The 288,358-nt window shown below is 46.6% G+C and overlaps 1 protein-coding gene across 1 annotated transcript; it reads right to left on the reverse strand.

Annotated features, from left to right (window-relative positions):
- Positions 1 to 75,503: 75,503 nt before the first annotated feature.
- On the reverse strand, positions 75,504 to 188,326 carry GALR2 (galanin receptor 2). The gene is made up of 2 exons (XM_086928748.1): positions 187,986 to 188,326; positions 75,504 to 76,530 (listed from the first exon to the last, which is right to left on the reverse strand). Exons 1-2 carry the CDS (start codon positions 188,324 to 188,326, stop codon positions 75,756 to 75,758), a joined length of 1,116 nt encoding a protein of 371 aa, XP_086784874.1. The 3' UTR covers positions 75,504 to 75,755.
- Between the last annotated feature and the right edge of the window lie 100,032 nt (positions 188,327 to 288,358).

Raw genomic sequence — 288,358 nt, forward strand, 5'->3', positions numbered from 1 at the left:
TCTCCCGTGGGCCTCCTACTGCCTAACCTTTGGTTGTTTAGAGTAGCCCCGGCGATTCCACAGGCCCCAGGCCTGCTTTCTAATTCTCTTGTGGTTCTTATACCCCTATTTTAGTATATGGTTTGTGAGGCCCCTAGGGCATAACATATACTGTGCAACTTATCGTATAGTAATTGAGTAACTTGTATTGTACTTTTACCTCTGACCTCATAAAGAGTGCAGAGGGGTTGTGTTTAGTATACATACATATATATTTGATATATACCTTGTGTGGTGTCCTTTCATTTGGTACTCAAGGGATTATAATTGGTAAAACAACTTGCTTAATACGCTCTCTGAAGTCTTAGCCTGATGACTGCTGGTCCATGCTACCACTAGGATAGCTTCCTATAAGGTTGACTTTACAACCACCATCAACAAGGGTCGATTAGACTGGTGCAAGGTGCCCACTAGAACTAGTGGACATCATATGCCAGGCTAACTTCTCACATGGGGCATTACCTCAGGCAACACCTCCGCCATGCCCATCTTCGTATTGTGCCTCAGAAGCTGCCTATCTAAGAGTCGATCCAGTATACAGTTAAAGTCATCTGCCCAGAGGGGGGGGGGACACTCATATATGGTACCACTACCAGCACATTAAGGATCTTCTAAAAAAGAGTCTGTTGTCACTATTATGCGCACATACATCTAGCAGACATATCTCCAGTCCATCCAGAAGGCCATGGACAAGGAAGAATTGAGATGTTGCTGCTCGTTTTAATTACTTTTTAACAAACGCATTTTTTAACGATTTTACATTTTGTAATTCTTGTACTTTGCTCATTGTGAACTTTTATGGTGTTTTTCTTAAAACTACCGAATAAAGTTATTATTGAATTGAATTGAATTGAATTGAGTCGCTGCCTCATCTTGGAATCTCATAAAGTTCCATACATTGAATGTAGGAAACACAACCTCACCATATATTGGAACTCAAGGCAGAGGTCAAGGCCCCAACCTTCCTTGCTGCCACTCCGATGGGACATCCATGCTTGTTCTCAGGGCCTGCAGGGGAATCAATAATGTGAATGACAACAAAGCTCAAACAGTTAATCTCTACTCCAGAAACCTGTACCATCAAGATGGGAAACAAAACAAGAGGCTACTGAAATGGCTGCCCTCTCTAAGGCTGCCATCTGAGAAGGTGAGTCAACATTCTCAGCATTTACTCTTGATTCTTGTCCTGGGATTGGGGCTCACCTCATTAAGGTCTAATCATTTTGTAAACGTTTATGTAAATTCCGTGTAATGTTTTTACAAGGTATTTTTTTACATCCAAAATATATATTTTAAACTAATCCTTTTGGATGTTATAACAAGGGCTTGCAACACTTGTAAGACACCTGGCAATGCAAGAAGTGATTGTACTGAACTCCACCATTCATCTACAGCTGAAACACATTTCAACACGAACCACACCAAACACATCCAAGAAGGACACATAAGAAACAACCTCACTCACCAAACAACTTTCTCTGCCTTCATTGTCGGATATAAGGTTTGTAGCTTCAACCCTCATTTTGAGAAATAAGTATTTGAGGATGAGGAGAGAGAGGGTTTAATGGCAAAGGATGAACATCCTTGGGATGTGCATGGAAACAGTCAGTGCAGAAACCACTTCTTACCTGAAATGATCCTTGACATAGCTGCAGACGGGTAGCAGGAGAATGACTCACCTACAGTCTGCTCTCAGCCTACACTTGACTATTTCAACATGCTGGTTCCCCTATATTTCATGGCCAGTGGTGCTTTCCAGAAGGTAAGCTCTGACAATTTAGACATCGCAAAAGCAAGCCAGTCTCGATGCTTGCTTTGGTCACTGAGACATATCAATAGCAGCGTGCACCAGTTTATCACCATGCCACAGTCACTGGTGGACAGGTAAGGGATAACAAAGGAATTTTATGTTTTTGCCCACTTCCATCATGTGCTAGGTGCCATTAACATCACCCATGCGGCACTTTAGCCACCTTGCCAAACCGCACACCTTTCCTGCAGCAGGCACTGCTGGCATTCCATCAACTTGCAAGCTGTTTGCAAACTCTGGGGCTGCTGCACTGATTTGTACACTGTCTTTCCTGGAAACACACACAACAGCGGCATCTTCTTTCAGTCGCCTCTTGCACGTAGCTTGGTTGCTGGGGATTTCGGCGACATGTGGCTCATTTTTAAGTAGCAATACCTAATACTGGGCTACATGTGCAGCTGAGGGTGGCATCTCAATCATACTCATTAATCACTACGAAACAATACACAAACACTTCCCTGACACCTACTGCATGTATGTAGTTATGATGTGTTCCATTTAGAATAGATTTCCCTTTTTAAAAAGTTAATGTTCTTGTTACAGGTGATGCCGGGTAGGCTCACTCTCATCATCACCTCACACCCTACAGACGTCCAACATTGCTACCACAAAAGAGGTACAATAGGGCGCACATACATACACATGCCTTTATTGAACACACTTTGAGATCCTTAAAGGTGCTGCTGTGCTTTCCAGAAGTTGTGGCAAAGATTGTTGTAGTCTGTTGCATGTTGCACAACATCAAAATGGGATAGGGCTTACATACAGATCTACACCCTGATTTACACCCACACCCAGATACCTAGCTGCGCTACAGACTTGAGGACAGGGTATTGAGGTGCTGAATTGTCTAGTTAACTTTTATTTTTCTTGAGCTGCTAGTTTAGTGGCTTGTGAATGAATACTAATACACTACCACATTGTCCATATATAACATCCTGAGAAAACTGTTTAAATTACATAATTTCATCAACAAACACAGAATGCTTCAGTTAAAATAATTTGCCTCTTCATGTGATATAATATTTAAACACTTTTCATTAACACTTAAGTACAAACTCTTACATAGTGCTCTTATGTTTTAGTTCTAACATAGTAAAAACCTAACTTTCAACACATAAACTATTTAGCAGTTTTGATATCCAATAATTTGTTTTGGGTTTTATCTACATGCAGGGGTCACCCTCCTGCATGCAGGAGTATTTTCTCCGCAAACTGAGAGTTTCTATCAGCAGACAAAGTCTCTACCCTGCATATGGAGTCTCTGCTCCGTATGCGGGACGGAGAGCATCATAGCTGGGCAGAGATCTTTGCCTACCACAAGAAACAGGAAATTACATACAAGAAGAGGAAGTTAACAATTTTGAGGTCCTTCTGAGCCATCCTCTCAGCGTCACAACACTATTCTTCACTCTACTGCTCCTTTCTTTTTTCAAGGGACAAATTGGGAGGGCTGCACCATTTGCTGTTGATGTACTGGAGATAATTTCTGAGGGGTCAGTAGCTTTACGGGGGCCCTGAGACTTACCTGAGCAATACAGCATGGGCCTAAATATGGAGGGATATTGCAGCACGCTGTGGGGTAGTCGGTGTCCACACTTGGTGGGGAATCTGTGCACTTGAAAGGATATAGGATTGTCCTCTTAGCCATATTCTCCAGACTCCAGAAAGCAGCCTGGTCAACCCTCCATGCTCAGTGTATTATTTGTATATTCACATGCCTTTTGAGAGTTGGGTCCAACCTTGTTTTCTGTCTGAGATTTGTTTTAACATTGCATGTTGTAATTGACCTGTGTTACGTATGTGTAGTGAAAGATATAAACGCTCAACATGACTATCCTGCATGTCCTGTAGTAGTTGTGGTTGGTTTTTACTAATCATCTTATCTGGACATAATGAAAATGCTTATAATATTCTATATTTGGAGTTTAAAACACTAAGGGCCAGATGTATCAAGCAGTTTTACCCGTTCTAAGTCTATGGGAAAATGTGTTCATACATCTGGCCCTTAGTTAACATTTTGGGAACTGTTTCATTTCCGTTTCCCAAACTCAGTTTATATGATGCTAACATCGTGTAGTTTCACCTTACTTTCAAAACACCATCCCCAGATTCATCAAAGTAACGTTTTGCGAGTCCTTAATAGCGAATTTTAAGGATTCACTATTAAAGACTCGCAAAACAGGATGCATGTAGAAATCGCAACATTTTATGCAATTTCTACTGCTTCCTTATTTGCTAATCGCTAATTGCTAATCGCAAATAAGGAATGGTTTTCCCATTCATTCCTATGGGCCTAAAGGCCCATAGGAATGAATGGGGAGTCATTCCTTATTTGCGATTTGCAATTAGCGAATCGCAAATAAGGAAGCAATTTCAAGGGTGCCAGGGTGTCCAAAGGACACCCTGTAGCACACCTGAAATGGTAATGTACACTGTTGTTGCGCACAGTCGCACACACATGTCCAAAGGACATGTTTGTGTGTAACCTACAACTTAGAAAAATGCACTAAAATGCATTTTTCTAAGTTTTTGCTATTTACCACAAAAAGTTAGACTTCGTGGTAAATAGCGGCCCCAGATTGCGAATTCGCAATTTTAAAATGCTTCATGAATTGCATTTAAGGAATCTCAAATTGAGATTTCTTAAATGCAATTAATCGCAATTTAGCGATTTCTAGAATTGCGATTTTTGCATTTGGGATGATGAATCCCAAATGCAAAAATAGCGCTCGCAAAGGGCCAGATTCTCAGAATCTGGCACTTTGCGAGCCGATTTCGGCTTGATGAATCTACCTGCATATTTATTGCGAGTAAAATTATGCACATTCATACCATTTTTTTTTTAAGTGTACAAATATTAAACTAAAAACAGGCAGAGATACTCCTTTAGAATGCTTTGTTGTCTCATACTAATATTCTCTAATCCAAGATTGGCAATCTGTTGAAGATGTGGCATGACATGTTTTAAAAGTGCAATAACAGTATTGTGAAAAAACAGCATTCTGACAAATCATTCCTTTGACTGACTGATTAAAAAGTGTTTAGGAAATAGTCATTCCTCGCTATTAGGAAGTTCTTAAATATTTATAGATAACCATTGGCTTGCTACATGTTTGATAAAGACTGCACCATATCAGCGTTAGTATTTATGGATTTAATATCCCTTTTAAATAAAGCACATTTGAGTTATGTCTTTTTTCGCATTCCTTTTCAGTGAACTGGGCTGGCCAAAGCTTACTGCAGGACCCGCGGCAAGAAAGAAGATTGTCTGCTGTGAGGCGGGTACACCTTCACATCGCCACTATTGAAGAGAGCAAACCCCTTGCCAGCAGAGCGAGTGCACCCACCTGGAAACAATCAAGATCTGTCACCAAATGACTAGGCGTGGAGGCTGAAGAGCCGACTGGAGGAGAGGATATAGGTGGGGGTGTTGTGGAATGTGGACACTACCAGGCAGGATGAGGCAGATATTGGAGAGCCCCTTGGTCTTGAGCAAGACTATCCAGTGGTGTCCGAAGGGCAGGACAACCACCATCTAGCCTGTACCAACCTCTTTCTTCCCTACAGAGGCCCCATACCATTGAGGTCCCACCTGCACCCTGTGTGCAAGCATAATTTCCTTCCCTTAGGACCTGCCCAAGACAACATCAGCAGTCGAGGTCACTTCGGCACAACCCTCTTGTGAATTTCACTCCTTTCCCCAGAATATGTGTCATTGGTTGCTCTCAATGAGTTCTGGGGCCAATCAGTGAAGCTTAGAAAGCAATCTCTTGGGATATCTGGGAGTTAGGTGGAGAGCTCCAAATACTCTGAGAGACGGTAACTGAACAGCTCTGAATTGTTTGTGGCCTCATGACCTCCTTGATAGAAAGTCTTACTTCACATCTGCCCCCAAACCGTACCACCTCCTGTTGTCCCATCTCCCAGTTTTTCTGTCATACCTCTTTACCCTGATACCCCATGTGTTACCTTCTTACTGTGGTTGTCTGGTCCTGCTTATCAAGAATTACCTGTGCCAATGATTTACACAGGAGCAGAAGAGATGTCACAATTTCCTGCCACCACTACATGCAATAACCCTACTACAGATTTGATACTATGCCCTAGAGGGGTACAAAGGGATTTGGGGAGACAAGAGACAATGCCATAGGGCTAGTACCCTATCTCCTCCACTCTAGTTTCTCAAAAGTCTTCTATTCAATGTTCTGTAGGTGTGTTTTTCAATGAGTAGCTATACAAATTTCTTGCAGCACCTATAGTTAAAAATACAAGGAACATACAGCACTTTATTAATTAACAGTTCTCTCATTCATATTTCATCATACTCCTTTTTTTACACTCTTTTCCCACTTTATGCTTCTGAGAGATAACTTCTCTCCAAATAATTACATTTGAAATTGTTTAACCTATTGACTTCTTAAGTTATACTTAGAATTTCTCAGAAGATAGTATGTGATGATATCAATTTCAAGTTTGTTCGCCTTGCAAGTGTTTTAAAATATTTTTCTTTTCAGTCTCAGTTGATTTTAAAAGATATGAGTTAAAAAAAAAATATATATATATATATTCACTGAAAATCTCAAAGGTTACAGGGACGTTATAGTTAGTCTCAGGTTTCACTCGTATACAACCAGTGAAATTCAGCCATTATAGTTAGTAAGCTAACTATAACTCACGCCACCACCGCAACGCACTGCTTATGACCTCACATATTACATCATTCATGACATGGTCAGTGACACGATGGATGACATCACTGGTGACGTCTCAAATGACTTCACTGATGACAACATCCAATGACTGTGAGTGTTTTAAAAAAGTTTATGTGTGTTAAATATAAATACCAAGGTGTAGTAATGAATCAGTGGGTGAGTGACTGTTTGGACAATTCAGTGGGTGCATGGCTGACTCTATAAGTGAGTGATTAAGTGTGTCCGAGAATGTATGGGTGAGTGACTGGTTGTGTGAATGTCTGTAGCTGTCTGTCAGTTGGTGCCTAAGTGGCTGTATGGGTGTGTGAGTGGGTACATGAGTTCCTGTATGGGTGAGTAATTTGTGTCTGAGTGCCTCTATGGGTGTCTGAGTGTCTGTGTGGGTGAATAATGGCGTGTGTGACTGCCTGTATGGATGAGTGAGTGGGTGAGTCAGTGGCTTTATGGGTTAGTGAGTGCGTGTGAGGGGCTGTATGGGAGAGTGATTGTGTGTGTGGCTGTATTGGTGAGTGAGTGCATGTGTCAATGGTGTATGGGTGAGTAACTGGGTATTTGAAAGGGAGTGATGGTGTATGTTACTGACTGTATTGGTGAGTGAGTGAATGTGAGAGTGTCTGTATGTGTGAGTGTGTGCTTGTGCCAGTGGCTGTATAGGTGTTATGTTATGTTAATATATTTTATATAGCGCTCCAATACCCAAGGGTGTCTTGGCACTGCCTTGAAATCAGATAAGAAAGGAGGATGTTTGGATATTAGTGATTAAAAAGCCAGGTTTTCAGGGTCTTTATGAATTGAAAGAGATTGTGAGCTGCTTTGAGATTAATAGGGAGGGAGTTCCAAATCCTTGCAGTGCTGATCACAAAACGTTTTTTCCACCACAGTACTTTCTTGAAGGTAGGTACTGTCAATAGTTTTGCATTAGAAGACCGAAGTACTCTAGGGGGTCTATACCAATTGTTCAAGTAAGGCTTGAGAACCTGACTAATGTTTAGGAATGTTAAAGATAAGGCATGCTGCTGCGTTCTGTAGAGTTTGAAGTTTTGTCACCAATTTCTATTTTAGGTTTACATACAGCCCGTTACAGTAATCTAGTTTGGATAAAATAAGTGCTGTGACCACCAGTTTTCAAAGCTTAATCGGTATAAATGAGATGATTTCTCTAATGACCTTTAGAAGGTAAAACACAGCAGAGACTATTTGATTTACTTGGTTTTCAAAAGTAAATCTTTTATCAAATATTACTCCAAGATTCCTAACTTTTTCTAATGATGTTGGGGGAGTGCCAAGAATTATTGGCCACCGGTCCGTGGACCAGAAAGTGCTGTTTCTGCTGAACAGCAAGACCACAGGTTTGCCTGAATTAAGGTTCATGCAATTCTTGCTCATCCATAAGCTGATGTTTTCCACGCATTTGCAAACATTTTCAGCTGTTAGAGCATGTTATGTTATGTTATGTTAATAACTTTTATTTGGCGCACAGCTGCCCCAGCGAAGGGGCGTCCTGGCGCCCCTTGGCTGGTAGCCGGACACTGATACTGTGATTTTGGTGTTGTCAGCGTATGACATCACTGTAAAACTAAAAGTCCAAATACGTTTGATAAATGGGATAATATAGAGGTTAAAAGTATGGGACTAAGGGATGCACCCTGGGGGGCGCCACATGGAAGGGTGAAGGATTGTGATACAAAGCCATTTATGGTGACTCGTTGTTCTCTCTCTGATAAGAAGGAGGCTAGGAGAGATACGGCGGTGTCCCTGATGCCCAGATTGTCAAGGCGTTTTGTAGGATCTTATGACTGACTGTGTCAAAAGCTGCAGACAGATCCAGTAAAATCAGAGGTGCATTATCACCTTGTTTTTATGTTCTCAGCTGCCATTATAAGAGCCGTTTCAGTGTTAGGTTCTTTACAAAAACGGAGTATATTGTTTGCGTTAATGAAGTCTGATAACTGAAGGTTTAATACTTTATCCAAGACTTTGGCTGGAAGGGGCAACGCAAGATGGGGTGATAATTCTCAGGATCTGAGGAGGAAGAAGTGCTTTTTTTTTATCATAGGCTAGACTGAAGCTTCTTTCCAGGATTTGGGAAATATTCCAGTAGCGATAACTTAATTGTAAATGGTGGTCAGCTGAACAGTAATTGTCATTGTGACTTGAAGAATTTTTGGAGGACAGGGGTCGGCAGGTGACCCAGATTTGGTACTAAGAATTAGAGGGAGTACTTTTTCAGTGGTAAGTGGAGAAAATGTATTTAGATTTTCAATTGGATGACATTAACTTATGACCTCAGTTGTGCCTGACAACCCAAAGGTAAAAGCTGAAAAGACATTTAACACTTTGGATTGAAAGGTTAATGCAAGCATATCACAGAAGGATTGATGGTTATTAAGATTGTCTGAGGTGGGTGGATTTGTATACGAATTTAACTGTGTTAAATAGTTCTTTGGTCGAATTTATTGCCCGTTCAATTATTTTGTTAAAATAGGTCGATTTTTCTTCTAGTATCATGGTCTTGTATTTGCAAGGGGCCTTGGGTTCAAAGGGACTTCTTCTATTATTTAGGCATCTAGCTGGCGGGGCTAAAAGAGTTGTAGCGTTTATTAGGCACACATGATAGTGGATAACCATGTCATCTGGTTTGATCCCTGCTGCTGGAGGTGAAGATAAGAAGATGTTATTGAGTTTTTCAGGGACTATTTTTTTGCCAGGGTCTAACGGTTTTCTGTGATAGAAGAGGAGCAATAGGGCTAGAGCTTTCAATTATAATGTCAAATATTAAGGCTCAGTGGTCAGACCACGGGAGAGGAAGAGCTATACAGAAAGCAAGAGATGGATAGTCTGTGAAGATTCCGCCCAATGTATGTTCGGGTGTGTGGGAAGGAAAGTTCACAATTTGTTTCAGGCCGAAACTGGGCATAATGTCTATAAGATGACTGGCCTCTTTGTCAAAGGAAATCTTCTAGGTGATGATTAAAGTCAATAAGGAAAGTGACATTTTTGTAACAGATTCTAGATTCAAAACACAAGCTAATTAATTTTTTTAATTTGGTTTTGGTTGTTGGAGGACGGTAAACGAGGATTCCATTAAAAGTATTTTTTGCATTTAAGTTTAGTTTAAATGTAAATGCTTCATAGTCCTCGTTATGGGGAAAGGGTGTGCAGTTAATGGAATAGGTTTTCTTAAAGATAAGGCGAGGCCACTCACCACTAGAGATGGAGCGGTAAAAACTAAAATAACGAGGGAGGAACAAAATGCAAAACGGGGGTCCAGCAACCCCTTGTTGCCTATCACAGGCTCCGCTGCTGGTAGGCAAATACTAATAAAATAAGCAATATTTAAATGAATTGGAAGTAACAGTACAAAGCATAAACTGAATCAAAATGACAAATTGTTTCACCTGCGAAGTGGCGCTGCTAAGCGCTGGGAGCCCCGAATACAACGGACATGCTGCTGCTGTCATTTTGAGCTGCCGGATTGAGTATGTCTTATGAGTAAGTGAGTGAGTGTGTGTGTAACTGTATGGATGAGTAAATGGCTGTGCGATTGCCTGTATGGTTGAGTGAGTAGGTGTGTGAGCAGCTCCATGTCTGACTGACTCAGTGTGTGATTGGTTGTACGGGTGTATGAGCAGATACGCCAATGGCTGTATTAGTGAGTGAGTGGGTGCATGAGTGGCTGTATGGGTGAATGAGTGGATGTGCATGTTGATCTATGAATCAGTGAGTGACTGTGTAAGTAATGGTATGGGTATGTGAATGGTTGTATGGAAGTTGGAGTGGGTATATGAAAGGTTCTATTGGGTTTTGAGTGGGCGAGTCAAAGATTCTGTGGATGATGTCATCAGTGATATCATTTGAGAGGTCATCAGTGATGACACTAACCATGTCATGAGTGATGTAATATGTGAGGTCATAAGCAGTGTATTGTGGGGCCGAAAGTTATAGTTAACTCACTAATTATAACGGCTGAATTTCATTGGTTTTGTACAAGTGAAATCTGAACCTAACAAAAACATCCCTGTAACCTTTGTTTTTTGCAGTCAATTTATACGTTTAAAAAAATTCCATTTCCTAACTATACCGTCCCTGTAAACTATGTTTTTTCAGTGAATTTCTAGTTTTCTTTTAATGCTAATTCTTAACTATAATGTCCCTGTAACCTTTGGTATTTCTGTGAATTTCTATGGTTATTTTAAGTAGTAGTCACGTTTGCAAAGTGGTCGAGAAAGGGGATGGGGCCTCCGACAAGCTCTCAGGAATCCCGCTGTGTAGGACTTAAAGGAGGTACCAGGAGGGCTTCTTGGCCCCCAAGGTCCCTCAGGAGTAAAGTGGACGTTATCCCCCATCCATTAGTGTACCAGGAACCATTTTTGCAGAGTGGAGGAGAAAAGGGGCTTGGTTTCCAAAGACCTCTCATCAATCCCGTTGTGTGGGACTTACTGGAAGTAACAGGAGGGGCCATCTACCCCTCCTGTTACCTCCAGTAAGTCCCACACAGCAGAATTGCTAAGAAGTTGTCAGAGGCCATGCCCCCTTTCTCCACCACTTTGCAAATGCACCTCTTGGTGCACTACTAGTTGGGGAATGAAGTCCCCTTGGCTCTTGAGGGTTCCTTGGGGGACAACTACTCCTCCTGTTAAATCCAGTAAGTCCTGCACATTGGGATTGCTGAGAGGTTTTTGGTGGCCATGCTTCCTTTCTCCACCACTCTTTAAACGCACCTCCTGGCACACTACAACTTGGGGGAACGGCTCTTGAGGGTCATTGGGGGCCACCTACCCCTCCTCTTACCTCCAGTAAGTCCCACACAGCTGGATTGCTAAGAGGTTGTTGGAGACCATGCCCCTGTTCTCCAACACTCTGCAAACGCACCTCCTGGTGCACTAGTGGTTGGGTAAAAAAGTTGATTGTAGTCCTGAGGCCCTCAGGAGTACAGTGGAATTCATTCCCCAAACAGCAGCGGGCCAGGTGGTGCGTTTGCAGAGTGGTGGAGAAAGGGGGTGTGGCCTCCAAGTTCTCTCAGCAATCCAGCTGTCTGGGACTTACTGGAGGTAATAGAAGGGATTCCTGAACCCCCATGATACTCCACTTCCAAGGGGACTTAATCCCCCCAACCGGCAATAAGCCACTTGGCCCCCTTCCCTGAGCCATTTTCCACCCTGGTGACCCCATGCCCCAGGGCCATGCCTTTTTTCAATGGGTGAGGGGGGCAGCGTGGCGCCCCTCCCCAGGCCTATTTTGGCCGCGGGGTCCCCATTCCCTAGGACCCAGCCTTTATGTTTAATATATTTCTTTAAAAAATAATGGGAGGTCACGGGTCCAAGGAGTGGCTGCTCCAGAACGCGTCTGGCGTTTTTTTATGCATGTAATAACTAATAAACCACGCTAAGAAGGAATTGGGCTCGGCATTGTTTGTTACTAACAACGGTTTTTTGGACCCGCCAGTCTCCCGCAGGGTCCTTTATTCATACAGCGCCAGCGCACACAATTGGACAAAACTAAAGCCCGACGCGTTTCGGGGATCCATCCCCTTGATCACGGGCATGCAGCAGTCGGATTACGTGTGCATGCACAGTCCCAAAATGTTTATACATACCGCCCACAGATGGGCCTTCTGGGACTTGTAGTGCCACAAATTTACCTACAGATGGGTTCCGCTGCCTCAGACAAAAATGTTGTCCTTCATCAAATGCTCAAATCAGCCTCCAATTGGTATCGCCAGTATGCTTTAAAGAGACCTACATTCTGTCGCTTTCCGAAATCCTGAAAGCAGCAGTCCGCCTGCTTATAGTGGCGTTGCAGTCCTCCTACCTTGGACATGTCGGTAACATCAAAGCTCCACATTGTCCAACAGAACGGAACTGCACTCAGATGTAGGTGGGTCCAGCAATCTCCCGCAGGGTCCTTTATTCATACAGCGCCAGCATACACAATTGGGCAACACTAAAACCCAACGCGTTTCGGGGATCCATCCCCCTGATCACGGGCATGCAGCAGTCGTATTACGTGTGCACGCACAGTCCCAAAACGTTTATACATCACGGCCACAGATGGGCCTTCTAGGACTTGTAGTGCCTCAGACAAAAATGTTGTCCTTCATCAAAAGCTCAAATGAGCCTCCAATTGGTATCACCAGAATGCTTCAAAGAGACCTACATTCGGCTGCTTTCCGAAATCCTGAAAGCAACAGTCTGCCCCCTTATGGCGGAGGTGCAGCCCCCTGACCTTGGACAGGCCGGTAACAATTGTGTGCGCTGGCACTGTATGAATAAAGGACCCTGTGGGTTACTGCTGGACCCTCCTACATCTGAGTGCAGTTACGTTTTGTTGGACAATGTGGAGCTATTGATAAAGTAGATCAGGCGTACCTTGTGGGGTGACACTTTGCAGAAAAACATCATAGTAATCGCAAACAATTGCAGTTTCACTGCCTAGATTTTGTCCCTGGAAATGTAAGAGGGGGGGACAGAGTCCGTAAATGCGCAGATTGGAGTCCCGGTATATAATAGATTTACTTACGAAACATCCACGAGGCCTAAACAGTGGAGAATAATTAGCAGTACATATAGGTATATGAACATGAAGTGATTACTGTTAATGCAACTGCCAAATGCCAAATGTTTCATTCACTGTATTCCTTCTGTTTATTACTTGCTGTCTGTATTTTGTTTATCTGTTTGCTATGTATTGACTTTACGTCACTTAGCTGTGACATCTATCAAGTTGACTAACTGGATAGAATAATGAGTTTGTTTGGTACTCTCTAAACCGCGATGAAATTGAAGCACAAGAGAAATAAGGACAAATATGTACTATTAATGCAGCCTCTTAGCAATTAGGACGTGTATAAATGAGAGTAAAGATTGGCTATTATAGATGATTTGTGTTTACAGTGAAAGGATATTAGCCGATCCACGGCTTTATGACAAACGCTTGTAGTCAATTGTTTAATACAAGTTCAAGGTTAGGACGAAGTATAAGACAAACCATGTAATGTGTTTTATAGAGTTATTTCTTGTTAATTCTATACAAGAGCGTTGCGAGCCGATACACGGCACAATAGCAAATACCGAGAGAAGGTATGCGCATTACGAAGGGCATGTATGATACATGTGACATATGGTTATGAATTGTAAAATACTGTTGACAAAAATATAAATGTTGTTAATGAGCAAAGATTGACATTTATGGATTACAAGTGAAACTTTGATTGAGTATTGAATCATAACTACGTATATACATGTAGTTCAGGATTAGACTGTTTTAAGATGGTGCTAATGTAAGAGCATTGCCGTTAGTCCTTTCACTGTTTTGATGACAGTAAGAACGTTGATAAACATGGCGTTTCTGTGGTGCTGGCAACATCGAAAAAGGCATCTCGTCGAAAAGCGTCTGTTGCTGCTGGTCTTTGAAAGAATAGAACATCTTTGTAACGTCCCCCGCAAGTGTGGATTTTCCTTGGGGAAGTTCGAGGGACGGAGCAAAAAATATAAAATATATATATATATATATATATATATATATATATATATATACTAGCTTACCCGTCGCGCGTTGCTGCAATCTCAGAAGAAAGGAAATTTCAGGAAACTTGTTTTGATAACATTCAATTTACATTGTGTCATTTTTATTGAAACTTATTCATTTTAATATGGAAAACATTTTAAAGTGTTGTTTTAATTCTGTTTATTTATTCGAGTGCTTGTGGATACACAGTATTTTTTGTTTTTCCGTCTGGTGCGTACACGAATAAATCAGAAGGTTTTCCGACGCTGGCCAGATACAGTTGTCCATGTGAGAAGCACGGATGGGAAAGATGGGAAAGCTTTAGCCACATTAGTCTAGAAGACTCCCTTCAGGGAATATCTGCCCTAAAATCAAGATCCCCTTTTGACCCCTGCCCCCCTACATTGCTTAAATCCATAATACATGAGGTCAATCCATGTTTTAACTCTATCATCAACTCGTCCCTCCAATCAGGGGAGATCCCCCCACAATGGAAGGTGGCGGCAGTGAGACCGCTGCAGAAAAAGGCTCTACAGGACCCTACAACTTTGTCAAATTTACGCCCCATCTCCCTCCTCCCTGCCATTTGCAAAATTACAGAATCTTATGTTAATAAACAATTGATGGCATTCCTGGAAGAAAATGATATCCTGCATCCCTGTCAAGCAGGTTTCAGAACCCACCACTCCACCGAATCTGCACTCCTGTCATCTACCGAAACCATTCGTGCTGCATTGGTTCAGGGAAAGTTGGCTGTCCTGATCCTATTAGATCTCTCTGCAGCATTCGACATGGTTTTCCATGCTATCCTTTTACATCGCCTTGCTAATGCAGGCATAGCAGGAACCGTGCTTGAATGGTTTAAAAACTATCTGGCGCACAGGCGTCAGATCGTTAAGTTGGGCGAGCTCTGCTCCGAAAAAAAATTATGAAAGAAGGGGTTCCGCAGGGTTCAAGTTTGAGCCCCACTTTGTTTAACCTATATATGGTCCCCCTACTAAAATTAATTTCTTCCTTCAATGTTAGTACTATTGCCTACGCCGATGACACCCAGCTGGTTCTGACTCTTGATAAGAATCAATCTAATGCAGAACTGACATTGAAAGAATGCCTGTCAGCAACCTTTAAGTGGATGACACACAACCACTTAAAATGTAATTCGGCTAAAACAGAGATTGTGCCTTTTGGTCCTAACAACTGTTTCTCTCTACAAGATTGGTGGCCCGAAAAAGTAGAAGCCCCCCCAAAGACTATCAATGCTGCACGAAACCTGGGCATTAAATTTGACAACCCTCTGTCATTTAACCAACAAGCCAAAGAAGTAGCAGGGGTATGCTTTAGTATCATTAGGGGTCTCAGAATTTTGTTTGACCTTCTCCCTCTGAGTGCCAGACAAATGGTTGCTGTAGCACTAATAACATCTAGGCTGGACTATTGTAACAGTCTGTATGCAGGGCTAAATAAATCAGCCCTGCACAGACTTCAAATGGTCCAGCACGCAGCCGCTAGGTTGGTCCTCAGACTGCCTAGAAAGTCCTCGGCCTCTGCAGCTTTGGATGCCTTACATTGGCTCCCAGTACATAAGCGCATCCTGTTCAAGGTTCTCACCATCACATACAGAGCCTTCCACCATCAAGGCCCACTGTATTTGCGCAAGTACTTTAGACAATACCATCCGTCACAGACACTCAGGTCCTCCACAGCAAATTTGCTCCATGTTCCCAGGTTTAGGATGACGACTAGAGGAGGAAAATTCATAGCAGTTATTGGCGCTAAGGCATGGAACAAACTACCTCCGTCCCTGCGTAAATCTGCAAACGAAGCATAAATTCAGAAAACTATTAAAAACATGGATCTATTCTCTGTCAGACTCCGGATGCATAGCGTTACTTTGATCCTCCCCGCAGACAGGTAGCTTTACCATGACACTCTGCTGTTAACTGACAACCAGGAATCGAAGCGCCAAGATGCTCCTTGGAGTGATATCGCGCTATACAAGTGCCAATTCACATCACATCACATCACGGATTTTCCAAATCTAGTCCACACACCTGCAGCGATTGTCCTTGTTATGTTATGTTATGTTAGGTGCCATTTGTAAAGCGCACTAACGCCGAAGCTTCCTGGCGCTGATAGACAGAGTGGGAGAGGAGGAAAAGAATGGGAGACAGAGGAACCTAGCTAGGGGATGGGAAGAGATGGGTTTTTAATTGTTTTCTGAAAGAAAGGAGAGAGAAGGAGGATTTGATAGATAAGGGAAGAAGGTTCCAAAGAGTAGGGGCTAGGTAGGAGAAACAGCGGCCGCCAAATTTCTTAGTTTTGTTTTTTGGAGTGATTAATAAGTCGCAGTGAGCTGATCGGAGGTTGCGTGTGGGGCGGTAGGGACAGATAAGGGATTTGAGAAACCCTGGACTGGAACAGTGAAGAGCTTTGAAGGTGAGACATGCCACCTTGAAGGCGGCCCTTTGGTCCATTGGGAGCCAATGGAGGCTATGAAGCAGAGGCTTGGCAGATTGCCATCTAGGGGATCCATGGATCAAGCGAGCTGCCTGATTTTGGACGACTTGGAGGCAGTTTAACAGGAATCGTGGAAGACCATGATAAATGGAGTTTGAGAAATCAAGGCGGGAAAGCACCAGTGAGGTGACAGTTTGGGTGAGTGCCAGGGGGGGGAGAAGGTGACGGACTTTACGAATCCTCCGAAGTTGGAACATGCATGATGAGATTACCGCTCCAACTTGGGCTTTGAGGGAAAGTTCAACGTCAATGATTACGCCCAGACTATTGTTTTAGCTGGGATAGGGGGGGAACCAAGCTCCGGGGGCTAGAACTGTGGGCCCCAGTGGCCGTGGCTGAGGACAGGGAGAAGGAGCTCGGTTTTGCCGGGGTTCAGTTTTAGTTGATTCTGGTCCATCCAGAGTTGGATGTGAATCATGACTGCGTGGAACGTATTGATAGCCAGTGGAGAGTTAAGTGACAAGATTAGCTGTAAGTCGTCGGCGTAATTAAAGATAGTGATGTCCCATTTGAGGAGGGATTGACTCAATGGCCGGAGGTACACATTAAATAGGAGCGGAGAGAGAGAGGAGCCCTGGGGGACTCCGCAGGGCGTAGGGTATTTTTTGGCCGTGTAAGGGCCCAGGCGGACTGCCTGTGTTCTTCCAGTGAGGAAGGACCTGACCCACTCAAGAGCCGAGCCCTGGATGCCTGCCTGCTCGACACGGTGGAGAAGGATGTTATGGTCCACCGTGTCGAACGCGGCAGACAAATCCAGAAGGATGAGGGCTTGAGGACTCCCAGCGTCCGCGTTGCTCCTAAGTGTGTCAAGGACTGCCAGAATGACCGCCTCTGTGGAGTGGGCAGGTCGGAATCCAGCCTGATTAGGCTCAAGATGATGGGAGGATTCAATAAAATTTGACAGGCAGCGGGTGACATGGGCCTCTAAGATTTTAGAAAAGTAGGGGAGGAGGGAGATGGGTCGATAATTCGATGGCTCTGCAGGGTCGACACCTGGTTTCTTGAGGAGGGGCAATAGAATGGCCTCTTTGAAAGAAGTGGGGAAGCTGCCACTACTGAGTGATCTGTTGAGTAGATGTAAGATGCAATCTGGCAGATTAAGGCAGATGCTCCGCAAGACAGAGGGTGGGCAGCAGTCATTGGGGGAGCCAAATTTCACACGGATGGCAAGTTCCGCTAGGGTTGTGGTATCCAAAGCGGGAAAGGTAGTGAAGGTCAAAGGGTTATTAGAGGGAGGATCCAGGGGAAGAGACTGAGAAGGGGGGGGATAGATTTTTTGATTTTGATGACTTTATCCAGAAAAAAGTAATTCAGCGTGTCACAGGCGTCCTGAGTGGGAGTCTGGGCTGGGAGGGTTCTTTCGTCTGTGGTTAGCTCGTTCAGGACTCTGAACACCTCCTTGGATTTGTCTGCTGCCGATGCGATCCTGTTGGAAAAGTGTTCCATTTTGGCTGACCTAATGGCTGACCATTAACAAAGCCTTGTGCTTTGTTGATGGTCATTGCAAAAGCGAGTCGCACAGGAAACTGTAAACGTTCAGTATTGGAAAGATGATGAGGGCCCTGGGGGGCCGGGGAGGCGATATTTAACACATTTTTTTTTTTGCCAGAAACCTTCGCGGGAGTGTACTCAACAACTTTTAACAATCGTTTTGTTTGTTTTTAAAAAATATATATATATTTTTTGCCAGAATCCTTCGCGGGAGTATACTCAACAACTTCCCAAAGTTTCATGCCGCTCGGATGAATGGTGTAGTAATGCATAAAGGACAAACAGACAGACATACTTTCGTTTATATATATATATATATATATATATATATATATATATATATATATATATATATATATATATATATATATATATATATATATATATATATATATATAAGTGGACACCTGTAATACCATATCTGTTTGAAGGCAGCCCGTTACCTGTAATTTCATGAGTAGATTAAATACATATTAGTTCCTTGCTAATTCACGTATCCCACTCCTCTGAAACTTCATAGTGTGGATACTAGTGAAATACTATAGTATCAAAACACTTTAATCAAAAAACATTAGACACGATTAATTTTATTAGTTGTTAGGAGCACATAGGGTAATTAGTATAGGAAAATCACGTATATCGAATCCACACAATATTGTACTGAATTGATTAAAAATGTCATTGTAGTGGTGCATACATGAAAGCACAAAATGAGTCAACAATGGTTTTGCCCACTGGGGCTCAATTCCGTCCAAATAATTTTAATGTCAATTTGAGGTAATGATTTATAGATTAATGACATGGTGATACCCTGTGAGGTATACAACAATCCAGTACCGAGACAAAATCAAGGTGTGGTTTGACTATTTTTGTAATGATGAATTCTATCACGGTTGGTGTTTATTTTGAGCACTTTTTATGTAATTATTTTTGCTGTTGGTCGCGTATATATGCATTTGGATTTGCACGTGTTTCTGCTAACGAGTCCATTACTATTGTTCTATGCTCAGTGTGTTTCGTATTGTGATTACTTGCGAACTACTACAATTGTGAAATATGAATTAATTTATAACCATGTTTGACAACCGCAAACTGCACTTGCAGTACATTCTACTAACAGAGAAATGCTTGAGTACGATAAGATCTTGTAAACGAATCATGTGCAATAGATTTCTTCTATGTTTATTAAGCAGCCGTAGTAAACAATGAACGTCATCAACTGCTCCGACATATATATATATATATATATATATATATATATGTCCAAAACAGTCCTGACCTCGGGATCCTCAGGTACCAGCAACCAGGTGCAGACCACAAAACGAGCTTCAAACGTTCATTTAGTGCATAATCTTTATTTTCAGAATGGCGTTCGTCAGCATGACGTGTTTCGGCTTCACACAGGCAGCCTTGATCACATGACGCCCCGGATTTAGTTTAGGTTTATATACATGCACTTCCTGGTTAGGCTAGAATGCACCAGTAATAACAACAGACAAATACTATTGCACTTTCACAGAGTCCCGGAATCTTCTCACATGGTATATCGTAACTTTTGTCTTAAAAAACAAATAAATATATTATTCTTTAAGATCAGGTAAAAATTACGATAAAATATTTACTATTCATTACTAAACCAACAGTTTTAAAAAAATATATAAAAACCGAGTTAATTCATACTGTTTTCTATCGTTTGTACTGTATGGAATAATGGCCAAGTGGCCATACTAAATTAGACCTGGGAGAATCCTTATGAAAGAATGCAAACAGTCTAAAAATTGTCTGTCCTGTTTACAATATGCAATCAACTCCTAAAATAAAGTGCTAGTGCATAAAGGTACGAATATTCCATTGTGCAAAATATATGCTAGATATCAAGGAAAAAAGCATGATATTCAAATTCATATCATTGAATCCCAGGATACAAAAATTATTTTCAAGTGCAATATGTGTGTTAAAATTATATAATTATATAATTCTATTAGAAAAACCATGGTCTTAGGATGCTCAAATATCATTATATCTGACATTCATAAAGTGCAAGTGCATGAATAAATAAGTCATTGTATAACTGCGATTTAATATAGCCTTATAGCCCGCCGTAGAGGGCTATACCAGCTATTAAACGCCCTCTCCAGCGTTAAAGGCCTCGAGCCGAAGGCGAGGGCCTTTAACAAGGGAGAGGGACTTTAATAGCGGTATAGCCCATCTACGAAGGGCTATAAGGCTATTAGAACATTCTGTCACTATAGGACAGAATGTTCTAACAAAAAAAACAAAGCCTTTTGGGAGTGTGATGGGATTGGAATCCCCTCAGGTTCCCTGAAGCCTTTGTTCACAGCCAGAGCTGTGAACAAAGAAAAATTGGAATGTTGGAGGTCCAGGCTTATACCAGCCATTATAAGCCCAGAGCACTCCATTGTTTTCAATGGAGCTCCCAACATTCCAATGTTCTAATAAAAATTAATTCATGACTGTACATACACTATATTTACAATACTCCTAATGATATGCATAAAATCCACTAGTTTGCTATTTCAGACTATCATGTTAAAATTACTCATACCAAAAAAGTTTTACAGAAAGTTTCGAAAGGTCTTCCCCCATATTTAACCCATTAGGGATTCTGGAGTCAAGCATTAGTATATATTTAGACTCCAATATCCTGAGTTGTTTCTCTCTGTTTCCTCCCCTGATGTTTTTGGGCACAGAGTCAATAATGAAATACCTCAGGTCATTTAAATTTTTATCATGCACAAGCTTAAAATGGCGAGCTACAGGATAGTTTTCATCCGAATTTACTATTGCCCTTATATGCTGTAAAATTCGGACATATGCTTACAACTTCGTACTTCCCACATACTGTAACTAGCATGTACATTGAAGTACATAAACAACATAGTCAGTACGACATGTATAAAAACCATCAATTTTACTAGGAGTAGTTTGTAGTATAGATTGATACTCACTAGTGTTACTCCCGAATTTACATGCTCGGCATGATATACATTTGAAAAATCCTCTCTTTGTAGATAACCAATTGTTCTTATTTATTACCTCTGGGCTTGACCTTACCAAAGCATCTCTCATAGAAGGACTCCTTCTAAAGGTAATGCACGGTTGGGGGGGTACAATTTACGATAATGTAATATCAGTTTTTAAGATGGGCCAATGTTTATTAATAATGGCCCTCACCTTCCTTTCCTCTACATTAGAGGTTGTGATTAGTCTGATCGGTTCCTTAGGCGCTTGATCACCTTCAGTGTCTATTACTCTTTTTTGTCTACTGGAACTAGTGGATTCCAAAAACTCTTCTCTCGATTGTTGATTAGCTTTTTCTAGTGCCTCTCTCAGATCCTTTAACTTATATCCTCTAGCCAAGAACCTATTCAATGCTTTCTGTTGGCATATGTTCAGGTCTACCGGTGAACTACAGATCCTACGCATCCTTAAAAATTCACCATATGGTATACTTTTTATCAGGTGACCTGGGTGCGCACTGCTGGCATGAAGTATAGAGTTACCAGACGTGGATTTACGATGGAGTTTAGTTTGTATGCCCTGGTTGTTAATATAGATTTCCACATCCAAAAATTGAATTTTACATCTACTGATATCAGCTGTGAATTGAAGATTCAAATCATTTTTGTTGATTACCTCCACAAATTCTTTGGCTGAGTCTATAGAGCCCTTCCAAATGATACATATATCATCTATAAATCGCCAAAATTGCACCACATGAGAATCAAACGTTGTTTTGTGTGTTCCCATGAGGACGTGTTCCTCCCACCACCCTACATGTAAACATGCATAGGTGGGAGAGAAACACGCCCCCATGGCCACACCTCTCATTTGTTGATATACATTTTTGTCAAACAAAAAATTGTTGCTTTCCAAACAAAGCTCTATCATTCTCAATAACATGATATTGTGCTGGTGAAACTCAATACTCCGCTGGTCTAAAAAATGTTTTACTGCTGCGAGGCCATCTCTGTGATGGATACTGGTGTATAAAGCACAAATATCCATGGCTATCAGCACATAATCTTCTTCCCATTTTACTTTGGATAATTTGGAAAGAAAATGACCAGTATCCTTAATGAAACTAGGTAACTTCTCCACATATATATATATCTCAGAGATACTCCATGCTCCAAATTAAATTGTCAGAGTTAGAATGCTTCAAATGAACTCACCATAAATCCGAAAGTTTATGCAGTTTTTCCTCATTCGGTATTTCCTCAATATATTTTAAGATCAGCAGCTGCTATACTTAGACACTAATCTCTTCCACTGAAAATTCTTTCTTGTGCTAATGAGCCAGCACAATGCAGTTAGTATGGTCAATATTAGGCACAATTCTCCATCACTGATTAAGTGTGAAGCTGAAACACTATCTCCCTCATAAAATCAGTTGAGGTGCACGGTGTGCTTTCCACGCATGCACGTTGTGGCTGAACAGTGTTCTCGCGTTCACTAAGTGTGGCGTGTAGCTTGGATTCTCTAACGCGCCCTTCTTGGAATTCTGGCCTCTTTGACTCTCTAACAGCTTCACCATTTGGAGGAGAAGAAGCCTTTGAAAAAGACATTGATTCCTCCATTTTGGGTAGTTCATGATTCCCATTATCATTATTCTCTTGTGAAAATCAATTTGATTTGACTGCACACTTGCTAACAAATTCCTCACACTGCTACATCAAGCCATTTAACGTCCTCTTCAGAGGAGGATGTCACATATTTTATGGTGAAGACAGAAAGTGAGGATGGGCAGGAGCTTTTGCTCCCAAGCCAGGAATATTACTGCCTCTGGCTTTGGCCGTTTAACTGTATTAAGGTTTAGTATAGTAGACTGGTTTTTGAACTCTTTATGGACTTTTTAAGTGATCACATGTGTATATAGAGTGCTTCCCTTGACATTTTCTGACATGTTTTCAATATTTGCCCACTCCTTCCGAGTTTGAAAATACCTCTGCATTAAGATTCCATTTTTATTTGTTTTTGCCCATTTCCAATGACAATTAATAGTTTTCCCTAAAGTTAGATTTTATGAAAAAAATATCTATTTTGAGTGAGATATAAAATAAGAAAAAAATGCAAGTTAAAGTCTTTCTTGATTTTTTAACAATATTTGCAGACTAATGCATTGTATGTTATAGTACTTTTTTTAAAGTTATTTAAAAAATTCTTTCAAACTCATTGGCCTCATTCACAAAGGTAAACTTACACTTTTGTGTGAGTTTAAACTTGCTGTAGGAACTTTACTACTATTTTGGTATTCACAAACTGAGTGAAATCTTACTATCAGTAAAATTGTACTCAAAGTTTGTACTTTACTACGGTTCTGATATTCACAAACTACAAGAGTAATTATACTACTAGTAAATGCATGAGTGGTAAAATTACACTTGCAGTTTGTGACCACCCAAAAGTAGTAAAAGGTACTGCAGCAAGTGTAAACTTTCACAAAAGTGTATGTTTACCTTTGTGCATCATGCCCTATTGTACACTTTGTAAAACGTTAGCCATTGTTCTGGTATTCACAAACTGCAAGTGTAATTTTACTACTAGTAATTTTACTAGACGTTATTTGTAGAAGAAATACACTTGTAGTTTGTGAATACCAAAAGTAATAAAGGTACTACAAGTGTAAACCTACACAAAAGTGTAAGTTTCACTGTTATGCCTGCTGCTCAGCCAGTACAATTTTACATGTTCGTGTGGAGTATTTTTCCACACATACCATCCTAACTTCGGGTCTGGGTGTAGGGCAATGTTCATGCCATATGTTTTGTGTGGTGTTGTGTTTCACGGGTACCACCCTCACTACGGGTAAGGGTGGAGGGCAGCGTTTATGCTGTTTGTTTGGTGTGGAATGATTTTCCACATTTTTGAATTTTTGTATTGCTCTTGTTTGATTGGTTCCCTACCACGCCCCACAGTTGGTATCCTTCGTACCACATTCTTGTTGGCCTGGCCAGCAAGCTTGTTTTTGGTATCAGGGTTTAGTTGGTGTTCTCTGGTGTGGTAGTGTGTACGTTTCCTTGGTTTGTATATCCCCTTTTATTATCTTTATCTTATCATTTGTTGTACACATGCATGATATGTTTCCATCTTTTATCTGCATGCTTTCGCATCAGCACTTTTTTACAATGATTCTTTGCTTGCATTTGTTCTGATGTGTCTGTGTTGCATGTAATAGTTTATTGTCATCCTGTGCATGCACTTTTTTTATTATTATTCTTTTTTAACATTCTTTGCCATTTGTATCAAGAAAAGGAGATGTGTTTTACCTGCTGCTCAGCCAGTGTGAATGTCCTGTGGAATGTTGGTGTGCATGGTGATGTAATGGAATGTGAGGATGCCTGGATGTGGAGAGTGTCAGTTGGTGGATGGGCTGAGCAGCAGAAAGGCTGCTCCTGGTGGGGCTCTACTTTACATCATAACAACTTACCCTGAATAAACCTTCCTAATACTTACATGGACTACAAAGCATCTTTCTTCATTACCACATGTACCTTTCTGAATCAGGCACATAATATCACCTCCTGCCATAAGGCAGCTGTTTGTGCTCCACAGAGGGTGTCTATGTATTTTTTTTTTATTGTTTGACCACATATTTAACTACAAAGGCTAACTCCACCTCCTCCTCAGTAAAATGTCCTTTCCTTTTAAGAAGTGAGGTCAGGCAGAATAGTTACTGCAGGAGCTAAAAGACAAAAAAAGCAGATCCTATGGTGAGTTCAGTATTTATGTTGGTAGAATGGAATCTGTGTCAAGTGTATATAATTCTACTATTCCCTTCCATGCGAATGTCTCCCTGCCGCATGCAGAGCTCGGTGCCCCAGTTGCAGAGGTCAAGTGTGCAGAACATAAAATGTGGTCTTAAAGTTACTATTAGTGCCTTTGTGGTCATATATTAGGTTTATGCTGACCCACCCCTGAACTGAAGGTGGAGATATGTAAGTCTACAATTTGCAGTAACTTTACATTTGGAAATTGTGAATACCTAAAGCAGTTAATATACCATGAAGTGTAATAGTAAATATACAAATGTAGATTTACTCACATGTAAATTTACCTTTAGGATTATACGCCAATCTCTTCAATCACAATACATGCTTTGTGGCTTTAATATAAATGTGTCTATAACAGACTAGGTGGGGAGGGCGCAAAATAAGTAGAGTTGCTTCTACTATTCCTCAATTCATTTTGGTTGTGATCTTCATCAGTGCTTAATTTGTGCTGCTGGTTGCCAGTGATCTGCACAAAACTAATCATGGCGGTTGGAAATATTTTTTCATCATCAGACTTTAACCAAGAGCAAGAAAGAAAGTCAGAAATGAAAAACAAGCATTTGCAATGCAATAGGTCTCGCATTAGGAAAGTTTGAGCTATTGGTATTGTAAATGACACATTTTTTATTTATGGGTTGTTTTGAAAATAGCTAAATAATAGCTTTGTCATTTACAATGCCAATACTTTTAACTTTCTCAAATGTGACACCTATAGCATTTGTAATGCAATATGTGTTGTATTTACGTGACTCAGGTGTATTGATATTACAAATAACAATGGCTTTTATTTTTTTTAATAATTAATACTTAAATAAAAGTTATTGTAATTTATAATGGCAAGAGCTTAAATTTTTGTAAATAAGTTTTGTGAAGATTATGTTCAGTGTATTTTATTGTGACGAAAATCCATGACCAGAAATGAAATATTAACATCTTTTTGTGACATTTGTAATAAAGCTTGAAACATTGAGAGAACATATTTGAACCAGTTGTTGTTGAATGGCTGCACAGATTGATGCTGTGGTGGCGCTGAGTGATGTTGTGGTGGCGAAAAGAGATGATGTGGCGTTCAAGGATGCTGTGGTAGCGCATAGTGTTGTTGTGGTGCCCCTGAGTGATGCTGTGGTGGTGCTGAGTGATGCTGTGGTGATGCAATAGATAGATAGAGTGAATGCGATAGATAGAGTGAGGGTGATAGATAGATAAAGGGAGGGTGATAGATAGATAGATAGATAGATAGATAGATAGATAGATAGATAGATAGATAGATAGATAGATAGATAGATAGATAGATAGATAGATAGATAGATAGATAGATGGATAGAGTGATGGCGATAGATAAAGTGAGGGCAAAAGATAGACAGCTAGAGTGAGGTGATAGAGAGACAGATAGATAGAGTGAGGCGATAGAGAGACAGATAGATAGAGTGAGGGCGATAGATAGATAGATAGATAGATAGATAGATAGATAGATAGATAGATAGATAGATAGATAGATAGATAGATAGATAGAGTGAGGGAGATAGATAGATAGATAGATAGATAGATAGATAGATAGATAGATAGATAGATAGATAGATAGATAGATAGATAGATAGAATGAATTTAGTACTTTTATAGATAGATAGAGAGAGGGCGATAGATAGAGTGAGGGCGATAGATAGAGTGAGGGCGATAGATAGATAGATAGATAGATAGATAGATAGATAGATAGATAGATAGATAGATAGATAGATAGATAGATAGACAGAGTGAGGGCGATAGATAGATAGATAGAGTGAGGGCGATAGATAGATAGATAAATAGATAGATAGAGTGAAGGCGATAGATAGATAGATAAATAGATAGATAGAGTGAGGGCGATAGATAGATAGATAGATAGATAGATAGATAGATAGATAGACAGAGTGAGGGCGATAGATAGATAGATAGATAGAATGAATTTAGTACTTTTATAGATAGAGTGAGGGCGATAGATAGATAGATAAATAGATAGATAGAGTGAGGGCGATAGATAGATAGATAGATAGATAGATAGATAGATAGATAGATAGATAGATAGATAGATAGATAGAGTAAGTGCGATAGATAAAGTGAGGGTGATAGACAGACAGATAGAGTGAGAACGGTAGATAGAGTGAGGGCGATAGATAGATAGATAGATAGATAGATAGATAGATAGATAGATAGATAGATAGATAGATAGATAGATAGATAGATAGATAGATAGATAGACAGAGTGAGGGTGATAGATAGATAGATAGATAGATAGATAGATAGATAGATAGATAGATAGATAGATAGATAGATAGATAGATAGATAGATAGATAGATAGATAGAATGAATTTAGTACTTTAAAGATAGAGTGAGGTCGATAGATAGAGTGAGGGCGATAAATAAATGTGTGTGGTTGTGTTTGTGTGGTTGTGTGTGGTTGTATGTGTGTGTGGTTGTATGTGTGTGTGGTTGTATGTGTGTGTGTTTGTATGTGTGGTTGTGTGTGTGGTTGTGCGTGTGGTTGTGTGAGGTTGGGTGTGATTGTGTGTGTGTGTGTGTGTGTGGTTGTGTGTGTGGTTGTGTGTGCGATTGTGTGTGTGGTGAGGTTGTGTGTAGTTGTGTGTGTGGTTGTATGTGTGTGTGTGTGTGCGTGGTTGTATGTATGTGTGTGTGTGAGGTTACAGAAGGGTGCATGTGGAAGAGAGCAGCAGATCAGCACGGCAGAAGAGAACAGGGAGTTAAAGAAGGAGGCGGGTGGAAGAGAGCAGCAGATCAGCACAGGAGAAAAGAACAGGGAGTTAGAGAAAGAGGTGGGTGGAATAGAGCAGCAGATTAGCACAGGAGAAGAGAACAGGGAGTTAAAGAACGAGGTGGGGTGGAAGAGAGCGGCAGAACAGCATGGGAGAAGAGAACATGGAGTTAAAGAAGGAGGTGGGGTGGAAGAGAGCAGCAGAACAGCACAGGAGAAGAGAACAGGGAGGTAGAGAAGGAGGCGGTTTGAAGAGAGCAGCAGATCAGCTCTGGAGAAGAGAAGTGAACAGTGAGTTAGAGAAGGAGGTGGGTGGAAGAGAGCAGCATAACAGCACAGCAGAAGAGAACATGGAGTTAGAGAAAGAGGCAGTGTTAAAATCTGGTTTGCGATGTCATCATTATCGGCGCCACCTTGTCCCTTCTTAGGCCCCTTTGTGCGCGTAAGTGGCAACCATTTTGAAAACCATGGACTCTCTGCCCACTGCCGGTAGCCAGCGCGTCTCTCTTTCTCTCCTAACCTCGCTAGCATCCCCCGCGCGCTGACAGCCCCCACTCTCACATGCTTGGGCCATAAACCCCTCTCCAGCGCCACCCCGCCTCGGAGCCCCATCCTGTTCTCAGCTCGACACCACCCTTCATTCCTTTCATGGGCATCCCCCCTTTGATAACCCCTTCCTCTGTGCCCGATTGTCCGGGCCGACCCCAGGCCGTCCCCTAGCACCGCAGATGCTGTTTATTGCCCCCCCCATACAGTAGGAAGCTCCCCCCATCAAAGGAACCAACCGATCAAAGCCTCCACCCCATGAGATCCGATCAACCATACGCTTTCCGGGAATTGGCGGAACACCCAGCTGCATGACAATCGTCACCTGTTATGACCGGGGTGGGGACTTCTACTGTAAATATGTGTGGGAACAGGCTTGAAGCGGGATTCTGAGGGTGTCTTTCCGTACATCAAAGTATTAACAAGAATGTGTTTCATGCAATAAAGCCATAAACCTGTGTATAAGAAGCCAGGCCTCGAGGATGCATTTAGAGCACCTCCCGAAGACATCCTGTGTGTGTGTCCGAAATGACAGGCTCTCCTCATGAGAAATAAAACCTGTTCTTGCGTTCCAGCTTCCAGCGCCTGTCTCTTTATTTTTGGTAACTACTTCCTATGGGAAATTAGAGGCGTTTTGCGCCAGCAGCCTGGGCATTCGTTAGTAATTGGCTGTTTTTCCTCAGCAGGTGGAAGATAACAATAGATTAGCACAGGAGAAGAAAACACGGAGTTAAAGAAGGAGGCAGGGTGGAAGAGAGCAGCAGATCAGCACAGGAGAAGAGAACAGGGAATTAAAGAAGGAGGCCGGTGGAAGAGAACAGCAGATCGTCACAGGAGAAGAGAACCAGGTGTCACAGAAGGAGGCGGTGGAAAAGAACAGCAGATCAGTACAGGAGAAGAGAACAGGGAGTTAGAGAAGGAGGCGGGTGAAACAGAACAGCAGATCAGCACCGGAGAAGAGAAAAGGGAGTTAGAGAATGAGGCGGATTGGAAGAGAGCAAAAAGATCATCACAGGAGAAGGCAACAAGGAGTTAGAGAATGAGTCGGGGTGGAAGCTAAGAGCAGATCAGCACAGGAGAAGAGAACAGGGAGTTAGAGAAAGGGGCGGGTGGAAGAGAGCGGCAGATCAGCACGGGAGAACAGAACAGGGAGATAAAGAAGGAGACGGGTGGAAGAGAGATGTTCTTGTCATGTCTTGCTTTGTGGGAGGGGTAGGGGGAGCAAATTCCTGTGCACGCGCCTACCTCACATGAACTGTATGCGATCTGCAGTGGGTAGACTTTTGTAAGCAGCTTACTAAAATCCCGCCGAAAACAATGCTTACGCATTGCTTCAGCGAGATCTAAAAATGGCAAGTTGGATAGAGGAAGGGATAGTGAGGTGGGAGAGGTAGAAGGGGAGAGATCAAACGAGGGAAGTAAGAGAGAAAAGTATGTGATAGGAATGTAGAGCTTGTAGAAAGGTGTCGCTAGAGAGGATTAAGGAGATATGGAAGTATTAGGAGAAGGAGAGATCGGTGGGGAGGGATATAGAAATATGAAACCTGGAGTTGGGTGGAAGAAAAAGAAATTGAAAGAAAGAGATAGGAAGGAGAAACAGGTAAAGAATGGAGGAGGAAGGAGTAGAAGAGGGAGTGTGGACTGAGGGAGGAAGAAATACATGGATAAGGACTGAAAGATTATAGCGTGCACGATAATGAATAATATGGAGACGGGAGAGAGATAGTGGAGGCGAAAGAATGAGAGAAGGGTTTTTCTCAGGCGGAGTTAGGTTCGAAAGAAAGAGGCCAAAAGAAGGAAAAGGAGAGTGTAAAATACAGAGGGAGGTGTGGGCTGAGTGAGAGAGAGGAATGCATATAGAGATGTGCAGACAGCTGACAGAGGGAATGGGAGAAGGGGAGAGCATCCCCATCGTGGAGAGGCCAATGGAACTAGAGAGAGGGAATTTTGAGCAAAGAAGTAAGTGAAAGGTCTAGAGAAAATAGAGAGAGTACTAAAAGAAGAGGAAGAGAACAGGTTAAACAGGGAGAGACTAAAGGAGAGTAGAAAACTAATAGGGAAGGGCACAGAAACTAATTGGAGTGGATAGGAAGGGGTAGAGAGAGAAGAGGGGGTAAAGAAAGAGTCGGTGAGATGGAGTGAAACAGAGTGATGGAGAAGGAGTAAGGGAAAATGTGTCAGCAAAAAAAGAAAAAGGCGTAAAAAGGGTGAGAGAAGGTGGAGGAATGAGAAACCAAAGAGAGAGGGAGTAGGGAGAACGACATGTAGAGTGACGCAAAAGAGAAAGAAAAACTAGAAGGGTGAAAATACTGCTAGACTTGCCATATTTAAAGGAATGTCTTGTAGATTGTGTGACGATTTAGGCAACAGATGCATTTACCCACTGAGTTATCCTACAGCTGACCTCCCTTTAGAAAATAAATAAACGTGTGCTTCTTATCTGATCAGTCCGGTCTTGGCTGTGTTCTACGGAGACCCATGTGTGACTCATAAAATGCATGTGACCCGTCGCTGACACCAGCAACCCTCTCTAGGAACATGAACGACGTCATCAATCAAATGGAGCGGTACATGATTATGGTGTCTCCCAAGAAGGGTCTACAAATGCTGATTCCACATTCCAGGAAAGGTTGCTGGTGAGCAGAGGTCTGAGGAAGCAGCTACTACGAGCAGAAGACACACCGAAATAAAATAATCTAATAAATATCACCACATTCTTTTTAATTTTGTTAAAACAATGACTGGTTTGAAATGAAAAAATCTACAAAAGCAAGCACTTAGGAGGCGTGTCATTTTTCAGACTAGGATACAGTAAATGACGACAAGTTGAAGGCGTCATTTAGAGCCTCTAAGTGAGAGCCCCGAGCTTGGAAACGAGATGCAGACCTACCAAGCCTCTGCCCCTACCCAACTTGGAATGTAACCAATCAGAGACCAAATGGGGTTCACCCTCTCCAGGGGGACATGCGGGCCATATTCCTGTGAATGAACAACCTGAATAATAAAAGCAGCAGTATTGACGTAACACGTGTCGGGTAAGCAGCGTACGCCAGAACTGGAGGTCTGTGCCTTGGCACCAAGTGCCAGGGCACAGCCTGGCACCTCTGGAATAGCACTGGAGGGGCATTCGGGGTCTGTCCGCACCCTGGCATCGTTTAGCCAGTATAATCAATGTGCACGGAGATGCCCCAGGAATCTGACGCAGTTACAAGTTGTGTGTGGACTATGCCACTGGGATTCACTGCTCCACGAGATGGCACCATCTGCCAAAGGAGGTGCACATTGGTATAAAACAGTTGAGCCAGCACTGTGAACACGCATCTGGGATGCCTTGGTAGCGCTACCCACCCTCTTGGAAATACGCACTGTTAGGATCTTCAACATGAAGCCTTTTCTGGTGACTACAGCTGGATCTCGAGATGCAGGCCGAGTGAGGCTTAAAAATATCAAACAGCTCCGACTCGGTGAACGTGATTGTGCAGAGAATGGAGTGGAGCATATTCCCAGGGGCCGGGCAGTTCTAAACACTAATGACAACGAATCGTGGGACATCAAAGGCTAGTGAGGATTTGAAGCAGTGATGGGAGAGGGGGTAATCTGTGGATAGAGCAAGCATTGGCAGGAGGGAGGAGCTGGCGGAAAAGCTTTTAAACATGCACACATGCTATCTTGCGATTTTTCAGACGTAAAAAAAATATTTTAATTTAAAGGAGAAGCACAATATCTTTTTAGGCTGAAAAACATCAAATTGCTCCGACTCTGAACGTGTCCACCAGAGACTCGGAACAGATCCCGGGGGCTGGTCAGCTTGAAACATTGATGACAACAAATCGCAAGACATCAAAGGCCAAAGGGGGTTTAAAGCAGTGATGGGGAGGGAATGATTTATGGATGGAGCAAGTGTTGTCGGGAGGGAGAAGGTGGGGTAAAAGCTTTTAAACTTGCACACTCACTAGCTTGCCCTTTTCCTACGTAAATAAATATTCAAATATAAAGGAGAAGCATAATGTCTTTTAGCTGCCACATAAAATAAGGGAAAACACGCTGCCGTTCAAATGCAACAAAAGCACGAGGAACAAAACAAGAGAAAGAACGAAAGAGGAGACAGGGTGAAAGAGGGAAATCACGCCCCGTGAGATATAAAAAAAGAGAACACATCAACTGTGACAAGCTCTTGGCATTGCTGTGGGGAGGGGGAAGGAGAAATGCGAGTCACGGCCGCCAGGCCGTGATGTGTGAAGCAGTGGGCGGGGAAGCAGATCCCTTTGAAGCTGCTGGGCAGAAATGCGGGGAGGCAGGAGCAAATGGTAAGGGGAGCCTTTGAAGAGCAAGGCAGGGGGATAGAAGCGCGTTCACGAGCACGTGCACTTCTACAAATCCTCAGCTTTCCGGTTTGACTGCAATAGGTCTCTCTACGAGACCTAAAAAGGAGGAAAAGAGAAATAGGAAAGTAGTCAAAAGGAAGAAAAGAGGGATGAAAAACAACCTGCAAGAGTGAGATAAAGAGACATGAAGAATAGGTTAGTGGAAAAAAGAAGCCTGAGTTGGAATCAAGCCTGGGAAGCAATGGTATTCAGCAGGCTTGACTGCGGGATCCTTTAAAAAACATATGAGTACCTGCATGCATTTATTTATTTTTACAAATTGAGGCCATCAAGTCTTGTATCGGAGCACTGCACTCTCCCACATGGTTTACAAGGAGGGGGCACCCCAACTCTTCCACAATGCTTACAAGGAGGGGGTGCCACAGAGATTAGAAGTACAAGGACAAATAGTGCAACTGCAGTGGAGAAGGTTCAGCCGGAAGACACTGCAATAGCAGGAGAAAGGCAAGAAAAGAATCAGGTTTACAGAAAAAAGGCTATCCAAACATTATTATGGAATATAAATTATCAATCCAAATAGACTTGGGCATGTATGCAATGGTACCAGAAAATAGCAAAAGACCAAAAGTACTTAACATTTCACTCTAAAGATGTTCTAGGTTGTAGCGTGAGCCTAATGTTGCAAACACACCTATGCTCAAGAGCCTGCGTCTTTTACAGTATGGGAGCAGGGAAACGTTACTGCTCCCTGTTTGGAAGGTGACGGTGGAGGTGGTGGTGGTGGTGGTGCTCCATGATGGCACCATGACATTGGTTGATTCAGACACTGAAACTTGCACGGGTTGCAGCTGGACTGTAGGGCCATCTCTCTCGCTCTGGTACCTGATGCCATTGATGTCCTTCTGTGTCCACTTATCCAGTGTGAGGCTAGAATGGGTACTCTTGGTCCAGGGTTCTTTGTTTAGGTGATTCTCTTCGAGCTTTTCCTTCTTGCAGCCAATGGGTACCCTGAATTGGGGGGAGTTGAGGGATATTTACAACCTACTGTGTTTTGGGAACAATTTTCGCTGGGTCCTGGAGGATAGGATAAGCATAAGTCAGCTATATTCTCTATTTTGCCCTTACTCAATTCTTTAACATAGTGTGATGTGTTTTCCATACGTCTCGCTATGCTAATCGACTTTCTAATGACGGATCCTTTAGACCCAAGAGTTTTTAGTGAATTTTTATGTTATTTGTTCTATCGATGATCTCTTATTATTAACTCTAATTTCATAACCCTCCACATACTGTTCAATAGTCTCTCCCTGTAATTGGGCACATGGAAAGGATTTGTACCTTTCCACCACCAAACTTTTCTTTCCAAAATTCTCCTCCAAAGCTTTCATAACTTCACAAATTCATCACATATAGTTTCATCAGCATCTGATCTAGCTTCACCCGCTTCTTCTTTTTCACACATGAGTAGAGTTTTCAACACTTTCCTACCTTCCACTCATAGTTAATATTTCAATAAAGCAAATGTTTTCATGTCTACGAACACATACCCACCAATAGACTTTCATAAGCATCCCTCCAATCTTCCCATGCCATAATGGGAGTGCTCTGATCTTGTCGGAATGTAGGGGGAACTGATATATTTTGAGATGACATGGCTAATATAAGAGGAAAACCACCTTTTAAAATAACAGACTTAAATAAATAAAGTAGTCACTGCTGTCACGCTTGTGTCACAGATGCCAAAAATAAGAAACGTACATAAAGTGGTCCCCATTGTCCTGCCCAACACTCCGCTTCCCAGCTCACTAGGGTGACTTGCTGTACCTGTGAGATGCACATAAGAAGTTCAACTTCAAAGGGCCATCTCCTGTACCACAATGTGCCAGGTACTTGTTATAGTTTCTCAGTTAGGACTATTCGTCGTTCTTTAGTGTTACTGCTAGAGGCCGTCATCCCTTATTCAGCATCAGTGTCTCTATAGTACATGATCAACCCCCTTTCTCCAAGGCTCCTTAGGCCAGATGGTCCTGTATCATGTCCACACCATTTCTGTGCAAGGTAAGCAAGGTAAGCACCACGCTGCCACGCCAATGTCACAATGCGCTACCCTTTACAGTAAAGACGCAATGTCAGCTTTCACACAGCTCACAGCAGGGCGCAAGTGCTGCTCGCGGCCGAAGCTCAACACTGCTACTTGATTCGCACTCACAGTGCCACTCGAACCCACCTGAATGTAGCAGACGTCGCTTATCAATGTCCCCTAATTCCAAACCTGCTTGCCAATTGGAGGTTACCTTCGCCAGCACCTGACACCAATAACACGGTTGGCTGTCTTGTTGACTTGTTTTTCTTCACACTGTGTCAATTTTACCTTTGCTGTGTTCACCATCAATAAACATTTACAGGGTCGTTGCCATGTCATCCAGTGCACCTCGTCAGGATACCTCTATCTGGATCCTACCCTCGTCATCAGTTGTATTGTACAAATGCTTACTTAGAAGTACGCAGAAACTACCACCAGACTCAAGCTTCAGCCCTGTCAACCGCCCATTTAGGATACTGTGACATCAAGGTAGAATCCCTGAAGAAAGAAAGAAAGAAAGAAAGAAAGAAAGAAAGAAAGAAAGAAAGAAAGAAAGAAAGGAAACACTACAACTGGATACAATATACAAAGACAACAATTAAACAAAGAAAACAACCACAAAGTGGCAGAAAAACACAGAAAGATAGAGAGAGACAGTTAAAGACAAGCAGAAACACAGGAAGGCTGCCAATGAGACACAGATAGATACATATAGAAAGAGGTACATGTAGGTAGACAGTGGCTATGCTAGTTTTAGACAAATGGTAAAGATCACTGTCCACACATTGGCAGGTACTTGTAAAAGGATGTATTAGTTGTACAGCTGGATAATATCCTTAAGAGGATCTCAAGTCCACACTACATTAGCAGCTAATGTTCTTCCTGGCTCAGCCCACCTTCTACTGAGTCCTGATGGAATCCTCACTGTAACAGAACACTCCCACATCATACATTTCATCACACACTCAGGAAACTCCTGTACTGCATTCGCAACACACCCAAGTAGCATAGAAAGATGATACTAGGTATCCACCTAAGGGATCACAAGTAGTGAGGTGAGGTCTGTCTGCTTCTTCCAGTGTCCTCCTGCCCCTCACACAGTGCACGCTACCCCCCACAGGCAACTTCAATTTTGCTATGCATACCAACTGCTCTTGGCAGCCAATAAGTCCTGTTGGACCCGGTGGCGCAATCGACCCTAAAGGGATGGCGGCTCACCCCCCTCCCCCGTGAGCCAGTTCCGAAGGGCACAGAAGCAGATAGTGCGAAAGAAGTGTGTCAAAAAAAAGGGGCAGAGAAGTGGCCCAAATAAGTCTACGTTTGAAATCCCCAATCAGGGAAAGGTGCTGTGGCCATGAAGGTGGCCAAAAGGGCGAACAAAGAAAGCGGCCGGCATTCCATGGTAATTGTTTGGGCCCTGGAGCAAAAGAATGGACAGTATGGATAGTGGGACATTCATATAGCACGAGGGCACAGCAATGGGCTGTCACCCGGAAGCTGTATGACGGCGTATGGCTGCACAATACCACAGTTATATGTCTGAGTAAACCTGTCATAAAATGGAGCCAGTCCCTCCCTGCGGTGCAGAACACGCAGAGGGCTCACTGGAACCCCACCATACTGGTGGTTCACTTGGGGGCAAAGAGTTTGCTGCAATGGGGTGGAAATCCCCGTTGGAAGCCATCTGGGCTGACCTGCCAACCCACTCAAGGTTGGTGTGCCTGGCCGACATACTATAGGCAGAGATCATGGCACGATACGAGTGGTGAGGTGCAGCGTGCTAGGGAGCAGTGGAGAGATCGAGGGGGAAGCTGAACATAACAATGAGCAAATTCTGCAGGGGCATGGGTTGGGAGTATGTGAGGCAATGCCTCATCAACCTAAGGATGCCAGGCTATTACGCAGACAAGGTCCACCTGACCTGTCTAGTGTGGGGATCAATGTGTACCTCCTGGATATTGTGGACGCATTAGAGCTACTGGGTTTCTCTTAGTCTTGGGTGGAGCTGTCAGAGGCTGAAATAATCACGTCGAGCGTGGTGGGTAGCTATAAGGTTGAACAAAACATATAATCACACAAGGACATAAAAGAACAATTGCCCTCACACAAGGGACACTCAAGGGCAGATAACAGTGATGTAAAGGACAATTGCGTGGACACAGTCCTTGGGGTCCCTCACGACAGGGACACTTGGGGGCACACAAAAGGGGTATGAAAACGATAGTACTGTGCGGACATGGCACTTGCAGCCCAGCCATGGCCACGGGGCCACAAACATCAGACATTCAGTAGCAAGGGAAACTTGGCTCACTGTACCAAAAATAAACAACGGAAGGTGAGTTGTCACGGCAGCTGACAAAGCGTGATTTATGACACCCAGTCAAAGACTTTTGATTTCCAGGATAATGCACTGCGGGTTATGCGTTTCATGTTTTGATATGGAATAAACATAAAATTATACTTTGGATCAATTGTGAACCCTAGGCTGTACAGAGCTGAACATATGTATGACTGATGCACTCATGATAACTTATGTACCAGCTTTCGATGTGAATAAACTGCAGCTGTACCAGCACCACAAAAGTATTGGTGTCCATAATTGATGGTAGAATTGAACAGCGGGAGGGCCTGTGGGATGCTCGTGCAGCTGAGGGGGGTTGTCCCGCCGTACCAAGAGTCACAGCCGACCCTAGAGGGACGGCAGCTAACCCCCCAATCATGGGCGGCTCCCAAAAGGGAAAGCCAGCAGATGGTGCAAAAAAGGCATGCCAAAACCAAGGGGCAGAGGAGTGGCCCAAAACAAGTCTACATTTGAAAGCCCCAAAAAGGAGAAGGGGGGGGGGAGGCCATGAAGGTGGACAAAAGTGCGACACATGAAGAGGTTGGCATGCCATGGTAATTGTTTGGGTCCTTGGCAAGCTAATACACCAGATAATACCCACTAGATAATACGGGCGTAGCAGCTGCAGGAGAGTCAAGAGCGGGTACCTACAAGGTAAAAAAAATATATAGTTATTAACAAATCTGTAAATGACAGATCAGAGAACCGAACCAAAAGGAAGGGCTTCCGCTAAATGTGCGAAACAACGCCCCAAATCTAAGAAGAGAAACTTCTCTTCTTGAGTCCCCTCACTCACCAAGGGTTGCCCTAGGGGACATGCTTCATCATTGGGGCCATCCCAGACAGCTACTGTCTGGGGCATGCTGCAACTTGCGGAACTACGTAGGAGTTGCAGCTTCCCGGCGAGGAGGAGGAGGGCAATACAGGTAAGTGACTTTATTTTTTTTTAATTAAGTTATCACTATTATTTAATTTGGGGGGGGGGGTTGGAGGCAGAGCGGAGTTCCACTGAGTTTTCCCCTAGCTCCGTGGACCTCCGCGTAGTTGCACTCCGCCAGCTCCACCCAGGATTAGTCATGACAGTGATTTATGACACCCAGTCAAAGACTTTTGATTTACAGGATAATGCATTGAGAATTGTGTGTATTATGTTTTGATATACAATAAAAATAAGATTATACTGTGGACCAATTGTGCTCTTAGAACCTTAGACTATACCGAGCTGAACATACTAATTACCAATGCAATTGTGATAACTTATGTGCCAGCTTACGATGTGAATACATTGCGGCCGTTCTAACACCACAGTGCCTTTTGTAACTTACAATGCCACATTAGTACATGATGAGCTGGTTACTTGTAGTTGCAAAGCCTGCCTGTTTGCAGAGGACAAACTTTGCAATTGTAAGAACACTTCGTACAGACCTCCCTGTTGCTCTGTCATCCGTGCTTTAAAGTCTTTTTCTTCAGGTCTCTCTTCTCTTTCTCTCGCTGAACTTCGAGTGGGGGTGGTGGGTATTTCTGTTCCACTTATCTTTGTCTGCCCTAGTGCGCCTCTCTTTCACTGACTAAGTATTTTTTCCGTTACCTATGTGCTCCCCCTCTTTGAACAAGTGCCACTTTTTGTGATGGTTTTTATATCGCCTTTCAGTGGTCTCCCTGGTGATGGTACATGCCTCCGGGCGCCAGGCCTAGATGAACCCCAGGACCCCAGGACTCTGCCTACTGCTTTGACCCACGGTGATGTAAACAGAGCACTTGAGCCGGAAGAACAAATGTACAAAATGTTAAATGGGGCTCTCGCGCCTGCCCACGTGAGCCATGGAGAGCGGGCCACTTTTACAGGGGGTGAGAGCGAGGCAAATTTTCTTGTTTTTCATTGTGAAGCCATAGGTATAAATAAGGCTTTCATACACTTTGCGAGGTCCAAGGTACTTTCCTTCGGTTCGAGTAAGTGAGATGACACTCAATGTGTTAGACATGACTGAAAGAGTTCTGCTTTCTAGAGTGATCTCTGTGGGAAGGGTTTTGTGTTATGCGTGAGGCTTGGAGGTGCACTCAAACCTTGAGCATGGAGCGCAGAGATATGCGAGAACCTTCTCTGGCCAGCGGAGGACTGTCACTCAAATATAAGGACGATGTCATCACTGTACATTGAATTCTCTGACCTGTGTTAGTCTACAGCTGGGAACACCGAAGCGTAGGAGAATCTCAGAGCTATGTAACACTTTCGTCCCGTTACATTCCTCTCCCTGCACCAACAGCACTCTGTATAGAGGGAGGAATTCACACATTTGTGGTAACCATTGCACCCCCTCAATTTCCGCCTGATAAATTTTGGCAGGCTAAATATGCTGACAATTACAGAGGGCGAACATGGGGTAAACTGTAATACATGTGGAATTCACCGTGGAAACTGCACCCCTCGCTATTGGTACTTGCTGGGTTTGGAAACAATAAAGAGAAAGAATTTGAAACCAAAATCATGATATTTTTTTTCCAATTGATTAACACTGAACCGAAGGCGGCAGAGCCGTTTTTGGCTCAAAACAACAGGAATCTCCCACTTGGAAGACGTCTGTTGGCAAGTATGCACGGTGTGACTCAACCCTGAATCAATACCTTGGAGAGGTCGCATGAGTAAGCCAATAGCATCAGTACCTAAACTGTCCACCTCACAAGGCTACACTCGAGTTTGACAGAAGGCCCAAGGTCTAATGGCAGAAAAGGGAACAACCAATCATTTCCTCAGATTACAGGTAATAAAGCTGCCTAGGGCTCAACAATTCCATACATTAGTTGAGGTCTCCTTCCAAAGGCTACACTAGCATTACCATTGTAGTAAATAATCCACTTATGGTTGTCTAATAATTATGTCAACCTGCATGAATATTGACTATGAAAAGGCGACTATTACTTTATCGTCAAGGAACATATGTATAGTGAACTATTAATTTATTATTCTACTTGACAATATATTTCTCAGAGATTGTTTCCTCACCCCACCCCCATTATCCCTACACCAATATCTTAACAGTAGCTGTTCTAAAAAAGTATTGGTTGTAAAACTATATAGCTATGGAGGAAGGGATGGTTATAATTAGAAGCACATGTTTAATGAGCCATGAGCATTCTGGCCAGGTTTAGGCACTCTAGCCAGATGGCCCTTCTATTTATTTATTTGTTTTTATTTGAAAAGTTTTATATAGCGCTGGCTAGGCCCGGAGGTATCAGAGTGCTTTACTTGAGGACAAGCATTGTTTCATTTCATAGTTACAAGTTACAACGTTGCAAGATACACAGTTTCAGAGTATAGATACCAGTTGCTGGAGCGCAGTTGCATGCGTTAAAAACTAATACTCAAAGGAAAAAGCAGGCAAGGGGAGAGATTCTGGGGAGAGAGGATTGGAGCAGGGGAGGGAGACCAAGAATGAAAGAGGGGAAAGAGGTGGCGGAGGGAGAAGGAAACTTAACCGGGGAGACACGGAAAAACAGGGTCCAACGTCCGGTGTGCAGTGATACCAGTGGATAAGGTGTTGTTTCCACACCTCCGCTGTGTGTGGCTCCCCATACACTGTGGGCTCCCTCAGAGGGGTCACCAAGGGCATAAATACTGGATCCCTCCCCAACATAGGGCAAAGGAGTGCTTTGGCAAGGGGCGCCATTCCCACAACTCTGCTGTGTGTGAACTCCCTTGAACCTGTGGACTCTCTCAGAGGGGTCTCTGAGACTCCAGGGAATAAATGCTGGATCCCTCCCCAACAAGGGGAGAGGTAGCGCTTTGGTAAAGGGCACATGGCTAACAATAGTTATAAGATACACAGTTTCAGAGCATAGTGACCAGTAGCTGGGGCACAGATGCATGCGTTAAAAATGAGGCAAGAGGAGAGATTCAGGTGAGGGAGGATAGGAGCCGAGAAGGAAGACAAAGAATGAAAGAGGGAAAGTTTGAAGCGTTTTATAAAAAGCTGGCTAGACCTGAAGGTATCAGAGCATTTTACATGAGATAGGACATTGCATCAGAAACATTATTACATCGTTACATCAGTTACTACTTATTAACAAGTACGCCTGTCTTATGGGGGGGTGAAAAGGTAGAGGGGAGAAGGCGAACAGGGTAAAGAATGCAAATAGTAAACACAACGGTGAGGCGAGGAGAACAATGTCCGATGTCCGGCTGGTAGGTGCGGGTCAAGGGGTGAACCAGAGCCAAACTCCTCTTTAGCTGCAAGAGACGGCTCCTCCGGGCATCATCCAAGGTTGCTTGGGCACCGCGGGACATAAAGACAAGTTCTGGTTTCCGCCCAGGAGGCATTATCAAAAGTATTGGTTAAGGTGTTGGTGGGGGGTAAATGTCTGAACTGGAGATCTCTTTAGGGTTCATTGCCTTGGAATAGGTGGTTGTGTTACTGTAACTCAGTTGCAGGTCGTCCTCATTATGGTCAGGCAGCAATGGAGATAAGGACATCGAGCGAAAAGTGAACAGAAGGTGATGAACACAGAACGTTAGTAGTGGGGACATGGAGTCACCAGTAACATGTCTTATACTGTCTCCGCTCTTACATTCTGGATTTTGAGGCATTGGACGCGCATTCATCTTTTTATCAGTGCTGCAATATTCTTTAGGCTCTGTACTTCCGCAGTGTGAACAGTCGGACGCCTCTCGTTATTATCTGTAATCGATGTCTTACTCAGTCACCATTTTAAAGTCAGGCACCGTTCATCCGAAAATCATCTTAAAGTCCCAATTGGATGTAAAACGCCAAAATATATTGCGAGTTGCAGACATTACTATTTTAGCGCTTAACTAGCATACCGGTAGCAGGACACCAATGTTTAAACCTGTAAAGCAAAGCTCTGTATTTAGCGTGGAGCTGCCATTTTGCGATCCAGCTGCTTAAGATGAATAAACATCGCCATAGCCTCTAATAATGCCAGCAATGCCGCAAATACCTCGTTGAGTGTGCGCCCAGACTTATTCTCTCGGATCCGATGTCGGATCCTCGTTCCTCTGCGCCCAGCCCTATCACAGGGTGTCAGGCCTCACTCTTAGCAAGCTGGTCTAGTTGCGCACCTGGTGCACAAAGAGCATATAATACATTAGTTAGGATTATTTAAACCTTTAGTCAGCCTATTCCGAGGCACTCTCAAACAGAAGGCATTCGTGAGGGGACATATTCTCTAATAATTTAGTTATGCACAGGACTAGCACATCCTTTAAAATTTTTGTAAAAGGCTGAAAAAATATTCTTAATTGATATTTCATGGAAATCATAAAAGCCAGTTGGCGTTCAGGGTGGCTTTAGTGATGTTTTTTTTAAAAACGTGTTGTTTCCTCTGCAGTAATCAATAATTCGAACCAGCATTTACAATGACTTGTACAGAGCATAAGTTACTGTTACCAATACAGACCTGTCACTTCTTGCTACAGGAAGGGGATGAGCCTTTAAGTGTAATGTATATCTGGTTATCTGTTTTCAAGGAGCCTCAAAGACTCATTATGTATCTCTACATCTAAGGATGATTATGATATCAAAGATTTGCCAAAACTGTCCATCAATTTGTCTGACACACTTCAATGACTCTTCCGTGTCCAAACAGCTGGAGCCGTGGGCTTGCCAGAACATATTTCAAGAAGGTGCTGGTCGCAAGACTTGTGGAGCATGGGGTACCAGCAATTGATGACGTGAAGCGGGACTATTCCCACATGACCTTTATGATTGGCTAGGTCCAGTTTTTAATTAGTCAAGATTGTTTAAACAGAGAGGCAATCCCGAAACACAGAAGGCTTTTGTAATAGCCCATAGTCTCCAATTATTCAGTCACTCATTGCTGAATCAAACAAATAAATATTTTGCTGTGGTTTGAACAGAACATCTGATATTTTCAAGTAATAATTAAAGAGAGCTGGATGTCATAATGGGCTATGCTCAGAAACTATTTGATTAGAGTAGCTTGTTTGATCAGGAGATGTAATTGTTTGTTCCCATAAATCGACAAATAGCTGGTATTTCTACTGGGCTGTGGAACGCGATAGCATCATACATAGGGAGGTCTACGGGCATTCCCGAATGAGCCCTAAAGTAATTTTAGTTTGGACGTGGTAGGATCATCTAATTTGCACTGTCACAGGGGTAGGATTACTGCAAGAGGAGAAATCTGTAGATCATTCACTCTTGATACTCTGGAAACAATGTTTGTTTTCTTTTGAGGACGCTTGTGATTCTACAACTTTGGGAAGACCCAAGTGATCACCCATTGCATTTTAGCAACCTCTAGGTAGCCAAGTGGAAGTGGTAGGACTCTAACCCCTTAAAAACTATTGGTGGGGGTGAAATAATGGACAATGGAGGATGCACAAGCACTCTTTCCCCACAACATTGCTATATTGCTGTAGCTTTTGATGTCTTCTCAGCAGGTCAAAGTGCATACACCATAAAACATGTATAATCAGAAGTAGTGGGCAACTTCACAAAGCTCTACTGTTTGGGCTAGCTGTTTGTATTTTCAATTTGGGATTCAATTCCCGGCTCGGCGGGGTCTTGAGTTCTAAAATGTCCATGGACTCGACAATTCTCGCTCCGGTGCCTACTCGATTCACTAGTTCACACTCTGCGACTCTGGGCAATAGCTTGCTTAATCTCCACAACGGCCCCTCGCGGCGGGATGCCTGGCTTTCACCTTGCGGATACCCTGCCGGGGTTATCTCACAGGGGAATACCAGGATGGGTTCCCTAAGCAAGCGCTTAGAAACCGCTCGGTGATTTGCGCTATATAAATTCCTGTACATTTACATTTACATGGGCTTGTTTGTTACTCAGTGCTACGGAGGCGAGTGGTGTCATTTCCCTGCATGCTCTGCGGCCATTGCTAAGCTGGTGCGGCGAGGCTTTGTGGGGTGCCGGTGAACGGGCTAAGGGGCGCTCTATTTCAAGCTGTCCTGATCTCATGTCGGTGCAATTCCTGGTGCGTCAAGCAGCGGGAGGTGACAGGGTCATTTACCTCAGCTCCCAACTTTTGCAAGATGAGTTTTGGTTGCCAGGGAAACAAATCAAAAAGGAAGTGGGCTGAGCTCTAACGTGTCCCATGGCTGCAGTAGAGGAAACAATATTAACAACGTGGTCTGAACCACACATTCCATTACAAGGCAAGCATTTTCTGTTTTTAGGGCTGGGGTTACGGCAGTTTTCAGGGCAGGGGCGGAGGGTTTTAGGGCTCAGGGCGGGTGCTGGGGTGTTTTAGGGGTGTGGTTGGGGTAGTTTTAAGGGCTGGTGGCCAGTTTCAGGGCTCAGGGTGGGGGCTGGAGGGTTTTTAGGGCTGCGGTCAGGGTTGTTTTTAGGGAGGGGCGGGTTTTTAGGGCTCAGGGTGGCGGGCTGGGGTGTAACCTTTACCACGCATATGCCTTTGCCAATCATGCCTTTACAGTGAAATTTGTTGTAAAGGCGTGTGTGGTAAAGACTAGGTCATGGTAAATACAGCGTTAACTCATGCAATGTAAATGGCGACAAGGAAGGTTTATTGCAAACAGTATAAGGTGCAACCTGCTCCAGATGATGATGGAGAGGAGGGTTTGCATATTTCAAAGGCAGACCTGCAGTCTCTTATTAAAGAGGCAGTGGATTCCACAATGGCTGAACCTGATTGTAAGAGAACTAAATTTTATGATGATGGTGATCAGGAGAATGATCCTATAGGAAGATATATTCGACCATCCTCATTGGAAGACATCCTGAAACCCATCAGAGATAAGCTGGCCAAGATGGCGACCAAGTTGGACACGTAGTGAGCTCGCTCCAATGAGGTCAATCACCTACACATATCCTACAGGCCCATACTAACCCTTCGTTAGAAATGGGGTTTCTGGTTGGCTATCTAGTCAGGATAAGTCAGATACACACATAAGATAACCTGTGCTAACCCTTTGGTAACTTGGCGCAGAACAGGCAGGCTTATCAAAGAGGCAATGTGTAAAACATTTGTGCAGCACATTAGGGACAGTAACACAGTGAATACACCACAAAAAGGATCCCACACCAGTTTTAGAAAAATAAAGATATCTTTTATCTGGTTAAAATGTGACCAAGTTGACAAAAATCCAATAAGTACTTTTTAAATAAATGAAGCAAAAACGATTGCTATTCAGTCACCCCTAAAAATAGGTACGTTGTAAGTTCAATCAATCCACAGGGCTAGCAATGCATTTTTAAATCCTCCATTATGAAGGGGCTCGTCGTCAGCATGCAGGAAATAATTCAGTGGCTAAGTCCTACCGCGTGGCAACTGAGGAAGATAATCTGGTTTTATACACCTACTCACAGTGGGTCGAGTGCTAGCAATGCTAGCACGGATCAGGGAAGTGTGCCCCTCAGTTCTGGCCCAGAAATACGAGGTCTGGAACCCCCACATGGAGCAAATGTGGCATACTTGAGCTGGGATGCACATGGAGTGACCACAGTCAATGTTTGAGATACTCTGTCCCCCATACCTGTTGCAACCAGCTGGGCCATCGAACGTCATGGTGGTGCTCGTCCAGCTACATGGTGGTTTTCCCAGGCTGGGAGGTGACCTGCAAGGCTCATGTCAGGTCACAACTGAAGTACCTTGGGGATCTCTGAAGGTGGCATTGCCACCTTCCCACTGTTTTGGTCTTGCGGGAGGGGTGGTGACACCATAATCAGCCTTCATGTGAAGCGGGCTACCCTTAAGTGAAGCTTCAGAGTTTCCCTGACAACACACCCGCAAATACCGGCAATCTAATTCTCGGCACTGAGGTGCCACCATATAAGGAGCAGCAATCTCACTACAGGGAGTGCAGCTTATGAGCCAGTGACTTTGTAGACGTAGCTGCCATAGCAATGTAGGGAGCACAGCTTGTGGCAAACTGAAGTTAACAGGCACAACCACAGGAGGTGTTTGGTCTCAGCAGGCCAACACAGCAAAGCAAGTGGCAAAATGTTAGCTCCTCGTAGTGGCAGAGTCTCCTCAGGATCCCAAAGTGAACTACCTTGGGGGCGTCAGAGGTCCAGTACTTATACCAAAATGTGTCTTTGAAGTGGGGAAAACAACAAAAGAGGCCTTTGAACCTCACAAGGTTCCTGCCATTCCTTCCACAGGTTCCGCCCTATTCCTAATCTACCACAGGAATCACCCTCAGCCTGGTGATGTGCCATCAGAATGCAAATGTCACACCTCAGCTCCCTTTGTGCGACAGCATAGAGGGAATGCACAAAGCCCCTGATCCAGGCGTATATTCAGAGACAGGCAGAGGCACAGGACAGTTAAAGAAGAAAAATCCCATCTTTCTAAAAGTGTCATTTTTAGACAGGCAATTTAAAAGCCAACCTTATTAAAAGATGTGTTTTTAAATTGTGAGTCCTGAGACAGCAACCTCCAATTTTCTATCTGCTACCAATGGGAAGTTGCACTTTTAAGGCAATCCCCATGTTAATCTAGAGGAGAGATTGCAGCACTGAAAAAACACATTTTGCAGTTTTTCACTACCAGGACATGTCAAACTCAACAGTACATGTCCTACCTTTTAAATACACTGCACCCTGCCCTTGGGGCTACGTAGGGCATACCTTAGAGGTGACTTACATGTAATAAAATAGAAGGTTTGGGCCTGAGGAGTAGGTTAACTTGCAAGGTCGAAATGGTAGTTTAAAACTGCACACAAAGGCTCTGCAATGGCAAGCCTGAGCCATGCTTTAAAGAGCTACTGAGTGGATGGCACAATCCGTGCTGCAGGCCCACTAGTAGCATTTAATTTATAGTCCCTGGGCACACATAGTGCACTTTACTAGGAACCTACAAGTAAATTCAATATACCAATTGTGGATAAACCAATGTTACCATGTTTAGAGTGCAGAGCATATGCACTTTAGCACTGGTTAGCAGTGGTAAGGTGCCCAGAATTGTAAAGCCAGCAAAAAGGAAGTGAGCAAAACAGGAGGTCACGCAGCCTACATGTAGAAAAGGCTAACCAAACAGTCAGCAACCACAACAGTGGGCAAGCCACTCCTCCTCCTCCCTAGAGCAGGACTGCCTAACCGCCAGCCCACCCCCAACTAAACCCTTCTGTTTTCTCGCAGCGCGAGAAGCAGAAACATAAACGAGATTTATAATACCATTTTAAGTTTCTGCTTCTCGCACTGCTAGAAAGCAGTGGGGCGACGCTCCTCCGCCCACATGGAAGAGCCGCCCCTGGTTGTATTTAATAAACATAGACTTTCGAGTGTTGTTGTACTTTAGGATAATTTATTTGTGTATTTTATTTTGTAATATGTTTTCAATATTTCAATAATAAAGCAATGGTAGATAAACTAGTTATGATAATATTTACATATTACGATAGAAACATAAATGGTGAACCATAAGTATCTAATCAAATAACCTATTTGAAAACTATGCAGTGACTTATATACATGTTAAGTATTGAATAATCTATATATATTTAACCAAAAGTAATATGTACATTTGTTAAGCAGACCTAAAGAATATATATATATATTTAAAACATAAATATTTTTGTACAAGGAAATAGACATATCTAAATACATACCTATAATCAAATGAAATGTTTATATACACAGGGATATGCTGTACAGTTCTGTTTGACTATGGTGTTTATGTAGGAAAGAGCCAACTCTTGAGTAGTCTTCTGAAGATAAGATAGTTATCCGTGGATCTTATGTTTGGGGGCAATGAGTTCCATAGTTTAAATGCTTGAGCAGAGAAGGACGTGCCACACATGTTTTTTTGTTGTATGTTGGGATTTTGATGCGAGGTGCACACATATTTGAAACATAGACAGATCAACATAGCATTCTTGCATGAAACCCACATGGCAGTGCCAGAACAGTCCTGCCTTTCAAAACGTTCGAGGGGCTAAATAGTTGGCACTACCTACACCACGAACACGAGAGGGGCACTCATTTGGATATTGCCCGAGGGTGATGTGGTAGTGGAAGGTTAATTGGAAGGAAGGCAACTTGCTTAGTGGCATTATACGTCCCAAATGCAAAATACTCATAATTCTTTGATAGTTCACTCCCACGTTGGTACACGATCTAGAGGTAACCAGCATTTGGGGTGGCAATTTTAATTGTGTGCATGATGTAACAATGATACATCGTCCTTGCCACTTCAAGTCACGGCTAGTACTAGGACTGCAAATTTCCTACGAGCATGGGTGAGACAAAGACAGTTAGATGACATATAGCACAATATGCTCCCTCAGGAGACAGATTATTTGCATTACTCACAAGTACATCACTTGCACACCCCAGGAGATCTGTGCTCTGCAATACGACAATGGCCACATATATACTTACCACTGATGATTTAGGGCGCACATTATCTGATCCTAACCCAATTAAAATGTGGATACACTGGGGTAGAACTTTGGCCAGAATACCCACATGGAGACTGCAAACACAAGTGTTTCAGCGTTGCTTGACCCCACATTTTGTGAGTCAATCGGGACACACATAAATCAATACTTAGGAATAGGAAAATTAGGGGTCAGCGGCTCACAGGGGGTTGGTATGGGATGCGTTTAAGGCAGTCATTTGTGGGCTGTGTATCACAACGAATTATGGGGTGTGACCTACCATCCAAGCACAATTATCCAAATTAGAACGCGGCATTAGAGTGGAGATGGCTGCAGGACAAGGGACAGGTGGCAGCCAGGACGACATCAAGTACCTAAAAGACCTTAGGAAGGAAGGAGCACAAAACCGTAGCAGACAGATTAGGCACAGTGGACTACAAGGAATAGATAACCAAACAACACACAGATAGCAGCAAAGCGGGATGAGTGCTAGCATGTCTCCTTAGCACAGATACAGGTAGGATACCACTGACCACAATTCGTGACCCCAGTGAATACCAGTGTGGCTCCTTAGGATGGAGAGAGGTAGGATGCCACTGAGCGCAATCTGCACCCCCAAGGTGATACCGTAAATACACTGTACACCACACCAGCAGTGATGTGCACTCCAGACTAACAGCAGGGATTCCTATCCCAAAGATTGACCTTGTACAGCAACAAGAGCTGGATAAGCAACTCACGATAGAGGAGATTCGAAACGCCATTGACAAATTGGCACGCAATAAAGCCCCAGGAAATGGCTGACTACAACAGATATAACTTTACTCCATGTACAGGGCCACACTAGCCCCCAAATTCGAGCAGTTGGACCGTGCTGCAGGAGAAATGGGAATTCTCCCAGCATCCACTAAGAAACACTGAGAGAAATACTACACAAATCAGGCTGCGACCCACTGGAAGTAGGATCAAACAGCCACTATCACTTGAAAAAACATTATAAAACTATAGGGAAACTCATTGCAAATAGATTACTTTTGTGCTTACCCACCCTAGCTCCCCCAGACCAAATGGTTTTATACCAGGCGGAAATACGGATTCAAATCTATGGCACTTGGACTGCCTAATGATAGAAGCTCTCCAAGATGATCACTTACAGGTAGGGATGTCCTTACACACTGAAAAAACTTATGCTACACTGGGATGGCCCTATATCATGGAGGCTCTCAAATGAATGGGGCTGAACAGGGACATGATGTGATGGATATATCTTATATGGTCCAGACCAAGGGCAAGGGTCCATAAGGGACGTGAGATCTCAGATGTGTTTGAAGTTAACAGAGGTACTCAACAGGGTTGCCCACTTTCCCCAATTATATTTGCTCAGGCAATGAAACCCCCAGCGGAGCTTTTTAGATGTAAAGGACTGTGCTGGGGGGTGCCAAGCGGTGGAAACTGTGTCATCATATGCTGACGATGCATTTCTATATTTACGGGATGTACAAAGGGATTTTCAACAGATAATGGCACTGTTAGATGAATTTGGCGCCCATTCTGCTCTGAAGTTGAACTAGGCCAAAACGTGCCTATTCAATTCTTAAACGATTATCAGTGACTGAATGTGAGCTATTACCAAAAGTAGGCCCTAAATGTAATACTGACATTCTCCTCTATCTCGAAGTGAATGTATACCACTCGGATGTGGATAAAATACAGGGCAATCTGGGAGTGGCACTGACAGGAGTGAGACAATTGCTAACCTTCTGGAAAAGCCTACCACTTTCTCCAATTTGCAGGACGGCCATTGCCAAGATGTTCATCCTGCCTAAGTTACTCTATCATTTATCACTATATCAGCACTCCCATTACCCAAGTGTTTTTACACAGGTATAAACAGAATACTGTTTGATTTGATATGGGAGGTCAGGGACGTATATTTGCACAATATTTAACCAAATGGAGAAGGGAGGAGTAAGTACCCCGCCTTACGAACTATACCATGCAGCCGCACAATTGCAATGGCCAATGTGATGGATAGCTCAGGCTACTATTCTGGAGAGGCCGCATATAAGGCGAGATATAAGGGGCCAAGAGATCATTGAACGGTTACTGCCTAGATCGACATCCCGGAGGTAAATTAGCCAGAGTCGCCAAATACAGCTGGCATAAATATATACAACCGCAGGGGATAGCCCGCCATATTCCCTGACCATTTCAGAATGGGTGCATCCGAACTTCAGTAAGATTCTGGACCATAATAATACGAGAGTGTTCACTGTGGGGGATCAGTATGCCATAAGTTGTTGAAAACGTATCAAGATATAGCAACCCAATATGACTTTGGGGGAAGGAGGAGCAATTCCTGACTTACAATATGCGAGTGGAGCCTATAGTGGCCACGTGGTGACCAGACTGGAAAGAACCAGACATAGCTGAAACATTGACATTAATGCTTGAGCATGGTACATGCTGAACAGTAGTTACACTGTAATTTAGGGTATTGCAAAGATTATTGGATAAAAGATGATGGATAAGCAGTGGAATATAGCATTAGCAAGAGTTAAAGGGGTATATCCGCTTCGCTGTGGCCGAAATTCTCCTGTGGTGCTGAAGAATTCCAAGTGTGGCCCCCAGCCGTCCTCCGCACGCGCCAACTGTGCCGTCAGACAGCCGTCCAAATCACGGAAGAGGTTAAAGAAATGTGTGCCTCAAATACGCTCTAATTATCTGCATCAAACATATCTCACCCCCAAACGATTCACCATCTGTACCCGGAAGTAACTCCTCACTGCCCTCCATGCACATGTGCTGAAGCATGCTTCTACCTTATGGTGTGGGCCTGTCTGGAAATAAGAACATTTGGGCCGACATATTAACGTTGACAGCGGAAATAAAGGGTAAACCGCTAATGGTGGATTCACTCACCTGTCTGCTGGGGGTGCTCCGACGCACCACAAAAAACTAAATATGCAATGAAATTTGTGGAATTAGCATATGTTCTGACAAAATGTAGAAACAGCTATAACCTGGAAATCCCCCAAAATGTCCAGAGTGAAAACCTGGCTAAGCGATCCCCCTAAATGTGCTGAAGCGGAAGCAGACAGACCTGTGTGCGGTACTAGAGGGTAGAGGAGAAAATGGGCGCTCCAAGGAAACATAGGATAAATGCCTCCATGAAACCTTACACCTGCCTGGTAAATGAGAAAGGCCGGATGGTGTGGCAAGATAGGAGTTGTTTCTTTTCTCTTTTGTTCTCAAATCTCCCCCCTCCACCATGTTTCCACCTAAAACCTGTGGTCAATGAAATTCTTGCGGATTGGTCCCCGAGCTCTTCAGATTACAAACAATGGGTTCTGGTGACTCTCAAGATAATCCAAGATCTGGCATGGTGGTTGGAGAAGAAAAAATTTGGAGAAGGGGATCTAGGTATAAAAGCCACATGTGATCCTCTTGATCACGGATGCCATTGGGGCTGGGGGTGAGGGGTTCTATGAAATCAGGAACAGAAAGACCCATGGTCTTCCCTTGGAGAACAGTCAGTCCTCCAATTCAAGGGAAGGATGTGCAATATGGAAAGCCCTCCATGTGTTTCAGGCACAATTGAAGGGAATGAAAATGGTAGTCAGAACGGAGAACAAAGTAGGCAGATGCTACTAGAATAAGCATGGAGGCAAGAGAAGCGACTGACTCAATCAGTTGTCATCTCTGATTTTTCTTTGGCCAGAGTCACCTACTGGCTCTACAGGCAGTTTACATCGCAGGAGAGTTGAACTTTTGGGCACACAGCCTGAGACAAAAAGTGAGGTATCATCTGTCAACTCAACAGTTCAATCAAATGTGCCGCAGGTTTAACACACTGTGGCTGGATCTGCTTTCCTCACCGATCAATGTGTTGTGTTCACTACTTTGCACGGAAGTACTGTCTCCGTCGGACTGGGCATGGATGTCATGTCAGTTCCATCGCCTCTGGATTGTTGAATGCTTTTCCTCTTATTCCCCTTGCTGCCAAGGGTTCTTCGGAATGTTCGAGGGGAGTCAGTCAAGGTGATCCTCATATTTCCTTATAGGCCAGGACACCCCTTGTTTTCGTTTCTTCTGGTTCTATTCAAAGGGAGACTTTTTCACCTACCAGTCAATCAACCCCTCTGCAGTTTTCTCACCTCAACCTCTCCCCATACTACTGTCTCATCCTGGAAGCCAGGTTAGATTTTATATTTTCCTTGACATGGATTTTTGAAGAGGTTGGCACTATCTACCCTTAATTCTCAATGGGAAATGATTATGCATTTCATCAATTTTATGGGCACCTTTCTGGGGTTTCTTCATTTGTTGCACATCTCTTGAGGAGTTTTAGGCTAAAAAGACCTCCCCTGCATGCTCTGTTCCCTTCTTGGGAGTTCTCCATAATCCTCAAGGGTGTTCAAATGTCCCCTTTTGAGCCGCTAGAGCAGGCAATCCTTTTGTTGTTGTCCGCTGGTTGCAATAGCTTCAGTCTTGAGATTAAGTGACCTGGGTGCCTTAACAATTTCACACCCATATCCCAAATTTTCGCTGATCAGGTTGTTCTGAGATTGGACCTTAAGTTTCCTAGTGTTTTCATTTGACTCAAGAAATAGTTTTGCCAGTGTTTCAGGAGGATCCTGATAATGATATTCCTTGTTTCCTTGATGTAACCCATGGTTTGATGATTTATCTGGACTGGTCAAATCCCTTTAGTAATATCACATCTCTGAGGGTCAGTCTTTACCAGAGATCATCCAAGGGTGCTCCACGAGGGCTGTATCAACCTCTTGGGCTGCGGCAAGTGGTGTTCCCTGATTGGAAATTTGCAGACTGGCCACCTGGCCTTAATATCACACAGTTATTAACACCTCGGCCTTAATCTTTCTGATTGTGTAACTGGTAACTTTGGGTTTGCGGTTCTCTCTTCAGCAATGCAGTAATTGTTTAAATAGAATACATTTATTTATGCATTAACAATTGTGGTGCAAATTTGTTGCTTGTGAATTCCTCATTGTTTAGGACTGAGACGACGTGGACTCCAAGAGGGGGTAATGAACTATGTACTTACTGGTAATCTTCCTTACCCCGGTTAGGTGTCCTCCTCATCCTAGTTCACTTCCCTCCCTCCTGTGTTGCACTTCAATTTCAGTTTTTTTTTTCACTTGGTAATACAACAGGAGGCGGGCCCAGGGAGGCGCTAAATATGATCTTTTGATTTTTAGACATGGAAGACAGAATGACCCTGTCACTGGTCTTTGCTCAAGGACTAGGACAAGGAGGAGTCTTACTCAGAGTAATGAAAATTACATAGTTCATAAACTGACAAGATCTGCGACCGTATAGAGTTAAAGAATGGGCATAATCCAGCCCAAACTGAGTGTATCTGCCATTCAAACATATTGCTAATAATAACCCAGAAATATTTCAATCTCTTACTTGTGCACCTTTTTAACCCTTGCCTACATATACGCATTAACCCACTACAGTAATCAGAAGGTGATCAAGCACTGTATACAAACCGTGGGGGAATATTGAGGGGCAGATTTACAAGAAACTAATGCAGCGCAGTGCAGCAAGTCATTTTGCTGCGCCACTCTGTGTTCGTTTCAAAGCACAGGGATGAGACATATTTACAACAATGTCACATTTCTGTGCTTCCCCCTGCACTGGCGCACAAACTGCTGCCATGTGCGACACAGGGGCCCTTGCACCATGGTGCAAGGATGCCTGCATCACAAGGATTATTGTTTATGTGCAGGAGGGGTTTCCTTCCTGCACATAAACTATCAGAAATGGCATTTTACAACTTCTATGTGTGCTTCATTAGCACACATAGAACTTTCAAAACGTCATTGTTTTAATGATTGTTTATGTGCAGAAAGGGACACCTTCCTGTAAATAAACAATCACCAGAGGTGATTTCCTCTTTCTATGCGTGCTGCAGAATGCGCCTCCCTACGCCTCTTCTGGGGAGGTGTAGCATTCAGACGCATTTCCAGATTTACAATTTCTTGTAAATCTGGAAATGTGTCAGGTTCCATGGATGTTGCGTGGGAACACCCACAGCAACACCCATGAAATGCCCCTTTCACGCAAAGTGCTGCATGTAAAGGGGTCGTATTTATAAGGACAGAAAAAGTCACGCAAGGTGGCTTTTCCTGATCTTATAAATATGGGACAGCAAAATGCACTGCTGGTGCTTTACAAAAGGTTACGCACCTGTGGCACAATGGGCTTGTAGATCTGCCCCTGAGTGCTTCACAAAACAAAAATGAATATTATATAAATATGTATCTTTAGGATGGAGGCAGGAAGTACCAAAAGGTATGCCCAATGAAAAAAATACCATTGTTCCGACTGTTTCACAAGGGAGGTGGAGGTCACGACCCTGACTGAGAACACCTTCAGAAAAAAAGTAACTGGTCCAAGTGATCAATGAGTTTTTTCCCTGCATTTGGTGGCCGTTTTTCATGACTATTTGCGCCATGCATCACATAACAGACATATACAGAGAAAATGAGTGGCATCGAATAGAGACTGGGGGCGTGGCTTGGACGCCGATGGCAATGGTCGCCTGAGAGCTCGGCTCCGGGACTGAACACACATTGATCCTGTAGATCGGAGCCCGCGGGGCACCCCGACCCCCGCAAACCGATGGGTGAACCGGTGGGGACCTGCTAGGCCGCCCGGTGATATTTGAAAACCGGTGGCTCCGACGAAAAACCGAAGTTCAGGGGTTCGCGGAGTGAGACCCAAGATGGCGCTCGGGCCTCCCCGATTTCTTGGCCGGGACCCTGGATCTGTGAGGGCATAGCTGGACACAGAGCATCCGCTCTAATCCTTTCACCCAGTGGAACGTTAACCTGGATGCCAACTAGGAAGGGTCCGGACTCGGCGACCGTCCCCAGATAGACGGCTGGTTGAATTCTGGTCGGATCCAGGACATGAACGGCCGGCGGCCCAGTTCATGAAGACGGCCCCGTAAGCCGCTCCCGGCTACCCCCACCGAGTGGCTGAACTCGATGGGCGGCACAGCGCCCTGGCGCCGCAGAAAGCAATATTGGTGACACTCATTCCGGATCCTCTTTGGCCTGGCGGGCCCGTCCGGCCTGGCGCCAGTCGTCCCCGCCTCCTCCTCATTGGCCTCCGAAGACACGGCGGTGGCACGGCCCGAGGTTTCGGAAACGCAGCGGGCCCTGGAGACGACAATCGGTGACCCTCGTCACGACAACTGAGTGCCAAGGGCGACTTGGACGACACCAGCACTCGGTGGTGCCTTTGACGAACTTTCCTCCACGGGGCCTCGCCGCCATGGGAAAACCGAAAGGGGCCAAGGGGACTACTCCAGCCGCCTCGGATACAGAGGCGCCGGATAAGGATGACCGAAGAGACCCGGAGAGCTCTGGTGGTCCCCATCTGCAGCAACAATTTGACCGGGTCCTGGAGGCGATCGCAACCACGCGCTCGGCCTTACAGCAAGACATCGCCCAGGTCGCGACGAGTTTGGGCCTTCTCAGGGCGGACCACGGTAAGCTCTCGGATAGAGTCAAGGAGGTGGAGAGCTCAGTGAAGGTCTTGGAGCCGGCACAGAGGACCCTGGCCGCGACAATGAAGGATGCCCTGTCCCGGATTGAGGTCTTGGAGAGACGGGCGGAGGATGCTGAAGGACGCAATAGACGGAACAACATTCGGGTGGTGGGCCTGCCGGAAAAGATTGAGGATGGCGACATGGTGGCCTACTTGGAAGCTTGGCTCCGGGACACAATAGCCCCAGAGGGCCTGTCCTCCTTCTACACCCTGGAACGGGTGCATAGAGTGCCGGCGAGGCCGCCGCAACAGGGCCGCGCCCCGCGACCGGTGGTGGCACGTTTGCTACACTTTCGGGACAGAGACCTCATCCTCAATGCCGCCAGACACAATGGCCCTTATCAGGTCGAGAATAGCCAGGTGAACGTTTTCCCGGACTATACTTATGAGACCCAGCGCAAACGGGCTTCCTTTTTGGCGATCAAGCGCGAACTTCGGAGCGAGGGCATCCAATACTCGCTCCTCTTTCCTGCACGGCTCCGCATTATCGTAGACGACAAAACCCAGTTTTTCGATACCCCGGAGGACGTCTGTAACTGGCTTGAACTCTATAGAGCTGGCAAAGATGGTTTTGGCTCGTCGTCCCAACTGGCAGTTGAACCTGGGCAACAACGCCGCTCCAAGAGACTTCGCAGCCGCCGCGGCAAGCCGGGCAGGCCCTCGACAGTGGAGACATTGGCGGAGCAGAGGGGAGTGTTGAAGATGGTGTCTACTTTATCTGGTTCGCACGGTGGCCCCATTATCGAGGAATCGGGACTTGGGGACGAAGGGGCCCGAACGGACACGGAAGAGTCGGAGACCGATAGTATCCACTTGCCGGTGGTTACTCCGGGCTCGGCTGAGAGCGTGCTGGATGGACAGGGGTGACGGGGTGAGCTACTTCCATTTGGGTGGGGGTATGCGGCGGGGGTGGTGAGGGAAGGCGAATGATCACAGGCCCTGGTGGAGGGGGGAGGGGGGACCCCTGCTGGGCTATAGCGTTTTGACCTGGGTTCAACTTAATCTCGGTAGTCCGAGAATCGAGGGCCCATTACCGGCGCCCAGCCCGCACCTTGCCCTTAAGGCCTTCCTGCGGTGGCGACCGCAGGATTAGTCGGGGATTCTGGGATTGTTGGGAGTATGGTTTGGATGGGAACTAGATGGCAGTATTTGGGTCCTGTTCTGGGGTGGGTGGGTAAAGGTTTGTTTCGGAGGGGAGTTGTTGCCGCCATCAGTGTTGCATTGACTGTCGCTAGTTTTTGGTTGGGGCCTGTGTGGGGAGGCCCGGAACGGACAATATGGGACTATGGCTGATATTACTAATGTGAAATGCATCACTTGGAATGTACGAGGGCTTCACACTATGTCTAGATGACACAAGGTTCACGCTTATCTAGTGCGTAGAGGGGTACAGATAGCGCTGCTCCAGGAGACTCATCTTAAGAAGGCGGAGGGGGCGGCGCTCCAGCGTAGGTGGAGGGGGCAGGTCTTCTATACCTCGTACTCAGCTTACGCCAGAGGTGCACTGGTTTGGATCAGGGCTGGGGTTCCCTTTCAGGTTACTAAGTCACTGGTGGACCCGGAGGGTCGCTATGTAGCTCTCTCGGGCACTCTGGGGGGCAGGGACTTGAACATTTGCTGCATTTATGCGCCTAATGTGGACCAGCTTGCCTTCCTCTCCAGGTTATCGGGTTCGTTGGCCCACTTCCTCTCGGGAACCCTCCTCCTCGGTGGAGATTTCAACTCGGTAGTGGACGTAGAGGCCGACCGCTCGCACCCCCCCTCCTGGACTCCCCGGTCCGCCGGGTGGCGAAGGGGCGGAAGGACTGGCAGTCGCACTGGGGGCTCACGGATGTTTGGAGGGCGCAGCACCCGGATACTAGGGACTACTCCTTTTTCTCTAGCTTGCATGAGTTACACGTGCGGCTGGATGGGTTTCTGGGCTCGGCGGAGGTGGTTTCTGCTGCGGTCCGTTCTGAATATTTAGCCAGGACCATATCAGACCACAACCCCCTCCTGATGGACCTTCGTTGGTTTCCCGGGGTCCCGGCTGTGCCCACCTGGAAAATGCGCCCGGAGATCCTAGAGGACATAGTTTTTAAGGCGGAATTAGGGGAAAGGATCTCGGAGTACTTCGCGTCCAACGGGGGTACTGCGGGATCGAGAGCGTTGGAGTGGGACGCCTTTAAGGTTGTGGTCAGAGGCTACTGCATTTCTAAAAAAGTGGGCATGCGGCGAGTCATCCTTGATGACCTGGCTACGGCTGATAGGAAGCTCCGCGAGATGGAACTCCGCCGCCCCGGTCATCCGGAGCTCCAGGAGCGCACGGCGGCGGCGAGGGAGTCGGTGGCGGCGGCGGTCGAGCGGCTGCGCTGCTTTGACTACAAGGCCTACACTACTAGATCGCTCGCGGAAGGGGATAGGTCGAGCGCGTTATTGGCATGGCTGGCCAACCCTACGCGCCAGACATCTTTGACGACGTCCATGCGCACGGCGGAAGGTGCAGAAGTACATACTCAACCGGAGATTCTGGGCTGTTACCTGCGCTACTACGAACAATTGTACCGCAGTGGCTCTGCCCAGGACCCCGACCTGATTGAGGAATACCTGCAGCCCCTAGAGCTGCCAGCGCTGGAGCCGGACGTGGCGAAGGCCCTGGGCTCCGATATTGAACTGGGTGAAATTCGCGGTGCCATTAAAGGGATGGCGAGGAACAAGACCCCGGGCCTGGACGGCCTCCCGATTGAATTTTACTCCGCTTATGTTGACCTCCTGGCGCCTCGGCTGCTAGTAGTATACAGAGAGGCGAAGCGGTTGGGTCGCCTCCCCAGCTCGATGTGTGAGGCTTTAGTGGTTCCCCTCCTTAAGCCTGGGAGAGAATCGGCTGACCCGGCGTCCTACCGACCTCTATCGATGTTGACGGTCGATTATAAGATCCTGAGCAGCATATTGGCTACGAGGCTGTTAGGGCACATGCGCTCATTGGTACACGAGGACCAGGCTGGCTTCATTCCCAGGCGGAACACAACCATGAACATTCGCAGGCTGTTTCGTTTATTAGGGGATTTGCATGCAGACGCCCCGTGCCCGGTGGTTCTTTCAGTAGACCTGGAAAAGGCCTTTGATAGCCTGGAATGGGACTACCTGCGCAGTGTCTTGCTGCGATTCGGCTTGGGTGAGGGCTTTGTCAGGTGGACCACCGTATTGTATGCCTCGGCGTCGGCCAGGGTGAGGGCGGGTCCACTGATCTCCTCGCAGTATCCAGTGGAGAGAGGCACGAGACAGGGGTGCTCACTGTCCCCGCTGCTCTTCGCGCTCGCGGTGGAGCCCCTGGCGTTGCTGCTCCGGTCCGGGGTTTACTACAACGGTTTGCGGACGCCTTCTGGCTCGCACCATGTCTCGCTATATGCCGATGACTTGTTGCTCTTCCTGGAGGACCTGGTTGATGCCTTGAGGGGGGCCGCGTCGGCGCTGACAGCTTTCGGAGGGGTCTCGGGCCTTCGGGTCAACTGGGCCAAAACTTGTCTGTTCCCGGTTCGCAGGGGAACGCCCAGTCCGGACAGCAGTGGGGGGATTAGATGGGAACCTGACTGTTTCAAGTACCTAGGGGTTTATATATACCACGACCCGATTGACCTCCTGGATTGGAACATAGCCCGTTGCACTCGCGCGTTGCGCGGCAGCATGGACTTCTGGGCCACCTTGCCGCTCTCGGTGGCAGGGCGGATCGCACTGTTGAAAATGGTGGCACTCCCCCGGCTGCTCTACTACTTTCGGGCATTACCGATTTGGATCCCGCCGGCCACCTTTCGCTTATTACGATCCATGGTAGTGGGATTTCTCTGGGGTTCGGGCCGCCGGAGAGTGGCTCTCAAGACCCTGATGAGGCCCAAGACTGAGGGTGGCCTGGCGGTGCCGGATTTCGAGAAATACTATTTGGCGGCGCAACTCCAGACCTTCACCCAGAAGGTAGCGAGAGAATTTCGCGGCCCGGAGACTGGGAGAGGTACGGGGATGCCTAGGCACGTTATCTCCTTCATCACACTCCGGCAACGTCTGGCCTTGCAGGACCTGACGCTCGAGGAAAAGACCATTCGTTTGTGTTGGAACCGAGCCCACGCCCGGGGACAGCTGAGGTTGCCCTATGCACCTGAGATACCACTGGGTATGTTGACGGCCCTCCCTCACGGGGGAGACTGGTCCCGCCTGGGGCTCTGGGAGGACGCGGGACTGCAGCTGGTGGGGGACCTTTACGAGGATGGGGCGTTATTGCCCTTCCAAGAGATCATAGACCGCTTTGACGTTCCTCGGGGTGATTTCCTTTTGCACGCGGCTTTGGTCCGAGCGATACAAACACACTGGAAAAGCGGGCTGGAGGAACCGCCTACATCCCCGGTGTGCCAATACGTCATGATGTCCGCGGGGACGGTCAAGACAGTCACATGCCTGTATAGTAGATTGATTGGCGAGGGGTTGCCCCCCCTCACCACTTTACGGACCCGATGGGAGGCAGACATAGGGAAGGAGATACCGGAAACGACCTGGTCACAACTCATGAGGCGGGCCTGGAAGGGCACGCGCCATGCCCGCTTCCAACTGGTCCACTTCTATGTGCTCCATAGGGCCTATCTGACCCCGGCGAAGATCCAACAGTACTTTGCCGCGGACTCTGCAGAGTGCCCCAGATGCCGGGCGTCTGAGGCGGATCTCCTCCATATGCTGTGGTCTTGCCCGGCACTGTCCTCCTATTGGCTTGGAGTAGGAGACACCCTGAATAGGGTGACAGGGAGGTCCTTGTCGGTCGACGCGGCGGTGGGGCTCCTACACTGGTTCCCGCACACCCCCAAGAATAAACTCTCAAGCAAATTTATTGATCTGGGGCTTCTCCTCGCTAAACGTGAGGTAACCAGGAATTGGAAGGCGCGCTCTGGTCCAACAGAGGTTAGGTGGCGCGGCGAACTGTTGAAATGGGCGGCGGGTGAGAGTACGCTGCGATACCAATTGGCTAGGCGACAGCAAAACGAGAGAGCGCTAGAATCGGCACTGGAATGGGAGACGATAGTGCAGGCCCTCAGAGACGATTGTGCTTCCAGCGATTCCGAGAGTGAGGATGTGACACGTCCCGAGTCCCGATAGTTAACTTTATTTCAGATGTCCATTGGCTACTCCGGGGTACTTCACATAGGCTTTACTACATACACTACCACACACACTGATGGCGGGGGTTGGGGGGGTACCAGTAGAACCACTAGTTTGTTGGGGTGGGTTTCCTTTAATTTTTTGTAGGATGATTTAGAAAAGCAGATGAAGACCTTTAGATCATCCGGACCAGCTTCGACCTTGTACCAGATCCCCTTTGGTGCTCGCCGCCCGGCCCTTGGGTTGTGGGCTGAATGGCTGTGTACTCTTGTCGTTGGCCAGGGGACTATGGAAAATATCCAATTGTTTCTGATTGCGTTTATTTTGCTGGTCTGATATGTAATTTTCACTGATTCCTGCAATAAAAATATATTTAAAAAAAAAAAAAATCGAATAGAGACTTCTAGCTGTAAATTCCTTGTCTTAGAATACTCCCCAGGCACCAGATTGGATCTGGAAACTTTCGAGCTATCTTCTTGCATGCCGGTACGTGACATCGGTTGGCTTCCTGTGGTGCTGGCGGCGTAAGCATCATTCACACCAGAAATGATGCGCCTGGTGCCTATATAGGTGCAACCCTACCATGCTGGCCTCACGTCCTAATTTTCTGTGCCATCAGCGTGGGTCCGGTTGAGCTCCCCTCAGCCAATTTTTAACTGAATTTTTTTGACCATTTCATCGGGGAAAAAAAATACCAAGTTTTTATCATGTCCTCAAAAAAACAAACCAGTCCTCAAGTCTTGTGGTACCTGCCTATCACCTGTATGTGACAGACCACCGCTTAGTGTTTCTGTGCTGCCTAGTGGGGGACCATGAATCCACGGCCTGTATGGATTGCAGGACCGTGAATCAGATGGCCATCTGTGAGTGGACCATGAAGCTTGTGGCCGCTCGCCATGTGACTCTGCGCTGCTACACTTCCCGTTCACGAGGGAGGTCTCGGGACTACTCTTTAAGTCGCGCGCGCCAGTAATCATCGCAATATCGGACTTCTTCAGGTTAGTTCCATAAGAAGAAGTCCAAGAAGTCGAAGCGCTCTCTGACTTCTCTGCACTTCTCTGACTTCTCCAGCTATTCCGGACTTCTTGCCCAGTTGGCAAGATTTTTAGTTCAAGGAAAACAAGCTCCCAAAAGCCGGACTTTGTTTTTTCTGAGCAAAAAAGTAAATGTCCCTGGTGTTCAGGGAACTTTTTCCGTGCATGTGGTGCCTGTTATTCATGCTCATTTCCACCATGCCTCATATGACCGATACAGATAGGGAAAATGAGGGAGTTCTGAGAGGGACTTTTAGCTGCAGATTCGTTAACTTAGAATATTCCCCAGGCGTCAGACTGGATTCTGAAATTTTATTGCAATACCCTTCAGCGCCGCAAGGTGGCATTGTTCGGCTCTGTGTGGGGTCGGCATCATCCATGCCGGAAATGATGTGAGCAGTATCTATATAGATGCTGTCCCAGCTCGCTGACCTCAGCTCCTTATTTTCCTTGCCATCACCGCAGATCCATACGAGCTCCCCTCAGTCAATTTTTTACTGAATTTTTTTCAACAATTTTTTTAACTCGACCAGTGTACCCTTTTTTCTCACTTTTTCGTCGTGTCCTCGAAGAAACTAACCAGTTTCTAGCCTTGTGGTGCTTTCACATGCAAATGCCTGTGACAAACCACCACTAGGTGTGTCTGTGGTGCCTAGAGGGGGACCATGACTCAACACGTCAGGGCAATGAACCTGATTGCAATCCGTGAGCAGGCCATGAAGCTTCTGGCTGCTCGCCATGTAACTCAGCGCTGCTCCAGGTCCCATTCATGAAGGAGGTCTTGGGATTTCTCCCGAAGTCACTCACGCCGATCATTGTCTCAATCTCAGACTTCTTCAGGTAAGTCCCATAAGAAGAAGTCAACGAAGTCGAACCGTTATTTGACTTCTCCGCACTTCTTTAACTTCTCCAGCTACTCTGCACTTCTTGTCCACTTGGCAAGCTTTTTTGTTCTGGGAAAACAAGCCCCTCAATCAGGACTTTGTTTTTTCTGAACAAAAAAGTAAATGGCCAGGTGTTTAGGGACCATTTACCCTGGATTGGTGTCGTTACAACGCAGGCTATTACAACGCCTGCTGTTACAACGCGGTTTTTACATCGCATACCACTACAACGCATAGTGCTTTTAAGCGCTGGATAGTGATTTATTTATTCCAACTCCAGTCCCCGTGGATAGTAGGGAAGGTGTTGGATAGTAAATTAAATATATTCCCTATCCTAGAGCGCCCCCCAGCGCAATGCGTTGTAATGGTTTGCGTTGTAATGGTTGCGTTGTAATGGTAGTGCGTTGTAATAAATGCGTTGTAAGTGATGTTTCCCTTTACCCTGTATGCGGTGCCCGTTTTCTATGCCCATTTCCACCATGCCTCACATGACAGATAAAGACAAGAAAAATGAGTGACATCTGATAAAGACTTCCAGCTGCAGATGCCTTACCTCAGAATATTCCCCAGGAATCAGACTGGATTTGGAAATGTTATAGCAATCCCGTTGTGTGCGGGTAAGTGGCGTCGTTGTTATCCGCGGCGGAAATGGGCTGCTCGGCACCTAGATTGATGCTGCCCCAGAACGCTAACCTTAGTTCCTTATTGGTAATCACTCAAAAAGGGGGAGAATGAACCACATCTGTCTCTATAATAGAGTCTTAGAAATTTCTGTCTCGGAGACCCTTAACCCCACATTCACAGATAGCGGTGTATATAATCTCCGCTTAGTGTGGTTTGGTGGATAGTGCCATCTTAGGGTCTGTCATTTGAGAGTCCTGTTATCTGAGTGACATCCAAACCTCCACCAGTAGGGAGACTTTCTGGATGTTGACAGTGGTAAGTGAGTTAAAATTATCTCCTATCCTGTAGGTAAGCCTTTATTGGGAAAATAAAAATAGGGTAGGGATAAGTCTAAAAATGAAGTGGTGTTGAGTGGATGAGTCAATGCTCCATGACACCTACTGGTCTGATTGACATGTTTTGGCTTGGAACAGCCCGTTAGGGTCCATGGCTTTCATCAGGACCAAAAGCAATGTAAGTGGAGGCCTTATATTTTAGGTCATTCCAGATTGTGTTATTATTAGTAACATCACCAGGTTTTCAGTATTATCATTTAAAGTTTTCCTTTGTTTCCCTCCCAGTTATAGGCCTAAAGACGGCACCTATAACCACGCTCCATCTTGAGCTTAGTGTGCTCTTTGACAAAGACAGGTGAGTGTTCCTACACCCGGCCTGGAGTTCGACATCAGGATCAGTGAAATGCTGACTATGACAAAGGGTATGAGAGTATTTTCCACCCTGGATTTATCTGCCACCTACCACCAAATACCTCTTAATAAAGAGAGAAAGAAATACACAACGTTCATTACTCAGGTAGGGTACTTCCAGTTTAAAAGAATGCTGTTCGGCTTAGCGCCAGTGGCGGCAGCATTCCAAAGCCTTATGTTTAATCTGTTTGGGAAAATTAAAAGGATTTTATTTTTCCAAGACGACATACTAGTATTGAGAAGAGACAAAGAGGAACCCCACAAGCCCAGCCTGAAATATGCCTGGGCATAGTCTCAATGCGGACAAATTTGAACATTAACTAGAAGTGCAGTCCATCTCGTCATTGCTTCTCAGAATGACAACTTGACATAATATTTTTTGGGCTTTCATCCAGCGTTACCTTTGTGGGCCGTCACACCAAAAGGTGACCTGGAACCCTGGAGATCCATATCCAGTGCATACCTGAGGATTACCGTATATATCCCCTTGGATAGTCCACCAAAGAGCACTGATTAAGAAGGAGGTAACCCTAGACATGCATGTTAGGTACTCCCAATCACTTGGGAACTGCCCCGAAAAACATTTTCAATGGCTGTCTCTAACCAGGGCACTCCTGTAGATAATACCTAAGTCTCTTCTGGACATGCTCTAATGACCATTATAAAGGGTGATTCAGACTAGGGCATAAATGCGGGCCGTACCTCATTGTTCCTGAATGGACTTGTGAGATACTGGACGCCTGGGACCAGTCCTCTCAAGTAAGTTCCTCCTCTGACTGTCTGTCCTGGGTCATCTCTAAAAAGCAGTTACTTGGCTGCACTTGCAAGGAAGATTGTACAGAGTGCATGACTCGCGCTCCCTCAGAGGGATGACAGAGAGCGAATAACATTAATCTGTGTCTCGTGCATGCTGTATATAAAACACAGCGGGGAAATCTACCACAAAGGAAAAAAGTCCCCATGAATTTGTAATTAGGACGATTTTCATGCCGGTTAGTAAATACTAATCGAGGAACTTGGAATTATTACGTTCAGTTGGTGATAGCATATTTGGCAAATGATATATAGAATATTGTATTTTCCCATTTTAGGGTTTTATAAGCAGCAAGAGAGAATGCTGTATTTTACATTATAGATTTTTACATGCAACCAGGGTGCTACAAGAAAATGAAAAGGGACGGCTCAGTGCTTAGGTAATACAAAACATACTCAAATGACAGCTGAGGTGATATCACCTATATGAGAAGTAAATGTGCATTATCAATCAGCGTCATAGAGCATAGTCCAATGCTATATTGGAGGACACCGCTGAGACCCCTAAGATGATGTAAATAGAATCTTGCTCAAGACAGACTCTGGAGATACATGTCATAGCAACAATGAAACTATGAAAAGAGGCTGTCAGTCATGGATTTAGACCAAAACTTGAACCCCGGTCTGAAAATCATGGAGAATGAACTTCCCACCCACAAAGCTGGTCGGAGGCCTCGTTCTACCAAAAGATCAAGATTGTAATATCAATATGCACTTACACCCACCCTAGAATATCGACTACCAACATATCTTCAAGATGATAAAACATGGAGTTAAATCTCTACTGCCCTATGTATGTCTCCCTTGACGGTACGTTAGTAGTTTATATTCTGAAGTTGATATGTATGCAGTTCGATATAATTGACCTTGTTTTCTAGCACCTGAGTGACCGACCTCTGGATCAGGCCCAGTGATACATGAATGGAAACTGATTCTATACATCAATCTTCTTCCACCACTTCAGGCCTAGGCTCTGCATCAGGACAGGATGTTAAGCCCCTTTTGGGTGCTTCACAGAGCAGACTCAGGCTACTGAGCACAAACCTGGGTGTTTGAGGTTTTTGCCACTAGTGTCCATCGGTGTCCATAGTCCCGTCTTATAATGGCTTTGCACACTGGTCCAAGTAAAACCCTTTCTAGCCTTGACTCTCAAGCTGGCGAGGACCAGCAGTCACAGATTTCTCAGGGAGGCAGTGTATGCTAGCAAGAGCTCAGAACTCCTCCATCAATCAATCAACAGACACAATAAGGCAATGTCCAGCAAAGTGCTATTTTTATGAAAAAGAAAGAACTTTTAATGTCACAGTGCAACTAAATGTGGTAAAATTCAATGGCTATGGCATACAAGGTTGCAGAATGCTGTATTTTATTATTGAATCAAAACCCTTCCCTTCCATGTACTCAACCTCTCTCCTGTTATGGCCAAGATAAAGCACTATTACTGTCCTCACCCTTCTGTGCATTTAAGATGGATTAGTCTGTGGTGCAGTGAGCACAAATGTTCTCATTGTTTTAAGTTTCCAGCTCAGTTCAACAGCGTATTGTTCCATTAGCATCATACGATAGTTTCTAAGGGGTGCAGCAGACCAGCCCATGTGCATTCGTGTCTCTTGCCCCCTGCACAGGGCCAAGACTTGCGGATTACCTGCAACTTGCACTCAACGTTGCATGCAGCCGATGTTGTTGCACCTTCCCACTTTTGCAGAGTGGACTCTTTATTGTGGATGGCAGCCTTTCAGACAGCATTGCAGGATGGATTATTGAAACCAAGTCTTCGCAGCAGCGCCCGGCTGAGCAATGGCAGTTCTTTTGCTCGGTCCTGGCAGAAACTTAGCAGAAGTAGTTGCGGCCTCCAGGTTGAATCTACTTTTAGTGATATCTTCAGGCAGCCGCAGACCTAGTGAAGATCGGACTCCTCTCCTTTAAGCAGTGATACAATCCTTTGCTGCTCATCAACGGCAGCAGTACCAGGTGATCAAACCCACAGAGGCCTGCTGGGTGACACTTTCTGGTGCAAACTTGGTACAACTCACTTTAACTGTGCACAGAGGCCAGGAGACCATCTCACATCCAGGTATTGGGTCATCAGTTTTTCTCTGCGATTCCCCACACTAGAAGCACTCTGGCCTCCCCTCCTGGATAGTCTCTACTCCTGCAGGGCACGGCAAACTCCTTTATTGTTTCAGCAGGCAGAGAGGCTTCTAGGCTCTTTAGGCAGGCCATCATCTGCTCAAGTAGAAAGTGTCAAATGCATGTGAAGTCCCCTCACTTCTGGAAGACTGACTGTCGGGCAGACTCCAGCTCTGGTTACATGGCAGCTCTGAGTACCGTGAGGAACACTCCCTCCCTTGGTCAAGAAGAACAAAGTGGGGTATACATTTATACACATTTTCCAGGCCTGGAATGTGGATCCACCCTCTCAAGCTTCAGAAGTGGTTTGGGCTGGTTCTTTTTCAAGTGTCCTAGTCAGGCTACTCTCCAGACACAGCCTTTGTCTAAAGTTATTTTCTCACCGCAGACAGCATTGAGGCATAATGAAATAAATGTGTTTTATACATGTTTATTCCTTGCTGTCATCAACCTTACTGAAGCAGAAGCCAGAGACAAAAAAAGAGCAGACCGAGGAACTAACTCATCTTGAAAAATCGTAACTTCAGTACTACCCCTCACCCCTGCTATCAACCAAATGTCAAGTCTCAGGAATAACTAACCAGTTCCTTCAACCACATGAATGCAGGCAATATACTTCCACAGTCTGGGGAAGCTATCCTCAACCACCATCAAGTGACGTGCTACAGTCAGGGACATCCAAAATGGATTCCATTGGCTTCACTACTCAGACTCACACACCTAGAGTTATACTACTATACATGTTTGGATCTCACTTTCCTACATATATACTCGTTTTACAGACAGGGAATGTAGATCCACTGTGGTTTGGGTTGGTTCTCTTTCAATTGGCCTACTCAGGCTATTCTCCAGATGCAGTCTTTTTGCAAAGTAATAATTCTCACAGTGGGTAGCATTGGCACCCACAATAATGAACTAAATGTGTGTTTTCTGCATATCTGTGCTGGGCTGTCATCAGCCTTCCTGAAACAGCAACCAGCAACAAATTAAAGGGCAGGCCTGACCTAGAAACTCCAGCATCTTGATCAATAGAAACTGCAGTACAAGCCATCGCCCATGCGTTTAACCAAATGGCAGTGCTTCGGAGGAAATAATGAACAGCTCCTTACTAAAAAAGTCTTCATGGACTTTCTAAAGGTAGCCCTATCTCCGTCCCCTCACTTCAGTGTCCGTTTCTCCACCAGCTAGTCACATGAATGCTGGCTATATGCTTCCACTGTCTGAGGAAGCTATCCTCACCCACCATCCTGTGCCGTGCTACAGTCAGGGACATCCAAAATAGATCCTTTTGGCTTCAGTACTCAGACTCACACACAGAGTTATACTACCATACATCTTTGGATCTCACTTTTATACATTTATACACATTTTACAGACAGGGAATGTAGATCTACTGTGGTTTGGGTTGGTTCTCTTTCAAGTGTCCTACTCAGCCTAGTCTCCAGATGCAGTCTTTTTGTAAAGTGATTATTTGCACAGCGGGTAGCTTTGGCTCCCATAACAGGGGCAAAGTGAAATAAATATGTGTTTTCTGCATTTCTGTGCATGACAGTCATCAGCCTTCCTGAAGCAGTAACCAGAGACAAATAAAAGGGCATGCCTGACATAGAAACTGCATAAACTTTAACAATAGAAACTGCAGTACAAGACCTTACCACGCTATCTACAACATTTTAGTGTTCATGAAGAACTAATCAACAGCTCCTTGCTAACAAAGTCTTCATGGACTTTCTAAAGGTAACCCTACCTCCACCCTCCTCACTTCAGTGTATGTGTCTTCACCCTCCAGCCATATTAATGAAGGCTTCATACTTCCAATGTCTGGGGAAGCTATCCTCACCCACCATCTTGTGCCGTACTACAGTCAGGGACATCCAAAATGGATCCAATTGGCTTCACTACTCAGACTCACACACATATACTACCATACATGTCACAGGCTCACTGTACATGATCCACACATACTAAAGATTTACAAAGCACAGTATGCTGTCACCACAGCTTTATGTGCTACATCCAGGATAACGAAAGAAGTCCACTAACTACTATGGGGCATGCTTGGTGTGCCACTCCAGGGCACAGGACAGGTCCTGGACCTTGCATATTCCACAGGCCCGCCCCACCATCGCTCCCGAACTGGGAGGAACCATCAATGTCTCCCTCAGATCAGGCATCTGTCCAGATGACTGGAAACAGGCAGAGGTAAAACCCCTCCTCAAAAAACCAACGGCCGATCCTATGGACCTAAAAAACTACCAGGCCATCTCTCTCCTCCCCTTTGCGGCCAAAGTCACCGAGAGAATCGTAGGCACCCATCTGACCAGCTTCATAGAAAAGAACTCCATCCTGGATACCTCCCAGTCTGGATTCCGCAGCAACCACAGCACCAAGACCGCCCTCCTCGCCGCCACCGACAACATCTGCATGCTACTGGATCAGGGACACACCGAGGCCTCATCCTACTAGACCTCTCTGCAGCTTTCGACACCATCTCACATTGCACGCTCACTGCCAGACTTCACAGGAATACAAGAACCACCTTCGACTGGATCTGATCCTTCTTCTCTGACAGACCCCAGAGGATTCAACTTCCTCCCTTCCTCTCCAAACCCACGGAAATCAGCTGCGGAGTACCCCAGGGATCATCTCTCAGCCCCACGCTCTTCAACATCTACGTGGCCCCTTCGCCGCCATCATCGGACAGCATTGGCTCAACATCGTATCCTACGGCGACAACACCCAACTCATCCTCTCACTCACGAAGAATCCCGAAGACACCAGACCCTGCTTCCAGGAAGAAATGAAGAACGTGGCAGACTGGATGAAGAACAGCTACCTGAAGCTAAACTCAGAGAAAACCGAGGTCCTCATCCTCGGACCCTCCACCACTGCCTGGGACAACACCTGGTGGCCCTCTGCCCTCGGGAGCCCACCCACCCCTACAGACCACGCTCGGAACCTCTGCATCATCTTTGACTCCTCCCTCTCCATGAACTGCCAGATCAACGCTGTCGCCTCCGTCAGCTTCACCTGCCTTTGCATCCTCCGTAAGACCTTCAAATGGATCCCCTCGACTGCAGAAGGAACGTCACCCACACACTCATAACCAGCAGATTGGACTATGGCAACGCCCTCTACGCCTGAATCAACAAAACTCTCCTACACAAACTCCAAACCATCCAGAACGCCGCAGCCAGACTCGTCTTCGGGACACCGCGCCACGAGCACATGACCTAACACCTACGAGGCCTTCACTGGCTCCCCGTCGAAAAAAGGGTCACCTTCAAACTCCTCACCCACACCTACAAATCCCTCAACTATATCGGACCTAATTCCCTTAAAGAAATACCATCCTTCCACGTACCCAAGAGAAACCTCCGCTCAGCCGACCTCGCCCTGGCCGAGATTCCCAGCATCCGCAGAAAGAGAACCGGCAGGAGAGCCTTCTCCTACATCGCAGCGAAAACCTGGAACGAGCGCCCTGTGAACATCAGACGCACCCCCACCCTGCACACTTTCAAGAAGGACCTCAATACCTGGCTCCTCGACTGACCCGGAGCCGCCAGCCTTCCCCCCCCTCCCCCCCAGCGCCTTGAGACCCTCACGAGTGAGTAGCGAGCTATATAAACCCCTGATTGATTTATTAATTGATTGAGTTTGAACACTAACTCATTATGCCACCGGGAAATCCAATCAAGCACTTCCCCACAGACTAGTGCCCTACCATCCCTCACGTGTGCCTTGGCACCTTGTTGATAGTTCGAAACACAACATAAATGCAGCTATAATCCAATACTGTATTTGATGCCATCCCTCGGGCTTACTTGTTTCAGCTGCATCGTGAACCTCCATTTTAAAAGCTTAAGTGGAGGTAGCCACTGCACCTGGTTACCTGGCCCCATGACATGGTGATTCATTTTATATTGGTCTCTTCTGTCGGCAGGTCTGCAGAGAAAAGATCATAAAACAACTCTAGAGGACTACCAGGACAGTGCTGAGAATTTGGGGTCAAGGGGACTAAGTGAGCCAAGGTCATTAAAAGAGTTAGAACCAAATAATGAAAACATATAAAAAAGGATGGAGAGCAACAAACAGAGCGCATAGGAAAGAGGAAGGTATCAAAGAATGATAGTAGATAAAAAAAAACTAGACAGGAAAACTGGGAAAAATAAGATAGGGTGAAACGATGGAAGGAAAGAACTGTGAAAGGAATGAAAGGGAAAAGTGAAAAGAAGGAAGGTGGGGTGAAAAGAACAATGGAACATTGGGTGAAAGGTTTGATGGCTGGAAGGATGAAAGGCTGTAAGAATGGAAGAATAGATCGATGGATGGATGGGTGTATGGATGGAAAGGTGAAAGAATGGATAGGTGAAAGGATGATGGAACGATGAAAGATGGAAAAGTGAAAGCATTAATGGAAGGTTGGGAGGATGAAAGGGAAGAAGAGTCGGTGTAAGGGTGAAGGGGACTGTTCTAGGGAGGGCCAGGTTACTTGCTTTGCTCACTTGCTGTGGTAAGCGGTTTTGTACAGAGTGTGGGTTTTTAATGTTCTGCCTATTTCACAGAGTGCTTGTCTCTGCTACCACTGGTGGTCAAAGGAAGCTATAGAGTCTGTTCAATGACAAACTGACGAAAGCTCACGTAAGGCAGCGTCAGTGAAAGCCACGCGCTCCCTATCCACTGCCAAGTTCTAGGAAAAGGCCTGCCTGACAGGAGTGGGTCCGGAGGGGTCATTCTGCCAGTCTGCCACCCTGGCATTTCCTGGCAAAGTTGGCAAACTACTGGCTACGCTGGCCCAATTATGAAAGCCACCGGGCCTACTCTAGCCAGAGGCCCCTGAAGGTTGGAACACTTTCGCCAGGGCCTAATTTGACTTCAAATCCAGCAGAGAAAAGCTGCGAGGTGGGAGGAGTGAAATGGAAGTGATAGGAGAGTGAGTTGGCAGGGAGAAGTGCGAGGGTGTTATTCGCATGATGAAATCGAGTGGTTGTGAAAAAGCAGGGGCCTGGCTATCATTTAAGCAGCAAGTGCAGTGACACCAGGGTCTGGAGGTGTGTGGACCCTCTGCAGTCCATTTAAGCCTCTCTTGAACTATCCCGTTTCTAGCTGGGAGATCCCATTTTCATTGATAGAAATAGATTATGTGGCAGCTGAGAACGAGTGCGCGCGAGAGAGAGAAAGAAGAGGGGTGGGAGAGGGAGGGAGAGAGAGAGAGAAAGAGAGAGAGGGAGAGAGGAATGGAGGGAGAGGGAAAGAATGAGGGAGAGGAAAGGATAGAAACAGGGAGAGGGGAGAGAGAGGGGGGAGGGGGAGAGGGGGGAAGAGAGAGAGATAGAGAGGGAGAGAGAGGGAGAGAAAGAGAGAGAGATAGAGAGGAAAGGAAGGGAGAAAGAGAGAGGGAGGGAGAGAGAAAGAAAGAGAGAGAGCGTACGAGAGGGAGGGATGGAGTAAAAGAGAGAGGGAGGGAAAGAGAGAGGGCTAGAAAGAGGGAGAGGGGAGAGAGAGAGGGAGAGAGGGGGAGGGAGAGAGAGAGGGGAGGGGGAGGGAGAGAGAGAGCGGGGGAGAGAGGGGGAGGGAGAGAGAGAAAGAGAGGGGGAGGGAGGGAGAAAGTGAGAGACGGGGAGAGGGAGAGAGAAAGGGAGGGATGGAGGGAAAGAGAGAGGGAGGGAGAGAGGGAGAAGGCAGAGGGATAGAAAGAGAGAGGGGTGGGAGAGAGATAAAGAGAGAGAGGGGGAGAGAAAGAGAGAGAACGAGAGAGAAAGAAAGAGGGAGAGAGACAGGGAGGGGGTGAGGCAGGGAGAAAGAGAGAGAGAGAGAGAGGGGAGAGGGAGAGAGAGAAGGAGAGGGAGAGAGAGAGTGCGAGGGAAAGAGAGAGAGGAGAGAGGGGGGTGTGAGAGAGAGAGGGAGAGAGAGACAGAGCGAGAAGGGAGAGGGAGGGGAAGAGAGAGAGAGAGAGTGAGAGGGGGAAAGAAATAGAAATAGAGAGTGAATGAGAGGGAGAGAGAGAAAGAGAGCGAGAGAGAGGGAAGGAGGGAGAAAGAGAGCGAGAGAGAGGGGGAGAGAGGGAGAGAAAGAGAGAAGAAGGTAGAGCGAGAGAGAGAGAGAGAGAGGTAGGAAGGGAAAGAGAGAGAAAGAGCGAGAGAGTGGGGATGAGAAGGAGAGAGAGAGAGAGAGATAGGGGGGAGGGAGAGCGAGAGAGAGGGCGGGAGAGCGAGAGAGAGAGAGAAAAAGAGAGAGGATGGAGAGAGAGGATGGAGAGAGAGAGAGACCGCAGTTCACGAGACTGCTGTTATTGTCCCCGGTCTGCCCTCTACGCTTTGATCCTTCTACGGCGCCGCAGCCGTTTCATCTCTGAGGCCTGCGAGAGTCGCGCGCCGCCAGCTCAGGGGTGCGTTCGTTCCACAAGAAGAAAGCACCACAGAGGCAGCGACGAACCCGCAAACACTTTCCATATTCAATCAAATGAGGGAACTGTAAAAGCGTGGTTAATGATATTAAAAGAGGCGACTTCATACAGAATGTGTGCGTTTAATTTGACATAGCTGTACATGTGTGTTCAAACGGCATTCCTGCCCCAGGGTGAGCTGATTTCCGGCCAGGCTCATTTCTGGCCCAGGCGATCCTTCATTCAGTCTGTCTTCTTGCCCGAGGAGCTGTGATCAGGCGGCGCTCCTGTCTCAGGGAGGCCCTTGGCCCGCCAGCACTCCTGTTCCCAGGGATCTGAGTCTGGCTGAATACCTGTCTCAGGGTCAGGAGGCTTCTATTATGGCTGCACTCTGTCCTGTCGCAGGGGGTCTGAGTTCTAGCTGCACTCCCGTCCCGGGGGATCATAGGTTGCACTCCTGCCTCAGGGAGGCCCCTTTTCCGGCTGCGCACGTGTCTCAGTCTGTCTTAGGTGATCCGAGTTCAGGTTGCATCCTGTCCGGGGCTGCTGTGATCAGTCTGCAGTGCACTCCTGCCTCACCGTGGCCCTGTCCCGGCTGCGCTCCTGTCCCGGTGATCTGCGGCAGGCTGTGTCCGCTGCACGCGCGCATGACCACGCATGAAGGGCTGCTGCTTCCTCAGACGTCATTGCTGAAGAGACAGCTTTTCAGTCTTCCCCAAAAAGGAGATGCCGGCTCATGATTTTAATGTCCTGTTGGGGCTGCTCCATAATTTAGACGAGCTACGAGCACACTCCCCCATCTGTAATTTCCAGTCACTAGAAGAAGAGTCGGACTGTCTGATCTCAGAGACGTTGTGTGGCGCCGTTCAGCGTTCTGGAGGGGAGGATGGATGGCCCAGTGGATTGCGGGAAGGACGTGCTCGATGCTTATACACAACACCTGGAATGCGGTTCTCTTACTTCTGGGAAACCAATGCAGACAACGACATTTGTGGTGCCAGTGGGCAAATGTCTCGCGTCCCAGTCCTCTTTAGCTCATTCCCTCGTATCTTCTGTCTCCATCCTCTGCCCTCATCCTCATATCTCAACCCTCGTTTGTTCCACTTCGCCTGTTTCTCAGTATCCTTCCATAATCCACCATAGCTTCTTCCTCCATCTTTGTATTACTTTTGCTTCGTTTTTCTCTCGCATTATCTCCCCACTTTCCTCTTCCCTTCCCCGGATTGTCCCTCTACCATCTATTCCTACTTCTCACTTTCTCAACGTTCTTTCCTTCTACCAGCCTCCGTTTCCATTTCTCTATCCCTCTCATGATCTCCTTCAGCCTACTCACTTTATTGGTCTCCCGTACTGCTCTTCCTTAGTCCTTTTCCCCCTTTACTTCCTCACACTTCTCCCTCATGCTCAATCCCACTCTCGACATCTTTACGGGCTGCCATCTCACTCCTTTCCCCTTTTCCTACACCCACTTTTCTTTCTTCTCCCCCATGTAGTCCCCATCTTTTCCCCTTTATATTTTTCCTCTGTCCACCATGTTTCCCTCTCCCTAACTCACACTCTTTCTGTTCGCGCTCCACCAACTCCCCCATCTGAGATGGTTTTGGGTGAAGAGAGGGCGCTGGTTAATGCGTGTGGGATGCAGTCAGACTAGTCTTACATGGTTACAACGGCCTCCCTCTGGCAATGGAAAGACCATGCCCATTATTTAGTCTCTGCCCTCATTGCAGTTAACCCTGGCCCCATCTTCTGCAAGCAACCCGTTTCGTTCCCACTTCTCTCCAGAGATGGAGTTGAAAACACACTGGGTCGTGGTGATTGGTCCACAGGTGATGCTGTTCCCATGATGTGTCTGGCAAGGACAGTCTAACCTTGAAATTAAATGCCCCTGCTCCAGGTTTTGCAGTCACAGTCCACCACCAATGGTTGTGCTCCTGCACAACGAAAATAAATATTTGTCCTTTGGCCTGTCCACCCCATCGATAGTCATCAGAACTGTCTTCGGCTGGGTCATTCTAGATTTAGCAAAGAACTAAGGCATCCTTGAACTGCCCTTGAGGCGCTCAAACAAGGACCAATCCAAACAGGTCACAGGAGAACCAGTCTCGAACTGTGTCACTTCAGATCCACTGTCGAATCAGATCATGCCCAAACCACCCTCACTCCAGATGAACGGTCGTAAAAGAGCAATTTATGTTACATTGAAAGTCATGAAGGAGTTGGGGGCAGCCTGGCGGAGCCACAGCCTTTCAGGCCCCTCCCAGTCCTGGCCAGGCATTTGGCAGCAGCTAGACAAGCGAGCATGACCACCTTCGCTGACCTCAGTGGAGCCGGCATCTACTGTGCTGACGCCTGTGTTGGTGGCCTGGACCACATGCACCTTGTTGGCCACTTTCTTACGGAGCAGGCAGTGAAAGATCTTTCGGAAGCCCTTGCGGAAGTGCTTGGAGACCAGGGCATAGACGATGGGGTTGACACAGGAGTTGGCATAGGACACCAGGTGAGAGAGGATGCGGACGGCATAAGTGAAGTGATTGAGTGGAAAGTAGCCAAACCAGAAGCAGAGAATGACCAGATGGTGGGGCAGCCAGCAGAGGCAGAAGAGCACAGCCACTATGATGATCATGCGCGTCACCTTGCGCTTGGCCTTTTTGGACTCTGACATATCCTCGATCGGGTCCACTGACTTCCAGAGGTAGCGGAGGGTCCTAGCATAGGTGACACCAAGTACAAGAACGGGGATGACATAGCTGAAGGCGAAGGTGCACAGGTCCATGGCTTTGCGCTGTGGGCCGAGCCAGTCAGGGTGGCAAAGAGTAACATTGTCAGTTCGGTACTCCTGGTAGTAGCTGAGGTAGGGGCCTGAGAGCACCAAGGAGAGGCACCAGATGAGGCCAATGGCTGTCAGGGCATTCTTGGGTGTCCGAAGCTCCCGGGAGCGTAGAGGGTAGCGGATTGCCAGGTACCTGGTGCATGGGATGAGACAAAAGAAACTCATTAAAAGTGAGCATGCCGGGTGCACCTCACCCCACCCATCCAAAGCTATGCACCTTAACCCATTCCCCCCACAAAGCATCTTAAAGTCATGCTCAGCAACTTCAGTTCATCCTGCGTGGTACTTGGAGATCTAAACCACAATACCCAACAATTCAAGATGTTCTGTGTTCATTTAATAAAGCCTCTGCATCTGAAGCCTCACACTCAGCAACTCGATGTCCTTTCAATCAACAGTTATGGACCACCTGGCTCAGCACCCAGTGACAGCCCACTCAGCATCTCAGGACTTTAAATAGAGCACATTAAGACCTCCCTGCTCCACTCAGTACCTAGACATAGGCCCTGTTCAGCACCTTGCGGTGACCTACACCTTGATCGGCATCCTGTTATCCCTGGGGATCATCTACAGAGACATCACAATACTCCTACACCTTTATCTTGTTAGGATTGGAGTTGTGGGATTCAGTGTCTTATGTGCCTACTGTAGCTTCTCTATATAGCTACCTTCTTCTCTTTTTTAGGTCTCGTGGTGTTGCAGTGCGAAGCACTGCCGCCACGAGTCTTATAGCTGCTGTCTGTGCCTCCAAGGGAGGCAGAGCTAGCTACAGACCTGTGCACGAGCCGATTCTACTACGGGCACGAGCCGATTCAGGTCTGTGAACGCTCTTCACAGTGGTCCAGCTCGCGCTCCACAGTAGATCGGCTTGTGCGCGTTAATGCTCACTTTCAGTGTTGTGATCGGGAGCAGGGTATTACTGGCGCCACTGCCACGCCTTCATGAGTCATAAAAGCTGCATAATTAGGGCGGCATGTTTATTTAGTGCTATTAGTGATATCTATTTAAACGTGCAGCACTGAACATTTACAAAGAAGGCGAATCAGCGACATTCATTGGAGACACGACCTATTTGAAGACGAACTATTTGAAGACGCTTGTTTTACTGGGGTAAGTTCTGTGAACTGTTTATTTTCTTTTTATAGTATAACTGGCAGGGTTGGCTAAATTATGCGAGAAAAGGAAAAATATGCAGGAGATGATGGTATGAGGTAAGTGTGGCAAATGTATAATTATGCGTAATATATAAAAGCAAGTTGCAAAATGTCCTGTGTTGGATGTTTGTTTTTTTCATTCTAATCAGCTCACAGTAATGCCTTTAAAAAGAATAGTGTTAAGTGGCCATAACAGAGTTCCTTCGTGTTAACAATTTATTTGCAGCCGAGTAAAAAAAAAAAGTGTAAACCAACTGTCAAACTTTGCTTTTCCGATTTCCCTCGTGACACAACCCCCTTTAGGCTTTCTCCGCTTGCCACCAATTTATGGGGGTCCAGATGCATTTTTTTCACTTCTAGCACTGCTTCTGGAGCACCATAATTATCATGCAGAAAAACTCTAGTCGTGCTTGCCACTTTCGTAAGACAACGAGGCGTGGCACTAAGAGAACTCTTTCTCTAGTAAGCCTAGTAACCTTACTAAATAAAGACACGGGCTCCAAAACCAGGCGGCGTTTGGTTAGCAGCACCACGTTCTGATCTTGTGATTCCGTGGCAGGCCCCACGATATTAAGACACTGGAGGTGCGGTAAAAAGGCAGAGAAGATAGCCGCAGATGTCCTATATCAAGTGACATAACTGCCAGTTGTGCTGTGCACGTTAAAGGCCAAACCGTCGCGCTGGGTGAAATGTACACAACGGATAAGCTAATGCATCTGATAGTTTCACAACAGCCTCCCCACATACACCCAGAAAAGCCCCAGTTCTTACCTTAACGCACAGAAAATACCAACACCAACAATTACAATCACCGCCTTTCTTCTCCCCTTTCGCGCTGCCGCCAACGAGACTTATAATCGCCTTGTTCTCTCCCAAGGGAGACAGAGCTGTGCACGAGCCGATCCAGACCTGGGCACGAGCCGACTCAGGTCTGTGAACGCCAACGTGCACGCTCACGGCGTCACGCTCCTGCCGTCCGGCGTCTCTTCCGAGGCGCGCTCCAGGCCGACGGGCTCTACTGCAGGCTCCAGAGCTACGTCAGTTAGGCTGTATTTCACCCTTGTTTATTTTTTTGTTGCGACTCGACGTGCCCCGCTCCCCTGCCCCCCCGCCCCCCACCCTCCTCCCGCCACGCAATGCCGAGAGCTTGTTGCTCTTCCATCTTCTCTTTCCCTCCCACTCTCCCTCCATGTCTCTCGCATTTGCTCTTTCTCGCCAATGCTTGTTTTATATACCTGCAGCCCAAGTTATTCTTAAGGGTTTGGGGGCCTGGAATAGTCCGACTGTCACTTGTAGTAAGTAGGAGTGTGATAGTCACTAGTTGTGATGGTTTGTCTTTAGCGGCGCTGGCAGAGGCATTGGGTGGTGCAAACTGCGGCGGCCTCCGGACCAGGGTTTTAGCACTTACGTTATCTTTCACCAATGAATCACTGCAGAGCAACTTCCCTAACGCTTCCTCCAACTGATGTCTGTCTGTTGTTTTGAAGGGTTTAAATTTGCCCGTCTTGATGATCCCCAAGGAAAGTCTGAAACCTCACGGGCGCTCGGAGCACAGCACGAAGGCAGTTTTTATCCACCACCGTGAGTCCATTTGGAAGCGATGCCGCAATGCCTGGTGAGACGTTTCTTATTTAAACTTAACATCTCGGATAGGATGTCAGAGGGGTTTGTCCAAGAGTTGTGACTGGCAGTTTAGGATGTACGCTCATGAACGCGTTTGTCCCAGCTGTACGACTGAGAGCGTTGACAGTGCTGGCAGTATTGGATTGGTGCAGTGCACAGATCTAGTGAACGTAATGTAAAGTTGCACCAGAAAGTGGCAGTGTATCGAAGGTAGTGCAAGACCCTGTCTGTGGTTAGAAAGTACCAATTGATCAGAGCTGAGTGGATTCGAATGAAACGATAAAAAGCGTTACAACAAATTGTGCTTTCTGCCAATGTATCTCTGCACCTACTTCATGGTACATAATGGGTCGCTTCTATAGGCGCACGTGTGCTAACACATTTTCCCATAGACATAGAATGGGAAACCCCTTTGGTACATCAGGCCCATAGTTTTACAGGTCCTGGCTTGTAAATGTGAAGAACGTGCAATGGAGATGTCAGCAAGATGATAGATAGGAAGTGATCGGGTGACTGGCTTTAAAGATGCCGGGCTGCCCTGTAGTAAAGGTGCAATCCGTCAAGCAAGGCAGAGCTAACTAAGCAAGACACCCAGACCTGTCTGCTTCAGTGTGGAGAGCACAACAGACCATCATGAGTGCAAATGTTCACATTAATAAACATGTGTTGGGTTGGGAGTTCTCTGCAATGATTTTCTCAGTTGTGCTTTGCTTTCCTGACCTAGTCAGCTGACAACACCTCAGTCTGTGATATGTATGACTGTATTTGTTCTCTTGTATCCCCCTTTATTTATTTTCCGATGCTAATTCTTACCTGTTCTGTATCTTTTATTTACATTATTAGTACATATTGCCCAGCCATTGACTGTCCTTGATGCTGTTTTAACTTATTCTATGCACGTTTTTTTTATTTCATTATTGGAATTATTGAGTTAACTGTTTTCGTGGTCGACTGGAAATAGCATGCCAGCTGCAGGTAGACATTTTGACTCGTCTTCTTGACCCACTATGAAAGTTCGTGGAAAGTAATTTATTTTCCTTGTCTCTTTAAGCACCATATCTTTAGGGGTGGCCATCTGTTTCTAATTAGCATGGCCTTAGCGCCCACGCTAATTAGAAACTGATGCCCCCCCCCTAAAGATAAGAAAGTCTGCAGGCACTACCCTGCCCACTGAGGTCAAACAAAATACATACAAATCCCATTTTTAAACCGTGTCTTTTCCTATCTGATGCCTAGGATATGTGAAGACAATTAAAAAGACCCAGTGACTCCAGGGACAATAAAGAGATGTGTTTTTCTGACTGAGAAGAGGAGCTCTAAGAAGGCTGTCCTTTCAGGCGCTACAGACATGTACCTGTCAAGGATGACTGCTCTGCTGTCTGCTCTAGGCGCCTCTTCTGTACAACGCATATACCTCACTGCTCGAGGCAAGCGGATTCGTAAGGCTGTGCCGGGGCAAAGAGCTGTTTATGTAGGTCTTCCGTCACTCATTCACTTTATATCTCCCTGGTTGGAAGGGGCGGGAATCAGTCAGGCTTCAGCCAGGTTTGAACGAGCCATTCAGACCCAAAGCTTCAGTGTGCCTGTGACTCAGTCTGCCTGTGTGTGGGATCACGTGCTTCGGTGCAACTGTGTGCCTCTATGTATTAGTGTGTCTGTCTCATGGGATGCGTCTGTTTCTAAGCGTGTGCAGGCATGTGTGCCCGTTTGTAGCGCAGTTTCTATCTATTTCTGTATGCGGGGGTCAACAGGGGGTAGAAGACATTGTCATTTACAACGCCCTTACTTGATTAGTGCTTCACAAAGGGGAAAAAAACCAGTAACATTTTCAATGCGAATAGCTCAAAACAATGTCATTGCGAGGCCTATTGCATTGTAAATGCTTTTTTAAAATTTCAGTACGTTATGCATTTACTAAAAGTACTGCAAGTGGAAGAAATGCACCGAACTGTTACAAAATTGCAATTGCATTTGACCTATTGGTATTTTAAATGACAATGCCTTTCATCATTGCAAGTTTTTTAAAGACATAAATTAAAGGCATTGTCATTTACAATGCCAATAGCTCAAAATCTCGCAAATGCGAGACCTATTGCATTGCAAATGCTTGTTTGATATGTGATTGAGCTGCTATTGGATGTGGCGCAATAAATGGGCAACATATTAAAATTAAAGGACTCAAATATGGCCCTGTTGCCAGAGGAGGGATAACACCCAAACATCATACTGTCTCCGGCTCTGATAATTATAATTCTTGTACTTGAGATGGGATTGACCGACAGATGCTTTCTTGATTCTGAGAATAATGGTACATGGCTGTTCCTTGGCATTAGAATGCTTTGTCTTGTTAATTCAGGTCACAAGCCTGACTCCTTCATGGTAACCAGTGGAGGCAGTAACGCATGGTCGAACAATACAATGTCTGTGCTGCCACTAGGTGAACACAGCCATACACCTGCTTAATTGAATGGGACAGTGTTTATCTACAGTTGTGACCATGAATGATGGGGACTAAAGACCCATTTGTATTAGTCCCATGGCCTACTACATCTTCCATAAAACGAAGGTAAGTGTGTTCTGAGTGGGAAGAAGGATTACAAAGCTAAACCTTAGGAAAAATACTACAGGGCACAACTAGGAGTGTATTATGTGGCTTAATTTTAGTCAATATGCAAAAACATCATGTGGAGGACACAGAAAGGACTGGAAGATGGAGGGCTCTTTCTCAATTCTGATGGTGGTGGTACATGGCCATTTCTTAGTGGAGGAGCAATTAATCTGATTTCAAATCTTGTGTGAGGTTAAACACCACAGAAGGGCTGCAGGACCTTTGACTTACAGAATTTAGGGCAATTCTGTGCACCATGGGCAGTGCATTGTGTGGGGGTATATATTTCGAATGGGGACAGTCTGTGGTTGGGGCTTCAGATAGTGCCTGTTGCTGACAGCCACAATGCAATGCAGCAGCTAGATGCTGTCAAATTGGTTCCAATCTTGCATGATACATCCAACGGAATCAGTGCTTTTTTTCCATCTGTCATCATCCCTGTCAAGGACCATATAATATATAAGGGTCAGTGGTATAAGCAGTGCAAGAGGAATCGGATGCGAGAAAAAAAGAGATACAAGCTTCCACACTGTGATTTGTCACTTCTGCTGTCTGCAGGTTATAATGGATCTCTTCCATTATCTCTTTTTAGCCAACTCTATGCTTTGAGAGGCAACTGGAAATTCCTAAAAAGAGAGGGGGTCTCAAAACGCGTTTTCCCCATACAATTTCCTATAGGCCTTTAAAACATGACTACAGCCCAAACTGCTGAACAGAATTACACCAAATGTGGCAGAAAGCTAGATCTTCATCCAGAAAAATCTCTTTTTGTAATTTGGTGTAAATCTGTTCAGTAGTTTTTAAGCAGTTAAGAAAAAAAAATATGTATATCTAGGGGCGTGGATGGTCCGCAGATCCGACAGATCTCATACTGAGATATGTCATATATAGATATAAACCTTGGCACTCTAACTTATTCAATAATTCATTTGTGGAAAATTATCCTATTCTACGATACTATGAGAAGACCATGGATTTCTATGAATTTCGAGCAAACTTTATGGATTCCTTTTAAGCCTTGAAAAAGTTATTTTGTAACGAAACAAGTGTCCGGTTGCTGATGCACCGTTCTACAGGAGGTTTTCTGTATTATGCCCTCCATCCTTGTAATACCATGTCATTGCAATTTTTGCTTCTGAACTAAATGTATTGAGAATATTGCCAAATTTGTGTATACTACATGCATTAAATTGAACAGCATTCATTGCTTCTTGTTTAAATTGAGTATTGTAGAAAAGGATAACTTTCCACGAATGAATTATTGAATGTGTCAGAGTGCCAAGGTTTATTTCTATATATGACATGTACACTGGGTTCAGCTGCACCACTGTGGGTTGACACCTGAGGTAGTGGGGTGTATGTTCTTAACCTCGAGGGGCACCAATATTGTATATAGATCCCCATTATACACAAAGAGTGATGTGCTACCGTTAAAACCACCCTTACCATTTGTTGATTATCATACTGAGATATGATTGGTTAAAAGAACAGATGAGGGACGGAATGCTGAATTAATCAAACATTCACCCCTAGTCACAGATCTGGGTAAAGTCAATCGTTTTTTTGTACGCCATGCCATATCAGTTTAGACCCAGCCATATGCAAATCAGTCTTTACCCTGTTCCCCATGGGAACAGTCCAGCCCAAACTGCGTGGCTTGGTCTTCCCTTCACCAGAATTAAGCATCCTGGGACATGTTTTGGGGTAACACCCCTCATCAGCCAGGCCAGCTTGAATCTGGTGGCGTGGCCAGCTTGAATCTGGTGGCGTAGCCAGCACGGGACCCACGTCTGGGCTTACCCTTGACACTTAGGGCGACAAATGCAAAAAGAACATCTCCTTGTGTTTACTTTGTTCACTCTAAGTTGACAGGGTATGCCCAGATGTGGATCCCTTGCTCAGTTTGTCACTGGATTCAAGCTAGCCTGGCTGATGAGGGGTGTTACCCTGAAACCGGTCTCAGGATGCTTGTTTCGGGTCCGAGGGAAGACCTGGCTTGGTAGTTCGGGCTGGGGATGAGTGTCTGAAATGTTTCAGCGCTTTGTCCATCATCTCCTTGTGTTTGCTTTGTTCACCCTAAGTTAGCAGGATATGCCCAGATGTGGCCCCCTTGCTCACTTTGACACTGAATATGAAGCTAGCCTGGCTGATGAGGGGTGTTGTTCTGAAACTGGACCCAGGACTCTTCTTTCCAGTTCAGGGAAGACCTGTCTTGGCAGTTCAGGCTGGACTGTTCTCATGAGGAACAGGGTCAGACTGATTTGCATATGGCTGGGTCTGACCTGGGGTGGTGAAGTGAGCTAAAGAACGAAGATAGATTCAATCCAGATCTGCGACTGGGGGTGAATGTCTGAAAAGTTTCAGCACCCCGTTCATCATCTCCTTGTGTGAGATTTGATTGGCTGCCACCACTTCAACCAAGAAGTGGTGGCAGCCATCTTTGAATTAAAGATTCTCCTGCGTTCCCCTCTCCCTCATAAATATAGTGGTGAGCTCCAGGAGATGGGATCCCTGGGGCCAAAAACAGTCTGGGGAGGGGGTCCATTTACACCCCCCACCCCTATAAAAAATGCACTGGGCTCCAGGGCATGGTGGTCCCTGTGACCAAAAGGGGCCCAAGGAGGGGAACAAGTGCCCCACTCCCCCACAAAATGTGCCGGGGGATGGGGTCCCGGGTCCAAAATTGGGCCGTGGAAGAGGGTTGTGTGACCCCTCCCCATTAAATATAGTGCTCCATGGGCTCTCCGGGGTCAAAAATATGTCCTGGAGAGGGGAGCCGTGTGCCCTCCTACCCCTAAAATATGTTGCCAGGCCTGTAGGGTTCCACTGGGCTAAAAACAGCTCAAGGAGGGGGGACCTGTGCTCCGGGGCATGGGGGTCCCTGGGGCCAAATAAGGCCCAAGGAGGGGAAGACGTGCTCCACTCCCCTAAAAAATGTGCCGGGGGATGGGGTCCCAGGTCCAAAATTGGTCCGTGGAAGAGGGCTGTGTGCCCCCTCCCAATTAAATATAGTGCAGAGGCATGGGGTCTCGAGGCCAAAAATATGGCCTGGAGAGGGGAGCCTTGTGCCCTCCTACCCCTAAAATATGTTGCCATGCCTGGGGGGTTCCAAAGGGCTAAAAACAGCTCAAGGAGGGGTGACCTGTGCCCCCCAACCCCCCCTTAAAAAATACACTGGTACCCGGGGGATGGGGTCCTCAGTGCCAAAGGTAAGCCAAAGAGGGGGTCCGTGGGATGGCGGCCTTTGAGGGGCTGGCCACAGGGCCATGCACAGTGCTGGGTTGGCTGCATGCAGGGGGTTAGCTGCAGGGCCTGGTCACAGGCAGGGCACTGCAGCCATCTTCCCACTGTGTGCAGCTGGATTTATGTATGGTAATTAATTATTACTTTACGTTGGAAAAAACCCCTAGAAATTCACTGAAAAAAACAAAGGTTACAGGGACGATATAGGTAGGAAATGCCATTAAAAGTACCATTAAAAAACTGTAGTAATTCAGTGAAAAAACCAAAGGCTACAGGTGCATAATAGTTAGGGAACAGAAATAGAAAAAAAACAAAGATTACAGGGGCATTGTAGTTAGGTTCAGATTTCACACACATAAATGCATAGAAAGTCAGCAGTTAGAGTCATAGTTATGTGTATGATTAGTTGTGTGAGTCTTTTTTTTTTTTTTTTATCCTCATTTGCCTGACCACCTCTTATTTAGCCTCCAACTGCCAACCACTCAATCCAGGTGCAGAGTTTCCTCTGCATCCTGTGCTCTATTAGGTGGAACTCGGCAATATATGGCCCGAAGAGTATCGTGGGAAAAGACTCCATACTTGAAGTTTTATTCAGTTGAACTAGCCATTCTGTTGTGTGAGTCTTTGAGTCTTTGAGTAAGTGTAAGTGGTTGTGTGGTTCTGTGAGTGGGTGTGTGAGTAGCTGTATGGATGTGTGAGTGGCTGTACGGGTGTGTGAGTGGGCGTTTTAGTTGCTCAATGGGTCTGTGAGTGGGTATGTGAGTAGCTGTGTGGGTGTGTGAGTGGTTTCATTGGTCTATGAGTCGGCGTGTGAGTGGTTGCCTGGGTCCTCCACCAAATCGCAGCAAAAATAAATAAAAACATTGACCCTCTGCGGGATCCCTGTGGGGTGCCCCACCAGGCCTAGGGAGTCAGGGTATTCCTACCATGCCCCCTTTTGTTTTATACTGCGATTCTTTGGGATTTCTCACTCCTGAGTTCCAAGATGGCTGCCAACACTTCCTGGTTGAAGTGTTGGCAGCCAATCAGATCTCAGCATGAGATGTCAGATCCGCATACCCTCAGCGTCCATAGATATCTATAAATCTTTTTTATTTAATAACTCCAAAACTACTGAACGGATTTATACCCAATTACAAAAGGTCTCTTTCTGGACCCAGAGCTAGCTTTCTGCCAAATTTGGTGAAATTCCGTCTAGCAGTAGTTGTGTCTAAAATCCCTATGGTAAATTGCACTGGGAAAATGTGTTTTGGACCAGAATGACCATAAGAGGGCTCTGCACTCCAGGTGAAGAGCATAGAGCTCCAGCTAGGAGTGATTTATAAAATATGGTAAGCTCTTCTGGGCTCATGGGTTCAATGATCCAGGAGACTCACTGCTGTTTATTTAATGTCGCTTGGGCGCTGTGCCAACCAAAAGAGGAATATGCTATGGAAATACAGCCGCCAATGGGTAATATATATATATCTAACTATATATATACAAATATATATATATATATATATATATATATATATATATATATATATATATATATATATATATATATATATATATATATATATATATATATCACATCATTCATGACATGGTCAGTGACATCACTGATGACATCACTGATGACATCTCAAATGACATCACTGATGACATCTCATTTGACATCACTGATGACATCACTGATGACATCATCCAGTGACTGTGTGTTTCTGTAAAGTTTAAATATCTTTTACATATTGAAGAATGAGTGGATATATAAGTGTCTGGATGAAGGATTTAGTAGGTGCGTGACTGACTGTATGAGTGAGTGATTAAATGTGTCTTACTAAATGCATGGGTTAGTGACTAAACTGTCTGAATGTGTGCATCAGTATGTCTGTTGTTGTGTAAGCTGCTGCATGTGTTGATCAGAAGCTATATGAGTGGCTATATGGGTTATTGATTGGTTGCCCAAGTATTTGAATGGGAGACTGAGTGTGTGTGAGGGTGGCTGGGAGGTGTGTGACTCTGTGCATAGATGTGTGAGCAGTTGATTCACTAGGTGTAAGAGTTCAAGAGTGCATGTGAAAACAGCTATATGGGCAGTTGACTGTGTGCATGGGTGTGTTGGTGAGTGAATGGATATCTCAGTGCTACATGTCCAAGAAAGTACATATGTAAAACACAGTGCATGTGAGAGTTGGCATATATAAATGACTATACATGAGAGCCAGTCAATGTGCGAGTGGCTGTATGGATCATTGTGTACTTGTATCAGTGATTGTATAAGAGAGTAAGTATGTGTTAGTATATGTTTGAATAAGTAAGGTGTTGTGTGTATAACTGTATAGTTGAGGAAATGGAAGTGTGATTGATTCTTTGCATGACTGACTAGGTGTGTGAGTAACTCCATGGATGAGTGGCAGTGTGTGAGTGTCTGTATAGGTGTATAAGTGCATATGATAGTGTTGTATTGATGAGTGACTGTATGTATGAGTGATTCTATGGGTGAATGAGTGAATGTGTGTGTAGACCTAGGAATCAGTGAGTGCGTATGTAGTAACTGGTATTGGTGTGTCAATGGTTTCAAGAATGGTAGTCTGTATTTAACACTGGGTGTATCAAAGGTTATATTAGAGTGTGAGGAGGTGCATCGTATTATCACATGAATTATATCATCAGTGATGTCAAATGAGATGTCATCAGTGATGTCATTTGAGATGTCATCAGTGATGTCATCAGTGATGTCACTGACCATGTCATGAATGATGTAATATGTGACATCATCAGCAGTGGATTGCGGGTGCGCGAAATAAAGTTAGTACAACTAACTATATAGGAGCAATTTCAATGGTTTTTTTAAATGCTAATTCCTAACTATACAAGTCCTGAAACCTATGGTTTTTTAAGTGAATTTGCAATATTTTTAAAATGCTAATTCCTAACTATATAAGGCCTGAAACCTATGGTTTTTTAAGTGAATTTGCATGGTTTTTTAAATGCTAATTCCTAACTATATAAGGCTTGAAACCTATGTTTTTTTCAGTGAATTTTCAAGGTTTTTTAAATGCTAATTCCTAACTATATCAGGCGTGAAACCTATATTGTTTTTCAATTAATTTCAAAGGTTTTGTAAATGCTAATTCTATTAGCGGATAACGTTTATATATGTTATTATCCTTCTGGGACCAGCTGAGCAGCCATCTTGTTTCTCAAGAGAAGTGAGGCACAAGAGAGCACAAAACAAGAGTGGAAAACGCGAAAAGGGGGCAGGGTTGAGAACCCCTGACCCCCTAGCCCTTCTCAAGGGGTCCCAGAAGGACCACCAAAATTAAATGCAAAATTCTTATTTTATTTTTTAAATCGCGGGGTACGCGCACCGTACGCGTACCGTACGCGTACAGTGTACGTACCCCGTGATTTTTTCGAATTATTTTTTTTTTTACCCTTGGGGGTCCTTTTGGGACCCCCTGAGAAGGGCTAGAGGGTTGGGGGTCTCTACCCTGCCCCCTTTTCATGTTTTCTACTCTTGTTTTGGGCTCTCTTCTGCCTCAGTTCTCCTGAAAAACAAGATGGTGGCCAACACTTCCTGGTTTGGACAGTTTGGAATGTTGACAGTCGACTGCCAGCCAATCAGAAACTCGCTCGCGCACATAAGGGTACGCGTACGGTGAGCGGATATAGATATATAATTTGCTCAAATTCAATTTTCTCAACAACTACTGGAGGGATTTTCACCAAATATAGAAAAGGCACTACTGCATACCTGTCCCTACCATTTTGCCAAGTTTGCTGTAATTCCGTTCAGCCGTTCGGGCTGTAGCCATGTCTAAATGTCCCATAGAAAATGCCATTTGAAAAATTTCAAATTCAATTTTCCCAAGAACTACTGGAGGGATTTTCACCAAACATAGCAAAGGCACATCTGCATACCAGGCCCTACCATTTTGCCAAGTTTGGTGTAATTCCATTCAGCCGTTCGGGCTGTAGCCGTGTCTAAAGGTCCCTATGGAAATTAACATGGGAAAACACGTTTTGGGACCCCCCTTTTTCTCGCCCCCCTGCATGACGAATCCCCCCGAAACTTTCAGGGAAGGAGCAAAGCGGAGCGAAGCAATTTTAAGGAAAATTACATGCAGATTCCTCAATCGGCGCAAAAGTTATTCCCAATAGAATGTTGGGGATTTCCTATGGTAACTAGGTCCTAACTATATATACCTACTGGCGACCGCCAGTAGGTAATATATATATATACACACTGTTTCACTGCCAGTTACTGTGTAGCGGCTTCTCTGCTCATGTTCTGTCTGAATGCACTCAATGCCAGAAATCTGTAATGACCGCTAGCGTTTTCTTTACTGAAAGGAATTTAATAGGGATTGCTTCAAGTTTCTGCTTCCTCAAACTCACTCCAGATTTAACCCCTTCCGTGCTCATGGCGGGCCCCGGCCATCATGATTCGTGGTGGGCGTGTGCGCACAACAGCTGGGGGCCGTCCGAGCCACACCTGCGATTGGAATGTCTAGCACCGCAGCGGAATTTGCGCCGCAGCCAAGGTGTTAAAGGTGAGAGCCAACTCCAGCTCCGCTTCCTGAGAGATGCTTCCCCTACTAAGCCTGTAGACTGCTAGGTGAATGGTTTCATGAAGATGGCATATGGTGGTTTGAACTTAGGCATGCAGTCTGTGCTATATGTTCATCACTATCACTGGTCAGGCACTTGCAGAAATTATTGTTATCTATCCAGAACTGAAAGGCTAAAACTGGTCTACTGGCATGTCAGAATTCAAATAAATTTCTAACAGATGTATCCTTTGATCACCTAGCAACAGCTTCCTTTGCTTCTGGAACTGTGACTGCCAATTGTCAACAAGTGCCTATGTGAAATTGGAAAGTGGATGATATACATATATCTTCACTGTTTAAAGAGAGCATAGGAAAGGGGTCTTTTCTACTCTCTTCATGTTTCAAAAACATGCAGGAACTTTTCGCCTCATCATAGATTTAAATGCTCTGAATCAGTTCACTCCTTCAATTTTTTTCAAGATGGACACTTTGTAGAAAATTCAGCTGAGATTATCTCTAGGGGACTTCTTGGCCTCACTGGCTCTAGAAGGTATAATCGACACATACAAGTTCAACAAAAAAAGCAGTTTCTTGCATTTGCAATTCAGTCATACCAGTAACAGTTTCTGCGTCATCCATTTTGGGTTTAAGTCCTCCCCAAAGATGCGACTGAAAATACTTTTATTTGATTGTATTAAAAATCATAAAAGGGTTGAATAAACCACTATGATACATACGTCACACAATTAATCTCAAATAAAATTACAATAAAACATTTATGTGAATAAAGGACCGTATATGATTTAATTTATTCTAAGGGCCTACATTTTTGTAATAAGTCGCTTTAACCAGTGTTCTTTAAATTGTTCGTAAGCATGTCTGCTCCTCCGGCATGGAATAAGGTGCTTGTGCCGATAGGAAAAAAGTGCTGGGTCTGGTAAGTTGAGCTCAACGAGTCTGCGTGGTAAGATACAGTTCATCTATCCTTCTTTTCTAGTTCTTTTGCCGCTGTATTCAGAAATGTTATTGTCTTGCTGGATAGTTGAACAGAGGAACCTCTAAGACATTTTATAACTGCCACTCTGCAAGTCCTTGTTTGTTCTTTTCTCATACTTTGCCGTAGAAGGATCTTCCTCATATTTTGTGGGGCCGGACAGATACATAATAGGTACAAAAGTGACTCTTCTCAACTGCCACAAAAGCGGTAATTCATGGTCGACCAGGTCCGTTGCCATATTGGAATAAGATCTTTCCTCGGAAAGGACCCCAGTCTCAATAGGCTCCGGTTCCGCTTATAGTAATCAGTGAAGTGATCTTGCAAGTATGGTTGCGGTTTCAGCTGTGTGTAAGATGACATCACATCCATGCGTGTCTTTTATGGGCCAAAGAAGCTGCTTACATAGGTCCTGCCATTTTTTGTGCCATTTCCTCAAGGTGAAAAGAGAGCATGATCCATCCTTATCTGAACAGACATCAACAGATATGCTCTGTGTAGGCAGCATGTTTCTAGACCACAAATTTCTTATAAGTAGGAAGATTTCTCGCCTCCCCACAATTCATGATGCCCAATATACTGGGGCCAAGTTCAGGAAAGATATGTACCATGCCTTTCCACCTCCAGAAAGGGTCCTAACAATGAGATTAAGTTTGTCACAGATCATGAACCTTCAGAAACTCCTGATCTTTGATGGCGCAAGCTTCAAGGCAATACGGCAGGCATTTTATTGAATGTCAAGTGGGATCGTTTTTATCTGGGCTTTGTTGTTCAGCACACTCTCAAGTTCTGGTTTCATGTCCCTGTGGGGCAGTTCAGATGATCTAGTTTTCGTTCTTCCAGCTATTCAAAGTGATTTGGAATAGTACATGAGCCTTTCTTGCCTATCAGAGCAAATTGGGTTGGGGTGTCTTGATTAGCTGATTGCTCGATCTCTCCCAGAACCCCCCCTTGAGACCCACAGAGCTGAGAGTCGGCAGATCGAATTTTGTTTGTTCGCTGGTGGAGCGTTGAGGCCTTGGAAATGATCTGAGGGATTCATGTATTTTGTGAGGAAGTATAGGTGCCTTCACTATGTGGACGCCTCTTGACTGCCTATCGTTTGCGGGGCTGAATGGGGGCGAAGGCCACCCTCCTCCATCGTTCCACAGGTGGACTTAAATTAAATGTAACTATGGTTGAGACATGTTCAGTTAGATGAACTCACAAAATATGACTGGCTGAGTCAGCTGCCCATGGCCGATGCAGATTGAAGCTCTCGTTATGGACAAAAGGATGACAAGCCCTATCACATTCCCATGTCAGGTTGGCAAGTTTTAGTTGGCCCTCACACAGGCAGCATCGGGAGGTTCGTACATGGTCCTTGGGGACATCTACCAAAGGTTTGCTAATTACTACAGGGTCACACAGCGTAGATTTTAGCACAGCTTCCAATGTGCAATTGTGCTGGAACCGGCAGACTGCATCGCAGGTCCAGCTGCATTAGAGGGCCCCTCCTGCACGTTGCATGATGTGCATGGCCTGTGGGCAGACACCGGTGGAGGCATGAGACAAGAGAGTGAGCAGCCAACGACATCCCGAGATCTCACACAGCACAGCACAACTGCATTTTTACAGGCAATACGCACTGGTATTGTACAGGCATGGGCCTGTGTTTGACCTCATAGTCACAGGTTCAGAGCCTGGCAGGCACACCCAGCCATCATCCTCCTATGGTCGAGAAATGAGTACCAGTAGGTTGGGTTTCAATACACACCTGTAATCTGGTGTTAGCTGAAGGTTTTTGTGGCAAATGCTTTGTCTGGATGTGTCCATATTGACCAGGCAAAATGCCAGTTAAAATTTGTAATCCAATACAAAGGAAGCCTCACAGTGTGCACCCGAATCATTAAGACATGGGGAGGATTTATTAAGTATTTCTGCCTGCATGTGGCACATTTGATAATGGAGCAGGACACCTATTGTTTATTTTAGGAAATTGGGATCTTATGCCCAGGTTCTGTCTTTCTTTACCATAGGTCACCAGCCCAATGGTGGGAAGGTACAATTTTCTACTTCCTCCGGGATGTGCCCCCACCCAGATGTTTGCCAGGTGGCCCTTCAGGTCGAGGGTTTCCATTTTCCGCTTAGATGACTGTAGATTGTTGGAGGGGTCCCCAGGTCTTGGGGTACTACACCACACCCATATCACAAACTGAAGGAAGTCAAACATTCCTTTAGGATTCCTCACTTACTTTGTTACTCTTTCAAAATATTGGAACAAGTTACACCCTATATGCCTGGCAACAAAGCCATAATGGAGGCTTAGTGATCTTCGGCAACTAACCAGAATCATCAAAGCCAGTAGTACTAGCGTGCAGGTATAGGTATTTTGTGGATACACCTGGACAGTATTGTCCCCACGAACTTACTAGCTGTGGCTTTTCCCTGAAGCAACTTAGAACCATTACACGGTCAACAGTCGTGGCTTGCTGCGGGAATAATGTTTAGGGTTGTTTACAATATAGGGATACATATTCAGAGGGGACAGAACCCTGCGGGCCATAATCGTCAGGCCACCTGGTGGCATGACGAACTGCTTTTATAGGGCACTGCTGAATTTACCATGGACACCTCGTGGCACTCAAATGGGGATGACTTGCACAAAAGACAAGTTGGCTGGCTCGAATCATACTTGTTTCACTTAGAAGGGATGATTTGCTTAAGTCATAGTTGCTCCCGACAATTATTCTTCGGTTTATAATTAGTTATTTAAGCAGAGCTGGGGGCAGGTTAGCTACCTCGCCTTGTCTCTGCGGAATTGAGGTGTCTTCTGGGGTTGTTATGGTAGAGCATATCGCTTGATATATCTGGGCATGAAAGAATGCCAGGCAAGAATACAGGGGACTATAGGGCTAGGTGTCTCTGTCCCTAGCATAGTATATGCAGGGGTGATGGCCACCAGTTCAACTGTGCAGCATTCTCCCTCAAGAGAGCAGTCATTCCTTGAAGCCCTCATCCATCGAGGGCGTATATTTAATTTGATTACACTTCTTGATCTGATAAAGTATCACAGATAGGGGGCATAGTAGTCTCCCAGCGGTTGTGGCTTCACACCCAAAGCATATCAGGGCACCCAGTGGAAGATGCACAATAGACATGCAGTCACACAAAACAGAGAGACACCATTCATTTGTTCGCCACAGTTCAAAAAGAAATTGCCTGCATAACTGTCTGGACGATGCAGCAGATCAGGTGCACTCTGTATACAAGGGCATGTTACTGGTTGCTCATGTGAGGCAAAAAACACCCGCCCTATAGCCAGGTTGCCAGGCATGGGATGGAACTTGTCATCTAACAAGTGGGTTGCTGTGCAATAAGCTGGGGGAAACATGGGGTCAGAGCACAAATTGGCTTCAATGTATTCAAGAACATTTGGCGTTCCCACTACTCAAGAAAGGGCAGGTATTCGTACATGTTGTTTCCTCTCTTATACGTCAGGTACACAAGGACACCTGTGCTTCATGTCACATATCCCATGGCAGGATAGTCACCAAGGGGGGACAGGCCATTGGCATGCCTTGCCAAGACAGTGATAGACACTGCACACTAACTGAAGCTTCTAGGGAGGATAAATGCTGGAAACACAGACTGGGGTGCGCTGGGCCCAAAATCCCCTCATCAAAGCTGCTGGGGCATCATGCTGCCAGGTGTCTTTGAAGAACAGGCAAGGGCATTAAAGGGTTGTATTTCATCACAAGGCATTTGCAGAGATGCAGAAGGGTCCCAGCGGAACCACTAAAGGCTGTCAGCAGCGAAACATGTAACTGGGAATCCTGGAGTCAGACACTATTACTGGTGTAAGTATCAAGGGTCACAGGTGGATAGCAGGGACTGTGCATCTGTGGCCGGTCTAAAGTTCAGCAAGCATGGTGGGCTGTGTAAGTTGTCACTCCATGAATGGGTGCGGTATCTCTAATAACAGGCACCATACACATCTTCTCTCAAACCACTTTTGACACCATTGCTGTGTTCGCCAGGGTTTAGCAATTGAAAAGGTCTGTGAAATTATCTGGTCAATGTGGCGAAGTAAGTGCACCCTAGAACCAAGGGTAGGTTGCATGTTGCTCCAGTTGAGTGCTGATGCCCCGCCCAGATAACGGTAATAGCCAGGCTCGTGGGGGCGCTGTCGGCCAACATAGGGTGTTGCTGCCCCATGAGCTGGGGAAGCAGGTGCAAAGCCATTGGCTACTATGTGAGAAGAGCATTTGGCTCGTCCAATACCCAAGGAATTGGACAATCTAACGGAACAGGTAATTCTCCACTACTGGGGCCGCACACGGTTGGCAATGTGAACCCCAATTTTCTGGATAATCTACTACTGGGGTAATCAGGGACTTAGTCAATCCTGAATATTAAGGCACCTGTTGAGACAGTCCACACTGTTCACCATCTGGCAGAATCACATATGGAAGGCCCAGGGGGTTTCACCGCAGGGGGAACAGGACAGGTGGATTTCCCATACGGGATAAGGGTACATGGCAAGTACATAAGCACACACTTCAGCATTATCACATAGTCCTAGTTATGGACATCCCTGTTCACCATGATTTAGCAAGCAAGGTCTAGGCATATGCTGGTTCACCCTCAACAGAGCATGTGCACTCTGGTCCATGGGCAGGTTACAGGTGCCCCTGTTAGGCATAAAACGCTTGGCCCTGTTAGCCAAAGTAGACAGACTGGGTGCGAGTGCAGTCACCCAACAAGTGGGCTGTGGTCCCACAAATTGGGGACACAGGTGTTAAGGCACGTACAGTGCTAAAATTGCTGCAATCACAGGCAGCAGAAGCTTGGAGCCCACATCAGCTAGAGGGTAACATAGCCGTTGTTAACGTTAGACCTCTCATCAGAGGCCCTGCATTCCTACAGGTCTTGTGAGACAGTTTAACATTCCAGGAGCAGGATAAACAGCGCGAAGCGCATGTTCACGGTTCTAAGGGTTTTTTTGGGCTTCTGCAGGCATGGGCCATCCAGGCGTATGCCTATGGTTAAGTTGACAAACATGGGATGTTTTTGTCACAGGTGGCCATGGGCACGTTCCACTGGACATGCAGGAGGCCCTAGAAAGAAGGTTGTTGGTGAGAATGAGCTGTTTTGTCGGGGGCTCTGGCGACGACGGGGCCACCTCCAGAGCTATGGTGGGAGTTACAGTGCGATCTGGAAGCAGATGGGTACAAAAGGGAACCTCTGCAGGAGCACAATAGGGGTGCCAGAGCCAAATCCCTGGAGGCTCATGGCAGGTTCCTGGAAACCCGCGTCGGCGCCCGGTTAGCCCTTTGGCCGGTTGTGGGCCTGAACAACCTGGGGCTTGCCTTGGTACGCTCTGCCCTGAAAGGGTCGTGAGTAATAAGGGACCAATGTGTCACGTGATCCGGAAGGAGGATCACCCCATAAAGTCTAGCACTGAGTGGATTCTCCACAGTGCTCGGCTCATCAGGCGGGTAGGGCAGCATAGGTTGGTTACAGCTGCCTGCCCTTGGATAACCCACCATATTGCATACTTTTGTATGGAATAAACCTGCAGCAATATTTTCCCAAACAAAGTTGTCTTGTGTATTTATTTATTCATCATGCATGCTCTGTTGTTGTGTGGGTGGTGTGTGTTGCCGATAATGGCTTTAATCTTGAAGTGTTGTTTGCAGAACGATTTGGGTGTGTCTATCGCACACTGTGACAGGTGTGTGAAGGTGTCTTCCACTAGAATGGACGTGGTAGCACCTGTGTGGCGCTTTTCCAACCTCCCTGCTTCCATCTATGTGTGTATGTTGTGACATATGTATAGTGAGACAGTAGCCAATAGGCAGCGCACGGGGTCTGAGGGTTGGAGTGGGAGCGCTTGAAATGTCCCCGCGGCCCTCCCTGGACAGTCTGCACTTCTAAAGGGAAACACGAGTGATGTCTAGCCAAATCCTGGGATTTAGTTATGCAGATGTGTGCTTTTTTAACCACCCTAATCTCTGCTGGGTAATACTTCTCGTGTTCTTGCCTTTTAAGCACAGGAAGCTTTTCTAGCAGGAAAAGTCAGACTGTCACTCGCCTCCCCCCTCCCGCCCTTCATATTTCTTCAGAGCTCAGATCCGATCCAAGGTAATTAATCTGGAGTCTCTCGAGCCTGGTGGCGATTACACAGCCAATTACCAGAAGATGTCATCGTGAGGTGAGTGTGGTCTGCCGGGGACAATGACAGGCTGTGCGCTGCTGCAGCAGTCTTTACGGGCACGAGAGCCCCGCGGCTATTGTATATGGAATAAAGTACACCCTGTTGTACATTAAAAGGATACTGACCACCTAGAGGAGTGAGGCCAAAACCGAGCTGATTTATGCGGCCATGGAACTCCAATGAGACTTACAATATCCGTTCAACACATGACAGAAGGTATTTTATTCATTAAAAGGCTTGCTGACACCGTCCCCCGTCCCACAAACCTTGTTTTCTTTATCATGCACATGAAAGCAATAGCATGGTTGCAGTAATAAAGAATAAAAGCGCAATCAGTGGTGCAAAATTAAACAAACCAAAAAGCATGTAATAATTTGTTGCAAAAAGATATTAGTTTAGTTTAGTTTAACATAATTAAGATTAACCTACTGTCACTAAGAATGCCTAGAAACATGCATAGATTCTGTTTATCTGTTATGACCTGTAGAGTGTAAAAATGAAACATGCTGCCATACGTATCTCCTTTTTGCTGATATCTATTTGTTTTAGAAAAAAACAGATCAGAAGAACAAAGAAAACAGTTTTCCACTTCATTATTCGAGCTGCAGATGTTATTATGTTCTGTGAGCTGCCTTTCATCTTGGCTGCCCGTTCAGGCAGCAGGAATGATTATGTCGCTACTCAGCTGTAATAACTTATTAAAGTTGAGCAGTTACGTCATTTTTTTATTTCAGCTGACGAAAGACATCACAACTTGACTTTAATAATGGAATTAGAGACAGGATTGTATGCAGGAATTGCAGGCTCCCATGCATTAGAAGACCATTCCCTCTTGGCCATGGAAGCATGTTTCACTCATGAAAGGGCCACTAGCCGCTACCGCCAAGAGTGACTTGTAGGGGCCTGAGGGTTGCTGTCCCCTCGTATGGAGGGCAGGTTGTTTCCTGCTCCTAGGGAGTATGCTTTTCTTCTCTAGGCCCTACTGTTGTTGTTACTGTTTGGCATTTGTGTAAATAAGTGCCAACTTCCGCTCATTTGGGCGAGGGGAGTTTTTCCTCTTTTCAGTCTTATTCACCCTCCTGACAGACAAAACGCCGCCATAGATTTCAGTGGTTCACCTTTCAGAAGCCTTTATTCTCTCTTCAATGTAATGAACTCACCCTCTCAGATATGGTTGACAGGTATGTCTGTATAGAGAGCAGTAATCTGCCATTAGTATGGCATCTCAGCGCTTTTTGAATATCCTGAGGAGTCTTTGGGTTCTGATCTGTGATGGCTGTGCGGAAATGCGCTCTCAATAGAATGGATGTGGTAGCATCTGTGTAGCAGTTTTCCAGCCTTCCCATGTCCCTCTCTGTGCGCATGTATGTGTTATATGTATAGTGAGAACATAGCCGATAGGCAGCGGATGGAATCGGAGGGTCGGAGTGGGAGCGCTTGAAAGGTCATTAGAACATTCCACCATGGGCAGGGAGGCACTTTCCAGTCATGAAAAAGCCCCTAGCCACTGCAGCCAGGAGTGTGACATTTGGCTGAGGAGAAGGCAGTTCCAGCTGGTGGAAGTGGTATGATCTTGGAGTACAAGAAGAGGACCATTCTAGAAGGAGTGAAACATTCCACCGATGGTAGAGCGATATTCCACAGATGATTGGGGTAATCTACACTACAAATGACCATTTCCTAGTGAGCGGGACATTCAGATTGGCAGAGAGCCATTCTAACTGGAATAGAGGGATTTAGCCCAGGAGAGGACCATTGCACCGAGGAGTGGCTGCCATTCCACCACGCATAGGGCCGTCTGCTGACTAGAAAGCATTCCACCTGGCATATGTTCATTATGCTGAAGACCAAGAAAAGGCTGTTCTTCCTGACAAAGGGTTATTTTACGCAAGTCATAGACAACTTACCCAGGAGACTGCCATTCCACCAGGGACTGGGATTGCATTAATCCAACCTGGGAGTGTGATATTCCACCCAGAAGAAGCTGCCCACACTAAGAGGTTGGCTTTTCTACTTCGGATACGGCTACCCACCTTGAGAACCATTCTACCCAGTGCGGTGATATTCTAACCAGGGGAGAGCCACTGTTCCAAGGAGATGCCTATTCTATCCAGGAGAGGCCCACTCTACTTGTCAATTATGAACATCCACTACTAACTAGGTAAACAAATTATGAATCTTATTTGTTCTGGATGGGTTCCATAAGAAGCAAATCTCATGAATAACCGGATCAAAATCTGGTTATACACTGCAGTGACATCACAATATTGCTGTGACGTCACCATAGGAAGTGCTCCCTCCCCCCGTTCTGCCCCCTCACCTGAGTCTCTGGAGACCTGAGTACCGCTGGAGAATGGTATTTACCAGTCTCAGCCACTTTATTCCACTTTATTGACCCGAGAGAAGCAGGAAACGCAGGCAGTGCTTTGCCTGTGCCAACCTCATTCTCTCCTATCAGGGTGGATCTCCGCAGACTCATACTGAGAAGAGAAATCAGCTTGTGCTGCCAACTCTGCATGAGCTGCTTGTCAGATCTGGTTGATGTCTATTGTCAGTATGGGTTTACAGAGACCCCTGCTGACAAGGGGGAAGGCATCTTTGATCTAGGAGAGGGTGGGGTAGAACAGAGGTGGGTGGGGGTGGGTGACAGGAGGTTAGGTATTTATATTTCAGTTTGGACTGGAGGATTATGAAGAGGGTGGCAGTGATGTTGGAACGGTTTTCGAAGTGGTACTGCCATTAATGTTCTGACCCCGAGGTCATAGAGATTGTGAACAATCCAATTGTCACTCAAAAAATAAGTGTAGCAAATGCGCCGTGGTGCATTTTCGAACACTGGTCAGATATCGCACTGTCATTTACAGACAGCACATTTTCTGTTGAAATGGCCACCAAATTTGCATAGGCATGCAACTTTACTGATAAAACTATGTTGCGCAAAAAAGATAATGCAAGGAAATCAGTTTGCAGTGAAATTTATAATTTGCGCATCGCCAAGTGCAGTTCCTTGATTTGTTTTGATCCTTCATTTGTACTTTCCTAATTGCTGACATAATTTGAAATATTGTATAGTTTGTTTACTGGTATTTATTTAAACGTTGTTGTGTGTTAGAAAAAACTGACATCCTACAACTTTTTCTTTTACCTCCTTTACACCAGCAGAATTGTCACCTAGCTCACTTTGACAAAATCCTCCCACTTTGCAGTCGGAGAAATAAAAGTACACACCAGTTTCCAAATAAGCAGCAATTTGTAGGACGACATAGCCCGACATTTGGGTGTCAAATGTGACAAGATAAGCACAAAACCTAAAGGCATCTTAATTGCTCCTTCCTGCATGTTTATTTCTGGTGCTGCCACGGCACCCCTGCACCCTAGTTCCAGAGCCTATGAAGGGTGGTGGTTGTGGAGTTGGGTGGCAGGAGGGCAGGGATTTTTAATTTCCAGTTTGGGCAAGTTGGTAGTATTGAGAGGATTATATGCACAGGATGGTGCAGGTGTGTCGTAGGAACGAATGAATGAAAAAGTGTGGCAGCGCCTGAAAAAAGGCATCCTATCACTGATAATAGGTAAAGGGAGAAAGGAAGGAAGCGATGAGGAAGCAGGAGGCTTAGGTGAGATTAAAGAGCCAGGTTTTGATCTTCTTACTATAACATCTTTGGTACCGATGCTATGGAGTTTGAGTGGAAGAGAATTCTAGTGGAAGCAGTCAGAAAGGCAAAATACCACCCTCCAAACCAGGCTCTAGAGAAATGTGCAATAAACACCATATTACAGCTGGAAGAGTGCAGGGTCCCTAAAGGAACACCGGTTAAAAAAGAGATTGTATATAGGATGGACCTCTGTTTGGCATGACCTCAAAGACTAGGAAGAGAGACTTGAAGATTATGCGTTTAAGCACCTGAAGTCAGAGTCGATCTATTTGATGGCTGGATACCGAATGACTCAGTGGAAGGTTAAGGATGAGCTGTTCAGCTTCTTTTTGGACCACTTGCAGCCTCGTTCTGCATCATATAGTCTGGAAGACCTAAATTAAGGGAGTTCCAGGAGTCCAGTCTTAACATGATTTGTGCATGGACAGCTGTTTTGCAAGATGAGATTGGTAGGAATGGGGAACTTTCCTAAGGGTTTTCAGTACTTCAATATTAGTGACAGTGACAGGAGGTCCGATTTTTTTTGTTTGAATTTGGTTTGAGGGAGAATTATTTTTACTGGATCATGAAGAGTTAAGAGCTGGAGGCCAAGAATTTATTTTTTGTTGTGGGGGCAGATATGAAGGGTATATGAGGAGGGTGGTGGGGTTAATGACGGAAGTCAGTTTTAATTTCTCTGCCTCTAAGTATATGTTGGAAGCGTAGGCAGATGATTTGCGGGGATGGGCACATGTAATATAAAATTATAGATGTATTCGCTCCTGTCAATTTGATATAACTCAAAACCCCTCAGTGAAAAAACACCCCTGCTATTTACAGTTACCCATCTATAATTATATTCATATATTATTGGATACAGTCTATTCTGTATAGGAGATGGCAATTATACCTGGGAGAGGACCATCCTAACCAGACCAAAGCCATTCCATCCAAGGAATTTCAGAAATATTCCACCCAGGAGAGCATCTTGCCACTCACTAGAGAAACCTTCCATGCATTCAAGAGAAGTTCATTTCACCCGGAAAGCTGCATTCTACCCACAAGATGGTTTTCTGCCCATAATATGGTTATCCCACCCTGGAGAAGGCCAAGGCACCTGAGAAATGGTCATTCCACTCAGGAGAAGCGAAAGCACATTGTCCACCCAGTAGAGGGTAATTCTTAGTGGTTGATGGCAGTTTCACCTACATAAAATACACAAGGTTTGTAGTTATGATGACAAAACTCAATGGATGGATTGTTCCAATGCTCGCATTTCTGTCTTCTTAACAAATCCTTCTGTTCAGTAGGGAAACCCTCAGCCACTCTTAGGTGTGTGTGTGGGTGTACTTGTAAAGCGCACTGTGACTCCAAGGAGTATCCTCCTGGCACTGAAGACCGCTGGGGAACCCGTCCTGGTTTTCCCTGTGAGATGGTCCCTTTTTGGGTATCTCCAAGGTGAAACCAGGCATCCCTGGCATCTGTGGGGGGCCGTTGTAGAGACAAGGTAAGCTTAATGCCCAGAGTTGCCGAGTGTGTTCGCTGGTTAGAGTAGGCACCGAGGCGAGAATTATCGAGTCCGTTTGACCCTGGTCCACAACCCTGCCGCGTCGGGGATTGAACCCTGGTTCCGGGCCGTTCTCTCCTTACAGGTCTGCCGCCTCTAACCAGTGAGCCACACCACTCTACTAGGTGACATGTTTCATAATAGGGTTCCTCCCCACATCACTGAGCAGTGGTGTGGGCTACAAACTCCTGAAGAGAAAAGAACACTTTAAGTATTGGTCAAAGAGGACAGGGGGTCCCTATGTGAGATAGAGGTGTCAGAGGGTGGAGCAAAGTTCACAAAAAATACTAAAACTACCTTGTTGGAAAGTGCCCTTCATGCAAGATCACCCTGAATTTTTTGCCTTTTTGCTGAACCCTATTTTTGCTGGCTGTAGAACTTTCAACATGGTAACATTGGCATGCCCCTAATTGGCATATTTAACTTACCTACAAGTCCCTAAAATTTGGTGCTTGAAGTGTACCCAGGGCCGGTAAGTTAAATGTCATCAGTGGGCTGCAGCACTCATTGTGCCACCCACTAGAGGCAATTCAAATATGGCACCAGGCCTGCCACCAGACGCCGGACCGTGCAAGTCTAAACTGCAAATTCAAGCTGTAAAAATAACCCCTTTTGACAGACCTAAAACCCTCCTTTTAAATATGTATAAATTTTCCCTAAGTAAGCCTAACTGCCCATTAAAACAGTGTGCAAAGTATTTAAAAAGTAAGACATGTAAAAATTATTGTTAAACATGTCCTTACAGTGACCAGCACCTCAGAGATATTTTTAACGTAGCAGGATTGGCAGTTCCATAGGAAAGCATGGGGATACAATATTAAGTTTAATAAATATTATCTCTGCCTAAGAAATAGCTGCAAATTGAACTTTTGGACTTTTTGAAATATGTATTAGAATTACAATTCAGATCGGATTAGTAATACATATTTTTTAAAGATGGCTTTTTTAAATTCACCTTTCTCCTGCACGAAACTCCTGGAAGATAAATCTTCATTTTGTTCTCTCCTTTCTGCCAGCTAGTTATTTCAGCATTTCAGTGGGTGTCAATGAGATGTGAACTTGCTCCCAGGACAGAGACTAAAGACCATGGTTGTGGGGAGGTTGTTGTGTACCTCACAGGACGGCCTTTGGGGTTGGCCCAAGGACTGGGCCCAAGGACTAAATTAACTTCATAGAGGCCTACCATGTCACAAGCAGATGTAGCTAACCCCCAGGCCCTCACCCTTCTATTGTCTCTTCAGAAAGACTGGCCTCCATCACATTGGGTTTCTTATTGACACCACAGTGTCAGATTTTGCTGGCGTGTCAAGACCTGCTGGAGTTTTTCATATGACATTGGCAGCGCACTTCGAAGGAGGAAAAAGAATGGCAAAACAATCTGTGTTTGTTTGCTATCTGGTTGCTGAAAGCTCTGCTGTGTCCAACCAGCCTTCTGTCCCTGAGTTTATTGGGGGTTTAGGGACTGCCTAAAACTGACGTTAGTGTTAGATGAGGGAGGACACTAGGACTTCCACAGTACGCTCCCCCAAACCACATGCATCCACCCCTCAGAGCCCAGGTTTAGTGTGGCTGAAGACTTCAGCTACCTTGAAAATGCCCAAAGTGGGTAGGGATCGCTTTGAAGGCCAGGAAAGAGTCATTTTATCAGAAAAAGTTTCACAACGATATTACTGATTGTTCTGATTTTGCAAATATGTAAGAAATAGGGACTGCAGTTGTTGAATCACTGAGAGACAGCTGTTAGCAGACTGTTGTCAATGACATTTTATTAAAAATACCAAATTTACAGTGGGCTTTGGGCCAGCCCATTGCTTACCATTTTATGGCTTTCTGGTCAATCTCATTTGCTTGCTTCTTATTCAATGGCATACCTTCCTCTAGTGTTTGCCACCTCTTGTGCATAGTGGTTTTATTACCATCCTTTTGATTGGATGAAGTATCTTTCCACTACGTACAATCATGGTACATTTTCCCCCTTTCTTTCAGCACTCCATGAGAGTGCATGTGTTTTGTTGCTCAATCCCTTACTTGCTGCTTCCTCCTTCATATCCACAACACCCAGCTTGTCCTTTGCCCAACCCATACTTCCCCAGCTGCTTTTTTAATTCTTTTCTTCTGTTTTTCAAATCCACCCCATGCCCCTTCCCTTTGATAGCACTTCCTATCTGGTTTGGGCAGGAAAAGTGAGACAATGAAAAACAGCTTTATTAGCCACTTTTAACTGCAACTATATCCATCAATTTGTCAGCAAACTTTACCATCTTTGCTGAACAACCTTATTTTCTGTTGTTAAGGGATGCAGTTTATATCTTGCTAAAAACAGCAAGAGTTTCATATCCCTTGTAATGGGACCTGTGGAGTTTTTACACACATACTCACCAAACCAGATCAGTGTCCTGAAATATCTTTTAATTGTACATTTGATTATGAGGGCATGATCCTTTCAAGCGAATTGACTGTTTCCTTTATTGTCTTGTTTGCATCAGAGACAAATCGGTTGCTGCTACTGTTGAGAGTGCCAGGGGGCATTTAATGCATTGCTCGAGGATCAACGGGGGCATGCACGTGCTTTGTGCGCCCCCCAAGGCACAGTGATATTACAGAAGGGGCTGCAGACACTTGTGTGGCCTCGAGTAATACTGATAGTGTTGGTGCATTTGTAGCACCAGTGCTATCGTGAAAAGGCGTTCCCTCTCCTGCATGGCGGTGTGGCCCCGTGCAAATGAAGGAATCACTTTGCCTTTGTGGCCGCACCCTATTACGGACGTGGTGCAGAGGCAAGCAGGCCTTTAAGAAGCGCACTGCCAGTGCAACAAAAAGAAGTGGTGCACATTCAGTGCACCCCATCAGGGCAGCCTTCTGGAGGAGTATAAAAGGGGGTTCCCTCTATAAAGTGTCAGTAGCTGTTGCCTGCACTGTGAAACACTGTAAGCATGCATTTGGTATTTCACTGAATGCTGTTCCCCCAGGTCAGCTACAAGTTCTAATGGAGCTAATTGATTGTGATAGGGGACACTGTCCCTGTTTGCACCCAGTGCTCCTGCTTAAAGGTGCACTATGGTGCATAAAACGTTATAACGCCCATTATATATTATTGGCCCAGAGTTTTCATTGCTTTCACTGGGCAACCGCAGAATGATGTCATTGCTTACCTGCACTTAGTTTCATGTTGAATGACTGTGAGGCTTCTGCTGCTGTGGAGTGAAACCAAATTCAATATTGGTTTGTTTTGTAGATTCTACCAGTTTTCTATGATCACAAAGGATTTCAGGGGCCATATCATGATGACTCGATGCGAAGTTGATCATCTGTGTTTTTGAGTTTGTGGTGTCTAATTTTCAAACATTTAAATCGGGATTACTCAGAGTTAATGCATGAACACTTGACAGAAAAAGAGAAAGACAAACTCTGTTTATTGTTTCAGACTTCTTCTGTTTGAAGTTTAAGCATTAAGTTGGAAAAATATAAGTTATATCTAAGAACTTTAGACAACTCTCGGGCAAATAAAACAGGCAGTCAGCTCGGTGCAGAGTCACCATTTTGGAGCGCAGAAACGTAGGGGCTTATTTACAAGCTGGTGTGTCACTTTCCCCCCACATAAAAAGTGGCATACCGATGGCCCAAGGGGCTTATAAATAAGCCCAGTGCTTTAAATGGGCCGGTACTGCCAGGTACCGAGTACCAGCACTTTTTTATTTTGTGAGGGAGAGTATCAGCACTTCTCAAGAGAGACCTAGGGGCATATGTATAAGCCCCTATCGCCACTACAACGTCACTTTTACAGACGCTCTGGTGGCGATATGGGCTTCATCTTATTTACAAGGCAGCGTTAAGCCACTAGCTTAACGCTGCCTTGTAAATAAGACCCCCTTTCACGCCCGCGTGAAAGGGGGCCTTATTCCACTGCAACACCCATTGATTTTGATGCTGCCCTCTAGGTACAAGGGTGGCGTACATTGGAGGCAGCTCGAAAATAAAGACCAGGTAAAACCTGGTCTTAAGTTGGCGAAACGAGGAGAAAAGCATTATTTCTCCTCATTTTTGCTTTTTCCATGTGCGCTGCCTTGTGCAGCGCACATGGAAAAAGCAAAATGCCATGGATTAGTTATGTACAGGAAGGTGTCTCTTCCTGTACATAAACAATCCTATAAAAAATGCTATTTTGTAACTTTCCTGTGTGCTGCACAAAACAGCACACATGACAGTGACAAAATGGCATTTTAGGATTGTTTATGTGCAGGAAGGGACACCTTCCTACACGTAAACAATCCTCCCCTGCACACAGACACCCTTGTACTAGCATGGGTGCCTTTGTTGGCGCTCAGTTTTCAAAGTGAGCGCCATCACAGGGGGAAACGCAAGGCTGCACCACATTCTTGTAAATATGGTGCAGCCTTGCGTTTCAGAAGTGGCGGAGAGAGGCGTTAAGCCAGGAAGGCTAATGCCTCTCTCCGCCACTTCCTTGTACATAGCTCCCCATATAATTTAATTGGCGAGTACGGCACTTCTTTGAAACAAGCAGGTACCCTGGTACAGAGTACCTGCACTTCTATTTTTCCATTTCAAGCACTGAATAAGCCCCTTGGTGCCTTCAATAGATTATTGCCCTGCTTTTGCGCATGCGCGTTGCCATGGTGTCTTCTCTTTTCCTTCGCGCTGGACCAGGTAAATCCTTTCATGTTTTTATGTCAGGATGGCATTTAAAACGGGTCCTACGAAATAGGGATGATTAAGTGAACTCTCCAAAAAAGAGCCTGTTAGAGATGAATTCTCTCATATGACCTCGCTTCAGATGCTTAAATATGTTAGTTATCAAATGGCCATGTTTGGTTTTGGTTTTGGTTTCTAAGCTAGATACATTTTTTATGTGAATTATTTTGTGCTCTAACTGAGCCTGTCAATTACTTTAATCTCCTCCTTTGCTCATGTTTTGATGCACCCTCATTGACATTGCATTGCTGTGATGCGTGGCCCATTGCCGTCCATTTTACAATGTTTTAAATATTGCCGCTTCCAGGACGGCGGGTTCAGTATGAATAATGCCTTCACCCTGAGGTATTGTGGACGAACAGTCCAGGTTGGGTATCAGAGTCTCTCTCCGTCTCCACACAAAGCTGGCATTGGGTTCATGTTTTTGTACAATCACATTGGTCTGAACGCAGTGGCTCTGCTCTCAGACGGGAAATCTCCATCTGCGCATATTCTCCATGCAGGCTGTAATGCAGCCACACTTGAGGCGAGAAAAGCAAGAAAAGATGATGGACAGAAAGCTGAACAATGCAAACTTTCACTCCCAGTCAGAGATCTGGATTTAATCTATCGTTTATATGGTCACCATGCCACCCCAGTTTAGACGCAGCTGGGTTCAAACTGGCGTTGTGAGCCAACACGAAAGGGAGTAAACCCAGATCAGTGATTACCCGACGGACTACCCACTCACATCAATCAGGGCTATCTGAGGAAACTCGACCTGTCAGATCAATTCATTAAAGATCCATCAACATGGTCCAGCCCCGGCATCTGCATGTGAAGGTCTATTGAGGTTGGCCATCAAGACTGGCTCCCAATGTGATCCCCAGTACTATGCAAATGCCACAGTGTGTATGAGAAGGGGAGACGGTCACAGGGGGCTGCTTCGTGCAAACTCCGAACTGCAATGCGATGTGTGGCGGGAAGGTGCCCCTTGGATGCCCCTGTGAAGAAGACTCCCCCAAGCCAGATCCAATAACACCAAGCTATTTCTTCCATAGGGAAATATGTATATGTCGAGACACAATGCAATAAAAGTAATGCTGAAGATCACACCGAGTGTTAGCTCTTTCATTAGAAATTTAGAACAAAACCTTAAAAAATACAAAAAAAGAACGAGGACTGCATGAGCTGTCACAATTAGCATGAAACAAATGGAGGCGTGTGTAGCAACAAATTAAAAGTGATCTGCCCGAGATGGCACCTCAGACAACCTTTTCATTTAGAAATGCTAAGTTACAAGATTCGGAATACAAGGAAACGATCAGGACTAAATGAACTAGCTTGGGATACCTGGAGGTCTCTGTACACACTTCCAAACATCGAAGTCCTGTGCGCTAGGCTTGTTTTCCAATAGGCAGGGAGTGTGCAGGTGAGAGAGCGCAAAAATTTGTGTTAGAAATTGTAGGGGTGCACCATATTCATGAGTAATCAGCACCCGCATATTTAGAGGATTATAATCATGTTTAAATGTGACACAAAGCTATGAACCCATGTACCAGAATTGACATAGCTGTAATGTAAAGTGCTTTTGAAACACTAATGTCATGTTAACTTGAAATGTATTTAGAGTGTAATACTAATTCAGTTAAAAGATGCTCAATAGGCATTGATGTATTTAAATGCATGTCTAGAAATTCATTACTATATATATGTACACGACATAGAAGTGTTTTGTTAGAAAATGTATTCTTTCTTTTTGCTATAATGATGTAGGCCTAATGAACGAAACTGTTTACCAATGTTAGAGGGTGACATCTCGAAAACGTGCAGAGGCCCAGGTGGGGAGAGAGGATTGTGTAGGCCGAACTAAGAATGTTTCTTTTAACATTAAATCATGGGAATGTCTTTTCTTAGAAGGTCGCTTTAGAGAATTAATTGCAAGTAGCATGTTACTGCGAATCGATTTAATAGGACCGATGGATCTGAGAGGACCACGGCCCCGGTCGATTAGAGAATTGAGGCCAGATTTTAGGACTTGGGAGACGGTTGTGGATACTCAGAGCGACAGGTCAAGAGACGACGGTAGACATTGGGGTTCGGAGAATAGGGAAGTATTCCAGTGCAGGTCTAACGGAAGCAGATAGGAAGGGGACCGTGGGAGTGAGGAAAATAGGGGTACGTTTACCCAGGGAACTGTAGAGAGAAGACAAGATTGGGACTGTGAAAGATGGGAGCGAGGAAGTGTTCCTCATAACACCCCAGAGGAAGATAGAAGAGTGAGTCAAGAATGTAAAGGGAAAGACCAGAGGGAAATCTCTAGTCATGGCACATTGAGAGCGGTGATAAAGGCAAGGAGAATAGATGTGCTAAGACTCAAATCAGAGGTGGAGGAGATAGTGGAATGTACAATACCTCTAGAAAGAATAGAACTTTACGAACCAGATGAACTGTTGTTTGTAGCGAAAGATGTTACTCGCAGAGCTAGGACAGCTCACGAGAAGCTAACGGAACTAGCTAACAAATACTCAGTGTATCTGACCAGGACAAGGGCCTTGCAGGGTGGCCATAGGCTACAGTACTCAGATCAAGAACTAGACGAGAAGAGGGCGATCGGATTAAAAACCCACATTAGAGAACTAATAGTAGGAATTCGAACATGGATACAACTGGATAAATGGGAGGAAAGGTGGTCAAAAAAGAAGAGTGTTAGGCGGAGCACTATAGAGACTCCTCCAGGAGCAGGGCTAATGCATGCAGAAGCATACCCCTTAAGGCAAGTAGCTCATGGAGGCTATGTACACGTACCCTGGAGTAGGGGAGATTTGGCTGCTTTTACGAACACATTTCCGAAATTGAGGGAAAGCCCAGTAGAATGGTACAAGCAGGTAGAGAGGTTTGTCAAAATTTCAAAGGTACTGTGGGTTGATCTGAATACATTGTTTGACATCGTGGTTCCGGGAGATCTGTGGGTAGCATGCAAAGTCAGTGTCGAGTGGCCCACAGAGGAGCCAGAACGGGATGCATTCACGAATGGACCTTCACCAAGGGTAATGATAAAGTATGAGCAAGTGATTACGTGGTTGAAAACCAAGGTGCCACCACAAGACATAGATTGGGTAAAAATAGACCGAACTAGACAAGAACCGAAAGAGACGGTTCATGAATACTATGAGAGACTGTTACAGATATTCAAGCAGTGCAGTGGCCTGGATGTGATGGATCCAAAGGACATGGGACAGTTTGTGTCCAAGTTTGTTTTGGGACTGAGGCCCGAGATCTGTCTAATGATACAGCAACATTTGATCTGTTGGCAGAACAAACCTCTAGACGAGATCCTGAGATACGCAAGGTACTGCAGTGATGAGATAGATTCCAAGAATAAGAAGCTCAAAGATAAACTGATGCTAGTCCAAATGCAACCGGGACGACAGGGTCAGTCTGGAAATGGAACATTGGGGAGAAGATCGAACAGCCAGAAAAGGGACAGCGAGGATGGCCCAAGGCCAAGGGTAGATCTGGTGACTCTGAAAAAGACAACAAGGTGCCATCAGTGTCACGAGATCGGGCACTGGAGGCGTGAGTGTCCCCATAATCTAGAAAATCAAGTACAGGAGAAAGAAGAGGAGAGTCAGGCTCCCCAAGCTCCGAGATCAACAGTAGTCAAGCTCAAGGTGGCAAAAGGGGGGACTTCCGCTCCTAGAGCTCCCGTTCCCCAGCCACCGAAGATCGGAGCAGGGAACAAGATATACCAACAGATGCCTCTTCTAATAGACGGAGACGAGTATTATGCCTTTAACCCAGGACAGGAAGGTGTCTGGATGGAGAGGAAGAGTGCACCTTAGGAGCAGCATTAGAGATAGATCAGAGAGGACCCTTCGTAGCAGCGGATGTAGCTGGACACCCCACTACCTTTCTGGTGGACACGGGTGCGACTCGTTCTACTGTACGGTCCGCAGTGGTCCCTAACTTGCCTCTTTCCGGACAGACCATTCAGGTTGTGGGAGTAGCAAATAGGAAAATGACGAATCCACTGACCGAGCCAGTTCCAGTAAGAATAGGAAACTTCAGGGACCACCATCGATTTGTGGTATGTGATTCTAGTCCTGTGTGTCTGCTAGGAAGGGACCTATTATGTAAACTTAATTGCACCATCTACTGTACACCCAAGGGAGTGGAGTTAGAGACGAATGATGATGATGCTGCCTTTAAGGTTGCAAACACACGTCTGTGCATAGAATTGTATCCTGCACTAACAGTGGAGGAACTCCCCTGGGACTTGAGAGAGACAGTCAGACAGGAGGTTTGGGATTTTACAGGAGAAGAGATTGGACTGATCAAAGGTGTAGAGCCAGTTAGAATACAAGTGAGACCTAATGCAGAATTTCCAAGAACACCCCAGTACAAGCTGACTCCAGAAACAATTGCGGGAATAAAACCTGTGATTGAATCCATGATTAGACAGGGAATCCTAAAAGAGATAATGGGCAGTCCGTGTAACTCTCCGATCATGGGCTTGCAGAAGCCTAGCGGGAAGTTCAGGATTGTGCAGGATTTACGAAAGGTGAACGACATCGTCGTTCCATGCTGTCCAGTGGTACCGAATCCATCAGTAATATTGTTTCAAATTCCAGCACAGGCTGAGTGGTTCCCCGTGATTGACCTATGTCAGGCATTTTTCTCAATACCGTTACATGAGGAGAGCCAATTTCTTGTCGCTTTTAAGCTGGAAAGCCGTGTATTAACATGGTGTCGTATCCCACAGGGGTATACAGAAAGTCCATCGATCTTTAATCAATTATTGAAGAGAAATCTTGAAAGTCTAGTACTGCCCCAGAACTCAGTTCTTGTACAGTACATAGACGACCTCCTTGTTGCGTCAGAGACAGAAGATGCCTGTAGAATAGACACCATTGCTTTGTTGAACCATCTGGCAGAGAACGGTCACAAGGTATCTCCCAGCAAGCTACAATACTGTCTCCCAGAAGTACAGTATTTGGGACACAGAATAGAGAAGGGAATAAGGAAGGTGTCCCCAGACAGAATAGAGGCAATAATGAAAATGATGGTGCCTACCACACAAAGAGAGGTTAGAATGTTCCTGGGAATGGTTGGCTATTGTCGCCAGTGGATTGCTAATTTCTCACTAAAGGCGAAGCCCTTACAGAAACTGACGCTCAAGGACGTGAGTGATCCGGTACCATGGGACACAGACTGCATGATGGCTTTCCTTGCGTTGAGAGAGGACTTATGTCGTGCTCCGGCTCTGGGAATGCCTGATTACACCAAATTGTTTTCATTGTTCTGCTGCCAGCGGGAAGGTTGCGCGCTAGCAGTTTTGACCCAAGATCACGGGGGTGTCCGTAGACCAGTTGCTTATTTCTCGGCTACTTTAGACCCAGTAGCCGCAGCGTTGCCCGGATGTCTAAAATCCCTTAGCTGCAACAGGTGTCAGCATTGAGCGATGTGAGAGCATTGTGATGGGGCATCCATTGGTGGTGCACGTTCCACATTCAGTACAATTGTTAATGACAAGGACCAAAACGCAGCACCTGACTAACAACAGGCTCACACGCTACGAGCAGGTTATACTTGCTGCGGAGAATGTGACCCTAAAGAGGTGCTCAGTTTTGAACCCTGCTACACTGATGCCATTGCCAAATGTTTTAGATGATGATTGTGAAGACCATGACTGCCTTGAAGTGACTGAACTGTGCACCAAACCGAGACCAGACATTGTCGATGAGCCTTTGGAAGACTCTGATGAAATTCTCTTTCTAGATGGCTCATGTATAAGGGACAGTGCTGGACAGTTAAGAGCGGCTTTTGCCGTTTGCACGATTCATGGGATAATCGAAGCCGCCTGTTTAGAAGGGGTGCACTCCGCTCAGGTGGCTGAGATAGTTGAGTTGACACGTGCCTGTTTGGCAGCCAACAAGATTTGAGTCACCATATACACCGACAGCCGATATGGGTTTGGTGTGGTTCACGACTTCGGTCAGTTATGGTCTCAAAGGGGTTACATGACATCATCAGGGTCCCCTATCAGGAATGGAGAGTTTGTCAGGTTACTGCTGGAGGCTATGCAGGGGCCAGCAGAAATTGCAGTGGTGAAATGTACAGCACACAGCAAAGGTGCTGATTTTGTGTCCCTGGGAAACCGGTATGCGGATGAGGTTGCACGTTATTGTGCCGAGCAAGCTTACTCATTCACTGACCAGGTTATTGAGGGAATGCATAGAGGGACCGAGCTAAACATGATACTTGAAGTGGCAGATACTTGGGATGAATTGAGAAAGATGCAGGAGCAAGCGTCTGACTTTGAGAAAAGAGTATGGGTGACTTCTGGCTGTACTAAGGGAGATCTGGACTTGTGGGTTTCGGCAGATGGGAGAGCTGTGTTGCCGAATGAACTAGTGAGCCCGATGGCTCGACAGATACATGGTTCTGTGCATTTAGGAAGAGATGCAATGATACGAGTGTTCAGGCAGACTTGGTATAATCCCAAGTTCAGAACGGCTGCAGAAGCGGTGTGTCAGAGGTGTGTTACGTGTCAACAGATGAATGTTGGGAAGAGGACACCAGTCACGTTAAGTCATGTGGGGAGGTCTGGAGGGCCTTTCAACAGAATGCAACTGGATTTCATAGAGATGCCGAAGTGTAATAGCCTCAGATATGTCTTGGTAATTGTATGTGTGTTCTCCAGATGGGTCGAGGCATATCCCACTCGTAGGTGCGATACACTCACGGTAGCCAAATTATTGTTGAGGGAATTAGTGCCTAGATTCGGGGTCCCGACCTCTTTGGAATCGGACAGAGGGACACATTTCAACAGTGAAGTTGTGAAGATGCTCTGTTCCGCGCTGAACATTGATCAGAGACTGCATTGTAGCTATCGGCCAGAGGCTTCTGGCATAGTGGAGCAAATAAATGGAACGCTCAAAGCACGAATGGCGAAAGTATGTTCATCCACATCCCTGAAATGGCCAGATGCTTTACCGTTGGTGTTAATGAGCATGCGTAGTACACCAGACAGGAGAACAGGACTTTCACCTCATGAGGTGCTGATGGGAAGAGCTATGAGATTGCCGTCCGTCCCCTCAGCGGCCTTGCTGAATATCACAGATGATCTGATTCTTGATTACTGCAAAGGACTATCTGACGTCATCCATTCTGTGTCTCTTCAGGTGCAGACGGCCGAAATCCCGACTTCTAGAGACCTTTGTCACGACCTGTGTCCCGGTGACTGGGTCCTGGTGCGGAAGCACGTGAGGAAGAGCTGCCTGAACGTCCGCTGGCGAGGGCCGTTCCAAGTCATCTTGGTGACGAACACTGCTGTGAAGTGCGGTGGACTGCCAAATTGGATCCACGCTTCTCACACCCGAAGAGTCCCAGCGCCCCTGGAAGAAACAGCTCCTCTCGTTGAAGAAAATCCAGCTGTGGAGGAAGATCCACAAGAGGGGACAAGTCAAGCTGTGGGGGCGTCTGAAGAGGCTGGTAACTCATCCGACCGAGCTGAGAGAGATCACAATGGCAGTGACACTGAATCTGCCTCTGAATGGGAAAGCTGCTGTGAAGGTGATCTCAACTCTGAAAGAGCTGAAGGCAGGGATGAGCAGGTTGTGCCGACGAGGAGCAGAGGAGTGAAGGGCACCGAGGCAAGTTGGCCTGGAAGACGGAAAAGGCTGAATGTGAGGCTGACCTCTGAAAGAGATCTTGCACCTGTATCTGAAGAATCAGACCCGGAAGGAGAAAGCCAAGAGTCAGAGGAAAAGGGCCCGAAGAGATCAAGGAGGGTGAGAATACCTTGCAGAAGATACGCCACTCCGGAGTGGACCTACCCTTTGACAAATGCCAGGTGTACTGAGATCCGGGAGGGTGAGGTCGGTGCTTGTGACCGATACAACTCCGAATGTTAAGTTGGAAGTGATACTGTTGGTACCTGGACTGGAAATCGAAGGTTTACTGACCATCACTGTTCTTAACCCCCCTCTCCTAAGCAAGATAAATGATTTGATCTTAAATAGACTGGTTTTTCCTACATTTGGCCCTGAAATACCTGCCTATGAATCAATAGTCCTTCACATGGAACTCTTGGATTACGTACTCTGTGCACTTGGAGAAAATCTTATCATTGATGCGCAGTAAAGACTTTGTAAATAGCTGCTAGAGGTTACTTAGAGCCGAGTGGAAGAAAAAGAAATTTAGGGACATCCCTTAGAGGACGGAGAAGGGTTAGGGTCACCTGAATACGAAATGGAAGATGAAGATCTGAAAGGGGATCTCTGCCTCTAGATGTGGTTCGAGAAATTCATAAAGCCAAGCAAGAGACTTTGTGTTGCTGACACTTTGTGGTGCTGCTAGAATCGAATCATACTGTCTGAGACCATGGAGGCGGGGAACCCGACTCGTACGGCAAAATGTATTATAGGTACACTTATAGGGTTAGTGATTTTCTTTATATTTGTAGTAGTTTTAGTTTCTTACTTAGCACCACAAGAGCAGGAAGCGGAGGTCAAGGGAACACCTACACCTACCATTCCTAGCCAGAAAGAGGTAGACATAGGAGCCGAGAAAGCTTTGCTAGCAGAAGAAAGCCGTAGATTACATGCTGATTTGTCCAAAGGAAACTTTGGGAAGAATGCGTATGCTAAATTGTTGTATGAGTACATTGATGCGATGGATGCGAAAGATTGTTATGTGTGTATGCAATAGCCAGCTTCAGTAGACGAGCGTATTAGATACCATCACCTGCCATTAACGTATGGAATTTCATGTAGTTTGCTGCTTAGCATATTTTATGGGAGATCCCATTTTGAATATTTCTTTTCAAATTATGATGCTGTGCTACCGGAAGTCCCAAATTATAAGCACCTGAACAAATGGGATTATTATAAATCGGAGGATAGACTTAGATACTTTTTCATTCCAACGAAAACCATAGATACCTCATACGCACACCGACACAACTTGACCTGCTCATTGACAGAGGTAGAGAAGAAGTTCGTAGAACAGGTTGAAGACAGATATCAAAAACAGAAGCAGTTACAGACGTCAGGTCAGGGTAAAGTGGATTGGATGGATGAAGAGCTTGGACATAAGTCAAAGGGGAGCTATGGCCCGATAGCATTGGATGTGGTACAGAAGGGGAAGTTGTGTTTGCATAGGCCAAAGACGTATTACGAAAATGTGTATGTGGGCGAGACAACTTGTGAACACACTTTCAAGATTGAATATTACACCAAAGATTTTCTGAAGAGCGTGGTGCAAGTGATCCCTACGGTGTACTTTGTCTGTGGGAAAAATGCGTACGTGAGGTTGCCGGATAAGTGGTATGGCATAGAAATTTGGCTGGTCAACAAACTGTTAACACAGGCTTAGCTGCGCACAACACTTGTGAATTCTATTGATCAAGCAATGTTTTGAACATGAAACACATATTTTTATTCATATGTATTTTGACAATCAGTCAAACTTTTTTTAACATGACATTCAGTACATTATGAGTTTACACATAATTCTCCATTTGTAAAACAAAATACAAGTGTTTATATACATAAAAACTGTTAAATTCTCTTGTGTGCATCGTAGTTCGCCCAATGCATTTCGGGACAAAAGTAGGGTCCCTTCGTCAGGGGCAATGCTGGAAAATAACATATACAGGCACATCAGTTTATTTACATATGTATCATCTGGTTCATCAAATTTCTTACATATTCCTCCACCAAAAGGAAAAGAAACCACACCATAAGTGCATCACCGAAAAAATACACCTTATCCCAAAAAGGAAAGCTTAGAAAACTACTTACATTTACACACGAGTAAATGTTTCTTGTAAGCTGCTCTTCTAGGTCCAAGCCAACTCTTAAAAAACAATGCATCAATAAATCAGGCTATTGCCCCAAACAGTGAAAAAAGACTCTGACTACAATAAGTACCAGCATTATAGCAATGCCTACCTGCATCAACTTTAGGTACATGCGATGTGTAGACCCTCTCTTGTTCAAATGCGCAATCGTTTTTCCATTCCTGTGCGTGACAAGAGATAGACTACTTAATCAACCGTTCCACTCAACAATAGCCCTTTAAACAAGACGGATATCCTCTCACTCCAAACATTCTTACCGTTTTTTTCAGGAAGAGCGTGGCTCATTAACAATCCACAGGGTAGTTCTTCAACATACGAAATCACCCGCGTTCGTGAAAAGAACTCAAAAGTCCCGGTTAAACTACTCTAACGTCTCTCCCCATTGGATCATTCCGTCATCCTATACGCCAATGAGCTTCAAGCTACCACTCTATTCCATGCGTGAATTTGCTGAAGGATCTGTAAATATTTGATTGCTCATAATTGATGCTGTTCGTATAAATTATAAACTGAGCATTTCACCAAAATGCATAAACTATGTTGGTTCACAGTCTTTTTTTGCACACTTTCTATTTTTGTTTGTTTTTTAACTATGAATCTTTCATTTCGTTTATTTTTTATTTTTTACTAACCTTTGGATGTGTTTCATGTTCAAAACATTGCTTGATCAATAGAATTCACAAGTGTTGTGCGCAGCTAAGCCTGTGTTAACAGTTTGTTGACCAGCCAAATTTCTATGTTATTTTGTAGAGTATTTGGGTATACTCCATTAGTCGCAGCACACAGATCATAATATTAGGTTAAGGTTAACTTTAATTAATTCCTTGAGAAAAAAGGTGTGCTCGGTGCACAACAGTTCAGATTTCTCAACGTTACCCACCATAGCTCCAGAGCACCCACACTACAAATTGTTTAAAATGTCCTTTGACGCAATAGCCTCGTTAACGGAAAATAGAGCTACAACTAGAGGATACACAGCAGAACAAGCAGCTGAAGTATATGGTTTAATTAGTGAAGTCACAAATCTACAGGCACACAGTGCTTCTATAGGTCATCAACTGAAACAATTAGAATTTGCATCAAAACGTGAACTCAATCAGAGACTACATGCATCCACGTTGGTTCAATACCACAAGGTCAAACGAATCCCGAGGGGACTCAGGCTATCAATTAAACCCATGTTATACCGTCTGAAAAATAATCCACAATTTATGGAGAAATGGTATCAAATATTGAATAAATGCTCATTGGATCTCATCCTTCTTATCATTGAAGAATTAGCAAGAACTATCGATGAATTAAAAACTGACATTTCCGCTATCAGATCAGATCTTTCCGAACGGATGACAGAAGATGAACTTGGGAGATTTTTAAGTGACCTCAATATCAAATTGGATGAATATGGCAAAGAACTGCAGGAAACTAAATTGAGAAAATTCAAGAGGGACACTATCGATTATAAGTTGAATGAGGCATACACCTGGGCTGAGGTGTATGCCCAGAGACGCTTTACTCGACGACCAACCACAACCTCATCTGAAGAGAGTTTAGCCACAGATCGTGATATAGATGCATCTCGAGCACCTCTAAAAACAACACATTTATCAAGTACAATCCAAACAGAGAAAGCAAGTACCTCAAGCCCACAGGTGTCTTTTTTAACCGAGGTAGTGGAAATAGACCGTCCGCCAGAACCAGAACAAACAAAAAAACAAGGAGAGGACAAAGAAAAAGAAAAAGAGAAACAACTGAAAAAAGGATTACGGAGTCAGGGGAAACCCTCGTAATAAATATTTCAAAATATTCACTAACTAAGCATGAAGAGAGAGTCCTTAATAAAGGCATTACATTTGTTCCGACCTATATGGGTTCGAAATTTGAAGACGAAATAGCTTTCTACAAGTTCATGAGAATTTTGAGGCTGAGAAATTTTTTTGATAATGTGGTTCCCACAGATGGAAATCAAGGAGAAAAGAAGGTAGAAGTTTTTCGACCAAAAAGTACATTCGAAGCACCTACTTCACACAAAACACTTGATCTTTTTGAAACATTGGTCACCAAGGATTTGAAGAAATTGAATTACAGATACAACAAGAAAACACCAAATAATCTTAACAGATTGGAAAAAAGTATACTGGTACAATTATCAAAGAAAACAGATTTGACCTTCCAGAAAGCGGATAAAGGGGGTGCACTGGTACTCATGGACACCGAGTTTTATCAAAGAAAAGTGGATGAACATGTGAATGATACGACTACTTATTTAATGCTAACACAGGACCCGACAAATGAAATACAAAAGATACTACAATCTTTGATTGATAAAGCCATGGATGAAGACTGGATCACACCTAACATGGCGAAATTTCTCATAATACAAAACCCAAAGAGACCAAAGATCTATATGTTGCCAAAAGTGCATAAGTCGCTGGTAGACCCACCGTTTCGACCAATAGTGGCAGGTTGCAACTCTATTTTTGAACCGGCTGGACAAATAATTGACTATTTTTTGCAACCATTCATTCAAAAATGGCATACTTACATACAGGACACGACAGACTTTTTAGTCAAGCTGGCATCTGTCAATTTGCAGGCAGGCAAAGAATATTTTTTATGCACTATAGATGTTGTGTCGTTGTACACATCGATTGGACACGCGGATGGACTTGAAGCTGAAGAGTGGATGTTGTTGCAGCATCCAGAAATGGAAATCAACCCAGTGTTTCTACTTGAACTCACGCAGTTCTGTCTCAAAAACAGCTATTTCCAGTGGTCCGAAAAATTTTATATGCAACTTAATGGAACATCAATGGGCTTTACTGGGGCTCCAGTATTTGCCAATACCTATATGGCTAAATTTGAGCATGAGCACATTTTTGCTCATAAAGAATGGACAGAACATCTGGAATTTTTTTGTCGCTTCATTGACGATATCTTTGTAATATGGTCTGGTACAGAAGCACAATTACATGACAACATTGAGACATTAAATTCAAGGAACCCACGCATTCAAGTAACGCATACAGTCAGTAGATCTAAAATAGCATATCTAGATGTGATGGTAGAACTTGATGGAGAAAGGATCAACACTTCACTGTACCGTAAACCGACTGATAAGAACAGTACATTGCTTTTTCAGAGCTTCCATCCTCCCAAATTGTTGAAGAACCTCCCATATTCTCAATTCCTAAGAATTAGGAGAATAGTCACAAGACAAGATGAATGTGTGGATTACATCCAGGAGTACAAGGAAAACTACAAAAAAAGAGGCTATCCGACTGATATTTTGGATACAGCACAAAACAAAGCAATGGAGAAAAATCGGGCTGAGCTATTAGTACCTATACACAAAGAAGCACAGAGACGGAATGTGTTCGTCTCAAAATATTCAGTTAATTCACAAAAGTTAAAAAACATCGTTCATCAAAGATGGGAACTTTTGCAGCAAGAAAATGATTTTCAGAACTGTTTCAAGGACAAACCCTTGTTTGCATATACTCGTTCAAAGAATCTGAAAGAATTAATTAAACATTCTGAGACTTCAAAAAAGAAGGTCTACAAAGGAATGAGGAGATGCACAAACTGTGTGCATTGCAACAATGTCATTGTTGGAAACATGATTACCCATCCACAGTCTGGAAGAACCATCCAGTTGAAAGTTGAGGGAGACTGTAACACTAATAACGTTATATACACCATTAAATGTCCTTGCGGACTTTTATATGTTGGTAAAACTGAGCGTAAACTCAAAATTCGAATTTCAGAACACAAAAGCAGAATAAGAAATAAATCTATGACATCACCCTTAGCAACACATTGGCTAGATAAAAAACACACTATAGCCCAACTAAGGTTCACCATTCTTGAAACAGTAACACTAAAAGAGGGTTGTGACAAAACTAAGAAATTGTTACAGAGAGAATCATTTTGGATAAAAATGTTGGGTACTCTGACCCCCGGGGGACTCAATGACCGGATTGAACTAAGCAGTTTTTTGTGATTCTTAGCAGAACTGTGTCTCTTACAACATATATTGAATTTGCTGAAGGATCTGTAAATATTTGATTGCTCATAATTGATGCTGTTCGTATAAATTATAAACTGAGCATTTCACCAAAATGCATAAACTATGTTGGTTCACAGTCTTTTTTTGCACACTTTCTATTTTTGTTTGTTTTTTAACTATGAATCTTTCATTTCGTTTATTTTTTATTTTTTACTAACCTTTGGAGGAGTGAATGAGCGTCGATGGTCATCTAGCACATAGAGTGAATTGTGCGCTTTGATTTTTTGGGTCAATAAAGCTTTTTACATCTGTTGAAATATAAGGTTCTGACAACAATAGAGAGTAGCGGTAGTTGTATATTAAGATTTAAAATGTGTCCTTTCAGGTCGGTGTAAATGCGGAGTATGTAGGAGTTTAGACTAGACTTGTTGTTTAATACTATTTGAATAAAATGTTTGGATTGTTTGTATTTAAAGCCGGGTGTAGTTTAAACACAGCGAGTACGAAGGTAGAGAAGGGCGGTTACCGTGGTAACCGGTGACACGCATGGAATAGAGTGGTAGCTTGAAGCTCATTGGCGTATAGGATGACGGAATGATCCAATGGGGAGAGACGTTAGAGTAGTTTAACCGGGACTTTTGAGTTGGTTTCACGAACGCGGGTGATTTCGTATGTTGAAGAACTACCCTATGGATTGTTAATGAGCCACGCTCTTCCTGAAAAACACGGTAAGAATGTTTGGAGTGAGAGGATATCCGTCTTGTTTAAAGGGCTATTGTTGAGTGGAACGGTTGATTAAGTAGTCTATCTCTTGTCACGCACAGGAATGGAAAAACGATTGCGCATTTGAACAAGAGAGGGTCTACACATCGCATGTACCTAAAGTTGATGCAGGTAGGCATTGCTATAATGCTGGTACTTATTGTAGTCAGAGTCTTTTTTCACTGTTTGGGGCAATAGCCTGATTTATTGATGCATTGTTTTTTAAGAGTTGGCTTGGACCTAGAAGAGCAGCTTACAAGAAACATTTACTCGTGTGTAAATGTAAGTAGTTTTCTAAGCTTTCCTTTTTGGGATAAGGTGTATTTTTTCGGTGATGCACTTATGGTGTGGTTTCTTTTCCTTTTGGTGGAGGAATATGTAAGAAATTTGATGAACCAGATGATAAATATGTAAATAAACTGATGTGCCTGTATATGTTATTTTCCAGCATTGCCCCTGACGAAGGGACCCTATTTTTGTCCCGAAATGCATTGGGCGAACTACGATGCACACAAGAGAATTTAACAGTTTTTATGTATATAAACACTTGTATTTTGTTTTACAAATGGAGAATTATGTGTAAACTCATAATGTACTGAATGTCATGTTAAAAAAAGTTTGACTGATTGTCAAAATACATATGAATAAAAATATGTGTTTCATGTTCAAAACATTGCTTGATCAATAGAATTCACAAGTGTTGTGCGCAGCTAAGCCTGTGTTAACAGTTTGTTGACCAGCCAAATTTCTATGTTATTTTGTAGAGTATTTGGGTATACTCCATTAGTCGCAGCACACAGATCATAATATTAGGTTAAGGTTAACTTTAATTAATTCCTTGAGAAAAAAGGTGTGCTCGGTGCACAACAGTTCGGATAAGTGGTATGGGACATGTTACCTGGCGATTATCTTTCCTAAGATATATCACACTGAGGATTTTGCCCAGGTGGAGGGTGGCAAATTGACATGGGTGAAGAGAGGAGAAAGCGCTGGTGCAATAGTGGGAGATGTGTTTGGAGCTGCGATACCAATGTTGGGAGTGATTTTAAATGACGTGAAGATACGGAGATTAGCAACAGTGGTGGATGAATTATCGATGAGTACGGCAAAATCATTGGTGTTGATCCATGGTGAAATGTTGTCGATACGGGCGATGGTTTTACAAAACCGCCTTGCCTTAGACGTCCTATTAGCAAAAGAGGGCGGAGTCTGTAAACTTTTAAAGGTTCAGGAATGTTGCACGTATATTCCGGATAATTCTAAAGATCTGAAGAAATATATACGCAACATTACTGCAATCCAATATGAGATTAACGATCTGACGCAAGAAAATACATGGGAGAAGGTTGGCAAGGGGTTGGGATGTGTTGGAAGTTGGTTTGCAAACCTGGGAAGGAGTTTTCTTGAATACATATTGGAACCCCTTATCATCATAGTAGTATGTGTGATTGGATTGTGGGGTTTGTTGAGATTGTACAAATGGTACAGATCAAATAGACTGACAAGATCAATGAGGGTACAAGAGCAGAGAATGGAGGACTTGCAGGACAATCAATATCGAAGTTTAAGGGCATTAGAAATGCTCAGGCGAGGGAATGTCGCAACAAGTGCCATGTAGATCGGTCCCTACCCTAAGGAGTGTGGGTTGGTGGTGATGACACAGGTCATCAAAGGGGGGACTGAGAGAGCGCACAAATTTGTGTTAGAAACTGTAGGGGTGCACCATATTCATGAGTAATCAGCACCCGCATATTTAGAGGATTATAATCATGTTTAAATGTGACACAAAGCTATGAACCCATGTACCAGAATTTACATAGCTGTAATGTAAAGTGCTTTTGAAACACTAATGTCATGTTAACTTGAAATGTATTTAGAGTGTAATACTAATTCAGTTAAAGGATGCTCAATAGGCATTGATGTATTTAAATGCATGTCTAGAAATTCATTACTATATACATGTACACGACATAGAAGTGTTTAGTTAGAAAATGTATTCTTTCTTTTTGCTATAATGATGTAGGCCTAATGAACGAAACTGTTTGCCAATGTTAGAGGGTGACATCTCGAAAACGTGCAGAGGCCCAGGTGGGGAGAGAGGATTGTGTAGGCCGAACTAAGAATGTTTTTTTTAACATTAAATCATGGGAATGTCTTTTCTTAGAAGGTTGCTTTAGAGAATTAATTGCAAGTAGCATGTTACTGTGAATCGATTTATGTGCGTTTCTTTGCAGGTGCAAGGTTAACCAGAGATAGTAGAGAAGGGCCCATTGTGTATGAGCGTTAGGATGGTAGTTCCAGACCTGGAGGAGTGGCTGCGGAATTTTAGGGAAGCAACTTCAAGAGGAGACGACTCTGGGACCCAAGGCCGTTTTTCAACGAACAAGGATGAAGATGTCGTAATGAAGCTACTTTGAAAATTAATACTTTGAGAGGGGCGTCCCTTAGGGCATGTCGTCAAAATTGTGGGTTTCGTATTAGTGATAGCATCCCGGGAGGAGAGCAGAGCAGAAGCGCACGAGGGCGAAGAAAGATGCTGGGTAGGCAGAGAGCGTTGCTATGCGTAGATAAGTTCATAGACTAAGTTCGAACGAAGTGGGTGAACTTCTTTGGAAGTCACCACGGCTGACACCTGTTGTTAGGAGGGAACTTGCGATGTAGGGATGTCCTTTAGTATAGCGTAGGGACAGATTTATCTGGATGTATTTCTTCTTTTCCTCAATGCCCACCAAGACCCAGATTATAGCAATTCTTGCTAGCCTAGTGGTCTTGGAAATCATATTGGTGTTGTTTCTTAGTCGCCTGAGACTCTTCCGTAGGATTATGTTTGTATTAGTGCCTGTATATCTATTGAATCTTTTACTGAGGTGTTTATATACACAACTGCTTTTGGCTTTATAATAAATTTTCAAACTTGACTTTTTGTCAGTGGTTCTTTGGGGAAGGCGATGGAGGTAGTTCGAATTGATCTGTTGAAAAAGATTACCTTCTACACTCTATGACAGGTAAAAAGGTCTAGTGACCTGTGGCGGGATTCTAGAGTTCTGATTCTGATTCTAGATTAAAAATCCCACCTTTCCACAGGAATCTACTTTGCTACAGGGACACTTTGTGATCCACAGGTGAAGATGAACCAGTGCCAGGCCCTCGTTTACCGACATATTCTTCAAACAGATGTTTCGGTCACTAAGCATAAACCCAAGTCCGAAACTCATCAGCCAAAATTAGCACAAAAAGGCATCACGCGTAAAATTGGTGACATGCAAGATTACTTTTATCTTCAATACCAATATCGTCATCGCCACCCAATTGATTACACTCAGTGGGCTGAGAAGCAGGACATGACTCTACTGCTCTAACCATTGCACCTAATACCATAACAGGGCTGGGTGTAAAGGCTTGAGAACATTGTGTACTACAAAACATGGCCAATCACTGCCTGGCTTCAAAATAAAGCCATACGGTGATTTGCCATTGTTCCGTGACCCTCCCACCCCGCGCCTCTTCGTGTGTGTGTGTCGTGAGCAATCCACATTCTGTTCCACTTACTGTTTGTTAGTAAACAGTATGAAAGCAGAACCAGGATTGATTTTGGAAGACTTACCCAGTGCTCCTTAGGAGACCGGGAGCTTTGGCTGCATTACCCCCAGCTCCCTACCACTGTGTAGGTAGTAGGAGCCTAAAGTGCGCATGTCGAGTTGGCCACAGCAAGGCACCAGTCCAACTCGGCATGAGCACTTCATGTCAAAGATGCTTCTCTAGAGTCATCAGTTAAGCTCCACCCTGTCAGGCATGAATACACCTGGCCTGCTACTTAAATAAATAGTGCTGTGGACGGGAAAACGAAACCATTTAATTAAAAGGACTTAGAGGTGAACACTCTAAAATTAACGTATATGTCAGGGTGGGGACCAGCAGAGGGGCAACGCCCTAACATCCCAAAAGAGAAACTGCTCCTGGTGACACTCTAATGGCACTCGAAAAAAGTAGTCCGCTGGATTTTTATGCTTCCCTAGCCTATGCAAAATAGTGTATTCATGCTCTTACATTTGCAACCCCCACCTCTCAATGCAAGGGTCATTTTGGTTTTCGGATTCCCAAAAATACTAAGTAATGCTTGTTCGTCAGTGACAAAGATGAAGTGTTTTCTGTATAGAAACATATGTAAGTTTTCACAAGCCCACAACACCGCTAGACTTTCTTTCTCAGGTTGGGAATAAGCACTCTCGGTCTGGTCTACAACAGACTCTGGCTCGCATAGGCCACAATGAGCCTTTGAGCGTTGTCATATCCACTGTGCTGAGCCAGGATGGCACCCAACCCCACTGGGCTGGCATCTACTACAATCTCAGTAAGGAGTTATGGATAAAAATAGGACATTTTAGTAGCATTCACAATTGCATCTTTGATTTTCTTAAAACTTCGGTTGCATTCAGGCTACCACTTGAACACAGCGTTTTTTTTTGTCAAGTCTCTCTATGGGACACTGACAGTGGCAAAATCACGAATATACCTGGAACAGTAAATGGTCATGCTAAGGAAGGATCACAACATTGTCACATCTTGTAGTGGTGTAGTGGACAGCAAGGCTTCTACTTTAGCCGGATGCCATTCCTTTTTCAGAAAAATGTGTCCATAGCATTTGAGTTTCGTTTGGTGAAACTCACACTTTTCTGCATTCAAAGTGAAACTGGCATCAGTCAGTAAGAGGCCTACTTGTGTAAGCACTTTGTCATGTTCTTTTTGAGAGGCAGAAAATACCAGGATATCATCACCATAGTTAAAAGCATGTGTGGCAGGCTGTATTATGTGGCAAATGACATCCTGAAAATGTTCTAACACTGATGACACCCCAAAACGTGGTCTTTTATATCTGAACAAGCCCTTATAGGTCAAAAAGATGGTAATGTACCTTCAGTTTTCCTCCAGTTCGAGTTGATGATACCCCTTGTTCAGATCTAGACGAGAAAAGACTTTGGCACCATTCAACTGGGTGATCTCATCTGCAATGTGTGGACCTGGATGTCGTTCTCTCTCAATTGTTTTGTTGGCTTGGCCCATGTCAATGCAGATGCTCACGGCACCCCCACTGTCCTTTTTGGGCACTACCATTATGAGTGAAACCCATAGTGTTGGATCAGTAGAGTGTTCAATGAAGTCATATTTTAACAGCGTTTCTAGGTCTTTCTCAACAGCTTCCTGTAAGTGGAAAGCAATTTGACACTGTCGTTGAGCAATAGTGAGTATGTCCTCATTGATGTGAAGTGCACTTTCATGGTTTTAAGCTTTCTGGTCCATGAAATAATGATGGGAACTGACTTACTATGTCTGCATGTGCATTTATGTTATAGTTGATGGAAATCAGAACCATGTCTGCAGCAGTACTGAAACTGAGTAAAGATGCACTTGACGAAGTACCTTCAAGAACATGAATCGGTGCTTGAACCTTAGTCTTCTTGTGTCACATGGTTGCTACAAATGATCCTTGACCTTACAATGGCGTGGAGGCAGCCCACATGTATTCTTTCATCTTCGAAAGTGTGAGCCGAGGCACTGGCAACGACTTATCGGAAACACAATTTCTTTTTCTACTGAAACATCACTTTGGGGCCTTTGGCCCTGTGCCTCTGCTTACTTTTCATGGTCAATGCTGAATCACTCAGGGATACTCCAGCTTCCATATTAGCAGCTTGGCGATCTGCACGTTCTTCAGCTCTCTCAGCCATGAGCACTCTCTCCAGACTGAGAGTCTCATGCAGCATACATTGTCTAAATGAATTGGAAAGGCAACCATCTATGACTCTGAGACGGATGGAGTCTTCATCATTGAATTAATTAAACTTGCAGTGTTTGATGAGGGCCTCAAGTCTTTCAGCAAACTCATTCATCGATTTCCCAGCTTGCTGTATGGCTTGGTTGAAGATGTATCTTTTATAGTCAACATTCGTCATTAGATTGACCTTGATTCCTGAGACCGCCTTAATTTGATTGCAATATATTTCATCAGTTTGTTGTATTTTCTTTATCACTTCTTTCACACCATCACCTGCAAGGTTCTTAAGTATTTAAATATCTTTTGGTCATTTGTTTCTTCTAGCCCGTCAAAGAAATCATCGAATTTCTCAATCTAGGCAGTCCTTCTGGCACCAATATTCTGTTTTTTGGCAGTATCAAATGGAAGCATGGCAGCATCATAACCACCTGTGGTACTTGCTGCTTCTAAGGGCAAGGCTTGCTCCTGTGCTGTCCACTGCCCACTTCGACCTGCTTGATTCATACCACCTCTAAGCCCCAGCCATGGGCTAGCATTAGTGTTGCCACGACCAACATGATGTCGTATGGCCCCTTTTTAGGTTTAGCATTTGAGACCAATGTAACTTCTCTTGTGAGCTTAAAGCCACCCCCTTATTTTGTATTGTTTGTTTCACTGTCCTTTAAAATTCCTAGCTTGTTAGTGATGAGTGCTGCCTCTTTGTCCCTCCTTTTTATCCCATGCAGCAGGGACTAAGTACTGTCTCATTACCCTATGGTTCTTGATATGTTCTTTGGGGGACTATTTTTTTCTTGGTTTCCTGCTGTGTTACTGTCTGTATTTGTTCAGCTTTTTTGTTGTTTTTTTGTACTTTCGATGACCACAGCAGTTGGCCTTCTTTTGGTAGGATATTGGTTTGGTTTGGGCTTGTTGAAGTCTTCTTCCTAAGAAGGAAAGAGGCATTGCAGCCCCTTCCACTCCTCCTGGTGCTCTGGCAGTCTAATTATGAGGTAGACCCCGGCTCTGGCTTTCTGGGGAGAGGTGGGAGGAGGTGGCACTTCCCGAGAGTGCACAGCCAAGTAATGCTCAGGCCCCTAACACTGATGGCACACCGTTCTGCCTGGCTGTAATCGCGTCCCTCCTGCTCAATAAGCTGCGCACTGCCCAGGGCAGGCCCAACCTCCTCTAACGGGCACCTCCAAGCCTGGGCACCTCCCACTCTCTAAATCCCTGTCCACCTACCTACTTTCTCACTGCTCCATCAGGATTCAAGCAAGCCGGGCCGAAGAAGGCTGAAATGCCAGAAACCGGTCCCCGGTAGCTTGTCTCCTTTCTGGTGAAGAATTGGCTTGGTAGTTTAGTCTGCCCTGTTCCCATGATGCACTGGGCCAGGGACAGACTGATTTGCATATAGCCAGGTTCTGAGCTGGGATGGGGCAGTGAGATAAATAACGGTGATGGATCAAGCCCTGAACTTTGGACTGGGTAAGAGTGGTCTGTTTAACTCAGACACTCTGTTCATCACCACCCCCTTTTCTAAATCGTTTTTGGCCACTATAGGTGTGGCAGGGTATACTCAGACATGAGTCCCTTTCTCACTGCTCCATCAGGATTCAAGCAAGCCGGGCCGAAGAAGGCTGAAATGCCAGAAACCGGTTCCGGTACCTTGTCTCCTTTCTGGTGAAGAATTGGCTTGGTAGTTTAGTCTGCCCTGTTCCCATGATGCACTGGGCCAGGGACAGACTGATTTGCATATAGCCAGGTTCTGAGCTGGGATGGGGCAGTGAGATAAATAACGGTGATGGATCAAGCCCTGATCTTTGGACTGGGTAAGAGTGGTCTGTTTAACTCAGACACTCTGTTCATCACCACCCCCTTTTCTAAATCGTTTTTGGCCACTATAGGTGTGGCAGGGTATACTCAGACATGAGTCCCTTTCTCACTGCTCCATCAGGATTCAAGCAAGCCGGGCCGAAGAAGGCTGAAATGCCAGAAACCGGTCCCCGGTAGCTTGTCTCCTTTCTGGTGAAGAATTGGCTTGGTAGTTTAGTCTGCCCTGTTCCCATGATGCACTGGGCCAGGGACAGACTGATTTGCATATAGCCAGGTTCTGAGCTGGGATGGGGCAGTGAGATAAATAACGGTGATGGATCAAGCCCTGATCTTTGGACTGGGTAAGAGTGGTCTGTTTAACTCAGACACTCTGTTCATCACCACCCCCCTTTTCTAAATCGTTTTTGGCCACTATAGGTGTGGCAGGGTATACTCAGACATGAGTCCCTTTCTCACTGCTCCATCAGGATTCAAGCAAGCCGGGCCGAAGAAGGCTGAAATGCCAGAAACCGGTCCCCGGTAGCTTGTCTCCTTTCTGGTGAAGAATTGGCTTGGTAGTTTAGTCTGCCCTGTTCCCATGATGCACTGGGCCAGGGACAGACTGATTTGCATATAGCCAGGTTCTGAGCTGGGATGGGGCAGTGAGATAAATAACGGTGATGGATCAAGCCCTGATCTTTGGACTGGGTAAGAGTGGTCTGTTTAACTCAGACACTCTGTTCATCACCACCCCCTTTTCTAAATCGTTTTTGGCCACTATAGGTGTGGCAGGGTATACTCAGACATGAGTCCCTTTCTCACTGCTCCATCAGGATTCAAGCAAGCCGGGCCGAAGAAGGCTGAAATGCCAGAAACCGGTCCCCGGTAGCTTGTCTCCTTTCTGGTGAAGAATTGGCTTGGTAGTTTAGTCTGCCCTGTTCCCATGATGCACTGGGCCAGGGACAGACTGATTTGCATATAGCCAGGTTCTGAGCTGGGATGGGGCAGTGAGATAAATAACGGTGATGGATCAAGCCCTGATCTTTGGACTGGGTAAGAGTGGTCTGTTTAACTCAGACACTCTGTTCATCACCACCCCCTTTTCTAAATCGTTTTTGGCCACTATAGGTGTGGCAGGGTATACTCAGACATGAGTCCCTTTCTCACTGCTCCATCAGGATTCAAGCAAGCCGGGCCGAAGAAGGCTGAAATGCCAGAAACCGGTCCCCGGTAGCTTGTCTCCTTTCTGGTGAAGAATTGGCTTGGTAGTTTAGTCTGCCCTGTTCCCATGATGCACTGGGCCAGGGACAGACTGATTTGCATATAGCCAGGTTCTGAGCTGGGATGGGGCAGTGAGATAAATAACGGTGATGGATCAAGCCCTGATCTTTGGACTGGGTAAGAGTGGTCTGTTTAACTCAGACACTCTGTTCATCACCACCCCCTTTTCTAAATCGTTTTTGGCCACTATAGGTGTGGCAGGGTATACTCAGACATGAGTCCCTTTCTCACTGCTCCATCAGGATTCAAGCAAGCCGGGCCGAAGAAGGCTGAAATGCCAGAAACCGGTCCCCGGTAGCTTGTCTCCTTTCTGGTGAAGAATTGGCTTGGTAGTTTAGTCTGCCCTGTTCCCATGATGCACTGGGCCAGGGACAGACTGATTTGCATATAGCCAGGTTCTGAGCTGGGATGGGGCAGTGAGATAAATAACGGTGATGGATCAAGCCCTGATCTTTGGACTGGGTAAGAGTGGTCTGTTTAACTCAGACACTCTGTTCATCACCACCCCCTTTTTTAAGTCGTTTTTGGCCACTGTAGGTGTGGCAGGGTATACTCAGACATGAGTCCCTTTCTCACTGCTCCATCAGGATTCAAGCAAGCCGGGCCGAAGAAGGCTGAAATGCCAGAAACCGGTCCCCGGTAGCTTGTCTCCTTTCTGGTGAAGAATTGGCTTGGTAGTTTAGTCTGCCCTGTTCCCATGATGCACTGGGCCAGGGACAGACTGATTTGCATATAGCCAGGTTCTGAGCTGGGATGGGGCAGTGAGATAAATAACGGTGATGGATCAAGCCCTGATCTTTGGACTGGGTAAGAGTGGTCTGTTTAACTCAGACACTCTGTTCATCACCACCCCCTTTTCTAAATCGTTTTTGGCCACTGTAGGTGTGGCAGGGTATACTCAGACATGAGTCCCTTTCTCACTGCTCCATCAGGATTCAAGCAAGCCGGGCCGAAGAAGGCTGAAATGCCAGAAACCGGTCCCCGGTAGCTTGTCTCCTTTCTGGTGAAGAATTGGCTTGGTAGTTTAGTCTGCCCTGTTCCCATGATGCACTGGGCCAGGGACAGACTGATTTGCATATAGCCAGGTTCTGAGCTGGGATGGGGCAGTGAGATAAATAACGGTGATGGATCAAGCCCTGATCTTTGGACTGGGTAAGAGTGGTCTGTTTAACTCAGACACTCTGTTCATCACCACCCCCTTTTCTAAATCGTTTTTGGCCACTGTAGGTGTGGCAGGGTATACTCAGACATGAGTCCCTTTCTCACTGCTCCATCAGGATTCAAGCAAGCCGGGCCGAAGAAGGCTGAAATGCCAGAAACCGGTCCCCGGTAGCTTGTCTCCTTTCTGGTGAAGAATTGGCTTGGTAGTTTAGTCTGCCCTGTTCCCATGATGCACTGGGCCAGGGACAGACTGATTTGCATATAGCCAGGTTCTGAGCTGGGATGGGGCAGTGAGATAAATAACGGTGATGGATCAAGCCCTGATCTTTGGACTGGGTAAGAGTGGTCTGTTTAACTCAGACACTCTGTTCATCACCACCCCCTTTTCTAAATCGTTTTTGGCCACTATAGGTGTGGCAGGGTATACTCAGACATGAGTCCCTTTCTCACTGCTCCATCAGGATTCAAGCAAGCCGGGCCGAAGAAGGCTGAAATGCCAGAAACCGGTCCCCGGTAGCTTGTCTCCTTTCTGGTGAAGAATTGGCTTGGTAGTTTAGTCTGCCCTGTTCCCATGATGCACTGGGCCAGGGACAGACTGATTTGCATATAGCCAGGTTCTGAGCTGGGGTGGGGCAGTGAGATAAATAACGGTGATGGATCAAGCCCTGATCTTTGGACTGGGTAAGAGTGGTCTGTTTAACTCAGACACCCTGTTCATCACCACCGCCTTTTCTAAATCGTTTTTGGCCACTATAGGTGTGGCAGGGTATACTCAGACATGAGTCCCTTTCTCACTGCTCCATCAGGATTCAAGCAAGCCGGGCCGAAGAAGGCTGAAATGCCAGAAACCGGTCCCCGGTAGCTTGTCTCCTTTCTGGTGAAGAATTGGCTTGGTAGTTTAGTCTGCCCTGTTCCCATGATGCACTGGGCCAGGGACAGACTGATTTGCATATAGCCAGGTTCTGAGCTGGGATGGGGCAGTGAGATAAATAACGGTGATGGATCAAGCCCTGATCTTTGGACTGGGTAAGAGTGGTCTGTTTAACTCAGACACTCTGTTCATCACCACCCCCTTTTCTAAATCGTTTTTGGCCACTATAGGTGTGGCAGGGTATACTCAGACATGAGTCCCTTTCTCACTGCTCCATCAGGATTCAAGCAAGCCGGGCCGAAGAAGGCTGAAATGCCAGAAACCGGTCCCCGGTAGCTAGTCTCCTTCCTGGTGAAGAATTGGCTTGGTAGTTTAGTCTGCCCTGTTCCCATGATGCACTGGGCCAGGGACAGACTGATTTGCATATAGCCAGGTTCTGAGCTGGGATGGGGCAGTGAGATAAATAACGGTGATGGATCAAGCCCTGATCTTTGGACTGGGTAAGAGTGGTCTGTTTAACTCAGACACTCTGTTCATCACCACCCCCTTTTCTAAATCGTTTTTGGCCACTATAGGTGTGGCAGGGTATACTCAGACATGAGTCCCTTTCTCACTGCTCCATCAGGATTCAAGCAAGCCGGGCCGAAGAAGGCTGAAATGCCAGAAACCGGTCCCCGGTAGCTTGTCTCCTTTCTGGTGAAGACTTGGCTTGGTAGTTTAGTCTGCCCTGTTCCCATGATGCACTGGGCCAGGGACAGACTGATTTGCATATAGCCAGGTTCTGAGCTGGGATGGGGCAGTGAGATAAATAACGGTGATGGATCAAGCCCTGATCTTTGGACTGGGTAAGAGTGGTCTGTTTAACTCAGACACTCTGTTCATCACCACCCCCTTTTCTAAATCGTTTTTGGCCACTATAGGTGTGGCAGGGTATACTCAGACATGAGTCCCTTTCTCACTGCTCCATCAGGATTCAAGCAAGCCGGGCCGAAGAAGGCTGAAATGCCAGAAACCGGTCCCCGGTAGCTTGTCTCCTTTCTGGTGAAGAATTGGCTTGGTAGTTTAGTCTGCCCTGTTCCCATGATGCACTGGGCCAGGGACAGACTGATTTGCATATAGCCAGGTTCTGAGCTGGGATGGGGCAGTGAGATAAATAACGGTGATGGATCAAGCCCTGATCTTTGGACTGGGTAAGAGTGGTCTGTTTAACTCAGACACTCTTTTCATCACCACCCCCTTTTCTAAATCGTTTTTGGCCACTATAGGTGTGGCAGGGTATACTCAGACATGAGTCCCTTTCTCACTGCTCCATCAGGATTCAAGCAAGCCGGGCCGAAGAAGGCTGAAATGCCAGAAACCGGTCCCCGGTAGCTTGTCTCCTTTCTGGTGAAGAATTGGCTTGGTAGTTTAGTCTGCCCTGTTCCCATGATGCACTGGGCCAGGGACAGACTGATTTGCATATAGCCAGGTTCTGAGCTGGGATGGGGCAGTGAGATAAATAACGGTGATGGATCAAGCCCTGATCTTTGGACTGGGTAAGAGTGGTCTGTTTAACTCAGACACTCTGTTCATCACCACCCCCTTTTCTAAATCGTTTTTGGCCACTATAGGTGTGGCAGGGTGAGGAAAATTAAATTTTTGGTCATGACATGTTCCCTAGCGCGTACCCCACCGACTCCATGTATCAGCTTAAAGTGCATGTAACTTCCCTCCTGTGCCAGCTATGAAGACGCAAATACATTTGCGTCCAACGTTAACTTGTCCTCTTTCAGATCCACCCTGAATGGATTATATAGTCCGTTCCTAAGTATGCTATGCCACCGTCTTTTTGTAGTACACTTTACATGTTTTCCTGCTCTAGCAGAGTAGGCCCTGAATTTCTGCCATCGAGCCTCTTTTGTGGCTCCTGACTCTGGCAGCCTCTGCCCAGGCTACCTCTGTACCCGTGAACTCTGACTTACTTTCAGCGCGGCCCCTCGCGCTCAGCTCAGCCTGCTTTCTGCCAAGACTGACTATAACCTTCGAGTTATCTGTTCCGTTCCTAGAGAATGCATTCCTGCCTACTAGCTCCAGTAAACATCCTCTCCAGCTGCAGAGCCAAAGGGCCGACCTGTCTCAATGCAAGTAATTCATAGCCTCTGTTGCCATGCTTCCATGGAAGGCCCCGTGCCCCCACGCTTCACATGCAGACACTTAGGCGCTCATACACGCATCCACAGTTAGCATAGAATAGCTTCTGCCCTAGAGACCTTTCCGCCCAGATAGTATGGTTCCTAAACATCAGATATCAGATATGATAGAAGTACAAGTTGATCTGACATGCCAGACTTCTGTCTCTTTCCGTCAGTGTAAATGTCAAGTCCCCTGCACCCCGTCAATCACACGTCATGCAGCTGCGCGCGCATCCAAGCTTCCGATTTCTGCTGACATTGCAACAATTCTGTTAGCACCACCCCTTGGTGCCACCCACTTGCGTCACCTATCAGTGACGTTTCTAGCACACGCCTAGTTCACGCCTCTTGATTACGTACTAGTAACACGTGTATACTGTTATCTTGTCTTCTCTCAGCTGTTACGCCTCTTACATTGATTCTTATGGTATAAATCAAGTATATAAGCTATGTATTGTTAATAAACGAGAGCGCTCTATCCCTTCTGACATCCCTGTGGTGGTCAGAACATGATATCCTGATCAGACCATTCCTTTATGAGGAATAAAACCCTTAGAAACTCTAACACCACGGACTCTGTCTTTTTTCATTCCGATCTGAGTTATTATTGATTAAGTACTTACCTGCATAGAAATTAAGAGAGTAAATTAATTATTTACGTCATTTTGGCGCCCGAATAGGGACCCCTCCCCCACCTCACGCGCCGGTTGGTGCGTTGCAAGCTATGTCCCCTGCCATCAGTTAGAAGGAACCTACGCGTACTGGCAGGATTTCCTGCATCTCCCTCTGACCCACGGAGGTGACGAAGACTGCGATCAGTGCCCAGACGAGGCGGTGAGGAGTGCGGAGGATCCCGACCAGAGCCTAGCCGAAAGAAGCAAGGTCCGAGGTGTTAAGAGGCCCACCAGGTTTCCGAAGTTTTCCGAAGTTTTCCGAAGTTTTCCGAAGTATTCCGAAGTACCGAGTCGAGTCCAGTCGAAGTTTTCCGAGGCCTTCTGTTTCCGTGCTTCCCGGTGAGTACCATTGCTGGGTCGTATCTAGACGGGTTTGGGTACGCAAGTCCGGTCTGCACTGTTTTTAGGCAGTGTATCTGTACTGTTTAGCAGTATATCTAGTATTCCGAATTTTTGCACTGTTACACCAGTGTATCTGTACTGTTGAGCAGTACATCCAGTATAGGGGGGTAGTCATCTATGTCTTCAATGTTCTTATGTGATTAATGTTGTGGTATGAATGTGACTGTTTAACGTGTATTATTGTGTTTCTCGTATAACGTAGCTGTCAAGAGTATTAAGGAATAGGGATTGAGCATTCAGTAATAAGTAAGCAAAATGCCGTTTTTCAACAAGTTAAAGCAGATAGGAACTAGGAAAGGGATACTGGAGGAAGAAATTCCTATTCCCCCTAGGGACACTCCCGGCAATTTTATGTATCAGAAGCATGGCATAGATGCCATATTGTATCTAGATTTATGGGCCGATTACACCAAACACCTAGACGAAAGACACAGATGGCCTGTCACCGGAACATGGGATGCCGAATGCATCATGAGGGTAGAAGAAGCATTATGGAAAAAGAAAGCTAGACAATCTCAGAAGGACGCCATAGAATTTTGGCGTAAGGAATCACGTAAGCGTGCTGACAAAGCACTCCGTAGAGAAGACAGACTTAAAGAATCAGAGAAAGACCAAGAAAACGAATTAGTTACTGAAGGGATCCGAGTAAAAACAGAACAAATAGACCGTGCCCGAAATAATCTTGTAAACGGTATGTATCTTGCAGCAGATGGCACATCTGAAGCCCTATCAGAAATACCGAAAAACCTACCGACACCATTAGTTCCAACTAAAGTAATGCATAAGACTACTAAAGACATATTCTTAAATGCTTATCTAGAGGATGTAGCACCAGCTTACACCAATCTGCCTGTTCGTGCCCTGCCTACTGACAGGGATGGGGGTGGCACTACGCCCCCAGATCATGTTCCGCCAGTACCCCGACAGACTTCCCCTGTTCCGCCAGCTCCGCCACTTCCCGCACTCAAGATTGACTTACCGAAACAGGTCCTACCTGATCCTACTAAACGACAAATTCAAGTTCAGATACAGACTCCGCGGAGAGATAATGCCTCAGGAGGTGCGACCGCGGGTCCTCAGACCCCGCCATTAACACACAGATTGCATTTAAGGGACACGCAGAATCCTTTCCAGTCTCCCCACTCGACGCGTCTTGACGCATTCAAAGAAAAGATGTCAGTTTGCAGATATGATCCAGTACCTGGAAGAAACGATCTAATGATATTGGCATCCCTACGGTTAAGATCTGCCACTGATAGCTTGCTATGCTATGTAGGAATGAAGGAACGCCTCGACAGACTATATGAGTTTATACAGACAGGGAAAGACCCTGACAGTGTCAAGGATGCCATGCATAAACAGAAAGTTGACATTCAAGCCCAGATATTACGATTTTTCATAAATTGTGTAATAAGAGAACGAGACAGGCCCGAGACAGATCAAAGTGAATTAGACGCATTAAACAAGTGGGGTCAAAATATAGCCGATGGAAAACATGATAAGGGGACTTGCATAGCCAGTATGTCCCAGAAAATTAGAAAGGCAGTATTAACTGCACACCAGGAAGGGAATGATAAAGCTTCCTCCGAGGAGGAAGAAGTACTTACAGCACCAGGAAGGACTACAGATACTATAGCGTACGTAGGTAAGGGAAATTACCTTAAGAAAGGTATCCGTCCGGAAAACAAGAGAGTTTTTTTCTCTGCTTTAACAAACCCGAATTCTTCCGAACATCAGTTCCAGGAAACTGATAAAAGGCTTCGAGACCGAGTGGGGTACCATGTACTCAATTCTATGGATGAACAGGAACTAGCCCGGTCAGCCGTGTTATGGGCCGAAAACCCAGACATATATAATGATGATACGTTAGTGCAGACATTCTTGAACCTTTCCCCAGAAGAGCAGAAAATAGCGGGTGTATACATGATTCAGCACCTCCTCATCAAGTTCAGAAACCATCATTCTGATCCAGGTCCCTTACACGAAACATTAGAAGAACTACTCATGGATAGATGGAGAGGTTTCAGTACCAAGTTAATACAAATAATTCTAGAACAACGACATAAATATAACACCTTTATAAGCTCTGAATATGTTCCCGCCCCGCCTCCAGAAAGAAAAACGTACCACATGCAATGCGGTAGTGGCATTGAAAGTCAGAACCCCTTACGAGAAGTACACCCAGTTATGGGTACGGATCAAGTCCTAAGACGTGTGTATGTTCACACACCACTGACTAAGTTAGAACTGTTAGAAATGAAGAAACTAGTCCCGTGTCATGATAAAGACCCTGCAGGTTTTCACAGAGAGCTTAAAGACATGTTACTGATGGGGGATTACACGTATGATGATATTATGAAAATGTTAAAAGTACTGTTGCCCACGGGCATTTACGAGAAATTAAAGGAAAAGGATTGGGAGGTGGGAGAGTCTAAGATAGCATGGGCAGAAATAGAAGATGAAGAAAGCAAACGAATCCCAGGGGTAGGCCTTGGGGATAGGACTAAAGCATTACCAGGTTTAATAGTACAGGTTTTGCCAAGATTATTGACAACTAGAAAGGAAAATTGGGACGCAATCTCGTCCTGTAAACAGAAACAAGATGAAGATACTAGTGACTTCTATTCAAGATTCGAGAAATGTTTCATTATAAATAGTGGCCTACAACCCAGCAGCGAGTCATATCCACACCTTTTTGTATCCAAATTAGTCGAGAATTCCCTACCATTAGTTAAAAATAGAGTGTATAAGGTTGAAAGTACTTGGCAGGCAAATACGCCATCCCAGATGTTACAAATGTTACAATATCATCAGAACAGAATTAGAGAAGAACAAGATCAGGAACAGAAGCGTATGAAAGACACGAAAATGAAAATGTTAGTAGCTCAGACGGTCCCAGCCGACGGTCAGAGAAAAGGTGGGGCCCAGACAAATCACAATACAGCTCCCGTTAAAGGGACATGTAATTACTGCAAGCAGCCAGGTCACTATGTACATGAATGCCCAGTCCTGAAACATAACATCTCAACAGGTAAAACTAAAGAAAGACCGCATCCGCCTAGACATGAACATGGTCAGCAACAGACCTCACAAAATGTACAGCCAATGCAGAATACACAGCCTACGCATGCTTCATCTCACACAGCACAGACAGTAGCAGTACCGCAGCCACAGCCCATTGCCGCGACTCAGCAAGTTTCACAACAGATGTACCAGTATGCCCAATCTGCATATCCAGATTATCCCCGTTATACATGAAACAGCCTAGAGAGGGAAGGTGGTTTGCCTCTTATTGAAATTCCCGTAGATCAAGAAGGTCCTTATGTACACAGTCACGTATTGGGAAAAGACAGAAAGTTTTTAATTGACACAGGGGCAAGTCGCACTACAATAAGTCACAATGAAGTCCCAGGGGCACCCCTCTCAGGCTCACAGAATGTTTCCCTTGGTTTTTCAGGACAGCCTATTGTAAATGAAGTATCGGAACCAGTACCATTAGCTGTAGGTCCGTTATCACGAGTTACAGACTTGTTACTTACGAAATCATGTCCAGAAAATCTGTTAGGAATCAAAACACTGAAGGCTCTAGGAGCCATAATATGCTGTTCCCCGGAGGGAGTTAGACTCTTTCTACGGGATTTCAAGGGTCATTATGTTTTACGTGATTTTGATGTTAGATTGAAAAATGTACCAGATCACCTATGGGCAAAAGGCCCAGCAGATGTAGGTTGTATGCATATCACTCCATATCGTGTTACACTCAAGACAGGAGTTGTCCTACCCAGAATCAGACAATACAAGTTACCACCCGATGCTGTAGTGGCTTTACTGAAAATCATTGAAGAACTTATTGCCCAGGGAGTGGTCGTAGAGACCAACTCCAATATCTGTAATTCACCCATCATTCCAATTCTTAAACGTACAGACCGCAATGCACCGCCAGTATATCGGCTGGTGATTGATCTTCGAGAGCTGAATAAATGCATTGTACCGCAGTACCCTGTGGTCCCCGATATCTCTTCCCTATTGACTGCTATTGATTCAGAAGCAACGTTCTTTACTGTAATTGACCTCAAGAACGCTTTCTTCAGTGTACCTATTGACCCGGAGAGCCAATATCTCTTCGGATTCAGTTTAAATGGATGAAGTTTCAAATTTTCCCGCGCACCTCAAGGATTCACAGAAAGCCCCAGCATCTATAGTCAAGCACTGAAAAGACAACTAGATTGTATTCAAATGCCAGTTAACACCGCTTTACTGCAATACGTCGATGATCTACTGATCACCGCACGAAGTGAGCCCGAATGTGAACAAGCATCATTGACAGTTTTACATTTCCTGGCCGACAAGGGACACAAGGTGTCTCCTTCGAAGCTACAATTCTGTGTTCAGCAAGTTGTGTACTTGGGTCACTTGCTGTCCAAAGTGGGGAGACAGCTCACTCCCGATCGCATTCAGTTAATTGTAAATATGCCACGACCCCAGACACAAAAGGAAGTGCGGGCCTTCATAGGCCTCACCTCGTACTGCAGACAATGGATTCCTCAATATGCATTTCTAGCTAAACCACTCATCCAGTTAACGACGCAGGAGGCAGCAACTTCGCCTGCCCTCCCTTGGACTCAGGAACACACACAAGCCTTTGAGGAATTAAAGAAAGCATTATGCCAAGCACCAGTTTTAGCGACACCATGTTACAGCAAACCGTTTACACTTTTTGTTACAGAACGTGACGGTACAGCATTGTCTGTCCTCACTCAAGATCAAGCAGGTTCACATAAGCCTTGCGCTTATTTTTCAAGTACGTTGGACTCAGTAGCCCAGGCACTCCCTGCGTGCTTAAAGTCAGTAGCAGCAACAGCGTTAGCAATCAGACAGAGCGATTCAATTGTTCTAGGTCATCAGTTAACAGTACAAGTTCCACATTCTGTAGAGGTTCTTTTAAACAGAACCCAAACTCAACACTTGACTATAGCACGACTGACAGGTTATGAATTAACACTATTCCAGCCACACATAGAAATCAGACGTTGCAGTATCTTGAACCCAGCGACACTGTTACCTACAGTTATGACAGATCCAGCTCCGCATGATTGCATAGAGATCATTAATGCAGTAACGAAGCCCCGACGAGATTTAACAGATATTCCATTGACAAACCCAGACCTGACACTTTATGTGGACGGTTCATGCATGAGAACAAGTACAGGAGAATTAGTGGCCGCGTATGCCGTGACCACTGAAACTGAAGTTAAAGAAACACATCGTATTGATACACTGTCTGCTCAAGCGGCAGAGCTCATCGCTCTGACCCGAGCCTGTATTCTAGCCAAGAACAGAAATGTCAACATATACACAGCTTCCCGTTATGCGTTCGGAGTCGTACACGACTTCGGCATGCTGTGGCAAGAACGAGGTTTTCTGACCTCTCATGGTGCCAAAATCCAACATGGTCCTCTCATTCAAGCACTGTTAGAAGCAATACATCTGCCTTCAGCCATATCCGTCATGAAGTGTAAAGCACATACTAAAGTCACAGATTCTGTTTCCCAGGGTAACGACCTGGCAGACCAGACAGCAAAACATACAGCACTGACTCACACTCAGACAAATGATACGACAAAGACAACAGATCCGACAAACTGTATGACAGTCAGGGATCCCACACTAGATGTTATTGATATTCAGACACATGCTACTCCAGAAGAAATAAAGAAATGGATCGAACTAGGAGGGATCCAGACAGATCAAGGTTGGATGACGAAGGGAAAATCTACATGGTTTCTCCCTGACTCTATGGTTCAAGTTATGATAAATACAGCACATAGTCCTGCACATCTAGGAGAGAAAGCAATGCTAGACAGTTTACAAAATCTCTGGAACAATAAACACTTACGAGCAGCCGCAAAACAGAAAGTGCGTACTTGCATGATCTGTTGTCAGTTCAATCCAGGAAAAAGCGTCCCTGTAGAGCAAGGTGGATTTCATCCTCCCGATCACCCTTTTGAAGTCCTCCAGATGGATTATATCCAGATGGACCGTTGTCGAGGATTTAAATATGTTCTCGTAATTGTCTGTGCTTTGTCCCGCTGGACCGAAGCATACCCAGTCCCAGATTACACTGCTCCGACCACTGCCAAGCAGTTGGTTCGTGAATTCTTCCCACGATACGGCCTGCCTCGTGTCGTGTACTCAGATAACGGTCAGCCATTCTCATCTGCATTAATGAAGGAAGTTTCCTTATTACTGGGATACCAGTGGAAGTTCCATTGTGTCAGACATCCAGAAGCCGCAGGCCTTGTTGAAAGGCATAACCAGACACTAAAGATCCGCCTTGCTAAAATATGTCAGGAGAAAGGGGTCGACTGGATAGTCGCCCTGCCAGTGGCACTATTCTATATGAGAATGGTCGCCCATTCGAGATCAGGGCTATCTCCGTACGAGGTGGTCTTTGGAAGACCACCGAATATGTGGGGGACGCCCATTCCAAAAAAGATTACTGATGTTGATTCTAACATGTTGACAGATTACCTTGCCTCCTTGATGTCTGCACTCCAATCATGTCGTTCACAGGTTGCCGCAGCCTTCCCTGACAACACTGATGTAAAGCCACACGACGTCCGTCCTGGTGATACTGTACTCGTCCGAAATTTTGACAGGAAAAGTTTGTTGGAGCCCCGCTGGAAGTCTCCGAAGACCGTACTTCTAACAACAAGGACCGCAGTGAAACTGGAAGGAAGAAAGGGGTGGGTTCATACGAGTCATATAAAAAAATTTCCTGGACTGAAACCTGAGCAAGACTCGTCCACCCCCACCAAAGACTGTGTCAAACAGAAAGACTTTACAGAATCTGAACGAGAAAAGACTCCTCAAGAACAATATCGCATGAAATTACGATCTAGCAAGTCAGACAGTTTAATTGTTTAAGTCCTCCCCTAGGTGAATCGGTTAAATAGTTTCTGACATGTATCCCCTAGATCGAGATAGAGAGAGAGAGAGAGAAGCAAAGAAACGTACATACTGCAAATCACTTCGTAGTCACTGCATAGTGACGCTCATAATCATGTTTATTCTCAGTGTTTTAATTATCATTACTAGCATCCTATTGCCTATCTATTACCCTATTTTCAAGCATGAACAATCTGCTTACAATGTATCTGCTGAACACACTTTTAGTGAGTTACCTCCACACGAGCTTTCCTACAGACTTGCGCTGCGCAACAATACATTCATTAGTATGCTACATCATTCTCATCAAACTAACAATGCTACAGACTGCTGGATATGTGGCCGACTCCCTCCCTATCAGAATTACAAGGGAGCTCTGCCTCTCTTTCCGTACCCGTTCACTCACAATGGCTCCTGCGGAGCATGGTTTAAAATAATTAATTCTTTAGATCCTGATATTGCTGTTTTCGATGGGGGTTGGGTTTGGGGAAACCTGAACTTGGTCCTGCTCGACGTCTGTTACCCAGATAAGGAGGGACTCCCCACTAGAATAGGAACTGATCTAGAAAATGAAGTATATGGATTAGGTAATTATACAATTAGCCTTATGATTCTTACTGTCGAGTCCAAAGCTGCACCAGTTCTACCCATCATGTCAGTACTGCCAGTCACTGGTGAATTATGTATCAAGAAGAAAGGTTCAGTACACTTAGGTCATAGTAAATGCACTACTGTGGTCGAATTCAGTGATCATGGAAAATCGTCTTTCAAAGCTATCAGTCACTCTTACTTTGTTTGTGGTCATACCGCATACATTCGTCTACCTCCAGATTGGGATGGTACCTGTTACATTGCATTCCTTCTGCCACCTGTTTTTCTAGCTCCTCCTGATTATCATAGAAATACTAATCTAGTAAAGAATAGACACAGAAGAGATGTCCCACTTGTCGACTACACAGAAACGGCATGGGAACAGTACACCGATTTTAATAAAGGATTCTTTTTCTTTTTAGGACCTGTCCAGAATAGTAAATTAATACGCAGATTAACTAGAACACTTGAAGCAGTAGTAAATGAAACTGCCTCCGCCTTAGGTAACCTAACAGAAGAGCAGTCCGCTATGCGGGTTGTTGTCCTTCAGAACCGTCTTGTAATTGACGTCATCTTGGCAGATAGAGGTGGAGCCTGTAAGGTCATCGGGTCAAGTTGCTGTGTTTTCATTCCACAAAACGCACCATCTGTATATCAAGCTATCACCCGTCTTCATAACATCGCAAATCAGATACATCAGAATCCAGGCACCTGGACTTGGTCCGGTTGGTTCTGGACAACGTTAACAGCTTGGGGATGGAAGATCCTATCCTTCCTAGGCATTGGCCTAGTCCTAGTATTCAGTTGCTGCCTGTGCCTACAGTGTGGGCCAGCGATTTGTGGACTGTGTGCCACCTCTTGTATTGAACACTCCAGTTTTCTCTCAAAACGTAACCGAAAGAAAGAAGAACAAATGATGTTACAAGAACAGACTGATCGATTCTTGAGGATCGATATTTCATGAAGGGTCCGTAGGGAACAAGGAGGGAATGAGGAAAATTAAATTTTTGGTCATGACATGTTCCCTAGCGCGTACCCCACCGACTCCATGTATCAGCTTAAAGTGCATGTAACTTCCCTCCTGTGCCAGCTATGAAGACGCAAATACATTTGCGTCCAACGTTAACTTGTCCTCTTTCAGATCCACCCTGAATGGATTATATAGTCCGTTCCTAAGTATGCTATGCCACCGTCTTTTTGTAGTACACTTTACATGTTTTCCTGCTCTAGCAGAGTAGGCCCTGAATTTCTGCCATCGAGCCTCTTTTGTGGCTCCTGACTCTGGCAGCCTCTGCCCAGGCTACCTCTGTACCCGTGAACTCTGACTTACTTTCAGCGCGGCCCCTCGCGCTCAGCTCAGCCTGCTTTCTGCCAAGACTGACTATAACCTTCGAGTTATCTGTTCCGTTCCTAGAGAATGCATTCCTGCCTACTAGCTCCAGTAAACATCCTCTCCAGCTGCAGAGCCAAAGGGCCGACCTGTCTCAATGCAAGTAATTCATAGCCTCTGTTGCCATGCTTCCATGGAAGGCCCCGTGCCCCCACGCTTCACATGCAGACACTTAGGCGCTCATACACGCATCCACAGTTAGCATAGAATAGCTTCTGCCCTAGAGACCTTTCCGCCCAGATAGTATGGTTCCTAAACATCAGATATCAGATATGATAGAAGTACAAGTTGATCTGACATGCCAGACTTCTGTCTCTTTCCGTCAGTGTAAATGTCAAGTCCCCTGCACCCCGTCAATCACACGTCATGCAGCTGCGCGCGCATCCAAGCTTCCGATTTCTGCTGACATTGCAACAATTCTGTTAGCACCACCCCTTGGTGCCACCCACTTGCGTCACCTATCAGTGACGTTTCTAGCACACGCCTAGTTCACGCCTCTTGATTACGTACTAGTAACACGTGTATACTGTTATCTTGTCTTCTCTCAGCTGTTACGCCTCTTACATTGATTCTTATGGTATAAATCAAGTATATAAGCTATGTATTGTTAATAAACGAGAGCGCTCTATCCCTTCTGACATCCCTGTGGTGGTCAGAACATGATATCCTGATCAGACCATTCCTTTATGAGGAATAAAACCCTTAGAAACTCTAACACCACGGACTCTGTCTTTTTTCATTCCGATCTGAGTTATTATTGATTAAGTACTTACCTGCATAGAAATTAAGAGAGTAAATTAATTATTTACGTCAAGGGTATACTCAGACATGAGTCCCTTTCTCACTGCTCCATCAGGATTCAAGCAAGCCGGGCCGAAGAAGGCTGAAATGCCAGAAACCGGTCCCCGGTAGCTTGTCTCCTTTCTGGTGAAGAATTGGCTTGGTAGTTTAGTCTGCCCTGTTCCCATGATGCACTGGGCCAGGGACAGACTGATTTGCATATAGCCAGGTTCTGAGCTGGGATGGGGCAGTGAGATAAATAACGGTGATGGATCAAGCCCTGATCTTTGGACTGGGTAAGAGTGGTCTGTTTAACTCAGACACTCTGTTCATCACCACCCCCTTTTCTAAATCGTTTTTGGCCACTATAGGTGTGGCAGGGTATACTCAGACATGAGTCCCTTTCTCACTGCTCCATCAGGATTCAAGCAAGCCGGGCCGAAGAAGGCTGAAATGCCAGAAACCGGTCCCCGGTAGCTTGTCTCCTTTCTGGTGAAGAATTGGCTTGGTAGTTTAGTCTGCCCTGTTCCCATGATGCACTGGGCCAGGGACAGACTGATTTGCATATAGCCAGGTTCTGAGCTGGGATTGGGCAGTGAGATAAATAACGGTGTTGGATCAAGCCCTGATCTTTGGACTGGGTAAGAGTGGTCTGTTTAACTCAGACACTCTGTTCATCACCACCCCCTTTTCTAAATCGTTTTTGGCCACTATAGGTGTGGCAGGGTATACTCAGACATGAGTCCCTTTCTCACTGCTCCATCAGGATTCAAGCAAGCCGGGCCGAAGAAGGCTGAAATGCCAGAAACCGGTCCCCGGTAGCTTGTCTCCTTTCTGGTGAAGAATTGGCTTGGTAGTTTAGTCTGCCCTGTTCCCATGATGCACTGGGCCAGGTTCTGAGCTGGGATGGGGCAGTGAGATAAATAACGGTGATGGATCAAGCCCTGATCTTTGGACTGGGTAAGAGTGGTCTGTTTAACTCAGACACTCTGTTCATCACCACCCCCTTTTCTAAATCCCTAACACTGATGGCACACCGTTCTGCCTAGCTGTAATCGCGTCCCTCCTGCTCAATAAGCTGCGCACTGCCCAGGGCAGGCCCAACCTCCTCTAACGGGCACCTCCAAGCCTGGGCACCTCCCACTCTCTAAATCCCTGTCCACCTACCTACTTCCTCCCCCTGCCTTGGTCCTGACTCAGTTCAAAAAGTGCCAAAAGGCATGTATTTTTCTTTCTACAGGGAGCCTCATCTCCTGTACTAACTGCAGATGAAATATAGTGGCTCTACCACCATACTGTCCTTAGGAACCCTGGGAGCAAGCACTGTAAACAATGAGAGGTGGGCGGGGCTCAGAAGGGTCTCACAAAACATAATCGCGTCCCTCCTGCTTGATAAGCAGTGCACCGCTCAGGACAGGCCCAGCCTCCTTTACCATGCTCAATCAAAAATGGGAAACCCAATCTACCCTTGACGGCTTGGGCAAGTAGTATTAGCGGATAAAAGTGCCTACAAGGGATTTACTTCAGTAGATATTTCACTTAATTCGTCAATTTAATCTGGACAGGCTGTCTAAATTTGCTTGTCTCTAAACGTTTGTATCAAAGGATAACACTCACAATTATTTTAACATGCATTAATCTTACATAACCGAAAGATAAGGATTAGCACACAGGTGTATATTTTCAAAAGTGTTTTATAATATTGCAAAAAGGGTTTTATAAAAGGGGGTTCAAGGCCGCTACTAAATGCCACTGAAGGAGATTTAGAAGGCGATGCCATGTCTGCAGCAAAAGAGATACTTGATCTTATATCCTAAAGATCTTTGTCAGTCTGTGGTATTGGAAAAGGACTGCCTGAATCAATACACCACGTGATCAGGCATGCGTCTACTACATTGACTACTGGTCCTGCTCAGTCGCTTACCCTTGTGGTTACCCCCACGATTTTGATTCATCGAAGGTGCAAGCACAAAATGAGGAAAAAATTTAACACCTTGGCTGCTAGGGAGATTTTTCTCCTGTGCTGTCATTCTATGAGTCCCATTGTTCATGACGAGCTCAGCTCGTCATCAGCACAGCTCAACCGTGCCTCATGACGAGCTGAGCTCGTCATGAGCATCGAAGGGGTAAAAAGCGAAGCATTCAGAGGCTATATGCAGTGGTAGGATAAGTCTCTCACAGCAAACACTGGTACCCGCTGTTCCACCACAACCGCCATGAAATAGAATCCCTAACTACTTTCCAAACGCAATGATTGATGAGCAGTCATTGGTCAGGGCGAATACAGAGTGTTTATCATCAGGCATCAAGACAAACAATTGCCAATGAAAGAGTGCTGGAGTACAAATTACCTCTCCCAAGAGCTTGGAAATTGCCCAAGAAAGTGACTTCTCAAGAAGTGAGCCCATACAGGGTCTGAAGGTGGGGACAGGCTCTCCTCCAATCAGGAATGATTGCGCTCTGATCAACCTTCAAATTGTAACTGTTGCAGCCGTCCATAAGGAATATATTGCTGGGGGGCAGAGGGAGTTTAATAGACAGAAGCCAACACCCAGTACATTAAACAGTTCAATTGTAAAAAGCAGAATAACTGAGAATGGCAATGATTTTGCCCTAAGTTAGTTCTGTGAATCGGGCCCTAAGCTTGCAGAGGTCCTGGAAGTCATCAGCTCGATCTTAAACGTTTGCAAAAAAACAACTAGCAGAGGGACACCTACTGTACTAGGACAGAACTTTAACATCTCCAGTGGATCAAGGTCAGGTCTCTAGTGAGGCCAAGAGAACGCTGGCAGACTATGAAGATATAGCTGATAAGGTATTAAACAATTGCCTAAAACATAGTATTTCACCCATAAGATCAGATCGATCTATAGAAATGAAGAAAAGGAGGCAAACTCACAAACAAATGCACAAAATCTTCAAAATAATGCAAAGGAAAAACCACAGAAAGACCAGCTTGCTAGCCCCCAGAAACTCAACAAACATATTTATCAAGGCGTGCAAATTAAAACGAGAAAGAGTTGGGCAAGTCAAAAAAGAAAAATATAAATCTAGAAAACTCATCATTTGATGCACAAAATGTGACATGTGCCGACTTTGGTCTTGAGAGCAGCATGGGAGGTTTATATAGCCAGGAGGATCTACTTGGTGCTTGCGACATCCGAGTACTCTGAGGCCGAGAGAGGATCCACAGCAGGCTTAGAGACATCCATCAAGGAGGTAGTGCACCTGTCAATTTTCTTTTGGGCCAGAGAGAAGAGCAGCTGGTCCTTGTCCATGGTGAGACTGCAGGCGTTGAGTCCAAACCATGGGAAGGCTGAAAAGGTGTTGTTCAGCAGGCTCGTACCACTGGTCCACGTGGGCAGCATAAGCAGGCGAACCGCAACACGGATGGGTGTCTCCAGGGTCGCCCAGGAGAAGGGAGAGGCAATAGTTCAGGGCCCAGCCAAAACAGGCCTGCCTCACCACCAGGCCCAGAAAGAAGTCACAAGGGGAGGGTGGTCAGGTTCCATTCACAGCAGCCAGTTTATTGCTAGTGTCAGTCGCTGCGACTCCCACTTCACCTGCAGCTGAATTCTGGTCCCAAAAGTAGGAAGAAGGCCTGCCCACCAGGGGGCACAAGGGGGCACAGGAGGGCCTAGTGGGGAGTATGCTGTTCCTCACCCAATTTGCTGCAGGAAGGGGGTGACCATCCAGTGCCATCATCCACAGTCCGAAGGCCCTTTCCCTCCTCCAGTGCAGCCTTTAGATCTGGCTCTCCTGGCACTGGTGCAGGCCACCACCGTCTCAGTGGCATCTGCGGTCGAGGTCCTGGCCCTGAGACGCCAGGGATGCTCAAGAAGCCAGCTGGTTCTAGGCGGGGCTCGGGGGAGGGTTGAGGCCGAGCAGATTATGCTGTGGGTCCCACCTGGCTTGCCGCATTCCCAAATCGATTGTTTATGGCCCCTGGGGGGTCACCCTGAGGAGTCCAGGGGCCCCCGATGAGCCTGGATTAGGCTGCCAGCAGCAGGATGGGCATCAATGCAGTCATTTTTAGGTCTCGCCTAGGCAGCGTGCATGTGCTGTCTAGGAGAGGGCTTTTAGCAATCATACTTGTGCTTGAGGTGGCATCCACCTTACAGGCGCTAGCAGCGGCGGGCTGTTTATAATTAACGAGGCTGCGCCGCTGCTCGCTCACGCTAGGTGGATGCCGCCACAAGCACGAGTGCGAGTGCTTGAAAAGCGAACCAGTGGTCTCCCCTCAGCTCCCGTGAGATGTAGCCTTGTACCTAAGTTGTTGACATTTAGATTACTAAATGTTATAACACCAGCTTCCGCACGCGATCATCATGCGTGATTAGTCAATTAATCGCATGCGATCATGCATGATTAATCAATTAATCTCCCCATGGTCCCCCTGTTTACTAAAAACGGGGTGCTAAGGAACATTCACATGCGCTATAAGATGGGACCACCCCGTTAAATCTGTTTCGTGTTCTATCTACTCACCATTTTTTGTTTCTAATATTCGGCCTCTTTCTGCTCTCCCATGTGCCCCCTTCGAGATCCTCCTCTCCTTCTGCATTCTGCCAGCACCCTCCTACCTAATAGTCGTCCACCACCACGTCCACCACCACCCCCACATCCACCACAACCACATCCACCACCACCACGTCCACCACCTCCAGCACAACGTCCACCACCACCACCACCTCCACCACCATGTCTACCACCACCACCACATCCACCACCACCACGTCCACCACCAAGTCCACCACCACGTCCACCACCACCACGTCCACCACCACAACCTCCACCACCACCACATCCACCACCACCACCACCAGGTCCACCACCACCCCACATCCACCACCACCACCATGTCCACCACCACCACTACCACATCCACCACCACCAACATGTCCAACACCACCACCATGACCACCACCACACCCACCACCACGTCCACCACCACCACCACTTCCACCACCACCACGTCCACCACCACCACATCCTCCACCACCACGTCTACCACCACCACCATGTCCACCACCACCACATCCACCACCACCTCCACCACATCCACCACCATCATGTCCGTCCACCACCACCACCACGTCCACCACCACATCCACCACCACGTCCACCACCACCACATCCACCATCACCTCCACCACCATGTCCACCACCCCGCCACCACCACGTCTACCACCACATCCACCACCACCATGTCCAACACCAACACAACATCCACCACCACCATGTCTACCACCACCACCATGTCCACCACCAACACAACATCCACCACCACCATGTCTACCACCACCACCATGTCCACCACCACCACCACGTCCACCACATCCACCGCCACCACCATATCCACCACATCCACCACCACGTCCACCACCACCACCACATCCGCCAACACCAACACCACCCGTGATGGGTAAAGTGTCACTGGAGGGCAGAGGTAATAGGAGTGTCAACCCCGGCTGTAAATGGGACATTTAAGGATGCATTGGGTGTGAGAAGATGGGAATAGGGGCTAGAAGTATTACACCAGACTCAAGATACATTTTGAAGAAGCGCAATGTCACAGGGGCTCCTGTAAAAGCACTTGCAGAATCTCTACCTCACAGTGGCATAGCTGCACGAGCCACTTACTCAAAACAAGCATTGGCATAGCCAACATTTCTCACCTTTGGGACCTTATAAGTGTTTAGCCATGCAACACTTGATGTTGTTGCATCAAGGATATTGTGCTGGATAACTAAACACTTATAAGGTCCTAAAAGGCGAGACCTATTGGCTATGCCAATGCTTGTTCTTATTGAACAAGCCGCCGAACCGACGCCCCCCACCACCACCCTACGCACCTGGACACCGGTCAGCATGGCAGACACCATCTGCAGGATGAACACCATCCACTCGGGCTCCCAGCAGACCCCTGCCCACACCACATCTTCAACAAAGCCGACTCCATCATCGCACCCCAACTCCGGGACATCATCAACAACTCCTTCGCATCCGCCACCTTCCTGGAGAGCTGGAAACATGCGGAGAACAGCGCCCTCCTGAAGAAACCCAACGCTGACCGCACAGACCTCAAGAACTTCCGCCCCATCTCGCTCCTCCCCTTCCCCGCAAAAGTCATCGAAAAAACCGTCAACAAGTAGCTGACCGCCTTCCTCGAGACCAACGGCTCCCTCGACCCATCACAGTCCGGATTCCGAGTGAACCATAGCACCGAGACCTCCCTCATTGCAGCCACCAATGACATCAGGACCCTGCTGGACAACGGGGAAACTGCCGCCCTCATCCTCCTCGAACTATCGGCCGCATTCAACACGGTCTGCCACTGCACCCTGACAACCTGCCTCCACCACGCCGGGATCCAAGGAAAGGCCCTGGAATGGATCACCTCCTTCCTCTCCGACAGAACCCAAAGAGTCCGTCTCCGCTCCCTTCCGCGCAAAAGCCACCAATATCATCTGCGGAGTACCCCAAGGCTCCTCGCTCAGCCCCACCCTCTTCAATGTCTACATGAGCCCCCTCGCAGCCATCGCACGCAAACACAACCTCAACATCATCTCCTATGCAGACGACACCCAACTGATCCTCTCCCTCACCAACGACCCCGCCACCGCCAAAGCCAGCTTCCAGGACGGAATGAAAGATATCACGGAATGGATGAAGCTCAGCCGTCTGAAACTGAACTCAGACAAGACGGAAGTCCTCATCCTCGGCCCATCCATCTCCGCCTGGGACAACTCCTGGTGGCCCCCGGCTCTGGGCACCCCACCCAAGCCCACAGACCATGCACACAACCTGGGCTTCATCCTTGACTCCTCCCTCACGATGACCAGGCAAGTCAACGCTGTTACATCCTCCTGCTTCAACACCCTCTGCATGCTCCGTAAGATTCTCCGCCCGCTGGATCTCCACTGGAACCAGGAAGACTGTCACCCAGGCCCTTGTCACCAGCCGCCTGGACTACGGGAACGCCATCTACGCTGAGACCATTGTCAAACTACAGAAAAGACTCCAGCACATACAGAACGCATCTGCACGTCTCGTCCTGGACATCCCCCGACACAGCCACATCTCCGCCCACCTGAAGGACCTGCACTGGCTCCCCGTCAGCAAGAGGATCACGTTCAGACTCCTCACCCACGCTCACAAAGTTCTCCACGACCTGGGCCCCGAATACCTCAACAACCGCCTCACGTTCTACACGCCTACCCGCCAGCTCCGCTCCGCCAGCCTCACCCTCGCCACCGTCCCACGGATCCGCAGATCCACCACCGGAGGAAGATCCTTCACCTACCTAGCAGCCAAGACTTGGAACACCCTCCCCACCCACCTACGACTAACCCAGGACCATCTCTCGTTCAGGAAGCAGCTCAAGACCTGGCTCTTCGAGCAGTAACGCCCCCCCGCCCCCTCTCCCAGCGCCTTGGGACCCTCGCGGGTGAGTAGCGCGCTCTATAAATGTTCTGATTGATTGATTGATTGATTGATAATTGCATTAAGGTACATACCCTGCCCGAACCATTGACAGTGCTCTTGAAAACAACTTCCCCAGCAGGGACGTCTGTGTGAAGTGCCTGCCTACAGAGTCCTCCTGGCACTACACAAGGAAGCGCCACACAGAAGCTGTCCTGCTGGGGAACTTGCTTTTATGCACTGGCAGGGCTGGCCAGTGTAATTAAATGAATCCAATTAATGTTGAGTGTTTTGAGTGTTTTGTCCTCGCTTTCCATTTGAGAAAAAAAAGCTTCCTTTTACTCTGAAATCAATTCTTTCTCTTATTGATTACAGAAACAAGCTCAAAACGTTCCTATTTCTTCAGTATCTCTCAGCATTTCTCGTCCAGTTCTTTGTGCCACCAAGCCTTAGTTCTAATGGGTGTTTTATCCATTAACAGAACATGTTCATCGCTGAGGTTGAGGCAGGGAGCTCAGCACTGGGGCTCTGCAGTTTGTTTCTTAGCACAACACACAAAGCATTCAGGCCACATCGTATACCCCTCTGTCCCCGTCATTACATGTTTAGGTGAGGACTAGCCTAGGTTTCAGGAGAACCCAGTGGGTCGAGTCAAGATACACAGGCCTGCTGCAGATGCTGCACGATGCGTGACACTGTGTTTATTCTACAGTAACTGGGGCTCCCGTTCACACATAACTAAATTATCAATATAAAATTGCAAATATATACAGAATAAAATTAAACATCTCTAGTCTGTCCTGAACTGGAGATTTGTTGAAGAAGGTCGCAGAGGTAAACATTGTTAACACCCTCCCTCCCTATGGTGTTTGTCAGAGAGTTCACAATGTAATATGACTTCTTATTGTGTTCACAAAATAAAACTCCTCCCAATTGTATTTATCAGAGCAGTGTTTGTCATAAAAAAAACCTTCCTATTGTATTTGTCAGAGATTTTAATGTAAAACCCTTCCTGTTGGATTTGTAAGAATTCACAATGTAAGACCCCTGAACATGACATTTATCAGCAAGTTTACAATGCAGGATCTCTTGTTACTGTAACTGTCATGGCAGCAAAGCCCCTTCTTACTGTGTCTAGCACAGGGGCCATGCTAAGAATGCTCATCTCAGTTTTGAGTCCAATTAAATGCTGCAGAGAAGATCAGCAAAGGTTGGATCCAACACTCCTTTTACAATACTGCTTTGTGGATACACGTACTCGGGTAGACAGACCTCAAACGCCTCCCATGCCCCACTATTTAACTAAAACGACTCATTCGATCCCCGGAGAGCCACAGAAACCTCCCTTCCACGCCCCCAAAGCCTTCTCCTGTCCCGCATTAATTTAGACTGTTATTATGAAAAATGGAGGTGCGGCTCCCTGACATTTTTATAAATCCACCACATAAGTAAAGGCTAGAGCAGGTTTCAATAAAATAAACATGAAACTTGAAACCTGGCTCATGGCTTTCTATCTGTCACAGTTAGGACCAGAGGCAAAGTGGCCTGACATAAAATTGATGCATTTGTCTCTGAAAGACCTACAAGACGCTACCAGCCAATTATGGGCCTGCTAACAATGCCCCTTAACTCCCCAACTGGAGGTGGGCGAGCCAATGAAAGCTCGAGCCAGGTTCGAGCCCGAAGTCTGGCTCTGGCTCAGCTCGAGGTCTTCTTGAAACATCGAGCCCATACAGAGCCGGGCTCTCATGTGGCTTCTGCCGGCCTCCCTCCTTGTTGCCTGGATGTGGCATTATGGCCAGAGCCGCTTATTTTAGAACTGGGCTAATCAGATTTGAGTTTTGCGTGGGCTCAACATCCTGGGATGCTGGACGAATTACTTAATCTTCCCATCCCTATAAGCAATGAATGATGACCTTGTGTAATGTAACCAGTCTTCATATATAGCACTCCAATACCGCTTCCGGTCCATTTCCCTCGATATAAAAACTGCACAAAGAGGTAAAAAAACAACAGCTTTAACATAAGGAAAGAAAAAAACACATCTTTTTTCAGCTTGATTTGTACAAAGTGATAACAAAAAAACGGCATAAATCATAGCTACCCACTAAGCATGGGCGGAAAATCCGTTTCGCTCGCGGATTTTGCGGATTTTCGGTAAATTCGCAATCCGCGAGATTCGCGAATCTCCCGCAAAATCCGCAAATCCGCGAGCAGCGGATTTTGCTCGCACTGCTCGCACTGTTCGCGTGAGTTCGCGGCTTCCCAGTACAACTTCGCGCCCCGCGAATAAGTGCAAAATTGCAGAAATACGATCTTAGCAAAACTGAAACTACTTACCAGGTTCAAAAGTTCAGGCTCATCATTAGTAGCCATTTCCTGTAGTGCTTCCTGAGGGGCCCCTCCAGAGTTCAGTTGCCAGTTGCAACTATTATGTGACCCTGCTCTGAACCTCAGAATAGTTACACATATGCCACAAAGGTCCTGAATTACAGCTAAGGGAGACAAGCAGGAGCCAGGCTGGAGGTTCAAATCCATTAATCAGCCCCTAATTCATTATTGTCAGTTGGGGCAGGGCAGGTGTTGTAACTAATTTTGCAACAATGAAAGCACTTAGCAAGTGCAAAAGATCACTAATCAGGAAGCACTAAGGAAGCAGGTGCCAGCTAAAAAAATATTCTGTGACACATTAATCAGCCCCAAATTAATTCAGGTCACTTGAGGCAGGGAAGGTGTGCTTGCGTTGCCACAATAATGTACACTGACTGGACAACCAGAGGGTGCTGTGATGAAACAGAGGGTGGCATGGGTGGGCCAGAGGGTGGCATGAGTAGTCAGAGAGTGGCAGTGGTGACAGAGAGTGGCAGTGATGAAGAAGAGTGTCCCAAACAGGCTGGACACGTAGAAACAACAAGTTCGCGAAACTTGCGACCCGACAGGTAAGTTCGCAATTTGCGACATTGTACAAAACCCTCGCGAACTCGCAGAAACACGCGCAAACACAAAAAAAAATCCGCAAATTCGCGAGAATTCACGGATTTTGCGGATTGCGAGTTCGCAAATCCGCAAAATTCGCGAACGCGAGATTCGCAAAATTCGCCCATGCTTACTACCCACATAAATTGTGTGATTTTAGGAAAATAGTTCATTTCATCAAAACTGTTTTATCTTCATTGTTGTCTATGATAAATCTTTCGAATATGCGAGTTCAGGACATAAGTTGTACAAAAATCTAACATGTTTGCTTTGATAGACTGTACTGTTGCCCTATAATAATCTCGGCCACCTACAGTGTTTACATGACACTGTGTTGCCTTCTTAGTTCGCTAATGGTTCACGTTTAAAAACTATCACTTTTAATAAGTACTTCTCAGCCACATGTTAAAGAAATAAAGCCTCTTCAAAATGTAAAAAAAGGTTTAGCATAATTTATGAGATGTTTGTTGTATGATTTGCATGGCAAAAATGTTCAAAGCTGGGCTAGTGCACATGCTTTAAGATCCAAGACAGAACCTTGGCTCGGCTCTGGCTCGGCCAGTGCTTAATTTGAGCCAGTGGTTTCTGGTGCTCAGCATCCGCATTTAATCGTCAACACCGCGGTTTGTGACAGTCTGTCACAAGGTGGCACTGTATGCCTAATTTAGAGATGACCACAACAACAGTTAATTATTAATTCAATATACATTAAAAATTACTATTACCTGTCGCCCAAGCCATTCCAATAGCTTTGGGAGCCTGAAATAGTCTGAATGTTCACACTTGTAGGAGTGTGATGGTTAGTAATTGCCTTGTTCCTATCATTAACAGCTCCGGCATGGGCAATGTCTGGTGCAAGCTGCAGTGGTCTCCATATGAAAGCTCCGGCACTTATATTATTTTTACAACTTAAGCACTGCTTGGCTCTCCCTGTTAATTTATGGCTTACCTGCAAAAGGAAAATAGACAACAGTGAGAGCGTTTGAACGTTTTTTCCATGCAGCACTCTCTGCTTTTTTGAGGAAAAAAGGCTTACACACCACTGCATATTCTTTTATTCTGTAAATCTATGTTCACATTCCTCTGTCTGCAAAGTGTCGGCAATTAATCTTAACTTTATTATCCTCAAGCTGGATACCGGAAATGCTGAAAGGAGGAGTCGCTCACAAATGTTAAGAAATATGTATCTAGAGCCTTCTCTGAAGCTTACAAATACTTTAAAACCCAGGCCCGCTGGGCATCCTTATACTACAATGTCAAGGGAACAAAGTTATTAGCCAGTGAAAATAATAAATAAAAAGTATTTATTTTACCTGTGTATGATTCCCTCAAGGCTAAAACTACCATATATTAATCTGGACACACATTTCTCAATTAAACGTGTACTTTGCGGACCCGCAGTGATAGCATGGCACCTTAGAGGCTGGATGGGCCCTTACTGCGGGCCTCCCATCCTAACTGAGGGACTAACTGCGTGTATATAATGAACCCCGTGACCGTCCCCTCCGCATACTCAAACACACACGTATGCCTAGATACATGCTTTAACACCAGGCCTTCAATAACGTTAGTTTAGTGGGATGTTGCCATTGGCCAGCACCCCCACTGTGAACATTGTCCAGCGCGCTGACAGACCAGGCCTCCAGCTGGGACAGAAAACCAGCAGATGCCTGCAGGTCTCCGTGAAATGACAGGACAGGCTTCCAAAAAGCTGCCCAGCACAGAGTTCCAGGTTTTACGTCTCACTCTAAGACAGCTGTGAGCAGGGTTTATAAAGACGGCACCAGGGATTGGCCCTTGTGTGAGCTCTGTGTGCTAATCATGCGTGGTGCCTTCAATTCGATCACGGCGCCTTTAGTGCAACCCCGCTACAGTACAGCCACACAATACACTGGATTCTGGGGAGGCTGGCATTGCAAGCTTCCCTCAACCGCAGCAATGCACCCTTCACTCACACAGGTAGAGCCAACACATTAGCACAAGTTTTTCGTACAAACAGGTGGAGCGCAGGCAACGGCCGTGGAATCCGCACTCGCTCACAAGGTGTGCGTCATCTGTAGACGCATTCTAGTCTCCAGCTACCCTTGGCGTGATGGGAGGGTCACGCCCAATAAAGAGCACATAGTCCCAACTTTGCGGCTGCCCGCGGCCCACGCAGACGGCCACCCTAAAAGGACGGCCCTTTAGTGCCATTTGGGCACTAACCAACCCCTCTAATGCCGGGACTCAGGGTGGAGTCCCCCTTGCCTTAGGCGCGCCAGGCGCGTCACTTCCGGAGCGCCGTGGAGGTGGGGAGGATATTTATGCCTTGTGATACAACCTCAACTGTGACAAAGTGTCACACATCAATAAGACAACCTAAACAGCGACTAAAAAACTCAAAATGAATGTGGAGTAATGAGGCTACCGCCTCGGTATCCAAAAACACACCACTGTCAGAAGGCATCTGACAGACGAAAACAAGACACAGACGATGTTGAGGCACGCCGGGGTCGTCCTCGTGCCGTCGGGGTTATTAAAGTGAGTCGGGGTTGAGTGTGCCGTCCCTGCCTCCCTCAGTGTATCTCCGGCTGTTGTGGCTTAAGGCTGTACCATGTATTAGCCGTGGTGACGTGGCCCGAGAGACCCGGCGGTGACCCCGATGGTATGGTGTGTCCGGGAACCAATCAGGCGGTGAGCGTTGCTTGTTCTCCGGCGTGGAGGTGGGCGGAGAGACGTTCCATCATTATTTGGCTTTGCTGGTGCCCCATGAAACTTATTGTGTCGGAGCAGCAGGAGCAGGCTTTGAAGCGCTGATAACTGGAAACAATACAGTACTGAAAATGCTGTGCTGCAAAGCTCATGCATCTGAGTTCAGCCATTGTTTCAGCTTGGTTGTCAATCATTTACTCTGAGCGTAGCGGTGACCATGGAATTTATGTTATGGAGGTCCTGTGGCACGTTTTCCGCGGATGTGGGTTGTTTTGTGGCCTTGGTCCTGACTGTGTTGAGATGGGGGCATGTTTTCAGTGCGAGTTCACGGGCATACTATCCTAATGTATGATAGTAATTGTGTTTAGACTAAGGCGACGTAGTCCGTCATCCTAGTTGCTGTGTACCAATGCCCGCTGGACACGCTGGGTGCGCCGCATCTCCGGGGGTCCGGTGGTGAGTTTTGCGGGAGTGCAAGGTAGGAAGCAGGCCCTCCCCCTCCAACCCTGTGAATTGCTATTGTACCAGGTGCGCACTCCCCAACCTACAAGGTACCTGAAGAAGGGAGGGGAGAGTCACCGAAGCACTATGGGGACATTAGTCTGCTGCCTTGGCTGACGAAGGGGGCCCCTTGATTGCGAGGGCACAACGGAGCACAGCCCTCGACTTAAAGTTGGCGGGAGAGGAACATAATGGCTGCTGCGGCCAAGTGCCGTCAGCCTTTCCTGGCAGATGACGCTTGGAAACTGTGACAATTATCAAGGGCCTGCAGCTGTGATAGTGCTCTCTAGGCTTAATGAGATGCAGGCAGCGCGTCCCCATTTTGGCACCGCAGTCAACTGGATTGGGCGCAGTTTAGAGTTTAGGAGCCCCCAGCTTCCCCATATACAACCCGCCTGTTTTCCTCACTCAGCTCCTGCTGGCGGGGCGACTATGGAGGAGAGGTAGTTGTGTGTTCAGCTCATTGGACGGGCCCTGTGAACAAGTTGACCCAGTGGTGCATTGCCGAGAAGCACAGGCATCCCTGGGGAGCTCAAGTGACTATTGGTTGACGGGAGGAATCACACATTCTTCATGCCTGTATTGGACAATTCATTCGCCTGGTGCAGTCCCTAGCCATTTTATGGGTGCATTGATCACCTCAAATGGAGATGCTATTGTCAGTGTCTTTGTGCGCATCAGCTGCTTTAATAATTTGGAGGAATGCCTGGATGGGTGGTGCCACGGATGGGGATTGGGGATTGGGGATTGCATATGGATCATGTCTTGTTTCCTCTGTTTGGTGTTCAGTAGCACTATGGTCACTTGTTTTGATGTAGCGCTTCTCGTTCTAGCCGCTCCTCATCTTTGGGGCTGGTGCTTGCCCTCCTTTCCCTCCCAGTCTGATGTTTGGGGTGGGGAGCAGTGGGCCAGTGGTCTCCAGCTTGTCGGGTTCGCGATGCCCACCGATGTTTTGGGCACCAGGCAACCACATGTGAATAAAGGTCGAGGGGCAGAGAGAATGAGCTGCTTGACGGTTGACCTGGTGGGTGTGAGAGTAGGGGGTATTGTACCGAGTTCTGCTGTGCGCGGTCACGCCCCTCCCCCATTTGTATACCTGACCACGGACTGCTATTTTGTGCTGGGGCGGGCAGCCTGGTTACACCGCCGTAGGTTTGCGATGAATAGGTCAGCATTAATTAGCAGGTTTGTCCGTTGGTCACACCTCACCTGTGTGACGGGAGGTCATCACTCTCTCTTGGATTTGTGGTGGGTTGTGGGATTCCCCAACTCACAGGTTGGTGAAGTTGTACCAGTGTGGCAGAGGGAAGGGCAATTTGTTTGGAGTGGTTTGGGGTGATGGGCGATTGAGCGCCAATCTTGTGGTACGAGGCACAAGGAAGACAAGATTGTCGGATGGGCAATGGTTGGCATTCAGAGTAAGGGACAATCTGGCGGAATGCCCCCCCCCCCCCCCCCACCTTTTGCAAGTGTTTCAATGCCATCCCTCCCGGCTTGCCAAGTTGGGCCCCAGGGGGGAAAAGGGCTGGTAGACCAGCTGCCAGGCTCTCATGAGTGGAGCGCAATTTTGAAGCCTAAGGCTCGTGCCCGAGACCCTTTGTGAGCAGGTAGGGCACTGGGCTTGGCTACCAAGGGCTGCAGCTAAGCGGTGCCGGTATGTCCAAATAATTGAGGTTTGCCCACGCCCTCGGCTTCACAGCCATCTTGTGTCGGCACTGCCCCTGCTATACTTCCCTGATAGTAACAACACAACTGCTAACCCTCACGCTCCCACTAGTGTGACAATTCAGCTAATTTTAGTCTCCCTAAGCTATAAGATTGCCTTTGAAGACAGTAATAGTAACAAACTTGGGGAAGCTCTGACTTAAGGAGGATATCGCTGTGGACCTACACGCCTGCAAAATAAATACGTGTAAAATGCAGATCGCAGGACCCTGGGTCACTTTGCTGGTCTGGGTGGCCCTTTATGGCAGCGTAGAAGTTTAAACCTATAAGTCTACCATAGAACACAGATTTAATGTGATATCATGAGCCATGTAGAAACCACTTAGGATAGATTAGGGGGGATAAATTCCTCCCTGGTCTTTTAGAAGGTGCTTCAATAGGGGAGGACGACCCAGCAGCAAGGAGCAGCACACAGCTCATATCATCAGGCAATACCACCTCTGTCTGAGCTTTTCAGAGTAGATACTTATTAATCGTTAGTGAAGGAGCCCTGCCGTGTGGTCACTACCTGCTTTTAAGCATCCTAAAGCATTAGTCCCCTGTATAATAGGCAGACAATTGGCCACTTACGGATTTAAAGGTGATTTCAAAAGGCACAGGAGCGGTCATGGCAAAGAGAACCTGGACCGACTCTGCTTTTGGGTCTGGTGGTAGCTTGACCTCATGGTATTAGGATCTAACCCCCGTGGTATTCAATCAACCTTTCTTCCTTCTGTGGTGGTTAAAATTAATATCAGTAAGCGGGGTAAGAAATATCTCTGATTCAACATGAACATGCCTACGGAACACTTACACTGCAAAAATACACAAGCGTCATGCTCTAACAAGCGCTTTACACAGATAACTTGCAAAGGAAGTAAGGCGGGCCTGATAACTCTTACTTCTACCTGCATTGACACATCTTGTCAGAAGTGGTTGTCAAAGGTATTGCACTTCAGCCAGGCAATGTTAACACCCATCCACCCAAGCTGATTGTTTAAGGTCATCTTGGGCCGCATATACACAGCCCAGTATTAGGCCACTGTGGTTGTCAGTGTCGTAAATTACTAAAGTCAACTGAACAGGAGGCTTGAACGTGGTTTACACTAGCAGACGTTTGGGAGTGCAAGACTCCACCTAGGGGGTGGCTAGCTGAATTTTATAGACTTGTCCGAAACGTTTCACCGCAACTGCACGTGGGAGAGTGTCCATTACCTGTGGATAGTTCATTCACACACACAAATTATCATCAATTTAAATAATCGCTGTAAGTTGCAAGTTGCAAGCATGAAATTCACTCAATGTCAGCAACTACTCACATTGTCAGCATTAAAGCTGCAGGGGAAGTCTGAGAGCAGTCACCACTGATTAAATTGAAGAGGAAACAGTCTGCCAGGAAAGGAGGGATGTTGAATTGATTGCCCGCTTAGTAGTATGACTATTGCATGGGAGGACGGAGGGTGATTCAAGGGACATAGGTGATGTGACGGCAATGCAAGACTGTCAGCTTATGCTGGGTAGGAGGTTCCGTATCACCAACCAGTAGGGTGCCTAGTGACAAAACCAGTAAATATGTTTAAGATATGTGTGTCTCTGGCCTTACGGTGATTTAGAGCCATCCTCATTTAGAGGTATGCCTAGGTGAAAATGGTGTGCTTCTTAAGGTTCTCATGACCAATGCGGTTTGTGATATCTTTTCAAGGGGAAGAGATATAAGTTAGGGCGGGTGTTGTTTTATTGCAAGCTGCAACCGTGAGATTCCCTCATTAAGTCAGCAGCTGCGCACATGGCCGCAGTACGCAGCCTGGGAGTCTGGGGGCGAATACCACAGATTAAACTGTAAAGACAAAATTACTGTACGAAAGGAGGGATAAAGGACAAATACACAAAGACTCCCTTTCTTAATGTCACATATTCCATGGCGGGATACTCACCAATTGTGAGGCAGTTGTACCTCCCGGAGAAGGATAAATAGCTCCTTGCAGTTTCCCAGACGAAGTTTGTCTGGATGGGGTTCCCCGGAAGGAGATGGAGCAGCTCGGAACCGAGACTGGCCGTGGCGGGGCGTTTGGTGATCTACTTGGAGGCACCGACCTCACTGCCATGGGTAGGGGGTATTGTTGCAAGCAATGAAGGCTGACTTAGGTGAGATCAGCAAATACATGGGTCAATGTGAGCTCTGGTGGTCTGAGATTATCCCCCACAGAGTATGGCACAGTGCTAAGTCAGAGGAGGCTGTTGAACATTCCCGAAAGAGAGTGAACAGTTCAAGGCATAAGTTTGTAGATCAGAATGGTTTGGGATTTATCAGACACGACCTGATTCAGGCCAATGTTAAAGGCTACGTGGATAAAGATGGGGTCCATTTGTCACCTGTGGGAATGGTCCTGTTCCCCTTGGATTTGCAGGAGGCCTTGAAATGGCAGGTTTCAGGTGAGAAAGGAGCTGTATTGATGAGGGGGGCTCTTTAGGTGATGGGGGCCGCCTCCAGAGCTTTGGCGGAGTTACAGGCCGATCTGGAAGCATATGGGTACAGAAGGGTACCTCTGCAAGAACACAAATGGGGTGCCAGAGCCAAAGCCCAGGAGCCTCATTGGGGGGTCCTGGAAGAATTACGTTGGCGTCCCGTAGGTCCTTCAGGTGGTTGTGGGCCTGAACAACTGGGGGCTGGCCTTGCTACACTGCGCCCTGAAAGGGGCATGAGTAATAAGGGAACCAATGTGTCACGTGATCCGGAAAGAGGATCATCCCATAAGGTGTAGCACTGAGTGGGTTCTCCACAGTGCTCGGCTCATCAGGCGGGCAGGGCAGCATAGGTTGGTTACAGCTGCCTGCCCTTGGATCGCCTGAAAGATAACCAACCATATTGCATACCTTTGTATGGAATAAACCTGCAGCAATATTTTTTCCAAACAAAAGTTGTTTTGTGTATTTATTCATGCATGCTCTGTTGTTCTGTGGGTGGTGTGTGTTGCCAATAATGGCACTATGCGGCTGCCTGCAGCCCACGCAGGGGGCCACCCTAAAAGGGCAGCCCTTTAGTGCCATTTGAGCACCAACCCACCCCCTCTAATGCCGGGACTCAGGGAGGAGTCCCCCTTGCCTTAGGCGCGTCACATCCGGCGCGCTGTGGAGGTGGCGAGGGTATCCTGGCATCCTCTTTGTGCCGGGCACGCCGTCTCCCACCCTACCGCTTATCAGGCGTAGGGCTGGCAGGTGAAGTACATAGAACATTGTAATGTTTTCTTTTGTCATTGCAGGTGGAGTTACAGGGCGATCTGGAAGCATATGGGTATGGAAGGGTACCTCTGCAAGAGCACAAAAGGGGTGCCAGAGCCAAAGCCCAGGAGCCTCAAGGGAGTGTCTTGGAAGAATTACATTGGTGCCCTGTTAGTCCTTCGTTGGTTGTTAGCCTGAACAACCGGGGGCTTGCCTTGCTACGCTCCACCCTGAAAGCGGCGTGAGTAATAAGGGACCAATGTGTCACCTGATCCGGAAAGAGGACCACCCCATAAGGTGTAGCAGATTGGGTTCTCCACAGTGCTTGGCTCATCAGGTGGGCAGAGCAGCATAGGTTGGTTACAGCTGCCTGCACTTTGATCGCCCATAAGATAACCCACCATATTGCATACTTTTGTATGGAATAAACCTGCAGCAATATTTTTCCCAAACAAAAGTTGTGTTGTGTATTTATTTATTCATGCATGCTCTGTTGTTGTATGGGTGGGGTGTGTTGTCAATAATGGCACTATATTCCAAGACCGTCCAATATTTGTGTGGCAGTCAAACGTTGGTGTGGCATTGTCATTTTGCTGTACGCCACCGACAGTGACGCTCCTGCAGTGCATATTCCCCTTGCACACTGAACAGGTGCATTAGTGGGGGCAGTAGTGTAAACTCCTGTCCTCGTCAGAGCACACGACCAGAGTCAGCAGCGGACTGCCACAGTCCCGCTTTCAGTCTGGCTGAGATTTGGTGGGTTGAGTCTAAAATTCCCGACCTTTGTAGGTACGAACAGCTGTGGTCAAGCCACATTGAACGTGCGCCAACATCTTGTCTGTTTTTTGTTTTAGAGTACGCTTCTACCCGAAGAGCGATACCGTTTACATATTGGGTCCTGGTGAATGCCATAAACCTCTTTGTTTGTAGGGTCACAACAATGGGCAGAAGCATGTTGACCCCAGTATCACAAATGGGTTCCTCAGAGTCTGTGACATATATTAAAGCAATATTGAGTCAATCAAGAGGCATTTTTATTTTTTCTCACTTTTTCTTTAGTACACTCTTCTACTGACTCTCACCCACACCAGACAGCTCACACTGGTGTTTCTTTGCCCTAAAGTACATCGCACATGTGCTCCTCTCCATTTGTTGGGTGAGTTGTGTAGCCCACACCACTACCAACGCGGCGAGTAGCGTAAGGAGGAACCTGTTGATGAAGCATGCCACCCTAGGGTGGGTGAGGGGTTTTGCCCTAAAAACATTGTGCTTTGGGCGAAATAGACAAGCACATTGTGAGCCCCTCCAAGTGCTGAGCATCTCCTACCACACCCTTCAGATTTAGTTTGTGTTTTTTAATAGTGAAAACGACATCTGCACACAGAGCAGGTAAAGCACTGGCAGAAGCAGACCTTACCATCACCCATAGAACAAATGTATTTTGTTTCCCTAACATATACTGAATAGACGAATCAAGCATAGTCACAGTGCGAGGTCCCAAACACACATAACAAGCACAATACGGACACACAAAGTCGATTCTTCTCCTCACGCGGGTAAAGCACGTGCAGCAGTACTGCAAGCTCTCCTAGGTGCAAGTTTCCGTCACAGAAACCAGAATAGAGCATAGGCAGCAGCAGTGTACACTTCCACCACACAAAGTAGGGGCAGCATGGGTAGCAGCAGTGTGCACTTCCACCTCACACAAAAAAGGTACAGTATGCACAGCAGCAGTTTATGTTTCCACCACACACCAAACAGGAACAGCATGGGCAGCAGCGGTGTACACTTCCACCACATACAAAACAGGAGCAGCATGGGCAGCAGCGGTGTACACTTCCACCACATACAAAACAGGAGCAGCATGGGCAGCAGCAGTGTACACTTCCACCACATACAAAACAGGAGCAGCATGGGCAGCAGCAGTGTACACTTCCGCCACATACAAAACAGGAGCAGCATGGGCAGCAGCGGTGTACACTTCCACCACATACAAAACAGGAGCAGCATGGGCAGTAGCAGTGTACACTTCCGCCACATACAAAACAGGAGCAGCATGGGCAGCAGCGGTGTACACTTCCACCACATACAAAACAGGAGCAGCATGGGCAGCAGCAGTGTACACTTCCACCACATACAAAACAGGACCAGCATGGGCAGCAGCGGTGTACACTTCCACCACATACAAAACAGGAGCAGCATGGGCAGCAGCAGTGTACACTTCCACCACATACAAAACAGGAGCAGCATGGGCAGCAGCGGTGTACACTTCCACCACATACAAAACAGGAGCAGCATGGGCAGTAGCAGTGTACACTTCCGCCACATACAAAACAGGAGCAGCATGGGCAGTTGCGGTGTACACTTCCGCCACATACAAAACAGGAGCAGCATGGGCAGCAGCAGTGTACACTTCCACCACATACAAAACAGGAGCAGCATGGGCAGTAGCGGTGTACACTTCCGCCACATACAAAACAGGAGCAGCATGGGCAGCAGTGGTGTACGCTTCTACCTCACACAAAACAGGAGCAGCATGGGCAGCAGCAGTGTACACTTCCACCACATACAAAACAGGAGCAGCATGGGCAGCAGCAGTGTACACTTCCACCACATACAAAACAGGAGCAGCATGGGCAGCAGCGGTGTACACTTCCACCACATACAAAACAGGAGCAGCATGGGCAGTAGCGGTGTACACTTTCACCACATACAAAACAGGAGCAGCATGGGCAGCAGCAGTGTACACTTCCACCACATACAAAACAGGAGCAGCATGGGCAGCAGCGGTGTACACTTCCACCACATACAAAACAGGAGCAGCATGGGCAGCAGTGGTGTACACTTCCACCACATACAAAACAGGAGCAGCATGGGCAGCAGCGGTGTACACTTCCACCACATACAAAACAGGAGCAGCATGGGCAGCAGCAGTGTACACTTCCACCACATACAAAACAGGAGCAGCATGGGCAGCAGCAGTGTACACTTCCGCCACATACAAAACAGGAGCAGCATGGGCAGTAGCAGTGTACACTTCCGCCACATACAAAACAGGAGCAGCATGGGCAGTAGCGGTGTACACTTCCGCCACATACAAAACAGGAGCAGCATGGGCAGCAGTGGTGTACACTTCCACCACATACAAAACAGGAGCAGCATGGGCAGCAGTGGTGTATGCTTCTACCACATACAAAACAGGAGCAGCATGGGCAGCAGTGGTGTATGCTTCTACCACATACAAAACAGGAGCAGCATGGGCAGCAGCAGTGTACACTTCCACCACATACAAAACAGGAGCAGCATGGGCAGCAGTGGTGTATGCTTCTACCACATACAAAACAGGAGCAGCATGGGCAGCAGTGGTGTACGCTTCTACCACACACAAAACAGGAGCATCATGAGCAGCAGCAGTGTACCATTCCCTTCCATGCACAACAGATAGAACATGGCCCTCAGCAGTGCAAGCTTTCCTCAAACACACAAAGCAGGAGCAGCATGAGCAACAGCAGTGTACACTTCCATCCCCCACATACAAAACACAAGCAGCATGGGCAGCAGCAGTGTATACTTACATCACACTCAAACAGAAAAATCATGAGCCACAGCAGTGCAACATTCTCCTCCATGGAAAACAGGTGCAACATGACCTACAACGGTGCAAGCTTTCCTCAAACATACAAAACGAGCAGCAAGGGCAGCAGCAGTGTATACTTACATCACACTTAAAAACAGAAGAGTCATGGGCAGCAGTAGTACTGGCGTTACTTATGTTCTCTACTCGAAGAGCGCGTGCAGCCCAGGCAGAAAAAGTACTTGTGTTCCTTTCATTCTTCACGTAAACAAAGCATGTACAGTACATGCAGCAGTAGTACTGGTGGTGCTCACATTTCCTCACGCAAAGAACATGTACAGCACACAAAGAAACAGCACTGCTCATGTTCTTCACCCAAACCACACATACAGCACGTGCAGCAGTCGTACTCATGTTCAGTATCTGCAGTGTAGGCATTCCTTGCATTCAGCACACACAGAACGTGTTTAGCACAAGCAGTAAGTATTACCGATCACTCAGAGAAAAACATGTACAGCACATGCTGCAGAGTCACATGCGTTCCTTGCATTCTTAACGTGCAGCACATAAATCAGTATTACTGGCATTGCTCATATTCTTCACTCGCAGAGCACACGCTGCTGAAGTACTGCTGTTTCTCATATTCAAAACAAAACAAGCACAGCACATGCAGCTGTAGCACTGGCGATCTTCTCGATCCTCATGGACAGCATTTAACCCCTCCCCTGCTGATGACGGAACCGCTCCGTCATTAGCCGCGGTTGCGCTGTGCTGATGACGGAGCGGTTCCGTCATGGCCCGGCCACCGCGCCTGCGCGGCGCTATTTCGCGCGTGCGCGGTGCGTTCTATGAGCGGGCGGGGCCGTGACGGAACCGCTCCTTCATGAGCACAGCGCAACCGACGCTGGTGACGAAGCGGTTCTGTCACCAGCATGCGCCTGCCGCTCGGCCGCCCTCCCCCCTTAGCACTGCAGCGGAATAGCCGCCGCAGTGAAGGGGTTAAGCAATAAATAATGTCACATACTCGAAGACTGAACTCGGGCCAATCTGTTTGTATAAAAATATTATTTAGTTATTGTATTTCTAAAACCAAGCTAGGCATGGTGCAGGTAAGTGAAATAATAATTTGCAAAATCTTAGACAGTGATTTACACTTGAATGCAGGTTCAAAAGCAGTTGGTTGATTTACAGGTAAATCAACAGTTAGCAGTTACTTTTCAGTTATTTTACAGATTACTGTGCACGTTACTTTTTAGATTACGTTTTAAGTGTGATATGCCTGGATATCACACTGAGACATTTCAGAGACAAAAGGTAGGCAATTCAGTTTTTACACATATGCAGTTTTCCAATGTTTCATACAAACCAACTCCACACTTGAATTTTTTTTCAGGGGAAAGCAGTCAATGCGATCCTATGGGAGGAAATGAAGTTATCGGTTTGCCGGTAAGTATTGGTTTGTGGGGTTAGAATCAGGGTTGAAAATGCACTCTCAGAACACCTTCAGCGGCACTAGGGAGGCCGGGTGCAGCGTGCTGAAGCCCAATGTTATTTATTGGTGGATAATGGACCTCCAGTTGGTGACTGCTCACAAGCAGGCCACATGGTTTTGGGAGCAAAGCTCAAGGTGTTAGGCTCATGAGTAAAGCGGAGTCCGAGTTAGCCCACAAAGTGCATCCTCGGCGGCACAGGTGCGGCAGGGTGCAGGGTGCTGTTTTGGCATCGGATGCCCTGTTGTTTTCAATGTGGATTGACGTTTTTAGTTTTTGGCTGCAGGCTCGCACCAGAAAGACTTCCGGGAGTAACCAACAGCTGGGCAGGTAAGTTGGAGGGCTCGAGACGTAGGCGCACCTCAGGTTCTCTTCTCCAGAACGGCTAGATGCAGGGGTGTCTTTTGAGGTCGAATTTCAGTGCAGTGGTGGTTCCAGGCGTCGGGTTTCTTTGTCCTCATCAGGCTCAGAGTCTGTCTTGGGAGTTTCTTTTGAACAGAGCTGCTGTTCACAGAAGAACAGGTCTTTGTTGAAGGCAGTCAATCCTCCCAAGGGTTTTGGAGGTCCTTGCTGCAGGACAAGGCGACTTTTGGCGCAAGATATCTGAAAACTGCATACAGGACGGTAGAGCTGGGGCCAAGTCAGTTCTTCTCTGCAGTCTCCTCTGCTGGTTGTCTTCTTTAGTCCTTCTTCTTAGGTTGCGGGAATCTGTCTTCTTGGTTCAGGGCTGCCCCCAAAATACTGAATTTAAGGGATGTTTTAGGGGTCACGAGGTTAGTCTCGAGGTTAGTCACCCTTGGTATGTTCACCGCACATGAGGGAGTGGACACAATCACTAATCCTGATTGGAGAGTGCCTGCCATCTGAAAGGTGGTGGGCACTGAAGAGTGGGCTTCACCTCGCCTCCCCCGCCTGAGGGGTGGGATTAGAAGAGGTGGGCACACATTCAGGGTTTTGCTAATTTTTCCTGTCTGTCTTCCCACTGAAAAGGAGGGAAGACAGGAAGGGACCCTGCTCCTGATAGCAGCAGAGCTGGGGGGTTGTATTACAAAGGCAGCCAGGCCTTTGAAACTCCCCTACCACAGATGTCTCTTCCAGGCCTGGGAGAGGTGTGACCACCTCTGCCCAGGAAAGCTTTTTTTCTGGGCTCGGGGAGCAAAGGCTCCCACCCCAAGGGTCCAGAAACATGTCTTGTGGAGGCAGGCTGGTGTGTACCAGTCAGGGAATCCACCAGAGGCTGGTCGTTTTTCAGGGAGCATCTCTAAGATGCCCTCTGAGTGCATTGTACAAGAAATCCCACACTGGCATCAGTGTGGGTTTATTATGCTGAGAAGTTTGCTACCAAATTCACACAATTCAGTAACGCCATCATAGTGCTGTGGAGTTTGTAATGACAAACTCCCAGACCATATACTCTGTATGGCTTAATGCATTTACAATGTCTAAAAATGGACTTAGACACTATAGGGGTGCAGTGCTCATGCAACTGTACCCTCACCAGTGGTATAGTGAACCCAGCTAGAGGGGTGTCTTACCTATTTACCTATACCATGTCGACTCTGCACCAAACCACACAGCCTGCAATATCAGTGTGTGTGTTTTTTAAGGTAAATGACCTCTAAGGGTGACACACTATGTGTTACAGCCCTTAGAGGCCCTCCCTGGTCACAGTGCCCTTTGTACCCATGGTACCTTTTACAAGGGACTTACCTGTGGGTAGAGAGGTGACGATTGGGTGTACAAAGTCCAGTTTTGGAAAGGAACACAGGCCTTGGGAACCTAATTGGCAGGGACTCAGGGCGCATCAAGTCAAAGTGCATCAGAAATCTAGCAAAAGGTGTGGGGGAGGTTACTGCAACATAAACCCAGCTTCCTACACTTCCCAGTTTTTTCATCCCACTTCAAGCCCTGCATAATAGCATTAGTTTAACTTATATCTGAAACCCTATTCCGCAGACAACAGCATGCTGAGTTCATTCAAGTGTCTGGGAATGCACCCTGCATTCTGATAACTGAAACCTTCACTTTCATGCTCACCCTGCACTCACCGTAATCACAATGCACTCACACTATTCACCCTGCACTCACAGCAATCACTCTGCACTCTTAATGCACTTGCGCTATTCATCCTGTACCTCACCTTGCAGTCACACATCCACACTACTCAACTGCACTCATGTGACACTTCACCCGCCTGTCCCCCTCACTGCTCAATCTGCAATCTCACTCAAACAAGCCCATCTTTAACCATGCATTCATTCGTCCCACTCTGCTCTTACATCTGCACCACATGGTGATCTCACTCACCCTGCAGTCATTCCTCTTAACACTACTCTCACACTGTTGCATCGCTCACTGCGCACTCACATGGGCACTCCTACCACTCACACAAGGCAGATGATTAATGTGCCTGCTACAAAGAAAGTGTACCATGCATATCATAGAACTGTGTGTGAGTATACTATGAGTAGCGCTATAAAAAATGAAATTTTGTCAGAAAGGTGCTATAGAGAGATGAGGTGCATTGCTGGTGAGTGGTACTGAGGGAATTCATGGAGAAGGAGGAAATGGGGAGGGGGCACTAAAAAAAAAAGTTGCACCGTGTGCGACCAGTGCTAGGGCCAGCCCTGGCTGGGAGTGTTAGCCCCACACTCCCTCAAAGTTCGGGTCTAGTTGTGCCCCTGACAGCTCTGTACTGTGCACAGGACCTTTCTCAGCCCATAGACTTTTAGATCAAGGCCTTTGATTGCATCAGATGGATTTCCTGTCCCAAGATGGCTGGGCCTTGATCCTACAGCACACAGAGTACAAAGAGGCAATGACCGCGTGTCTCTGCCTGTCAAGACATCCCAGGAGCAGTCAGAATGTTTTACACCTGGATCTTACTCTCTGGCCTGGTGACCACATGGCCGTAATTTACACGGAGTGTAGTTACTGATAACAGAATGCATTTGTTTGCAATTTCGACACTGCTACTTTTTACAGCTTTCTCAATCAATCAGCATTTGAAGAGTAGGGCACTGTCACCGGTGGGGGTATCTGGGCCCTGGGGTGCGAGGTTTGTCGTGCCAGCTCCACCTGTGACAGGTCTTAGGGAAACGGTGGGAACAGGGAAGGAACGAGCAGAAAAGGCAAACGGGCCAGGAAAACGAGCAAAACAGAGGGCAGGAAAATGAGCAGTAAAGGCAAAACGGAGGGCAAAGAAACTAGCAGAAAGGGTACAACAGGGCAGAAAACCAGAGCAAGAAACTAGCAGGGGAGGCACTAACAGAGGACAGCAGTTAGACAGGCAGCAGAGGTTAGTGGACTGCAGGCAAGCTGACGGGGGAACTTTTGCAGGAGGAGTTGGCACGAGGACCTGCAAGGAATTCAACTGGCAGCTCAGTGATGCAGATTTCAGAAGTGGCTTTCAGAACAGCGTCAAAGGTTAATGAACACTGAATTGAACAGAGATATTTTAACAGCATACAATAACGTAGAGCATTTGAAAAGCTCTAGCCTGTTGCTTGTGTTGCATATTTCTGGCTCCTGTTATTGTGGTTTTCTAATATAATATAATTATTATTATTTTTTTTTTACTGCTTTCCTCCTCCTATATAATTTGGCACTAAGATTTTAACTTACATAGCAGGTTTTCATTTAACTGTAGCTTCTTGATGTTTCCATTATTAAAACATTGGAATGTTGGGAGCTCCATTGAAGACAATGGAGTGTTCCATGCTTTTACAGGCTGAAAACACCTGCAAATCAAAATTCCAATGTTGTTTTCAAAGGCAAGGGAATTTAAACCCCTCGAACTCCGAGAGGCCTTTGTTTTATTTGTTGGAACATTCTGCCCTCTTGTGGCAGAATGTTCAAATAGGCTTATAGCCCTTCGTAGCTGGGCTATACTGGCTATTAAAGTCCTGCTCCCATGTTAAAGTCCCTTGCCTTCGGCTCGGGCCTTAAAAGCTGGAACGGGCCTTTAATAGCCGGCATAGCCCACTTCGGCAGGCTATAAGGCTATATTATTGTTTGAGGTGAATAGGTGTTGGGATTAATAGACGGGTGGATAAACAGAGGAAGAGCTGGATGATAAGGGGAATAGATAGATGAATGGATGAAGAGTGTGCGTATGATGAAGAGGGTGTAAATGGGAGGATGATTGAATAGATGGTTGCATTACTTGTGAGGATGGCTGGATCTTGTTTAATGCATTAGTAGGTAGACAAAAGGATTGCTAGCTAGATGAATGCATGGACATGGGTGCCTGCATGATTAATTAACAGATGAATAGACAGACCAATGAATGGGTGGGTTTATGTATGGATGGATAAAGGGACAGGTGCTTGGGCAGATGGGTGAATAAATAAGGGTAAATGGAAGAATCAATGTTGGTGAATAGATGGATGAATGGATCTTGGTGTGTGCAAGGATATATAGATGAAAATAATTGATGGATGCATGCTGGATGAAACAGGGTGAATGGATGGAGTTTTCTGGGTGGATCTAGCTGGGTGCATAGATAAATGGATGGACAGTGCATGCTTGGATTGATGAATCTGTGTAAATTAATGGATCTAGGTGGGTGGATAGATGGGTGGAATGGATGAATCTTAGTGCGTGCATAAGAATGAATGGATGGGTGCTTGTGTAGTTGGACAGATCTAGGTGGATGAATGGATCTCTTGGTTGGTGGATGTATGATAGTACTGGGTGACTGGATGGATAGGTCTATCAATCAATGGACCATGGGTGCTTGGATGGATGGATGGATCTGGAAACATTCATGGATCTTGAATGGAAGGATGGCTAGACATAGTTAGATGGATGAATGTTGGTGGTGAATGTATGGATACACAGAAGGATGGATGGGTGCTAGGATGGATGGATGGATGTAAATAGGTGCATAGGTGAATCTTGGGAGGTGCGTGATGGATGGATGTGAAACTCTTGATGCAGACAGTTTACAAGATGTAAAATGTATTATTAATCTTTCTCCAAACCTTGGTATTACATGAGCAGCAGCTTGCTGTTATCAGATGGAGGTTGGGGGCTTCAGGCTTGGACATTGGAATAAATATGCTGCTGTTTCCCAGAGGCAGTTGCAAAGCCTTGGAGGCCTTCATTCAGGCACATAAACATATTCTGTAGATTTCCTATGATACAATCCAAGTGAGCATTTGACAGAAGTAAAGTAAACCTACAATGATACCACATTGTTAAAGGGGTTGTTCGCCTAATGGGACACAACCGAAATAAGCCAATTCCCTTCCCTGTAAAATGCTCCTGTAATGCCTCTGCAATATTTTAGCTGCAATAAATAGGGAGGTAGAATTTAGCCAATACCCTGTTGCCATTTCACTGCCAGAAAATACTTTATTAAAGCCTCTAATTTGCAAAAGGGAAGTGAAAGACTTCCGTGTATTGCATTATGCTAACAATATCAGGTCCAGCTTTGGATTACATTCGGGCAGCCGGTGTAGCTCTCTTGAATGTCTTCCTGAGGTAGCTTGCCAACATGTCTACTAGTTACAAAAACTATTTGTAACTTGAACCTAATGTCCGTTATTCATCTGACAACCAGAAAGTGTCCATACTTTCAGCACTGTTCCACTTTCTACAGCAAGCCAGTCCAAGTCACATGATGATAGATAGCTGCCTTGTCCATAGTCCATACCTATGACTGTCATTTTGATGCTGCTTCCTGAAAGCCAATCATGTGACTCACTGCATCCTCCAATCCTCACCATCGACTGTGGCCACAGAATGTATGGTGACCTTGGATTGGTTGTGACATGGCCCAGCCAATACTATAGCACTCTACACACCATACTGTCGGCACAACGGTCCTATAAGTGCATGCTAGTTGTTATATTTTTGGCTTTCTAGACTGCTTTTGGCCAATTGGTGGCCACCTTTCTTCTTGAGATGCACTGGACTTGTTTTTGATCTTTGTTCTTGTAGGACGCCAACTGACATGTGAGGTGGCGACTGGATCTAGGCCTCAACCTAGGTCTACATTAGCCAGTCCAATGGGCAAGCCACAGGACCAACCATGCCCCTGCTCTCCCTCCAAAATCACCACCACCAATGCACCACCAAAGTTTGTCAAGATGTGCCACTCGTTCCATTTCTTTGCCTTTCCAGTTCCTGGCTTGTCTGCTGAGACTTCTCTCCAGATGCATAAAACGCTTTTTATCTGACAGGGAGATAATATTCCATGACTTCAAACTCTAACGTCAGGAAATTACAGGTGGTTCAAAATTCCACACTCAAGGCAGTAGTCCGCATTGTGATGACGGAGCATATGTCATCAATTTTTCATGACAAGGATTGGCTTCCAGTGAAGAAGAGGGTTCATTGTAAGGCCCTTACACTGGTACAAAATGCTGCCTTTGGGGCGGCGCCTGCAGTCTTGTGAATAGACTGTAGATTTTGATCCTACCTGATAGGGTAAAACCCCTCATCCATGCCTGGATGTCAAACATTTATGACCACTTTTCAAATGATGCTCACAATGACTGTCATTATGGTGGTGACCTCTCCAGCGTGTATAGTTTGTAAAGTCTCCATTCATATGGTAGAGTCACATGTCAAAGTTAGTGATGACTGCTCATCTTTCAACAGAAACATACACCTTCAATTGCTAGGGAAAGTCCACAATATGCTTTAGGGTTCTGCAAAAGAAAAATGTGGACGTGAACTGGGGGTAATTTGGAGAGCGTACCATCAACCTAGCGTTAAAACTGGGTTTAGCTAGGCAGTGTGGATGAAAGTGTTTGCGGTGTAAAATGGCGCACAGTGACTTGGGTGTGTGGTGCACTGTGCCACAGATTGTTGTTAGCTGTTCTGAGGGTGATGGTGGAGTGTACCGAAGGTTGGAGTTCACTGTGCTCAGGTTGATGCTGCACTCTTTTCTGGTAGCGCATTGGGCTGTGTGTGATGGTGCACTATGGCAGTGGTGAGGTTACACTACACATTGGTTTGTAGTGCACCTTGCTAAAAAGTTTGATGCATTGTTCTGAGGGTGGAGGTGCAGTGTGCCTAAGGTTGTAGTTGAATGTGCTGAGAGCAGTGTAATGCTCCTTTTAGTGTTAGTGGCCTGTAGTAAGTGGATTGGTGCCTATTGCCATTGGTTGTGATAAAGTAGAGGTTAATCGTGCACTCTGGAGTGCATGGTGGTACGTCGTTGTTTTGGCACATCCCTGGTTTGGTGATGGAATTGAACATGTGTGGGATTTTGTAAAATTCTTGTATGTGCTCCTTTTCTGCATCTTGTTCATGTTTTTAGGTTTGATCTGTAATTGTTTCACCTTTCTTCAACCAGTTACTTCTTTGTCTCAGGAACTTTCCGCTGTTGAGACGAGATATTGTCAATCGTATCTTTGATTTGACTACAAGTCTGTTTGGTTGTATCCGAGTGCTGCCTTTGGAATGGATGAGGGACTATTTTACATCTGAAAAGTATACACTATAATTTCACATTTAATGTTTATCTCAACCATGCACTGTTTACACAAAGTTATCAATTTTAATTGTTTTGCAATGCAGTAGTTATTATTTTTTTGTCAGCTCTCAGGTGTCAACATCAAACCCGTTGGCTTTGCTAGTGCTTGTACAGGACCTTGAAGCTACCACCCGAGACTGAATCTAGGCTGATGGATGCAGAGGTAGACCAAATAGCGTGATGGGTAGGTTGCCTGATCCCAGACACTAGTTTTATCAGAAACAACCCCAATAGAATACACACACACACACACATATTCTCTATCTTCCCCAAATTGCATCCAGTCATTTCTGCTTCTTGTAGTAGTACTACCGCCTATGAGTTGGAAGTCCACATGTATCAACAGAGCACTGCCTCGGGTAATATCATGGTGCTTGTTTGTTTGCTAGTTGTTTAATTATTGAAGATGTCCAGTCATATGTGAATGTTGTCTCAGTGCTGCTAAGTATTATGCAGATCTAAGAACATAAAACTATTTTGATTTACACTTGTGACTGCTATTTACTTACATTTATAATACTGATTGGCCTACTCTGAAGTGTCCATAAAATTGATATTTTGTCCTGAATTTGTGTCTTGAATTTTGACCCTTTGTCCTGAGTTTTTGTCCTGAATTTTTACAGTCACTGCTCAGAATTTTTCTCCTTGCCAAGTAGTGGTCATTCAGTCCCTTTACTGCCGCTCCTACTTCTCTCAGGGATGAGGAGCTGGGTGTTGGACCTTTAAGGCTGTGGGGAATGTGTTGGAGATGCTGCTCTTGTCTCTCCGTGCCTGCATAACCACTACTGTCATGATAGCGGGAAGCTGATCTTGCATCATGTCCGGTGTGGACAATGTGGTTGGGGGTGGCTTTATCATGATGGGAAGTGTGCTGGGGTGGCAGCTGTCACCTCCCCAGTGCTTGGACGCTCCCCTTATCTACTAAGGAATGTTTACGATAGAGGATGTTCCTACCTCCTCTGGAATATTATTGAGTCTGGAGCTGCCCTTACATCCCTATTATGGTCAGTGAGTATGGAGTTCACCTTGTCTTCCCCTCATAGTCAGTGAACCTAGAGCTGTGCATTTCCTACCCTCATGGTCAGTGAGTCTGGAGCTGCCTTTGTCCTCCGCTCATGGTCAGTGAACCTGGAGCTGCGCTTGTCCTCCCCTCCTGGTCAGTGAACCTGGAGCTGCGGTTGTCCTCCCCCAAGGTCAGTGAACCTAGAGCTGCGCTTGTCTTCCCCTCATGGTCAGTGAAATTAGAGTAGCCCTTGCCCTCCCCTCATGGTCAGTGAGTCGGGAGCTGCCCTTGTCTTCCCCTCATGGTCAGTGAGTCGGGACCTGCCCTTGTCTTCCCATCATGGTCAGTGAGTCGGGAGCTGCCCTTGTCATCCCCTCATGATCAGTGAACCTGGAGCTGCGCTTGTCCTCCTCTCATGGTCAGTGAACCTAGAGCTGCGCTTGGTCTCCCTTCATGGTCAGTGAACCGCGCTTGTCTTCCCCTCATGGTCAGTGAACCTAGAGCTGCGCTTGTCCTACTCTCCTGATCAGTGAGTCTGGAGTTGCCCTTTTCTTCCCCTCATGGTCAGTGAGCCGGGAGCTGACATTCTCTCTGGGGTGAGGAGCTGGGTGTTGGACCTTTAAGGCTGTGGGGAATGTGTTGGAGATGCTGCTCTTGTCTCTCCGTGCCTGCATAACCACTACTGTCATGATAGCGGGAAGCTGATCTTGCATCATGTCCGGTGTGGACAATGTGGTTGGGGGTGGCTTTATCATGATGGGAAGTGTGCTGGAGTGGCAGCTGTCACCTCCCCAGTGCTTGGACGCTCCCCTTATCTACTAAGAATTGTTTACGATACAGGATGTTCCTACCTCCTCTGGAATATTAGTGAGTCTGGAGCTGCCCTTACATCCCTATTATGGTCAGTGAGTATGGAGTTCACCTTGTCTTCCCCTCATAGTCAGTGAACCTAGAGCTGTGCATTTCCTACCCTCATGGTCAGTGAGTCTGGAGCTGCCTTTGTCCTCCCCTCATGGTCAGTGAACCTGGAGCTGCGCTTGTCCTCCCCTCCTGGTCAGTGAACCTGGAGCTGCGGTTGTCCTCCCCCAAGGTCAGTGAACCTAGAGCTGCGCTTGTCTTCCCCTCATGGTCAGTGAAATTAGAGTAGCCCTTGCCCTCCCCTCATGGTCAGTGAGTCGGGAGCTGCCCTTGTCTTCCCCTCATGGTCAGTGAGTCTGGAGCTGCCCTTGTCATCCCCTCATGATCAGTGAACCTGGAGCTGTGATTGTCCTCCTCTCATGGTCAGTGAACCTAGAGCTGCGCTTGTCCTCCCTTCATGGTCAGTGAACCTGGAGCTGCGCTTGTCCTCCCCTAATGGTCAGTGAACCTGGAGCTGAGCTTGTCTTCCCCTCAATGTCAGTGAACCTGGAGCTGCGCTTGTCCTCCTCTCATGGTCAGTGAACCTAGAGCTGCGCTTGTCCTCCCCTCATGGTCAGTGAACCTGGAGCTGTGCTTGTCCTCCCCTCATGGTCAGTAAACCTGGAGCTGCACTTGTCCTCCCCTCATGGTCAGTGAGTCGGAAGCTGCACTTGTCCTCCCCTCATGGTCAGTAAACATAGAGCTGCGCTTGTCCTACTCTCCTGCTCAGTGAGTCTGGAGCTGCGCTTGTCCTCCCCTCATGGTCAGTGAGTCAGGAGCTGCCCTTGTCTTCCCCTCGTGGTGAGTGAGTCTGGAGCTGTGCTTGTCCTCCTCTCAGGGTCAGTGAACCTGGAGCTGCGCTTGCCCTGCCCTCATGGTCAGTGAGTCTGGAGCTGCGCTTGTCCTCCCCTCATGGTCAGTGAACCTGGAGCTGCGCTTGTCCTCCCCTCATGGTCAGTGAACCTGGAACTGCGCTTGTCCTCCCCTCATGGTCAGTGAACCTGGAGCTGCGCTTGTCCTCCCCTCATGGTCAGTGAACCTAGAGCTGCCCTTGTCCTCCCCTCATGGTCAGTAAGTCGGGAGCTGCCCTTGCCTTTCTCTCATGGTCAGTGAGTCGGGAGCTGCCCTTGTCTTCCCCTCATGGTCAGTGAGTCGGGAGCTGTTCTTGTCTTCCCCTCATGGCCAGTGAGTCGGGAGCTACCCTTGTCTTCCACTCATGGTCAGTGAACCTGGAGCTGCACTTTTTCTCCCCTCATGGTCAGTGAACCTCGAGCTGCTCTTGTCCTCCCCTCATGGTCAGTGAACCTGGAGCTGCGCTTGTCTTCCCCTCAAGGTCAGTGAACCTGGAACTGCGCTTCTCCTCCCCTCATGGTCATTAAACCTGGAGCTGCGCTTGTCCTCCCCTCATGGTCAATGGGTCTGGAGCTGCCCTAGTCCTCCCCTCATGGTCAGTAAGGCAGTGAGTTGGCCTTGTCTTCCCCTCATGGCCAGTGAGTCGGGGGCTGCCCTTATCCTCCCCTTATGGTCAGTGAGTCTGGAGCTCCGCTTGTCCTACCCTCATGCTCAGTGAACCTAGAGCTGCGCTTGTCCTCCCCTCATGGTCAGTGAGTCTGGAGATGCGCTTGTCTTCCCCTCATGGTCAGTGAGTCTAGGGATGCGCTTGTCCTCCTATCATGGTCAGTGATCCTACAGTTACCCTTGTCCTCCCCCAGTCAGTGAGTCTTTATCTGCCCTTGTCTTCCTCTCATGGTCAGTGAACCTGGAGCAGCGCTTATCCTCCCCTCATGGTCAGTGAACCTGGAGCTGCGATTGTCCAACTCTCCTGATCAGTGAGTCTGGAGTTGCCCTTTTCTTCCCCTCATGGTCAATGAGTTGAGAGCTGCCCTTGTCTTCCCCTCATGGTCAGTGAGTCTGGAGCTGCACTTGTCCTCCACTCATGGTCAGTGAACCTGGAGCTGTGCTTGTCCTACCCTCATGGTCAGTGAGTCTAGAGCTGCGCTTGTCCTCCCCTCATGGTCAGTGAGTCGAGAGCTGCCCTTGTCCTCCCCTCATGGTCAGTGAGTTGAGAGCTGCCCTTGTCCTCCCCTCATGGTCAGTAAAGCAGGGAGTTGCCCTTGTCTTCCCCTCATGGTCAGTGAACCTAGAGCTGCGCTTGTCTTCCCCTCATGGTCAGTGAGTCTGGAGCTGCACTTGTCCTCCACTCATGGTCAGTGAACCTGGAGCTGTGCTCGACCTACCCTCATGGTCAGTGAGTCTGGAGCTGCGCTTGTCCTCCCCTCATGGTCAGTGAGTCGAGAGCTGCCCTTGTCCTCCCCTCATGGTCAGTGAGTTGAGAGCTGCCCTTGTCCTCCCCTCATGGTCAGTAAAGCAGGGAGTTGCCCTTGTCTTCCCCTCATGGTCAGTGAACCTAGAGCTGCGCTTGTCTTTCCCTCATGGTCAGTGAACCTGGAGCTGCGCTTGTCCTCCCCTCATGGTCAGTGAGTCGGGAGCTGCCCTTGTCTTCCCCTCATGGTCAGTGAACCTGGAGCTGCCCTTGCCTTCCCCTCATGGTCAGTGAACCTGGAGCTGTCCTTGTCTTCCCCTCATGGTCAGTGAGTCAGGAGCTACCCTTGTCTTCCACTCATGGTCTGTGAACCTGGAGCTGCTCTTGTCCTCCCTCATGGTCAGTAAGTCGGGAGCTGCCCTTGCCTTTCCCTCATGGTCAGTGATTCGGGAGCTGCCCTTGTCTTCCCCTCATGGTCAGTGAGTTGGGAGCTGTCCTTGTCTTCCCCTCATGGTCAGTGAGTCAGGAGCTACCCTTGTCTTCCACTCATGGTCTGTGAACCTGGAGCTGCACTTTTTCTCCCCTCATGGTCAGTGAACCTGGAGCTGCTCTTGTCCTCCCCTCATGGTCAGTGAACCTGGGGCTGCGCTTGTCTTCCCCTCATGGTCAGTGAACCTGGAACTGCGCTTCTCCTCCCCTCATGGTCAGTAAACCTGGAGCTGCGCTTGTCCTCCCCTCATGGTCAATGGGTCTGGAGCTGCCCTAGTCCTCCCCTCATGGTCAGTAAGGCAGGTAGTTGGCCTTGTCTTCCCCTCATGGCCAGTGAGTCGGGGGCTGCCCTTATCCTCCCCTTATGGTCGGTGAGTCTGGAGCTCTGCTTGTCCTACCCTCATGCTCAGTGAACCTAGAGCTGCGCTTGTCCTCCCCTCATGGTCAGTAACCCGGAGGTGTGCTTATCTTCCCCTCATGGTCAGTGAGTCTGGAGCTGCCCTTGTCCTCCCCTCATGGTCAGTAAGTCGGGAGCTGCCCTTGCCTTTCTCTCATGGTCAGTGAGTCGGGAGCTGCCCTTGTCTTCCCCTCATGGTCAGTGAGTCGGGAGCTGTTCTTGTCTTCCCCTCATGGCCAGTGAGTCGGGAGCTACCCTTGTCTTCCACTCATGGTCAGTGAACCTGGAGCTGCACTTTTTCTCCCCTCATGGTCAGTGAACCTCGAGCTGCTCTTGTCCTCCCCTCATGGTCAGTGAACCTGGAGCTGCGCTTGTCTTCCCCTCAAGGTCAGTGAACCTGGAACTGCGCTTCTCCTCCCCTCATGGTCATTAAACCTGGAGCTGCGCTTGTCCTCCCCTCATGGTCAATGGGTCTGGAGCTGCCCTAGTCCTCCCCTCATGGTCAGTAAGGCAGTGAGTTGGCCTTGTCTTCCCCTCATGGCCAGTGAGTCGGGGGCTGCCCTTATCCTCCCCTTATGGTCAGTGAGTCTGGAGCTCCGCTTGTCCTACCCTCATGCTCAGTGAACCTAGAGCTGCGCTTGTCCTCCCCTCATGGTCAGTGAGTCTGGAGATGCGCTTGTCTTCCCCTCATGGTCAGTGAGTCTAGGGATGCGCTTGTCCTCCTATCATGGTCAGTGATCCTACAGTTACCCTTGTCCTCCCCCAGTCAGTGAGTCTTTATCTGCCCTTGTCTTCCTCTCATGGTCAGTGAACCTGGAGCAGCGCTTATCCTCCCCTCATGGTCAGTGAACCTGGAGCTGCGATTGTCCAACTCTCCTGATCAGTGAGTCTGGAGTTGCCCTTTTCTTCCCCTCATGGTCAATGAGTTGAGAGCTGCCCTTGTCTTCCCCTCATGGTCAGTGAGTCTGGAGCTGCACTTGTCCTCCACTCATGGTCAGTGAACCTGGAGCTGTGCTTGTCCTACCCTCATGGTCAGTGAGTCTAGAGCTGCGCTTGTCCTCCCCTCATGGTCAGTGAGTCGAGAGCTGCCCTTGTCCTCCCCTCATGGTCAGTGAGTTGAGAGCTGCCCTTGTCCTCCCCTCATGGTCAGTAAAGCAGGGAGTTGCCCTTGTCTTCCCCTCATGGTCAGTGAACCTAGAGCTGCGCTTGTCTTCCCCTCATGGTCAGTGAGTCTGGAGCTGCACTTGTCCTCCACTCATGGTCAGTGAACCTGGAGCTGTGCTCGACCTACCCTCATGGTCAGTGAGTCTGGAGCTGCGCTTGTCCTCCCCTCATGGTCAGTGAGTCGAGAGCTGCCCTTGTCCTCCCCTCATGGTCAGTGAGTTGAGAGCTGCCCTTGTCCTCCCCTCATGGTCAGTAAAGCAGGGAGTTGCCCTTGTCTTCCCCTCATGGTCAGTGAACCTAGAGCTGCGCTTGTCTTTCCCTCATGGTCAGTGAACCTGGAGCTGCGCTTGTCCTCCCCTCATGGTCAGTGAGTCGGGAGCTGCCCTTGTCTTCCCCTCATGGTCAGTGAACCTGGAGCTGCCCTTGCCTTCCCCTCATGGTCAGTGAACCTGGAGCTGTCCTTGTCTTCCCCTCATGGTCAGTGAGTCAGGAGCTACCCTTGTCTTCCACTCATAGTCTGTGAACCTGGAGCTGCTCTTGTCCTCCCTCATGGTCAGTAAGTCGGGAGCTGCCCTTGCCTTTCCCTCATGGTCAGTGATTCGGGAGCTGCCCTTGTCTTCCCCTCATGGTCAGTGAGTTGGGAGCTGTCCTTGTCTTCCCCTCATGGTCAGTGAGTCAGGAGCTACCCTTGTCTTCCACTCATGGTCTGTGAACCTGGAGCTGCACTTTTTCTCCCCTCATGGTCAGTGAACCTGGAGCTGCTCTTGTCCTCCCCTCATGGTCAGTGAACCTGGGGCTGCGCTTGTCTTCCCCTCATGGTCAGTGAACCTGGAACTGCGCTTCTCCTCCCCTCATGGTCAGTAAACCTGGAGCTGCGCTTATCCTCCCCTCATGGTCAATGGGTCTGGAGCTGCCCTAGTCCTCCCCTCATGGTCAGTAAGGCAGGTAGTTGGCCTTGTCTTCCCCTCATGGCCAGTGAGTCGGGGGCTGCCCTTATCCTCCCCTTATGGTCGGTGAGTCTGGAGCTCTGCTTGTCCTACCCTCATGCTCAGTGAACCTAGAGCTGCGCTTGTCCTCCCCTCATGGTCAGTAACCCGGAGGTTTGCTTATCTTCCCCTCATGGTCAGTGAGTCTGGAGCTGCGCCTGCCCTACCCTCATGGTCGGAGACCCTGGAACTGCCCTTGTCCTCCCCTCATGGTCAGTGAACCTAGAGCTGCGCTTGTCTTCCCTCATGGTCAGTAAGTCGGGAGCTGCCCTTGTCCTCCCCTCATGGTCAGTGAGTCAAGAGCTGCTCTTGTCCTCCCCTCATGGTCAGTGAGTCGAGAGCTGCCCTTGACCTCACCTCATGGTCAGTGAACCTGGAACTGTGCTTGTCGTCCCCTCATGATCAATGAGTCGAGAGCTGCCCTTGTCCGCCCCTTAATGCTCAGTGAGTCGAGAGCTGCCCTTGTCCTCCCCTCATGGTCAGTGAGTTGAGAGCTGCCCTTGTCCTCCCCTCATGGTCAGTAGGTCGAGAGCTGCGCTTCTCCTCCCCTCATGGTCAGTGAACCTGGAGCTGCGCTTGTCCTCCCCTCATGGTCAATAAGTTGAGAGCTGCGCTTGTCCTACCCTCATGGTCAATGAGTCTAGAGCTGCACTTGTCCTCCCCTCATGGTCAGTGAGTCTAGAGCTGCGCTTGTCCTCCCCTCATGGTCAGTGAACCTGGAGCTGCGCTTGTCCTCCCCTCATGGTCAATATGTCGAGAGCTGCCCTTGTCCTCCCCTCATTGTCAGTTAGGGGAGAGCTGCCCTTGTCCTCCCCTCATGGTCAGTAAAGCAGGGAGTTTCCCATATCTTCCCCTCATGGTCAGTGAGTCTGGAGCTACCCTTGTCTTCCCCTCATGGTCAGTGAGTCTGGAGCTGCGCTTATCTTCCCCTCATGTTCAGTGAGTCTGGAGCTGCGCCTGTCCTCCCCTCATGGTCAGTGAACCTGGAGCTGTGCTTGTCTTCCCCTCATGGTCAGTGAACCTGGAGCTGCGCTTGTCTTCTCCTCATGGTCAGTGAACCTGGAGCTGCGCTTGTCTTCCCCTCATGGTCAGTGAACCTGGAGCTGCGTTTGTCTTCCCCTCATGGTTAGTGAACCTGGAGCTGCGCCTGTCCTCCCCTCATGGTCAGTTAACCTGGAGCTGCGCCTGTCCTCCCCTCGTGGTCAGTGAACCTGGAGCTGCGCTTGTTGTCCTCCCCTCATGGCCAGTGAACCTGGAGCTGTGCTTGTCCTACCCTCATGGTCAGTGAGTCTGGAGCTGCCCTTGTCTTCCCCTCATGGTCAGTGAACCTAGAGCTGCGCTTGTCCTACTCTCCTGATCAGTGAGAATGGAGCTGCGCTTGTCCTCCCCTCATGGTCAGTGAACCTGGAGCTGCGCTTGTCTTCCCCTCATGGTCAGTGAACCTGGTGCTGTGCTTGTCCTACCCTCATGGTCAGTGAGTCTGAAGGTGCCCTTCTCATCCTCTCATGGTCAGTGAACCTAGAGCTGCGGTTGTCCTACTCTCCTGATCAGTGAGTCTGGAGCTGCGCTTGTCCTCCCCTCATGGTCAGTAAGGCAGGGAGTTGCCCTTGTCTTCCCCTCATGGTCAGTAAGGCAGGGAGTTGCCCTTGTCTTCCCCTCATGGTCACTGAACCTGGAGCTGCGCTTATCTTCCCCTCATGGTCAGTGAGTCTGGAGCTGCGCTTGTCTTCCCCTCATGGTCAGTGAGTCTGGAGCTGCGCTTGTCTTCCCCTCATGGTCAGTGGACCTGGAGCTGTGCTTGTCTTCCTCTCATGGTCAGTGAAACTGGAGCTGCGCTTGTCCTCTCCTCATGGTCAGTGAACCTAGAGCTGCGCTTGTCTTCCCCTCATGGTCAGTGAACCTGGAGCTGCGCTTGTCCTCCCCTCATGGTCAGCGAGTCTGGAGCTGCGCTTGTCCTTCCCTCATGGTCAGCGAGTCTGGAGCTGCGCTTGTCTTCCCCTCATGGTCAGTGAACCTGGAGCTGCGCTTGTCCTCCCCTCATGGTCAGCGAGTCTGGAGCTGCCCTTGTCTTCCCCTCATGGTCAGTGAACCTAGAGCTGCGCTTGTCCTAATATCCTGATTAGTGAGTCTGGGGCTCCGCTTGTCCTCCCCTCATGGTCAGTGAGTCGGGAGCTGCCCTTGTCTTCCCCTCATGGTCAGTGACCCTGGAGCTGCGCTTGTCCTCCCCTCATGGTCAGTGAACCTAGAGCTGCGCTTGTCCTAATATCCTGATTAGTGAGTCTGGGGCTCCGCTTGTCCTCCCCTCATGGTCAGTGAGTCGGGAGCTGCCCTTGTCTTCCCCTCATGGTCAGTGAGTCGGGAGCTGCCCTTGTCTTCCCCTCATGGTCAGTGAGTCAGGAGCTGCACTTGTCCGGAAGCCACTGCAGTCATTAATGTTAGTTTATGCTTTTCACTAGGGGAGCATCCCTTGCCTTCCAGTGTGTTGGACAGCTGCCTCTTCCTTTCCAGCGTTGCTAGTGTGTTGGGGTCGTCGCCATAATCTATCAGTGTGTAAAGGCCCTGTCCGTACTTTACTAGAGAGGCGGTGTCAGTGCACTGAAGGCCTGCACTTCCCTCCCCATTTCAGCCTGTCCAGAAATCCTGTGGTGAAGGCTACGCACACAGTACCTCCTCGATGTTGTCAGTACGGTACTGGAGGTTGGATTTCCCTGGTGATTTGAGGTTGAAGTTATGCTTGAGGCCTGGTCGTTGTGGGTGAGTTTTATGCTGGGTGTGAATCTGTGGTTAGAAGTTGTATGCTAGAGGTTGTTGAGGCTACGCTGGGGCATGTCTTTAGGTGTTGTGCTGTGCGTGAAGATGTTGTTGGAAGTTGTATGAAAAAGGTCGTTGAGGTTAAGTTGGGGCTTGTGGTTAGGTTTTGTGCTGTGGATGAAGCTGCCATTGAAAGTTAAGTGTTTAGAGGTTACTTAGATTAAGTTGGGGATTGTGGTTTGTGTTTTGGATGAAGGTGCGGTTGGAAGTTGTGTGTTAGAGAATGCTGAGGTTAAGTTGGGATACGTGGTTGTGCTGTGGTTGAAGCTGCAGCTGGAAGTTGGGTGCTAGAGATTGCTGAGGTTACGTCTAGGTTTGTGAGTCGTTTTTGTGCTGTGGATGAAGCGGCGTTGGAAGTTGGGTGTTATAGGTTGCTGAGGTTATGGTGGGGCTTGTGATTAGGTTTTGTGCTGTGAATAAATCTGGGGTTGGAATTTGGCTGTTAGCGATTGCTTAGGTTAGGCTGGGGTTTGTGGTTAGGTTTTGTTCTGTGGATGAGGTGGTGGTTGGAATTTGGCTGTTAGAGGTTGCTGGGGTTAAGTTGGGGCTTGTCGTTAGGTTTTGGGCTGTGTTTGGAGTTGTGGTTAGCGGTTGGGGATTTGACTGATTGTCTCAGCTGGGTGGAGTGTAGAGTTTAGAGTTGGGATTAGAGTTACATTTGGAATTTTGGGTTTGTAGTTAGTTTTGGGTTGTGGCAGGAGTTGCGATTGGAAGTTGGGTGTTTAAGTTATGAGTGGAGTTATGTGAAGAGTTGAGGTTAGGAATGTTGTACGGGCTAGGTTGAGGTTTTAAGTTGAGGTTGGTATATGTAGCTGGTGCCAAGTGGAGAGGTCCTTGACCACACCAGCACGGTCAGTACGAGGGGGTTCCTGGCTATCAAGGAAACACTATGGTTTTGTGTGGGGGGGGGGGGGTGGGGGGGGGTACTTCCCTTCACTAGTTAGGAACATGACGGTCAGTGTTGCGGGACGAGCCCTTCACTGCCAGTTAAAGGCTGGGCAGTATTGGGGGCACTGCCCTTCAACAACGAGTAAAGGATGGGCAGTATTGGGTGCACTGCCCTTCACTGGCAGTTAAAGGATGGGCAGTTTTGGGGGCACAGCTCTTCAATGACATGTAAACAATATGCAGTATTGGGGTGGGGCTGGTAACCCTTGCTTCCCGATGCTGGCAGTACTGGGGTGCAGTTAATATCTTGCAAGAGTCAGGGTGGTGAGTATTGGGGTACGAATCCATCTCCTCAATACACCGTGCTCGGTACTGGGCCCCTAAACTTCCCTCCCCTTCATGATCAGTATTAGGGATGATGCGCCCCTTTCTGTCCCTGGGGGCCCTACATATTCATGCCCCAGGACGGGCAATAATTAGGGATATCCGGGTACAGGGAGTGCTCTGTTGGCCATTACAGTCAGAACTGGGGGACCACTCTTGCCTGCCCAGGAACAATTCGGTCAGTATCCAGGGCAGAGGGCCCTGCCCATACTCGACTCGGGGCACGGTGGTCAGTACTGGGAAGCCACCGTTCTGTGCCGACGCACCCAGTGGTCAGTTCTGAGCGCCCTCTTCCCCGCACAGACACCCAGGGGTAGATTTACAAGTCCCTTGCGCCACTTTTGCGTCACTTTCTCATGGTAAAAGTGACGCAAAAGTAGCGCAAGGGGCTATAAGCCCCCCAGTGCCCAGTACTGCGAGCGCGGCCATTAACCTGTCCGGAGGCACAGTGCGCAGTATTAGGGCGCCGTCCACCCCGCACACATACCCAGTGCCCAGTGCTCGGGCGCGGCCCTTACCTGTCCAGGGACACGGTGGTCAGGGTGAAGCTGCTGGCGTGCATGGTGAGGAAGATGAAGAAGTGTACGGCCTTGCACATGAAGGGGCCGAAGACCCACCCGTCCAGGGTGTAGATGGTGGCCTGGAAGGGCACGCAGAAGACGATGAAGGCCAGGTCGGCCACGCCCAGGTTCAGGATGAACAGGTTGGTGGTGTTGTGCACCTGCCCGTTGCGCAGCAGCACCGCTAGCACCAGGCTGTTGCCCACCGTGCCCACCACGAAGATGGCAGAGAAGAGCAGGGGGATGATGACCGACTCGGGGCGGGTGCTCTCTCCGAGGGGCATTGCTGAGCGGTTCATCCTGCGGACAGGGTTGGGTTGAGCGTGGGGTTCGGGGCAGAAGAACCCGTGCCCGCCCGCCCACCACGACCAAAGAGACGGCTCAGACCCTTGAGAGGCAGAGAGCGCTCCGAGTGGGAAGTGCAGCCCGAAGTTTGCTTCAAAGGCCGCGGTGCGCCCCGGGCTCGGTGCATTCACTCCAAGGACAGACAGGGCGTCGCGGGACAGCGCCCACCGCTGGGCCGGTGCTCTGTACACGACGCTCGCTCAAGCCTTCGTCTGTGGCCCGGTCCATACCAGTGACGGCTCTGGTCAGTGTCCTCTGTCGTCTCGAGGGCTGGTGTGTAGTCACTGTGTGGCCAGCTTCCCCTCTGGGGTCGGATTCCCCTGGTATGGTCAGTTCGTGTGCACCAGTGTCCACATATGCGGTCAGTCTCCTCTGGGCTCTGCCGTCTGTCCGTCCGGATCTGTTCTCAGTGAGTTCCTCGGACTCCCCGGGCCGAGGTCGCGGCTCCTCCGTCAGCTCTTATTGTATGACCTCTGGCCTCTTCCTCTACTGATGTCAGGGCCGCCTTTGGTCGCCACGCGTTTGGAATGTCACCGTGGTCTCTGTGGGCAGGGTCCTCCGTCCTGCTCACTCTTCTCACTTGAAATCAAAGTCCTGCCTGCAGTCAGCCACCTTCTATGGACAGCGCCCTCTGTGGACAGTGGCATTATTTAAGGACCCTCGTCTAGGGTGTCACTGCCCTCCCCTGTGGTCAGTTTCTTCCCATGCCGTCTGTGTATCTGTGGTGGTCAGTGTCCGCCGCGAGCATGCCCCCCCCGTATCCACTGACCTCCCCGTGGACAGCCGCTGCCCAGTGCCCTTCTCTTGTCAGAGTACTTTTGTGGTCAGGATCTCGGTTGTCTATTGCCCTCCCAAGCACTCTCTGGCCAGTGTCGTCCTCTGGTCAGTGTCCTCTTTTGTGGTCATCGTCTCTCCTGTGGTCAGTGTGGTCCTCTGGTCAATGCCCTCCCATGTGGTCAGCGTGGCCTCTTCTGTGGCCAATGTAGTCCTCTGGTCAGTGTGTCTTTTCCTGTGGTCAGTGTCCTCTTCTGTGGCCAGTGACCTCTTCTGTGGCAGTGTGTCTCCTGTGGTTAGTGTCGTCCTCCGGTCAGTGTGTCTCCTGTGTGGTCAGTGTCTGCTTCTGTGATCAGTGTGTCAGTGGCCAGTGTCCGCTTCTGTGGTCAGTGTGTCTCTTGTGATCAGTGTCTGCTTCTGTGGTCAGTGTCTGCTTCTGTGGTCAGTGTCTGCTTCTGTGGCCAGTGTCGTCCTCTGGTCAGTGTGGCTCCTGTGTTCAGTGTGTCTTCTCCTGTGGCCGTGTCGTCCTCTTGTCAGTGTCCTCTCCTCTGGTCAGTGTCCTCTCCTGTGGTCAGTGTGCCGTCCTCCGGTCAGTGTCCTCTCCTGTACTCAGAGTCCCCGTGAGTGCCCCTCTCAGAGGTCGCTGGCCTCCTCAGTGCTCTCCGTTTCGCCCCGGCCCCCTCCGGTCAGCCCCCGCGCTCCTCGGGTGTCGGCTGCTCTCAGTTCCCGGCTCCCTTCCGCCAGTGTCGGCTCCGCCGGTCTGGCCGTGCTTTGCGCTCCTCTCCGGAGCGCCGCGGCCACGCACATCATCCCTCCCGAGGCTGCAGCCCGGCCCCCGCCCCCCGAGGATTCCGCGCGGGCTGAAGTTGCCGACACTTAGTTCCGTGCGCCTTCTTCCACGGCCCCGGCTTCCAGGCGCTCGGTTCTTCTTCAGACTGGACCCCTGCAGACGTCTTCCGTTGTCCTGAGTACTTCTGAAATGAAAGGCCGCCCAGTTTCCAGGGAAGAAAGACCTGCACAAAAAGAGGACGCGTGGATGTGTCCATAGAAACGGACCCCCGGCTCCGATATATCCTCTCCCGCGCGTCAGAGGGCTGGGGGCGAGAGGCGACACATCATGCACAGAACTTCTCAAAAGGTCAACAAGTCCAGGCCCAGAGGCTGACACTAAGATCCCTCCATTTGTTCATTAAAATACCTTCTCGCAGGGTCCTTCAGCGGGTCGACAAATCGTGTCAAGAGTTTCCATTCCATTATGATAATTCAGTGAGTCGATGCTCCTGCTATAGAAATATGTGTGCGACCTCAGGTGACTGGTTTCAGTTCCGCTGTGATGGTTCAGTGGGTTGATGCATCTGCAGATGGTATCCGATTTCAGTTCAGTGGGTTGAAACCTCCACAGTTGGCATTCGACCACAGTTCAGTGGGTTGATGCCCCTGCTGCAGACATCAATGGGCAGTCTGCGGTTGACCGATTTTAATCACAGTTCAGTTAGTATATATACCGTATGTGCACATCTATTTTTGCCCTGCATATAAGGGTATTTCAATACCACTGGGATAACTCAGTGAGTTGATGTACCCACTGAAGACATCCGTGTGCTGGTAGCAGGTTTAGCAAAAACAACAGTTGATGGACAGAATGCAGAACAATGTCATACATTCACCCCAGTACAGAGATCTGGGCCTAAATCCATCGTTTTTCTGCTCACTATGCCATTCCAGTTTGAACCCAGCTATATGCAAATCAGTCTTGACCCTGTGCCTCATGGGAATAGTCCAGCCCGACCTGGAAACAAGCAGCATACCCGTCCCACTGGGGGTGACAAATGCAAAAAAAACAGTTGATGGACAGAAAGCAGAACAATGTCATACATTCACCCCAGTACAGAGATCTGGGCCTAAATCCATCGTTTTTTTGCTCACCATGCCATTCCGGTTTGAACCCAGCCATATCCAAATCAGTCTTGACCCTGTGTCTCATGGGAACAGTCCAGCCCGAACTACCAAGCCAGGTCTTCCCTGGACTGGAAACAAGCATCCTAGGACTGGTTTCAGGGTTTCACCCCTCTTCAGCCAGGATAGCTTGATTCCAGTGGCATGGAGAGCACGGGACCCGCGTCTGAGCATACCCGACCCACTCGGGATGACAAATGCAAAAACAACAGTTGATGGACAGAATGAAAAACAATGTCATACATTCACCCCAGTACAGAGATCTGGGCCTGAATTCATCGTTTTTCTGCTCACCATGCTATTCCAGTTTGAACCCAGCCATATGCAAATCAGTCTTAACCCTGTGCCTCATGGGAACAGTCCAGCCCGAACTGCCAAGCCATGTCCTCCCTGGACTGGAAACAAGCCTCCTAGGACCGGTTTTGGGGTTTCATCCCCTGTCAGTCAGGATAGCTTGATTCCAGTGGCATGGAGAGCCCGGGACCCACGTCTGAGCATACCCGTCCCACTCGGGATGACAAATGCAAAAACAACAGTTGATGGACAGAATGCAGAACAAGGTCATACATTCACCCCAGTACAGAGATCTGGGCCTAAATTCATCGTGTTTTTGCTCACCATGCTATTCCAGTTTGAACCCAGCCATATGCAGATCAGTCTTGGCCGTGTGCCTCATGGGAACAGTCCAGCCCGAATTGCCAAGCCAGGACCCTTCCCTGGACTGGAAACAAGCATTGTAGGACCGGTTTCGAAGTTTCACCCCTCTTCAGCCAGGATAGCTTGATTCCATTTGCATGGAGAGCACAGGACCCACGTCTGAGCATGCCCGTCCCACACGGGGTGGCAAATGCAAAAACAACAGTTGATGGACAGACTGCAGAACAATGTCATACATTTACCCCCGTACAGAGATCTGGGCCTAAATTCATTGTTTTTTTGCTCACCATGGCATTCCAGTTTGAACCCAGCCATACGCAAATCAGTCTTGACCCTTTGCCTCATGGGAAGAAGTCCAGGCCGAACTGCCAAGCCAGGCCCTCCCTGGACTGGAAACAAGCATCCTAGGACCGGTTTCAGGCTTTCACCACTCTTCAGTCAGAATAGCTTGACCAGTGGCATGGAGAGCACTGGACCCATGTCTGAGCATACCAATCCCACTCGGGGTGACAAATGCAAAAACAACAGTTGATGGACAGAATGCAGAACAATGTCATACATTCACCCCAGTACAGAGATCTGGGTCTAAATCCATAATTTTTTTGCTCACCATGCCATTCCAGTTTGAACACAGCCATATGCAAATCAGTCTTGACCCTGTGCCTCATGGGAAGAGTCCAGCCTGAACTGCCAAGCCAGGTCCTCCCTGGACTGGAAACAAGCATCCTAGGACCGGTTTCGGGGTTTCACCCCTTTTCAGGCACAATAGCTTAATTCCAGTGACATGGAGAGCACGGGACCCACGTCTTAGCATACCTGTCCCACTCGGGGTGACAAATGCAAAAACAAAAGTTGATGGACAGAATGCAGAACAATCCTAGGATGCTTGTTTCCGGTCCAGGGAGGACCTGGCTTAGCAGTTCGGGCTGGACTGTTCCCATGAGGCACAGGGTTAAGACTGATATGCATATGCAGGTCTAGACTGGGGTGGCATGGTGAGCAAAAGAATGATGGGTTTAACCCAGATCTCTTGACTGGGGGTGAATGTTTTGATTTGTTCTGCATTCCGTCCATCAATCGTGTGTCTTTTTGGTAGCAGGGTTAGATCACAGTGCAGTGGGTTTATGCATCTAAAGGTTCCATGCGATCACAGTTCGGTCGGTTGATGCATTCACAGGTTCCATGCGATCACAGTTCAGTGGGTTGATGCATTCACAGGTTCTATGTGATCACAGTTCAGTGGGTTGATGCATCTACAGGTTCCATGCGATCACAGTTCAGTGGGTTGATGCATCTGCAGGTTCCATGCAATCAGAGTTCAGTGGGTTGATGCATCTACAGGTTCCATGCGATCACAGTTCAGTGGGTTGATGCATTCACAGGTTCCATGTGATCACAGTTCAGTGGGTTGATGCATCTACAGGTTCCATGCAATCACAGTTGGGTGGGTTGATGCATCTACAGGCTCCAAGCGATCACAGTTCGGTGGGTTGATGCATCTGCAGGTTCCACACGATCACAGTTCAGTTGGTTGTTGCATTCCAGGTTCCATGCGATCACAGTTCAGTGGGTTGATGCATTCACAGGTTCTATGTGATCACAGTTCAGTGGGTTGATGCATCTACAGGTTCCATGCAATCACAGTTGGGTGGGTTGATGCATCTACAGGCTCCATGCGAGCACAGTTCAGTGGGTTGATGCAGTCACAGGTTCCATGTGATCACAGTTCAGTGGGTTGATGCATCTACAGGTTCCATGCAATCACAGTTGGGTGGGTTGATGCATCTACAGGTTCCATGCGATCACAGTTCAGTGGGTTGATGCATCTACAGGTTCCTTGCGATCACAGTTCGGTGGGTTGATGCATCTACAGGCTCCAAGCGATCACAGTTCGGTGGGTTGATGCATCTGCAGGTTCCACACGATCACAGTTCAGTGGGTTGTTGCACTCCAGGTTCCATGCGATCACAGTTCAATGGGTTGATGCATCTACAGGTTCCATGCGATCACAGTTCGGTTGGTTGATGCATCTACTGGTTCCATGCGATCACAGTTCGGTGGGTTGATGTATCTGCAGGTTCCATGCGATCACAGTTCAGTGGATTGGTGCATTCACAGGTTCCATGCGATCACAGCTCGGTGGGTTGATGCATCTACAGGTTCCATGCGATCACAGTTCGGTGGGTTGATGCATTTAGAGGTTCCACGCTGTCAGGGACTGTCCTGGACTATGTCAAGAACACAGTCAGGGACTTGGGCAAGGACTGGGAACTGGGTAGAAAACGTACAGTGCACAGAAAGAGTAGTACGGCGCTGCCCAGGATCACACGGAGTCAGAGGAGAAAAAGGGATCCAAGGGGAAGCCTGTACAAGTGAACAAGATGGGTACGACTCAGAAAGGAAGGACACTCACGAGGCAATTTAGCATTCAGAATAACAACACCCAGGACAAATGTGCAAGACATATATATGAAACAACATTAACAATAAGGGGGAGTGTGGGGTAAAGCATTCAGGAGCTCCACACGGTAAGACTGAAGCTCAGTAAGTTTCTCACCCACAATTGCTGTTACAGATACTGACTGAAAAAACCCACATATAGGATATGCATGCACAGGCAGGGTCTGTGGAGCTTATACCTATGGTGATGTTATAAATGTAACTCAAAGACAATACTCACAGTGAACAAGAAACACCACCTAGGTAGTCAGTTGTGGCCACGGACCTTGGCGATCAAATAGGAACACGCAAGGCTGTAACATCAAAGGGGGGTAGAACTAAACACGAGTACAATAGAAAAGGAGCTAGCAAGGAGGAGTGCTTAACAGGAAAGGAATAAAATCAGAGGGCACACTTGGCATAAAGCAGGTAACAAACATGCAAGGTAACGGAGTGAAGACAGTAGAATACAAAGACAGCAAACTAGAACTGGAACCAAGGAAATGGGAAGAAAGGCAGGGACAGGAAAATGATAGACAGAAGGGGAGGCTATGAGGGTATACTAGAATAGTGCATGTGAGAAGTTGGCCTGGTATATGATGTCCACTATTCTAGTGGGCACCTTGCACCAGTCCAATCAACCCTTATTGATGGTAGGTTATAAAGTCAACCTTATAGAAAGCTATCCTAGTGGTATCTGTGGAAAGCAGCCTTCAGGCTAAGACTTGGAGACGAGTTAAGCTAGTTGTTTTACCATTTATAATCTCTTGACTACCAAACAAAAGCACACCACACAAGGTATATATCAAATATATATGTATTTATTCTAAACACAACCCCTCTGCACTCTTTATGAGGTCAGAGGTAAAAGTACAATACAAGGAACTTAATTAGCATACGATAAGTTGCACAGTATACGTTATGCCCTAGGGGCCTCACAAACCATATACTAAAATAGTGGTATAAGAACCACGGGAGAGTTAGAAAGCAGGCCTGGGGCCTGTGGAATTGCTCGGGCTTCTAGGAACAACCAAAGGTTAGGATGTAGGAGGCCCACTGGAGAAGCGTGCAGTGTCTAAACACAGCCGCTGGTTACCATTGACTTTCTATGGGAAACAAACAAGTTACAAATTTACAATTTAAGGACACTTCTCGGTGAACTACGATGGAACCCTTTTAGAGTAGGACACTACGAGAGTCAAGACCCACGGGAGCACCACAGTACTTGTGTTACCTCACCCAGGGAAGCCGGGTGCATAGGTACCTTTTGGTGTCGGGTTTCATCAATGGAGAGCTGCGACGATGTGCTGCAGGTGACCAGAGGAAAAGTTTCAGGGTGGATCTGAGATGTGGAGAACTTTAAAGCAGAGGAGACAGAGTCTGGGCCACTAGCCAGTGACCAGGATGGCGACAGGAAGATGCCAGCCAATGTCGGGTGATTTCAGGTAAAAAGGTGAAGCTTGTCTCTTCAGCCACAAGAACCAGGAGGCGTCGATGACAACCAGGAGCTGGATTCAAGCTGTCCCATGAAGGATCTAGTTGACTGCGGTGTCGGTATCTGGATTGGACCCAACAAGCCTTGGCAAACGCAATCCACGCAGGAGGTCAAGATTAGCTTCGGTGCAGACCAGCAAGGTCTGAGGAACTTCTCTTTTGGGGAGAAGTTGGAGCAAGCCAGGAGCAACCAGGAAAGCAAGTTAAATCAAGGATTGGTCTTCTTGGGGGCTCACTAGCCAACGGACTAGGAACCGTGAAGACGTGTTGAGCTGAAATGCACAAAGCGGGCCCACGGGACACTCGTGGAGTGTGGCCCTCTGAGCTTCGTTGCAACAGGTGCTCGGGGCTGGGGCTTCAAGCACCCCAATGCACAACTTTGGGAAGTCGGTGCAGGATCAAAAATGCAGGATGTCCAGGAGTTCTGTTCCCACGTCTCTCGTGTCCGCCACAGGTCTCAGCTTTGCTGGGAGCGCAGGTCAGCATTAGAGATGCCTGGAAGTACGTGTCCTGTGTCGCAGATTCTTCCGGATCCGGCGGGAGCCTGGAAAATGCAGACTGGCAAAGATGCTGTTGGTCCCTGTTTGAACAGGGTGGTCACTCCTTGATCACAAGGGAGATTTCTTCCATCTTCCAGTCAATATGGAATGTCGAATGTCCAAGATATATGTTGCAGAGTTTCGTCAAGGGTAATCTAAAATCCTAGGGATTGGGGTTCTATACTTTTTAAGTTTAGGGGTTGGACTAACTCTAAGGTCCCTCCTATGGGTGGACCTGGGGAGGAGGTGGTTACACCCCTTCCCCTTTGTCCAGTTTCACGCCAGAGCTGGGGCTGAGTGCCCCAGCAACCGGTTTGAACTGGGAAATGCATGGAGCACCTTGTGTGCCCCAGGCAGTGTCTGGAAAGCATTCACTGAATGCAGCCCTCCCTGCCCCAATACAGTAAAGCCTGTCTAGGGAGGTGCTAGCACCTTCTTGGGCAGTAAACCTATTGTCCAGGCCTCCCCTGCTGGAATTTCGTCCAGCAGCAGGAGGGCAGACTTGTGTCTGTGGCAGCAGCATCCATATTGTGATGCTGGGGCTCTGTTTAACTTTAACCAGATTTACCAGTAACTACATGTCTTCTCCCTCTAGAAGGGTGGAATGCTACCCCTGTCGCCAGGACTGGTGGGGGGGGGGGAGGGGGTGTAGTATTCCAAAGTGTTTGACACCTTACACAACATGTTTTGATAAAGCCAAACCAAAGTTAGCATTAACTGCGAGGATTATAATGCACTTAAGAGTATATGGTATGGCTATAAATGGTTCCAAAAGCTGGAGAGGGGCTCAGCTCTTGCTAGGGCACCCTCTCACATAAACCCAAGCACCCTGCCTCCAGGATTGTTAAGGTCTGCCATAGGAGTGACTTATAGGTTACTATGTGTCTATATATAAGGTAGATATAGGTATACTATATCTAAGTAAGGGGTGATTACACCACCTTACCCAGGCTGTAAGAACAGACCTGTGGTGTCAGTTTGGAAGGCTAACCAGGGATGGTACAATACATGCTGCAGCCCCTGGTAGGCCTAGGGTGCACCTATGCCCTGGGTACCTAGGGTACACTATACAGGGGCTCACAAGGGTGACCCAGTAACCAATTTGGTATGTACCTAAAGTACATGGAGTCGATTTTATAGGGAAAGCAGATAGACTGGGGCCCTGAATAGCAGGGTCCTAGTCCAAATAAGTCGAAAACCAGCAAAACACCAGGCAAAAAGTGGGGGTAACCATCTAGTCAGATATCCACCTTCCTACAGTGCAGGTAAAGGAATCCAGAAAACAAAGTAGCATTGAAGGCAGTGCTGGGGCAGTAACAAGAATTGAGCTAAGGCTCAGGAGTCAAAGTAGCACTGTAGGCAGGACTGGTTCAAGGAAACAGGACATAGCGACAGCTCAGGAATAAGAAATAGCTGAAGCCCAGGAACAGGAACAAAGAAGAGCTATAGCTCAGGAACTCAGGAAACAAGGCAGCACTGTAGGCAGTGCTAATTCAGGCACAAGGAATATCTATAGCTCAGGAATCAAGAATGAGGATTAACTAAATCTCAGGAATCACTGGAAACAAGGATATCAAAAGCTCAGGAAACACTGGAAACAAGGATCAGTCTCACCGGTATACAGCTACAATGACCAACACTGGACTGAAGGGAGCTGGGGCTTAAAAGAGCTCACAGTAAGTACATGCATAATGGTGTGAACAGGCTAGCAGCAGCCAGCCACAGGTGAGATGAATTCCTCCACCCATCCTTGGCCTGCAGGGGTGGAGACAAAACAGCGAGGAGGGGATTCTAGGTAATGGAGTTTCCAGCATGAGCAGACTGGCTTCCACAAAACCTGGCATGGATTGGGAATGGATATCAATTCCTAAATGATGTCCAAATGCCTGGAAGTAAGGATATGCATACAGGGGAGTGTCTGGAGGCATATTAGAACACTGGAAATCCCCACACATGCGATCACAGTTCGGTGGGTTGATGCATCTACAACTTCCATTCAATCACAGTTCGGTGCGTTGATGCATCTACAAGTTCCATGCGATCAGAATTCAGTGGGTTGATGCATCTACAGGTTCTATGCGAACACAGTTTGGTGGGTTGATGCATCTACAGGTTCCATGCGATCACATTTCGGTGTGTTGATGCATCTGCAGGTTAAATGCGATCACAGTTCAGTTGGTTGATGCATCCGCAGATGGCATTTAATGATCACAATTCAGTGGGTTGATGCATCTACAGGTTCATGCGATCACAGTTCAGTGGGTTGATGCATCCACAGGTTCCATGCGATCAAAGTTCGGTGGGTTGATGCATCTACAGGTTCCATGCGATCACAGTTCAGTGGGTTGATGCATCTGCAGATGGCATTTGATGATCACAATTCTGTGGGTTGATGCATCTACAGGTTTCATGTGATCACTGTTCAGCGGGTTGATGCATCTGATGCACAGATCTGCATGTACCCTGCAGTCGACAATTTTGGATTCCATTGTGATCATTCACTTCAGTGGGTTGATGTTCCTGCTGCAAAGTCCTGCATGCAACCTAATGCAGCAAGTTTCGATTCCAGCGCTATTGCTCGCAGGCTTGATGCCTTTACTGCAGATATTGCATGTAACATGCAGGTGACTGGTTCAGTAACAGTTGGTGAGGCTAACCTGGTTAGCGCTGGCTCAGTGGGTGGGTTAATGCACCATCTACTCAAATATATAACAACTGGAAGGTCAATTTATAGGTTTGAGTCATTACAGGGTCGTCTCCACCTTTCGGGTATTGATAAAATATTGCCAGGTAAGGTGGGGAATTTGCCTTAAAACCAAGAAAATTCAGGTTGCGCGCGCTGATTAAACAGCTAGCTGTTATAAAAAGTGTGAAAAGACCCTGTAAACAATCATCTCGGTCACCAGGAGCATAAACACGATTTGCTGCTGCGTGGTAATTATTCAGCCGTGATAGACCCGAAAAACCTGAAACATTTCACCAGCTAATATTCACATGTGCCTAGAAGCCTAACAACTTTAGTCAGTATAATGTATAAAGTGACTGTCCAATGACTCTTTAAGGCACATTTACAATATAACTTCAAGAATTTTGGGGGGTCCTAGTCAAAGCATATTTTGGGTGTCCTTGCTCTGAACAACTTTGAACTTTATCACTCATTTTCTGCTAATTCAAGTATGCATGATGCCAAACAAACTTTTATAAATGTGACCATACAAAAACTGTTGAAATATGTCTTGCACATGGCCCTAAAATCATTCACATGACCAAGGCCAGAGAGACAGGGACAAGCAGAGAATTTGAAATACAGAAATAGACCGATGTGAAATAGAGAGTAAGTTCACCTCCCAGGGGACACCTTGGAAGGCGAGGGCCCTTAGCAATTGTCCATTTAACCCATGGCTTAAAACGTCTCTGCACATTAAAAAAACACATGCTCTTGGGGCGTGCCCCCAACACCTCAAAAAGAAGTTGGGGCTTGCTTGCTCTGTCAAAGAGGGAGCTGTTAACACTCTTTTCCAGGGCTGTGTTTAGATCCCAGTCATAAGTTTACACTTCATACTAATTTCTGCACAGCTGCTCTGTCTGAATCTGAGCTTTTTTCCCATTAGGTTTGGTTTGACAGCATAGCTTTCTGCAATACCCATTTGGCTCAGCCCCTTTAACCATTGACTTTTATGGATCCAAATTCTTTTAGTCGCTGGCTTGAGGCATTATCAAGTTGGGGCTGCCTAGAGGAGGAGTTTTCTCTCATCATCATGCTATTGGCTATTCAGTGTATCATTTCGCCCACTATGAAGTGCTGGCTTTGGAATGCACAAGAAACTATTTTACATCTCAAAAAGACACTCAGTCACCAGCCATTTATTTCGTTATGTCATGCATAGATTGTACATATACAGAAGGCAATCATTTTACACTGCAGGAGGCCCTCCCATGACTTATGACCTGCCTTTCCCACCTCACTCCTCACAGTAGTCCTCCCAGTGCCTAATTTGAGCAGGTAGGTGCAGGTGGGCTTCACCAATATTTATTTGTGGAGACCGGCTCTTATTTTTTAAAATCAAACTTTGATCCAGAGCAAGAGAGAGAAATACAGAAAAACAGCAACAAACGGTAAGAGGGAGATAAATGGGCACGGAATGTGTGGTGGTGGATGAAGTTGGCTTGAGGTGGAATCAAGACTACAATGCCTTAGTATACCGACAGCCTTCAAATTCTGTTGCACAGGTCCTGGGCTTCTGAGCAGAACTTTGGGACATGGCACTTATTCTTTCACAAATGAAGCACTGTGTCCTCCCCATTCCATCCAAGTCTCACTCCTTCTCCTCCAGCTAAGCTCTATTACCTCCGAAGTTCCCAATTCCTTCCAGTTCAGCTTCTCATCTCTGGTCCCTAGAAGCTCCCTCCAAATCATTCCATGCAAATCACCCTCCAGTTGGTGCACAGCCACCCTCTTTATAGCCTCCTCTAACTTTCCCCACTCCTCTCTGTGTTCTATCTAACGTAGCTCTAGTAGCATTTAATTTACAGGCCCTGAGCATATGTAGTGCACTTTACTAGGGACTTATAAGTAAATTAAATATTCCAATAGTGGATAAGCCAATGTTACCATGTTTGAGTGCAGACCGTATGCACTTTAGCACTGGTTAGCAGTGGTAAAGTGCCCAGAATCCAAGAGCCAGCAAAAAGGAAGTCAGCGTAACAGGGGGTCAGAAGGCAAAAAGTCAGGGTAAACCATGCCAAGGATGCCAGGTCTAACACATGTCACCCATGTCCTCCACCTTGCAGCAACAAATGATTGTGCCAAGAGCATGTATAGTGTCTTCCACAGCCCTGGAATATGCAAATGAAATACGTCACACGGGAGCTGCAGTCAAATACTTCTTTATTCCTAAACATACACTTGCACACTGTGCATTATCTCATACTCAGCATTAACCACACCCTAACACCTCCCTGCATATGACATAGTTCCTGTGCAAAGTCCACCCCAGAACCACAATATGCTATACCTCCCCCTTCACTAAATAAAAAGTGGGGAACATCACGAAAATCAAATTTCCTCGATAAATGGCGAGGGTCTCACACTTGTCAGCAGGCTCAGAGCTTATCACTGTTCACCCTGATTGGACAACGGCGACATAGGCTCAGTCGCTTGAGCCGGACCTGCTGCGGCAGTCACTTCACAAGTAGTTTCAGGACTCAGTAAGAGTCACTGTAATTGTTTAAAATGTGAAGTGTCCTGTCCAGGACGATGTGCTTTCACCATATGCCCGTTGCATGCTACAACATGTAAAGGATCAGCAGCAAAAGGAGTATCTATTTTACAGCTTCGTTTTTGTTTAACCAATACCCAGTCTCCTTTATCAAATACTGTCTCCAGGGCATGGTGACGCTAATCTGCATATGCTTTCAACTTCCTTTATCGAGCTGAATCGATGTCTTGAACCGTGTCAGCATTCCCTGATCAATCATGTGCCCATTACAGTAGCTTTGTTCTGATGGCTTTTCCAAATAGCAAGGACCCTGGACTCTCACCAGTTGTGGAGTAGGGAGTTGATTGTTAGGCCCGGAGGGCCTGGCACATAGATTGTTTCAGATCAGTTCCCTTCATGGACGCTCGTTGAATGACTCTCTTGAGCCCATGAATCCTTTAACTACACAATTGGCTTGGGGCCAGAAGGGTGTACTCTTTCGGTGTTTGATGTCGAGTTGGGCAAGAATTATTTTAAATTCATTGCTATTAAAGGGCGGGCCATTGTCATATTTGAGGATTTTGGGGATACCTCACATTCCAAAGATGTCATCAAGTCCTTCTATGACTTTGTCCTGGGCTTTCGAAGATAGGTCTTCCACTAAAGAAAGTGTGAATATTCGTCTTTGACAATAATAAGATGGTATCCATTACCTAAAATGTCAACTGCAACCCTCTCCCACGCATGGGAAGGAAAGCCAAACATTGCAACGGGGTGCTGTGTCACCTTTGGGGACAAACAATTGCAAATGTGGCACGACTTGAGTTCTTTCTCGACTTTCTCATCCAGCCGAGAGAACCACACTCGATCTCTTATGGCTATGCCGGTGGCTCCAATACCACAGTGTCCTTCATGGGCCAGATCAATGACCCACTGTCTGAGGCTTCCACATATGACAATTCTCGAGCCTCACAATTTCTTGTGTGGCAGCTAACTCATCCTGTACATTTTTGAAATTTTAGGATTCAACATCATCGGCAAGGGGTCAGGAAATTCTCCTCCATGATTGTGTAGTAATGAGTTCTTTGATTACGGTCATGTCTTTATCTGCATTAGTGGCAGCAATTATTTTATCCATGGGCAGAGCCTCTAGAGTGCTGTGAAGTTGAGATATGTTTCATCTGTCTTTGAAGTCAAATAGTGATGAGATAGCAGCACAGGTGAAAATAAATCTACCCTATTTTGATCTTTCACCGGTTTTTGCATCTTAGCCTTCTGGTTTCCAAATACTGTGAGCAATGCCTGGTGATCTGTGATAGCAGTAAACCGTTTGTCAGGAATACATGAAAATGTTCACAGGACCACACCTCAGCCAGACTCTCCTGTTCTGGCTGAGAATAGGCACATTCTGTCTCAGACAGGCTACGACTGGAATAGGCCACGATATGTCTCTGAGCATTCGGATGGCCATTGTATTGAGCAAGGATTGCCTCTAGCCCTACCAGGCAATTTTTAGATCAGTATGTAACTTGGAGTCAAAGTAGGCCATTTCAGTTGCATTCTCAATTGCATGTTTAATGTCTTTGAAACTCTGGTGGCATTCGGAGACCAATGAAACAGTGCACTGCACTTTGTCAGGTCTCTCAATAGTGCACTCACTGTAGCAAGTTGAGAATGTAGCTCAAGCAATAACTGGCCATGCATAGAAAGGACCGTAGCATGGTAGCATCCCCGGTGGGGGCAAGTGGATGACAGTGCCTGCACCTTGTCTGGAACTGGAGTAATTCCGCAGTCAGAGAATATATTTCCCAAAAACGTGAGTTTGGTTTTCTGAAAATCAAATTTTGCAACTTTCAGAATGAGACCTGCATCAGCCAAGCAATTGGCACACTTGTGTAAGATCCTTTGTGGTATTCTTTCTGTGTTCTCCCAAAAACCAGTATGTCATCACTGTGATTGAAAGCATGTATAACAGGTTATATTACTCAGCGAATTACATCCTGAACTATCTCAGCAGATTAAAAAACTCCAAAATGGGGAGGAGCTTCGCGCGCAACCAAGATGCCGCGTGCGCACAGGGCTCCTCAGACCCCCGCAACCTCCCGCATAAATCCTGTAGCTTATCCTGACTTTCATATATGTTCCCGTGAAGACGAACCACTGGTGAGGCGAATACTGCAACCAAAATCTGGACCGGACCCCGGGAGCCGGAGTTATGACGATTTAAAGATCCCGGCCTGCGCCTCCGTGATGCCCGGCTGTGGAGCTGGCATGGTGCCCGAGTTGTAGTTGAACAACATCGGCCTGAGGCGGCGGAGACGACCGGTCCTGCTTACTTTCACTTTCGTTTTTCGTGTGCTGGACAGACCAAATACTGCGGTTTCTGCACTGCTGCCCGAGGGACCTCAGAGATCTCCATCTTTCTACCAAGGTCGACCGTTGCCGGACATGGCCTTCCACTTAGCCTCTTGATTGCGCTTCTATCCCCCCGTCCGAGTTTGAAATTAATTTCACTGTCTCCACGATGGCGGGGAAGCTGGAGGGGGACAAGCAGAGATCAAAGGCTACTCGGCGGGGCAGCTATACCCAAACCAACATCATGGACCGCTATGCCCAGGCTAAGGTGTCGCCCAGTGGACCGGGTAGGTCACAGGAAGGAGCGAAAGATCCACTGACCTCAGCGACGGAGCCTACCCTGCAAGACATCATGGCCGCCATTGATGGGATCAGATCGTCCCTCGGAGGACAAATGGAGACTCTTGCCCATAAACTTGACACTGTGGCGATTGATGTGAATTTGATCCGCACGGACCTTGCGAAAACCAACGAAAAGGTTAAATCGCTGGATATCAAGACTTCTAGCCTGATGGACGACTTTGTTGAGATAGTTCAAGTTCAAGTTCAAGTTCAGGAATTTGTATAGCGCACTACTCACCCAGAGGGTCTCTAGGCGCTTGTGGGGAGGGGATTATTTATCGAATAGCCAGGTTTTAATTTCCTTTCTGAAGGAAATGTGGTTTTGTGTAAGGCGGAGGTGAGTGGGGAGAGAGTTCCAAGTCTTGGCCGCTGAGTAGGAGAAGGATCTTCCTCCCATGGTGGATCTGTGAATGCGCGGAACTGCGGCGAGGGCTTGATTGGAGGATCTTAGTTGGCGGGTGGGTGTGTAGAAGGACAGTTGTGTGTTGAGGCATTCGGGTCCTAGTTTGTAAAGGGCCTTGTGTGCGTGGATGAGGAGACGGAACGTTATTCTCTTGTTGACGGGAAGCCAGTGGAGGTTTTTCAGGTTATCGGTAATGTGAGCTTGGCGAGGGATGTCCAATATGAGTCTGGCATGTGTTTTGGATGCGTTGGAGTTTTTTCTGTAGTTTGGCTGAGGTTCCGGCGTAGAGGGTGTTTCCATAGTCCAGTCGGCTAGTGGCCAGTGCGTGGGTGACAATCTTTCTTGTTTCGGTGGGGATCCAACGAAAGATTTTCTTGAGCATACGAAGTACGTTGAAGCAAGAGGATGAGACGGCGTTGACTTGTCTGGTCATCGAGAGGGAGGAGTCTAGGATGAAGCCTAGGTTGCGTGCGTGGTCTGTGGGTATAGGTGCCGTGCCCAGGGCCGATGGCCACCATGAGTCGTCCCAGGCGGAGGGGGATGTTCCTAGGATGAGGACTTCTGTTTTGTCTGAGTTAAGTTTTAGGCGGCTGTTTTTCATCCATTCGGCTACTTCTTTCAAGCCTTCGTGAAGATTGATTTTGGCAGTGTTAGGGTCTTTGGTGAGGGAAAGGATCAGCTGGGTGTCGTCAGCGTAGGATATGATGTTAAGGTTGTGTTGTCGCGCGATGGATGCGAGTGGACTCATGTAAACATTGAAGAGGGTGGGACTGAGTGATGATCCTTGTGGTACTCCGCAGATGACTTCGGTGGCCTCTGATTTGAAACGGGGGAGTCGGACTCTCTGGGTTCTCCCGGCGAGGAACGAGATGATCCAGTCCAGGGCTTTTCCTTGTATGCCGATGTTACTGAGGCGTTGTATGAGGGTGTTATGGCAGACTGTGTCGAAGGCGGCGGAGAGGTCGAGTAGGATGAGGGCAACTGTTTCTCTCGGTTGTCTAGAAGCGTTCGGATGTCGTCTGTCGCTGCAATGAGGGCGGTTCGCAACCTAAGGGCTTCCAATGACCTCCTTGCACGTCGGTTGGAGGATTTTGAAGGAAGGTCTAGGCGGAATAACGTCCGTATTATAGGAGTTCTGGAGAAGGCGGAGGATTCAGAAACTGATCTTTTTGTGGAGAACCTGATCATGGATCACCTTGCACCCAAGGGACTGAGCAATTTTTTCACTGTGGAACGAGCTCACAGAGTTCTGGGTGGCCAACCCAAGACAGGTGCCCCGCCGCGGCATATTATAGCACGAATTTTCAATTTCCGCGACAGAGACGCTATCCTGCAGGCTTAGCGTTCAGGCGGTCCCATAAAGTTTGAGAACACTACTATAGGATAAAACGTGGGGTGGTACTGCAGCAATTAAAATGTCATTCCCCTGATGTGGTCCTACTACAGGAAACTCACTTGATAGGAAATACATGCTATGCTATGAATAGGAAGGGGTATCGTTTGGCCGCTCATGCAGGGTTTTCCTCAGGTTCCCGAGGTGTGGGTATTCTTATTAAGAACTCTCTCCCGTTGGAGGTAGATGCAACGGTTCTCGATGATAGAGGGTGCTATGTCGTCCTTACTGGTCGTTGGGATGGTAGGACCCTGTCCCTGGTATCCGTATATGTCCCTCCCGGTCTGCAGTCCACTACCTTCGCAGATCTGGGGTGGGTTCTCCTGGCTCTCCCCGTGGGGTCATTGATCTTGGGTGGTGATTTTAATGCGGTTGTGTCTGGTATTTTTGATAGACATCCACCTAGAGACCTTAAGTGGGCGCAGAACTGGCTTTGTGGTCTCATCGATACCTTAGGCCTTGTAGACTGTTAGAGACTGTTGCATCCCACTCAGCGGCAATACACGTTCCACTCCGGTGCACATGGTAGCCTTTCGTGGATTGATTACGTACTGGTGCCTGCTGCACAGGCAGCTTCTGTCGCTGAGGTTAAACATATGGCCCGAGGAATTTCTGATCACTCTCTTCTGTGCCTTCGAATTGCATTGTCTTCCGGGACCGAGGGGCGGGTGGCCCCGATCAACCCTTGGTATCTCCGTAATCCTAAAACTCGTAACAATTTGATAAAGTCACTTGATCTATATTTTTCAGAAAATGAGGGCTCTGTTTCGTCTGCAGTGTCGTTTTGGGAGGCTTTTAAAACAGTTCTCAGGGGTCAAGCCCTGTGTTTGATTGCTGGCGTTAAAAAACTGAACAATGAGGCGGTGGTTACTGTTGAAACTGAAATAGCGGACCTTGAGTTAGACCTGGAACAGGAGGTAACCAGTGCGAAGACACATATGTTAAGATTGAAACAGTTGGAATATAGGGCTCTAGTTACAGATGCTGCTAAGGCCATGAGTCGAGAGCAACAGGGTCGTCTATATGACGTGGCAGATAAAGCAGGTAAATTGATAGCATGGTTGGACAAGAAGGGCAGGGCTAGTCGGGTCGTGCCTGAGATTGAGAGGGTGAGTGGTGTGCGGGTCTCAGACCCGGTAGAGATTGTTGAATGCTTTTCTGATCACTTTCAGACGGTGTACTCCCCCGTGTCGGATAGGTCAGAGAAGTACTCTCATTTGTTGTTGCGTGACATTGCATTGCCGAGTCTCTCGGACGTTGATAGAGAGCGAATGGACAGCGCACTAACCGCCGATGAGGTCGCCCTTGCGATCCGCTCCTTGCGGTCTGGTATGGCCATGGGTCCTAATAGGCTGCCGATAGAGCTATACAAGTTGTGACCCGATAAGATAGCCCCCTATTTGAGAGATATGTTTTTGGAGTCTCTTGAGTGTGGTTCTCTCCCCCGAGACCAGCGACTTGCGACGATTGTTGTTATACATAAAGAAGGGAAACCGAGGGACAAGTGTGGGTCGTATCGTCCTATATCTCTTTTGAACGCCGAGCCTAAGATTCTTGCAAAGGTGCTGGCCAATCGCTTGATCACTGTCATTAGTGACCTGGTCCACCCGGATCAGTCCGGTTTTATTCCCCATCATAACACTGCGTTGAATCTCAGGCGTCTGCATGGAGTTCTCGCGAGGGCTGGGACGTTGCGCGAGCCGGCCTTGGATGCCACGATGGCTTTTGACATCATTGAGTGGCCTTATTTGTGGGCGGCATTAGCTAAATTTGATTTCGGTCCCGGCTTTATCGGTTAGGTCCGGCTTCTTTATGAAGACCCGCTTGCCCAGATCGTAGACAATGTTGAGTTTCGGTACCGTTTAGTCTCGGGCGTGGTACCCGTCAGGGATGACCCCTGTCACCGCTCCTGTTTGTCCTGGCCCTGGAGCCCCTTGCCGCCTGGATCCGCTGGGAGCCCTCGATAAGGGGTATTCGGTGGTCCACTGATTATGAAGATTGCATTTCGCTCTATGCTGACGACATATTGCTATATCTCACCTCGCCCAGGAAATCGTTGATGGTTTTCTGTGATGTCCTGGCCTCCTTCGGTAGAAACTCGGGTTTAATTATCAATTGGGCAAAATCCTATTTATATGTTCTTTCTGGCGATGCCCCCCTCCTCCCGCGTAATTGCCCCATACAGGTGACACAAACGGGATTTAAATATCTGGGTATTTGGATCTCTACAGACTCGGTAGCCCGGTATGAGCTTAATCTTCTCCTACCTTTGACTCGATTGCGGCAGGATGTCCCGGGATGGCGTAGGCTTCCACTCTCGCCGTTGGGACGCGCGGCCCTTTTTAAGATGATGTCTTTGCCTCACTTCTTATACGCCCTCCAAAACACGCTCGACATAGTCCCCGCCAGTTATTTTCGTAACATCGAGGGTCTCCAGAGGAAATTGATATGGGACGGTCGACCTCGCATTGCACTGTCCAAACTAACGCTCCCGTGGTACGATGAGGGTATAGCCCTCCCGGACATCAAGCAATATTATTGGGCGTCTCAGATGGGGGCCATCAATCACGGACTTTAGCGACCCCACTTTTTGACTCAGATAGGCTTGGTACTCTGTGGAAGACAAAAGGGTTCGATAGATGGTACCTCATTGGCATTAGCAAGGTGGGAGACCTATAGGTCAAGGGACGAGTGAAGTAGTTTGATACGTTAAAGAAGGAGTTTGAATTGGGGAACTCGGAATATTTCCGCTATGTTCAGGTCCGCCATGCTTTGTTGTCTGTCTTTTCGGTGGGGAGGCGATACCCGAGTCGTCCCCGCTGGAAGATAGATTGCTAGATGGCCATGTTCCGGATAGTACAATCTCCCTTGTATATAAAAAGCTGATTAATGATAGATCGGATCTTCTGTTGCCTTTGCGTGATCTCTGGGTCCGGGACGGTCTTGACTTAGATGATGAAGACTGGCAGTCGGCGATTTCCTCTCCCAAGGAGGTTGCGATTCCAGCAAGACTTCGGCTGGTCCAGCTTAAGATCCTTCATAGGGTGTATGTCACGGGCCCCTGTCTGGTTCACATGAGCTTCTCCGATGAGGGTTTGTGTAAGCGGGGATGTGGTCTAATGGGGACATTTCTACATATTATCTGGGAATGTCCTGACGTGGTGGCTTATTGGAATGGGGTATATGATGTAATGGAAGAAGTTACGGGTGTCCCTCTCCTACCGGAGGCCAGACGCTGTTTGCTAAACGTCTGGGAACCCACAGATTATAACGTGGCCCAGACCCAGTGAGCGACCCCGGGGGCCATGATTGCTAAACGTGATATCGCACACCTGTGGGGCTCCCAAAGACCGCCTATGGTTGAGAGGTGGAAGGAAAACATGGATTGGTGCATGTTTCGGGAAAAAACGGTGTATCTGGCCCGGGGCCGCCCTCGGAAACGGCAAAAAATCTGGGGGCAATGGAATAGGTTTCGAGGTGACATATGTACACCACCTGCAGTGGATGACATCGATATCCCACTCTCCCCCTGACCCCACATTCACTGTTTGTAATATCGTTTGCTTATTGTCTCTCCCCTGTGCTCCTCCTTCCCTATAATGATTGCTTATTACTTGATGTACTGTCTACCTGACCTCATGTGAGTGAAGCGCTATGTATATTGTATTTTCCTTGCTTGTTTTATTTAATAAAAATAATTATAAAAAAAATTCTCCAAAATTCAGTCTCATATCTGAACAAACAAAGATTAGTCTAAAAGATAGTAATATACCTGCAGTTCTCCTCCAGCTCAAGATGATGTTTAGTGTTTGAACTTGGGCCACCACGCCCGATCTGGGGTATAAGAATGCTTCACTTGTCTTTGATGGTGTGTAAATTCTCTGTTTCTCATACTTGGCTGTCGCTGTCTTTTCTTTGCTTTGTTTGAGTAATTGCACTGTATTCGGGGCCCAGCGCAGCGTTACAGTCAACCGCTGCACCAGCATTTTTGGCAGGCATTTTAGAATGGTCTCTTCTGCAGGGCCTTCACCTTCTTCTTTGGACAGTTTGGAGAAGGGTTTTGACTCCACACGAACCAGTCGCAGACTGCTTTTCATCGATTTGAGGCATATGTGGCACACACAGTTTGCTGTACTGTTGCAAACTCTCAGGGAGAGCAGCTTTGTTTTCTTTGGCGCATGTATCCCCTACTCGTTGCCAGATTTAGTGTCTTCCACAACCCTGGAGCAGGTGACTGAATTATGCCACAAGAGAGCAGCAGTCAAATACTACTTTATTCCCCGCATACACTCACACACTTCTCATTATCTCATATTTAACATTAAGCACACCCTAACTCCTCCCCGTAATGTAGTTCCTGTTCAAAGTACTCCCCCAGAACCACAAGTCTTGTGCGCATAACATCAATAAGCTATACAAGTAAAACGGTTGGACGGCACAGGCAGCACTGTGCATCATGATTACTTTTTTTGTAGTGTGATGCCTTCCCGATTTATCTAACTGTGCTGTAGAGCAAGCAGGTTGCATTTGCTATTGTCTTTTCGAGTCCAGGCCATCAGGGGAGTGCTGTGAGATGATTCAAAAACACCTTGTGTTACTGGCTCTTTGCAATCAATAGTCATGTAGCTGTTTTTGGCGATTTGTCAATTTTCACTATCCCCAGTGGGTGCTGGCTGGGTGATGAAAATATCTTCCTCTGAATGCACTTGTAGGCCCATTGATGAGCTTTCTTGTCAGACAAACAGGATAGCAAGAAGCATGTCAGCCTTATCGGGCCATCAGTGCAGCAAAATGCAGGTCTGTCTTGGGTAGGAGTGCTTCTCTTCAGCACATTGTCTGCCATACACTGTGGTTGGTTCTTAGGTGGCACAGCAGCGGTGAGTAGTTTGGCAAGATACCTCGGGCCTCATTTATGAGGCCGTGCATCACTTTTACGCCGCCGGTGCGTCACTTTTTGTGACGCACCAGCAGCGTAAAAAATGTGCCTTGTTGCACCATATTTACAAAGTGACGCATCTAGGTAGATGCGTCACTTTGTAAACCCCTGCGCTACATTATACCTGCGCCAGGTATAATGTATGCAGGGGGGCGTTCTGACGCAAGAAAGGGTCATACAAGTGACACAGTGAAATCAATGAGATTTCACTGCGCCACTTCTAGGACTCAAATGCGTCAAAATCTTACGCCTGCCTCACAGCAGGTGTAAGACTGATGCAGGCCCTTTCACATGGGGATTGCCCCATGTGAAAGGATACATTGCTGGAGTTGCGTCACTTTTGTGACACACTCCAGCAATGCGTCACTTTTGCGCCTACAGATACGTCAGAAATACTGACGTATCTGTAACTCTTGCGACATGATGCGTCATACTGTAAATATGACGCATCATTGGTGTCGCAAGGAGGGCGCAATGAAAAGTGACGCATCGCTGTGTCACTTTTCATCAATGAGGCCCCTTGCCTCTCGCACATCAGGATCCTTGTTGCCAGTTTGTTAGAAGTATGTGAGACCTGCAGCAATGGGGGACATGGTGTTAATGGTGCAGTATAAACACAAGACATACACTTGTAGGTGGTCCAGCCCTGGCTGCCCCCACAACTAGTGCATGTATATTTTACATTGTTGGTTGCGCCACATTTGTTCTGTACCAAGTGTTCACTTAAGGTGGTTGTTCCTAAACATAGGATACTACAAATGTCTATCTTCACATACATAGCTTTATCAGTCTATCAAGCAATCAATAAATAATTGATTGACATGGCTTCTTTAACCAAATAAGTTGTATGGTACAGATGCCCACCAGTAGCTTGGTAATTAACTGCTCACCCTCTTCCTCCTCCTCCAACTCAAATTGCAGATTCTCAAGCTTCACTCTGAAACACTGACATTCTGTATACCCAATCACCTTCCAGGCTGAGCAGTAGCACACACGATGTAAAAGAACTAAAGTGCAATCGTAGAACTGAATTAGGTCTTCAACTTAATCCTAGTTTGGATTCATGTGAGAATCATTGAATTTTTCCAGCCAACAGATTATTGTCTTTCCATAAGTGGGCTACTTCTGATTTGGTCAGCCCTAGCATACTGAGATCCAGTTTATAAAGCTTGCTGGAAACTGAAACTTGAGGAAACAAAGGTACATCAAGTCTCTCTCTGGTTCCTGCCCCCTGCTGTATGTTGGAGTCCCAGCTTCTTGTGAAATGTGGAATTTATCATTGAGAGGTGGGTTGCTACCTAGTGATGTTTCCAAATCAAGAATTCCTTGCATGTTGCTAACAGCTTCTTTACAAAGATAGTGCAGTTTTCCTCTGTTAGTCTGCTTTTTTGGAACACTTGTGATATTAGATGCATTTTAAGGGTATTAGAATGCGTTAAGAAGTAAAATAGCGCAATTTGATGTGCCATTGTTCACTATTAAGTGACGTTGTGGTTTGGTGTAATGACCGGAGCTGCTGACTTTGGAAGTGGGGACCCAGACTAAGTCTTGGCATCGGCTCAACATTCTGGGCAAATCACTTAATCTCCCTGTGCCTACCAGAAATTAATGTGTCCTTGTGTAATGTAACTAGTGCTCATGAAAAGCACTCTAATACCTTTGGGTCGAGTTCACACTATATAAAACTGCAACAAAAAAATTAACTACCACTATGATAACTTAGGAATTGAGTGATCAAAATATTAACTATCAGCAAGCTCCAAGACTCTGTTTATTCATACTTATTTTTATTTAAACAAATATGAGGTAGAGTAAAAAGAATGTTACCCGCAAGGTTACAGATAATCACCATCTAAAAGGTAGTACCCGGGGGGCGTGGCCAAGATGGCGGCATGGTAGGACGCGGAACTATGCTCTGCCCTGCCAATCTATTCGCCTTGTATTTGCCCCATTCCCTGCACTGCAATTGACGGGACTTTGAAGCATACTGCTTCTGATCTCACCCGTCACTCGCAGAAGCGGAATCTGTGCGCCTGAGCGCACCGGTGGGACATTGCTGTGGATGGCGCTGGGGCACCTGTCGCCGAGGCCGAGGCAGCAAGACCGCCGCATAGATGACCCGTGCCCCCACCATTGCAGCACGGACCCGGAGGGAGACGGATCCCTCGCTCCACATTGGCGGCTGCTCACACCACTGCCTGAGGGCCCCGGAGCCTACGATCTCATGCGACGGTGAGCCGAGCGGAGATTGCGGCCTGTCGGGAGGCCGCCATTTTGCCTTCACCTACGTTTTGGTCAGGGCTGGCGCTGGCCGGGCCTGCAGTTCAGCAGCGGCGGCTCCCGACCTGCGGAGAGTGTTTGCAGAGACTGCGATTGGCCCGGGACCCCCTGTGGGTACTTCCTCTCTCGCACGTACAGGGACGCAGCAAGGAGTGGGCCCTGGGCCACCATTTTACGTTGCATCAGACTGCTGGACTGCGTGGGATGCAATGCTGGCCTCCCCTGCAAAACCTGGGGTGAGTGACTGCGGTGGCCTTGGCTGCTGACGACTTGCCCTACGCCCAACATCTATGGGCCCTCTGGTGTCCAGTGCAGTGTCCAGGTGCCAGAGGGTGGCCCCCTGGGTGGGCCCGCTCAGCTCCCGATGACTGGTGGTGGACGGTGGAGTCCCCGAGATAGACAGCAGGTGCCTTTCTTCTGCGCTGTGGGAGCAGGCAGGCCGTTCTGGCTGCGGCAGGACCTGGTCGCCCAACCACAAGAGATGATGCCGGGTGATTCGCGCACTGCCCAGGCACTAGAGCCTCTACTTCCTGGCACGCACACGCAGCTCTTCTTTGGATGACCCTGGGGCCAGAGAACTTGGCAAAGCAGCGTCTTGGTGAGGCACTGGTCCCCTCTCACACAGGCTCAGCGGAGGCCAGGTCCGGGGGCGCATTGCATGACTGGCCCCCCACACAGAACAGTACGCAGGAACCTGCTCAGATGAAAAAAGGGAAGCACCCCCGGTGTGGCTTTCGGCCCAAGACGCTCTCCAGCCTAGTGCCCTGTTGACCGCCTAGACCAACTGTGTAAGTGTCCCTAAAGAGCCCACGAGCCTCGACGGCCCACTACTCGCCCTGCCCTACACTGCCTTAGGTCCAGACCTGGACTCCTGCTGCAATATTATAACGAGGGCTGCGGCAATGCTCCTAGCTGGCACAAACTCCTGTAACGCCTTCAACACAAGTACAATTTCGCGAGTGTTCGCGAGGAAGATCTCGCGCGAACTTACCCGCGCGGTCGTGAACGGGCGCGGCCATCTTGTTTCTCATTCATTGCTATGGTTCTGGGCATGCTTCTTGTATCCTCTCTAAATCTGTGCCATCCTTTGCTTGTTTGAAGTTTTTTTTGATCTATTTTACTTATTATCTACCCCTCTATTTTTCTAGCCCTATATTTTTGTGTTTACTGCTACTTTTTGTTAATTTTAAACTACTTTTTTAAACTCTTTTCTTTTCTTCTCTTCCCTATTCTATTTTCTTTATTCCTTTCCGCCCAGACCATGGTGAAGGGAGCCGGGAAGCATCCCGAGAAGGGGAAGGGTCCCGCACCCCGTGCCCGGCACCCGTGCGGGCGTTTGAGTGGGGAGACAGTCGCACCCCGGGAGATTTTCAGCCCGGAGGAGGTGGGCGCACTACTGTTCTATGTACAGCGCCACCTCCCCAGGACCATAATGGCAGGCGGCAAGATCGGAGGCGGGTATGGGATGCGGGATCGCCGGAAGCGGTGGGATAAGGTGTGCCGGGCCATGTACCACCACTCTCGGGTCCGGCGCACCTACAACCAGGCCACCCACCGCTGGACGGATGTCCTGACCCGTGAACGAGATCTGCTTGACCTGCTTGGCCTCGAGATCCCCGGGCTTGGTGAGTAGTAGTAGTAGCTATTTCTTTACTACTCTGTTTTCTCCTGCTGTGTTATTATATTGCAATTATTTTTTTTACCAAGAGCAATAATGCTGCTTATTACATTGTAGGTATATTATATTTCAAAATCTTCTGTGCATTTCAGGTGCACTGCTCTCCTTCTCAGTAGTGTTGCTACTATGCTTATTTGTTTCCGATTTTGTGTTAATTTCATTGGCCTGTGAAATTATGTATGAGTGTAGTTTAAAGAACTGCGTAATGCTACACACTAAGGTTCAGATGTTTAATTACCGGCGCATCCCTGCAAAGTAGCAGGGATGCGCCAGTAATTGTGCGCCACGCCACTATCACCCATGGTGCACCGTATTTACAATGCGGCGCACCATGGGCCCAAAACGTCACCAAAGTGTTACGCATCTGTGCCGTAAGGGCGGCGCATTGCTGGAGTTGCGTCGCAACGATGGCGCAGCTCCATCACTGCTCTGGGGTGCCCTATCTCCCCAAAGCTGCGTCAAGCCATATGTCTGCTTCAAGCAGGCGCAGGGTTTGAGTCACGCATCATTGTCGTTAAAGTGAGTGATTGAAATCTTGTAGATTTCCCTCAGCCACTTTTAGGATGCGTTCCTGCGCAGGAAGGCCCTCCTTTGCGCCGGAACGCCCCCTGATGGCGCAGGGCTTTACAACGTGATGCATCTCCCATATGCGTCACGTTGTTAATATACGCCGCACCATTGCGCCTCTTTTGTGCTACCGCTGCGTCACAAAAGTCACGCAACAATGGAGCAAAAGAGCCGCAAGGGGCTTCTAAATCAGCCCCTACAGACTCAAGTCCAGTCCTTCCTTTGTACACATGGCGATAAGAAGAAATAGTGGTGGTGGATTGATAGTTTGAGTATTTTAATGACTGGTTAATGTAGTAGGAAACTTTAGTGTTGTCGCTGATCTGCAATCACGGTGGACTTTGGCTGTCACTTCGTGTGCTGCGGACTGCTGCCTGCCAATCCTAGGCAAACCTTTTTAGTACTTTGTGTAGTGAGTTACATAAGAAGTTTACAATTCAACGGTCCGCAAATCAAGCAATACTAATAACGTAGTAGACCACATGAGATTGGTCAATAATATATCCCGTTGAATAGTTGTCTATTTGCTATTTCGCCAAAATATTTTGTTAGTTCTTTTGAAATGTTTGATTTGGTTGACAAATATCATCCATGTTTTCTGTTTTTCTTTCTTTCATGTTGTACATCAGCTTCCCCCAGGGGCAAGAGGAGGACACAGGAGGAGGAGGAGGAGGAGGGTGCTGTTGAGGATGCAGGCCAGGATCGGGCAGGCGAGGGCTCCTTTGCTGGCCCCAGTAAGTTTTAATTTTAATATAGAGTACTTATTTTTTCCCAGCGTTCCTCATTCGATTTTTTCTAAATCGTCTTTGATACTCTTGTAGACTGGATCTAAATTCTTATCCTGCCTCGACTATGACTCCGTGTGGTATTACTAGATTATTCTTATTAGTCTGTCTGTGTAGCTAACTAAGATTGCACATTTGGCAATTCCATTGGACTCCCATTCTAGTCAGCAATAGCTCTATGCACAGAGTGCAGTCCTCTGGGATTGTCCATAATGTCTTTTCAAGTCTTCTAAATGTTTATGCTTTGACAATTGCCAACAATAAAAAGGTGAATGACCACCAAGAAAGAATAAGATACTACTTTACTTTTGGTTTGGATAGGAGGACAATCCTTTCTACTACTGTTGCAGGGACAAATCTGCACAATCAGAACTATGGACACTAAATAATGCATTGCTTAGCTTATCAATTATAATAGGTGCTGTTAGACTTTCCACATACCTCAGTGATAACAGACTTTGTAGTTGAACCCCCAATCTCCTTACTGACTTGATAGTGTGGCAGAGTCATTTAGCTCCCAACGTCACCGATGATTATGATTATTCCCCAATGATGTCAGAGGCACGGACTCATGCTTGCAAAAATTGCAAAACCTTTAGCTCATCCACTCTAGTCTGGAGGACCAAAAACCACAGAGTCTATTTAAGTTTAAAAGCTTTATTAAAAGTAAACACATTTATTAAATTCAAGTTTGTCATAAAAGTAAACGTTTAACTGAAAATGGAAAAGTGCTTAGTGCTGACGATTAATTGGACACATTTCTTGTGGTCGAGCCGAGCTCTCACCTGGTTTGAACTTGATCCTGCTCGTGTTCTTAGAAGTCAAGCTTCTGTCTGTTAGGAGAAAAAGTGGTGCGTGTTAAAAATAAAAAGCAAGCATTCATCAGTTGTGCCAAAAAGTGCAGCAAGACAACAGCCTTCCCTGGAAAAAGAGACATTTTTACTTTAGAGTAGACAGTCACAAATTATTACATTGTATACTGTTTTTTCACATTTCTTTCTTCCTCCTAGACCAAATATTATATAGTAGTGAGTGGTGTATTCTAACATTATTAAATGTACTTTGTAGGTGGAACATCTGGAGGCGGGGCCAGCACGGAGGTGGTGGTGGCATTGGACGAGGACAATTCTGGGGAGGAGGCGGTGGAAGTGCCGGACAATTCTGTGGGGGATGACACGGTGGTGGCGGGCAGAGGTAAGCTATATATTCCTTACTTATTGAGATTGAAGACTGCAGAGTGTGCTTTTTGCACGGGTGTATTATAAATAAACCAGGTAGTAGCCTCCTCTAAATGTACTTCGACTTAGCTGTGAAGTTTTTGGCGAGAAGAATCCCAATCAGATCTGAGATGAACTTGATGGATGGGATGAACGAAAAGCGAAAGAAGGGTGTAAGTAAGTGTGGAAGGACGAGAAATGTAAGGATGACTGGCAAAGAAGAATGATATGTGTTTGCTTGGTCCCCGAGGTGGCTGGGAAGGAAAGAATATGGTATGGTGCATGGCTGGGTGAATGATGAAGCAAGGATGGGTGGAAGGAGAACAGCCTGGGTGGGTGAAACAGAAACTGTATGTGTTCATATACTTTGAATGGATGGATGCCTGGATCATTCATTATCTGATAGCATATGTGTATCTAGAGAGAGTAGACGGTCACTGGATGAACTAAGTGTTACTTTGAAGAGCATGTGACACCGCACCGCACGTCCGTTCCAGTGTAGGAAAGGCAAGGAAAAGAAGTTGTAATTTTGTCCAAATACTACCATGAATAGTAGCAGTAGTTTGTATTGCAACTGCAAGCACAGCATATATCCGGTTATTACGGTGGACACTCCCTACCTCTCTTAATAACTTTAGTTTAGTAGTAGTACGTCATTCATGTGTGGGTGTATCACTGTTCACTCAATAATAAGCAAAGCACCTAAAGTCATCCCATATGTCATCAAATACATCCCATGTGAAGTGATAGATAATCAGATTATTTAGCTTCTTCATTTTCCTTTTCTAATACTCATTTGCACTGTAGGGTGAAAGCTAAATTAATTAAGCAGTAGCCCTTTTAACAGAGTATTCTCAGTGTCACCCGTAATAGAAAAGTAAGAGCTTCACCACCTGCATGTACTGGACCGGTACAGTAACGCAAGTCTGTCTCACTCACCATGGTGTGCGTCTGTTTTTCTCGGGTGCAAGTTCACTGCGCTGGCATTATGCCGGCTTGCATAAGATAACGTACCAATTTTCCTAAACAAGAGAGAAGAAGAAGAATACGACTGGTGTACTGTCATAGTCGACTGTAATGGAAGTCCATAGTGCTCGTAGAATTTGTTCCTTAAACTCCCACTAATGTTAGAGCAAGGATGAAGAAGTCGGAGGTTACATAGATACTGTCCTCAATAGTTATGTACTGTGCTTTCAATTTGCTACTTGTACTGTGACAACTTTCTGCTCAATCATTTTGTGTTAATCTTAAGGAGCATTGGTTACAGACTATGTCTTTCTTTCTTCATGTGGTTGCTCCTTCCAAATCCAAGAGACCATCAAGGAGGAAGGAGCTGGCTCGAATGGCCCGGCAACGGAGGCTGGATGCCACTGTCGCTGAATATCGGCGGCTGGTGGCCCTGGAGGAGGAGGAGACGCAGTCTGGTACTACAACAACGTCCACTGGGACAGCTGCATCCTCCTCCGTGCTGGCTGCCAGCCAGCGCAGTGCTCCAGCGGTACGGAGCCGGGCTACCCAAGCCAAACGCCACCGCCGAGCAGCAAAGACAGCAGCTGCCCCCCACAGTATTTGCAAGGCACGCCGGCGCCGCTTATCCCTCAGACTGTCCTACCTGGAGCAGGAAGTCCTGAACTATAAGAACTTGGTGGAGGGCCTCCGCTTCGAACATGCCACCCTCCGCAAGGAGCATGATGCCCTGGCTGCTAAAGTCAACAGCACCCTGCCATAAAGTCCCTTGCCCCTTTTTTAGAGACTTTTGGGGGGTGGGAATTGGGAGTTGGGTTTTTTGGGGAATTTTGAAGGACAATCGTTGGGGTTAGGGAGGGTCTTGCGGGAGATTATTTTGTTAGGGCTATAAAAATATACTTTTTGAAACTTTATCTGACCATACCTGTTTTTTACTGCTTTTGAGTCTGGTGGGTGGGGGTTTAACAGTAAGTTTGTTTTCCTGAATAGTCCTAGGACTTTAGTAGTACTACCGTCAATCTCTCGTCTCTCCTAATACTCCATTATACTACCTCCAACCAAACGCTTATCTTACCCGTAATTTCTGTTTGAAAGTAGGGCTAGGCCCAGGGCTGGCTCCACGGGAAATGGCGATTAAGGTTGCAATCCAGGGCGGCTGATATTTCCTCCTCATTGTGGTGGTACTAGTGGTGTGACACAGTGGCAGTTGCATGGCTATGGAAAAAAAGAAAATGAAACCTGGTTTGTCCTTACTGTAGCATTACAACGGTACGATAGAGAATACAGCAGGTGACAGTACACTAGACTACAACAGTGCCACAATGTAGCCTAACAAATGGTAAATTATTTATAGTATAACTTGTACTTGTTTCTTTGACATTGGCTAATACTACAAGAAATAGTACTGAAGCTGAGTAAGTCTAGAATATATCCTGGGATTCCTTCACCAGCCTGTTGCTATGACCTTATCCTCCCCAGCAAGTGTGTGGAATTATTGATGTCATTTAGTCACACATCAAGCAAAACCACACAACCCGGGGGAAGAGGGCTAGGGTTTGTAAAATGGATAGGAATGGGGGTTTCTTTTTGGGTAGGTTTTGTTGAGAGAAAAAAAAGCACAGCATGGACAAACAATAATTGAACATAAAGAAATTTTTGGGTACAAAGCTAACCATAAATCTTTTACGTGACATAAAGGAAGTGCATGCACTACTGAATGCATTGTTACAGAAAAGTAAGTAGTACTTTCGACAACCGTGAATGACAGAATGCGACAGTACAGGGCTACATTAAATTAGGTTTAAAAAATAGCCGAAGTAAAACCTATAGAATGGCTGTAGGGATCAATTTAGAAGCAGAGAGAGATCCAAGAAATGCAGTCACACACACTCATTGAATAAAAGAATGGATACTGTATCTGTATTGTTGTAGTTGTCCTGTTGAATTTGGTAAGTAAGTTGCATGCAGCAAACAATTCCTCTTATTAGCGCACTCCTCCACTCCAGCTGATGCTTCGTCCATCAATGTTGGTGACCAGAAGACACCCTGTCCACTGCCTGCCTGGCGGATGCTGAATTGCGGCTCGCTAATGTGAAGTCTGACTCCATCCTTTTTTCCCCATTGCAGACTGAAACCTGGCCTGTAATTATTGAACGAAAAACAGCACTGATAAATAAATATAAGGTATGTACGCTGTGTAGTGCAAAAAGTCACACTTTGATTTTCCTAATAGACAGTACAACATTTTTGAAAGTGCGTACTCTGTCTGAGTCACCTTTTCAAGGATAAATAAGTAGGGGCAAATTACTTTAGCGGATCTTTCCCCTCAAGCTAGGTGTACTGTAAACTGTGTTTTAGAACAAATTAGACCTTCCCAGCAGTGCTTCCACCCAGACCCTTACTAAAGCCAGTTGCAAAAATGTAGAAGACCCCCAATCAGATCTCAAAAAACGAGGCCTAGCAGAAAACTGGTGACAAAACGTATTTCGAAAGTAAAAGTAGGCCCAAATACCCCCTTACCCACCCTGGATTGTATTCAAACCACTTGCAAGCAAGCAAAAGTATCCATAGCCAGCATCGCTCCAAGACTCGAAAACCCCCCCACCCAAACACATGCAATAGAAATACTGCTAACCCTAACAAGCCATAAGTTAAGAATAGTGGCAGAGGCTTTCTTTAACTATGCCAAATCCCCCCTTTCCCACCATGGATTTTCTTCAAATGACTTGCAACCAAAATTACACATTCTCACGAGTGCTCTAAGACCACAGAACTCAGTTGCAAAAATATAGAACACCCCAAAACACATGCAATCCTGCTGCTAGGGCTAACCCTAACGAACCCTAAGTTACAAAACTTGCCAAAAGGCTTTTCCTTATGGATTTTGTCCCAACCACTTCTATCCGGTATTAGACCTTCCCAGGAATGCCCCAAGACCCGCCAACCCACCCGCCAAAAAGCACAACACCCCCAAACAGCCCAAAAGCAAAATCTCATACTTACAATATTTCTCGGCCTTCGGTCCAAATGCGCTGTGTAGCTAGGCCATAACTCCGGTTTACCACCACGGATTTCCTGAAAAGCAAATGCAATCAAGATTAGAGTGTCCCAGCAGTGCTCCCAGACCCCGAAACTCACCCACAAACAGCCGGAACCCCCCCAAAGAGCTCCTCAAAGGCAAGCAAGTCAGCAAAAACACAAAAAAAATTCCGCCTCCGATTTGGTCCAAACCACTTTTATCCGGCATTAGAGCTTCCCAGCAATGGCCCCAGAGCCGTCAACCCAGGAGAAAACGAGTAGTAGACCCCCAAACAGCCAAAGAGCTAAAGTACAAAAATGGGGACTTAGTCATTTTTTTGCCAATTTCCCAAATCACTCCGCGCGCGCTCTGCAGCTAGTCCCTAACTCCCCTCTGCCACCATGGATTTGCTTCAAACCTCTTGCAAAGTAAAGTATCCATAGCCAGCAGTGCTCCCAGACCCCGAAACCCACCCACAAACACCAGGAAGCCCCCCAAATAGGCCCCCGAAAACGCTACATTGAGCAAAATGTTAGAAATAGCAAAAAAAAATCAGCGTAGATTTTGTCCCAACCACTTCTATCCGGTATTATACCTTCCCAGGAATGCCCCAAGACCCGCCAACCCACCCGCCAAAAAGCACAACACCCCCAAACAGCCCAAAAGCAAAATCTCATACTTACAATATTTCTCGGCCTTCGGTCCAAACGCGCTGTGTAGCTAGGCCATAACTCCGGTTTACCACCACGGATTTCCTGAAAAGCAAATGCAATCAAGATTAGAGTGTCCCAGCAGTGCTTCCAGACCCCGAAACTCACCCACAAACCGCCGGAACCCCCCCAAAGAGCTCCTCAAAGGCAAGCAAGTCAGCAAAAACACAAAAAAATTTCCGCCTCCGATTTGGTCCAAACCACTTTTATCCGGTATTAGAGCTTCCCAGCAATGGCCCCAGAGCCGTCAACCCAGGAGAAAACGAGTTGAAGACCCCCAAACAGCAAAAGTACAAAAATGGGGACTTAGTCATTTTTTTGCCAATTTCCCAAATCACTCCGCGCGCGCTCTGCAGCTAGGCCCTAACTCCCCTCTGCCACCATGGATTTGCTTCAAACCTCTTGCAAAGTAAAGTATCCATAACCAGCAGTGCTCCCAGACCCCGAAACCCACCCACAAACACCAGGAAGCCCCCCAAACAGGCCCCCGAAAACACATGCATTGAGCAAAATGACAGAAATAGCAACAAAAAAAATCAGCGTGGATTTTGTCCCAACCACTTCTATCCGGTATTAGAACTTCCCAGGAATGCCCCAAGACCCGCCAACCCACCCGCCAAAAAGCACAACACCCCCAAACAGCCCAAAAGCAAAATCTCATACTTACAATATTTTTCGGCCTTCGGTCCAAACGCGCTGTGTAGCTAGGCCATAACTCCGGTTTACCACCACGGATTTCCTGAAAAGCAAATGCAATCAAGATTAGAGTGTCCCAGCAGTGCTCCCAGACCCCGAAACTCACCCACAAACAGCCGGAACCCCCCCAAAGAGCTCCTCAAAGGCAAGCAAGTCAGCAAAAACACAAAAAAAATTCTGCCTCCGATTTGGTCCAATCCACTTTTATCCGGTATTGGAGCTTCCCAGCAATGGCCCCAGAGCCGTCAACTCACCCGCAAAGAAGTAGAACACCCCCACAAGTGCTGAGTCTTTCTTCATTGGGCGTAATCCAGCCCTCTGCCTTGATGGAAATAGGAGTCTGGAGGAGGAGGATAGAGGAGCATGTTCTTCTGAACTTGTGAGCCTGAGGAATGCAGACTGCGGCACCTTCAAATCAATAAGCAAACAAGTGAAGACAGTTCTGCTGATGGGCTTGTTTTTGTGATTAGGTGATTAAAGTTTGAATTATATTAACTGTGCACAACAAAGAAAGACAGACACACAGGAATGAAAGTGAATAAGGACGAAAAAGAAAGTTATTGATTCATTGTCTCATTTTCAGGGCTCGGTGTTAAGGTCCAGGAATAAGAATAAGGCTTCGTCTTCATACTCTGCAAATTCAGGCAGGGTGAGCTCAGTGTCACCTGACAGAGTAGAAATTCCCTCATCTACGTTGCTGTCCACCTTGTCTTCATCCGGCGCGCTTTCTGGTACTCTGTAATCTGGTGGTATGAGGTGCTGATTCATCTTGATCATTGTTAACCTCTCCACATTTTTGGGCGAGAGGCGGCTCCGTTTGGGAGTTACAATGGCACCAGCAGCACTGAAAACACGTTCAGAAGACACACTTGCGAGTGGGCAAGACAAGTAGTTTAAAGCCAGGTTGGAGAGCTGTGGCCACAATTCTTTTTTCCCATGCCAATACGCCAATGGGTCAGCATTAACATAGACCTCGGTTGAGTCATTCAGATAGTCCTTCACCATCGACTCAAGGTCCTCCTCCAAGGTTCCTCCACTTTGCTTAGCTGTTGATGTGACCTTTTGAGAACCAAACCAAAGCAGAGCTAGCCAATCCTCTTCAGCCTCCAATGTTTCTGTTGTGTCTGGTGCAGATGATCCGGTTGCCGGTGTCTTTAACGGCTGAGAGGTCACTTGTGCCACAGCCACAGGTGCAGAAGTGGATTGTTTTGACTGGGGATGGCCTGCTGATGCTGATGTACTGCCTTTTCCTTCAATTTTCTGCCGTTCTCTTTCAAACCTCTTGGCTGACAAGGCTAGCCAACGTTTGTACTTTGGAACATGTTCATCATCAAAAGGAAAGAATGCTCGGCCTGCCAGCGCCTTTTTGTAGCGTGGATCCAGAATAGTAGCACAAATGTAATGCTGGTTTGAGTGGATCATTTTAAGACGTTCATCACCTTGTAGGCGCTCTAATAATTTCTCCGCCAAAACAAAAGAGTCTTTGTTTTTTTCATCTTTTTGAAACACAGAACACACCTCCTTCAGTTGGTGCTCCAGCATGTACAACTATGGGATAGCTTTTCCCAAATTACAGTCCTCCTTGCTGACTGCACGTGTGAAGACCTCAAAAGGACGAAGCATGCGTGTCAGGCTTTTAACTATGTCCCATTGCGCCGCACCCATCCTCAGGTCATTCTGAGCTGTACCCTGTGTTAAGAAATATTGATCGAGTACCGTATACTGCTCATACAGACGCTCAAGCATGTAGAAGGTTGAGTTCCAACGTGTTGCCACCTCCTGGATGAGTGCTTTCACTGGCATTCGACGTTCATGTAGCAGGCTCCTCAGATGCTTCTGGGCCTTAAAAGAATGGCTGAAATGGTTGCACATTTTTCGGCAGGTCTCCACTACCTCGTACGCTGGACTGTCTTTATCACTCAAGAATTTTTTGACAACCAGGTTTATACAGTGCGCCAAACACGGCACTCTGAAATACTGACCCAGCTCCATGGTCTTAACTACATTGGCGCCATTATCCGTGGAAACATAACCAATCTGGCGTTTTTTTGGGGACAGCCAGTCAAGGACCTTTGTGTTAAACGCATCCAAAATGTTTTGTGCTGTGTGACGTTTCTCCAAACCAAACATGGCTAGTGTTGCATGTTTCCGAGCAGCTTTAAAAACTTGGTCCGGGTCAACACCTGCGTTTAGCTTTGCTTTAACCCCTGAAAAAGAGACCCAGTGTGCAGTGATGCACATGTAATCAGCGCCTGCGCCACTGGTCCACATGTCTGTTGTCAGATGTATTGTGGTAAGCAGCACTCTTCTGCAAAGCTGCCCCAATCACCTCCAGCACATCTTCATGTAGTGCTGGAACCGCAACTCTGGCAAAATAGAACCGGCTAGGAACCTTACATTTAGGGCAGAGCGCTGCCACTAATTCTAGAAAACCAACCCCTTCTACAAAAGAAAAAGGGAGAAGGTCCAGAGCTAGCATTTTAGCCATCTTAGTGTTATACAGACGCGTCAGTGGGTGGTTGCGTTCATATTGCGCTTCTGTAAACAACATCTTTTTAATGTTGCCCTGGACCAAGCATTTACGGGATGATGATGATATCTTCGACCCAGTTACGCTCGCTGATGAACTTTTTCGCATTGGTGTTTCACTCTCTCCCACACTCTTAGTGTGGCTCACATGAGGTGTGCTGCTGACAGGGGTACTGGTCGGTGTAAGTGAAGTGTTTGACACGTCTTCTTCCTCCTCGTCATCATCAGATGAAACAGCATTACGTGCAATTCGGGCTTCCTTGATCGCCTGTAGGTGTGCAAACCATTTGACAGCGTGCTTTCTTTCAAGATGACCTCTCTGGCCTCCGGTACCATAGTTGGAACCAAACTTACCACGACTAACTGCCAACTTACAAATGCTACAAATGGCAAAGTTTTCCTTTTTTGGGCAAACACTAAAGAAGTCCCAAACTGCGGACTTGAAATGTCTTTGGGGGCCGGAGGAGGAGGCGATACTGGTGGTGGTGGTCCTGCTGCTAATGCCAGATGAAGTGGAGGATGTGGATTGCCGAACTTCAGTACGTTTTGCACTTTCGCCACCACTAATTGAGGTCGAGGTGGATGGAGGTCCCTTCTGGCGACTAAGAAATATGGAAGCAATGGGAGGAGGAGCCTAGCCCGCAACCATGATGGCCGCCTGATTCCTCGGCTCCGCCGACCTTCTCGCCTTTCTCCCGTATTCCGCTCTATCCTGCTGGCGATCCTGACTTTGAGTGGCGTCATCAAAATCGGGAGGCGAACCCGGTTCCAACGGTGTGCTCTCCTGTGCGATCCTTACAGTGGAAGTGACGAGGCGCCCTCGCCTCCTCCTGGCGCTCCATGGCGGTGACCGGGTCTTTGTTCCCCGGGTGCGGCCTGCCCTGAACACAACAACAGCGGCCATTGCAGGTGGGGCGGAGCCGGCCGGTGGAGCGTAGCAGCCGCATTGTGTTTTCCGCGTCTTGCTCCGCTGATCCACAGGCTTTGTTGACCGCCGCTGAGAGGGATACATTGTATCGTCTCCCCAGCCCGTGGACGGCTCCGCTCGCTACTTTGTCTCCCCGAGCGCTGTGGTGGGCGCCATTTTACTGACTGCATTCGGCATCTGCAGGTGAGGACCCTGGGCTGCTACTGAAGACACGGACGCCTATTCACTCCACTTTGACACCGTGTGGGAATGGAGTGTGCTACCTCTGTGCCCCCGGACTGGCTGTGCTGCGAGGAGTGCCGGCGGGGTGATCAACTATTTGCTGGGGGTGATGGCGGCCAGCTTCCGGGACTGTTACACGTCTGTGCGCCCCGTGTACAGGGGACTGCTGCATCCTCTCTCCCTGAGGCACTAATGATGATTGGCGACATTTTGGGCGCTCTAGGTACTCTGAGAGCTACCCTACGTTCTGCTGCCCGGGATTTGGGGGACCGGCTGGATGCGATTCTGTCTGCGGTACCCGTGACTGACTGTGGCTGCCCTCGAGTGAGGGACACTACACCACACCCTGTGTTGGACTACTGTGGTTTTTCTGCCCCGGTGGCCACGGAAGCGTTGGGGGTGCGAGACCCTGCTACTGCTGAGGTGCCGGCTGAAACATCCTTGGAGAGGTCTGGTTTATGGAGCTGTGAAATGGCTGGGGAATCGTCTCCGGGCACCATGTCTAGCGACTCCTTTGGGGACTACTGGCATGACTCATTACCTTCTCCTGGAGCGGTTGCTACTGCTTGGGCCGACCGACCTTGGAGGATTACTGCTGTGCGCTGCTTCTTCTTGTACCACTGCTAAACACATGGCTATGTGTCGGATGGACTTTGGTGGACAGCGTCCTACTCTGTTGTGGTCAGCCCGTTCGCTCACTTCATCCAAGATGCCTGCTATGAAGCTGGACTACGTCGCTACACCGAACCGCAGGGGGCAAGGTTGAGGATGTCTCCTCTCTTGTCAGGATTGTTGTTGCTCGCACTGCTGGGATGATGATGGGTAGCCGAGGGTATTGAACATTGGTCTTGTGTCGGTAACGGGGTCTGGGGATGGGCGGCCCGAGTAATACATGCTGGTAGTTTTGGGTGTATATGTATGGCCCTCCTCCGGTTTTATATGTACTGTGTTTACTCTTTTTTCTTTTCCTTTTTCTCTTTTTCTGACTCTAAATTTCGGGTTTCGGTTTTTGGGCGACAGGCACACTGCTAGGGGGGGGGTAGGCCGTAGCCTCCGCATGCCTGCAGGGTGGGGGGTCGGGGGTGGGTTTTCTGTTTCATTTCGGTTTCTATGGCCCTTATTTCTCTCCTCTCTTCTTGGTTCTTCTTGCTTTTTCTTCTTCTTTTGGGTCAGTACGGTGGTTAGGTGTAGCGCTGCTTATTATTTCCGCTGTTAGTCCTGTCACTAACGTTGATTAGGGTGTTCTACGTCCATGGGGCGGGCGATGACCAGTATGTACTGTAAATATGTGCTACCATCCTGATAAGTATCTTTATCTGCTGACTTTTCGATTGTTACCCTTCGCTTTGTTGACAATTTGCTGTGTTCATTGCCTGCTATGTGCTTTCGGTGGATTGAATGCGTCTGAACCTTCTTATCTAAAAAACTTTTAAAAATTAACCTAACTCCTCCTGTACCCGGCGGTCCCTTTTTCCATATGTCATGTTTTGGACACTTGCTGTTTTTCGTCTCTGGGACTGCTGAGCTGTTCTATCCTTGCTTTTTTGTGCTACCAGTCGCTTTCGAAGCCGGCCAGTATGGTTGTGGGCCCGTACCTGTATGCTTATGTTGCACAATAAAGGTTTCAAAAATTAAAAAAAAAAAAAAAAAATATGGAAGGTGTTGGTGTACTAGTTAACTCCAATGATTGTGGTGTTTCTTCCATTGCCTCCTCGTCGACAACATCATCACGCTCAGCAGCTTCTTGGGCTAGGGTCAAAATGTCTTTTTGCTGCATGCCCGCTGGGGCTGCAGTGACCTTTATGATGACTGCATCGTCGTCGTGAGAGTCTTCATCAGCAGGAGTATCCGCCACTTCTTGTTGAGCCTCATCACACTCCATAATTATGAGTTTTTCGACGACCTTCCTTTTACGCTTAAGAACCTTTGTCAGATCATGGTGTGCCTCACTCTCAGATGGCCGTGATGGTTCCCAATCTTCATCCAGATCATCAGAAGGAGGTGGGCTTGAAGAAGATGTAGACACCAACCTTGATCTTTTCCTTGCTAGGCGTGTGGAAGACAATGAATGATCATCAGGAGGAGTGGCTTCCAATGATACCTCGGCTTGATTGTCGATTTCCTGATGTGCCCCTACTTCGGGAGGAACAACTATTGTGGGCACTTGTTGTGACCCTCCATGCACCTCTGCTTGCGCATCTCCTTGCGCTGCCTCTCCTTCCACATGTACTTGGGCTTGTACTTGCACATGTGGTTGTTGTTGCGGTTGTGGTTGTTCAACACTTGTCAGATGAGTTACAACAACCTGTGTTGATTCAGGGACATTGCTGCTACTTTCTTGCGATGAGCCAACATCACTGGTCGATGGTGATTGAAGAAGTACACTGACTGCCTCTGCAGCACTCAAGGGCTTGGACTTAAGTTGGCGTGGTGGTGGTGGTGGTGGTGGAGGCACTGAGCCCAATGGAGCGGGGGAGCTGCTCCCAGCTTGGTCCCCAGCAGATCCCGCTCCTGCTGCAGGCGTACTTTTTTTTTTACTCCCAAAAAACGCGGCGGCCGGCACACCAGCCTCCTTGGTAACTTGCTTCTTCTGCTCCTTACTGGCAACTTTCTTGCTAGAGGAGCTACGGAGAACTTTTTTTGGGTCCATCTTCTTCAGAGCAGGTCAGAACAGCAGGCCGCAGTTGCACGAGTTGCAGAGTTGTCTGTGGCCAGACGTGATGTCGCGTGACGTTATGCTGCACACACACACCGCTGCAGGACTTCTTCCTGGCACTGGTGGTTCTCTTGAGTCTTGTGCACCTAAAAGCAATGGAAGACAGAGGAACATCAGTTCAGTTATACACCGCAAAAAAATCGAAAAAAAACAGAAGAATCAGCACAATCCCATGCCCTCCATGATGTTTAAATTCAAGACACCCCACAGAAAGACTAGGCTCATGCAACACTCACTAGTCACTACCCCTAGTGAAAAGGCCACAACAACAGGCCAAAAAAACGAAAATCACAGAAAAATCAGCACAATCCCAAGCCATCCAGCCCCTCCATGATGTTTAAATTCAAGACAACCCACAGAAAGACTAGGCCCATGCACCAATCACTACCCCTGGTGAAAAGGCCACAACAGGCCAAAAAAACGAAAATCACAGAAAAATCAGCACAATCCCAAGCCATCCAGCCCCTCCATGATGTTTAAATTCAAGACAACCCACAGAAAGACTAGGCCCATGCACCACTCACTACCCCTGGTGAAAAGGCCACAACAGGCCAAAAAAACGAAAATCACAGAAAAATCAGCACAATCCCAAGCCATCCAGCCCCTCCATGATGTTTAAATTCAAGACAACCCACAGAAAGACTAGGCCCATGCACCACTCACTACCCCTGGTGAAAAGGCCACAACAGGCCACAAAAACGAAAATCACAGAAAAATCAGCACAATCCCAAGCCATCCAGCCCCTCCATGATGTTTAAATTCAAGACAACCCACAGAAAGACTAGGCCCATGCACCACTCACTACCCCTGGGCATAATGGATGAAAGCTAGGCAAAATGGGTGCAGGCCTGAGAACACTGCCTGCATTCAAAATGGCCCCCTCCCTCCCAGCACATGGCCAGGGCCTGTAGCAGCGTTCAAAATGGCCCCCACCCACATGGCCTGTCCGCATGAACACCCCAAAAAATCGAAAAACACAGAAAAATCAGCACAATCCCAAGCCATCCAGCCCCTCCATGATGTTTAAATTCAAGACAACCCACAGAAAGACTAGGCCCATGCACCACTCACTACCCCTGGTGAAAAGGCCACAACAGGCCAAAAAAACGAAAATCGCAGAAAAATCAGCACAATCCCAAGCCATCCAGCCCCTCCATGATGTTTAAATTCAAGACAACCCACAGAAAGACTAGGCCCATGCACCACTCACTACCCCTGGGCATAAAGGTTGAAAACTAGGCAAAATGGTTGCAGGCCTAACAACACTGCCTGCATTCAAAATGGCCCCCTCCCTCCCAGCACATGGCCAGGGCCTGTAGCAGCACTCAAAATGGCCCCCACCCACATAGCCTGTCCCAATGAACACCCCAAAAAATCGAAAAACATAGAAGAATCACCACAATCCCAAGCCATCCAGCCCCTCCATGATGTTTAAATTCAAGACAACCCACAGAAAGACTAGGCCCATGCACCACTCACTACCCCTGGTGAAAAGGCCACAACAGGCCAAAAAAACGAAAAACACAGAAAAATCAGCACAATCCCAAGCCATCCAGCCCCTCCATGATGTTTAAATTCAAGACAACCCACAGAAAGACTAGGCCCATGCACCACTCACTACCCCTGGGCATAATGGATGAAAGCTAGGCAAAATAGGTGCAGGCCTGAGAACACTGCCTGCATTCAAAATGGCCCCCTCCCTCCCAGCACATGGCCAGGGCCTGTAGCAGCACTCAAAATGGCCCCCAATCACATGGCCTGTCCCCATGAACACCCCAAAAATTCGAAAAACACAGAAAAATCAGCACAATCCCAAGCCATCCAGCCCCTCCATGATGTTTAAATTCAAGACAACCCACAGAAAGACTAGGCCCATGCACCACTCACTACCCCTGGTGAAAAGGCCACAACAGGCCAAAAAAACGAAAATCACAGAAAAATCAGCACAATCCCAAGCCATCCAGCCCCTCCATGATGTTTAAATTCAAGACAACCCACAGAAAGACTAGGCCCATGCACCACTCACTACCCCTGGTGAAAAGGCCACAACAGGCCAAAAAAACGAAAATCACAGAAAAATCAGCACAATGACAAGCCATCCAGCCCCTCCATGATGTTTAAATTCAAGACAACCCACAGAAAGACTAGGCCCATGCACCACTCACTACCCCTGGACATAATGGATGAAAGCTAGGCAAAATGGGTGCAGGCCTGAGAACACTGCCTGCATTCAAAATGGCCCCCTCCCTCCCAGCACATGGCCAGGGCCTGTAGCAGCACTCAAAATGGCCCCCACCCACATGGCCTGTCCCCATGAACACCCCAAAAAATCGAAAAACACAGAAAAATCAGCACAATCCCAAGCCATCCAGCCCCTCCATGATGTTTAAATTCAAGAAAACCCACAGAAAGACTAGGCCCATGCAACACTCACTACCCCTGGTGAAAAGGCCACAACAGGCCAAAAAAACGAAAATCACAGAAAAATCAGCACAATCCCAAGCCATCCAGCCCCTCCATGATGTTTAAATTCAAAACACCCCACAGAAAGGCTCAGTGCACCCACCACTGAGTACCCCTGGGCAAAAGGCCCCAAAACAGCCCAAAAATCGAAAATTCAAAAATTTTAGTTGCAGCAACTGTAATGCCCCAAACAAATTTACTTGTGAAATTTCTAATCCAAAAGTGATCCAAAGAAAGTCAAAAAGGCCTCAAATCCAAATATCCAGCAGCATCCACAAAAAGTAATCCTTCCAGCTCCAGATCCAAATGAAAAGTGACCAGGAGATGGACAAAGCACTGGGAGGAGCCTGCTGGACAGGAACAGGAAGTTGAAGACTGTGGGGCACTTCCTTCCTCCCACCCCCCCCTCCCCAAAATGGACTCCTCGCAAAAAAAGTGCAGGCAAATGTCAACCTGAGGAGTTATTCAGATAAAAATCATCATTTCCAGAAGGTTTATGCTGCTTGCTGGTGGATTTCTTGTGCAGAATTGCAAATTTTGTATTTTCGCGAGTGCGAGATTGTTGCTGCTCGTCGCATCTACAAGCTCGCTATTGCGAAGTACCGCGATACGTGATCACGGCGTACTCGTGTTGACGAACTCTCGCTGTGCAAGTTGGCAAGCCGTGATTACGTAATCGCGCTCGCCAAATTCCCGCGGGATCCCGCAGCAAGATCCAAAATGGCGCAGCACTCGCAAAATATCAAGAAAAACAACTCGGCAAACGCTGAATGACGGTAAGTAAACGACGCGTGCCGCAAAATTGCATCACCAAGAAAAAAAAATCCGCTGCGTGCGAATTTGTGGATTTTCGGTAAATTCGCGAGCGTTCACGGATTGCGAATTTACCGAAAATCCTCAAAATCCGCGAGCGTAACGGATTTTCCGCCCATGCTTACCTCCAACTCAATGACAATGGTGCAACTTCCTTAGCAGCGGTTTGCACATGCGTTTAAAGCGGCAATGAGAGGAGAGTTTATGGCCATTTCCTCGGCGGAGGCCCGTAGACGGAGATAAACCCGCCTGGTGCTGCAGCAGGAAGTAGCGGAACTAGAGGCGATACACAAATGCACAGGGGCTTCACAGGTATGGCGCTTACTGGAAAAGAAACGGACACTACTCAAACGTTTAGATCTGGACAGGGCAGAATATGTCTTGGTGCGCCTGCGACATAAGTTCTATTTGAGAGGTGGCAAGTGCAGAAAAGTGCTGGCACAGAGGCTGCACGCCAGAGCTATAGCGGGGTCCATCTCTTTTCTCAGAAACTCTGCTGGGGAGGAACTTCATCAGGATTTTCGAGGAATTCTGATCTTTCTATAGCGCTCTCCACAGCACCGATCAGCAAGATACCCCTGAGACCAAGGATTACTTAGCGACTAGCAATTTTACTCATCTCCCAAAGGTGGAAGCAGACCCTTAGAAAACCCTATTCGAGTGGAGGAGGTTATCTCCGCCATTGCTAAACTGAAGTTAGTTAAATCGCCCGGGCCCGGCGGCTATCCAGACCATTTTTATAAAATGTTTTGTCACGAATTGGCCCCTCTTCTCATGCGTCTATTTAACTCCTTCCTAGACAGTGGTGCAATGACAGAATCGACGGGAGAGGCGGCTATCCCTGTCATCCTCAAGCCTAATAAATGCCCAAGCCAATGCAGTTCATACCGCCCAATATCGCTACTTAACATAGACACAAAACTGTTCACGGGCATTCTAGCAGTGCGGTTGAATCCCCTCATGGCAGGTCTCATTAATCCCGATCAAGGGGAATTCATCCCCACCAGGGAGGGGAGTGACAACACCAAACGCCTTCTAAACCTCAATGATTGTGTTTACCGCTCTCGGGTAGGTGCAGTGCTTTTTTCAGTCGACGTGGAGAAGGCGTTCAACAGAGTTAGCTGGCCATACTTGTTCGACACCCTCCGCAGCTCTGGGTTCAGCCCTCGTTTTCTCACTTGGGTACAATGCATATACCAAGCCCCTCGCCCGTTTGTCAGGGCTAATGGGGTCTCTTCAACTCTTTTTAGGATTGCCCGGGGCACCAGGCAAGGATGTCCTCTTTCACCTCTTTTATTTGCCCTATACATGGAACCCCTTGCACAGAAAATCTGGGTCTATGGCCTCAAAATTGGGGGCGATTACCATAAGGTTAGCCTCTAAACCGACAACATCATTCTTTCTCTCGTGCAGCCACTTACCTCCCTTCCAGCGCTGGTAGAAGAGCTTGAGACTTTTGTCCGGATAACGGGCTTTAAAGTGAACCTAAACAAGTCCCAGGTCCTGAACCTATCCCTACCGCACCTACCGGAGGAGAACCTTCAACGGTCTCTTCCCCTGCATTGGTCTTGCGACCTTATTCCTTACCTGGGCATCCTGCTGACTCCCTCCCTTCCACTCACCCTGGAGGTGAACTACTCTGCTCTGGTGGAGCAAACGTGAAGAGCCCTAGATGAGTGGACTAAACACACACTGTCCTGGTTCGTACCCATAGCAACGGTTAAGATGATGGTCTTACCATGCATCCTATATCTTTTCCAGACCCTCCCGTTGACTCCGCCGCCAGGCACTTCAATAACTTTATTTGGGGAAACAAGAAGGCACGCCTCTCTGTGGCACAACTCTTGCACTCCAGAGATGATGGCGGAGTGAGGCTACCCCTCCTTCAAAGGTACTTGCAGGCAGCGCATTTACGTTACGCGCTAGAGTGGAATCGCCCAATATCGGAGAAGCACTGGACCTTCATGGACCAAGCAGTGACGGGCGTGAACATCTAGTGTAAACTCTGGCTCCCTCGCCGCCTTCGCGCCTGTGGCCTATATTCCTCTCCGGTCATGGCGGCCATCATGAAAGTCTGGGACACATTAGCACTGGCAAAAGTTCTCACTACATTCCTCTTCCCCGATGACGCCTCTCGTAGACAACCCGGACTTCCCTCACGGTGTCAAGTCCGCTGTCACACAGAGATGGAGAGAAGCGGGCTGCAAGCGATTGGGCCATCTTTTTGATCTCAAGGGCATCATTCCGTTTAGCCGTATTTGCCTCGATCTTGACCTTCCCCGCTCAGATGAATATTATTATCTACAACTACGACACTGGGCCACATCCCGGCCCAGCCTCGCGCAGGCTTCTCGCACTCTTACCCCTTTTGAACAGTGGGTGGCGAAGAAAACTGACGATGAACACCTCATATCGGAATTGTATACGCTTCTTACGCCGCGACAGGCAGGGGCTCGTACTCGGTGGCAACTCCGATGGGAGGCAGACCGAGCCAGAGCCCTCACTGACAAGGAATGGGATAATATCCACTATAGAGCGCATCACACAGCCTATAATAGGGCAGGGACTGAGTCGGCGTTTAAAGTTTCGGCATATTGGTATCTTACCCTGGCTAGGATACACCAATGGAACAAAAGTCACACTGAAGAGTGCTGGCGAGGCTGCTGGATGTCAGGCTCCCTTGCGCATCTGCTCTGGCACTGCCCTAAGCTTCAGCGATTCTGGGCATTGGTTCTAAATGACATTGATGAGGCTTTCGACACTGAGATTCCCCTCTTTCCAGCTTACACCCTGTTAGGCCTATCAAACCCTATCACCTTCCCTTTGCCGTCACTGCGTAGTAGGCAAATAGCATTAGTTCTCCTTGCAGCGCATCAGGTGATCCTTTTGCACTGGGGTACTGCCACGGTTCCAGATCATTCGGCTTCATAGGCTTTGGATGACCTTGGCAATGGAACGGCTTTCACTAATCTAAATTCAGAAAAGCAAGAAATATGCTGAACTTTGGGCACTATTCATTTCACTACAATTGAAGGATCTCACAGGTACATGCATCAATATTGCTTTTTGCGATTCCTTAATTGCGAAAAATAAGGAATCGCAATTAAGGAATTGCAAAATGCAATGCATCAAGAAATCGCTAAATAAATTGCGATTTCTTAATATTCCTTAATCGCGACTCGCAAATTGCGAGTCGCAATTAAGGAATACCCCCCCCATTCATTCCTATGGGCCTAGAGGCCCATAGGAATGAATGGGAAGACATTCGGAAATTGTTGTTTTTTTTACTTGTAACTAACTGATTTTAAAATTATGCAGGTTCTTACCTCATTCTGCTTGCAGGGGTGAGTTGCTGACTGGGCCTGATTGTTTTCTCGGGGGCTCCCAGCGGTAACGGGCGCCATTTTGGCTTGGGCAGTATACTCCAGCATAGCCCTGCCACTCCCCCGCAGCTCCGCCCCTAGTTAGGAGCGCGTTTCCTGCTTTCTCTCGTGTTTGACCAGTGGCCCGGTGGCAGTGGGTCGTCCGGTCATACTTTGGAGAGTTCTCTGCTTCCTAGGCATCCCGCCCCGCTGATTACGAGCGCAGGCGCTGTATTTTCGGAAATATCGGAAATTGTTGTTTTTTTACTTGTAACTAACTGATTTTAAAGTTATGCAGGTTCTTACCTCATTCTGCTTGCAGGGGTGAGTTGCTGACTGGGCCTGATTGTTTTCTCGGGGGCTCCCAGCGGTAACGGGCGCCATTTTGGCTTGGGCAGTATACTCCAGCATAGCCCTGCCACTCCCCCGCAGCTCCGCCCCTATTTAGGAGCGCGTTTCCTGCTTTCTCTCGTGTTTGACCAGTGGCCCGGTGGCAGTGGGTCGTCCGGTCATACTTTGGAGAGTTCTCTGCTTCCTAGGCATCCCGCCCCGCTGATTACGAGCGCAGGCGCTGTATTTTCGGAAATATCGGAAATTGTTGTTTTTTTACTTGTAACTAACTGATTTTAAAATTATGCAGGTTCTTACCTCATTCTGCTTGCAGGGGTGAGTTGCTGACTGGGCCTGATTGTTTTCTCGGGGGCTCCCAGCGGTAACGGGCGCCATTTTGGCCTGGGCAGTATACTCCAGCATAGCCCTGCCACTCCCCCGCAGCTCCGCCCCTATTTAGGAGCGCGTTTCCTGCTTTCTCTCGTGTTTGACCAGTGGCCCGGTGGCAGTGGGTCGTCCGGTCATACTTTGGAGAGTTCTCTGCTTCCTAGGCATCCCGCCCCGCTGATTACGAGCGCAGGCGCTGTATTTTCGGAAATATCGGAAATTGTTGTTTTTTTACTTGTAACTAACTGATTTTAAAATTATGCAGGTTCTTACCTCATTCTGCTTGCAGGGGTGAGTTGCTGACTGGGCCTGATTGTTTTCTCGGGGGCTCCCAGCGGTAACCGGCGCCATTTTGGCTTGGGCAGTATACTCCAGCATAGCCCTGCCACTCCCCCGCAGCTCCGCCCCTATTTATACGGACACCATGAGGCAGCGCAGCGGACGAGCGCAGCGGGCGCGTCGTAGGCGCGCCGGAGTCGCGCCAGAGTTAAGCCCGTCTGCGCCCGTCCGCGGCCGGCTGGGGCCCGGGCCCGGTCGCCATGCCCTTTTTTTAATCACATACCCTTCGGCGCTTATACACTCCCTCTGGCATCCCCGTCCCCCTTCATCTCTAGTATTAGAACGCATTGCCTCTTTAGGTCTTAGCTGCCCTTGCCTTGCACCCCCACTCCCTAGTGTCTCATCTCTACTGCCGTACCCTGACCCTTCCCCCCTCACCAAGCCGCCCTCCAGGCACGATGACGCCCTCCCCTTCGCCCTTGACGGCCCTAAGCTTCCTACTTCTGCGATCCTCCTTAACACCAGGTCTGCGGATGGGCACCAGCTCGAGCTTTTCCATCTGCTCGACTCACGCCAGCCTGACCTGTTATTCCTCACGGAAACATGGTTTAGGGACGACTCGCTTCCCAGCCTGCTGTCCATTTTGCCCCCTACTTACGCGGCCATTAGGAAGGACCGCCCAGGAGGGAAGACTGGGGGGGGTGTGGCCCTGATCACCCGCACGGACTTCCTCTTCCAAACCCTACCGTCTCCCGTGATCCCTGCGGTAGACTGCTTAGTAGTCCGTTCCACTTCCTTTGGGATCCCAATAACCTGTGTTCTTATATATCGCCCGCCCCAGTCTACCCCCGGTTTTCTACCCGCTCTAGAGGACCTTCTGGCCACCCTTGTGGTAAACAATTCTGCCATTCTTCCATTGGGAGACTTAAATTATTGGCCGAATGACCCAGCTGAAGATATGAGATCTAAGGAGTTCACGGCTCTGCTCACCAGCCTAAACTTCCTCCCTCAGCTGAGTTCGGCCACCCATATCAAAGGTCATCAACTTGACCAAATTTGGTCCCTTAACATCCCTATGGGCCCTCCAATCATTTCCCCTTGTTGTTGGTCAGACCATTCCCTCATTTCCTTCACAGCTAACCTCGGACGACCACCTAAACCCCCTCTGCCCAAAAACTTCTGGGCCAGAAAGTGGGATAAGGCGGCCCTCCCGGCGGTCTGCTCCTCCCTAGAGGCTACTAGCCCGGAGCTTAACGATTTATCCACTCCCTCCCAGCTCTCAGCCATTAACAACTGGCTGCTAAAGGCGTGTAATTCCATCGTTCCCCTTAAGAGAGTGACTGTTAAACGTGCCCACGGGGCCAACCGATGGTTTACTCCCGCCCTCAGGGGGAAAAAACTTGCGACCCGCAGAGCGGAACGCGCCTGGCGGCGCACCTACAGCCCTCTCCTTAAGGCTAATTACTGCCTGTCCCTAAAAGATTACAAACGTGACATTCTAAAAGCCAAAACGGAGTATTTCTCTGGCAGAATCTTGGCAGCAGAAAACCAACCGAAGGAGATATTCAACACCATTCATGAGTTGGCGGCCTCCGACAGGGCGGTCTCTAAAATCCCCCCGTCCCAAACACTTTGTAACTCCCTTAACTATTTTTTCTTTGAGAAGATTGCCCTCATTAGGGCCAACATTCCTCCCCCACCCACGGTACCTTCTGCTGTCCCTCCACCCCCCCCTCCCCCCTCCTTCACTCAGTTTCCTCCCCTCACCCGAGACTCTTTGCTTCCTCTTCTAGCTCGGATCAAATCAGGCTCCCCTCGGGACATTGGTCCTGCTTTTGTCCTAAAAGAGCTCTTTTCTAACTGATATTCTCCACCACTTACTTTCATCAATCATTCCCTCAACTCGGGCATTGTTCCCCTTGCCCACAAATCAGCAGTCATCATCCCTATTTTGAAAAAGCCTGGCATCGATCCCTCTGCGCCCGCCAATTACCGCCCGATCTCTCTTCTCCCATACCTCGCAAAGGTCTCAGAGGCTCATATCACCAGGTCCCTGAGCTCCTTTGTGGAATCCACAGGCTGCCTGGCCGCCCGCCAAGCGGGCTTTCGCCCGCTGCACTCTACCGAGAAGGTAGTCGTGTCGGTGATGGATCAATTAAGAGAGGGTATTGATATTGGCCGGCCACAGGCTCTAGTCCTGTTAGACCTGTCCGCCGCGTTCGACACGATGGACCATGACATCTTGTTGTCCCGTGTCGAAGCGGCGGGCATTGGGGGCTCGGCCTATGCTTGGCTCCGTTCTTTTTTGACAGACAGGGAACAGGCTGTTCATCTTGCCAACTTCACCGCTCCTCCTAGGAGGGTGACTTGTGGAGTTCCCCAAGGCTCTTCCCTGTCCCCCTTGCTTTTCAATTTATACATTTCACCCCTCATTTTTACTTTACAGCAGATGGAGGTCTCGGTGTTTAACTACGCCAACGACCTCCAACTTGTTTTCAACCTTTCCTCTTCTCCTTCCTCGGCTTCTAATTTCCAGAAGGTTATGCTTTTTATCCAAGGGTGGATGAACTGCAACCACCTCAAACTGAACCCGGACAAGACCGAATTGGTCCTGACGGGGGGTGGTTGCAGTCCCTGGTCTCCTTCCTTCTGGCCCTCTGCCCTTGGCCCTTCCCCTCTTCCTGTTTCCAAGGTTAAAACCTTGGGTATTTTCATTAATCCCATGCTTACCCTTCATACGCAGATCAATGCAGTTGTATCTGCTTGTTTTTTCTCCCTGCGGATTATTCGAAGGGTCGCCCGCTTCTTCTCAACTGCTGCACTCAAGCTCATCCTCATGGCCATGGTGCTTTCGCGCCTTGACTATGGGAACGTCATCTACAATGGTGCGCCGGCTTATCTGCTCCGCCGGCTTCAACAGATTCAGAATCAGGCGGCTCGCCTGATCTACGGACTCCCCAGGTTCAATCATACGACCCCTCTGTTGCAATCTCTCCATTGGCTCCCAGTGAGGGAGAGGGCCCTTTTTAAGCTTGGATGTATCACCTACCAGGCCAGATCAGGGACCGCTCCCGTTTTCCTGTGTGAAGCCATTTCCCCTTACCTTCCTTCCCGAGAACTCCATTCCACTCATTTGGCCTTTCTGTCAGTCCCTCGTTTTAGAAAACAGAAGTCCGGTGGGGCCAGATTTGCAGTGCTGGCTCCTTCCTTCTGGAACTCACTCCCATTTACTCTTAGGTCGTCATCTTCCTACCTGGAATTTCGCAAACATCTTAAGACCTTCTTGTTCTCCAGATCTGTAGCTGTATAACCCTTTCCTCCGAACCCACTGGTCTTCTGCCATCTAGCGCCATGAAACCGATTCTGGTATAAGAGCGCTCTATAAATATTTTAAAATTCAAATTCAAATTCTCAATTAGCGAATCGCAAATTGAGAATGCGATTTCAAGGGTGCCGGGGTGTCCAGAGGACACCCTGTTGCACCACTGAAATCAATCTGTGCACATAAGTTGTGCACACACATGTCCTTAGGGCATGTGTGTGCACAACATGAAACTTTGAAAAATGCACAAAAGTGCATTTTTCATAGTTTTCGTAAATTACCATGAGGTTCAACCTCATGGTAATTTGCTCCCCCTAATTGCGAAATCGCAATTTTTTGAAGTTTCATGCATTGCATTTAAGGAATCGCAAAATGCGATTCCTTAAATGCAATCGCAATTTGAGAATTCACAAATATTTGCGAATTCTCAAATTGCGAGGGCCTTCACCCTTCATGCATTCCAAAAGCAGATTTTGCAATCGCAAACGGACGATTTTTGCGATTCGCACCGTTTGCGATCGCAAAATCCTTTGATGCATGTGCCTGTCAGGGAGGTCACCTGCCCCAAACTTCTGTAAGTACTGCACTTGATACCCCCTACGGAGAACTGCACTGATCCCTGATAGGAGGAGCGGGCATGGTTGGGCAGACAGGTTAGGATTCCCCTACAGCACCCCTCCCTTTTTTTTCCTTTCTTGCTTCTGGGAGGTGGGTGGGTGGGAGTGTGGGTTTTTTTCATCGTTGTTTCTTCTTGCATGTAGAATCTTGTTGTGTGCCACCTGGATTCTCAGATGGTACAGGCCGCTTGGACTCTCTAGCCTTGATTCTATTGGTAGCCTGCTATCGGGAGGTTGGCCTTATTGCAGCACCTCTTGTACACCTTGAAAAGCATTGTTTGTAGCCGCCGGCCCCTGTGGTTGTAGGCAGAAGGCTGTGTACAACTAAAGAGTTGCTTTTTCAAAAGTCCAATAAAATAGATTTGTTCCATAAAAGGTAGTAGCCTCCTTGTGACCTCCCATAACAAACAACTAATTAGCCCCAACCCTCACAAGAGTGCAATAGAGTTTCGGTTTCCAAAAATAAAAATAACACTTTTAAACGATGCAGAGTTTAATATAAGGAGGAATCATTCCTTATAATGGCGTTGGCACAGTTTTACTAACAATACCTCCTTTGTATTAGAATCAGAAATTCCTTTACAGCCTGGTTTGCATACAAATTCATCACCAATAGTTCCTCTTGAGAGTATTAGGGCAGATAGTTTGTAAAATGCCTCTCACCACCAGAGCAATCACCATGGTACTCCACCTGGTGGCCAACAGAGTTAGGGCCAACACCCACTCAATCACCCATAACAAGAACCTCTGGAGCATCATTTACAGCAAACTTAACATGACCGCCCAAGTCAATGCCATCACCGCCTCAGGCTTCCATACCCTGAAGATGCTGAGGAAGGTTTTCAAAAAGATCCCAATCGGCACCCGGAAACTGTCATGCACACCCTGCTCTCAGGCAAGCAGGACTAGCAGAACACAACCTTTGTGCTGGGATCAGTAAACATCTCACCAGAAGGCTGCAGACTATTCAGAACTTGGTGGCCAGAATCACTCTCAACCTCCCCTGCTGCACTTTCATCTCACCACACCTGAAGGAGCTCTACTGGCTCCCCATTCACAAATGAGCACAATTGAAGCTCCTCACCCAGACTTTCAAGGCACTACATAACAATGGCCCAGCATAACTCAACAATGGCATCTGCATTCACAAACATTCCAAACACCTTGACTTGTCTGGACATCTACTTGCACAAATACCAGGCATAAGGCAAACCGGATCCCGCAGTCGAGCCTTCGACTACATCGCTCCTAAAATGTGGACCAACTTGTCGCTAAACATAAGAGCCTCATCCTCACTTCTTAAATTCCGCAAGAAGCTGAAGACCTGGCTTTTAGAGTATCCTCTCTAGGCCCTAGATAGGATACCCTCCTGGGTGACAGTACACTCCACAAATCTGCATTGCCTAACTTAACATACCATAACATGGACTGTGGAGTTTACCTTCTGATATTATGTATGACATATCTGCTAACACACTCTGTATTTCCGACTCTCTAGTTTGAGATGAAACTTGATATTGGTTCTGAGCTGAAATACAAATAAGATTGCTATAACAGCGTTCACATTCAGGGTTATCATATGTAGGCTGCTGAGCTGGCTTTCTTTTATATTAAGGAATGGCTTTCCGTATGTTTGTGCACAGCTTTTGTAACAAAATGATGACAGTAACACCCATGACATTCGTTAACATTACATTTTTTATCTAACCCTTGGTAACCATACATTTGCAATGAGCAATATATACTCACTATACTACCTTAATTGTGTGCCAGCTTTACTCTATTGAAGTTGGCAATACTGATTACTTTGCAATTCAAATGGATAACTCTTGTAACAAGTGCAATTAGGAGTTTGTTATCCGAATGGATGAAACCTTGTGAAAGTGAACCAGTGAAATACAGCTTGTAATACTAAGTATTGTAATTGGCAAGCAAGGAAGCTATGGACCACAAGGGAGTTATCCAAGAATTCAAGATTGCTGACACCATCGGCAAGTCTTGTGAGAGTCCAATAGTGCCAAAGGACATGTACTTTTTAACTTTACTCAAGTGACTATTGAAGCACATCCTACTGAGACATTAGATTTCTGTCCAGGCAGTACCCACACTCTGTGCACCTCTGCATCCTCATCTGCTCCTGAAAATACGCAGGTACAGGAACTTAGGAGAAGCACACGACGTGGAGCATGCATGCAGAGCTAAGTGCATTTAGCAGTGGAACTGGCAGCAGGCTAGTTTGGAGGCATCCTCTGTTACCTAATTAGATGTCAGATCTGTCTTCAGTGACAAGACCACTGATAACGCTCTCAAATGGTGTCGGCCATACTTGTGATGGTGGAACTGACTATCAAAACATTCAAAGGCACAAAGGACAATCTTCTGATGTATATCTTGGGCACAAGGTGGAAAGTGGGAAGATTCGTCCTCTCAGAGCCACTGTACAAGTGTATCCAGATTGGGAGATCCCCACTAGTACGGGCCAGGTGAGACCCTTTCTAGGTCTTACAAGTTAATAAAGTAACTTTGTGGACATATGCAGGGAACATTCCTATCGATAACCCCTTTATGTTATAGACATATGCTTCCAACAAGAGAGTATGGAAACTTAATGATCCACCTCGATGAGGCAAATAGAAGATGAGAATTCAGTGGTCTTTAGCCTTACCGGGAACAGGGCTGCAACTGAGCAGCAATTTCCAATTGTTTGGGTCTTAGTGATCAATATCACTTTGATAAATGAAGATAGAGGATTGCTACAAAATGTTTGAGCTTCGGGATCTGTGGCGCAGCCTTACCTGTCTATGCTCAGCTGGTTGGCGAGCACAGTACTCCAACCTCACATGTGCTTAGCATCACTAGGCAGGGGTAACTGAACGCGAACTCAGAAAACTAAACTACATTTTCCATAAAACCTCAGAACTCCCACGATGTTTAGACATGTTGGTGGCCATTTTGAAGATATCTAGTATCAATTCCCTTGTAAAGCAGAGACCCCTTGCTGGCAATCAAGATACTTTGTTGGAGCAGCCACAACCTTGTTTCCAGACTTTGGGAAAACTTTGGAGACTGTTTTCCATTTGAAAGCATGTTTGAGGTTGAGAATGAATACAGAGAAGTATTTCGAGGAATTTCATTTTATTTGGAAACAAAATTGCATGGTTTAAAGCACTGTGTCAGGGGTTCCCTGATTGCATATTTTGATACTAAGCTATGTGACGAATAAAAAGGACCCTTATGTTGTTTAAAGACTGTTTATATTTTCTAAGTGCATATATTGCATTTAAGGTAGTGGTATGTGCTTAGGAAAGGGATTCATTGGTATCAGTACAAACTGTATAATCCTGAAGAATGCTTGGATACATTACAGTTAAAGAAACAATGCTGAATGAATATCAGAACCAGATAGTGAGTATTTACAAAACAGAAGGTTGTAGCCTTTATAAGAGAAAGAAACAAGGTGAAGTCAAGATAAAACAATGACAATTACACAGGTATTACTTATGTTTCAGTTCCAGAAATATGAGAGTTCTATCAATATCCTAGAGTCTGAGGCATAGACATATTCTGGAGGTATATCATTTGTTATAGCAAATGTGAGGAAAGTGGTGTATTGTATGGTGTGGTTGTGCGAGCTCATTGTGTAATACACTCACAATTATCGACTTGTATCCAGTCAGGCTTGTGTGCTAAACCTTAGTTTCAACCGTAGGTAGCTGTGGCTACTAGCAGTCAGGCTTAAACAAAGGGACCAGTGGAAAGTGTTCAGAATACCACAACAATATAATAAAGTCACTGTTGGACATTGCCCTTTCTGCTGGGTCTTCCTCAGACTTTTGCCTTCACCCTCCTGCTTTCTGAAATAGTTTTTGTTGGCTTTTGGACTCTGCACACTTTACCACTGCTAACTACTGCCAAAGTGCTTGTACTCTCTCCTTTAAACATGGTAAAATTGGCTTACTTCCAACAGGCACATTTAATTTACTTGAAAGCCCCCAGTAAAGTGGTACTACATATACCCATGGCCTGTATATTAAAAGCTACTAGTGGGCCTGCAGTACTGGTTGTGTCACCCACTTAAGTAGCCTTTTAAACATGTGCCAGGCTCACCATTGCAGCTTCTCATTGGTTGTATGAAGTTACAACGCATTCCCTTGCAGCGCATGCCTTTTCCACGCACGCGTTACAACGGTAATGCCATTATCACGCATATGGTTTACCACGAAAATGCCTTTACCACGCATACCTTTACAACCATTTATGCATGATAATGGCATTTTCATGGTAAACCGAAAGCAGGCCCTAACCCGCTCTTAGGGCAGGGTGCATTGTATTCAAATAGTTGGACATGTACTTTTAAGTTTTACATGTCTTGGGAGTGAAAAACTGCTAAATCTGTTTTTCACTACTGCAAGGCCTACCTCTCCCATAGGATTACATTGGGTTCCCTTATTACATTTAATAAGTGATAACTTCCAATTAGGTGTAAGTAGGAATATCGAGTTTGGTGTCTATAGAATTCAAATTTACCGCACTCTTAATGGTAAAGTCTGATTTTAAGTCACACTATTGAAAATGCCTTTTTTTCAGAAAGTTGATATTTTCTTGTCCTAACCTGTCACGATGTCAATGGCTTCACTTAATGCAACCACTAACCTCTGAGAGATGTCAGCAGGAACGATGAAATGCAGTAATCCCTCCGGCTTCTCCAGGACGCACCCACACACAGCGTGAAGTCAACACCGCTATGTGTTTATGCACCCCAGGGAAAAGGGAAGTAGATAAAATAATAAACAGCTGCCAAAGAGATGCCTCCTCTTATCTTGATTCTGGTGTCATCTAGTATAGACCCTCACAGAAGCACCATGAGTCGTCTACCACAGGGAAACTGCAGGTAAAGGGGAAAAAAGCTATATGTTAGGAACTAACAGTAACACAAATACTATTATCACCTTCTGGAAGTCTCGCACAACTTACAAACATCACATGGCAGAAATTTAAATAAAGTAAGAACCCTCCTTTCTAGGAGGAATTGATATCCGAACAGGGGACTTCAAATATAGAAACGCTAGCACATCCGCGCTGTAATGAGTACTCAAGATCCTGCTAGGAAACAACAAACTAGGCAGAAGCGCTCCTGTGCAATTGTAGAAAGCAAAACTGTCATGAACCAAAATCAGCAAGGTATTAAAGATGAACCAAAATCAGCAAGGTATTACAAATGAACCAAAATCAGCAAGGTATTAAAGATGAGCCAAAATCAGCAAGGTATTATAAATGAACCAAAATCAGTAAGGTATATGGCAAAACATCAAGGGTTTTCCAGAGCTCCGATATAACCCACAAGGAAGCTCTGCATTAGTTACAGGTGCCCTTCTCTATCTCGAAGAGTACACCCTCTGATTATGACAGAAGATAATTTGTATACCTGGAAGGCTCTTGTGACGGAGAACGGCAAACGCGCTCCAGCACTGTTCTCAACGTCATTGAGCCTGGAAATCACAGCCTTGAATCACGGGCTGAAATGCGGGGAAAAGAGGGAGGTCACAAGCCCCAGGTGCAACTCACAAAATCCGCTGAGAAAAGAGTCTCGAGACGGAGAGCTGACTGCGCGTTCCAGCGTGTCTCTCTGTTCTCGAGCTGGAAATACCTGCGCAAAGTTGTGGTGCGGAATTCAGAGGCTCAGGGTCCTGCTCCTCCTCAAATCATCGTGAATCTCTCCCTGGGCTCACCTCCGGAATCCCGATTGACAAGCCCTGTTCCTCAAACTCGGAAGAGCTTTGTAGGAGGGGCCGGTCTGTACTCTTCCGGGTCGGAACCCACGAGGCCTCTGGGAAATGTTGTCCGAAGTGCGCCATGCTCCCTCTGGTGGTGTTCGATTGCTAAAACATGCATGCCCATTTACAAGGCACCTTTTTCCCTGCAAGTGACGTGGTCCTAACCCCCTTCCTCTAGGGAAATGCTTCATGATCGCTACATAACCGTTTGGTGCCTGCAGCCTGTCCTGGGGGTCACATGACTAGGTGTAGCTGGCAGTTGGTCTTTGTGTATGGCTCCTAGACAGTGAGAAAAAGGAAGACAAGGTGTTGGCACGATGGGCCTCACTGACTTAATGAGGGGGAGGAGCTGTCACCTACCACACTCGTACATCACAAAGGCTTTGCATGAGCACACTCACAAAAGATGTGTACCCATTCTTTTGTGTCCCCAGACAAGCTGAGGCCAAGGCAGGGAGGAAAGGGATGCCTGATACCTCAGAGGGATGGAACTCCAGAACCTTTTCCTGTTTCAAAGTGGGTATCAGGTATAAATAAAGGACCCAAAAACCCAACTCTCCAGTTCACCTTTGAACCTGTTGAAGACTCAGGACTGATGTGCTGTTTTGCAAGAAGGGCTGCTACTCTGCTTCCCTACTGCCTGAGTGAAAGGACCTGCATCTTGAACCCAGGAACACCAAAGTGACCCCAAGGACTAGTTGGCTAGCCTCCTAGCCAGAGCCTCAGGGACAGAAGGCTCCAATCACCTTGAACCCAGCACCTGGCCTCTGTCTGCTGTGAGTCCTACCCTACCAAGTAGTTCCACCCCGTCCTGGACCCTTGGAAGTGGGCATGAAGGTGCTCTGCCAGCTTAGCTGTGGTTCCAGAAGAACTGTCGCAGAGCGACGCATAGCCTCACAAAACTCTGCATCAGAACCACTGTGCAATGCATCTCCGACACAGGACTTCACATCGCATTCTGCAGCCTCATCAGAACTGCCGCTACGCGAAGCATCGTTGATGCAGTCTTTATTATCGCACGCCTCTTGACGATGCCATCCACAATGATGGTGAAGGACTCTGCATCTCAAGCACCTCAACTTCTTCGGAATCAGTTGGCACGCAACCCATGTTCGACAAAGGAATTTGCATTGCAAGCCCTTCGTTGATGACCTCCTTGACGATGCCGCAGGATCTTGCATCTCTGCCTCACAGCTTCCCGGAACCACCACTGTGGGACACAGCTCCACACCTCTACTGCACAACGCATCTCCGATGTGGGACTCCACATAGCTCTGCAAACAGGATTTAGGATAATATGTTCAGCAGGCCTAACTGGTTCCTTGTATCCAGCCTGCACTCCATCATAGCTTGAACTTTTGACTTTGTCCTGGTCCAGCATGATCAGATACCTACAGTTGGTGAGTTGTGCTACCAAGCACTGTTTTCACTTAAATCTTTAAAAGTGCATATCTCCGGTTCTACTGATTGGAAGTTTGTCATTTTGGGTCTCAAATAATTTATTGGATTTTACTCTATATTTCTAAATTGGTGTGGGATTTTTCTTAGATTGCGTTTCACTTTATAACTGTGTGAATTGTTGCATAAATACTTTACACATTGCCTCTAAGTTAAGCCTGACTGATCTGTGCAAGCTACCAGAGGGTTGAACACAAGTTAATTTGGGATTTGCTTGTGATTTCGCCCTGACAAAAATTGTGGCAGCTGCTTGATTAAGGTTTAACCCCCCTCCCAGCCAGTAACCCAATTTCCAACAGTCATGCATCGCAAATTAAATCCAACAACAATTTACAAAAATAGATCTTATTTTTATGAATTTTGAGGCACCGGAATGAACAAAATCAACCATAGGATTCCGGAGTTATACATTTTTAAGTAAAACGTAAATCACTTCTTTATACCTTAAATGTAAACAAGCACTGGTAACTACTGAGGTTAGTGAAAACTTTGTAACACTTTTAAGGAGTTGTGTTCGGGTACTCCGGTCCCCTTTGGGTGACCAGCTCTAGCACGGAGCAGGTCAAGGGGACCAGTAAGGAGTTGTAGGACAGTTACTTTGTCACCAAAACAGTCTCCAGTCCAGTTCAGGGCTCTATGGAGGAACCACCATAGACTCCAATGGAGTGGTACAGATGCAAAGGGTACAGCATGTTGAAGATGCTGTAGGGTACGGAGGATGCTGTGCAGTCAATGGGGGGGGTTGGGGGGGGGGGGTTCCTGGGGCTACTCTTCGGTCCATGGTCTTGGTACAGTGACTTTGGCCACAGGGGTCGATGTCTCTTGAAATTATAGTTGGACCAGCAAAGTCCAGTTGCTAGAGTTGCAACAAAACCAGTGGTTTCCTTTTGTGAAGGCTAGTGTCTTGCCCACATCAGCTAGACTCAGGTGCAATTTTTGAGCATTGGAACTTGGCCTCCCTGGCAGCGGCCAATTGGGGTCAAGAGACTGTAGCTACTGACTTGCTAAAGCACACATCTTCAGCTTTTGTGGCCCTGTAGCTGTAACAGGAAGTCAGCCAACTGACTCTTGGTGCTCACCTCTTCTGTTCGGGCCTTGGGGGGCGACCTTTCCATGCACCAGGCACCACATGCACAGTCCTCTCTTTGTTAGCCAAAGGATCTGCATGACTGCACCTGTTGATGGTGCAGCCTCCCTTGCCAGGTTCAGGGTAGAGCAGGGCAGTTCTTCTTCAGTCCTCTCTCCAGTGTAGACATGTTCTGAGGTCAGGGTGCCATATTTATGGCCAGAAAGTGCCCTCAGGGTATGCAGTGGTCACTAGCCAATGGTCTTTTCCCTCTTGATGATGAATGACAGCTGTGAAGTGTGGCATCTAGCTATCCCAGAGTGAAACATTCTGCCCTCTCCCAAGATGGCAGGACCGCTCTCTGAGTGTGTGGTGCTGGTTAGCTAACCCTAGAGGTGTGGCTTCCTGAGGGCTACACACCCACAGGAAAACCAGTTTTGTAACTGCTTTCCCTCTCTGTCCCCGTCACCAACCTGTCTACCAGAATAAACAAGCATTTGCAATGCAATAGGTCTCGCAGTAATTAAGTTGGGCTTTTGGCATTGCTAAATATTGCAACACTAATTGCAACAAAAGTCAATAAATTGTGGGCCAAAAAAATAAATGTGTATTTATTTTTGTAGCAATGGTGGCATGCTGCACTTTAGATGAATATGTTTAAAAGTAAAGTGTGCCATACTGCGATTGCTGCAATAGTTAATTGTGGATGCGTTAACAATTGATGTGTGCACTGATGGCTAGTGGTGTGTGTGCCTGTAGAAATTGTGCACTGATGGCTGGTGGTGTGTGCCTGGTGGAAGTGTGCACTGCTGGCTGGTGGTGTGTCTGCCTGGTGCAAGCGTGCACTGACAGCTGGTGGTGTGTGTGACTGGTGAAAGTGTGCACTGACAGCTGGTGGTGTGTGTGTGCCTGGTGAAAGCATGCACTGACGGCTGGTGGTGTATGTGTGCCTGGTGAAAGCGTGCACTGACGGCTGGTGGTGTGTGGATGACTGGTGAAAGTGTGCACTGACGTCTGGTGGTGTGTGCCTGGTGGAAGCATGCACTGATGGCTGGTGGTGTTTGTGCCTGGTGAAAGCGTGCACTGACGGCTGGTGGTGTTTGTGCCCGGTGAAAGCGTACACTGACGACTGATGGTGTTTGTGTCTGGTGAAAGTGTGCACTGATGGTGTGGTTGTGTGTGTGTGTGGTTGTGTGTGTTGTTGTGTGGTTGTGTGTGTGTGTGGTTGTGTGTGTGTGTGTGCGGTTGTGTGTGTGTATGGTTGTGTGTGTGTGGTTGTGTGTGCGGTTGTTTGTGTGTGGTTGTGTGTGTGGTTGTGTGTGTGGTTGTGTGTGTGTGGTTGTATGTATGGTTGTGTGTGTGGTTGTGTTTGTGACAGGTCCTGTCAAAATACAGAACAAAAAACGTCCAAGACGGCCAGGATTTCAGAAGGGAAGTTAGTACCTGGCTCCGTCCTAACAAAGGATGCGTCAGCTCACCTACCAAAAAAGCTAATTATTTTGCTAACTAGGAAAGCATGGACATATTACTGAGGACCGTTCTTACATAAGAAACCGAACCTTTCCTGCTTGAGAATGGTAGCCCTAATAACAGGCACAGTTACTTCCCACCCTACTTCTTCCTCTCCAGGCATAAACGAGCTCCACAATCCCAGCGGCATGAGAAGTACATTACACTATTTTTTGTATTTTAATGTATTTATATCGAAGCTGCCTAGTCTAGTCAATTGGTATATAAATATTCATGCATGGTATACATAGTTAAAAAAGAAGCGAATAACTAAATACAATACGCTTAGCATGTCACGTATATACTTTACACTACATATCACACACATCAAAACACTGCATTCATACGCTGCTTTCCTAGACCCCACTCTTGCAACTAGGCGCAGAAGTTAATATAAATATCATGCGTTTTACCCCGCATTATTCTCTGTGCTTTTAGTCGCTGAAGAGCAGTGACTGCTGTCCCACTCTGGCCGTCACCCACCACTACACCAAAACTCTCACCTCTTGGGCTAAAACGCAACTCGGCACTGTTCGAACCAACGACTTCCCGCGAGATTGCATACTATACCTTCTTTATGCACTGTCGCGCCTCGTCAGGGGTGTATGGACTCTGAAGCACTGCTTAAAAGGCAATTACCACCTGCAGATGTTCCACTTTTCTCTGTTTTACAGAAGGTGGCCAAAAGTTACCTCAGTATTTCACTCACTCACTTCACCGGCCATTTACCTCCTGTTTTCAATCCCCGTCTTTTCAGCATCCTGAGCTCTCTGTCCTCTATTTCATCTCAGTTAGAGCAGCAGTGAGAAACCCACTTAACCAGTCGAGGTGATGTGCTGGCGCCTTCTTTTAGTTATGTGAGGACAAAGTCCCCGCCGGAAAGAAGATAAGAACGTGGCCAGCCTGTGAGCGCCTCGTGCCAGGCACGGCTGGCAAACAACGCCCGGCGTGTTTAAACCGGGAAGTGGTGAGAACCGCTCTGGAAGTACCTACGCCCTTTCTGTTCTCAGCTGGTGCTCGCGCGGGGAGTGTATGTGTATCGATACCGAACGGCGGAAGACGCCATCAAAGTATTTACATGAATTGAAAAAGTCTAGAATAACATTTTATCGGATATTGTACTGTAATATCTTTATTGAATGTATAATAACGCACCTCACTGTAGCGTACATACCAGATATGCGACCCCAGGGCGAGAGAGCGGAATAAGCGGAAGCAAGAATAGACATGCGCGTGCACTGCCGAAACCTGCCGTAGGGCGGGATTTCAGTTTTCTGCTGGAAGCCCGCGCCCACGGAGTGCCTGGCCAGAGAAGCAGTGGTGATGCGGGGCTCCCATGCCCGAGGGAGAGCCCCGCGGTGGCGGCTGAAGTCCGGAGTTGCGCCAATGAGGTGAGTGGGGCTTAGTTGTAGTGGGGGGTGACGGCGGGGGAGGGGGGTGTCTCTGTGCGCTGGTGTGTGTGTGTGCGCTCGTGTGTGTGTGCGCGCGCTCTTGTGTGTGTGCGGCGGGGGGTGGGTGGTGGTGTGTGTCTCTGTATGTGTGCGCTCGTGTGTATGCGTGCGTGTATGTGCGCTAGTGTGTGTGCGTATGTGTATGTCTCTGTGTGTGTGCCTGTGTGTGTGTGTGCGTGCGTCTCTGTGTGGGTGTGTCTGTGACCAGCCTGCCAGAATCGGAGCGCATGGTTGTGCGCGCCACCCGCTCCGATCCGATCCTGGCAGATGCGCGCGGCCAGGTCTTGTCTCCTAGAAAGCTGTGTCGCTCACAATAGGTCTCTGGCGAGACCGCGCTTTCGCGCGGTTAACGCCACGAGACCTAAAAACCTTTCCCACGAGACCTAAAAACCTTTCCGTGTGTGGCCACTATTTGCTCTTTTCAAAGGCAGCTTCCCCTTTGACTTGAAGCCCTGTTTCAATGTAAGAATTATTTTGATACCTTAAAGGACCAACTTTAGTGGTCCTATTTAGGAATTAGTACAGCTGAGGACTCACCAATGCGGCTACTAAACTTTCCATAGTAAAAATGGCAATTTGGGGGTTTTACTGTTAAGTCATATAAAAGCATATGTACTACTTCTTCTTATACTGCACCCTGCCTTAGGACTTGATAGGCCTACTGTAGGGGTGACTTATATATATTAACAAGCATTGGTATAGCCAATAGGTCTCGCCTTTGGGACCGTATAAGTTCCTAAAAACAAGCAGATCATTGCCAGTAATAATTAAATCCTGTAACGTTCCGTGACATGCTGATACCAGGATTTTTATAATCTAGTGATTTGAATTTTTCATCAAAACTTGCAGCAATGTTGCAACAAAGATCAACCAAAGCATAGTTGCTAAGATTTCAGTTTGTGTAACAATTTTATATTTCCTCTGACCTTATGTGTGACATTTCAGTGCCTTACGTGTGAGATTTCATCATGAGCAGATGAAGGGAGATTAATGCTGAGGCTCTTTTTACTACATACAAATCCTGACTCAATGAGAGTGACTGCTGACATGATGGCCTGGCGGAAGGGCACCCACAGACCAATAAGGACTGTTATGTGCCTCATTTTCAACCTACACCACAAACACTGCTTCTCTTGTAGCAGATCCCTGTTCTGACAAATCAACCCTGCATCTATTACAGTAACACAGTGCCATCCACTTTGACGCGAAACCAGCAATGCATTTCGAATGGGGGCCAGTACCATTTTAAAGATGTGTAAAATCTTAGACAGTTGTCAGTCTAGGCAGAGACACGCATGGGCAGCGGGGGTGACAGCAGCAATACGGACGGCAGGGATGGGGCAAATGCACCAGCACTGAGCCAACACTTCAGCAGTGGAAGCTGGGGATGCTAAACACTTCCAGTAGTTTACCTCTGCATGCTTAGTCAAAGCAAAACTTCTCTTTAGCACAACTTCACTTCTTCTGTTTGAATGCTAGGGGGCATGGCTCCACTTGAAAATGCTCAAATCAGACATGAAGTGATCTGACTGGAAAAGAAGCAAATATGATATTGCATCCTATTGTAACATAAACCACCCTTTAAGTTTGTGTGTGCTTTAAGTGGCTCACATACATTGTGGTGGGATTTTGAACTGTTATTTTTTAAATATATGCAACCGTTGACCAAATAAATGGTCGTTTAATAGGTTTCCAACCTCATAAGCTGCAACAGTGGTTTGCACAATTTAGACGTGAGATAGCGTTCGAGTGAGAGAGAATGTGTGAGCGAGAGTATCTGTGTGTGAGCGAAAGTGTGCATGCGTGAGTTAGTGTGTGAGAGAGTGCAAGCCAGAACAGCACGTGCCAGAAGATAACAAGCGTGGCAAACGGAGAAATAAGTTGGGTGCCAGGAGAATGGAGTGATTTTGTCGAGGAAGAGGTTATGAGAGAGAGGAGGAGCAAGAGGTGAGCCCGCGAGTGGTGCGCACACACGCTTGGGAGAGCAGTCTTCACTTTTCAAGTACTGCACTCATGCTTGTGGCACGCCGCTGCTCACTCCTGCAAGGTGGATGCCACCACAAGCACGAGTGCAGTGCTTAAAAAGTGAAGACCGATGGCTAAAGGCCCTCCTAGAGGAGCGCATGCGCGCTGCCTAGGCAAGACTTAAAAATGACTAGCATCTCTGTGCACAAAATATGATTTGTTTTCCATGTGGAGAAGTGTGGCTCAATGATTAGAGCGGCAGACCCTGATGCAGAGGTCTAGCCCGGGACCATGGTTCAATTCCCCGCCTCGGCGGGTCTTGGGCTCAAAATTCCACGGACCTGATAATTTTCGCCACGGTGCCTATTCCAATCATGGAGTCCCACTCTGCAACTCTGGGCAATAGCTTGCTTAATCTCCACAACGCTAAGGATGCCTGGCCTCCACCTTGGGGGTGCCCAGGAGTGGACGCCTCACAGGGAAAGCCAGGATGGGTTCCACAGCGGTATTCGTACAAGTGCCTTGAGACCCTTGTGGGTGAGTAGTGTGCTATACATGGATCAATTTACATTTACATGTGATGTATTAACAATGTGCACTTTTATTCGTTGTTCTGGCTATGTCCATGTTGGAAAAGGAGCGTATTTTCCTCAACACTTCACCCCCACATACTATTTTTTGTGGCGAAAATGGAGTGTGGAAATCCTCCACACACCATATAAACTGAAGGCTAGCAGTGGCGTCACCAGTGGCAGATCGCACAGGTTACACTGTGGGGTGGCGAGGCTGGGTGGGGGGGGTAGTGGAGTGTGATATACGACAGGAAGCGCAGAGGAAATAAATAAATCAATGGAAGCACTTACTTTGCGCTTAAAGCATCGCCGACTGATTTATTTCTTTATATACACACACACACATACATATGCATATACATAAATATACTATTTACTGAATATTAAAATCTTCGCCTTTATCTTAAACCTAGGTACCGATGACGAGAAGTGCACTCTATCTATTACTCCTTTTTAATTGTAATGTTAAGCTCAGTTTTATATCACAATTTTTCTGAGATTTATCCTGTTTCTAAGAGCTCCAAATTGGGCAAATTAACAAACTGAGGCACAGGAAATTAAAGGGATGTGAACTAGATAGCATAATTTGGTAAAGTGGGGAAGCCAAGATTGGAACTTTGGTCTCCTGACCCCACACACCAAAATTAAGTTAACAACGTATATCATGTCTATTACCAAAGGTAAGAGACTTTGTGACCAGCACACAGTAATGCCTAATACGTCATTAGACATTCTGATGTGTGGTCCCTCAGAATAATCTTTGTTTCTACACAATTTTACATATATTTTGTATCACGGTGTTTTAAACAAGCAATGTAGCTTTAAAAAGCAGAAAGACGATTTCATGATCCAGGTGGTACTGAAGGGACTCTTTTTGTAACATGCGAGTGACCATGTGTTCCTATACCACGATGAGGGAGGGCTTCTATCACGACTGTACAATTGTCACTGCTGGGATCTCTGCCATAGATTAAATAAATGGTTTAGCTGAAGCACATGTATAGATGGTAGAGAGTAAAGGCCTATTAGATGGCATAGAAGAGTTGGAGAAAATGTATAAGGAAGATTTGGGGGAGGAGGTACACCATTCAACTAAAACTGCCGAGCTCAATAATACACATTGAATGTAAAATATCTTCAATTCTCTTTCAAAAGTATTTTCTTTTAAACCGAGTCGCGCTGTTATTCGTATGATGTGTATGTAACATGTTTCCCATATGTATGTGCGGATGTACACCTTCAGGTATGAAGAGGCCCCTCCCTTATAAATCGGTTGTCTGTCTGACCATAGATTGGTAAAGAGAGACGCACTTGGCTTTTCTCTACCACATGGTCTAGTTTCCCCAAACACCAGGCCAAACCCACCTTCAGCCTCCCTAAAGGGAGACCGACCGGCTCCGCTTTCTATGAGTGACTGAAAGGCGGGCGGGTGCCAGGCGTTAGTTACCTGTCCGGCGGTTTCCCGCCATGATAGCCCAGTCAAAGGCACCTTTGTGAGCATGCTCTGGAAGCGGGCCAATCAGAGGATCTTCTTGTCTGTCTCCTAAGAAAATGTGTGCCCTGTCCGCGAGCCGAGGCCAGCACGCGGCACCTGCAGACAGAGCGCCCGCAGTCCCCTCCGTCCCAGCTGACTGCGCGGCAACACGCTGAAGGGAACATTTCCACCTTGGCTCCAGCGCAGCCTGCTTTTTTCAAACACACAGGCACCTTTGCAATTCCTGTTAAAAGTGAAGGCCTCTCTGATACCGTGCTGCAGCAAACTCGATAGAGGTGTCCCAAACGTGACACCTTTTTACATCGCAGAAAAGGACAGCATTATTAAAAGCAAAATAATGAATCTTGCACTTGAAGAGCAACTCTCACACATGACCACTAATGACCAAGTTTTGGATACTCTAAGTAGCTACCGGGTAAACTTCTAGAAACTAGTTAATTTCATAATCGACTCCTTTCTCAATTTTATCTGATGAATGCAATATTGTGCTTGAGAGGTGCAACCCAAGTCTGTTACAGTGGCTAAAATAAACCATAATGTTTTAAACTTCAATCAACAGTGCTACAAAAAAGAATCACATGCAATCTCACCAATCAATGTTGGGTACTGTGGTGAAAAAATGATTATATCCAAAACCTCTTCTAAAAAAATTCCAAACCTCAAATGCACCGGAGCAAAGTGCCAATGGAGGCTGCCAAAAAGCAGTACTCACATGGCAGTGTGAATGGGCATTGGGCAGCAGCTACGGGAAAGATTTGGGCTGCTGCGTCCTCTGTCCCGCCTGCTATTGATTCTATTTGGGATGTGTGAGACACATTACTCCCACTGCTCTTCCAGTGCAGCAGGGAGAACTGTAACTGCTCCTGTGGCCAGCCCGTGGATGCAATGCTCGGATGCAGTGCTTCTCTCCAGGGCCCTATCTAGTTTGGCCATCTTCTAAGAATCCGGACCCTCGCCGAGGATTTCTGAGAAGGCTATGTTTTTCCCAAGGCAAGATGGTCTCCGCCATTGTAGACTCAACAGGTGTGTTTTTAAGCCAATATGGAGAAGTCATTGCAACTTCCTTTTTCAAACCTATTAAAAGGGGAGAAAATTTACTAACCTTTGCGTCGCAACACTTCCAGTTCAGAGCATCTCTTGACCCTATTGGACAGCAAGATTATTTCCCACTGGACCTAAAGATATTTTCTCAGCTTGGTTGCAGTTCCTGGAGTCAAAGAAATACATTTACACATTTCCAGATTCTAACCTAGAAGCGTACCCTCTTTTCCATAAGCAATCCACAATTTGAATTACATGACATAGAGTAGTGTCTCAAGAGATAGCGGTTTAAGGCTTTGGGGCACTAAACGTGGTTGGTTGGGTATTCCAAGAACCCCTTGGAATACAGGGGTTGAGATTTTCCACTGAACCTGGTAGGTCTAGAGAGATCAGTGGCAGATGCTCGGGTAACTCAAAAGAACCTGTAAAATGTATTCATGACCAAAAGTGACAGATTTTACTGTGACTTTACTGTTCAGACACTGTTCATAAGTACACTATAAAGATTTAATGGTTTGTTACTCCCTGCACTTAGGACAGCTCTGGTGCTGGCCATGGTGCTGAAATCATACGGGCCAACACTTCCCAATCTTGTCCTAGAAGAAAAGAATATATAAAGGGCATGGAATGTAAACAAACAGTGATTTCCAAAAATGCATTGCTTGTGAACCTTAGCTGAAGTTATAACTGAACAGTTTATGTCTTCCAATTTTCACTATACGACAATGTTAACGTGTTATTAAATTGTGGTGCTTTTTCAGTCAGAGATCAAGTGCCCTATGCCATGGTGAGTGGGGAACACAAGCTGGCTCACCATTAATACTGCTAGGTGGGCCGTACACTTCACGGGTCTTGGTGACAGCCAGACAGTAGTGTGAGGACACCTGCAATATCGAACCTGGGATTGAGGAATAGTTGTGACATCAGCTGCTGAGGGGTTTTCACATTCTCTGCAAGTGGCTTCTACGGTATCATAAATAAACGTGTATAGAAGAAGTCTTGGATTCTCGACTCAAGGGATTTCTGCAATTTACTCTGTGGACCCAGTTTAGGATTCGTCCCGGGCAGAGGGTACAACAAAATTCTTGGAATGACTTACCGACTACATTCATTTCCTAAGGGCAAGTTGTTGTTAGCATGAAATGCAGATGTTCTTATGCGAGTGGGCATGCAGAGAGGTGAGTTCAGTACAATCCTCCATGTTTTTACTGGAGTGAATGATTTAGATTTAGTTCAGTTTAAACTACAAACTCTCCACAGCATTAATGCGGAAAATTGGAATTCATGTTGCCAGTTCATTTGTAGGCAGCAGAACATACAAAGCCATCGAAATATTTGACTGCTGAATATACATTGTCAAACAAGTATGGGTCACAGGAATGCCACATCTTTCAGAACGAATTCAGTCAAATATATTTTCTTCTCTGGAACCAGGTCAAAAAGCGTGCTACCGACATTTGACGTGGAATGGAAATATTGGGCAACAATGCGGGAGCATTTGTGGATTTAAGGGCTACAAAACCCCGATGATGACCCTCCATATGGTTGGACTCTCGCCACTGCAGTTTGCACCACTAACCACTCTGGTATGGCAGTCACAAAGAAAGGAAGGAGCAGACCGACTACCAACCCTTGATGCTGGCGTAGTATTGACCAATAGTAGAGAAACAGTAGAGGAGTGGGTGACCAATCACCGCACAGGTAACACCTGACTACTACCTACTGAGACTCTTCTGCAACAGAAAATCAGCATATATGGAGATGGGGAATTAAGCATAAACGGTAATTCAAATCTCTCAGCCAAGCCGTGCATCCTCCAGGAGGAAGCCTCCAGAGAGTAGTGCTTGCACAACAGATGTTCTGCAAATCTCTGCCAGGACCGAGACAGGATAGGTTACAGGTGCCAAGCTGGGTCTGGTAGAACGGGCTTGGACATTGATAGAAAAGCTTCCCAATGTACAGCACAACATAATATTACAACTACGTGCTGATTTTAAGCACTGTTATTCTTAAGTTTTAATACTGCTTAATTGAATAGCCCTCCAGTTATCGGCCTTCAGAGCATGAACGGCTGAGTTGGCCCAGTCAGGAAATACATTCGGGAAATGCAGATCGTGTCACGTGTCAGGAGTATTTAGTACTTAACTCGCTCTGGCTGTAGGGTTTTATGTTGCAGACTTGTCTTTAGCTAAGCCACTGTAGGCATTAAACTGCTTGTCACTACAACACTGTAGGGTGTGGAAAAAACTGCTAGAAACACCTATTTAAAATAAATTTCAGCCAATAAGGTTTGAGTGGAGGGCAGGTGCGTCCCTGGCATCACGATGTGTGGATGGAAATGTGCATAGGTTAAAAGTATTTTCAAACCTATGTTGGGCTTCTACATCAAGAACGCTTCTCGCAGACGGTATGGTATGGCCAACATAAAGCATGGGTTTATGCGGGCTCTGCTTAAGATGGGATGCAACATATTACAGCCCGCCTTAGAAGGAAACAGATAAAAGATTGAATCAATGGGGTCTGAACTCCTCTTTGGCGGAGGAAATGGATCCAAGGATTTATTGCTGACGGTCACAATTACCACAGTCTGAATCTGCTTGTCCAACTCATTTTAAAAAGAGATGATGATAAAGTTCACAAGTGCCTGTAACAGGTAGAAGGGAAAAAAAATATTTTTAAGAACTGCTGTTAAAAGGCCTTTCACTGCTTGGGAATGCGGCCAACCCGTGGTGAATTAAGGTGTACTTCAAAATATTTGGTCACATGACCGGTAAGAAAATGACAACTGGCTTAGAGAGAATACAGAGGTGGCTTTTACTCTCGAAGCTGTTTCCTCATTCAGGCCCTTCTTCTCGTCTTATTTCTCTCCGTGGCTAAGAACGGCTAACGATAACTATTGCATGAAATAGTCCCACACTGCAAGCCTCGTTCTAATGATGTGAAGCAGAAGTGCATTGTAAACCAGAAACCACAACTCTCACACCGCAGGCCATACTAAGAAGCAATGAAGCAAGACATCACACCAAGTTCCTCTTTGCTCAGCAACTATGCGACCCAGGACTCCTTCGCTGTTCCTTCTTTGGGTGCGATGAGGCCCCAGTCAATCTTGTTGTCTCACTGGAGCCGGCAGGCAGTTTTGCTGTGTCATGGGTGTTGCTGTACTTTTGTTAGCAGTTCTTCACACACACTGGCGAAGGTGAATTGACAAGTTTGCATGGGGTTGATACAGAGATCTCTGGTGCTTACTACAGACGTTCAGCAGCCTTGGTTGGTATCCGCTTGGCAATGCTCACCCAGTGCCCCACTCATATTATGTTATGGTGATTTTATGAGGTGCTGTAATGTCCCCTGAGCTACATCTCAAGGTACACAGTTCATATTCTCTGAAAGAAACACCATTTTGTGTTCCGAAGCAGCCCAACTCGAACCACTGTGGGTTCTGAAGCAGACCAAACTCAAATTTGTACAGCAGAAATCCAAAAGGGTTCCCCTTGGTGAAAATGCAAGCACATCAGATGACTGGCACCCTTTTGAAGAACATACCTGCCGAACACCATGCTCGTAATATCGACCCACGCGTGATAAATGCAGACTTGTGAACTTGTCATGGCCAATTGAGACTGCACAGAGTTAGATCCTGGAGAAAAAAAACGTGAAATGTACTTCGTAAAACATCAAGACCTTTGAACTGCCTGGATGTATGAGAAGGAGGTCCAAGAACCACATGTCAACGAGGTGGTCCGAAGGACAATGAAAAAGAAGGACGACTGGGTGGGGCACAGATTTAAATCTACTGAGGGTGATTGCATTATTGTCAACTTCAAGGACAATCGTGTGGCAAGGCACATTATTAGTTGGAAGGATGGCCCGATTAGCAGTTTGATCCGTACTATGGATCTAAGTTACTTTTATCCCTCAAGTGATCACAGTCTAAGTAAAGTGTACCCATATCCCACACTAGAGCAGGAGAAAACTTATGATAATTTTATTCAATATCATGATGGAGTAACTCCAAGGAACCGTGGACACTACACTGCAGGAGATCAAAGACAGTATAGTAGAGATATATCCTGGGAGACCAGACAGGCTAACCACCCAGCAATTTATCACGAGAGACGGGAGGCCTCACACGGGACGTATCACCATCATGTTCACTCTCATTTAACATACCCTAACATCCACTATAATGTACCTATTTCAAATAGGTTTGACGCTTTTTATGATCAGAGTGGTTTGGAGGGGGTCGACTGACTACATGCTGCTCCAACCACACTAATGCATACTGGTCATATGCAAAGTAACCCAGTACATGGGGAAATTAGGGCCATACAAGCAGTAACTGTTCCCTCTCCAGCCGTTGAATTAGATACCAATAGTCAGGTAGAGCTAGATATAGATCTCCTAACGGATAGCCCCGCATTACATGAGTAAATCAGTACATCGTATGACCTGCCCGAGGCTTTTAGCCTTCTTCCAACCTGTGTAGAACCAAACCCCTCCACAATAGAAACTCAGGGAGACACACACGTAGAACAACTTAATCGATCGCTATTAGAACCTATAACCACAGAGCTTGTCATTGGAACAGAGCCTGTTGACGTTTGTAATGCGAGCTTAGTCTCCTGGAATATAGCGGGTTTGGTTGACAAAATATGTGATCCTGCCTGGTTGGCATTTGTTAAGAAACACGCAGTCATATGCCTCCAAGAGGGATGTATGACGTTACAACGCGAACTTTTACAACGCACACCGTTTCAACGCAATTTTTACAACGCAGATACATTTACAACGCATACCTTTACAACGCAAGACATTACATAGCAGATGCTATTACAACGCATGCCATTACAACGTAAGTATAGGTAAGTAAATTATTTTATTTTAAAAAGTAATTTAATAAAATTTAATTAATTAAATAAATTAAATTATTTTTAAATAATAATTTTGTACTTATATATATATTTTATAAAATAGTTTATTTTTAAAAGAACTATTATTATTAAAGAACTATAATTAATAAATAAAAATGAACAAAATAATTTTTAAAAATATTTTAATTATTTATTTAAAAACTGAACCCTAAAAAACCCCTGTACCCCAAAACCCAAACCTGAACACTAAAACTACCCCTGTACCCCAAAATCCAAACCCAACCCTGAACCCTAAAAATACCCCTGTACCCCAAAACCCAAACCCAGCCCTGAACCCTAAAAATACCCCTGTACCCCAAAACCCAACCCCAACCCTGAACCCTAATACCCCTGTACCCCAAAATCCAAACCCAAACCTGAACCCTAAAAATACCCCTGTACCCCAAAAAACAAAACCCAACCCTGAACCCTAAAAATACCCCTGTACACCAAAACACAAAACCAGCCCTGAACCCTAAAAATACCCCTGTACCCCTAAACCCAAACCCAGCCCTAAAACCTAAAAGCACCCCTGTACCCCAAAACCCAAACCCAGCCCTAAAACCTAAAAATACCCCTGTACCCCTAAACCCAAACCCAGCCCTAAAACCTAAAAATACCCCTGTACCCCAAAACCCAAACCCAGCCCTAAAACCTAAAAATACCTCTGTACCCCAAAACCCAGCCCTAAAACCTAAAAATACCCCTGTACACCAAAACCCAAACCCAGCCCTAAAACCTAAAAATACCCCTGTACCCCAAAACCTAAACCCAGCCCTAAAACCTAAAAATACCCCTGTACCCCTAAACCCAAACCCAGCCCTAAAACCTAAAAATACCCCTGTACCCCAAAACCCAAACCCAGCCCTAAAACCTAAAAATACCCCTGTACCCCAAAACCCAAACCCAGCCCTAAAACCTAAAAATACCCCTGTACCCCTAAACCCAAACCCAGCCCTAAAACCTAAAAATACCCCTGTACTCCTAAACCCAAACCCAGCCCTAAAACCTAAAAATACCCCTGTACTCCAAAATCCAAACCCAGCCCTAAAACCTAAAAATACCCCTGTACCCCAAAACCCAAACCCAGCCTTAAAACCTAAAAATACCCCTGTACCCCAAAACCCAAACCCAGCCTTAAAACCTAAAAATATCCCTGTACCCCAAAACCCAAACCCAGCCCTAAAACCTAAAAATACCCCTGTACCCCAAAACCCAAACCCAGCCCTAAAACCTAAAAATACCCATGTACCCCAAAATCCAAACCCAACCCTGAACCCTAAAAATACCCCTGTACCCCAAAATCCAAACTATATATATAAAATTACTTTAATTAAATTATTTTATTTATTTTAAATATTTTAGTAATTAAAAAAAAAGGTAAAATAAAATAAATTACTTACCTATACTTACGTTGTAATGGCATGCGTTGTAATAGCATCTGCTATGTAATGTCATGTGTTGTAAAACCATGCGTTGTAAAGGATCCTGCGTTGTAATGGTGTGCGTTGTAATAGTTGCGTTGTAACGGTGGTTTCCCCTCCAAGAGACATGGATGGAAGATAATAATGCCTTTATCAAGGGTTATCAAAGCTTCTTTAGGCCAGCAGCTCCCTCAGTCAGTGGAAGAGCAAAGGGGGGCCTGGCTATCTTTATTAATCTGGCACTTACCTGCCAAGTAAGTAATCGGTATCATGCAAATCGGAATATTCAAGTGCTGGAATTGAAGAGAGGCAAACATGCCTTGTCTTTAATTAATTTTTACAATGCTATAAATAGTCAAGGGGAATGTAATATACTGCTTTTGAATAAGATGTTGAGAGAGGGAGCAGGCACTCTGTCACGTAATTCGTAATTTATTGATCGCAGGTGATTTTAATGTACACCCGTGTTACTTCTTAGATGTTAGCCCTTGTGGTTAGTCTGGATTTCTCCCTTTCCTCTGTTTTTTCTTTCTGTTATGTTGTGATACAGGTGTGCATTCAAAGCGCCGGGACACTCATTGAGTAGCCGTGCGCTATACAAAATAAATATAACATAACATAACATAACCCAGGAGTTACCCCCATGGGATCTTTGGGGTGTAATAGTGTGAACGGCTTTCATTTTGACCACTCCAGGCATGGAATTTGTCTCAACGATTTGTTGAATGAAAATAACCGAACTGTAGCCATGTCCATGGTGCCGGAGTCCAAGGTTTTTGATGTTTCTACATTTAAAGGTTCAGGCCACGGGTCCTTTATAGATCACATATTACTATCCGCTGATCTCGCCAATCAGGCCTCCAGATTCACTATTCAAACATCTATAGTGACCATAATCCCATAACCATTAGACTGGGTGGTGGAGTATTTGAACAGCGAATGAACTGTGAAGGCAGAGGAACCTTAAAATGTATAAATGGTAAACGTCGATTGAAATGGTCAATGGTAAATTGTGAAAACCTGTACACCGAAATCAATAGGTCATGTGGTGAGGAACTTGCGGTCTGTGTGTCACCAGCCACATCCCCAGAGCAAACTCTAGCTGTTTTTGAGGTTGTGGTGTCATCAGTAGGATCCATGTTAACAGTCCCAGTGAAGGGACAAACCAGAAGTAACCCTAAATGGTTTGACCACTCTTGCTCCAAGGCAAGCAGAGACTTGAGAAAGGCGTTAAAAACCAAACCCAGAGATTCAGGCCAAATTAAAACTCTGCGATTGATTTATAAGAAATCTCTTGCTAAACGAAAAAAAGAAATTAAGGCATGTACCTGGGAGTCTCTGCTTGATCCATTAGTCCTGGGTAACGGTGGCAAATTCTGGGAAATTATTAATAAACCTTTGTTTGACGATCTCAGTGATACTGCACTTGGCACTAACATCCCAGAGGAGGAATGGGTCATTCATTTTAGTGCAATTTTTAAAAGCAATGAGCAACAGGCAGAACACGGCTCTTCAACTCCTATGGAGAATTTTTTGTGCTTTTCAGTCAATGAAGTAGAGAAGGGCATTCAAGGGTTAACCAGTAATAAGGCCCCTGGCCCGGATGGCTTGCCTCCGGACCTTTTTAAATCCTGTAGCTCATTATGGGCCCCTGTCCTTACTGCTGTAGTAAATGCAGCTGCGGCCTCTGGATGCCCTAAGTTGTGGGGGATAGCGACTATAGTGCCTGTGTTCAAAAAGGGTGATCGTAGTAGCCCGTTATGCTACAGGCCAATATCTCTAATTAACTCGGTAGCCAAAGTGGTAGGGGGCGTAATCCTGAATAGATTAACTGCATGGGCAAATGAGAACAATGTTATATCCCCAATACAATATGGTTTCAGACCTGGCCATTCGACAGTTACCCAGTGCCTGAACCTGTATTTGATTATAGGTAAATACACCATGGCCCGGCAGGGAACAGTCCACATGGCTTTTATGGACTTATCGTCCGCATTTGATTGTGTGGACAGAGGCAAATTATGGGACACCATGCTAAAGATGGGTGTAGAGCAGAATCTAATTAATTTACTGGCTGACCTGCACTCCGATACAAGAGCCAACGTTCGATACACCCAAGATCTGAAAGTGACGGGGGATATCAGAATTAATCGGGGTGTTCGACAGGGGTGCATTCTAGCTCCATTCCTCTTTAACTTGTATATTAACGAGTTAGAGGAATACCTGTTAAAAACCGGAGCAGATTACCCCTACGTAGGTCGGAAAGGCGTTCCAGTTCTGCTCTACGCGGACGATGCTGTCCTTATTTCAAGGACAGCAATCGGCCTCCAGACACTTTTAAACTCTTTCTTTGATTTCATGGAGTCTCGAGGCTTAAGTATTAACAATTCTAAGTCTTATGTTATGAAGACAGGCCTGGGGTCACGAAAATCCAACCTTTTTAACATAAATGGGGAAAAAATTCCAACCACCAGAACCTTCTCATACCTCGGGGTCCTTTTTGATCACCAACTATCTTGGGGCCCCGCTGTCCTGAGGAAGAAGGGCGAGGTAACCCGCGTCAATGCGGCCATACTTGATTTCGCAAGAAAAATGGGCAATAGTCCGGTGGTTGCCTTGCTTAAATTATACCAGCCAAAGAGCATCGCCGTTGCTTGCTACGGAAGCGAGCTCTGGGGCTATAGCCAGACGCGGGAACTGGAGGTTGTAGAAAATAATTTCCTGAAGCAGATACTGAGGCTGCCCAGGGGAACTGGAAACTTCTCTGTACATGAGGAGCTAGGTGTGCCCTACTTAAGTGATAGAATAGCAGCTAATCCCCTATTGTGTTGGTTGAATTGCTGGCTAAATAATGACATACCTCTTACCCATGACATATTAAAAGAAGCCTTAACATGGGATGGTAGGTTTAAGGTTCCGTGGCTGAAGTACATTAATGATTGCTTTACTGAAATAGGACGGCCTGATCTGTTTTTAACCCCAGACTCTTATCACTAAATTGGATGTCACCTTTGTGAAAAATACATTCATGACAACCAGGTATTTAGCCCGGGAGGAGGCCGAGCTACAGAAAGACAGTGTTAGGAAACACGCATCACTTAAAACCTGTCTACAAATGGAACCATACTTATCATGGCCCATGACTGGCTATGAACGTTATCTATTAACAAGGTTCCGTTTTGATTTGTTTCATCTCTTACTGGCGGTACCGAGTGGGGCCCATCGAGGTCAAGTGTTGCCAGCTTGCGGCTGCGACGGAAAGTGTCAGCAAGATCTGGCGCACTTTTTATTTATTTGTCCTTATTACACAGTACCCCGGAGGCTATACCTAAAACCACGCCTCAAAGAACTGAAATTTGCACAGATTAAACCAGCACTTTACTACCTTCAACTCCTGAACTGTGACTGCACTTTATTTGTATGCAGTTTTCTGAAATTAGCAATTACATTCAGGAAAAGTATGGAGGGATAACTATGCTGCTGCTGTTAGGTATATTTTTAACTTTTTATTTTTGTTGTAACCATTTATATTTTTTAAGTGTTTATTCTGCCTGTTACTCTTGTTTTATATTGTCTATGTAACCTCTCGTCTCACAAATGAAATGGATCACTTGTTTTAACTGTATGTTTATGAATTGTGCTTTTATGATTGTAATGTTAACAATCGAATAAAGTCATTTGAACTTGAACTTGAGACTGTACAGAGTTAGATCCTGGAGAAAAAAAAACGTGAAATGTACTTCGTAAAACATCAAGACCTTTGAACTGCCTGGATGTATGAGAAGGAGGGTCCAAGAACCACATGTCAACGAGGTGGTCCGAAGGACAATGAAAAAGAGGGACTCTTTAATTAATGATGGGAACAGTTGTCTCTTGGGACCTAGAAAAACAGAGCTCTTTTGGGCACTGGCAGAATAAGTGATTGTTACGGGCAGCTCATGTAGCAGTAACGAACATCAGAGGAAAATAAAGGAAGCGATTGGTTTTAGGCGTATTTTGCTGGGTGTGCCCCAGCGTGAAAGTATTTTTTTTACGTATTGCAGCATACTAGCGCAGCAATCATCGCAGTGCGTGTCAGTGACGCACATTTGTGGAATTCCTGATCTAGTGACTGAAGTCCCTGCTGTGCAATGCACAGTGCGCAGGTGCGTACTTACCAACCTATGGCAGTCCTTGGAAGTATGTCGTTTCTGTGTATCAGTGACGTTTGTCCGTTGCTTTCCAGTTTATGGATGTGTTGTTTCCAAGCCCCTGCTGTGCAATACGCTGTACGCATTTAAAGCAATAAAGAAGATTTAATTATGGGGACGGGGATGAGCGTGGCTCTCTCACCACTCTTCTGAGATTTTAATTAATCATGTACAAATAAAACTACTTACTTACTCACTCTTCTGAGGGACAGCTCTAAAAAATAGAGGCAACTCTGATTCACGCCTGTCAGGACGCAGAGTTCAGTCCTTCGGTGATAGGTTCAATGGCTAGGGAAAGGTAATACCCATCGCGGTAGGGGGCAGAGAAATAAGGGTAAGGATTGAAAACATTAACTTGACTGATCAGATATTGCCCTTTCCAATGCATGTATAATAAGCAATATTAATATTTAACAGCAGACTTTTTGTTTAGGATAAATACATCTGTTCGTCTCTCAGCATGATATGTGTTTACACTGGGTCCAGTTCTGAGCAATAACAACTGATAACTTTTGGGGAAAATAAAAACTGCGAGGCGTGGCAAAACTTGATTCGCCCAATCAGTATTGTCATTACTCTAGCTGCATCCATGACTCTCTAACAGCTTTCCCTGTGTCTTTTGCACATTCCTGTGACGTGGAGCTCGTTTTAGAGCGCAGGCGATTAAGAAAGAGAGAGAGAGAGACAGTCAAAGGAGGGGAACAGCGGGGAAGGAGAGCATGAGCTGGTTTATTCAAGAAACTGCCTCTGGCAGGTATTAAGAAGCAAACTAGATACGAGGATAAGTATTACCAGTGGAAATGTACTGCTCCTGCTGCAGGTGCATACCCTAGTTCAGGTTAACGCTTTGTGTTTCTTTGTCAAATACTTCTAGTCAGCTTGACACGACTTTGAATGTTTCTTCTCTAATTCAATTTCAATACTATACATATCAAAAAAAGTCCTTGTGCAAGCTACCCTCATGGCCACTGTGTGCTGAGTGGGAATCCAAGCAGAGAAGGTTTGCAAAGTCAGTGCCAAACTGTCACTTCACTATAAACTGTCTCCCACGTGGAATGGTGAGGCAGGAGACGGTGGTCCGGCTCTGCTCCTTCTCCCTATTGGCCACCGCTCTGATGTTTCTGCCATGTAGTGTACAAGGGCCATCTTTCTCACTAACCCAGTTTTTTCACCCGCTTGTATTAAAATAAAAGTCACGTTTTCCAAGCTTTGCCCGCTCCCCAGATTTTTGCAGAACCATTCACTCATCAGTGATGATGAGCACTGGAGCACAACTAGGCCACCACTACCTGCGTGCGGCTTGGCAGAGCTGGAGGACAGCATGCGCAAGAGAAGAAGTCCACGAGCTGAACTAGCAGCGACGGTCACAGAGTGGGGCCTACTGCCCTACTCCGACCACACACGGAACTGCTAGGAATTTTAGCTGAGTTTTTCAGCATCTCTGTGGAATTCCCCAGAGTGAAACTCAGCGAGCTCCGCCCAGCCCTAGTCATATCTTCTTCATCAGTACATGGCAGGCCACAACTCACCCTATGAAGCACTAAAGGTGGCCAAGCCATCTCTAGGGATAAGGGGTTACCCAGTGGGTGAACTGTACAATATAAAACTAGAAAACCTGGCATCAATTGCAGCTCCTCTCTTCAACAAACTGTGTGATTTTGACCTCTGTAGTAACCAACTAAGGCTGCTAGCAGACTACTGTAATTACCAGAAATACCAAAGCTGTCAGCAGACTGAAAATATTAAACTGTATATTTGTCTCACATCTCATCTTCCAGTACACTGCTAGGCGATGTGTCCCATAACATGATAACTGCACCACCATGGTGTACATCAAGCATTGTTAGACTTGGCATCTTTTGGCATGTTTCACCTGAGTTTTTGCTTTCAGATCTCCGGTTTTTGACTCTGTTGTTGCTGGTGTAATGATTCTGTGCACTTTTCTTACTGCTATCCAGTGGTAAAGTGCAAGGGCTCCTGTATAAAATGTGTTATGGATTGGTGTTTCCATGATTGGCCTATTTGATTTGAGTGTCAGTCCCTAGTAAAGTGCACTGCGAGGGCCAGGGCCTATAAATAAAATGCTGTTGGGGGGCTGCAGCGCTGGATTGTGCCACCCACGCAGACAGCCCATAAAGTGTAACTCTGGCCTGCCATTGCAGAGCCTGTGGCCAGCCTGGGGCTGCCAAGTCGACTTAGCAAGTGCCCACATTTGCAAGTCCCTAAACCTTCTCTTTTCTACATGTGTGTCGCCCCTAAGGTAGGCACCCACCTGGGCAGGGTGCATTGTATGAAAAAGGTAGGGCATGGCCTGGTGTGTGTGGCATGTCCTTATAGTGTATTACAGCCTACTTCGTTTTTCACTATTGCAAGGCTACCTGTTCCCCATAGGCCAGAGTGGGCAGTTTGATTATAATATCCTATAATCCTAACTTTCCCAGGGAACATGTTAGAAATTCGAGTTTAGTATGCCTGAACTCAGAATGATAAAATACAGCTTTTAGTGAAGTTGGTTTTAACATTCTTTGTTTGAAAATACCACTTTTAGAAAATGGGTATTTTCTGACCTAGCCATCCAGCTTGCCTCTGCTAGCTTGTGTATTGTCTGTCTGAGTGACAGGGACTGGGGGAGACCCCAGGAGACAGGGTGAGTCAGCACAGGGCTGAATAGACCTATCTGCACATAGATAGGTGGGAGGAGTAGCACCTGGGCCTGAATAGGATTGTGCCTGCCTTCTACAATGCTGGCTCCACCTTTTGTGGTGTGTCTGAGGACCCTGGCCCACACTGACAAAGGAAGAAGGTGCTCATTGGCAGGATGCACCCAGAACTGGTTTGAACTAAGTCGAGGCCCCACAGCTTTCAGAGGCAAAGGAATTGCTGGTATAAATAATGGGGCCCAGACCCCAAGACTTTAGAACTCGCTGGACTCAAGGAACCTGCCAAGAAGAAGAGCTGGAATAGCTGTCAGGAGGAGGACTGCCCCTTTGCTGTGTTGTCGCTTTGTTGGGTTGGCCTGCAGCTGCTTCCTCTGCCTTGGGCAGTGAAAGGACTGGACTGAACTTTCTCTACTTGTGCTGAGTATCTCCAAGGGCCTGAAACCGGGTTGGCCTCCTGTTAAGAAGTCTCAGGGACTGCAAAGACTTCACCAACCTCTGGGTTCAACTCCTGGAACCGCTGTTTCAGTTGCCACAGAGAACAGAGAACCGCGTCTGACTCTATCACCAACTCCGTCGCTGGCCTTGTGTCCTGAGGGCACGGCAGGCCGCACCGTCTCGCCCTGCATCGCAAGCCTTGGTCTCACTGATGCCGTCTGCACGATCGTCACCGAGCCCCTGCCCGCACCGCATTGAGAGGACAACGCAGCCCACACCGCCTCGCTTCACTTTGCTGGCCTGGTCTTATCAACACGGATACTGCTGTCTCGACACCCGTGACCGCCACGTCACGCACAGCTGTCCAGCTCGGCCAGCACCAATTCCCGCCAACCGGCTCTGTCGCTTGCATCACAACCTGCCAGCCCCGCATCGAGCACCATCTCGCCCTGCACCGCCAGCCTTGGCCTCACCGACGCCGTCTGGATGATCGTCACCGAGCCGCTGCTCACACCGCATCGAGAGGACACCGCGCCATGCACCGGTTCCACTTCGCATCGCAACCGCAACAGATGCAAAGACCGACTCGCACCTCCGTGTGACCCGCCCTAAAAATGGTACTGTTAATGAGTCTGTTCACGCTGTTGCTGGCCCGTACTGACGCAGTCAGCTGGAACTGTGAGACTCTGTTGTTTTCAGCATCGCGCTAGGCTCGCACCGAGCTACCGACTCCTACGAACTGTGTTTTCAACTTATTTTTGCAATTTAAAGACATCTTGCGAATTAACTATTTCTAAACTACTGTCTTGTGAATTTTTATCGTATTTGGTCTTGTTTTAAGTATATAAAAATATTGGATATTTTTCTAAACTGGTGTGGTGTCCTTTTGTAGTGCTTACACTGTATTACTGTTGGTTATGTGCCAATGCTTTACACACTGCCTCTAAGATAAGCCTGACTGCTCGTGCCAAGCTACTAAGGGGGTGAGCAGGGGTTATTTTATTAGTGTAACTCCCTTATCCTGACTAGAGTGGTGGTTTTTGCCTCGCTTTGACGCAAGTCTCAGCTAGCCAGAAATCCCATTTCCAACAAGCATGCTATAGAAAAACTTCCTACATAAGTTCACAAACCTAACACTTTCAACCACACACCCTACATGGCATAGCTTGCTGACCATGTAGGTAAGTGCTTCAGGGCCACATATTGGGTTAGTAAGTGCTATAAATGCTGCAACACAATGCCTCCCCTTCTTCAATATTACACATGACAGCATCTTGAATTGCATCAGATCATAATATGCACTCAATAAAATCTCTCCTGTTCAACTATAAAGCTCTGGGTGTAGTAATAACAACCTAGGCCACATATGATACACATGATAAGTGACTTTCCTTGCTTGTCATCAGAGATGGAGGGAGTCCATGATGTTTAAAACTACTATAACTTCTAAAAATGTCTCTCAAAGCAATGATATAATCTGATCTTCTGAAAATACATTCTTCTGCATTTTACAGAAATACACCCTGGATTTTTATTAAAGGTTCATTATTTTGTATATATTTGGCATTGGTTACACTTAGCGCCCGATTCTGATCTACCTCAGAGTGGCTCCTGACGCATTTGTCAGGAGCGACTCCGTCTTGTATGTGCGATTTTTGGACGACTCCTACCGCTTTACGAGCGTGAAAGTATGCTGCATGGATCACCTTGCGCTCCGACTGACTCGTACCTTTCAGCGACGTTGTCCGGACGACTCCGAATTCATCGACACGCACCGCACAATGGCTCCAATTCCTGAGCGACCAAGTACGATGAGCGCGTCGAGCTGCCAGATCAACTCGGATCCTCCAACTCGATCAATGCGGGCCTTCACCCAGGGCAGGCGACTCGATCAATGCTGGGGTCCCAAGGGTCCTCCCTACACATGCATGCATGGTGCGGGCGGGAACGAGGCGTCCCCAAGACAGGGGGCGCCCATGTCCAACACGTGCATTTTTTGTCTATTGGAGCCTATGTACGTAACGTACACCAGGCTCTCATAGACATCAATAGGGCTCCGAGCGACCCAAATTCGTCAGCGCTGCAGCGCATCCTACTCTGTCGCTTGGAGGCCAGGAGCACGAGTCGGTCAGAAAGCTCTATGGGCAAGAGTTGGCCGGAGATCTTTCCCAGCGAGATCGGAATCGGGCCCTCAGTGTTACCACCTGACCGCTTTCTACCAGCACCATTGGTATTTTAATATCCAAGCCAGTACGACAATAAAGTAAAACCACCTAAAGCAGGTATTTTCTTCCACAATCTCAGCGTTTTTACCAACATCTCTGCTTTTACAACATAAAGTACAAATTGTCCCTAGGCACAAACTTGAACCAGGAACTTCATTTAAAAATGTTCTCATTATGATAATGGGAAGAAAGTTCCTTGCTCTAGTTTGCAAACTTCCAGCTATTAGCAGCTAGCTCAGATAGATGCCATTAAAAAAATAAAAGTCTAAAATGCTGCTTTATTTCAATGATTGAATGTAATCATACTATTAAAAAAAAAGCATATCATGTGCGAGTAAAATCCGCTTACTTGCACTGAGCTGCCTAGCCTATGCAGCTATCATGCGAGGCCAGGGCTTACCAATCCATCAGCTGCTCCAGGCGCAGGTTAAATACACGGTGGCAGGCTGCAAAAGGCAGGCGGTGCTGCTTTCGCTGCCTATATGCTACCAGGCTTCATGGCACCTGCTGCTCTTCTACGGCACACCTGCTAATCTGCTCCGGCACACATCATGCAGGATCAAAAGTGCGGTGCCAGGCTGCAAAAGGCAGGTGGCGCGGAGACGGAGTACAGGAACAACGTCATCGTCTTCGGCTCACTCTGCACTAGGTAAGCTCAGTTAAGCCAATCTGAGCAGCAGGTTTGGGGGAGTGCGGGGAACAGCTATCAAAATGGCCTAAAAATGGCTACAAAATAGAGCTGTGGGCTCAAGCTACTGGCTGGCTGATTGCAAGGTACTGGTAGCTTGTAATCGACCGGTTGGAAAACCATATATTAAAGATATAAATCATGTCATTAGATATCCACTGCGGCCCAATAGACATACTTGCCTTGCAGAGTGATGAGTCTAAGTTGGGACTTTCAGTTTTCTCTCATTTCCAATTTCCCTTTTCCTAAGTCTACTGCTAACCAGCATATTCCTATTGTGTATGGTCGGCTGTGGATACGGAGAATTGCGGATTAGTTCATCACACTGCTGGATACGTATTTTAGGTTAGAGCATTCGTACATATAGCTACAACATGTCAAGTACCCTATATAAGGAACATAATGGTTTGCTCAGATTCATGCACATGCTACACCTTAAATGTTTTATTCACAAATACCCCAAACTCCAGGTATGTCACAGAGAATATACAAAGAATTTAGAGCAACAAATGTGTTCTATCTAAAGGGTAACACAAAAGCTTGGCAATTCAGCGTTTAATCTCTGGATTTATAAAAGAATACACAAAACCAACAATTTTACACATAAGGGATTGTTAATTCTGAAAAATTTAGCATTCAGGAAGGATATAACTATGAAAGGAGTGGGTGAATTATCATAAATATGTATGGATAACAAGTATTTTTGAATTCCAACTAATTAAATAGGCAATGATTGACTCAATTGTAGAAAATTAATTGATTAGGAATAAAACTCACTGTTGGTGAATACTAGTCCAGAGTTGGACTGACATTTTAGTCATTCTGAATCTGCCAGATGGGCCAGCCTGAAAGGGCCAGTGACTGGGCCTGGTGTTTTTGGGGCTTTTGACAGTTCCAAAATAACAGCCCACACCCTGGTCGTAAAGATTGCCCATCTGGCACTGGCAGCGTACCCGGTAGACCAGTCTTTGCAGCCAATGATATGTAACCCAGACTTACTGAACTAGGGTTTAAAAATTGTCAGGCAGCAGTCCACCAGACTAGAAGAGTTGTTCTCATGCAGAACGTTCTTAGGCAGGTAAACCTTCATGGATTTTTTTTTTACCCTAAATCGAGCAAATTAATACAGACTCACCCAAGTAACGCAGTCAGTGAATGAGTGAACGCATGATAAATGAAAAGGTTAGCAGAGAGAAAACTGCTTTAGAATCACTACTTTCCCAAGGGCTAAAAAGCGAGTTTCATTGTTGAAGTCACAAATGAACAACGTGGACTAATCTAGGAAAGACTGGGAAATAAATTAAAGAGAAGACATGGAATAACATCTGGATAAAGGCAGCAAAGTGATTCAAAGGTTTCCAGTACAAAGGTACTAAAACTTATAAAAGCATCAGTAAATGTTATTTTAATCCCGCAAGGTTTAAGGCGATGTTTAGAGGGCAGGGCAGTGTTGAAAGAGCTTTGGAGAAGGGACATATATCCACATATGGGAGACATGCACTTCCATCCAAGACTATTAGAAAGGGATTCTTTACAGATCAAGACCTGTCCCATTGTCCCCACCATAATTCCGTTAGGAGACTCAAGTGAAAACAGTGCATACACATTGACCACCCCATTGGGTAAACACACCACATATCTACCAGTGACAAAGCTAACAAAACCTCACTATGGTGGAAATAAATGTGGCATGTATGCGCCTTGGAATGACTTACCATCCCTAATCAATGACAGGATGAATAAATTCGAAAAAATGTTCATTCCCTTTTAAGCCTACATTAAGAGAGACCGTCTGGGGTTGGGAAGGATTTCTCCTATTCCTGTGATGTGCTGGATGTTTTGGTATACTTAACATGTCGAAATGTCGAAAATAATCTACCAGTATTACTCAACCAGCTTTTGGATTTCATGAAAATGTTACCTTTGAACCATATAAAATCCATAAATAAAGTTGTCAAAAAAAATGTGCATAATTAGGAGCGGACCTTTATTTGCCCACTGCCCACTCACACCAGACCATCCAAACTGATGGGTGGTAGCAGCCGAACATAGGTCAATGGTACCTGATAGCTGTACCTTGGGAGGGGATGGGGCCCAATGGTCCTCCCCAGTAAAACTCATCAAGTCCCGAATAACTGCAGTGCTTGCTTCCTCCCCTGGCGCTGGATTGTGTACTGCATCTTTGACACTTTACACAGGTGTGCAAGACTACGAATGGTGTTCAATGGAGTATACACTGAGTGCCGTCATCAAGTAGCTGCCCTACCCCAAACTGCCTTTGTCTACCATGTTGAAAGTGACAGCTTGCATGTCTTCTGCCTCCTGGGCCTGAGCTCAGACATCCTGCGCCATTTATTGCGCTGAGTAGCGCAATAAATGGCGCAGCCCCCATTGTGGCTCATCTGAATTATTCCTTCCAAATCAAAAACTACTGCTTTGTAATTTATCTTGAGCTACATTGTTCGCCTGATTCACTGTATATATTCTTACACGTACACACCTTGCGCCGTTCACGCTGTCCACAATTGTTACTTACGTCGCCACTTTATGTGTCACTTGCACATACTTAGCACCAAGTCCAATTCGGGTTGTTTTGTTACTCATTTATGTACAGTGCTGCTACAACTGTGTTTTACTTTTCTCTAAATTATACGAGGCCATAAGCACGGTTTAAAACAAATTGAGTCTCCTTGTTTCCTTTCAAGTAATGCTTTTCGCATACATGTTTAATTGTCTCCACAGTAATACCAGTTGAGCTAGTACATCAAGCACTGGCAGAGCAAAGAGGTCTTGCCTAGAACATCATTGGCCTTGTCAATGTTTTTTTGCTAATGCTGTGCAGTATTGGTTGGCAACAATGTGCAGCATATTTTTATGAATCATTTTTTTTTAATTGTGATGCGCCCGCCGAGCCACATCATTTTGCAGCTGTGCGCAATGCCGCCTGCACACACATTTTGAAAGTACTATTTTTTAATGTATTTTTTATGTGTATCGATTTGAGATGGATAGGTATATGTAAACAAAATAGAAATAATATTGCGAAAGCACTTTATGTTGTTTGGGGGGCAGGAAGTGGATTGGGGAGGGAGATAGCAACACTGAGTGGGAATGAGGCAACTGTACCACACCGGAAAACAGTAAAAGACATTTCGAAATGTATCTTTATCACAAAGTGAGCAGTGGAGAGACGAAGGCGGGCACAAAAATAGAAATCATATCATTAAGCACTTAGTGTTGTGTGGGGGACAGGGACAGGATTAGGGGTAGCAACATTGAGTGGGAGGGAGGATGTGGCAACACTGCCACTGCGGAAAACAGTAAAAATAAATTAAAAAGTATCTTAATCACAGCGCGAGCAGCAGAGAGACAATGGGGGTAGCAACATGGAGTATAGGTGGGTGGAAGAGGAAAGAAGCAACACGGTCCAAAAAGATTTTGAATCACAGTGCGAGTAGTGGAGAGACACTAATCAAATAGAATCAATCCGTGCCTGGTACATGTGCCAGAGAAGAAACAGGAAGTGACGCTTGGCTTGTGCTGTTCAATTAAGAGGCAGCAAAAAAAGTAACACTGATGCCAGCGAATTGTAAGCAATGGGTGAGCTCCAAGCTCTTTGTACTCAATAGCGTCTTGCAAGCGAGAGTGCATGAGCTAGAGGATAGAGTGCATGTACTAGAGCATAGCTCACGCAGATTCAACCCTAAAACGAAAGCCTAAAAATGCACAATAAAGCCATTTCTTCTTGTGTTTTAAACTAGATTTTAAACTAGATTTTATGTCTTGCAGCAATAATATTTTACTTGGAATTCCCCCTCTCTCCAGCCTCTTCCTTCCATTGTAGGAAAGACTTGTTAAGGGTGACTTGGTGAATCTTTAGAAGACAAGTGCACAATTTTTAAATAATACATCAGCATATTACCCTTGCAATTCAAGCTTTAATTGCTGGTTATTCATTATACAAATGGATCATTTAGAACTGGTATACTAACTGCAGCAGTGAAAATCTAAATACTGCAAATTCTGGCCTAAATTCTCATCTCCTGCCGTTACCCTTCTGTTCATTGCTAGAGAGTGAGCTCCTGCTCTCCTAAGTAAGTGATACAGGGTGAGGGTTGGAGACAAGAGAAGGACAGATAAGTAAAGAACCATATAGTGAGAGGTGAAGTTGAGGCAAAGGTAGGGTCAGCTAGATATTAGATAAGTGAGGTAGAAAGAGAAATATGGAAAAGAGATAAGGGTGAGGTAGTCAAATGAAAGGATAGAAAAAAGTAGAAAATCAAAGTGGTAGGTAGTGAAAGATATGTAAGGTTTTAAAGCATGGGTCTCCAATCTTTTCTGTTGTGAGAGCTACTTCTGATCAGTTAAAATAATTGTGAGCTACTGAAGGCTAAGCAACACATAGATTGTTACCAGGCACTCCTACGACCAGCTTCATTGACTTTAAGCCATAGAGCCAGATACCATGGTATGAACAAACTACTTTTGACTAAGGGCACTATGACAGGGCTGCTATGTGTGACGAGTGTGGTCTTCGGGGATGTATGAACATGTGTGCATATGAATGGGATAAAAGGATATGGGTGACTGAGAACCTGTCATATGTACTTGTGGCACAGGAAATACCTTTCGCCATATGTGGCACGTGTATTACACAAGCATACAACCATTTTTTAAATAGGAGAAATTTAAAGTACAGATACATTTTCTGAAAAATGTTCATAATATGGAACATTTTTCTGCTCTTTAATTTTCTCCCACTTAAAATAATCGCTGCATTTTGCAGCTATAAATATGGCACCATGTTCTACCAGCCTCAGGGAGCAAAAGATGTATACTGTGTGTAAAGGAAACACATTGAAATGAGGGAAAACTAAACTGAAGAGTTAATTTTATGTTTATATGGGTTCCATAAAATGAATCATTCAAATGTTATTCGATTTCCGAGTGTCATATTTACAAACAGCTGGTGTCTTGCTCTCAGTGGCCTAAAAGGTGCCATATTTATAACAGAAAAATACAGCTATTTGTTTTAATGGAGTAATTTAAAGTGAAGAAACATGCTTCATAAAGCATTAAGACGTAATTGGCTTAATTGAAAGTGGAGGAAAACATTAATACTTGATGTTTCAGAGAAATACTTTTCTTCACTTCGAATTTCTCCCATTTAAAAAAATAACAGTACCAGTTATAAACATGGCAAAGTGTCCACTAACCACTGGGAGCAAGAGACCTGCTGTTTGTAAATTCAACATTTTGAAATGGGAGAACATTTCAATTAAGGGTTATCATAATCAGTAAGGCAACTTTCATTTTAATTTTCTCCAATTTAAAAGAATTCAGTTAAATACCGCAGTGTGCCAGTTCTTCACCTCTCTGCCCTGCCTGGGTCATAAATGGGATAGAGCACTGCTCATTCTTAGGCACTGCTTCTGCAACATGATGATAATAATGTTAAATAAACACAGCCTTTCCCATTAAAAAGGAAAATGTGACCCTGTGCTTTTTTTAAAATGCAGTCAAGGCTGGGAGCTACTCTGAATGTGTGAGCTCAACTGTTTGGAGAAACCTGTTTGGCAGTGAGACAGAGAGCTAGAGAAATGGAGAAAGAAATGTAGAGAGATACAGAGAGGATAAGGTACAAAGAGTGGTGCAGTATAGAAAGCGAGGTATGATTGGGAGGTGAATTAGAGAGAGGAGACAGCAAGGGATAGAGGTACACAGCTAAAGAGGCAAGATAGTGAGAACACTATACTGAGATGCAAGGGATGAAGAGTAGAAATAGATTAAACATAGAAAGAAAAGAGGTGAAGTCGAGAGACATGGTTGAAGAACAGAATGAGGTGATGTAGAGAAAAGAGGGTGAGGTACAAACCGTGTAACGTAGAGACAGATGGGTGGGAAAAGAGATGTACAACGAGAAAGCGGTAGAGAGAGGAATGAGGTAGAGAGAGTGAATTGAAACAGAGAATGCTGTCCAGAGATGATAAAAAGAGAGGATCCATATTTGTAAAGCGCACAATCACCCGTAAGGGTCTCTAGGCGCTGGGGGCCATCGGGAAGATTAAGCAACTATTGCCTAGAGTCACATGGTGCTGGGCTAATCTGCCGCCGGTGCCGGGGATCAAACTGTGATCCCCAGATTCCAGAGTCAGTCTCCCTAGCCACGGCGCCACACCTTTCCCACAGAGGAGGTAATGGGAGTAATATATATATTCTTTAAACCATTTTATTGGGTTTTCAGAAAAAGAGAGAAACATTACATATTCGTACAAGCAGGAAGTGTATACATGACATAATGGGTACATGACTGGTGCTGAGGCAACATTACATGCAATAAGCACAAGGACTGAGTTTGTGGAATGTCCAAGAAGAGCCCTGGGGGGAGAAGTCGCTCCCAAGGAAGGTGTGTCTACTTGTGTACATACCCAAAAGAAAGATGATAGGGGGAGAACTAATTACTAACATGGGATACTTGAACCAGGGTTAGTTGTGAGAGAAGAAAGGGGGAGTTAGGTGGGTATGTGGTGATATTTATTGAGTAGCCGGGGCTATAGGCCTAGGCGAGGGAAGCGCAAGATGATTCCGCAGGGGTGTGCCTGGGGCTGTGTACTTGTGTGCAGGGAGGGGGGGTCTCAAGAAGGCAAGAAAACCTCAACCCCTAGGGGGTCACAAGATGAGACACCTCAGGTTGCCCTTGTGACTGCAGGGGTGTAGTGTCATGTTCAATAGTCTGACGGAAGTGCAAAAGTAACATTGCCCATTCTGGGGAAATAGGGCAGCAAAGCACTCTACGCACCTCGTATCGAAGCGCATCTTCCTCTGCAGTGCCCCACTTATATACCACCCCTATACAAGCCACCAAGGGGGTCCTGCAGGTGCACGGCAGTGCAGTGTGATGCCTCATTTGTCTAGAAGGAGCGCCAGGGCTGCTAACCGCAATTGGACTTTGCAGTGCTTCCTTCAGCTGTATATTCCTGCAGAGCATCCTTCCCAATAGGAGATGTTGGGGAGCTCTGTGACTCCGCGCAGTGTGGCTTGGATGGAGCTTCAACAGTGCTGCAGGGTTGGGCAGGTCCAGAATATATGTAGAAAGGTTGCGCAAGGGGTCTGGCAGTGGGGGCAAGCAAACTATGACTGTGTAATGGCGCTGAAGCTGTGCTGGCGTCAGGTATGCCCTGTGCAATATAAAGAATTTTATATTTTTGAAGCTGGTGTTCGGGGAAACTTTCTTTGGGAATTCCAGGGCACACTTCCACTCTTTGTGGTGTGTGGCCTCTTAAACTCCTCCTCCCATTTGTGACGCAACTGGAAAAGTGGAGCTGGGGTCAGTTCCCTGATTGCCTTGTATATCCAAGTAATGAGGTGTCGACAGAGGCCCATGGTCAATACTACGTGGAGCTCTGGATGGGTCGCCGGCTCACCCCACATAGATCCCAGAGGTGCCGGCAATCGTGTATGAGTTGCCTATGGAGAAGGAATTGTCCTAGGGGGAATCCGTTCTCTTCCGCCAGCCTGTCGAAAGGGAGAAGCTGGCACTCAAAGAAAAGGGACTCCACCTCAAGAAGCAAGTGATCATTCCAGGTCTATAGTTCCTGGGCAGTGTAGTAGTCCCCACCTTGGGGTAGGCTGACCCCCTGGGACAGGTGATGAATGTGGAGCATACATGCCTTTCGCTATAGTAACCTAATGGGTCGAGGCAGGCCGTGCTCCCGGCAAGAGCAAGACGCGAATTGCCGGTAACTGTAAAGGCCCAATGTCAGAACAGGCCTCCGCCAGGTAGCACCCCACTGTCCAGCGAGAGAACCACTGGAGCTGCACGCTAGGAAATAAGCATTAAATGGGTGACTCAAACAGGATTTTTCCTTTGCTGCGAGGGCCGCCAAAGACTTCTACTGCTGCCTGCCTGACTGTCCAGTTCGCCCTCTACTTTTCGCGACACCCGCTCCGCGGGTGCCGCTCAGCTGCTCCCTGAGGCCATTCCTTCCTGGTGTGAGCGGCTCCGCAGTCGGCGGAGAGCACACGCGCTCCCAGTTGAGGACGGCCCAGCTTGAAAACGTGAGTCCAGTGCGTGGAGCCTACCGGGGGACTGCGAGGACCAGCATCCTCAGCTTCACACAGCTGGTGCCTCTTCCCCCGGCGGCCACGCCCCCAGCCTCCAGCAATATCAGCGCTGAGAACACCGGCTGCGTGGGTGACTCAAACAGGATTTTTCCTTTGCTGCGAGGGCCGCCAAAGACTTCTACTGCTGCCTGTCTGACTGTCCAGTTCGCCCTCTACTTTTCGCGACACCCGCTCCGCGGGTGCCGCTCAGCTGCTCCCTGAGGCCATTCCTTCCTGGTGTGAGCGGCTCCGCAGTCGGCGGAGAGCACACGCGCTCCCAGTTGAGGACGGCCCAGCTTGAAAACGTGAGTCCAGTGCGTGGAGCCTACCGGGGGACTGCGAGGACCAGCATCCTCAGCTTCACACAGCTGGTGCCTCTTCCCCCGGCGGCCACGCCCCCAACCTCCTCGTACTTCATTGGCCTGTTCACTACCGCGACGCGGGACGCGCGCGGGACACAGCATGGGGCGAAGACCGGGCAAAGAGCGGGCCGTTTGAGGCCATTCGAGCACGTGAGAGCCCGGCCCGGGCCCCCCCTCTTTACCTGTTGTCTCGGCGCCCTTGTCCATACGGAACAATGTGTACCAGAGAAACCAGAAGTAAATCCACATTAGCTACTGCAGGAACTACTAAGGGCCACATTGACAATTACTTTGTTAAAGCTGGATCTTTATTAATTGAAGAAATTGAGGTCTTGGAAAGGAGAATTTCCCAAGAAATAGATTGGGTTAGAAGATCCTCAATAGGGCCAATGGCTCAAGCTAGAACACCGGAGGGAAAGATTGAACTTATAAATAAAGACAAGACTAACCAGGTAACACTCCATCTGCCCAACCCTAATACTACTGACCTGGAGTCAACAATCGATGTCCCAAGTGATTTTGATGATTTGAGTATAATGGCTCTTCCAAACACCCAACTGACTCAGACATCACCTGTAATTCTACCCCTACCTCCTGACCCGAAAATTGTGGTAATTAACCCTCAAGAGTCTAGTCTTGATAAAGATAAGGGGGCCAGGGAAGGTGCCATACAAAAAAAGAGGGGGGGCCCTAGCAAAGAAGTAACTAAGACAAAATCCCCAATATCCAAATCTGTTAGGGGAAAAGGGGCAAAGGGAGGCATTACTGCTCCTAACCTAGAAAAGCAGGGCTCAACAACTACCCCCACAATCCCTACTACAAAGGCACCAGTAAAGGCTACAACTGCTACCCCAGCTGATAACTCCAGTGACGATATCACACTGGAAGATATTGGTGTACTTCTTAGATCATTATTGAGCCCACTTGAAGCTCGACTGATCAAGATTGAGGCAAGGCTAGTTAACATTGAAAAATCCACAGTGCAACTAGCTGACTCAAAGAAATTTGACACTAATCCAGCCAAAATAACAAAAGGGTGCCCTGATTTAGAACTCAGAAAGGGCAACGCACCCATAGCTGCTAGGAAAAACCTACCCCCCACTGATGCTCAAAATCCAGTCCCCATTTTGCTCCAAACTCCTCTTCCTCCGCCAAACCTAAACTCCAATAAAGTACCTCTACCAATGCCACAAACAATAACCACCCTACCGACCACTGCCCCAACACCCAAGGATATTGTATCCACTCAGTCTAAATCCAAGGGCGATCAAACATCTATGGGAGAGAAACCCAATTATAATCGCAAACCTAAACCGGTTAACCTCCCACCAGAGGCTGCCCCTTACACGCTAGTTTTGGCAGGGGTTCCAGAACTAAAACCTACGACTATAGAAACAATATCGTCACTTAGAAATAAAGTCATCAGCTGGTTATCCACATACAGACCACTCCCGAGAGGGATAACCAGCGATATTTCTATGGTTAGGCGGGTTACTTGGGTGGGATACTCTAAAAAATCAGTAAGGGGAGACTGCATCTTGGTCACTTTCAGAGAACCGGGCACTGCTGCCTACATTTGTGCCTGGGACTCTGAGGACCAAGCTAGCATTATCCAACCTCTCCCTCTCTCATTCTTTTATCCTTCAAGCCCATATAACTTGGAGGATCAAAGATGGGGGCACCATCAAGATCTCCTGGATGATTGGGGAAGTGGCCGTAGGGAGAAAGTGGTCCTCCAAATTACAGGGGAAGACCCATCGATCATTTCATGCAGTTTGAGGAGGACGAAGGCTGGGAAAACATAACAAGGAGGAGGGGCCGCAGGGGAGGATTTGCAAGAGGTATTCAAGGGCCACACAGAACGCACTATCCAGCCCATTTCCCTGTTTATAATAGATATAGCAGTTTGGAAATGGTGGACTGACGCGAAGACAACGGGGGGTGGGAAAGGTCAGCTTCAGAAGTGTCGGGGAACAGCCCACTTTCATTACCCACTCCGTGCGCAGGGACGCAAAACTCTACGGAATTAAATCTAGCCACAGAGTTCTCTCTAGTGGCTCTAAAGGCGATCCACACTAACTTAAGACCTGCTCAGGCCCATTCACCCCCAACACAGGTGGTCACTCCGGAGATCAGGGAAGTTAATAACAACAGCATTATGGGCTTACCTTCTACCAAACTATGCCCCTTAACCCTGGTTTCCTGGAATGTTGCGGGATTGGCCAGTAAGATTGACTCTCCTGACTGGATCTCCTTTATTAATTCTAAAAACATTTTACTCTTCCAGGAGACCTGTTCACGTGAGGAAATCTCGCATCAGGGTTTTGCAGCATTCTCAAAACCTGCTAAGTGGGGGGGAAGGGGAAGGCCATCGGGTGGACTTGCGACTTGGATAGCAACAGATCTAGGCTGCCAGGCTAACTACCTGGAAACGGACTCAGATGATATTTTGGCCGTCTTACTGGAGTGGCCAAATTCATCGAAATTGGTGGTTGTAAATATATATTCGAGGCCGGCACAAATATCCAAGGAATCTAGCACCATAGAACAACTCTCGGTGTTCCTTGACGGCATCCCCTGGGAACTTGCATGCCTGGTGGGAGGTGATTTAAATTCACAGTATGAACCACTAGCAGGTTTACGTGAAGGTCCCTCCTTTGAGGAAGACTCACGGTGGCGTGTACCTAAGACGGCGGCACACCCCCCCCCCCGAGAGCTTGGACCCCTTTGGCCCTGCAGATTACTGCCCTTACCCTAAATCAAGGATTAAGGGCCTGCAACGGTCGTTGTACCTCTGATATACCTAGTATCTGCACTTACAATAAAATTGGCAGAGAATCGAGAATAGATTATATTCTCGTTAAACTATTTATGTGGCCACAAGTAGTTGATTTCAAAATCATCGAGAGAAGGGATAGCGACCATAACGCCCTGGAACTTTTTTACATCTCACCAGGAAATGAACTCCCCACTCCCAGTACGGATAATGACAAGTCTGGGCTCCTTTTAGAAAATAATCGGAGGAAAGTTAAATGGGAGAAATTAGTCACTAGGGGAGACGGATTACCTAAACTTTATGCAAGGATCCTTCCGCATTTGGAGAAAGCTTTCCAAATAGGGAAACAGGCAGAAGGGCCAGCTAACAGGGAAAAGCTTGCTCATGTACATGCTGACCTCATTAACACTCTAGAGATAGATCTATTCTCAAAGTCGGGAAAAAGATCTGGACCCCCGGTCAAGACGACCTGGTACAATGCTACTTGCCGGGAAGCTAAGACTAAACTGCTACTTGCCATTAAGAGTGGCACTAATAGAGAGGAAATCCAAGCCAGGAGAAGATCCTACAGGAAGCTCCTGGTAGATGCAAGGGCCGAATGGGACCAGGGATATTGGGAAAATCTCTCAAGTTCGTTAACTACTCGAGACTCGCGTACATTTTGGCGCTTGGTCTCAAACGGCACAGAGGATTTACCCACAGCTATTGAGCCCAACATCTCCCCTAGTCTATGGCAGAGCCATTTTGAGGCGCTGTACTCAGCAGAAGAAAGGTCCCCCAGCATTTCAAACAGCATGCCAGGCCTAGGCATACGTGGCGACCATTTTACAGAAAAAGAGGTGAGGGCGGCCATAGCTGGGCTTCCCGCGGGAAAAGCCCCCGGTCTTGATGGGGTTCCGGGGGACTTGTTCAAGCAAGAACCAGGGATATGGACCCCATACCTCACACTGATATTTAACGCCATCCTTGGGGGTATGGAGGTTTCGGATACTTGGCTGGGTGCAGAGATTGTCCCAATTTACAAAAAGGGGTCCCCTCTGCTCCCAGCCAACTACCGACCAATAAGTCTAATTGACATATCCCAGAAGCTCTTTGGGAGACTGGTTCTGAATCGACTTCAGGACTGGGTAGACGAGATGGGCATTCTGACCCCATATCAGGCTGGATTCAGACAGGGAGTGTCAACAACTGACCAAATTTTCAGGTTGAACCTGATATACTGGAGGACAGCCATAATCGAGGGCGGCACCTTGTATACAGTCTTTGTAGACCTGCGTGCCGCCTTTGATTTGGTACCAAGACTGAGGCTGTGGAAAGTGCTGGAGGAGCTGAATGTCCCTGGAGATATTCTGGGTATCCTGATGAGACTGCACAGTAACAACTATACCCGCGTTAGGTGCGGCAGAGGAGGTAAACTAACCGAAAGGTTTCCCGTTCGCAGAGGGGTAAGACAGGGTTGCGTACTTGCACCGACCCTGTTTTGCCTCTTTGTATACGGGATAGTGGACCATCTAAACAGGATCCCCAATATCGACGCCCCAAAGCTGACTGGCAGCAGGGTGCCTGCAATTATGTTTGCAGACGACACCCTGCTGCTGTCTAAATCCCCCATGGGCATTCGTGTCTTGGACGGGTTCCTGCAGTTCTGCTTCGATCGAGGACTCGAAATTAACCCCCAAAAGACCAAATATATGATCCTCAACCCGAAGCCCCATAATCGCTCCCCACCAAGGTTAGGAGAAGTCCATCTGGAACGGGTGTACACAATCGAATACCTAGGGATCACTCTTAATGAACATCTAACGTGGTCATCCCATCAGGCGAAAGCGAATGTCAAACTGACACAGCTGGCGGGAGGTACTATGAGATTGGCGAACAAATCCCCCTTCCGTCCACTAAGCCCCATAATCCACATCTACAAAGTTCAAGCCCGGGGCACTGTCACATATGGGGGTGAGCTGTGGGGGCACAAATTATTAATAACAGAAAACAAATTTTTGAGACAGATTGTTGCCCTCCCCCAGAGTACACCATTACTCCCGCTCAGACTGGACTTGGACATTCGACCAATAACGGAGGTGCTGGGCTTGAAGCCTCTGACATTTTGGCGGCGCCTATGGAGTAGTCCGGATCTCTCAAATTACAGAGCTGAGCTGCAGGAATTTCTTGAGCTTCCCAGTGCCAAAACAATGCCATGGCTGATTTATATCAGGAGAACGTTGGAGGAAATCGGACTATATGATCTGTGGACAGACCCACTCAATATGTGTTCCAGGACTCCAAAAAAGGCACTGACGAGAGCTTATTATGAGCACACGCTCCTTAGAGCCATGGATGGAACACGTGAGGGATCGCTGTCCGATAAGTTCATACAAATTAAAGACTCCTACCATCTCGAAAGCGTCCTAGACGCCATTTCTCCGCAATTAACCAGGAAACTATTTCTCCAATGGAGATATGGAACGCTTCCTCTAGCATCATTCACAGCATCCTGGTCTTCTCGTTCCTCTTCAGAAAGCTGCCCGGCTTGTGGTCATTTAAAGGAGAATGACATTCATGTTGTCTTCTTTTGTAGGGGATATGAGAGGAGCAGAAAATACTGGCTAGTTCCATTGCTCAGGAACTTGGGATTCAGAACTTTTCTGCCCGCTTATAGAGTCCTTAAGACAGACCTATCCCCCTCCCTGGTCTTTGCTCTATCTAAGTTTTTAACCTCCATGTGGTATGCCCGATGTCGACGTGTAAAATTGATGTGTTAAGAAACTTGAAGTCCGAAGACAGTCCCAAATTGTGTTACTCTTTTAAATTCCTGCTTTTATTTTTGATCACTATGTCGTTTAATATGCCTTTTAAATTTTATATAGAACTGAATGTATATCTTTTATGATCCGTGATCGAAATAAAGATTAAATAAGCATTAAATGAGGGGGCCCCAACCCCCAACCCCCATGTCCATCGGCAGTGGCAGCTTAACCAAAGCGACTTGCCAATGGCCACTTCCCCAGATACGGGAGCAAAGCAGAGTTTCCAGCTCCCTGAAAAAAGGAGCGGGGAGGGACGACCAGAAGATTGGCAAAGTAGTAAAGGAGACGAGGTAGTAGGACCATTTTCACCAATGCAATTTTCCCTATTGGAGTCAGGGGAAGAGCCCTCCAAAATCTCACGAATGAGCGTATGCCCGCCAGTGCTCTGCGGAGATTGCCTCATAGAAGTCACGTGGGGGTATGATACAGGTGGACACCCAGGTAGCAAGGCGCCTGCGCATGCCAAGTGAGGCTAGAGTCGCCAATACACACCTTCCGTGGAAGGAGGTCGGGGCTAAGAGGATAGACCGAAGATTTCGTCCAGTTAACCCTCAGCCCTGCCGATGCTGCAAAGTTCGATAGCGTGGCCCAGAGGTTCGAGGTCGGTCCAGATATCTTGTCTATAAAGGAGCAGGTCTTCTGCATAAAAGGAGACACTGTTGGTCTTGCGCATTATGGGGAGCTCAATTCCCTTCCCTCCCCCTAC

The sequence above is a fragment of the Lissotriton vulgaris genome, chromosome 7 (assembly GCF_964263255.1).
Source record: "Lissotriton vulgaris chromosome 7, aLisVul1.2, whole genome shotgun sequence".
Taxonomy (NCBI): domain Eukaryota; kingdom Metazoa; phylum Chordata; class Amphibia; order Caudata; family Salamandridae; genus Lissotriton; species Lissotriton vulgaris.

Coding starts and splice junctions, on each gene's coding strand:
- GALR2 (XM_086928748.1), bottom strand. CDS start 188,326: ATGAACCGCTCAGCAATGCCCCTCGGAGAGAGCACCCGCCCCGAGTCG. Junction 76,531..187,985: donor ACCACCGTGTCCCTGGACAG/GTAAGGGCCGCG, acceptor CCCATGCACCAG/GTACCTGGCAATCCGCTACC.